This window comes from Parasteatoda tepidariorum, chromosome 2 (genome assembly GCF_982258835.1).
Source record: "Parasteatoda tepidariorum strain Cologne lab strain chromosome 2, Ptep-v5.0, whole genome shotgun sequence".
Lineage (NCBI taxonomy): Eukaryota > Metazoa > Arthropoda > Arachnida > Araneae > Theridiidae > Parasteatoda > Parasteatoda tepidariorum.
The window spans coordinates 130,556,853-130,845,210 of NC_141756.1; positions in this window are offsets into that span (position 1 = coordinate 130,556,853).

Genomic DNA, 288,358 nt, shown 5'->3' on the forward strand with positions numbered 1-288,358 from the left:
ATAGTGTGCCCTACCGCAGGAAATAATTATAGGTCATTTAGGGGGTACACAGCGTGACCCTAAATTTTACTATGTATGCTTATGCGAAATAGAGTGTTCTGAGAAGCTTAAAATGAAGAAATAAGCGTTCTAAAATGCTTTAAAAATTCAAAGACTTCTTTCAATGGTTAACTAGCGCAAGGCGCAATATCAGACCTTAATATTGACCCATAATATTTAAATTGGACCAGGTATTATATTACAGGGTAATAGTGTACCCTACCACAGGAAATAATTATAGGTCAATTAGGGGATACACTATGTATATTTTAATAGTGCATTAAAACAAGGAAATACGAAGACACTTTTCTATGTTAACTAACGGCACGGTATCGGACCTTAATATTGACCTATAATTTTTAAACTGGACCACGTATTATATTACAGGGTTATAGTGTACCCTACCACAGGAAATAATTATAGGTCAATTAGGGGGTACACAGAGTGACCCTAAAGTTTACTATGTATGCCTATGCGAAATAAAGTGTTCTGAGAAGCTTAAAATGAGGAAATAAGCGTTCTAAAATGCTTTAAAAATTCAAAGACATTTTTCTATGTTAACTAACGGCACGGTATCGGACCTTAATATTGACCTATAATTTTTAAATTGGACCACGTATTATATTACAGGGTAATAGTGTGCCCTACCACAGAAATAATTATAGGTCATTTAGGGGTACACAGCTTGACCCTAAATTTTACTATGTATGCCTATGCGAAATAAAGTGTTCTGAGAAGCTTAAAATGAAGAAATAAGCGTTCTAAAATGCTTTAAAAATTCAAAGACATCTTTCAATGGTTAACTAACGCAAGGCGCGATATCAGACCTTAATATGGAACCATAATATTTCAATTGGACCAGGTATTATATTACAGGGTAATAGTGTACCCTACCACAGGAAATAATTATAGGTCAATTAGGGGATACACTATGTATATTTTAAATAGTGCATTAAAACAAGGAAATACGAAGACACTTTTCTATGTTAACTAACGGCACGGTATCGGACCTTAATATTGTCTATAATTTTAAACTGGACCACGTATTATATTACAGGGTTATAGTGTACCCTACCACAGGAAATAATTATAGGTCAATTAGGGGGTACACAGAGTGACCCTAAAGTTTACTATGTATGCCTATGCGAAATAAAGTGTTCTGAGAAGCTTAAAATGAGGAAATAAGCGTTCTAAAGTGCTTTAAAAATTCAAAGACATTTTTCTATGTTAACTAACGGCACGGTATCGGACCTTAATATTGACCTATAATTTTTAAATTGGACCACGTATTATATTACAGGGTAATAGTGTGCCCTACCACAGGAAATAATTATAGGTCATTTAGGGGGTACACAGCGTGAACCTAAATTTTACTATGTATGCCTATGCGAAATAAAGTGTTCTGAGAAGCTTAAATGAAGAAATAAGCGTTCTAAAATGCTTTAAAAATTCAAAGACATCTTTCAATGGTTAACTAGCGCAAGGCGCAATATCAGACCTTAATATTGACCCATAATATTTCAATTGGACCAGGTATTATATTACAGGGTAATAGTGTACCCTACAACAGGAAATAATTATAGGTCAATTAGGGGGTACACTATGTATGTTTTAAATAGTGCATTAAAACAAGAAAATACGAAGACACTTTTCTATGTTAACTAACGGCACGGTATCGGACCTTAATATTGACCTATAATTTTTAAATTGGACCACGTATTATATTACAGGGTTATAGTGTACCCTATCACAGGAAATAATTATAGGTCAATTAGGGGGTACGCAGAGTGACCCTAAAGTTTACTATGTATGCCTATGCGAAATAAAGTGTTCTGAGAAGCTTAAAATGAGGAAATAAGCGTTCTAAAATGCTTTAAAATTCAAAGACATTTTTCTATGCTAACTAACGGCACGGTATCGGACCTTAATATTGACCTATAATTTTTAAATTGGACCACCTATTATATTACAGGGTAATAGTGTACCCTACCACAGGAAATAATTATAGGTCAATTAGGGGGTACACAGCGTGACCCTAAAGTTTACTATGTATCCCTATGCGAAATAAAGTGTTCTGAGAAGCTTAAAATGAAGAAATAAGTGTTCTAAAATGCTTTAAAAATTCAAAGACATCTTTCAATGGTTAACTAACGCAAGGCGCAATATCAAACCTTAATATTGACCCATAATATTTAAATTGAACAAGGTATTGTATTACAGGGTAATAGTGTACCCTACCACAGGAAATAATTATAGGTCAATTAGGGGGTACACTATTTATATTTTAAATAGTGCATTAAAACAAGCAAATACGAAGACACTTTTCTATGTTAACTAACGGCACGGTATCGGACCTTAATATTGACCTATAATTTGTAAATTGGACCACGTATTATATTACACTTCATTCTCATAATAAGGAATGTACCCTATCACAGGAAATAATTATAGGTCAATTAGGGGGTACGCAGAGTGACCCTAAAGTTTACTATGTATGCCTATGCGAAATAAAGTGTTCTGAGAAGCTTAAAATGAGGAAATAAGCGTTCTAAAATGCTTTAAAAATTCAAAGACATTTTTCTATGCTAACTAACGGCACGGTATCGGACCTTAATATTGACCTATAATTTTTAAATTGGACCACCTATTATATTACAGGGTAATAGTGTACCCTACCACAGGAAATAATTATAGGTCAATTAGGGGGTACACAGCGTGACCCTAAAGTTTACTATGTATGCCTATGCGAAATAAAGTGTTCTGAGAAGCTTAAAATGAAGAAATAAGCGTTCTAAAATGCTTTAAAAATTCAAAGACATCTTTCAATGGTTAACTAACGCAAGGCGCAATATCAAACCTTAATATTGACCCATAATATTTAAATTGAACAAGGTATTGTATTACAGGGTAATAGTGTACCCTACCACAGGAAATAATTATAGGTCAATTAGGGGGTACACTATGTATATTTTAAATAGTGCATTAAAACAAGGAAATACGACGACATTTTTCAATGTTAACTAACAGCACGGTATCGGAACTTAATATTGACCTATAATTTTTACATTGGACCACGTATTATATTACAGGGTAATAGTGTACCCTACCACAGGAATTAATTATAGGTCATTTAGGGGGTACACAGCGTGACCCTAAATTTTACTATGTATGCCTATGCGAAGTAAAGTGTTTTGAGAAGCTTAAAATGAGGAAATAAGCGTTCTAAAATGCTTTAAAAATTCAAAGACATTTTTCTATGTTAACTAACGGCACGGTATCGGACCTTAATATTGACCTATAATTTTTAAATTGGACCACGTATTATATTACAGGGTAATAGTGTACCCTACCACAGGAAATATTTATAGGTCATTTAAGGGGTACACAGCGTGACCCTAAATTTTACTATGTATGCCTATGCGAAATAGAGTGTTCTGAGAAGCTTAAAATGAAGAAATAAGCGTTCTAAAATGCTTTAAAAATTCAAAGACATCTTTCAATGGTTAACTAACGCTAGGCGCAATATCAGACCTTAATATTGACCCATAATATTTAAATTGGACCAGGTATTATATTACAGGGTAATAGTGTACCCTTCCACAGGAAATAATTATAGGTCAATTAGGGGGTACACTATGTATATTTTAAATAGTGCATTAAAACAAGGAAATACGAAGACACTTTTCTATGTTAACTAACGGCACGGTATCGGACCTTAATATTGACCTATAATTTTTAAATTTGACCACGTATTATATTACAGGGTTATAGTGTACCCTACCACAGGAAATAATTATAGGTCAATTAGGGGGTACACAGAGTGACCCTAAAGTTTACTATATATGCCTATGCGAAATAGAGTGTTCTGAGATGCTTAAAATGAAGAAATAAGCGTTCTAAAATGCTTTAAAAATTCAAAGACATCTTTCAATGGTTAACTAACGCAAGGCGCAATATCAGACCTTAATATTGACCCATAATATTTAAATTGGAATAGGTATTATATTACAGGGTAATAGTGTACCCTACCACAGGAAATAATTATAGGTCAATTAGGGGATACACTATGTATATTTTAAATAGTGCATTAAAACAAGGAAATACGAAGACACTTTTCTATGTTAACTAACGGCACGGTATCGGACCTTAATATTGACCTATAATTTTTAAACTGGACCACGTATTATATTACAGGGTTATAGTGTACCCTACCACAGGAAATAATTATAGGTCAGTTAGGGGGTACACAGAGTGACCCTAAAGTTTACTATGTATGCCTATGCGAAATAAAGTGTTCTGAGAAGCTTAAAATGAGGAAATAAGCGTTCTAAAATGCTTTAAAAATTCAAAGACATTTTTCTATGTTAACTAACGGCACGGTATCGGACCTTAATATTGACCTATAATTTTTAAATTGGACCACGTATTATATTACAGGGTAATAGTGTGCCCTACCACAGGAAATAATTATAGGTCATTTAGGGGGTACACAGCGTGACCCTAAATTTTACTGTGTATGCCTATGCGAAATAAAGTGTTCTGAGAAGCTTAAAATGAAGAAATAAGCGTTCTAAAATGCTTTAAAAATTCAAAGACATCTTTCAATGGTTAACTAGCGCAAGGCGCAATATCAGACCTTAATATTGACCCATAATATTTAAATTGGACCAGGTATTATATTACAGGGTAATAGTGCACCCTACCACAGGAAATAATTATAGGTCAATTAGGGGGTACACTATGTATATTTTAAATAGTGCATTAAAACAAGGAAATACGAAGACACTTTTCTATGTTAACTAACGGCACGGTATCGGACCTTAATATTGACCTATAATTTTTAAATTGTACCACGTATTATATTACAGGGTAATAGTGTACCTTACCACAGGAAATAATTATAGGTCAATTAGGTGGTACACAGCATGACCCTAAAATTTACTATGTATGCCAATGCGAAATAGAGTGTTCTGAGAAGCTTAAAATGAAGAAATAAGCGTTCTAAAATGCTTTAAAAATTCAAAGACATCTTTCAATGGTTAACTAACGCAAGGCGCAATATCAGACCTTAATATTGACCCATAATATTTAAATTGGACCAGGTATTATATTACAGGGTAATAGTGTACCCTTCCACAGGAAATAATTATAGGTCAATTAGGGGGTACACTATGTATATTTTAAATAGTGCATTAAAACAAGGAAATACGAAGACACTTTTCTATGTTAACTAACGGCACGGTATCGGACCTTAATATTGACCTATAATTTTTAAATTGGACCACGTATTATATTACAGGGTTATAGTGTACTCTACCACAGGAAATAATTATAGGTCAATTAGGGGGTACGCAGAGTGACCCTAAAGTTTACTATGTATGCCTATGCGAAATAAAGTGTTCTGCGAAGCTTAAAATGAGGAAATAAGCGTTCTAAAATGCTTTAAAAATTCAAAGACATTTTTCTATGCTAACTAACGGCACGGTATCGGACCTTAATATTGACCTATAATTTTTAAATTGGACCACCTATTATATTACAGGGTAATAGTGTACCCTACCAATGGAAATAATTATAGGTCAATTAGGGGGTACACAGCGTGACCCTAAAGTTTACTATGTATGCCTATGCGAAATAAAGTGTTCTGAGAAGCTTAAAATGAAGAAATAAGCATTCTAAAATGCTTTAAAAATTCAAAGACATCTTTCAATGGTTAACTAACGCAAGGCGCAATATCAAACCTTAATATTGACCCATAATATTTAAATTGGACCAGGTATTATATTACAGGGTAATAGTGTACCCTACCACAGGAAATAATTATAGGTCAATTAGGGGGTACACAGCGTGACCCTAAAGTTTACTATGTATGCCTATGGGAAATAAAGTGTTCAGAAAAGCTTAAAATGAGGAAATAAGCGTTCTAAAATGCTTTAAAAATTCAAAGACATTTTTCTATGTTAACTAACGGTACGGTATCGGACCTTAATATTGACCTATAATTTTTAAATTGGACCACGTAATATATTACAGGGTAATATTGTTCCCTACCACGGGAAATAATTATAGGTCTCTTAGGGGGTACGCAGCGTGACCCTAAAGTTTACTATGTATGCCTATGCGAAATATAGTGTTCTGAGAAGCTTAAAATGAAGAAATAAGCGTTCTAAAATGCTTTAAAAATTCAAAGACATCTTTCAATGGTTAACTAACGCAAGGCGCGATATCAGACCTTAATATGGAACCATAATATTTAAATTGGACCAGGTATTATATTACAGGGTAATAGTGTACCCTACAACAGGAAATAATTATAGGTCAATTAGGGGGTACACTATGTATATTTTAAATAGTGCATTAAAACGAGGAAATTCGAAGACACTTTTCTATGTTAACTAACGGCATGGTATCGGAACTTAATATTGACCTATAATTTTTGAATTGGACCACGTATTATATTACAGGGTTATAGTGTACCCTACCACAGGAAATAATTATATTTCAATTAGGGGGTACACAGCGTGTCCCTAAAGTTTACTATGTATGCCTATGCGAAATAGAATGTTCTGAGAAGCTTAAAATGAAGAAATAAGGGTTCTAAAATGTTATAAAAATTCAAAGACATCTTTCAATGGTTAACCAACGCAAGGCGCGATATAAGACCTTAATATTGACCCATAATATTTAAATTGGACCAGGTATTATATTACAGGGTAATATTGTTCCCTACCACGGGAAATAATTATAGGTCAATTAGGGGGTACACAGCGTGACCCTAAAGTTTACTATGTATTCCTATGCAAAATAAAGTGTTCTGAGAAGCTTAAAATGAGGAAATAAGCGTTCTAAAATGCTTTAAAAATTCAAAGACATTTTTCTATGTTAACTAACGGTACGGTATCGGACCTTAATATTGACCTATAATTTTTAAATTGGACCACGTAATATATTACAGGGTAATATTGTTCCCTACCACGGGAAATAATTATAGGTCTCTTAGGGGGTACGCAGCGTGACCCTAAAGTTTACTATGTATGCCTATGCGAAATATAGTGTTCTGAGAAGCTTAAAATGAAGAAATAAGCGTTCTAAAATGCTTTAAAAATTCAAAGACATCTTTCAATGGTTAACTAACGCAAGGCGCGATATCAGACCTTAATATGGAACCATAATATTTAAATTGGACCAGGTATTATATTACAGGGTAATAGTGTACCCTACAACAGGAAATAATTATAGGTCAATTAGGGGGTACACTATGTATATTTTAAATAGTGCATTAAAACGAGGAAATTCGAAGACACTTTTCTATGTTAACTAACGGCATGGTATCGGAACTTAATATTGACCTATAATTTTTGAATTGGACCACGTATTATATTACAGGGTTATAGTGTACCCTACCACAGGAAATAATTATATTTCAATTAGGGGGTACACAGCGTGTCCCTAAAGTTTACTATGTATGCCTATGCGAAATAGAATGTTCTGAGAAGCTTAAAATGAAGAAATAAGGGTTCTAAAATGCTTTAAAAATTCAAAGACATCTTTCAATGGTTAACCAACGCAAGGCGCGATATAAGACCTTAATATTGACCCATAATATTTAAATTGGACCAGGTATTATATTACAGGGTAATATTGTTCCCTACCACGGGAAATAATTATAGGTCATTTAGGGGGTACACAGCGTGACCCTAAAGTTTACTATGTATGCCTATGCGAAATAAATAGTTCTGAGAAGCTTAAAATGAGGAAATAAGCGTTCTAAAATGCTTTAAAAATTCAAAGACATTTTTCTATGTTAACTAACGGTACGGTATCGGACCTTAATATTGACCTATAATTTTTAAATTGGACCACGTAATATATTACAGGGTAATATTGTTCCCTACCACGGGAAATAATTATAGGTCTCTTAGGGGGTACACAGCGTGACCCTAAAGTTTACTATGTATGCCTATGCGAAATAAAGTGTTCTGAGAAGCTTAAAATGAGGAAAAAAGCGTTCTAAAATGCTTTAAAAATTCAAAGACATCTTTCAATGGTTAACTAACGCAAGGCGCGATATCAGACCTTAATATGGAACCATAATATTTAAATTGGACCAGGTATTATATTACAGGGTAATAGTGTACCCTACAACAGGAAATAATTATAGATCAATTAGGGGGTACACTATGTATATTTTAAATAGTGCATTAAAACGAGGAAATTCGAAGACACTTTTCTATGTTAACTAACGGCATGGTATCGGAACTTAATATTGACCTATAATTTTTGAATTGGACCACGTATTATATTACAGGGTTATAGTGTACCCTACGACAGGAAATAATTATATGTCAATTAGGGGGTACACAGCGTGACCCTAAAGTTTACTATGTATGCCTATGCGAAATAGAGTGTTCTGAGAAGCTTAAAATGAAGAAATAAGGGTTCTAAAATGCTTTAAAAATTCAAAGACATCTTTCAATGGTTAACCAACGCAAGGCGCGATATCAGACCTTAATATTGACCCATAATATTTAAATTGGACCAGGTATTATATTACAGGGTTATAGTGTACCCTACGACAGGAAATAATTATATGTCAATTAGGGGGTACACAGCGTGACCCTAAAGTTTACTATGTATGCCTATGCGAAATAGAGTGTTCTGAGAAGCTTAAAATGAAGAAATAAGCGTTCTAAAATGCTTTAAAAATTCAAAGACATTTTTCTATGTTAACTAACGGCACGGTATCGGAACTTAATATTGACCTATAATTTTTAAATTGGACCACGTATTATATTACAGGGTAATAGTGTACCCTACCACAGGAAATAATTATAGGTCAATTGGGGGGTACACTATGTATATTTTAAATAGTGCATTAAAACAAGGAAATTCGACGACACTTTTCTATGTTAACTAACGGCACGGTATCGGACCTTAATATTTACCTATAATTTTTAAATTGTCCCACGTATTATATTACTGGGTAATATTGTTCCCTACCACGGGAAATAATTATAGGTCACTTAGGGGGTACACAGCGTAACCCTAAAGTTTACTATGTATGCCTATGCGAAATAAAGTGTTCTGAGAAGCTTAAAATGAGGAAATAAACGTTCTAAAATGCTTTAAAAATTCAAAGACATTTTTCTATGTTAACTAACGGTACGGTATCGGACCTTAATATTGACCTATAATTTTTAAATTGGACCACGTATTATATTACAGGGTTATAGTGTACCCTACCACAGGAAATAATTATAGGTCAATTAGGGGGTACACAGCGTGACCCTAAAGTTTACTATGTATGCCTATGCGAAATAAAGTGTTCTGAGAAGCTTAAAATGAGGAAATAAGCGTTCTAAAATGCTTTAAAAATTCAAAGACATTTTTCTATGTTAACTAACGGCACGGTATCGGAACTTAATATTGACCTATAATTTTTAAATTGGACCACGTATTATATTACAGGGTAATAGTGTACCCTACCACAGGAAATAATTATAGGTCATTTAGGGGGTACACAGCGTCACCCTAAATTTTACTATGTATGCCTATGCGAAATAAAATGTTTTGAGAAGCTTAAAATGAAGAAATAAGCTTTCTGAAATGCTTTAAAAATTCAAAGACATCTTTCAATGGTTAACCAACGCAAGGCGCGATATCAGACCTTAATATTGACCCATAATATTTAAATTGGACCAGGTATTATATTACAGGGTAATAGTGTTCCCTACCACGGGAAATAATTATAGGTCATTTAGGGGGTACACAGCGTGACCCTAAAGTTGACTATGTATGCCTATGCGAAATAAATAGTTCTGAGAAGCTTAAAATGAGGAAATAAGCGTTCTAAAATGCTTTAAAAATTCAAAGACATTTTTCTATGTTAACTAACGGTACGGTATCGGACCTTAATATTGACCTATAATTTTTAAATTGGACCACGTAATATATTACAGGGTAATATTGTTCCCTACCACGGGAAATAATTATAGGTCTCTTAGGGGGTACACAGAGTGACCCTAAAGTTTACTATGTATGCCTATGCGAAATAAAGTGTTCTGAGAAGCTTAAAATGAGGAAATAAGCGTTCTAAAATGCTTTAAAAATTCAAAGACATCTTTCAATGGTTAACCAACGCAAGGCACGATATCAGACCTTAATATTGACCCATAATATTTAAATCGGACCAGGTATTATATTACAGGGTAATAGTGTACCCTACCACAGGAAATAATTATAGATCAATTGGGGGGTACACTATGTATATTTTAAATAGTGCATTAAAACAAGGAAATTCGAAGACATTTTTCTATGTTAACTAACGGCACGGTATCGGACCTTAATATTGACCTATAATTTTTAAATTGGACCACGTATTATATTACAGGGTTATAGTGTACCCTACCACAGGAAATAATTATATGTCAATTAGGGGGTACACAGAGTGACCCCAAAGTTTACTATGTATGCCTATGCGAAATAAAGTGCTCTGAGAAGCTTAAAATGAGGAAATAAGCGTTCTAAAATGCTTTAAAAATTTAAAGACATTTTTCTATGTTAACTAACGGCACGGTATCGGACCTTAATATTGACCTATAATTTTTAAATTGGACCACCTATTATATTACAGGGTAATAGTGTACCCTACCACAGGAAATAATTATAGGTCATTTAGGGGGTACACTATGTATATTTTAAATACTGCATTAAAACAAGGAAATACGAAGACACTTTTCTATGTTAACTAACGGCACGGTATCGGACCTTAATATTGATCTATAATTTTTAAATTGTACCACGTATTATATTACAGGGTAATAGTGTACCTTACCACAGGAAATAATTATAGGTCAATTAGGTGGTACACAGCGTGACCCTAAAGTTTACTATGTATGCCTATGCGAAATAGAGTGTTCTGAGAAGCTTAAAATGAAGAAATAAGCGTTCTAAAATGCTTTAAAAATTCAAAGACATCTTTCAATGGTTAACTAACGCAAGGCGCGATATCAGACCTTCATATTGACCCATAATATTTAAATTGGTCCAGGTATTATATTACAGGGTAATAGTGTACCCTACCACAGGAAATATATATAGGTCAATTAGGGGGTACACTATGTATATTTTAAATAGTGCATTAAAACAAAGAAATACGAAGACACTTTTCTATGTTAACTAACGGCACGGTATCGGACCTTAATATTGACCTATAATTTTTAAATTGGACCACGTATTATATTACAGGGTTATAGTGTACCCTACCACAGGAAATAATTAAGGTCAATTAGGGGGTACACAGAGTGACCCTAAAGTTTACTATGTATGCCTATGCGAAATAAAGTGCTCTGAGAAGCTTAAAATGAAGAAATATGCGTTCTAAAATGCTTTTAAAATTCAAAGACATCTTTCAATGGTTAACTAGCGCAAGGCGCAATATCAGACCTTAATATTGACCCATAATATTTAAATTGGACCAGGTATTATATTACAGGGTAATAGTGTACCCTACCACAGGAAATAATTAAAGGATAATTAGGGGGTGCACTATGTATATTTTAAATAGTGCATTAAAACAAGGAAATTCGAAGACACTTTTCTATGTTAACTAACGGCACGGTATCGGACCTTAATATTGACCTATAATTTTAAAATTGGACCACCTATTATATTACAGGGTTATAGTATACCCTACCACAGGAAATAATTATAGGTCAATTAGGGGGTACACAGAGTGACCCTAAAGTTTACTATGTATGCCTATGCGAAATAAAGTGTTCTGAAAAGCTTAAAATGAGGAAATAAGCATTCTAAAATGCTTTAAAAATTCAAAGACATCTTTCAATGGTTAACTAACGCAAGGCGCAATATCAGACCTTAATATTGACCCATAATATTTAAATTGGACCAGGTATTATATTACAGGGTAATAGTGTACCCTACCACAGGAAATAATTATAGGTCAATTAGGGGGTACACTATGTATATTTTAAATAGTGCATTAAAACAAGGAAATACGAAGACACTTTTCTATGTTAACTAACGGCACGGTATCGGACCTTAATATTGACCTATAATTTTTAAATTGGACCACGTATTATATTACAGGGTTATAGTGTACCCTATCACAGGAAATAATTATAGGTCAATTAGGGGGTACACAGAGTGACCCTAAAGTTTACTATGTATGCCTATGCGAAATAAAGTGTTCTGAGAAGCTTAAAATGAGGAAATAAGGGTTCTAAAATGCTTTAAAAATTCAAAGACATTTTTCTATGTTAACTAACGGCACGGTATCGGACCTTAATATTGACCTATAATTTTTAAATTGGACCACCTATTATATTACAGGGTAATAGTGTACCCTACCGCAGGAAATAATTATAGGTCATTTAGGGGGTACACTATGTATATTTTAAATAGTGCATTAAAACAAGGAAATACGAAGACACTTTTCTATGTTAACTAACGGCACGGTATCGGACCTTAATATTGACCTATAATTTTTAAATTGTACCACGTATTATATTACAGGGTAATAGTGTACCTTACCACAGGAAATAATTATAGGTCAATTAGGTGGTACACAGCGTGACCCTAAAGTTTACTATGTATGCCTATGCGAAATAGAGTGTTCTGAGAAGCTTAAAATGAGGAAATAAGCGTTCTAAAATGCTTTAAAAATTCAAAGACATCTTTCAATGGTTAACCAACGCAAGGCACGATATCAGACCTTAATATTGACCCATAATATTTAAATCGGACCAGGTATTATATTACAGGGTAATAGTGTACCCTACCACAGGAAATAATTATAGATCAATTGGGGGGTACACTATGTATATTTTAAATAGTGCATTAAAACAAGGAAATTCGAAGACATTTTTCTATGTTAACTAACGGCACGGTATCGGACCTTAATATTGACCTATAATTTTTAAATTGGACCACGTATTATATTACAGGGTTATAGTGTACCCTACCACAGGAAATAATTATATGTCAATTAGGGGGTACACAGAGTGACCCCAAAGTTTACTATGTATGCCTATGCGAAATAAAGTGCTCTGAGAAGCTTAAAATGAGGAAATAAGCGTTCTAAAATGCTTTAAAAATTTAAAGACATTTTTCTATGTTAACTAACGGCACGGTATCGGACCTTAATATTGACCTATAATTTTTAAATTGGACCACCTATTATATTACAGGGTAATAGTGTACCCTACCACAGGAAATAATTATAGGTCATTTAGGGGGTACACTATGTATATTTTAAATACTGCATTAAAACAAGGAAATACGAAGACACTTTTCTATGTTAACTAACGGCACGGTATCGGACCTTAATATTGATCTATAATTTTTAAATTGTACCACGTATTATATTACAGGGTAATAGTGTACCTTACCACAGGAAATAATTATAGGTCAATTAGGTGGTACACAGCGTGACCCTAAAGTTTACTATGTATGCCTATGCGAAATAGAGTGTTCTGAGAAGCTTAAAATGAAGAAATAAGCGTTCTAAAATGCTTTAAAAATTCAAAGACATCTTTCAATGGTTAACTAACGCAAGGCGCGATATCAGACCTTCATATTGACCCATAATATTTAAATTGGTCCAGGTATTATATTACAGGGTAATAGTGTACCCTACCACAGGAAATATATATAGGTCAATTAGGGGGTACACTATGTATATTTTAAATAGTGCATTAAAACAAAGAAATACGAAGACACTTTTCTATGTTAACTAACGGCACGGTATCGGACCTTAATATTGACCTATAATTTTTAAATTGGACCACGTATTATATTACAGGGTTATAGTGTACCCTACCACAGGAAATAATTAAGGTCAATTAGGGGGTACACAGAGTGACCCTAAAGTTTACTATGTATGCCTATGCGAAATAAAGTGCTCTGAGAAGCTTAAAATGAAGAAATATGCGTTCTAAAATGCTTTTAAAATTCAAAGACATCTTTCAATGGTTAACTAGCGCAAGGCGCAATATCAGACCTTAATATTGACCCATAATATTTAAATTGGACCAGGTATTATATTACAGGGTAATAGTGTACCCTACCACAGGAAATAATTAAAGGATAATTAGGGGGTGCACTATGTATATTTTAAATAGTGCATTAAAACAAGGAAATTCGAAGACACTTTTCTATGTTAACTAACGGCACGGTATCGGACCTTAATATTGACCTATAATTTTAAAATTGGACCACCTATTATATTACAGGGTTATAGTATACCCTACCACAGGAAATAATTATAGGTCAATTAGGGGGTACACAGAGTGACCCTAAAGTTTACTATGTATGCCTATGCGAAATAAAGTGTTCTGAAAAGCTTAAAATGAGGAAATAAGCATTCTAAAATGCTTTAAAAATTCAAAGACATCTTTCAATGGTTAACTAACGCAAGGCGCAATATCAGACCTTAATATTGACCCATAATATTTAAATTGGACCAGGTATTATATTACAGGGTAATAGTGTACCCTACCACAGGAAATAATTATAGGTCAATTAGGGGGTACACTATGTATATTTTAAATAGTGCATTAAAACAAGGAAATACGAAGACACTTTTCTATGTTAACTAACGGCACGGTATCGGACCTTAATATTGACCTATAATTTTTAAATTGGACCACGTATTATATTACAGGGTTATAGTGTACCCTATCACAGGAAATAATTATAGGTCAATTAGGGGGTACACAGAGTGACCCTAAAGTTTACTATGTATGCCTATGCGAAATAAAGTGTTCTGAGAAGCTTAAAATGAGGAAATAAGGGTTCTAAAATGCTTTAAAAATTCAAAGACATTTTTCTATGTTAACTAACGGCACGGTATCGGACCTTAATATTGACCTATAATTTTTAAATTGGACCACCTATTATATTACAGGGTAATAGTGTACCCTACCGCAGGAAATAATTATAGGTCATTTAGGGGGTACACTATGTATATTTTAAATAGTGCATTAAAACAAGGAAATACGAAGACACTTTTCTATGTTAACTAACGGCACGGTATCGGACCTTAATATTGACCTATAATTTTTAAATTGTACCACGTATTATATTACAGGGTAATAGTGTACCTTACCACAGGAAATAATTATAGGTCAATTAGGTGGTACACAGCGTGACCCTAAAGTTTACTATGTATGCCTATGCGAAATAGAGTGTTCTGAGAAGCTTAAAATGAAGAAATAAGCGTTCTAAAATGCTTTAAAAATTCAAAGACATTTTTCTATGTTAACTAACGGCACGGTATCGGACCTTAATATTTACCTATAATTTTTAAATTGGACCACGTATTATATTACAGGGTAATATTGTTACCTACCACGGGAAATAATTATAGGTCACTTAGGGGGTACACAGCGTGACCCTAAAGTTTACTATGTATGCCTATGCGAAATAAAGTGTTCTGAGAAGCTTAAAATGAAGAAATATGCGTTCTAAAATGCTTTTAAAATTCAAAGACATCTTTCAATGGTTAACTAGCGCAAGGCGCAATATCAGACCTTAATATTGACCCATAATATTTAAATTGGACCAGGTATTATATTACAGGGTAATAGTGTACCCTACCACAGGAAATAATTAAAGGTCAATTAGGGGGTACACTATGTATATTTTAAATAGTGCATTAAAACAAGGAAATTCGAAGACACTTTTCTATGTTAACTAACGGTACGGTATCGGTCCTTAATATTGACCTAAAATTTTTAAATTGAACCACCTATTATATTACAGGGTTATAGTGTACCCTACCCCGTAAAATAATTATAGGTCAATTAGGGGGTACACAGCGTGACCCTAAAGTTTACTATGTATGCCTATGCGAAATAAAGTGTTCTGAGAAGCTTAAAATGAGGAAATAAGCGTTCTAAAATGCTTTAAAAATTCAAAGACATTTTTCTATGTTAACTAACGGAAGGGTATCGGACCTTAATATTGACCTATAATATTTAAATTGGACCAGGTATTATTTTACAGGGTAATAGTGTACCCTACCACAGGAAATATATATAGGTCAATTAGGGGGTACACTATGTATATTTTAAATAGTGCATTAAAACAAGGAAATACGAAGACACTTTTCTATGTTAACTAACGGCACGGTATCGGACCTTAATATTGACCTATAATTTTTAAATAGGACCACCTATTATATTACAGGGTTATAGTGTACCCTACCACAGGAAATAATTATAGGTCAATTAGGGGGTACACAGAGTGACCCTAAAGTTTACTATGTATGCCTATGCGAAATAAAGTGTTCTGAAAAGCTTAAAATGAGGAAATAAGCATTCTAAAATGCTTTAAAAATTCAAAGACATTTTTCTATGTTAACTAACGGCACGGTATCGGACCTTAATATTGACCTATAATTTTTAAATTGGACCACCTATTATATTACAGGGTAATAGTGTACCCTACCACAGGAAATAATTATAGGTCATTTAGGGGGTACACTATGTATATTTTAAATAGTGCATTAAAACAAGGAAACACGAAGACACTTTTCTATGTTAACTAACGGCACGGTATCGGACCTTAATATTGACCTATAATTTTTAAATTGTACCACGTATTATATTACAGGGTAATAGTGTACCTTACCACAGGAAATAATTATAGGTCATTTAGGTGGTACACAGCGTGACCCTAAAGTTTACTATGTATGCCTATGCGAAATAAATTGTTCTGAGAAGCTTAAAATGAGGAAATAAGCGTTCTAAAATGCTTTAAAAATTCAAAGACATTTTTCTATGTTAACTAACGGCACGGTATCGGAACTTAATATTGACCTATAATTTTTAAATTGGACCACGTATTATATTACAGGGTAATAGTGTACCCTACCACAGGAAATAATTATAGGTCATTTAGGGGGTACACAGCGTCTCCCTAAATTTTACTATGTATGCCTATGCGAAATAAAATGTTTTGAGAAGCTTAAAATGAAGAAATAAGCTTTCTGAAATGCTTTAAAAATTCAAAGACATCTTTCAATGGTTAACTAACGCAAGGCGCAATATCAGACCTTAATACTGACCCATAATATTTATATTGTACCAGGTATTATATTACAGGGTAATAGTGTACCCTACCACAGGAAATAATTATAGGTCAATTAGGGGGTACACTATGTATATTTTAAATAGTGCATTAAAACAAGGAAATACGAAGACACTTTTCTATGTTAACTAACGGCACGGTATCGGACCTTAATATTGACCTATAATTTTTAAATTGGACCACGTATTATATTACAGGGTTATAGTGTACCCTACCACAGGAAATAATTATAGGTCAATTAGGGGGTACACAGAGTGACCCCAAAGTTTACTATGTATGCCTATGCGAAATAAAGTGCTCTGAGAAGCTTAAAATGAGGAAATAAGCGTTCTAAAATGCTTTAAAAATTCAAAGACATTTTTCTATGTTAACTAACGGCACGGTATCGGACCTTAATATTGACCTATAATTTTTAAATTGGACCACCTATTATATTACAGGGTAATACTGTACCCTACCACAGGAAATAATTATAGGTCATTTAGGGGGTACACTATGTATATTTTAAATACTGCATTAAAACAAGGAAATACGAAGACACTTTTCTATGTTAACTAACGGCACGGTATCGGACCTTAATATTGATCTATAATTTTTAAATTGCACCACGTATTATATTACAGGGTAATAGTGTACCTTACCACAGGAAATAATTATAGGTCAATTAGGTGGTACATAGCGTGACCCTAAAGTTTACTATGTATGCCTATGCGAAATAGAGTGTTCTGAGAAGCTTAAAATGAAGAAATAAGCGTTCTAAAATGCTTTAAAAATTCAAAGACATCTTTCAATGGTTAACTAACGCAAGGCGCGATATCAGACCTTAATATTGACCCATAATATTTAAATTGGACCAGGTATTATATTACAGGGTAATAGTGTACCCTACCACAGGAAATATATATAGGTCAATTAGGGGGTACACTATGTATATTTTAAATAGTGCATTAAAACAAAGAAATACGAAGACACTTTTCTATGTTAACTAACGGCACGGTATCGGACCTTAATATTGACCTATAATTTTTAAATTGTATCACGTATTATATTACAGGGTAATAGTGTACCTTACCACAGGAAATAATTATAGGTCAATTAGGTGGTACACAGCGTGACCCTAAAGTTTACTATGTATGCCTATGCGAAATAGAGTGTTCTGAGAAGCTTAAAATGAAGAAATAAGCGTTCTAAAATGCTTTAAAAATTCAAAGACATTTTTCTATGTTAACTAACGGAAGGGTATCGGACCTTAATATTGACCTATAATATTTAAATTGTACCAGGTATTATATTACAGGGTAATAGTGTACCCTACCACAGGAAATAATTATAGGTCAATTAGGGGGTACACTATGTATATTTTAAATAGTGCATTAAAACAAGGAAATACGAACACACTTTTCTATGTTAACTAACGGCACGGTATCGGACCTTAATATTGACCTATAATTTTTAAATTGGACCACGTATTATATTACAGGGTTATAGTGTACCCTACCACAGGAAATAATTATAGGTCAATTAGGGGGTACACAGAGTGACCCCAAAGTTTACTATGTATGCCTATGCGAAATAAAGTGCTCTGAGAAGCTTAAAATGAGGAAATAAGCGTTCTAAAATGCTTTAAAAATTCAAAGACATTTTTCTATGTTAACTAACGGCACGGTATCGGACCTTAATATTGACCTATAATTTTTAAATTGGACCACCTATTATATTACAGGGTAATACTGTACCCTACCACAGGAAATAATTATAGGTCATTTAGGGGGTACACTATGAATATTTTAAATACTGCATTAAAACAAGGAAATACGAAGACACTTTTCTATGTTAACTAACGGCACGGTATCGGACCTTAATATTAACCTATAATTTTTAAATTGGACCACGTATTATATTACAGGGTTATAGTGTACCCTACCACAGGAAATAATTATAGGTCAATTAGGGGGTACACAGAGTGACCCTAAAGTTTACTATGTATGCCTATGCGAAATAAAGTGTTCTGAGAAGCTTAAAATGAGGAAATAAGCGTTCTAAAATGCTTTAAAAATTCAAAGACATTTTTCTATGTTAACTAACGGCACGGTATCGGACCTTAATATTGACCTATAATTTTTAAATTGGACCACCTATTATATTACAGGGTAATAGTGTACCCTACCGCAGGAAATTATTATAGGTCATTTAGGGGGTACACAATGTATATTTTAAATAGTGCATTAAAACAAGGAAATACGAAGACACTTTTCTATGTTAACTAACGGCACGGTATCGGACCTTAATATTGACCTATAATTTTTAAATTGTACCACGTATTATATTACAGGGTAATAGTGTACCTTACCACAGGAAATAATTATAGGTCAATTAGGTGGTACACAGCGTGACCCTAAAGTTTACTATGTATGCCTATGCGAAATAGAGTGTTCTGAGAAGCTTAAAATGAAGAAATAAGCGTTCTAAAATGCTTTAAAAATTCAAAGACATTTTTCTATGTTAACTAACGGCACGGTATCGGACCTTAATATTTACCTATAATTTTTAAATTGGACCACGTATTATATTACAGGGTAATATTGTTACCTACCACGGGAAATAATTATAGGTCACTTAGGGGGTACACAGCGTGACCCTAAAGTTTACTATGTATGCCTATGCGAAATAAAGTGTTCTGAGAAGCTTAAAATGAAGAAATATGCGTTCTAAAATGCTTTTAAAATTCAAAGACATCTTTCAATGGTTAACTAGCGCAAGGCGCAATATCAGACCTTAATATTGACCCATAATATTTAAATTGGACCAGGTATTATATTACAGGGTAATAGTGTACCCTACCACAGGAAATAATTAAAGGTCAATTAGGGGGTACACTATGTATATTTTAAATAGTGCATTAAAACAAGGAAATTCGAAGACACTTTTCTATGTTAACTAACGGCACGGTATCGGTCCTTAATATTGACCTAAAATTTTTAAATTGAACCACCTATTATATTACAGGGTTATAGTGTACCCTACCCCGTAAAATAATTATAGGTCAATTAGGGGGTACACAGCGTGACCCTAAAGTTTACTATGTATGCCTATGCTAAATAAAGTGTTCTGAGAAGCTTAAAATGAGGAAATAAGCGTTCTAAAATGCTTTAAAAATTCAAAGACATTTTTCTATGTTAACTAACGGAAGGGTATCGGACCTTAATATTGACCTATAATATTTAAATTGGACCAGGTATTATATTACAGGGTAATAGTGTACCCTACCACAGGAAATATATATAGGTCAATTAGGGGGTACACTATGTATATTTTAAATAGTGCATTAAAACAAGGAAATACGAAGACACTTTTCTATGTTAACTAACGGCACGGTATCGGACCTTAATATTGACCTATAATTTTTAAATTGGACCACCTATTATATTACAGGGTAATAGTGTACCCTACCACAGGAAATAATTATAGGTCATTTAGGGGGTACACTATGTATATTTTAAATAGTGCATTAAAACAAGGAAACACGAAGACACTTTTCTATGTTAACTAACGGCACGGTATCGGACCTTAATATTGACCTATAATTTTTAAATTGTACCACGTATTATATTACAGGGTAATAGTGTACCTTACCACAGGAAATAATTATAGGTCATTTAGGTGGTACACAGCGTGACCCTAAAGTTTACTATGTATGCCTATGCGAAATAAAGAGTTCTGAGAAGCTTAAAATGAGGAATTAAGCGTTCTAAAATGCTTTAAAAATTCAAAAACATTTTTCTATGTTAGCTAACGGCACGGTATCGGACCTTAATATTGACCTAAAATTTTTAAATTGGACCACGTATTATATTACAGGGTAATAGTGTACCCTACCACAGGAAATAATTATAGGTCATTTAGGGGGTACACAGCGTGTCCCTAAATTTTACTATGTATGCCTATGCGAAATAGAGTGTTCTGAGATGCTTAAAATGAAGAAATAAGCGTTCTAAAATGCTTTAAAAATTCAAAGACATCTTTCAATGGTTAACTAACGCAAGGCGCAATATCAGACCTTAATATTGACCCATAATATTTAAATTGGACCAGGTATTATATTACAGGGTAATAGTGTACCCTACCACAGGAAATAATTATAGGTCAATTAGGGGGTACACTATGTATATTTTAAATAGTGCATTAAAACAAGGAAATACGAAGACATTTTTCAATGTTAACTAACGGCACGGTATCGGAACTTAATATTGACCTATAATTTTTAAATTGAACCACGCATTATATTCCAGGGTAATTGTGTACCCTACCACAGGAAATAATTATAGGTCATTTAGGGGGTACACAGCGTGACCCTAAATTTTACTATGTATGCCTATGCGAAATAGAGTGTTCTGAGAAGCTTAAAATGAAGAAATAAGCGTTCTAAAATGCTTTAAAAATTCAAAGACATATTTCAATGGTTAACTAACGCAAGGCGCAATATCAGACCTTAATATTGACCCATAATATTTTAATTGGACCAGGTATTATATTACAGGGTAATAGTGTACCCTACCAAAGGAAATAATTATAGGTCAATTAGGGGGTACACAGCGTGACCCTAAAGTTTACTATGTATGCCTATATGAAATAAAGTGTTCTGAGAAGCTTAAAATGAGGAAATAAGCGTTCTAAAATGCTTTAAAAATTCAAAGACATGTTTCTATGTTAACTAACGGCACGGTATCGGACCTTAATATTGACCTATAATTTTTAAATTGGACCACGTATTATATTACAGGGTAATAGTGTACCCTACCACAGGAAATAATTATAGGTCATTTAGGGGGTACACAGCGTGACCCTAAATTTTACTATGTATGCCTATGCGAAATAGAGTGTTCTGAGATGCTTAAAATGAAGAAATAAGCGTTCTAAAATGCTTTAAAAATTCAAAGACATCTTTCAATGGTTAACTAACGCAAAGCGCAATATCAGACCTTAATATTGACCCATAATATTTAAATTGGACCAAGTATTATATTACAGGGTAATAGTGTACCCTACCACAGGAAATAATTATAGGTCAATTAGGGGGTACACTATGTATATTTTAAATAGTGCATTAAAACAAGGAAATACGAAGACACTTTTCTATGTTAACTAACGGCACGGTATCGGACCTTAATATTGACCTATAATTTTTAAATTGGACCACGTATTATATTACAGGGTTATAGTGTACCCTACCACAGGAAATAATTATAGGTCAATTAGGGGGTACATAGAGTGACCCTAAAGTTTACTATGTATGCCTATGCGAAATAAAGTGTTCTGAGAAACTTAAAATGAGGTAATAAGCGTTCTAAAATGCTTTAAAAATTCAAAGACATTTTTCTATGTTAACTAACGGCACGGTATCGGACCTTAATATTGACCTATAATTTTTAAATTGGACCACCTATTATATTACAGGGTAATAATGTACCCTACCACAGGAAATAATTATAGGTCATTTAGGGGGTACACTATGTATATTTTAAATAGTGCATTAAAACAAGGAAATACGAAGACACTTTTCTATGTTAACTAACGGCACGGTATCGGACCTTAATATTGACCTATAATTTTTAAATTGTACCACGTATTATATTACAGGGTAATAGTGTACCTTACCACAGGAAATAATTATAGGTCAATTAGGTGGTACACAGCGTGACCCTAAAGTTTACTACGTATGCCTATGCGAAATAGAGTGTTCTGAGAAGCTTAAAATGAGGAAATAAGTGTTCTAAAATGCTTTAAAAATTCAAAGACATCTTTCAATGGTTAACTAACGCAAGGCGCAATATCAGACCTTAATATTGACCCATAATATTTATATTGGACCAGGTATTATATTACAGGGTAATAGTGTACCCTACCAAAGGAAATAATTATAGGTCAATTAGGGGGTACACTAAGTATATTTTAAATAGTGCATTAAAACAAGGAAATACGAAGACATTTTTCAATGTTAACTAACGGCACGGTATCGGAACTTAATATTGACCTATAATTTTTAAATTGGACCACGTATTATATTACAGGGTAATAGTGTACCCTACCACAGGAAATAATTATAGGTCATTTAGGGGGTACACAGCGTGACCCTAAATTTTACTATGTATGCCTATGCGAAATAAAGTGTTCTGAGAAGCTTAAAATGAGGAAATAAGCGTTCTAAAATGCTTTAAAAATTCAAAGACATTTTTCTATGTTAACTAACGGCACGGTATCGGACCTTAATATTGACCTATAATTTTTAAATTGGACCACGTATTATATTACAGGGTAATAGTGTACCTTACCACAGGAAATAATTATAGGTCAATTAGGTGGTACACAGCGTGACCCTAAAGTTTACTACGTATGCCTATGCGAAATAGAGTGTTCTGAGAAGCTTAAAATGAGGAAATAAGCGTTCTAAAATGCTTTAAAAATTCAAAGACATTTTTCTATGTTAACTAACGGCACGGTATCGGACCTTAATATTGACCTATAATTTTTAAATTGGACCACGTATTATATTACAGGGTAATAGTGTACCTTACCACAGGAAATAATTATAGGTCAATTAGGTGGTGCACAGCGTGACCCTAAAGTTTACTACGTATGCCTATGCGAAATAGAGTGTTCTGAGAAGCTTAAAATGAGGAAATAAGTGTTCTAAAATGCTTTAAAAATTCAAAGACATCTTTCAATGGTTAACTAACGCAAGGCGCAATATCAGACCTTAATATTGACCCATAATATTTAAATTGGACCAGGTATTATATTACAGGGTAATAGTGTACCCTACCACAGGAAATAATTATAGGTCAATTAGGGGGTACACTAAGTATATTTTAAATAGTGCATTAAAACAAGGAAATACGAAGACATTTTTCAATGTTAACTAACGGCACGGTATCGGAACTTAATATTGACCTATAATTTTTAAATTGGACCACGTATTATATTACAGGGTAATAGTGTACCCTACCACAGGAAATAATTATAGGTCATTTAGGGGGTACACAGCGTGACCCTAAATTTTACTATGTATGCCTATGCGAAATAGAGTGTTCTGAGATGCTTAAAAAGAAGAAATAAGCGTTCTAAAATGCTTTAAAAATTCAAAGACATCCTCCAATGGTTAACTAACGCAAGGCGCAATATCAGACCTTAATATTGACCCATAATATTTAAATTGGACCAGGTATTATATTACAGGGTAATAGTGTACCCTACCACAGGAAATAATTATAGGTCAATTAGGGGGTACACTATGTATATTTTAAATAGTGCATTAAAACAAGGAAATACGAAGACACTTTTCTATGTTAACTAACGGCACGGTATCGGCCCTTAATATTGACCTATAATTTTTAAATTGGACCACGTATTATATTACAGGGTTATAGTGTACCCTACCACAGGAAATAATTATAGGTCAATTAGGGGGTACACAGAGTGACCCTAAAGTTTACTATATATGCCTATGCGAAATAGAGTGTTCTGAGATGCTTAAAATGAAGAAATAAGCGTTCTAAAATGCTTTAAAAATTCAAAAACATCTTTCAATGGTTAACTAACGCAAGGCGCAATATCAGACCTTAATATTGACCCATAATATTTAAATTGGACCAGGTATTATATTACAGGGTAATAGTGTACCCTACCACAGGAAATAATTATAGGTCAATTAGGGGGTACACTATGTATATTTTAAATAGTGCATTAAAACAAGGAAATACGAAGACACTTTTCTATGTTAACTAACGGCACGGTATCGGACCTTAATATTGACCTATAATTTTTAAACTGGACCACGTATTATATTACAGGGTTATAGTGTACCCTAAAACAGGAAATAATTATAGGTCAATTAGGGGGTACACAGAGTGACCCTAAAGTTTACTATGTATGCCTATGCGAAATAAAGTGTTCTGAGAAGCTTAAACTGAGGAAATAAGCGTTCTAAAATGCTTTAAAAATTCAAAGACATTTTTCTATGTTAACTAACGGCACGGTATCGGACCTTAATATTGACCTATAATTTTTAAATTGGACCACCTATTATATTACAGGGTAATAGTGTACCCTACCACAGGAAATAATTATAGGTCATTTTTTGGGTACACTATGTATATTTTAAATAGTGCATTAAAACAAGGAAATACGAAGACACTTTTCTATGTTAACTAACGGCACGGTATCGGACCTTAATATTGACCTATAAATTTTAAATTGTACCAAGTATTATATTACAGGGTAATAGTGTACCTTACCACAGGAAATAATTATAGGTCAATTAGGTGGTACACAGCGTGACCCTAAAATTTACTATGTATGCCTATGCGAAATAGAGTGTTCTGAGAAGCTTAAAATGAAGAAATAAGCGTTCTAAAATGCTTTAAAAATTCAAAGACATCTTTCAATGGTTAACTAACGCAAGGTGCGATATCAGACCTTAATATGAAACCATAATATTTCAATTGGACCAGGTATTATATTACAGGGTAATAGTGTACCCTACAACAGGAAATAATTATAGGTCAATTAGGGGGTACACTATGTATGTTTTAAATAGTGCATTAAAACAAGAAAATACGAAGACACTTTTCTATGTTAACTAACGGCACGGTATCGGACCTTAATATTGACCTATAATTTTTAAATTGGACCACAGTATTATATTACAGGGTTATAGTGTACCCTACCACAGGAAATAATTATAGGTCAATTAGGGGGTACACAGAGTGACCCTAAAGTTTACTATGTATGCCTATGCGAAATAAAGTGTTCTGAGAAGCTAAAAATGAGGAAATAAGCGTTCTAAAATGCTTTAAAAATTCAATGACATTTTTCTATGTTAACTAACGGCACGGTATCGGACCTTAATATTGACCTATAATTTTTAAATTGGACCACGTATTATATTACAGGGTAATAGTGTACCCTACCACAGGAAATAATTATAGGTCATTTAGGGGGTACACAGCGTGACCCTAAATTTTACTATGTATGCCTATGCGAAATAGAGTGTTCTGAGATGCTTAAAATGAAGAAATAAGCGTTCTAAAATGCTTTAAAAATTCAAAGACATCTTCCAATGGTTAACTAACGCAAGTCGCAATATCAGACCTTAATATTGACCCATAATATTTAAATTGGACCAGGTATTATATTACAGGGTAATAGTGTACCCTACCACAGGATATAATTATAGGTCAATTAGGGGGTACACTATGTATATTTTAAATAGTGCATTAAAACAAGGAAATACGAAGACACTTTTCTATGTTAACTAACGGCACGGTATCGGACCTTAATATTGACCTATAATTTTTAAATTGGATCACGTATTATATTACAGGGTAATAGTGTACCCTACCACAGGAAATAATTATAGGTCAATTAGGGGGTACACAGAGTGACCCTAAAGTTTACTATATATGCCTATGCGAAATAGAGTGTTCTGAGATGCTTAAAATGAAGAAATAAGCGTTCTAAAATGCTTTAAAAATTCAAAGACATCTTTCAATGGTTAACTAACGCAAGGCGCAATATCAGACCTTAATATTGACCCATAATATTTAAATTGGACCAGGTATTATATTACAGGGTAATAGTGTACCCAACCACAGGAAATAATTATAGGTCAATTAGGGGGTACACTATGTATATTTTAAATAGTGCATTAAAACAAGGAAATACGAAGACATTTTTCAATGTTAACTAACGGCACGGTATCGGAACTTAATATTGACCTATAATTTTTAAATTGGACCACGTATTATATTACAGGGTAATAGTGTACCCTACCAGAGGAAATAATTATAGGTCATTTAGGGGTACACAGCGTGACCCTAAATTTTACTATGTATGCCTATGCGAAATAGAGTGCTCTGAGAAGCTTAAAATGAAGAAATAAGCGTTCTAAAATGCTTTAAAAATTCAATGACATCTTTCAATGGTTAACTAACGCAAGGCGCAATATCAGACCTTAATATTGACCCATAATATTTAAATTGGACCAGGTATTATATTACAGGGTAATAGTGTACCCAACCACAGGAAATAATTATAGGTCAATTAGGGGGTACACTATGTATATTTTAAATAGTGCATTAAAACAAGGAAATACGAAGACATTTTTCAATGTTAACTAACGGCACGGTATCGGAACTTAATATTGACCTATAATTTTTAAATTGGACCACGTATTATATTACAGGGTAATAGTGTACCCTACCACAGGAAATAATTATAGGTCATTTAGGGGGTACACAGCGTGACCCTAAATTTTACTATGTATGCCTATGCGAAATAGAGTGTTCTGAGAAGCTTAAAATGAAGAAATAAGCGTTCTAAAATGCTTTAAAAATTCAAAGACATCTTTCAATGGTTAACTAACGCAAGGCGCAATATCGGACCTTAATATTGACCTATAATTTTTAAATTGGACCACGTATTATATTACAGGGTTATAGTGTACCCTACCACAGGAAATAATTATAGGTCAATTAGGGGGTACACAGAGTGACCCTAAAGTTTACTATGTATGCCTATGCGAAATAAAGTGTTCTGAGAAGCTAAAAATGAGGAAATAAGCGTTCTAAAATGCTTTAAAAATTCAAAGACATTTTTCTATGTTAACTAACGGCACGGTATCGGACCTTAATATTGACCTATAATTTTTAAATTGGACCACGTATTATATTACAGGGTAATAGTGTACCCTACCACAGGAAATATTTATAGGTCATTTAGGGGGTACACAGCGTGACCCTAAATTTTACTATGTATGCCTATGCGAAATAGAGTGTTCTGAGATGCTTAAAATGAAGAAATAAGCGTTCTAAAATGCTTTAAAAATTCAAAGACATCTTTCAATGGTTAACTAACGCAAGGCGCAATATCAGACCTTAATATTGACCCATAATATTTAAATTGGACCAGGTATTATATTACAGGGTAATAGTGTACCCTACTAAAGGAAATAATTATAGGTCAATTAGGGGGTACACAGCGTGACCCTAAAGTTTACTATGTCTGCCTATGCGAAATAAAGTGTTCTGAGAAGCTTAAAATGAGGAAATAAGCGTTCTAAAATGCTTTAAAAATTCAAAGACATTTTTCTATGTTAACTAACGGCACGGTTTCGGACCTTAATATTGACCTATAATTTTTAAATTGGACCACGTATTATATTACAGGGTAATAGTGTACCCTACCACAGGAAATAATTATAGGTCATTTAGGGGGTACACAGCGTGACCCTAAATTTTACTATGTATGCCTATGCGAAATAGAGTGTTCTGAGATGCTTAAAATGAAGAAATAAGCGTTCTAAAATGCCTTAAAAATTCAAATACATCTTCCAATGGTTAACTAACGCAAGGCGCAATATCAGACCTTAATATTGACCCATAATATTTAAATTGGACCAGGTATTATATTACAGGGTAATAGTGTACCCTACCACAGGAAATAATTATAGGTCAATTAGGGGGTACACTATGTATATTTTAAATAGTGCATTAAAACAAGGAAATACGAAGACACTTTTCTATGTTAACTAACGGCACGGTATCGGACCTTAATATTGACCTATAATTTTTAAATTGGACCACGTATTATATTACAGGGTTATAGTGTACCCTACCACAGGAAATAATTATAGGTCAATTAGGGGGTACACAGAGTGACCCTAAAGTTTACTATATATGCCTATGCGAAATAGAGTGTTCTGAGATGCTTAAAATGAAGAAATAAGCGTTCTAAAATGCTTTAAAAATTCAAAGACATTTTTCTATGTTAACTAACGGCACGGTATCGGACCTTAATATTGACCTATTATTTTTAAATTGGACCACCCATTATATTACAGGGTAATAGTGTACCCTACCACAGGAAATAATTATAGGTCATTTAGGGGGTACACTATGTATATTTTAAATAGTGCATTAAAACAAGGAAATACGAAGACACATTTCTATGTTAACTAACGGCACGGTATCGGACCTTAATATTGACCTATAATTTTTAAATTGTACCACGTATTATATTACAGGGTAATAGTGTACCTTACCACAGGAAATAATTATAGGTCAATTAGGTGGAACACAGCGTGACCCTAAAATTTACTATGTATGCCTATGCGAAATAGAGTGTTCTGAGAAGCTTAAAATGAAGAAATAAGCGTTCTAAAATGCTTTAAAAATTCAAAGACATCTTTCAATGGTTAACTAACGCAAGGCGCGATATCAGACCTTAATATAGAACCATAATATTTCAATTGGCCCAGGTATTATATTACAGGGTAATAGTGTACCCTACAACAGGAAATAATTATAGGTCAATTAGGGGGTACACTATGTATGTTTTAAATAGTGCATTAAAACAAGAAAATACGAAGACACTTTTCTATGTTAACTAACGGCATGGTATCGGACCTTAATATTGACCTATAATTTTTAAATTGGACCACGTATTATATTAAAGGGTAATAGTGTACCCTACCACAGGAAATAATTATAGGTCATTTAGGGGGTACACAGCGTGACCCTAAATTTTACTATGTATGCCTAAGCGAAATAGAGTGTTCTGAGATGCTTAAAATGAAGAAATAAGCGTTCTAAAATGCTTTAAAAATTCAAAGACATCTTTCAATGGTTAACTAACGCAAGGCGCAATATCAGACCTTAATATTGACCCATAATATTTAAATTGGACCAGGTATTATATTACAGGGTAATAGTGTACCCTACCACAGGAAATAATTATAGGTCAATTAGGGGGTACACTATGTATATTTTAAATAGTGCATTAAAACAAGGAAATACGAAGACATTTTTCAATGTTAACTAACGGCACGGTATCGGAACTTAATATTGACCTATAATTTTTAAATTGGACCACGTATTATATTACAGGGTAATAGTGTACCCTACCACAGGAAATAATTATAGGTCATTTAGGGGGTACACAGCGTGACCCTAAATTTTACTATATATGCCTATGCGAAATAGAGTGTTCTGAGAAGCTTAAAATAAAGAAATAAGCGTTCTAAAATGCTTTAAAAATTCAAAGACATCTTTCAATGGTAAACTAACGCAAGGCGCAATATCAGACCTTAATATTGACCCATAAAATTTAAATTGGACCAGGTATTATATTACAGGGTAATAGTGTACCCTACCAAAGGAAATAATTATAGGTCAATTAGGGGGTACACAGCGTGACCCTAAAGTTTACTATGTATGCCTATGCAAAATAAAGTGTTCTGAGAAGCTTAAAATGAGGAAATAAGCGTTCTAAAATGCTTTAAAAATTCAAAGACATTTTTCTATGTTAACTAACGGCACGGTATCGGATCTTAATATTGACCTATAATTTTTAAATTGGACCACGTATTATATTACAGGGTAATAGTGTACCTTACCACAGGAAATAATTATAGGTCAATTAGGTGATACACAGCGTGACCCTAAAATTTACTATGTATGCCTATGCGAAATAGAGTGTTCTGAGAAGCTTAAAATGAAGAAATAAGCGTTCTAAAATGCTTTAAAAATTCAAAGACATCTTTCAATGGTTAACTAACGCAAGGCGCGATATCAGACCTTAATATGGAACCATAATATTTCAATTGGCCCAGGTATTATATTACAGGGTAATAGTGTACCCTACAACAGGAAATAATTATAGGTCAATTAGGGGGTACACTATGTATGTTTTAAATAGTGCATTAAAACAAGAAAATACGAAGACACTTTTCTATGTTAACTAACGGCACGGTATCGGACCTTAATATTGACCTATAATTTTTAAGTTGGACCACGTATTATATTAAAGGGTAATAGTGTACCCTACCACAGGAAATAATTATAGGTCATTTAGGGGGTACACAGCGTGACCCTAAATTTTACTATGTATGCCTATGCGAAATAGAGTGTTCTGAGATGCTTAAAATGAAGAAATAAGCGTTCTAAAATGCTTTAAAAATTCAAAGACATCTTTCAATGGTTAACTAACGGCACGGTATCGGACCTTAATATTGACCTATAATTTTTAAATTGGACAACGTATTATATTACAGGGTAAAAGTGTACCCTACCACAGGAAATAATTATAGGTCAATTAGGGGGTACACAGCGTGACCCTAAAGTTTACTATGTATGCCTATGCGAAATAAAGTGTTCTGAGAAGCTTAAAATGAAGAACTAAGCGTTCTAAAATGCTTTAAAAATTCAAAGACATCTTTCAATGGTTAACTAACGCAAGGCGCAATATCAAACCTTAATATTGACCCATAATATTTAAATTGAACCAGGTATTGTATTACAGGGTAATAGCTTACCCTACCACAGGAAATAATTATAGGTCAATTAGGGGGTACACTATGTATATTTTAAAGAGTGCATTAAAACAAGGAAATACGAAGACATTTTTCAATGTTAACTAACGGCACGGTATCGTAACTTAATATTGACCTATAATTTTTAAATTGGACCACGTATTATATTACAGGGTAATAGTGTACCCTACCTTAGGAAATAATTATAGGTCATTTAGGGGGTACACAGCGTGACCCTAAATTTTACTATGTATGCCTATGCGAAATAGAGTGTTCTGAGAAGCTTAAAATGAAGAAATAAGCGTTCTAAAATGCTTTAAAAATTCAAAGACATCTTTCAATGGTTAACTAACGCAAGGCGCAATATAAGACCTTAATATTGACCCATAAAATTTAAATTGGACCAGGTATTATATTACAGGGTAATAGCGTACCCTACCAAAGGAAATAATTATAGGTCAATTAGGGGGTACACAGCGTGACCCTAAAGTTTACTATGTATGCCTATGCGAAATAAAGTGTTCTGAGAAGCTTCAAATGAGGAAATAAGCGTTCTAAAATGCTTTAAAAATTCAAAGACATTTTTCTATGTTAACTAACGGCACGGTATCGGACCTTAATATTGACCTATAATTTTTAAATTGGACCACGTATTATATTACAGGGTAATAGTGTACCCTACCACAGGAAATAATTATAGGTCATTTAGCGTTTACACAGCGTGACCCTAAATTTTACTATGTATGCCTATGCGAAATAGAGTGTTCTGAGATGCTTAAAATGAAGAAATAAGCGTTCTAAAATGCTTTAAAAATTCAAAGACATCTTCCAATGGTTGACTAACGCAAGGCGCAATATCAGACCTTAATATTGACCCATAATATTTAAATTGGACCAGGTATTATATTACAGGGTAATAGTGTACCCTACCACAGGATATAATTATAGGTCAATTAGGGGGTACACTATGTATATTTTAAATAGTGCATTAAAACAAGGAAATACGAAGACACTTTTCTATGTTAACTAACGGCACGGTATCGGACCTTAATATTGACCTATAATTTTTAAATTGGACCACGTATTATATTACAGGGTTATAGTGTACCCTACCACAGGAAATAATTATAGGTCAATTAGGGGGTACACAGAGTGACCCTAAAGTTTACTATATATGCCTATGCGAAATAGAGTGTTCTGAGATGCTTAAAATGAAGAAATAAGCGTTCTAAAATGCTTTAAAAATTCAAAGACATCTTTCAATGGTTAACTAACGCAAGGCGCAATATCAGACCTTAATATTGACCCATAATATTTAAATTGGACCAGGTATTATATTACAGGGTAATAGTGTACCCTACCACAGGATATAATTATAGGTCAATTAGGGGGTACACTATGTATATTTTAAATAGTGCATTAAAACAAGGAAATACGAAGACACTTTTCTATGTTAACTAACGGCACGGTATCGGACCTTAATATTGACCTATAATTTTTAAATTGGACCACGTATTATATTACAGGGTTATAGTGTACCCTACCACAGGAAATAATTATAGGTCAATTAGGGGGTACACAGAGTGACCCTAAAGTTTACTATATATGCCTATGCGAAATAGAGTGTTCTGAGATGCTTAAAATGAAGAAATAAGCGTTCTAAAATGCTTTAAAAATTCAAAGACATCTTTCAATGGTTAACTAACGCAAGGCGCAATATCAGACCTTAATATTGACCCATAATATTTAAATTGGACCAGGTATTATATTACAGGGTAATAGTGTACCCTACCACAGGAAATAATTATAGGTCAATTAGGGGGTACACTATGTATATTTTAAATAGTGCATTAAAACAAGGAAATACGAAGACACTTTTCTATGTTAACTAACGGCACGGTATCGGACCTTAATATTGACCTATAATATTTAAACTGGACCACGTATTATATTACAGGGTTATAGTGTACCCTACCACAGGAAATAATTATAGGTCAATTAGGGGGTACACAGAGTGACCCTAAAGTTTACTATGTATGCCTATGCGAAATAAAGTGTTCTGAGAAGCTTAAAATGAGGAAATAAGCGTTCTAAAATGCTTTAAAAATTCAAAGACATTTTTCTATGTTAACTAACTTCACGGTATCGGACCTTAATATTGACCTATAATTTTTAAATTGGACCACCTATTATATTACAGGGTAATAGTGTACCCTACCACAGGAAATAATTATAGGTCATTTAGGGGGTACACTATGTATATTTTAAATAGTGCATTAAAACAAGGAAATACGAAAACACTTTTCTATGTTAACTAACGGCACGGTATCGGACCTTAATATTGACCTATAATTTTTAAATTGTACCACGTATTATATTACAGGGTAATAGTGTACCTTACCACAGGAAATAATTATAGGTCAATTAGGTGGTACACAGCGTGACCCTAAAATTTACTATGTATGCCTATGCGAAATAGAGTGTTCTGAGAAGCTTAAAATGAAGAAATAAGCGTTCTAAAATGCTTTAAAAATTCAAAGACATCTTTCAATGGTTAACTAACGCAAGGCGCGATATCAGACCTTAATATGGAACCATAATATTTCAATTGGACCAGGTATTATATTACAGGGTAATTGTGTACCCTACAACAGGAAATAATTATAGGTCAATTAAGGGGTACACTATGTATGTTTTAAATAGTGCATTAAAACAAGAAAATACGAAGACACTTTTCTATGTTAACTAACGGCACGGTATCGGACCTTAATATTGACCTATAATTTTTAAATTGGACCACGTATTATATTACAGGGTTATAGTGTACCCTACCACAGGAAATAATTATAGGTCAATTAGGGGGTACACAGAGTGACCCTAAAGTTTACTATGTATGCCGTTGCGAAATAAAGTGTTCTGAGAAGCTTAAAATGAGGAAATAAGCGTTCTAAAATGCTTTAAAAATTCAAAGACATTTTTCTATGTTAACTAACGGCACGGTATGGGACCTTATTATTGACCTATAATTTTTAAATTGGACCACGTATTATATTACAGGGTAATAGTGTACCCTACCACAGGAAATAATTATAGGTCATTTAGGGGGTACACAGCGTGACCCTAAAGTTTACTATGTATGCCTATGCGAAATAAAGTGTTCTGAGAAGCTTAAAATGAAGAAATAAGCGTTCTAAAATGCTTTAAAAATTCAAAGACATCTTTCAATGGTTAACTAACGCAAGGCGCAATATCAAACCTTAATATTGACCCATAATATTTAAATTGAACCAGGTATTGTATTACAGGGTAATAGTGTACCCTACCACAAGAAATAATTATAGGTCAATTAGGGGGTACACTATGTATATTTTAAATAGTGCATTAAAACAAGGAAATACGAAGACATTTTTCAATGTTAACTAACGGCACGGTATCGGAACTTAATATTGACCTATAATTTTTAAATTGGACCACGTATTATATTACAGGGTAATAGTGTGCCCTACCACAGGAAATAATTATAGGTCATTTAGGGGGTACACAGCGTGACCCTAAATTTTACTATGTATGCCTATGCGAAATAGAGTGCTCTGAGAAGCTTAAAATGAAGAAATAAGCGTTCTAAAATGCTTTAAAAATTCAAAGACATCTTTCAATGGTTAACTAACGCAAGGCGCAATATCAGACCTTAATATTGACCCATAATATTTAAATTGGACCAGGTATTATATTACAGGGTAATAGTGTACCCCACCAAAGCAAATAATTATAGGTCAATTAGGGGGTACACAGCGTGACCCTAAAGTTTACTATGTATGCCTATGCGAAATAAAGTGTTCTGAGAAGCTTAAAATGAGGAAATAAGCGTTCTAAAATGCTTTAAAAATTCAAAGACATTTTTTATGTTAACTAACGGCACGGTATCGGACCTTAATATTGACCTATAATTTTTAAATTGGACCACGTATTATATTACAGGGTAATAGTGTACCCTACCACAGGATATAATTATAGGTCATTTAGGGGGTACACAGCGTGACCCTAAATTTTACTATGTATGCCTATGCGAAATAGAGTGTTCTGAGATGCTTAAAATGAAGAAATAAGCGTTCTAAAATGCTTTAAAAATTCAAAGACATCTTTCAATGGTTAACTAACGCAAGGCGCAATATCAGACCTTAATATTGACCCATAATATTTAAATTGGAATAGGTATTATATTACAGGGTAATAGTGTACCCTACCACAGGAAATAATTATAGGTCAATTAGGGGGTACACTATGTATATTTTAAATAGTGCATTAAAACAAGGAAATACGAAGACACTTTTCTATGTTAACTAACGTCACGGTATCGGACCTTAATATTGACCTATAATTTTTAAATTGGACCACGTATTATATTACAGGGTTATAGTGTACCCTACCACAGGAAATAATTATAGGTCAATTAGGGGGTACACGGAGAGACCCTAAAGTTTACTATGTATGCCTATGCGAAATAAAGTGTTCTGAGAAGCTTAAAATGAGGAAATAAGCGTTCTAAAATGCTTTAAAAATTCAAAGACATTTTTCAATGTTAACTAACGGCACGGTATCGGACCTTAATATTGACCTATAATTTTTAAATTGGACCACGTATTATATTACAGGGTAATAGTGTACCCTACCACAGGAAATAATTATAGGTCATTTAGGGGGTACACAGCGTGACCCTAAATTGTACTATGTATGCTTATGCGAAATAGAGTGTTCTGAGAAGCTTAAAATGAAGAAATAAGCGTTCTAAAATGCTTTAAAAATTCAAAGACATCTTTCAATGGTTAACTAGCGCAAGGCGCAATATCAGACCTTAATATTGACCCATAATATTTAAATTGGACCAGGTATTATATTACAGGGTAATAGTGTACCCTACCACAGGAAATAATTATAGGTCAATTAGGGGGTACACTATGTATATTTTAAATAGTGCATTAAAACAAGGAAATACGAAGACACTTTTCTATGTTAACTAACGGCACGGTATCGGACCTTAATATTGACCTATAATTTTTAAATTGTACCACGTATTATATTACAGGGTAATAGTGTACCTTACCACAGGAAATAATTATAGGTCAATTAGGTGGTACACAGCGTGACCCTAAAATTTACTATGTATGCCTATGCGAAATAGAGTGTTCTGAGAAGCTTAAAATGAAGAAATAAGCGTTCTAAAATGCTTTAAAAATTCAAAGACATCTTTCAATGGTTAACTAACGCAAGGCGCAATATCAGACCTTAATATTGACCCATAATATTTAAATTGGACCAGGTATTATATTACAGGGTTATAGTGTACCCTACCACAGGAAATAATTATAGGTCAATTAGGGGGTACACTATGTATATTTTAAATAGTGCATTAAAACAAGGAAATACGAAGACACTTTTCTATGTTAACTAACGGCACGGTATCGGACCTTAATATTGACCTATAATTTTTAAATTGGACCACGTATTATATTACAGGGTTATAGTAGACTCTACCACAGGAAATAATTATAGGTCAATTAGGGGGTACACAGAGAGACCCTAAAGTTTACTATGTATGCCTATGCGAAATAAAGTGTTCTGAGAAGCTTAAAATGAGGAAATAAGCGTTCTAAAATGCTTTAAAAATTCAAAGACATTTTTCAATGTTAACTAACGGCACGGTATCGGTCCTTAATATTGACCTATAATTTTTAAATTGGACCACGTATTATATTACAGGGTAATAGTGTACCCTACCACAGGAAATAATTATAGGTCATTTAGGGGGTACACAGCGTGACCCTAAATTTTACTATGTATGCTTATGCGAAATAGAGTGTTCTGAGAAGCTTAAAATGAAGAAATAAGCGTTCTAAAATGCTTTAAAAATTCAAAGACATCTTTCAATGGTTAACTAGCGCAAGGCGCAATATCAGACCTTAATATTGACCCATAATATTTAAATTGGACCAGGTATTATATTACAGGGTAATAGTGTACCCTACCACAGGAAATAATTATAGGTCAATTAGGGGGTACACTATGTATATTTTAAATAGTGCATTAAAACAAGGAAATACGAAGACACTTTTCTATGTTAACTAACGGCACGGTATCGGACCTTAATATTGACCTATAATTTTTAAATTGTACCACGTATTATATTACAAGGTAATAGTGTACCTTACCACAGGAAATAATTATAGGTCAATTAGGTGGTACACAGCGTGACCCTAAAATTTACTATGTATGCCTATGCGAAATAGAGTGCTCTGAGAAGCTTAAAATGAAGAAATAAGCGTTCTAAAATGCTTTAAAAATTCAAAGACATCTTTCAATGGTTAACTAACGCAAGGCGCAATATCAGACCTTAATATTGACCCATAATATTTAAATTGGACCAGGTATTATATTACAGGGTAATAGTGTACCCCACCAAAGCAAATAATTATAGGTCAATTAGGGGGTACACAGCGTGACCCTAAAGTTTACTATGTATGCCTATGCGAAATAAAGTGTTCTGAGAAGCTTAAAATGAGGAAATAAGCGTTCTAAAATGCTTTAAAAATTCAAAGACATTTTTTTATGTTAACTAACGGCACGGTATCGGACCTTAATATTGACCTATAATTTTTAAATTGGACCACGTATTATATTAGAGGGTAATAGTGTACCCTACCACAGGAAATAATTATAGGTCATTTAGGGGGTACACAGCGTGACCCTAAATTTTACTATGTATGCCTATGCGAAATAGAGTGTTCTGAGAAGCTTAAAATGAAGAAATAAGCGTTCTAAAATGCTTTAAAAATTCAAAGACATCTTTCAATGGTTAACTAACGCAAGGCGCGATATCAGACCTTAATATGGAACCATAATATTTCAATTGGACCAGGTATTAAATTACAGGGTAATAGTGTACCCGACAACAGGAAATAATTATAGGTCAATTAGGGGGTACACTATGTATGTTTTAAATAGTGCATTAAAACAAGAAAATACGAAGACACTTTTCCATGTTTACTAACGGCACGGTATTGCACCTTAATATTGACCTATAATTTTTAAATTGGACCACGTATTATATTACAGGGTTATAGTGTACCCTACCACAGGAAATAATTATAGGTCAATTAGGGGGTACACAGAGTGACCCTAAAGTTTACTATGTATGCCTATGCGAAATAAAGTGTTCTGAGAAGCTTAAAATGAGGAAATAAGCGTTCTAAAATGTTTTAAAAATTCAAAGACATTTTTCTATGTTAACTAACGGTACGGTATCGGTCCTTAATATTGACCTATAATTTTTAAATTGGACCACGTATTATATTAGAGGGTAATAGTGTACCCTACCACAGGAAATAATTATAGGTCATTTAGGGGGTACACAGCGTGACCCTAAATTTTACTATGTATGCCTATGCGAAATAGAGTGTCCTGAGAAGCTTAAAATGAAGAAATAAGCGTTCTAAAATGCTTTAAAAATTCAAAGACATCTTTCAATGGTTAACTAACGCAAGGCGCAATATCAAACCTTAATATTGACCCATAATATTTAAATTGAACCAGGTATTGTATTACAGGGTAATAGTGTACCCTACCACAGGAAATAATTATAGGTCAATTAGGGGGTACACTATGTATATTTTAAATAGTGCATTAAAACAAGGAAATACGAAGACATTTTTCAATGTTAACTAACGGCACGGTATCGGGACTTAATATAGACCTATAATTTTTAAATTAGACCACGTATTATATTACAGGGTAATAGTGTGCCCTACCACAGGAAATATTTATAGGTCATTTAGGGGGTACACAGCGTGACCCTAAATTTTACTATGCATGCCTATGCGAAATAGAGTGTTCTGAGATGCTTAAAATGAATAAATAAGCGTTCTAAAATGCTTTAAAAATTCAAAGACATCTTTCAATGGTTAACTAACGCAAGGCGCAATATCAGACCTTAATATTGACCCATAATATTTAAATTGGAATAGGTATTATATTACAGGGTAATAGTGTACCCTACCACAGGAAATAATTATAGGTCAATTAGGGGGTACACTATGTATATTTTAAATAGTGCATTAAAACAAGGAAATACGAAGACACTTTTCTATGTTAACTAACGTCACGGTATCGGACCTTAATATTGACCTATAATTTTTAAATTGGACCACGTATTATATTACAGGGTTATAGTGTACCCTACCACAGGAAATAATTATAGGTCAATTAGGGGGTACACGGAGAGACCCTAAAGTTTACTATGTATGCCTATGCGAAATAAAGTGTTCTGAGAAGCTTAAAATGAGGAAATAAGCGTTCTAAAATGCTTTAAAAATTCAAAGACATTTTTCAATGTTAACTAACGGCACGGTATCGGACCTTAATATTGACCTATAATTCTTAAATTGGACCACGTATTATATTACAGGGTAATAGTGTACCCTACCACAGGAAATAATTATAGGTCAATTAGGGGGTACACTATGTATATTTTAAATAGTGCATTAAAACAAGGAAATACGAAGACACTTTTCTATGTTAACTAACGGCACGGTATCGGACCTTAATATTGACCTATAATTTTTAAATTGTACCACGTATTATATTACAAGGTAATAGTGTACCTTACCACAGGAAATAATTATAGGTCAATTAGGTGGTACACAGCGTGACCCTAAAATTTACTATGTATGCCTATGCGAAATAGAGTGCTCTGAGAAACTTAAAATGAAGAAATAAGCGTTCTAAAATGCTTTAAAAATTCAAAGACATCTTTCAATGGTTAACTAACGCAAGGCGCAATATCAGACCTTAATATTGACCCATAATATTTAAATTGGACCAGGTATTATATTACAGGGTAATAGTGTACCCCACCAAAGCAAATAATTATAGGTCAATTAGGGGGTACACAGCGTGACCCTAAAGTTTACTATGTATGCCTATGCGAAATAAAGTGTTCTGAGAAGCTTAAAATGAGGAAATAAGCGTTCTAAAATGCTTTAAAAATTCAAAGACATTTTTTTATGTTAACTAACGGCACGGTATCGGACCTTAATATTGACCTATAATTTTTAAATTGGACCACGTATTATATTACTGGGTAATAGTGTACCCTATCACAGGATATAATTATAGGTCATTTAGGGGGTACACAGCGTGACCCTAAATTTTACTATGTATGCTTATGCGAAATAGAGTGTTCTGAGATGCTTAAAATGAAGAAATAAGCGTTCTAAAATGCTTTAAAAATTCAAAGACATCTTTCAATGGTTAACTAACGCAAGGCGCAATATCAGACCTTAATATTGACCCATAATATTTAAATTGGAATAGGTATTATATTACAGGGTAATAGTGTACCCTACCACAGGAAATAATTATAGGTCAATTAGGGGGTACACTATGTATATTTTAAATAGTGCATTAAAACAAGGAAATACGAAGACACTTTTCTATGTTAACTAACGTCACGGTATCGGACCTTAATATTGACCTATAATTTTTAAATTGGACCACGTATTATATTACAGGGTTATAGTGTACCCTACCACAGGAAATAATTATAGGTCAATTAGGGGGTACACGGAGAGACCCTAAAGTTTACTATGTATGCCTATGCGAAATAAAGTGTTCTGAGAAGCTTAAAATGAGGAAATAAGCGTTCTAAAATGCTTTAAAAATTCAAAGACATTTTTCAATGTTAACTAACGGCACGGTATCGGACCTTAATATTGACCTATAATTTTTAAATTGGACCACGTATTATATTACAGGGTAATAGTGTACCCTACCACAGGAAATAATTATAGGTCAATTAGGGGGTACACTATGTATATTTTAAATAGTGCATTAAAACAAGGAAATACGAAGACACTTTTCTATGTTAACTAACGGCACGGTATCGGACCTTAATATTGACCTATAATTTTTAAATTGTACCACGTATTATATTACAAGGTAATAGTGTACCTTACCACAGGAAATAATTATAGGTCAATTAGGTGGTACACAGCGTGACCCTAAAATTTACTATGTATGCCTATGCGAAATAGAGTGCTCTGAGAAGCTTAAAATGAAGAAATAAGCGTTCTAAAATGCTTTAAAAATTCAAAGACATCTTTCAATGGTTAACTAACGCAAGGCGCAATATCAGACCTTAATATTGACCCATAATATTTAAATTGGAATAGGTATTATATTACAGGGTAATAGTGTACCCTACCACAGGAAATAATTATAGGTCAATTAGGGGGTACACTATGTATATTTTAAATAGTGCATTAAAACAAGGAAATACGAAGACACTTTTCTATGTTAACTAACGTCACGGTATCGGACCTTAATATTGACCTATAATTTTTAAATTGGACCACGTATTATATTACAGGGTTATAGTGTACCCTACCACAGGAAATAATTATAGGTCAATTAGGGGGTACACGGAGAGACCCTAAAGTTTACTATGTATGCCTATGCGAAATAAAGTGTTCTGAGAAGCTTAAAATGAGGAAATAAGCGTTCTAAAATGCTTTAAAAATTCAAAGACATTTTTCAATGTTAACTAACGGCACGGTATCGGACCTTAATATTGACCTATAATTTTTAAATTGGACCACGTATTATATTACAGGGTAATAGTGTACCCTACCACAGGAAATAATTATAGGTCAATTAGGGGGTACACTATGTATATTTTAAATAGTGCATTAAAACAAGGAAATACGAAGACACTTTTCTATGTTAACTAACGGCACGGTATCGGACCTTAATATTGACCTATAATTTTTAAATTGTACCACGTATTATATTACAAGGTAATAGTGTACCTTACCACAGGAAATAATTATAGGTCAATTAGGTGGTACACAGCGTGACCCTAAAATTTACTATGTATGCCTATGCGAAATAGAGTGCTCTGAGAAGCTTAAAATGAAGAAATAAGCGTTCTAAAATGCTTTAAAAATTCAAAGACATCTTTCAATGGTTAACTAACGCAAGGCGCAATATCAGACCTTAATATTGACCCATAATATTTAAATTGGACCAGGTATTATATTACAGGGTAATAGTGTACCCCACCAAAGCAAATAATTATAGGTCAATTAGGGGGTACACAGCGTGACCCTAAAGTTTACTATGTATGCCTATGCGAAATAAAGTGTTCTGAGAAGCTTAAAATGAGGAAATAAGCGTTCTAAAATGCTTTAAAAATTCAAAGACATTTTTTATGTTAACTAACGGCACGGTATCGGACCTTAATATTGACCTATAATTTTTAAATTGGACCACGTATTATATTACAGGGTAATAGTGTACCCTATCACAGGATATAATTATAGGTCATTTAGGGGGTACACAGCGTGACCCTAAATTTTACTATGTATGCCTATGCGAAATAGAGTGTTCTGAGATGTGTAAAATGAAGAAATAAGCGTTCTAAAATGCTTTAAAAATTCAAAGACATCTTTCAATGGTTAACTAACGCAAGGCGCAATATCAGACCTTAATATTGACCCATAATATTTAAATTGGAATAGGTATTATATTACAGGGTAATAGTGTACCCTACCACAGGAAATAATTATAGGTCAATTAGGGGGTACACTATGTATATTTTAAATAGTGCATTAAAACAAGGAAATACGAAGACACTTTTCTATGTTAACTAACGTCACGGTATCGGACCTTAATATTGACCTATAATTTTTAAATTGGACCACGTATTATATTACAGGGTTATAGTGTACCCTACCACAGGAAATAATTATAGGTCAATTAGGGGGTACACGGAGAGACCCTAAAGTTTACTATGTATGCCTATGCGAAATAAAGTGTTCTGAGAAGCTTAAAATGAGGAAATAAGCGTTCTAAAATGCTTTAAAAATTCAAAGACATTTTTCAATGTTAACTAACGGCACGGTATCGGACCTTAATATTGACCCATAATATTTAAATTGGACCAGGTATTATATTACAGGGTTATAGTGTACCCTACCTCAGGAAATAATTATAGGTCAATTAGGGGGTACACTATGTATATTTTAAATAGTGCATTAAAACAAGGAAATACGAAGACACTTTTCTATGTTAACTAACGGCACGGTATCGGACCTTAATATTGACCTATAATTTTTAAATTGGACCACGTATTATATTACAGGGTTATAGTGTACCCTACCACAGGAAATAATTATAGGTCAATTAGGGGGTACACAGAGAGACCCTAAAGTTTACTATGTATGCCTATGCGAAATAAAGTGTTCTGAGAAGCTTAAAATGAGGAAATAAGCGTTCTAAAATGCTTTAAAAATTCAAAGACATTTTTCAATGTTAACTAACGGCACGGTATCGGTCCTTAATATTGACCTATAATTTTTAAATTGGACCACGTATTATATTAGAAGGTAATAGTGTACCTTACCACAGGAAATAATTATAGGTCAATTAGGTGGTACACAGCGTGACCCTAAAATTTACTATGTATGCCTATGCGAAATAGAGTGTTCTGAGAAGCTTAAAATGAAGAAATAAGCGTTCAAAAATGCTTTAAAAATTCAAAGACATCTTTCAATGGTTAACTAACGCAAGGCGCGATATCAGACCTTAATATGGAACCATAATATTTCAATTGGACCAGGTATTAAATTACAGGGTAATAGTGTACCCGACAACAGGAAATAATTATAGGTCAATTAGGGGGTACACTATGTATGTTTTAAATAGTGCATTAAAACAAGAAAATACGAAGACACTTTTCTATGTTTACTAACGGCACGGTATTGCACCTTAATATTGACCTATAATTTTTAAATTGGACCACGTATTATATTACAGGGTTATAGTGTACCCTACCACAGGAAATAATTATAGGTCAATTAGGGGGTACACAGAGTGACCCTAAAGTTTACTATGTATGCCTATGCGAAATAAAGTGTTCTGAGAAGCTTAAAATGAGGAAATAAGCGTTCTAAAATGCTTTAAAAATTCAAAGACATTTTTCTATGTTAACTAACGGTACGGTATCGGTCCTTAATATTGACCTATAATTTTTAAATTGGACCACGTATTATATTAGAGGGTAATAGTGTACCCTACCACAGGAAATAATTATAGGTCATTTAGGGGGTACACAGCGTGACCCTAAATTTTACTAAGTATGCCTATGCGAAATAGAGTGTTCTGAGAAGCTTAAAATGAAGAAATAAGCGTTCTAAAATGCTTTAAAAATTCAAAGACATCTTTCAATGGTTAACTAACGCAAGGCGCAATATCAAACCTTAATATTGACCCATAATATTTAAATTGAACCAGGTATTGTATTACAGGGTAATAGTGTACCCTACCACAGGAAATAATTATAGGTCAATTAGGGGGTACACTATGTATATTTTAAATAGTGCATTAAAACAAGGAAATACGAAGACATTTTTCAATGTTAACTAACGGCACGGTATCGGGACTTAATATAGACCTATAATTTTTAAATTGGACCACGTATTATATTACAGGGTAATAGTGTGCCCTACCACAAGAAATATTTATAGGTCATTTAGGGGGTACACAGCGTGACCCTAAATTTTACTATGCATGCCTATGCGAAATAGAGTGTTCTGAGATGCTTAAAATGAAGAAATAAGCGTTCTAAAATGCTTTAAAAATTCAAAGACATCTTTCAATGGTTAACTAACGCAAGGCGCAATATCAGACCTTAATATTGACCCATAATATTTAAATTGGAATAGGTATTATATTACAGGGTAATAGTGTACCCTACCACAGGAAATAATTATAGGTCAATTAGGGGGTACACTATGTATATTTTAAATAGTGCATTAAAACAAGGAAATACGAAGACACTTTTCTATGTTAACTAACGTCACGGTATCGGACCTTAATATTGACCTATAATTTTTAAATTGGACCACGTATTATATTACAGGGTTATAGTGTACCCTACCACAGGAAATAATTATAGGTCAATTAGGGGGTACACGAAGAGACCCTAAAGTTTACTATGTATGCCTATGCGAAATAAAGTGTTCTGAGAAGCTTAAAATGAGGAAATAAGCGTTCTAAAATGCTTTAAAAATTCAAAGACATTTTTCAATGTTAACTAACGGCACGGTATCGGACCTTAATATTGACCTATAATTTTTAAATTGGACCACGTATTATATTACAGGGTAATAGTGTACCCTACCACAGGAAATAATTATAGGTCATTTAGGGGGTACACAGCGTGACCCTAAATTGTACTATGTATGCTTATGCGAAATAGAGTGTTCTGAGAAGCTTAAAATGAAGAAATAAGCGTTCTAAAATGCTTTAAAAATTCAAAGACATCTTTCAATGGTTAACTAGCGCAAGGCGCAATATCAGACCTTAATATTGACCCATAATATTTAAATTGGACCAGGTATTATATTACAGGGTAATAGTGTACCCTACCACAGGAAATAATTATAGGTCAATTAGGGGGTACACTATGTATATTTTAAATAGTGCATTAAAACAAGGAAATACGAAGACACTTTTCTATGTTAACTAACGGCACGGTATCGGACCTTAATATTGACCTATAATTTTTAAATTGTACCACGTATTATATTACAGGGTAATAGTGTACCTTACCACAGGAAATAATTATAGGTCAATTAGGTGGTACACAGCGTGACCCTAAAATTTACTATGTATGCCTATGCGAAATAGAGTGTTCTGAGAAGCTTAAAATGAAGAAATAAGCGTTCTAAAATGCTTTAAAAATTCAAAGACATCTTTCAATGGTTAACTAACGCAAGGCGCAATATCAGACCTTAATATTGACCCATAATATTTAAATTGGACCAGGTATTATATTACAGGGTTATAGTGTACCCTACCACAGGAAATAATTATAGGTCAATTAGGGGGTACACTATGTATATTTTAAATAGTGCATTAAAACAAGGAAATACGAAGACACTTTTCTATGTTAACTAACGGCACGGTATCGGACCTTAATATTGACCTATAATTTTTAAATTGGACCACGTATTATATTACAGGGTTATAGTGTACCCTACCACAGGAAATAATTATAGGTCAATTAGGGGGTACACAGAGAGACCCTAAAGTTTACTATGTATGCCTATGCGAAATAAAGTGTTCTGAGAAGCTTAAAATGAGGAAATAAGCGTTCTAAAATGCTTTAAAAATTCAAAGACATTTTTCAATGTTAACTAACGGCACGGTATCGGTCCTTAATATTGACCTATAATTTTTAAATTGGACCACGTATTATATTACAGGGTAATAGTGTACCCTACCACAGGAAATAATTATAGGTCATTTAGGGGGTACACAGCGTGACCCTAAATTTTACTATGTATGCTTATGCGAAATAGAGTGTTCTGAGAAGCTTAAAATGAAGAAATAAGCGTTCTAAAATGCTTTAAAAATTCAAAGACATCTTTCAATGGTTAACTAGCGCAAGGCGCAATATCAGACCTTAATATTGACCCATAATATTTAAATTGGACCAGGTATTATATTACAGGGTAATAGTGTACCCTACCACAGGAAATAATTATAGGTCAATTAGGGGGTACACTATGTATATTTTAAATAGTGCATTAAAACAAGGAAATACGAAGACACTTTTCTATGTTAACTAACGGCACGGTATCGGACCTTAATATTGACCTATAATTTTTAAATTGTACCACGTATTATATTACAAGGTAATAGTGTACCTTACCACAGGAAATAATTATAGGTCAATTAGGTGGTACACAGCGTGACCCTAAAATTTACTATGTATGCCTATGCGAAATAGAGTGCTCTGAGAAGCTTAAAATGAAGAAATAAGCGTTCTAAAATGCTTTAAAAATTCAAAGACATCTTTCAATGGTTAACTAACGCAAGGCGCAATATCAGACCTTAATATTGACCCATAATATTTAAATTGGACCAGGTATTATATTACAGGGTAATAGTGTACCCCACCAAAGCAAATAATTATAGGTCAATTAGGGGGTACACAGCGTGACCCTAAAGTTTACTATGTATGCCTATGCGAAATAAAGTGTTCTGAGAAGCTTAAAATGAGGAAATAAGCGTTCTAAAATGCTTTAAAAATTCAAAGACATTTTTTTATGTTAACTAACGGCACGGTATCGAACCTTAATATTGACCTATAATTTTTAAATTGGACCACGTATTATATTGCAGGGTAATAGTGTACCCTATCACAGGATATAATTATAGGTCATTTAGGGGGTACACAGCGTGACCCTAAATTTTACTATGTATGCCTATGCGAAATAGAGTGTTCTGAGATGCTTAAAATGAAGAAATAAGCGTTCTAAAATGCTTTAAAAATTCAAAGACATTTTTCAATGGTTAACTAACGCAAGGAGCAATATCAGACCTTAATATTGACCCATAATATTTAAATTGGAATAGGTATTATATTACAGGGTAATAGTGTAACCTACCACAGGAAATAATTATAGGTCAATTAGGGGGTACACTATGTATATTTTAAATAGTGCATTAAAACAAGGAAATATGAAGACACTTTTCTATGTTAACTAACGTCACGGTATCGGACCTTAATATTGACCTAAATTTTTAAATTGGACCACGTATTATATTACAGGGTTATAGTGTACCCTACCACAGGAAATAATTATAGGTCAATTAGGGGGTACACGGAGAGACCCTAAAGTTTACTATGTATGCCTATGCGAAATAAAGTGTTCTGAGAAGCTTAAAATGAGGAAATAAGCGTTCTAAAATGCTTTAAAAATTCAAAGACATTTTTCAATGTTAACTAACGGCACGGTATCGGACCTTAATATTGACCTATAATTTTTAAATTGGACCACGTATTATATTACAGGGTAATAGTGTACCCTACCACAGGAAATAATTATAGGTCATTTAGGGGGTACACAGCGTGACCCTAAATTGTACTATGTATGCTTATGCGAAATAGAGTGTTCTGAGAAGCTTAAAATGAAGAAATAAGCGTTCTAAAATGCTTTAAAAATTCAAAGACATCTTTCAATGGTTAACTAGCGCAAGGCGCAATATCAGACCTTAATATTGACCCATAATATTTAAATTGGACCAGGTATTATATTACAGGGTAATAGTGTACACTACCACAGGAAATAATTATAGGTCAATTAGGGGGTACACTATGTATATTTTAAATAGTGCATTAAAACAAGGAAATACGAAGACACTTTTCTATGTTAACTAACGGCACGGTATCGGACCTTAATATTGACCTATAATTTTTAAATTGTACCACGTATTATATTACAGGGTAATAGTGTACCTTACCACAGGAAATAATTATAGGTCAATTAGGTGGTACACAGCGTGACCCTAAAATTTACTATGTATGCCTATGCGAAATAGAGTGTTCTGAGAAGCTTAAAATGAAGAAATAAGCGTTCTAAAATGCTTTAAAAATTCAAAGACATCTTTCAATGGTTAACTAACGCAAGGCGCAATATCAGACCTTAATATTGACCCATAATATTTAAATTGGACCAGGTATTATATTACAGGGTTATAGTGTACCCTACCTCAGGAAATAATTATAGGTCAATTAGGGGGTACACTATGTATAATTTAAATAGTGCATTAAAACAAGGAAATACGAAGACACTTTTCTATGTTAACTAACGGCACGGTATCGGACCTTAATATTGACCTATAATTTTTAAATTGGACCACGTATTATATTACAGGGTTATAGTGTACCCTACCACAGGAAATAATTATAGGTCAATTAGGGGGTACACAGAGAGACCCTAAAGTTTACTATGTATGCCTATGCGAAATAAAGTGTTCTGAGAAGCTTAAAATGAGGAAATAAGCGTTCTAAAATGCTTTAAAAATTCAAAGACATTTTTCAATGTTAACTAACGGCACGGTATCGGTCCTTAATATTGACCTATAATTTTTAAATTGGACCACGTATTATATTACAAGGTAATAGTGTACCTTACCACAGGAAATAATTATAGGTCAATTAGGTGGTACACAGCGTGACCCTAAAATTTACTATGTATGCCTATGCGAAATAGAGTGTTCTGAGAAGCTTAAAATGAAGAAATAAGCGTTCAAAAATGCTTTAAAAATTCAAAGATATCTTTCAATGGTTAACTAACGCAAGGCGCGATATCAGACCTTAATATGGAACCATAATATTTCAATTGGACCAGGTATTAAATTACAGGGTAATAGTGTACCCGACAACAGGAAATAATTATAGGTCAATTAGGGGGTACACTATGTATGTTTTAAATAGTGCATTAAAACAAGAAAATACGAAGACACTTTTCTATGTTTACTAACGGCACGGTATTGCACCTTAATATTGACCTATAATTTTTAAATTGGACCACGTATTATATTACAGGGTTATAGTGTACCCTACCACAGGAAATAATTATAGGTCAATTAGGGGGTACACAGAGTGACCCTAAAGTTTACTATGTATGCCTATGCGAAATAAAGTGTTCTGAGAAGCTTAAAATGAGGAAATAAGCGTTCTAAAATGCTTTAAAAATTCAAAGACATTTTTCTATGTTAACTAACGGTACGGTATCGGTCCTTAATATTGACCTATAATTTTTAAATTGGACCACGTATTATATTAGAGGGTAATAGTGTACCCTACCACAGGAAATAATTATAGGTCATTTAGGGGGTACACAGCGTGACCCTAAATTTTACTATGTATGCCTATGCGAAATAGAGTGTTCTGAGAAGCTTAAAATGAAGAAATAAGCGTTCTAAAATGCTTTAAAAATTCAAAGACATCTTTCAATGGTTAACTAACGCAAGGCGCAATATCAAACCTTAATATTGACCCATAATAATTAAATTGAACCAGGTATTGTATTACAGGGTAATAGTGTACCCTACCACAGGAAATAATTATAGGTCAATTAGGGGGTACACTATGTATATTTTAAATAGTGCATTAAAACAAGGAAATACGAAGACATTTTTCAATGTTAACTAACGGCACGGTATCGGGACTTAATATAGACCTATAATTTTTAAATTGGACCACGTATTATATTACAGGGTAATAGTGTGCCCTACCACAGGAAATATTTATAGGTCATTTAGGGGGTACACAGCGTGACCCTAAATTTTACTATGCATGCCTATGCGAAATAGAGTGCTCTGAGAAGCTTAAAATGAAGAAATAAGCGTTCTAAAATGCTTTAAAAATTCAAAGACATCTTTCAATGGTTAACTAACGCAAGGCGCAATATCAGACCTTAATATTGACCCATAATATTTAAATTGGACCAGGTATTATATTACAGGGTAATAGTGTACCCCACTAAAGGAAATAATTATAGGTCAATTAGGGGGTACACAGCGTGACCCTAAAGTTTACTATGTATGCCTATGCGAAATAAAGTGTTCTGAGAAGCTTAAAATGAGGAAATAAGCGTTCTAAAATGCTTTAAAAATTCAAAGACATTTTTCTATGTTAACTAACGGCACGGTATCGGACCTTAATATTGACCTATAATTTTTAAATTGGACCACGTATTATATTACAGGGTAATAGTGTACCCTACCACAGGATATAATTATAGGTCATTTAGGGGGTACACAGCGTGACCCTAAATTTTACTATGTATGCCTATGCGAAATAGAGTGTTCTGAGATGCTTAAAATGAAGAAATAAGCGTTCTAAAATGCTTTAAAAATTCAAAGACATCTTTCAATGGTTAACTAACGCAAGGCGCAATATCAGACCTTAATATTGACCCATAATATTTAAATTGGAATAGGTATTATATTACAGGGTAATAGTGTACCCTACCACAGGAAATAATTATAGGTCAATTAGGGGGTACACTATGTATATTTTAAATAGTGCATTAAAACAAGGAAATACGAAGACACTTTTCTATGTTAACTAACGTCACGGTATCGGACCTTAATATTGACCTATAATTTTTAAATTGGACCACGTATTATATTACAGGGTTATAGTGTACCCTACCACAGGAAATAATTATAGGTCATTTAGGGGGTACACAGCGTGACCCTAAATTTTACTATGTATGCTTATGCGAAATAGAGTGTTCTGAGAAGCTTAAAATGAAGAAATAAGCGTTCTAAAATGCTTTAAAAATTCAAAGACATCTTTCAATGGTTAACTAGCGCAAGGCGCAATATCAGACCTTAATATTGACCCATAATATTTAAATTGGACCACGTATTATATTACAGGGTTATAGTGTACCCTACCACAGGAAATAATTATAGGTCAATTAGGGGGTACACAGAGTGACCCTAAAGTTTACTATGTATGCCTATGCGAAATAAAGTGTTCTGAGAAGCTTAAAATGAGGAAATAAGCGTTCTAAAATGCTTTAAAAATTCAAAGACATTTTTCTATGTTAACTAACGGTACGGTATCGGACCTTAATATTGACCTATAATTTTTAAATTGGACAACGTATTATATTAGAGGGTAATAGTGTACCCTACCACAGGAAATAATTATAGGTCAATTAGGGGGTACACAGCGTGACCCTAAATTTTACTATGTATGCCTATGCGAAATAGAGTGTTCTGAGAAGCTTAAAATGAAGAAATAAGCGTTCTAAAATGCTTTAAAAATTCAAAGACATCTTTCAATGGTTAACTAACGCAAGGCGCAATATCAAACCTTAATATTGACCCATAATATTTAAATTGAACCAGGTATTGTATTACAGGGTAATAGTGTACCCTACCACAGGAAATAATTATAGGTCAATTAGGGGGTACACTATGTATATTTTAAATAGTGCATTAAAACAAGGAAATACGAAGACATTTTTCAATGTTAACTAACGGCACGGTATCGGAACTTAATATAGACCTATAATTTTTAAATTGGACCACGTATTATATTACAGGGTAATAGTGTGCCCTACCCCAGGAAATAATAATAGGTCATTTAGGGGGTACACAGCGTGACCCTAAATTTTACTATGTATGCCTATGCGAAATAGAGTGCTCTGAGAAGCTTAAAATGAAGAAATAAGCGTTCTAAAATGCTTTAAAAATTCAAAGACATCTTTCAATGGTTAACTAACGCAAGGCGCAATATCAGACCTTAATATTAACCCATAATATTTAAATTGGACTAGGTATTATATTACAGGGTTATAGTGTACCCTACCTCAGGAAATAATTATAGGTCAATTAGGGGGTACACTATGTATATTTTAAATAGTGCATTAAAACAAGGAAATACGAAGACACTTTTCTATGTTAACTAACGGCACGGTATCGGACCTTAATATTGACCTATAATTTTTAAATTGGACCACGTATTATATTACAGGGTTATAGTGTACCCTACCACAGGAAATAATTATAGGTCAATTAGGGGGTACACAGAGAGACCCTAAAGTTTACTATGTATGCCTATGCGAAATAAAGTGTTCTGAGAAGCTTAAAATGAGGAAATAAGCGTTCTAAAATGCTTTAAAAATTCAAAGACATTTTTCAATGTTAACTAACGGCACGGTATCGGTCTTTAATATTGACCTATAATTTTTAAATTGGACCACGTATTATATTACAAGGTAATAGTGTACCTTACCACAGGAAATAATTATAGGTCAATTAGGTGGTACACAGCGTGACCCTAAAATTTACTATGTATGCCTATGCGAAATAGAGTGTTCTGAGAAGCTTAAAATGAAGAAATAAGCGTTCAAAAATGCTTTAAAAATTCAAAGATATCTTTCAATGGTTAACTAACGCAAGGCGCGATATCAGACCTTAATATGGAACCATAATATTTCAATTGGACCAGGTATTAAATTACAGGGTAATAGTGTACCCGACAACAGGAAATAATTATAGGTCAATTAGGGGGTACACTATGTATGTTTTAAATAGTGCATTAAAACAAGAAAATACGAAGACACTTTTCTATGTTTACTAACGGCACGGTATTGCACCTTAATATTGACCTATAATTTTTAAATTGGACCACGTATTATATTACAGGGTTATAGTGTACCCTACCACAGGAAATAATTATAGGTCAATTAGGGGGTACACAGAGTGACCCTAAAGTTTACTATGTATGCCTATGCGAAATAAAGTGTTCTGAGAAGCTTAAAATGAGGAAATAAGCGTTCTAAAATGCTTTAAAAATTCAAAGACATTTTTCTATGTTAACTAACGGTACGGTATCGGTCCTTAATATTGACCTATAATTTTTAAATTGGACCACGTATTATATTAGAGGGTAATAGTGTACCCTACCACAGGAAATAATTATAGGTCATTTAGGGGGTACACAGCGTGACCCTAAATTTTACTATGTATGCCTATGCGAAATAGAGTGTTCTGAGAAGCTTAAAATGAAGAAATAAGCGTTCTAAAATGCTTTAAAAATTCAAAGACATCTTTCAATGGTTAACTAACGCAAGGCGCAATATCAAACCTTAATATTGACCCATAATATTTAAATTGAACCAGGTATTGTATTACAGGGTAATAGTGTACCCTACCACAGGAAATAATTATAGGTCAATTAGGGGGTACACTATGTATATTTTAAATAGTGCATTAAAACAAGGAAATACGAAGACATTTTTCAATGTTAACTAACGGCACGGTATCGGGACTTAATATAGACCTATAATTTTTAAATTGGACCACGTATTATATTACAGGGTAATAGTGTGCCCTACCACAGGAAATATTTATAGGTCATTTAGGGGGTACACAGCGTGACCCTAAATTTTACTATGCATGCCTATGCGAAATAGAGTGCTCTGAGAAGCTTAAAATGAAGAAATAAGCGTTCTAAAATGCTTTAAAAATTCAAAGACATCTTTCAATGGTTAACTAACGCAAGGCGCAATATCAGACCTTAATATTGACCCATAATATTTAAATTGGACCAGGTATTATATTACAGGGTAATAGTGTACCCCACTAAAGGAAATAATTATAGGTCAATTAGGGGGTACACAGCGTGACCCTAAAGTTTACTATGTATGCCTATGCGAAATAAAGTGTTCTGAGAAGCTTAAAATGAGGAAATAAGCGTTCTAAAATGCTTTAAAAATTCAAAGACATTTTTCTATGTTAACTAACGGCACGGTATCGGACCTTAATATTGACCTATAATTTTTAAATTGGACCACGTATTATATTACAGGGTAATAGTGTACCCTACCACAGGATATAATTATAGGTCATTTAGGGGGTACACAGCGTGACCCTAAATTTTACTATGTATGCCTATGCGAAATAGAGTGTTCTGAGATGCTTAAAATGAAGAAATAAGCGTTCTAAAATGCTTTAAAAATTCAAAGACATCTTTCAATGGTTAACTAACGCAAGGCGCAATATCAGACCTTAATATTGACCCATAATATTTAAATTGGAATAGGTATTATATTACAGGGTAATAGTGTACCCTACCACAGGAAATAATTATAGGTCAATTAGGGGGTACACTATGTATATTTTAAATAGTGCATTAAAACAAGGAAATACGAAGACACTTTTCTATGTTAACTAACGTCACGGTATCGGACCTTAATATTGACCTATAATTTTTAAATTGGACCACGTATTATATTACAGGGTTATAGTGTACCCTACCACAGGAAATAATTATAGGTCATTTAGGGGGTACACAGCGTGACCCTAAATTTTACTATGTATGCTTATGCGAAATAGAGTGTTCTGAGAAGCTTAAAATGAAGAAATAAGCGTTCTAAAATGCTTTAAAAATTCAAAGACATCTTTCAATGGTTAACTAGCGCAAGGCGCAATATCAGACCTTAATATTGACCCATAATATTTAAATTGGACCACGTATTATATTACAGGGTTATAGTGTACCCTACCACAGGAAATAATTATAGGTCAATTAGGGGGTACACAGAGTGACCCTAAAGTTTACTATGTATGCCTATGCGAAATAAAGTGTTCTGAGAAGCTTAAAATGAGGAAATAAGCGTTCTAAAATGCTTTAAAAATTCAAAGACATTTTTCTATGTTAACTAACGGTACGGTATCGGACCTTAATATTGACCTATAATTTTTAAATTGGACAACGTATTATATTAGAGGGTAATAGTGTACCCTACCACAGGAAATAATTATAGGTCAATTAGGGGGTACACAGCGTGACCCTAAATTTTACTATGTATGCCTATGCGAAATAGAGTGTTCTGAGAAGCTTAAAATGAAGAAATAAGCGTTCTAAAATGCTTTAAAAATTCAAAGACATCTTTCAATGGTTAACTAACGCAAGGCGCAATATCAAACCTTAATATTGACCCATAATATTTAAATTGAACCAGGTATTGTATTACAGGGTAATAGTGTACCCTACCACAGGAAATAATTATAGGTCAATTAGGGGGTACACTATGTATATTTTAAATAGTGCATTAAAACAAGGAAATACGAAGACATTTTTCAATGTTAACTAACGGCACGGTATCGGAACTTAATATAGAAATATAATTTTTAAATTGGACCACGTATTATATTACAGGGTAATAGTGTGCCCTACCCCAGGAAATAATAATAGGTCATTTAGGGGGTACACAGCGTGACCCTAAATTTTACTATGTATGCCTATGCGAAATAGAGTGCTCTGAGAAGCTTAAAATGAAGAAATAAGCGTTCTAAAATGCTTTAAAAATTCAAAGACATCTTTCAATGGTTAACTAACGCAAGGCGCAATATCAGACCTTAATATTGACCCATAATATTTAAATTGGACCAGGTATTATATTACAGGGTAATAGTGTACCCCACCAAAGGAAATAATTATAGGTCAATTAGGGGGTACACAGCGTGACCCTAAAGTTTACTATGTATGCCTATGCGAAATAAAGTGTTCTGAGAAGCTTAAAATGAGGAAATAAGCGTTCTAAAATGCTTTAAAAATTCAAAGACATTTTTCTATGTTAACTAACGGCACGGTATCGGACCTTAATATTGACCTATAATTTTTAAATTGGACCACGTATTATATTACAGGGTAATAGTGTGCCCTACCCCAGGAAATAATAATAGGTCATTTAGGGGGTACACAGCGTGACCCTAAATTTTACTATGTATGCCTATGCGAAATAGAGTGCTCTGAGAAGCTTAAAATGAAGAAATAAGCGTTCTAAAATGCTTTAAAAATTCAAAGACATCTTTCAATGGTTAACTAACGCAAGGCGCAATATCAGACCTTAATATTGACCCATAATATTTAAATTGGAATAGGTATTATATTACAGGGTAATAGTGTACCCTAAAACAGGAAATAATTATAGGTCAATTAGGGGGTACACTATGTATATTTTAAATAGTGCATTAAAACAAGGAAATACGAAGACACTTTTCTATGTTAACTAACGTCACGGTATCGGACCTTAATATTGACCTATAATTTTTAAATTGGACCACGTATTATATTACAGGGTTATAGTGTACCCTACCACAGGAAATAATTATAGGTCAATTAGGGGGTACACAGAGAGACCCTAAAGTTTACTATGTATGGCTATGCGAAATAAAGTGTTCTGAGAAGCTTAAAATGAGGAAATAAGCGTTCTAAAATGCTTTAAAAATTCAAAGACATTTTTCAATGTTAACTAACGGCACGGTATCGGACCTTAATATTGACCTATAATTTTTAAATTGGACCACGTATTATATTACAGGGTAATAGTGTACCCTACCACAGGAAATAATTATAGGTCATTTAGGGGGTACACAGCGTGACCCTAAATTTTACTATGTATGCTTATGCGAAATAGAGTGTTCTGAGAAGCTTAAAATGAAGAAATAAGCGTTCTAAAATGCTTTAAAAATTCAAAGACATCTTTCAATGGTTAACTAGCGCAAGGCGCAATATCAGACCTTAATATTGACCCATAATATTTAAATTGGACCAGGTATTATATTACAGGGTAATAGTGTACCCTACCAAAGGAAATAATTATAGGTCAATTAGGGGGTACACAGCGTGACCCTAAAGTTTACTATGTATGCCTATGCAAAATAAAGTGTTCTGAGAAGCTTAAAATGAGGAAATAAGCGTTCTAAAATGCTTTAAAAATTCAAAGACATTTTTCTATGTTAACTAACGGCACGGTATCGGACCTTAATATTGACCTATAATTTTTAAATTGGACCACGTATTATATTACAGGGTAATAGTGCACCCTACCACAGGAAATAATTATAGGTCATTTAGGGGGTACACAGCGTGACCCTAAATTTTACTATGTATGCCTATGCGAAATAGAGTGTTCTGAGATGCTTAAAATGAAGAAATAAGCGTTCTAAAATGCTTTAAAAATTCAAAGACATCTTCCAATTGTTAACTAACGCAAGGCGCAATATCAGACCTTAATATTGACCCATAATATTTAAATTGGACCAGGTATTATATTACAGGGTAATAGTGTACCCTACCACAGGAAATTATTATAGGTCAATTAGGGGGTACACTATGTATATTTTAAATAGTGCATTAAAACAAGGAAATACGAAGACACTTTTCTATGTTAACTAACGGCACGGTATCGGACCTTAATATTGACCTATAATTTATAAATTGGACCACGTATTGTATTACAGGGTTATAGTGTACCCTACCACAGGAAATAATTATAGGTCAATTAGGGGGTACACAGAGTGACCCTAAAGTTTACTATATATATGCCTATGCGAAATAGAGTGTTCTGAGATGCTTAAAATGAAGAAATAAGCGTTCTAAAATGCTTTAAAAATTCAAAAACATCTTTCAATGGTTAACTAACGCAATTCGCAATATCAGACCTTAATATTGACCCATAATATTTAAATTGGACCAGGTATTACATTACAGGGTAATAGTGTACCCTACCACAGGAAATAATTATAGGTCAATTAGGGGGTACACTATGTATATTTTAAATAGTGCATTAAAACAAGGAAATACGAAGACACTTTTCTATGTTAACTAACGGCACGGTATCGGACCTTAATATTGACCTATAACTTTTAAACTGGACCACGTATTATATTACAGGGTTATAGTGTACCCTACCACAGGAAATAATTATAGGACAATTAGGGGGTACACAGAGTGACCCTAAAGTTTACTATGTATGCCTATGCGAAATAAAGTGTTCTGAGAAGCTTAAAATGAGGAAATAAGCGTTCTAAAATGCTTTAAAATTCAAAGACATTTTTCTATGTTAACTAACTTCACGGTATCGGACCTTAATATTGACCTATAATTTTTAAATTGGACCACCTATTATATTACAGGGTAATAGTGTACCCTACCACAGGAAATAATTATAGGTCATTTAGGGGGTACACTATTTATATTTTAAATAGTGCATTAAAACAAGGAAATACGAAGACACTTTTCTATGTTAACTAACGGCACGGTATCGGACCTTAATATTGACCTATAATTTTTAAATTGTACCACGTATTACAGGGTAATAGTGTACCTTACCACAGGAAATAATTATAGGTCAATTAGGTGGTACACAGCATGACCCTAAAATTTACTATGTATGCCTATGCGAAATAGAGTGTTCTGAGAAGCTTAAAATGAAGAAATAAGCGTTCTAAAATGCTTTAAAAATTCAAAGACATCTTTCAATGGTTAACTAACGCAAGGCGCGATATCAGACCTTAATATGGAACCATAATATTTCAATTGGACCAGGTATTATATTACAGGGTAATAGTGTACCCTACAACAGGAAATAATTATAGGTCAATTAGGGGGTACACTATGTATGTTTTAAATAGTGCATTAAAACAAGAAAATTCAAAGACATTTTTCTATGTTAACTAACGGCACGGTATCGGACCTTATTATTGACCTATAATTTTTAAATTGGACCACGTATTATATTACAGGGTAATAGTGTGCCGTACCACAGGAAATAATTATAGGTCATTTAGGGGGTACACAGCGTGACCCTAAATTTTACTATGTATGCCTATGCGAAATAGAGTGCTCTGAGAAGCTTAAAATGAAGAAATAAGCGTTCTAAAATGCTTTAAAAATTCAAAGACATCTTTCAATGGTTAACTAACGCAAGGCGCAATATCAGACCTTAATATTGACCCATAATATTTAAATTGGACCAGGTATTATATTACAGGGTAATAGTGTACCCCACCAAAGGAAATAATTATAGGTCAATTAGGGGGTACACAGCGTGACCCTAAAGTTTACTATGTATGCCTATGCGAAATAAAGTGTTCTGAGAAGCTTAAAATGAGGAAATAAGCGTTCTAAAATGCTTTAAAAATTCAAAGACATTTTTTTATGTTAACTAACGGCACGGTATTGGACCTTAATATTGACCTATAATTTTTAAATTGGACCACTTATTATATTACAGGGTAATAGTGTACCCTACCACAGGATATAATTATAGGTCATTTAGGGGGTACACAGCGTGACCCTAAATTTTACTATGTATGCCTATGCGAAATAGAGTGTTCTGAGATGCTTAAAATGAAGAAATAAGCGTTCTAAAATGCTTTAAAATTCAAAGACATCTTTCAATGGTTAACTAACGCAAGGCGCAATATCAGATCTTAATATTGACCCATAATATTTAAATTGGAATAGGTATTATATTACAGGGTAATAGTGTACCCTACCACAGGAAATAATTATAGGTCAATTAGGGGGTACACTATGTATATTTTAAATAGTGCATTAAAACAAGGAAATACGAATACACTTTTCTATGTTAACTAACGGCACGGTATCGGACCTTAATATTGACCTATAATTTTTAAATTGGACCACGTATTATATTACAGGGTTATAGTGTACCCTACCATAGGAAATAATTATAGGTCAATTAGGGGGTACACAGAGAGACCCTAAAGTTTACTATGTATGCCTATGCGAAATAAAGTGTTCTGAGAAGCTTAAAATGAGGAAATAAGCGTTCTAAAATGCTTTAAAAATTCAAAGACATTTTTCAATGTTAACTAACGGCACGGTATCGGTCCTTAATATTGACCTATAATTTTTAAATTGGACCACGTATTATATTACAGGGTAATAGTGTACCCTACCACAGGAAATAATTATAGGTCATTTAGGGGGTACACAGCGTGACCCTAAATTTTACTATGTATGCTTATGCGAAATAGAGTGTTCTGAGAAGCTTAAAATGAAGAAATAAGCGTTCTAAAATGCTTTAAAAATTCAAAGACATCTTTCAATGGTTAACTAGCGCAAGGCGCAATATCAGACCTTAATATTGACCCATAATATTTAAATTGGACCAGGTATTATATTACAGGGTAATAGTGTACCCTACCACAGGAAATAATTATAGGTCAATTAGGGGGTACACTATGTATATTTTAAATAGTGCATTAAAACAAGGAAATACGAAGACACTTTTCTATGTTAACTAACGGTACGGTATCGGACCTTAATATTGACCTATAATTTTTAAATTGTACCACGTATTATATTACAGGGTAATAGTGTACCTTACCACAGGAAATAATTATAGGTCAATTAGGTGGTACACAGTGTGACCCTAAAATTTACTATGTATGCCTATGCGAAATAGAGTGTTCTGAGAAGCTTAAAATGAAGAAATAAGCGTTCTAAAATGCTTTAAAAATTCAAAGACATCTTTCAATGGTTAACTAACGCAAGGCGCGATATCAGACCTTAATATGGAACCATAATATTTCAATTGGACCAGGTATTATATTACAGGGTAATAGTGTACCCTACAACAGGAAATAATTATAGGTCAATTAGGGGGTACACTATGTATGTTTTAAATAGTGCATTAAAACAAGAAAATACGAAGACACTTTTCTATGTTAACTAACGGCACGGTATTGCACCTTAATATTGACCTATAATTTTTAAATTGGACCACGTATTATATTACAGGGTTATAGTGTACCCTACCACAGGAAATAATTATAGGTCAATTAGGGGGTACACAGAGTGACCCTAAAGTTTACTATGTATGCCTATGCGAAATAAAGTGTTCTGAGAAGCTTAAAATGAGGAAATAAGCGTTCTAAAATGCTTTAAAAATTCAAAGACATTTTTCTATGTTAACTAACGGCACGGTATCGGACCTTAATATTGACCTATAATTTTTAAATTGGACCACGTATTATATTAGAGGGTAATAGTGTGCCCTACCACAGGAAATAATTATAGGTCATTTAGGGGGAACACAGCGTGACCCTAAATTTTACTATGTATGCCTATGCAAAATAGAGTGTTCTGAGAAGCTTAAAATGAAGAAATAAGCGTTCTAAAATGCTTTAAAAATTCAAAGACATCTTTCAATGGTTAACTAACGCAAGGCGCAATATCAAACCTTAATATTGACCCATAATATTTAAATTGAACCAGGTATTGTATTACAGGGTAATAGTGTACCCTACCACAGGAAATAATTATAGGTCAATTAGGGGGTACACTATGTATATTTTAAATAGTGCATTAAAACAAGGAAATACGAAGACATTTTTCAATGTTAACTAACGGCACGGTATCGGAACTTAATATTGACCTATAATTTTTAAATTGGACCACGTATTATATTACAGGGTAATAGTGTACCCTACCACAGGAAATAATTATAGGTCATTTAGGGGGTACACAGCGTGACCCTAAATTTTACTATGTATGCCTATGCGAAATAGAGTGCTCTGAGAAGCTTAAAATGAAGAAATAAGCGTTCTAAAATGCTTTAAAAATTCAAAGACATCTTTCAATGGTTAACTAATGCAAGGCGCAATATCAGACCTTAATATTGACCCATAATATTTAAATTGGACCAGGTATTATATTACAGGGTAATAGTGTACCCTACCACAGGAAATAATTATAGGTCAATTAGGGGGTACTCTATGTATATTTTAAATAGTGCATTAAAACAAGGAAATACGAAGACACTTTTCTATGTTAACTAACGGCACGGTATCGGACCTTAATATTGACCTATAATTTTTAAATTGGACCACGTATTATATTACAGGGTTATAGTGTACCCTACCACAGGAAATAATTATAGGTCAATTAGGGGGTACGCAGAGTGACCCTAAAGTTTTCTATGTATGCCTATGCGAAATGAAGTGTTCTGAGAATCTTAAAATGAGGAAATAAGCGTTCTAAAATGCTTTAAAAATTCAGAGACATTTTTCTATGCTAACTAACGGCACGGTATCGGACCTTAATATTGACCTATAATTTTTAAATTGGACCACCTTTTATATTACAGGGTAATTGTGTACCCTACCACAGGAAATAATTATAGGTCAATTAGGGGGTACACAGCGTGACCCTAAAGTTTACTATGTATTGCTATGCGAAATAAAGTGTTCTGAGAAGCTTAAAATGAAGAAATAAGCGTTCTAAAATGCTTTAAAAATTCAAAGACATCTTTCAATGGTTAACTAACGCAAGGCGCAATATCAAACCTTAATATTGACCCATAATATTTAAATTGAACCAGGTATTGTATTACAGGGTAATAGTGTACCCTACCACAGGAAATAATTATAGGTCAATTAGGGGGTACACAGCGTGACCCTAAAGTTTACTATGTATGCCTATGCGAAATAAAGTGTTCTGAGAAGCTTAAAATGAGGAAATAAGCGTTCTAAAATGCTTTAAAAATTCAAAGACATTTTTCTATGTTAACTAACGGCACGGTATCGGACCTTAATATTGACCTATAATTTTTAAATTGGACCACGTATTATATTACAGGGTAATAGTGTACCCTACAACAGGATATAATTATAGGTCATTTAGGGGGTACACAGCGTGACCCTAAATTTTACTATGTATGCCTATGCGAAATAGAGTGTTCTGAGATGCTTAAAATGAAGAAATAAGCGTTCTAAAATGCTTTAAAAATTCAAAGACATCTTTCAATGGTTAACTAACGCAAGGCGCAATATCAGACCTTAATATTGACCCATAATATTTAAATTGGAATAGGTATTATATTACAGGGTAATAGTGTACCCTACCACAGGAAATAATTATCAATTAGGGGGTACACTATGTATATTTTAAATAGTGCATTAAAACAAGGAAATACGAAGACACTTTTCTATGTTAACTAACGGCACGGTATCGGACCTTAATATTGACCTATAATTTTTAAATTGGACCACGTATTATATTACAGGGTTATAGTGTACCTTACCACAGGAAATAATTATAGGTCAATTAGGTGGTACACAGCGTGACCCTAAAATTTACTATGTATGCCTATGCGAAATAGAGTGTTCTGAGCAGCTTAAAATGAAGAAATAAGCGTTCTAAAATGCTTTAAAAATTCAAAGACATCTTTCAATGGTTAACTAACGCAAGGCGCAATATCAGACCTTAATATTGACCCATAATATTTAAATTGGACCAGGTATTATATTACAGGGTAATAGTGTACCCTACCACAGGAAATAATTATAGGTCAATTAGGGGGTACACTATGTATATTTTAAATAGTGCATTAAAACAAGGAAATACGAAGATACTTTTCTATGTTAACTAACGGCACGGTATCGGACCTTAATATTGACCTATAATTTTTAAATTGGACCACGTATTATATTACAGGGTTATAGTGTACCCTACCACAGGAAATATTTATAGGTCAATTAGGGGGTACGCAGAGTGACCCTAAAGTTTTCTATGTATGCCTATGCGAAATGAAGTGTTCTGAGAATCTTAAAATGAGGAAATAAGCGTTCTAAAATGCTTTAAAAATTCAAAGACATTTTTCTATGCTAACTAACGTCACGGTATCGGACCTTAATATTGACCTATAATTTTTAAATTGAACCACCTTTTATATTACAGGGTAGTAGTGTACCCTACCACAGGAAATAATTATAGGTCAATTAGGGGGTACACAGCGTGACCCTAAAGTTTACTATGTATGCCTATGCGAAATAAAGTGTTCTGAGAAGCTTAAAATGAGGAAATAAGCGTTCTAAAATGCTTTAAAAATTCAAAGACATTTTTCTATGTTAACTAACGGCACGGTATCGGACCTTAATATTGACCTATAATTTTTAAATTGGACCACGTATTATATTACAGGGTAATAGTGTACCCTACCACAGGATATAATTATAGGTCATTTAGGGGGTACACAGCGTGACCCTAAAATTTACTATGTATGCCTATGCGAAATAGAGTGTTCTGAGAAGCTTAAAATGAAGAAATAAGCGTTCTAAAATGCTTTAAAAATTCAAAGACATCTTTCAATGGTTAACTAACGCAAGGCGCAATATCAGACCTTAATATTGACCCATAATATTTAAATTGGACCAGGTATTATATTACAGGGTAATAGTGTACCCTACCACAGGAAATAATTATAGGTCAATTAGGGGGTACGCAGAGTGACCCTAAAGTTTTCTATGTATGCCTATGCGAAATGAAGTGTTCTGAGAATCTTAAAATGAGGAAATAAGCGTTCTAAAATGCTTTAAAAATTCAAAGACATTTTTCTATGCTAACTAACGGCACGGTATCGGACCTTAATATTGACCTATAATTTTTAAATTGAACCACCTTTTATATTACAGGGTAATAGTGTACCCTACCACAGGAAATAATTATAGGTCAATTAGGGGGTACACAGCGTGACCCTAAAGTTTACTATGTATTGCTATGCGAAATAAAGTGTTCTGAGAAGCTTAAAATGAAGAAATAAGCGTTCTAAAATGCTTTAAAAATTCAAAGACATCTTTCAATGGTTAACTAACGCAAGGCGCAATATCAAACCTTAATATTGACCCATAATATTTAAATTGAACCAGGTATTGTATTACAGGGTAATAGTGTACCTTACCACAGGAAATAATTATAGGTCAATTAGGGGGTACACAGCGTGACCCTAAAGTTTACTATGTATGCCTATGCGAAATAAAGTGTTCTGAGAAGCTTAAAATGAGGAAATAAGCGTTCTAAAATGCTTTAAAAATTCAAAGACATTTTTCTATGTTAACTAACGGCACGGTATCGGACCTTAATATTGACCTATAATTTTTAAATTGGACCACGTATTATATTACAGAGTTATAGTGTACCCTACCACAGGAAATAATTATAGGTCATTTAGGGGGTACACAGCGTGACCCTAAATTTTACTATGTATGCCTATGCGAAATAGAGTGCTCTGAGAAGCTTAAAATGAAGAAATAAGCGTTCTAAAATGCTTTAAAAATTCAAAGACATCTTTCAATGGTTAACTAACGCAAGGCGCAATATCAGACCTTAATATTGACCCATAATATTTAAATTGGACCAGGTATTATATTACAGGGTAATAGTGTACCCTACCACAGGAAATAATTATAGGTCAATTAGGGGGTACTCTATGTATATTTTAAATAGTGCATTAAAACAAGGAAATACGAAGACACTTTTCTATGTTAACTAACGGCACGGTATCGGACCTTAATATTGACCTATAATTTTTAAATTGGACCACGTATTATATTACAGGGTTATAGTGTACCTTACCACAGGAAATAATTATAGGTCAATTAGGTGGTACACAGCGTGACCCTAAAATTTACTATGTATGCCTATGCGAAATAGAGTGTTCTGAGAAGCTTAAAATGAAGAAATAAGCGTTCTAAAATGCTTTAAAAATTCAAAGACATCTTTCAATGGTTAACTAACGCAAGGCGCAATATCAGACCTTAATATTGACCCATAATATTTAAATTGGACCAGGTATTATATTACAGGGTAATAGTGTACCCTACCACAGGAAATAATTATAGGTCAATTAGGGGGTACGCAGAGTGACCCTAAAGTTTTCTATGTATGCCTATGCGAAATGAAGTGTTCTGAGAATCTTAAAATGAGGAAATAAGCGTTCTAAAATGCTTTAAAAATTCAAAGACATTTTTCTATGCTAACTAACGGCACGGTATCGGACCTTAATATTGACCCATAATATTTAAATTGAACCAGGTATTGTATTACAGGGTAATAGTGTACCTTACCACAGGAAATAATTATAGGTCAATTAGGGGGTACACAGCGTGACCCTAAAGTTTACTATGTATGCCTATGCGAAATAAAGTGTTCTGAGAAGCTTAAAATGAGGAAATAAGCGTTCTAAAATGCTTTAAAAATTCAAAGACATTTTTCTATGTTAACTAACGGCACGGTATCGGACCTTAATATTGACCTATAATTTTTAAATTGGACCACGTATTATATTACAGGGTTATAGTGTACCCTACCACAGGAAATAATTATAGGTCATTTAGGGGGTACACAGCGTGACCCTAAATTTTACTATGTATGCCTATGCGAAATAGAGTGCTCTGAGAAGCTTAAAATGAAGAAATAAGCGTTCTAAAATGCTTTAAAAATTCAAAGACATCTTTCAATGGTTAACTAACGCAAGGCGCAATATCAGACCTTAATATTGACCCATAATATTTAAATTGGACCAGGTATTATATTACAGGGTAATAGTGTACCCTACCACAGGAAATAATTATAGGTCAATTAGGGGGTACTCTATGTATATTTTAAATAGTGCATTAAAACAAGGAAATACGAAGACACTTTTCTATGTTAACTAACGGCACGGTATCGGACCTTAATATTGACCTATAATTTTTAAATTGGACCACGTATTATATTACAGGGTTATAGTGTACCCTACCACAGGAAATAATTATAGGTCAATTAGGGGGTACGCAGAGTGACCCTAAAGTTTTCTATGTATGCCTATGCGAAATGAAGTGTTCTGAGAATCTTAAAATGAGGAAATAAGCGTTCTAAAATGCTTTAAAAATTCAGAGACATTTTTCTATGCTAACTAACGGCACGGTATCGGACCTTAATATTGACCTATAATTTTTAAATTGGACCACCTTTTATATTACAGGGTAATAGTGTACCCTACCACAGGAAATAATTATAGGTCAATTAGGGGGTACACAGCGTGACCCTAAAGTTTACTATGTATTGCTATGCGAAATAAAGTGTTCTGAGAAGCTTAAAATGAAGAAATAAGCGTTCTAAAATGCTTTAAAAATTCAAAGACATCTTTCAATGGTTAACTAACGCAAGGCGCAATATCAAACCTTAATATTGACCCATAATATTTAAATTGAACCAGGTATTGTATTACAGGGTAATAGTGTACCCTACCACAGGAAATAATTATAGGTCAATTAGGGGGTACACAGCGTGACCCTAAAGTTTACTATGTATGCCTATGCGAAATAAAGTGTTCTGAGAAGCTTAAAATGAGGAAATAAGCGTTCTAAAATGCTTTAAAAATTCAAAGACATTTTTCTATGTTAACTAACGGCACGGTATCGGACCTTAATATTGACCTATAATTTTTAAATTGGACCACGTATTATATTACAGGGTAATAGTGTACCCTACAACAGGATATAATTATAGGTCATTTAGGGGGTACACAGCGTGACCCTAAATTTTACTATGTATGCCTATGCGAAATAGAGTGTTCTGAGATGCTTAAAATGAAGAAATAAGCGTTCTAAAATGCTTTAAAAATTCAAAGACATCTTTCAATGGTTAACTAACGCAAGGCGCAATATCAGACCTTAATATTGACCCATAATATTTAAATTGGAATAGGTATTATATTACAGGGTAATAGTGTACCCTACCACAGGAAATAATTATAGGTCAATTAGGGGGTACACTATGTATATTTTAAATAGTGCATTAAAACAAGGAAATACGAAGACACTTTTCTATGTTAACTAACGGCACGGTATCAGACCTTAATATTGACCTATAATTTTTAAATTGGACCACGTATTATATTACAGGGTTATAGTGTACCTTACCACAGGAAATAATTATAGGTCAATTAGGTGGTACACAGCGTGACCCTAAAATTTACTATGTATGCCTATGCGAAATAGAGTGTTCTGAGAAGCTTAAAATGAAGAAATAAGCGTTCTAAAATGCTTTAAAAATTCAAAGACATCTTTCAATGGTTAACTAACGCAAGGCGCAATATCAGACCTTAATATTGACCCATAATATTTAAATTGGACCAGGTATTATATTACAGGGTAATAGTGTAACCTACCACAGGAAATAATTATAGGTCAATTAGGGGGTACACTATGTATATTTTAAATAGTGCATTAAAACAAGGAAATACGAAGATACTTTTCTATGTTAACTAACGGCACGGTATCGGACCTTAATATTGACCTATAATTTTTAAATTGGACCACGTATTATATTACAGGGTTATAGTGTACCCTACCACAGGAAATAATTATAGGTCAATTAGGGGGTACGCAGAGTGACCCTAAAGTTTTCTATGTATGCCTATGCGAAATGAAGTGTTCTGAGAATCTTAAAATGAGGAAATAAGCGTTCTAAAATGCTTTAAAAATTCAAAGACATTTTTCTATGCTAACTAACGGCACGGTATCGGACCTTAATATTGACCTATAATTTTTAAATTGAACCACCTTTTATATTACAGGGTAATAGTGTACCCTACCACAGGAAATAATTATAGGTCAATTAGGGGGTACACAGCGTGACCCTAAAGTTTACTATGTATTGCTATGCGAAATAAAGTGTTCTGAGAAGCTTAAAATGAAGAAATAAGCGTTCTAAAATGCTTTAAAAATTCAAAGACATCTTTCAATGGTTAACTAACGCAAGGCGCAATATCAAACCTTAATATTGACCCATAATATTTAAATTGAACCAGGTATTGTATTACAGGGTAATAGTGTACCTTACCACAGGAAATAATTATAGGTCAATTAGGGGGTACACAGCGTGACCCTAAAGTTTACTATGTATGCCTATGCGAAATAAAGTGTTCTGAGAAGCTTAAAATGAGGAAATAAGCGTTCTAAAATGCTTTAAAAATTCAAAGACATTTTTCTATGTTAACTAACGGCACGGTATCGGACCTTAATATTGACCTATAATTTTTAAATTGGACCACGTATTATATTACAGGGTAATAGTGTACCCTACCACAGGATATAATTATAGGTCATTTAGGGGGTACACAGCGTGACCCTAAATTTTACTATGTATGCCTATGCGAAATAGAGTGTTCTGAGATGCTTAAAATGAAGAAATAAGCGTTCTAAAATGCTTTAAAAATTCAAAGACATCTTTCAATGGTTAACTAACGCAAGGCGCAATATCAGACCTTAATATTGACCCATAATATTTAAATTGGAATAGGTATTATATTACAGGGTAATAGTGTACCCTACCACAGGAAATAATTATAGGTCAATTAGGGGGTACACTATGTATATTTTAAATAGTGCATTAAAACAAGGAAATACGAAGACACTTTTCTATGTTAACTAACGGCACGGTATCGGACCTTAATATTGACCTATAATTTTTAAATTGGACCACGTATTATATTACAGGGTTATAGTGTACCTTACCACAGGAAATAATTATAGGTCAATTAGGTGGTACACAGCGTGACCCTAAAATTTACTATGTATGCCTATGCGAAATAGAGTGTTCTGAGAAGCTTAAAATGAAGAAATAAGCGTTCTAAAATGCTTTAAAAATTCAAAGACATCTTTCAATGGTTAACTAACGCAAGGCGCAATATCAGACCTTAATATTGACCCATAATATTTAAATTGGACCAGGTATTATATTACAGGGTAATAGTGTACCCTACCACAGGAAATAATTATAGGTCAATTAGAGGGTACGCAGAGTGACCCTAAAGTTTTCTATGTATGCCTATGCGAAATGAAGTGTTCTGAGAATCTTAAAATGAGGAAATAAGCGTTCTAAAATGCTTTAAAAATTCAAAGACATTTTTCTATGCTAACTAACGGCACGGTATCGGACCTTAATATTGACCTATAATTTTTAAATTGAACCACCTTTTATATTACAGGGTAATAGTGTACCCTACCACAGGAAATAATTATAGGTCAATTAGGGGGTACACAGCGTGACCCTAAAGTTTACTATGTATTGCTATGCGAAATAAAGTGTTCTGAGAAGCTTAAAATGAAGAAATAAGCGTTCTAAAATGCTTTAAAAATTCAAAGACATCTTTCAATGGTTAACTAACGCAAGGCGCAATATCAAACCTTAATATTGACCCATAATATTTAAATTGAACCAGGTATTGTATTACAGGGTAATAGTGTACCTTACCACAGGAAATAATTATAGGTCAATTAGGGGGTACACAGCGTGACCCTAAAGTTTACTATGTATGCCTATGCGAAATAAAGTGTTCTGAGAAGCTTAAAATGAGGAAATAAGCGATCTAAAATGCTTTAAAAATTCAAAGACATTTTTCTATGTTAACTAACGGCACGGTATCGGACCTTAATATTGACCTATAATTTTTAAATTGGACCACGTATTATATTACAGGGTTATAGTGTACCCTACCACAGGAAATAATTATAGGTCATTTAGGGGGTACACAGCGTGACCCTAAATTTTACTATGTATGCCTATGCGAAATAGAGTGCTCTGAGAAGCTTAAAATGAAGAAATAAGCGTTCTAAAATGCTTTAAAAATTCAAAGACATCTTTCAATGGTTAACTAACGCAAGGCGCAATATCAGACCTTAATATTGACCCATAATATTTAAATTGGACCAGGTATTATATTACAGGGTAATAGTGTACCCTACCACAGGAAATAATTATAGGTCAATTAGGGGGTACTCTATGTATATTTTAAATAGTGCATTAAAACAAGGAAATACGAAGACACTTTTCTATGTTAACTAACGGCACGGTATCGGACCTTAATATTGACCTATAATTTTTAAATTGGACCACGTATTATATTACAGGGTTATAGTGTACCCTACCACAGGAAATAATTATAGGTCAATTAGGGGGTACGCAGAGTGACCCTAAAGTTTTCTATGTATGCCTATGCGAAATGAAGTGTTCTGAGAATCTTAAAATGAGGAAATAAGCGTTCTAAAATGCTTTAAAAATTCAGAGACATTTTTCTATGCTAACTAACGGCACGGTATCGGACCTTAATATTGACCTATAATTTTTAAATTGGACCACCTTTTATATTACAGGGTAATAGTGTACCCTACCACAGGAAATAATTATAGGTCAATTAGGGGGTACACAGCGTGACCCTAAAGTTTACTATGTATTGCTATGCGAAATAAAGTGTTCTGAGAAGCTTAAAATGAAGAAATAAGCGTTCTAAAATGCTTTAAAAATTCAAAGACATCTTTCAATGGTTAACTAACGCAAGGCGCAATATCAAACCTTAATATTGACCCATAATATTTAAATTGAACCAGGTATTGTATTACAGGGTAATAGTGTACCCTACCACAGGAAATAATTATAGGTCAATTAGGGGGTACACAGCGTGACCCTAAAGTTTACTATGTATGCCTATGCGAAATAAAGTGTTCTGAGAAGCTTAAAATGAGGAAATAAGCGTTCTAAAATGCTTTAAAAATTCAAAGACATTTTTCTATGTTAACTAACGGCACGGTATCGGACCTTAATATTGACCTATAATTTTTAAATTGGACCACGTATTATATTACAGGGTAATAGTGTACCCTACAACAGGATATAATTATAGGTCATTTAGGGGGTACACAGCGTGACCCTAAATTTTACTATGTATGCCTATGCGAAATAGAGTGTTCTGAGATGCTTAAAATGAAGAAATAAGCGTTCTAAAATGCTTTAAAAATTCAAAGACATCTTTCAATGGTTAACTAACGCAAGGCGCAATATCAGACCTTAATATTGACCCATAATATTTAAATTGGAATAGGTATTATATTACAGGGTAATAGTGTACCCTACCACAGGAAATAATTATAGGTCAATTAGGGGGTACACTATGTATATTTTAAATAGTGCATTAAAACAAGGAAATACGAAGACACTTTTCTATGTTAACTAACGGCACGGTATCGGACCTTAATATTGACCAATAATTTTTAAATTGGACCACGTATTATATTACAGGGTTATAGTGTACCTTACCACAGGAAATAATTATAGGTCAATTAGGTGGTACACAGCGTGACCCTAAAATTTACTATGTATGCCTATGCGAAATAGAGTGTTCTGAGAAGCTTAAAATGAAGAAATAAGCGTTCTAAAATGCTTTAAAAATTCAAAGACATCTTTCAATGGTTAACTAACGCAAGGCGCAATATCAGACCTTAATATTGACCCATAATATTTAAATTGGACCAGGTATTATATTACAGGGTAATAGTGTACCCTACCACAGGAAATAATTATAGGTCAATTAGGGGGTACACTATGTATATTTTAAATAGTGCATTAAAACAAGGAAATACGAAGATACTTTTCTATGTTAACTAACGGCACGGTATCGGACCTTAATATTGACCTATAATTTTTAAATTGGACCACGTATTATATTACAGGGTTATAGTGTACCCTATAACAGGAAATAATTATAGGTCAATTAGGGGGTACGCAGAGTGACCCTAAAGTTTTCTATGTATGCCTATGCGAAATGAAGTGTTCTGAGAATCTTAAAATGAGGAAATAAGCGTTCTAAAATGCTTTAAAAATTCAAAGACATTTTTCTATGCTAACTAACGGCACGGTATCGGACCTTAATATTGACCTATAATTTTTAAATTGAACCACCTTTTATATTACAGGGTAATAGTGTACCCTACCACAGGAAATAATTATAGGTCAATTAGGGGGTACACAGCGTGACCCTAAAGTTTACTATGTATTGCTATGCGAAATAAAGTGTTCTGAGAAGCTTAAAATGAAGAAATAAGCGTTCTAAAATGCTTTAAAAATTCAAAGACATCTCTCAATGGTTAACTAACGCAAGGCGCAATATCAAACCTTAATATTGACCCATAATATTTAAATTGAACCAGGTATTGTATTACAGGGTAATAGTGTACCTTACCACAGGAAATAATTATAGGTCAATTAGGGGGTACACAGCGTGACCCTAAAGTTTACTATGTATGCCTATGCGAAATAAAGTGTTCTGAGAAGCTTAAAATTAGGAAATAAGCGTTCTAAAATGCTTTAAAAATTCAAAGACATTTTTCTATGTTAACTAACGGCACGGTATCGGACCTTAATATTGACCTATAATTTTTAAATTGGACCACGTATTATATTACAGGGTAATAGTGTACCCTACCACAGGATATAATTATAGGTCATTTAGGGGGTACACAGCGTGACCCTAAATTTTACTATGTATGCCTATGCGAAATAGAGTGTTCTGAGATGCTTAAAATGAAGAAATAAGCGTTCTAAAATGCTTTAAAAATTCAAAGACATCTTTCAATGGTTAACTAACGCAAGGCGCAATATCAGACCTTAATATTGACCCATAATATTTAAATTGGAATAGGTATTATATTACAGGGTAATAGTGTACCCTACCACAGGAAATAATTATAGGTCAATTAGGGGGTACACTATGTATATTTTAAATAGTGCATTAAAACAAGGAAATACGAAGACACTTTTCTATGTTAACTAACGGCACGGTATCGGACCTTAATATTGACCTATAATTTTTAAATTGGACCACGTATTATATTACAGGGTTATAGTGTACCTTACCACAGAAAATAATTATAGGTCAATTAGGTGGTACACAGCGTGACCCTAAAATTTACTATGTATGCCTATGCGAAATAGAGTGTTCTGAGAAGCTTAAAATGAAGAAATAAGCGTTCTAAAATGCTTTAAAAATTCAAAGACATCTTTCAATGGTTAACTAACGCAAGGCGCAATATCAGACCTTAATATTGACCCATAATATTTAAATTGGACCAGGTATTATATTACAGGGTAATAGTGTACCCTACCACAGGAAATAATTATAGGTCAATTAGGGGGTACACTATGTATATTTTAAATAGTGCATTAAAACAAGGAAATACGAAGACACTTTTTATGTTAACTAACGGCACGGTATCGGACCTTAATATTGACCTATAATTTTTAAATTGTACCACGTATTATATTACAGGGTAATAGTGTACCTTACCACAGGAAATAATTATAGGTCAATTAGGTGGTACACAGTGTGACCCTAAAATTTACTATGTATGCCTATGCGAAATAGAGTGTTCTGAGAAGCTTAAAATGAAGAAATAAGCGTTCTAAAATGCTTTAAAAATTCAAAGACATCTTTCAATGGTTAACTAACGCAAGGCGCGATATCAGACCTTAATATGGAACCATAATATTTCAATTGGACCAGGTATTATATTACAGGGTAATAGTGTACCCTACAACAGGAAATAATTATAGGTCAATTAGGGGGTACTCTATGTATATTTTAAATAGTGCATTAAAACAAGGAAATACGAAGACACTTTTCTATGTTAACTAACGGCACGGTATCGGACCTTAATATTGACCTATAATTTTTAAATTGGACCACGTATTATATTACAGGGTTATAGTGTACCCTACCACAGGAAATATTTATAGGTCAATTAGGGGGTACGCAGAGTGACCCTAAAGTTTTCTATGTATGCCTATGCGAAATGAAGTGTTCTGAGAATCTTAAAATGAGGAAATAAGCGTTCTAAAATGCTTTAAAAATTCAAAGACATTTTTCTATGCTAACTAACGGCACGGTATCGGACCTTAATATTGACCTATAATTTTTAAATTGAACCACCTTTTATATTACAGGGTAATAGTGTACCCTACCACAGGATATAATTATAGGTCATTTAGGGGGAACACAGCGTGACCCTAAATTTTACTATGTATGCCTATGCGAAATAGAGTGTTCTGAGATGCTTAAAATGAAGAAATAAGCGTTCTAAAATGCTTTAAAAATTCAAAGACATCTTTCAATGGTTAACTAACGCAAGGCGCAATATCAGACCTTAATATTGACCCATAATATTTAAATTGGAATAGGTATTATATTACAGGGTAATAGTGTACCCTACCACAGGAAATAATTATAGGTCAATTAGGGGGTACACTATGTATATTTTAAATAGTGCATTAAAACAAGGAAATACGAAGACACTTTTCTATGTTAACTAACGGCACGGTATCGGACCTTAATATTGATCTATAATTTTTAAATTGGACCACGTATTATATTACAGGGTTATAGTGTACCTTACCACAGGAAATAATTATAGGTCAATTAGGTGGTACACAGCGTGACCCTAAAATTTACTATGTATGCCTATGCGAAATAGAGTGTTCTGAGAAGCTTAAAATGAAGAAATAAGCGTTCTAAAATGCTTTAAAAATTCAAAGACATCTTTCAATGGTTAACTAACGCAAGGCGCAATATCAGACCTTAATATTGACCCATAATATTTAAATTGGACCAGGTATTATATTACAGGGTAATAGTGTACCCTACCACAGGAAATAATTATAGGTCAATTAGGGGGTACGCAGAGTGACCCTAAAGTTTTCTATGTATGCCTATGCGAAATGAAGTGTTCTGAGAATCTTAAAATGAGGAAATAAGCGTTCTAAAATGCTTTAAAAATTCAAAGACATTTTTCTATGCTAACTAACGGCACGGTATCGGACCTTAATATTGACCTATAATTTTTAAATTGAACCACCTTTTATATTACAGGGTAATAGTGTACCCTACCACAGGAAATAATTATAGGTCAATTAGGGGGTACACAGCGTGACCCTAAAGTTTACTATGTATTGCTATGCGAAATAAAGTGTTCTGAGAAGCTTAAAATGAAGAAATAAGCGTTCTAAAATGCTTTAAAAATTCAAAGACATCTTTCAATGGTTAACTAACGCAAGGCGCAATATCAAACCTTAATATTGACCCATAATATTTAAATTGAACCAGGTATTGTATTACAGGGTAATAGTGTACCTTACCACAGGAAATAATTATAGGTCAATTAGGGGGTACACAGCGTGACCCTAAAGTTTACTATGTATGCCTATGCGAAATAAAGTGTTTTGAGAAGCTTAAAATGAGGAAATAAGCGTTCTAAAATGCTTTAAAAATTCAAAGACATTTTTCTATGTTAACTAACGGCACGGTATCGGACCTTAATATTGACCTATAATTTTTAAATTGGACCACGTATTATATTACAGGGTTATAGTGTACCCTACCACAGGAAATAATTATAGGTCATTTAGGGGGTACACAGCGTGACCCTAAATTTTACTATGTATGCCTATGCGAAATAGAGTGCTCTGAGAAGCTTAAAATGAAGAAATAAGCGTTCTAAAATGCTTTAAAAATTCAAAGACATCTTTCAATGGTTAACTAACGCAAGGCGCAATATCAGACCTTAATATTGACCCATAATATTTAAATTGGACCAGGTATTATATTACAGGGTAATAGTGTACCCTACCACAGGAAATAATTATAGGTCAATTAGGGGGTACTCTATGTATATTTTAAATAGTGCATTAAAACAAGGAAATACGAAGACACTTTTCTATGTTAACTAACGGCACGGTATCGGACCTTAATATTGACCTATAATTTTTAAATTGGACCACGTATTATATTACAGGGTTATAGTGTACCCTACCACAGGAAATAATTATAGGTCAATTAGGGGGTACGCAGAGTGACCCTAAAGTTTTCTATGTATGCCTATGCGAAATGAAGTGTTCTGAGAAACTTAAAATGAGGAAATAAGCGTTCTAAAATGCTTTAAAAATTCAGAGACATTTTTCTATGCTAACTAACGGCACGGTATCGGACCTTAATATTGACCTATAATTTTTAAATTGGACCACCTTTTATATTACAGGGTAATAGTGTACCCTACCACAGGAAATAATTATAGGTCAATTAGGGGGTACACAGCGTGACCCTAAAGTTTACTATGTATTGCTATGCGAAATAAAGTGTTCTGAGAAGCTTAAAATGAAGAAATAAGCGTTCTAAAATGCTTTAAAAATTCAAAGACATCTTTCAATGGTTAACTAACGCAAGGCGCAATATCAAACCTTAATATTGACCCATAATATTTAAATTGAACCAGGTATTGTATTACAGGGTAATAGTGTACCCTACCACAGGAAATAATTATAGGTCAATTAGGGGGTACACAGCGTGACCCTAAAGTTTACTATGTATGCCTATGCGAAATAAAGTGTTCTGAGAAGCTTAAAATGAGGAAATAAGCGTTCTAAAATGCTTTAAAAATTCAAAGACATTTTTCTATGTTAACTAACGGCACGGTATCGGACCTTAATATTGACCTATAATTTTTAAATTGGACCACGTATTATATTACAGGGTAATAGTGTACCCTACAACAGGATATAATTATAGGTCATTTAGGGGGTACACAGCGTGACCCTAAATTTTACTATGTATGCCTATGCGAAATAGAGTGTTCTGAGATGCTTAAAATGAAGAAATAAGCGTTCTAAAATGCTTTAAAAATTCAAAGACATCTTTCAATGGTTAACTAACGCAAGGCGCAATATCAGACCTTAATATTGACCCATAATATTTAAATTGGAATAGGTATTATATTACAGGGTAATAGTGTACCCTACCACAGGAAATAATTATAGGTCAATTAGGGGGTACACTATGTATATTTTAAATAGTGCATTAAAACAAGGAAATACGAAGACACTTTTCTATGTTAACTAACGGCACGGTATCGGACCTTAATATTGACCTATAATTTTTAAATTGGACCACGTATTATATTACAGGGTTATAGTGTACCTTACCACAGGAAATAATTATAGGTCAATTAGGTGGTACACAGCGTGACCCTAAAATTTACTATGTATGTCTATGCGAAATAGAGTGTTCTGAGAAGCTTAAAATGAAGAAATAAGCGTTCTAAAATGCTTTAAAAATTCAAAGACATCTTTCAATGGTTAACTAACGCAAGGCGCAATATCAGACCTTAATATTGACCCATAATATTTAAATTGGACCAGGTATTATATTACAGGGTAATAGTGTACCCTACCACAGGAAATAATTATAGGTCAATTAGGGGGTACACTATGTATATTTTAAATAGTGCATTAAAACAAGGAAATACGAAGATACTTTTCTATGTTAACTAACGGCACGGTATCGGACCTTAATATTGACCTATAATTTTTAAATTGGACCACGTATTATATTACAGGGTTATAGTGTACCCTACCACAGGAAATAATTATAGGTCAATTAGGGGGTACGCAGAGTGACCCTAAAGTTTTCTATGTATGCCTATGCGAAATGAAGTGTTCTGAGAATCTTAAAATGAGGAAATAAGCGTTCTAAAATGCTTTAAAAATTCGAAGACATTTTTCTATGCTAACTAACGGCACGGTATCGGACCTTAATATTGACCTATAATTTTTAAATTGAACCACCTTTTATATTACAGGGTAATAGTGTACCCTACCACAGGAAATAATTATAGGTCAATTAGGGGGTACACAGCGTGACCCTAAAGTTTACTATGTATTGCTATGCGAAATAAAGTGTTCTGAGAAGCTTAAAATGAAGAAATAAGCGTTCTAAAATGCTTTAAAAATTCAAAGACATCTTTCAATGGTTAACTAACGCAAGGCGCAATATCAAACCTTAATATTGACCCATAATATTTAAATTGAACCAGGTATTGTATTACAGGGTAATAGTGTACCTTACCACAGGAAATAATTATAGGTCAATTAGGGGGTACACAGCGTGACCCTAAAGTTTACTATGTATGCCTATGCGAAATAAAGTGTTCTGAGAAGCTTAAAATGAGGAAATAAGCGTTCTAAAATGCTTTAAAAATTCAAAGACATTTTTCTATGTTAACTAACGGCACGGTATCGGACCTTAATATTGACCTATAATTTTTAAATTGGACCACGTATTATATTACAGGGTAATAGTGTACCCTACCACAGGATATAATTATAGGTCATTTAGGGGGTACACAGCGTGACCCTAAATTTTACTATGTATGCCTATGCGAAATAGAGTGTTCTGAGATGCTTAAAATGAAGAAATAAGCGTTCTAAAATGCTTTAAAAATTCAAAGACATCTTTCAATGGTTAACTAACGCAAGGCGCAATATCAGACCTTAATATTGACCCATAATATTTAAATTGGAATAGGTATTATATTACAGGGTAATAGTGTACCCTACCACAGGAAATAATTATAGGTCAATTAGGGGGTACACTATGTATATTTTAAATAGTGCATTAAAACAAGGAAATACGAAGACACTTTTCTATGTTAACTAACGGCACGGTATCGGACCTTAATATTGACCTATAATTTTTAAATTGGACCACGTATTATATTACAGGGTTATAGTGTACCTTACCACAGGAAATAATTATAGGTCAATTAGGTGGTACACAGCGTGACCCTAAAATTTACTATGTATGCCTATGCGAAATAGAGTGTTCTGAGAAGCTTAAAATGAAGAAATAAGCGTTCTAAAATGCTTTAAAAATTCAAAGACATCTTTCAATGGTTAACTAACGCAAGGCGCAATATCAGACCTTAATATTGACCCATAATATTTAAATTGGACCAGGTATTATATTACAGGGTAATAGTGTACCCTACCACAGGAAATAATTATAGGTCAATTAGGGGGTACGCAGAGTGACCCTAAAGTTTTCTATGTATGCCTATGCGAAATGAAGTGTTCTGAGAATCTTAAAATGAGGAAATAAGCGTTCTAAAATGCTTTAAAAATTCAAAGACATTTTTCTATGCTAACTAACGGCACGGTATCGGACCTTAATATTGACCTATAATTTTTAAATTGAACCACCTTTTATATTACAGGATAATAGTGTACCCTACCACAGGAAATAATTATAGGTCAATTAGGGGGTACACAGCGTGACCCTAAAGTTTACTATGTATTGCTATGCGAAATAAAGTGTTCTGAGAAGCTTAAAATGAAGAAATAAGCGTTCTAAAATGCTTTAAAAATTCAAAGACATCTTTCAATGGTTAACTAACGCAAGGCGCAATATCAAACCTTAATATTGACCCATAATATTTAAATTGAACCAGGTATTGTATTACAGGGTAATAGTGTACCTTACCACAGGAAATAATTATAGGTCAATTAGGGGGTACACAGCGTGACCCTAAAGTTTACTATGTATGCCTATGCGAAATAAAGTGTTCTGAGAAGCTTAAAATGAGGAAATAAGCGTTCTAAAATGCTTTAAAAATTCAAAGACATTTTTCTATGTTAACTAACGGCACGGTATCGGACCTTAATATTGACCTATAATTTTTAAATTGGACCACGTATTATATTACAGGGTTATAGTGTACCCTACCACAGGAAATAATTATAGGTCATTTAGGGGGTACACAGCGTGACCCTAAATTTTACTATGTATGCCTATGCGAAATAGAGTGCTCTGAGAAGCTTAAAATGAAGAAATAAGCGTTCTAAAATGCTTTAAAAATTCAAAGACATCTTTCAATGGTTAACTAACGCAAGGCGCAATATCAGACCTTAATATTGACCCATAATATTTAAATTGGACCAGGTATTATATTACAGGGTAATAGTGTACCCTACCACAGGAAATAATTATAGGTCAATTAGGGGGTACTCTATGTATATTTTAAATAGTGCATTAAAACAAGGAAATACGAAGACACTTTTCTATGTTAACTAACGGCACGGTATCGGACCTTAATATTGACCTATAATTTTTAAATTGGACCACGTATTATATTACAGGGTTATAGTGTACCCTACCACAGGAAATAATTATAGGTCAATTAGGGGGTACGCAGAGTGACCCTAAAGTTTTCTATGTATGCCTATGCGAAATGAAGTGTTCTGAGAATCTTAAAATGAGGAAATAAGCGTTCTAAAATGCTTTAAAAATTCAGAGACATTTTTCTATGCTAACTAACGGCACGGTATCGGACCTTAATATTGACCTATAAATTTTAAATTGGACCACCTTTTATATTACAGGGTAATAGTGTACCCTACCACAGGAAATAATTATAGGTCAATTAGGGGGTACACAGCGTGACCCTAAAGTTTACTATGTATTGCTATGCGAAATAAAGTGTTCTGAGAAGCTTAAAATGAAGAAATAAGCGTTCTAAAATGCTTTAAAAATTCAAAGACATCTTTCAATGGTTAACTAACGCAAGGCGCAATATCAAACCTTAATATTGACCCATAATATTTAAATTGAACCAGGTATTGTATTACAGGGTAATAGTGTACCCTACCACAGGAAATAATTATAGGTCAATTAGGGGGTACACAGCGTGACCCTAAAGTTTACTATGTATGCCTATGCGAAATAAAGTGTTCTGAGAAGCTTAAAATGAGGAAATAAGCGTTCTAAAATGCTTTAAAAATTCAAAGACATTTTTCTATGTTAACTAACGGCACGGTATCGGACCTTAATATTGACCTATAATTTTTAAATTGGACCACGTATTATATTACAGGGTAATAGTGTACCCTACAACAGGATATAATTATAGGTCATTTAGGGGGTACACAGCGTGACCCTAAATTTTACTATGTATGCCTATGCGAAATAGAGTGTTCTGAGATGCTTAAAATGAAGAAATAAGCGTTCTAAAATGCTTTAAAAATTCAAAGACATCTTTCAATGGTTAACTAACGCAAGGCGCAATATCAGACCTTAATATTGACCCATAATATTTAAATTGGAATAGGTATTATATTACAGGGTAATAGTGTACCCTACCACAGGAAATAATTATAGGTCAATTAGGGGGTACACTATGTATATTTTAAATAGTGCATTAAAACAAGGAAATACGAAGACACTTTTCTATGTTAACTAACGGCACGGTATCGGACCTTAATATTGACCTATAATTTTTAAATTGGACCACGTATTATATTACAGGGTTATAGTGTACCTTACCACAGGAAATAATTATAGGTCAATTAGGTGGTACACAGCGTGACCCTAAAATTTACTATGTATGCCTATGCGAAATAGAGTGTTCTGAGAAGCTTAAAATGAAGAAATAAGCGTTCTAAAATGCTTTAAAAATTCAAAGACATCTTTCAATGGTTAACTAACGCAAGGCGCAATATCAGACCTTAATATTGACCCATAATATTTAAATTGGACCAGGTATTATATTACAGGGTAATAGTGTACCCTACCACAGGAAATAATTATAGGTCAATTAGGGGGTACACTATGTATATTTTAAATAGTGCATTAAAACAAGGAAATACGAAGATACTTTTCTATGTTAACTAACGGCACGGTATCGGACCTTAATATTGACCTATAATTTTTAAATTGGACCACGTATTATATTACAGGGTTATAGTGTACCCTACCACAGGAAATAATTATAGGTCAATTAGGGGGTACGCAGAGTGACCCTAAAGTTTTCTATGTATGCCTATGCGAAATGAAGTGTTCTGAGAATCTTAAAATGAGGAAATAAGCGTTCTAAAATGCTTTAAAAATTCAAAGACATTTTTCTATGCTAACTAACGGCACGGTATCGGACCTTAATATTGACCTATAATTTTTAAATTGAACCACCTTTTATATTACAGGGTAATAGTGTACCCTACCACAGGAAATAATTATAGGTCAATTAGGGGGTACACAGCGTGACCCTAAAGTTTACTATGTATTGCTATGCGAAATAAAGTGTTCTGAGAAGCTTAAAATGAAGAAATAAGCGTTCTAAAATGCTTTAAAAATTCAAAGACATCTTTCAATGGTTAACTAACGCAAGGCGCAATATCAAATCTTAATATTGACCCATAATATTTAAATTGAACCAGGTATTGTATTACAGGGTAATAGTGTACCTTTCCACAGGAAATAATTATAGGTCAATTAGGGGGTACACAGCGTGACCCTAAAGTTTACTATGTATGCCTATGCGAAATAAAGTGTTCTGAGAAGCTTAAAATGAGGAAATAAGCGTTCTAAAATGCTTTAAAAATTCAAAGACATTTTTCTATGTTAACTAACGGCACGGTATCGGACCTTAATATTGACCTATAATTTTTAAATTGGACCACGTATTATATTACAGGGTAATAGTGTACCCTACAACAGGATATAATTATAGGTCATTTAGGGGGTACACAGCGTGACCCTAAATTTTACTATGTATGCCTATGCGAAATAGAGTGTTCTGAGATGCTTAAAATGAAGAAATAAGCGTTCTAAAATGCTTTAAAAATTCAAAGACATCTTTCAATGGTTAACTAACGCAAGGCGCAATATCAGACCTTAATATTGACCCATAATATTTAAATTGGAATAGGTATTATATTACAGGGTAATAGTGTACCCTACCACAGGAAATAATTATAGGTCAATTAGGGGGTACACTATGTATATTTTAAATAGTGCATTAAAACAAGGAAATACGAAGACACTTTTCTATGTTAACTAACGGCACGGTATCGGACCTTAATATTGACCTATAATTTTTAAATTGGACCACGTATTATATTACAGGGTTATAGTGTACCTTACCACAGGAAATAATTATAGGTCAATTAGGTGGTACACAGCGTGACCCTAAAATTTACTATGTATGCCTATGCGAAATAGAGTGTTCTGAGAAGCTTAAAATGAAGAAATAAGCGTTCTAAAATGCTTTAAAAATTCAAAGACATCTTTCAATGGTTAACTAACGCAAGGCGCAATATCAGACCTTAATATTGACCCATAATATTTAAATTGGACCAGGTATTATATTACAGGGTAATAGTGTACCCTACCACAGGAAATAATTATAGGTCAATTAGGGGGTACACTATGTATATTTTAAATAGTGCATTAAAACAAGGAAATACGAAGATACTTTTCTATGTTAACTAACGGCACGGTATCGGACCTTAATATTGACCTATAATTTTTAAATTGGACCACGTATTATATTACAGGGTTATAGTGTACCCTACCACAGGAAATAATTATAGGTCAATTAGGGGGTACGCAGAGTGACCCTAAAGTTTTCTATGTATGCCTATGCGAAATGAAGTGTTCTGAGAATCTTAAAATGAGGAAATAAGCGTTCTAAAATGCTTTAAAAATTCAAAGACATTTTTCTATGCTAACTAACGGCACGGTATCGGACCTTAATATTGACCTATAATTTTTAAATTGAACCACCTTTTATATTACAGGGTAATAGTGTACCCTACCACAGGAAATAATTATAGGTCAATTAGGGGGTACACAGCGTGACCCTAAAGTTTACTATGTATTGCTATGCGAAATAAAGTGTTCTGAGAAGCTTAAAATGAAGAAATAAGCGTTCTAAAATGCTTTAAAAATTCAAAGACATCTTTCAATGGTTAACTAACGCAAGGCGCAATATCAAATCTTAATATTGACCCATAATATTTAAATTGAACCAGGTATTGTATTACAGGGTAATAGTGTACCTTACCACAGGAAATAATTATAGGTCAATTAGGGGGTACACAGCGTGACCCTAAAGTTTACTATGTATGCCTATGCGAAATAAAGTGTTCTGAGAAGCTTAAAATGAGGAAATAAGCGTTCTAAAATGCTTTAAAAATTCAAAGACATTTTTCTATGTTAACTAACGGCACGGTATCGGACCTTAATATTGACCTATAATTTTTAAATTGGACCACGTATTATATTACAGGGTAATAGTGTACCCTACCACAGGATATAATTATAGGTCATTTAGGGGGTACACAGCGTGACCCTAAATTTTACTATGTATGCCTATGCGAAATAGAGTGTTCTGAGATGCTTAAAATGAAGAAATAAGCGTTCTAAAATGCTTTAAAAATTCAAAGACATCTTTCAATGGTTAACTAACGCAAGGCGCAATATCAGACCTTAATATTGACCCATAATATTTAAATTGGAATAGGTATTATATTACAGGGTAATAGTGTACCCTACCACAGGAAATAATTATAGGTCAATTAGGGGGTACACTATGTATATTTTAAATAGTGCATTAAAACAAGGAAATACGAAGACACTTTTCTATGTTAACTAACGGCACGGTATCGGACCTTAATATTGACCTATAATTTTTAAATTGGACCACGTATTATATTACAGGGTTATAGTGTACCTTACCACAGGAAATAATTATAGGTCAATTAGGTGGTACACAGCGTGACCCTAAAATTTACTATGTATGCCTATGCGAAATAGAGTGTTCTGAGAAGCTTAAAATGAAGAAATAAGCGTTCTAAAATGCTTTAAAAATTCAAAGACATCTTTCAATGGTTAACTAACGCAAGGCGCAATATCAGACCTTAATATTGACCCATAATATTTAAATTGGACCAGGTATTATATTACAGGGTAATAGTGTACCCTACCACAGGAAATAATTATAGGTCAATTAGGGGGTACACTATGTATATTTTAAATAGTGCATTAAAACAAGGAAATACGAAAACTTTTCTATGTTAACTAACGGCACGGTATCGGACCTTAATATTGACCTATAATTTTTAAATTGGACCACGTATTATATTACAGGGTTATAGTGTACCCTACCACAGGAAATAATTATAGGTCAATTAGGGGGTACGCAGAGTGACCCTAAAGTTTTCTATGTATGCCTATGCGAAATGAAGTGTTCTGAGAATCTTAAAATGAGGAAATAAGCGTTCTAAAATGCTTTAAAAATTCAAAGACATTTTTCTATGCTAACTAACGGCACGGTATCGGACCTTAATATTGACCTATAATTTTTAAATTGAACCACCTTTTATATTACAGGGTAATAGTGTACCCTACCACAGGAAATAATTATAGGTCAATTAGGGGGTACACAGCGTGACCCTAAAGTTTACTATGTATTGCTATGCGAAATAAAGTGTTCTGAGAAGCTTAAAATGAAGAAATAAGCGTTCTAAAATGCTTTAAAAATTCAAAGACATCTTTCAATGGTTAACTAACGCAAGGCGCAATATCAAACCTTAATATTGACCCATAATATTTAAATTGAACCAGGTATTGTATTACAGGGTAATAGTGTACCTTACCACAGGAAATAATTATAGGTCAATTAGGGGGTACACAGCGTGACCCTAAAGTTTACTATGTATGCCTATGCGAAATAAAGTGTTCTGAGAAGCTTAAAATGAGGAAATAAGCGTTCTAAAATGCTTTAAAAATTCAAAGACATTTTTCTATGTTAACTAACGGCACGGTATCGGACCTTAATATTGACCTATAATTTTTAAATTGGACCACGTATTATATTACAGGGTTATAGTGTACCCTACCGCAGGAAATAATTATAGGTCAATTAGGGGGTACACAGCGTGACCCTAAAGTTTACTATGTATGCCTATGCGAAATAAAGTGTTCTGAGAAGCTTAAAATGAAGAAATAAGCGTTCTAAAATGCTTTAAAAATTCAAAGACATCTTTCAATGGTTAACTAACGCAAGGCGCAATATCAGACCTTAATATTGACCCATAATATTTAAATTGGACCAGGTATTATATTACAGGGTAATAGTGTACCCCACCAAAGGAAATAATAATAGGTCAATTAGGGGGTACACAGCGTGACCCTAAAGTTTACTATGTATGCCTATGCGAAATAAAGTGTTCTGAGAAGCTTAAAATGAGGAAATAAGCGTTCTAAAATGCTTTAAAAAGTCAAAGACATTTTTTCTATGTTAACTAACGGCACGGTATCGGACCTTAATATTGACCTATAATTTTTAAATTGGACCACGTATTATATTACAGGGTAATAGTGTACCCTACAACAGGATATAATTATAGGTCATTTAGGGGGTACACAGCGTGACCCTAAATTTTACTATGTATGCCTATGCGAAATAGAGTGTTCTGAGATGCTTAAAATGAAGAAATAAGCGTTCTAAAATGCTTTAAAAATTCAAAGACATCTTTCAATGGTTAACTAACGCAAGGCGCAATATCAGACCTTAATATTGACCCATAATATTTAAATTGGAATAGGTATTATATTACAGGGTAATAGTGTACCCTACCACAGGAAATAATTATAGGTCAATTAGGGGGTACACTATGTATATTTTAAATAGTGCATTAAAACAAGGAAATACGAAGACACTTTTCTATGTTAACTAACGGCACGGTATCGGACCTTAATATTGACCTATAATTTTTAAATTGGACCACGTATTATATTACAGGGTTATAGTGTACCTTACCACAGGAAATAATTATAGGTCAATTAGGTGGTACACAGCGTGACCCTAAAATTTACTATGTATGCCTATGCGAAATAGAGTGTTCTGAGAAGCTTAAAATGAAGAAATAAGCGTTCTAAAATGCTTTAAAAATTCAAAGACATCTTTCAATGGTTAACTAACGCAAGGCGCAATATCAGACCTTAATATTGACCCATAATATTTAAATTGGACCAGGTATTATATTATAGGGTAATAGTGTACCCTACCACAGGAAATAATTATAGGTCAATTAGGGGGTACACTATGTATGTTTTAAATAGTGCATTAAAACAAGAAAATACGAAGACACTTTTCTATGATAACTAACGGCACGGTATCGGACCTTAATATTGACCTATAATTTTTAAATTGGACCACGTATTATATTACAGGGTTATAGTGTACCCTACCACAGGAAATAATTATAGGTCAATTAGGGGGTACACAGAGTGACCCTAAAGTTTACTATGTATGCCTATGCGAAATAAAGTGTTCTGAGAAGCTTAAAATGAGGAAATAAGCGTTCTAAAATGCTTTAAAAATTCAAAGACATTTTTCTATGTTAACTAACGGCACGGTATCGGACCTTAATATTGACCTATAATTTTTAAATTGGACCACGTATTATATTACAGGGAAATAGTGTACCCTACCACAGGAAATAATTATAGGTCATTTAGGGGGTACACAGCGTGACCCTAAATTTTACTATGTATGCCTATGCGAAATAGAGTGTTCTGAGATGCTTAAAATGAAGAAATAAGCGTTCAAAAATGCTTTAAAAATTCAAAGACATCTTTCAATGGTTAACTAACGCAAGGCGCAATATCAGACCTTAATATTGACCCATAATATTTAAATTGGACCAGGTATTATATTACAGGGTAATAGTGTACCCTACCACAGGAAATAATTATAGGTCAATTAGGGGGTACACTATGTATATTTTAAATAGTGCATTAAAACAAGGAAATACGAAGACACTTTTCTATGTTAACTAACGGCACGGTATCGGACCTTAATATTGACCTATAATTTGTAAATTGGACCACGTATTATATTACAGGGTTATAGTGTACCATATCACAGGAAATAATTATAGGTCAATTAGGGGGTACACAGCGTGACCCTAAATTTTACTATGTATGCCTATGCGAAATAAAGTGTTCTGAGAAGCTTAAAATGAAGAAATAAGCGTTCTAAAATGCTTTAAAAATTCAAAGACATCTTTCAATGGTTAACTAGCGCAAGGCGCAATATCAGACCTTAATATTGACCCATAATATTTAAATTGGACCAGGTATTATATTACAGGGTAATAGTGCACCCTACCACAGGAAATAATTATAGGTCAATTAGGGGGTACACTATGTATATTTTAAATAGTGCATTAAAACAAGGAAATACGAAGACACTTTTCTATGTTAACTAACGGCACGGTATCGGACCTTAATATTGACCTATAATTTTTAAATTGTACCACGTATTATATTACAGGGTAATAGTGTACCTTACCACAGGAAATAATTATAGGTCAATTAGGTGGTACACAGCATGACCCTAAAATTTACTATGTATGCCTATGCGAAATAGAGTGTTCTGAGAAGCTTAAAATGAAGAAATAAGCGTTCTAAAATGCTTTAAAAATTCAAAGACATCTTTCAATGGTTAACTAACGCAAGGCGCGATATCAGACCTTAATATGGAACCATAATATTTCAATTGGACCAGGTATTATATTACAGGGTAATAGTGTACCCTACAACAGGAAATAATTATAGGTCAATTAGGGGGTACACTATGTATGTTTTAAATAGTGCATTAAAACAAGAAAATACAAAGACACTTTTCTATGTTAACTAACGGCACGGTATCGGACCTTAATATTGACCTATAATTTTTAAATTGGACCACGTATTATATTACAGGGTTATAGTGTACCCTACCACAGGAAATAATTATATGTCAATTAGGGGGTACACAGAGTGACCCTAAAGTTTACTATGTATGCCTATGCGAAATAAAGTGTTCTGAGAAGCTTAAAATGAGGAAATAAGCGTTCTAAAATGCTTTAAAAATTCAAAGACATTTTTCTATGCTAACTAACGGCACGGTATCGGACCTTAATATTGACCTATAATTTTTAAATTGGACCACCTATTATATTACAGGGTAATAGTGTACCCTACCACAGGAAATAATTATAGGTCAATTAGGGGGTACACAGCGTGACCCTAAAGTTTACTATGTATGCCTATGCGAAATAAAGTGTTCTGAGAAGCTTAAAATGAAGAAATAAGCGTTCTAAAATGCTTTAAAAATTCAAAGACATCTTTCAATGGTTAACTAACGCAAGGCGCAATATCAAACCTTAATATTGACACATAATATTTAAATTGAACAAGGTATTATATTACAGGGTAATAGTGTACTCTACAACAGGAAATAATTATAGGTCAATTAGGGGGTACACTATGTATGTTTTAAATAGTGCATTAAAACAAGAAAATACAAAGACACTTTTCTATGTTAACTAACGGCACGGTATCGGACCTTAATATTGACCTATAATTTTTAAATTTGACCACGTATTATATTACAGGGTTATAGTGTACCCTACCACAGGAAATAATTATAGGTCAATTAGGGGGTACACAGAGTGACCCTAAAGTTTACTATATATGCCTATGCGAAATAGAGTGTTCTGAGATGCTTAAAATGAAGAAATAAGCGTTCTAAAATGCTTTAAAAATTCAAAGACATCTTTCAATGGTTAACTAACGCAAGGCGCAATATCAGACCTTAATATTGACCCATAATATTTAAATTGGACCAGGTATTATATTACAGGGTAATAGTGCACCCTACCACAGGAAATAATTATAGGTCAATTAGGGGGTACACAGAGTGACCCTAAAGTTTACTATGTATGCCTATGCGAAATAAAGTGTTCTGAGAAGCTTAAAATGAAGAAATAAGCGTTCTAAAATGCTTTAAAAATTCAAAGACATCTTTCAATGGTTAACTAGCGCAAGGCGCAATATCAGACCTTAATATTGACCCATAATATTTAAATTGGACCAGGTATTATATTACAGGGTAATAGTGCACCCTACCACAGGAAATAATTATAGGTCAATTAGGGGGTACACTATGTATATTTTAAATAGTGCATTAAAACAAGGAAATACGAAGACACTTTTCTATGTTAACTAACGGCACGGTATCGGACCTTAATATTGACCTATAATTTTAAATTGTACCACGTATTATATTACAGGGTAATAGTGTACCTTACCACAGGAAATAATTATAGGTCAATTAGGTGGTACACAGCATGACCCTAAAATTTACTATGTACGCCTATGCGAAATAGAGTGTTCTGAGAAGCTTAAAATGAAGAAATAAGCGTTCTAAAATGCTTTAAAAATTCAAAGACATCTTTCAATGGTTAACTAACGCAAGGCGCGATATCAGACCTTAATATGGAACCATAATATTTCAATTGGACCAGGTATTATATTACAGGGTAATAGTGTACCCTACAACAGGAAATAATTATAGGTCAATTAGGGGGTACACTATGTATGTTTTAAATAGTGCATTAAAACAAGAAAATACGAAGACACTTTTCTATGTTAACTAACGGCACGGTATCGGACCTTAATATTGACCTATAATTTTTAAATTGGACCACGTATTATATTACAGGGTTATAGTGTACCCTACCACAGGAAATAATTATAGGTCAATTAGGGGGTACACAGAGTGACCCTAAAGTTTACTATGTATGCCTATGCGAAATAAAGTGTTCTGAGAAGCTTAAAATGAGGAAATAAGCGTTCTAAAATGCTTTAAAAATTCAAAGACATTTTTCTATGTTAACTAACGGCACGGTATCGGACCTTAATATTGACCTATAATTTTTAAATTGGACCACGTATTATATTACAGGGAAATAGTGTACCCTACCACAGGAAATAATTATAGGTCATTTAGGGGGTACACAGCGTGACCCTAAATTTTACTATGTATGCCTATGCGAAATAGAGTGTTCTGAGATGCTTAAAATGAAGAAATAAGCGTTCAAAAATGCTTTAAAAATTCAAAGACATCTTTCAATGGTTAACTAACGCAAGGCGCAATATCAGACCTTAATATTGACCCATAATATTTAAATTGGACCAGGTATTATATTACAGGGTAATAGTGTACCCTACCACAGGAAATAATTATAGGTCAATTAGGGGGTACACTATGTATATTTTAAATAGTGCATTAAAACAAGGAAATACGAAGACACTTTTCTATGTTAACTAACGGCACGGTATCGGACCTTAATATTGACCTATAATTTGTAAATTGGACCACGTATTATATTACAGGGTTATAGTGTACCCTACCACAGGAAATAATTATAGGTCAATTAGGGGGTACGCAGAGTGACCCTAAAGTTTACTATGTATGCCTATGCGAAATAAAGTGTTCTGAGAAGCTTAAAATGAGGAAAAAAGCGTTCTAAAATGCTTTAAAAATTCAAAGACATTTTTCTATGCTAACTAACGGCACGGTATCGGACCATAATATTGACCTATAATTTTTAAATTGGACCACCTATTATATTACAGGGTAATAGTGTACCCTACCACAGGAAATAATTATATGTCAATTAGGGGGTACACAGCGTGACCCTAAAGTTTACTATGTATGCCTATGCGAAATAAAGTGTTCTGAGAAGCTTAAAATGAAGAAATAAGCGTTCTAAAATGCTTTAAAAATTCAAAGACATCTTTCAATGGTTAACTAACGCAAGGCGCAATATCAAACCTTAATATTGACCCATAATATTTAAATTGAACAAGGTATTGTATTACAGGGTAATAGTGTACCCTACCAAAGGAAATAATTATAGGTCAATTAGGGGGTACACTATGTATATTTTAAATAGTGCATTAAAACAAGGAAATACGAAGACACTTTTCTATGTTAACTAACGGCACGGTATCGGACCTTAATATTGACCTATAATTTGTAAATTGGACCACGTATTATATTACAGGGTTATAGTGTACCCTATCACAGGAAATAATTATAGGTCAATTAGGGGGTACACAGCGTGACCCTAAATTTTACTATGTATGCCTATGCGAAATAAAGTGTTCTGAGAAGCTTAAAATGAAGAAATAAGCGTTCTAAAATGCTTTAAAAATTCAAAGACATCTTTCAATGGTTAACTAGCGCAAGGCGCAATATCAGACCTTAATATTGACCCATAATATTTAAATTGGACCAGGTATTATATTACAGGGTAATAGTGCACCCTACCACAGGAAATAATTATAGGTCAATTAGGGGGTACACTATGTATATTTTAAATAGTGCATTAAAACAAGGAAATACGAAGACACTTTTCTATGTTAACTAACGGCACGGTATCGGACCTTAATATTGACCTATAATTTTTAATTGTACCACGTATTATATTACAGGGTAATAGTGTACCTTACCACAGGAAATAATTATAGGTCAATTAGGTGGTACACAGCATGACCCTAAAATTTACTATGTATGCCTATGCGAAATAGAGTGTTCTGAGAAGCTTAAAATGAAGAAATAAGCGTTCTAAAATGCTTTAAAAATTCAAAGACATCTTTCAATGGTTAACTAACGCAAGGCGCGATATCAGACCTTAATATGGAACCATAATATTTCAATTGGACCAGGTATTATATTACAGGGTAATAGTGTACCCTACAACAGGAAATAATTATAGGTCAATTAGGGGGTACACTATGTATGTTTTAAATAGTGCATTAAAACAAGAAAATACAAAGACACTTTTCTATGTTAACTAACGGCACGGTATCGGACCTTAATATTGACCTATAATTTTTAAATTGGACCACGTATTATATTACAGGGTTATAGTGTACCCTACCACAGGAAATAATTATAGGTCAATTAGGGGGTACACAGAGTGACCCTAAAGTTTACTATGTATGCCTATGCGAAATAAAGTGTTCTGAGAAGCTTAAAATGAGGAAATAAGCGTTCTAAAATGCTTTAAAAATTCAAAGACATTTTTCTATGTTAACTAACGGCACGGTATCGGACCTTAATATTGACCTATAATTTTTAAATTGGACCACGTATTATATTACAGGGAAATAGTGTACCCTACCACAGGAAATAATTATAGGTCATTTAGGGGGTACACAGCGTGACCCTAAATTTTACTATGTATGCCTATGCGAAATAGAGTGTTCTGAGATGCTTAAAATGAAAAAATAAGCGTTCAAAAATGCTTTAAAAATTCAAAGACATCTTTCAATGGTTAACTAACGCAAGGTGCAATATCAGACCTTAATATTGACCCATAATATTTAAAGTGGACCAGGTATTATATTACAGGGTAATAGTGTACCCTACCACAGGAAATAATTATAGGTCAATTAGGGGGTACACTATGTATATTTTAAATAGTGCAATAAAACAAAGAAATACGAAGACACTTTTCTATGTTAACTAACGGCACGGTATCGGACCTTAATATTGACCTATAATTTGTAAATTGGACCACGTATTATATTACAGGGTTATAGTGTACCCTACCACAGGAAATAATTATAGGTCAATTAGGGGGTACGCAGAGTGACCCTAAAGTTTACTATGTATGCCTATGCGAAATAAAGTGTTCTGAGAAGCTTAAAATGAGGAAATAAGCGTTCTAAAATGCTTTAAAAATTCAAAGACATCTTTCAATGGTTAACTAACGCAAGGCGCAATATCAAACCTTATTATTGACCCATAATATTTAAATTGAACAAGGTATTGTATTACAGGGTAATAGTGTACCCTACCACAGGAAATAATTATAGGTCAATTAGGGGGTACACTATGTATATTTTAAATAGTGCATTAAAACATGGAAATACGAAGACACTTTTCTATGTTAACTAACGGCACGGTATCGGACCTTAATATTGACCTATAATTTGTAAATTGGACCACGTATTATATTACAGGGTTATAGTGTACCCTATCACAGGAAATAATTATAGGTCAATTAGGGGGTACGCAGAGTGACCCTAAAGTTTACTATGTATGCCTATGCGAAATAAAGTGTTCTGAGAAGCTTAAAATGAGGAAATAAGCGTTCTAAAATGCTTTAAAAATTCAAAGACATCTTTCAATGGTTAACTAACGCAAGGCGCAATATCAAACCTTAATATTGACCCATAATATTTAAATTGAACAAGGTATTGTATTACAGGGTAATAGTGTACCCTACCACAGGAAATAATTATAAGTCAATTAGGGGGTACACTATGTATATTTTAAATAGTGCATTAAAACAAGGAAATACGAAGACATTTTTCAATGTTAACTAACGGCACGGTATCGGAATTTAATATTGACCTATAATTTTTACATTGGACCACGTATTGTATTACAGGGTAATAGTGTACCCTACCACAGGAATTAATTATAGGTCATTTAGGGGGTACACAGCGTGACCCTAAATTTTACTATGTATGCCTATGCGAAATAAAGTGTTCTGAGAAGCTTAAAATGAGGAAATAAGCGTTCTAAAATGCTTAAAAAATTCAAAGACATTTTTCTATGTTAACTAACGGCACGGTATCGGACCTTAATATTGACCTATAATTTTTAAATTGGACCACGTATTATATTACAGGGTAATAGTGTACCCTACCACAGGAAATAATTATAGGTCATTTAGGGGGTACACAGCGTGACCCTAAATTTTACTATGTATGCCTATGCGAAATAGAGTGTTCTGAGATGCTTAAAATGAAGAAATAAGCGTTCAAAAATGCTTTAAAAATTCAAAGACATCTTTCAATGGTTAACTAACACAAGGCGCAATATCAGACCTTAATATTGACCCATAATATTTAAATTGGACCAGGTATTATATTACAGGGTAATAGTGTACCCTACCACAGGAAATAATTATAGGTCAATTAGGGGGTACACTATGTATATTTTAAATAGTGCATTAAAACAAGGAAATACGAAGACACTTTTCTATGTTAACTAACGGCACGGTATCGGACCTTAATATTGACCTATAATTTTTAAATTGGACAACGTATTAGATTACAGGGTTATAGTGTACCCTACCACAGGAAATAATTATAGGTCAATTAGGAGGTACGCAGAGTGACCCTAAAGTTTACTATGTATGCCTATGCGAAATAAAGTGTTCTGAGAAGCTTAAAATGAGGAAATAAGCGTTCTAAAATGCTTTAAAAATTCAAAGACATTTTTCTATGCTAACTAACGGCACGGTATCGGACCTTAATATTGACCTATAATTTTTAAATTGGACCACCTATTATATTACAGGGTAATAGTGTACCCTACCACAGGAAATAATTATAGGTCAATTAGGGGGTACACTATGTATATTTTAAATAGTGCATTAAAACAAGGAAATACGAAGACACTTTTCTATGTTAACTAACGACCCGGTATCGGACCTTAATATTGACCTATAATTTTTAAATTGGACCACGTATTATATTACATGATAATAATGTACCCTACCACAGGAAATAATTTTAGGTCAATTAGGGGGTACACAGTGTGACCCTAAAGTTTACTATGTATGCCTATGCGAAATAAAGTGTTCTGAGAAGCTTAAAATGAAGAAATAAGCGTTCTAAAATGCTTTAAAAATTCAAAGACATCTTTCAATGGTTAACTAACGCTAGGCGCAATATCAGACCTTAATATTGACCCATAATATTTAAATTGGACCAGGTATTATATTACAGGGTAATAGTGTACCCTACCACAGGAAATAATTATAGGTCAATTAGGGGGTACACTATGTATATTTTAAATAGTGCATTAAAACAAGGAAATACGAAGACACTTTTCTATGTTAACTAACGGCACGGTATCGGACCTTAATATTGACCTATAATTTTTAAATTTGACCACGTATTATATTACAGGGTTATAGTGTACCCTACCACAGGAAATAATTATAGGTCAATTAGGGGGTACACAGAGTGACCCTAAAGTTTACTATATATGCCTATGCGAAATAGAGTGTTCTGAGATGCTTAAAATGAAGAAATAAGCGTTCTAAAATGCTTTAAAAATTCAAAGACATCTTTCAATGGTTAACTAACGCAAGGCGCAATATCAGACCTTAATATTGACCCATAATATTTAAATTGGACCAGGTATTATATTACAGGGTAATAGTGTACCCTACCACAGGAAATAATTATAGGTCAATTAGGGGGTACACTATGTATATTTTAAATAGTGCATTAAAACAAGGAAATACGAAGACACTTTTCTATGTTAACTAACGGCACGGTATCGGACCTTAATATTGACCTATAATTTTTAAATTGTACCACGTATTATATTACAGGGTAATAGTGTACCTTACCACAGGAAATAATTATAGGTCAATTAGGTGGTACACAGCATGACCCTAAAATTTACTATGTACGCCTATGCGAAATAGAGTGTTCTGAGAAGCTTAAAATGAAGAAATAAGCGTTCTAAAATGCTTTAAAAATTCAAAGACATCTTTCAATGGTTAACTAACGCAAGGCGCGATATCAGACCTTAATATGGAACCATAATATTTCAATTGGACCAGGTATTATATTACAGGGTAATAGTGTACCCAACAAAAGGAAATAATTATAGGTCAATTAGGGGGTACACTATGTATGTTTTAAATAGTGCATTAAAACAAGAAAATACGAAGACACTTTTCTATGTTAACTAACGGCACGGTATCGGACCTTAATATTGACCTATAATTTTTAAATTGGACCACGTATTATATTACAGGGTTATAGTGTACCCTACCACAGGAAATAATTATAGGTCAATTAGGGGGTACACAGAGTGACCCTAAAGTTTACTATGTATGCCTATGCGAAATAAAGTGTTCTGAGAAGCTTAAAATGAGGAAATAAGCGTTCTAAAATGCTTTAAAAATTCAAAGACATTTTTCTATGTTAACTAACGGCACGGTATCGGACCTTAATATTGACCAATAATTTTTAAATTGGACCACGTATTATATTACAGGGAAATAGTGTACTCACCACAGGAAATAATTATAGGTCATTTAGGGGGTACACAGCGTGACCCTAAATTTTACTATGTATGCCTATGCGAAATAGAGTGTTCTGAGATGCTTAAAATGAAGAAATAAGCGTTCAAAAATGCTTTAAAAATTCAAAGACATCTTTCAATGGTTAACTAACGCAAGGTGCAATATCAGACCTTAATATTGACCCATAATATTTAAAGTGGACCAGGTATTATATTACAGGGTAATAGTGTACCCTACCACAGGAAATAATTATAGGTCAATTAGGGGGTACACTATGTATATTTTAAATAGTGCATTAAAACAAAGAAATACGAAGACACTTTTCTATGTTAACTAACGGCACGGTATCGGACCTTAATATTGACCTATAATTTGTAAATTGGACCACGTATTATATTACAGGGTTATAGTGTACCCTACCACAGGAAATAATTATAGGTCAATTAGGGGGTACGCAGAGTGACCCTAAAGTTTACTATGTATGCCTATGCGAAATAAAGTGTTCTGAGAAGCTTAAAATGAGGAAATAAGCGTTCTAAAATGCTTTAAAAATTCAAAGACATTTTTCTATGCTAACTAACGGTACGGTATCGGACCTTAATATTGACCTATAATTTTTAAATTGGACCACCTATTATATTACAGGGTAATAGTGTACCCTACCACAGGAAATAATTATAGGTCAATTAGGGGGTACACTATGTATATTTTAAATAGTGCATTAAAACAAGGAAATACGAAGACACTTTTCTATGTTAACTAACGACCCGGTATCGGACCTTAATATTGACCTATAATTTTTAAATTGGACCACGTATTATATTACATGATAATAATGTACCCTACCACAGGAAATAATTTTAGGTCAATTAGGGGGTACACAGTGTGACCCTAAAGTTTACTATGTATGCCTATGCGAAATAAAGTGTTCTGAGAAGCTTAAAATGAAGAAATAAGCGTTCTAAAATGCTTTAAAAATTCAAAGACATCTTTCAATGGTTAACTAACGCTAGGCGCAATATCAGACCTTAATATTGACCCATAATATTTAAATTGGACCAGGTATTATATTACAGGGTAATAGTGTACCCTACCACAGGAAATAATTATAGGTCAATTAGGGGGTACACTATGTATATTTTAAATAGTGCATTAAAACAAGGAAATACGAAGACACTTTTCTATGTTAACTAACGGCACGGTATCGGACCTTAATATTGACCTATAATTTTTAAATTTGACCACGTATTATATTACAGGGTTATAGTGTACCCTACCACAGGAAATAATTATAGGTCAATTAGGGGGTACACAGAGTGACCCTAAAGTTTACTATATATGCCTATGCGAAATAGAGTGTTCTGAGATGCTTAAAATGAAGAAATAAGCGTTCTAAAATGCTTTAAAAATTCAAAGACATCTTTCAATGGTTAACTAACGCAAGGCGCAATATCAGACCTTAATATTGACCCATAATATTTAAATTGGACCAGGTATTATATTACAGGGTAATAGTGTACCCTACCACAGGAAATAATTATAGGTCAATTAGGGGGTACACTATGTATATTTTAAATAGTGCATTAAAACAAGGAAATACGAAGACACTTTTCTATGTTAACTAACGGCACGGTATCGGACCTTAATATTGACCTATAATTTTTAAACTGGACCACGTATTATATTACAGGGTTATAGTGTACCCTACCACAGGAAATAATTATAGGTCAATTAGGGGGTACACAGAGTGACCCTAAAGTTTACTATGTATGCCTATGCGAAATAAAGTGTTCTGAGAAGCTTAAAATGAGGAAATAAGCGTTCTAAAATGCTTTAAAAATTCAAAGACATTTTTCTATGTTAACTAACGGCACGGTATCGGACCTTAATATTGACCTATAATTTTTAAATTGGACCACGTATTATATTACAGGGTAATAGTGCACCCTACCACAGGAAATAATTATAGGTCAATTAGGGGGTACACTATGTATATTTTAAATAGTGCATTAAAACAAGGAAATACGAAGACACTTTTCTATGTTAACTAACGGCACGGTATCGGACCTTAATATTGACCTATAAATTTTAAATTGGACCACGTATTATATTACAGGGTAATAGTGTGCCCTACCACAGGAAATAATTATAGGTCATTTAGGGGGTACACAGCGTGACCCTAAATTTTACTATGTATGCCTATGCGAAATAAAGTGTTCTGAGAAGCTTAAAATGAAGAAATAAGCGTTCTAAAATGCTTTAAAAATTCAAAGACATCTTTCAATGGTTAACTAGCGCAAGGCGCAATATCAGACCTTAATATTGACCCATAATATTTAAATTGGACCAGGTATTATATTACAGGGTAATAGTGCACCCTACCACAGGAAATAATTATAGGTCAATTAGGGGGTACACTATGTATATTTTAAATAGTGCATTAAAACAAGGAAATACGAAGACACTTTTCTATGTTAACTAACGGCACGGTATCGGACCTTAATATTGACCTATAATTTTTAAATTGTACCACGTATTATATTACAGGGTAATAGTGTACCTTACCACAGGAAATAATTATAGGTCAATTAGGTGGTACACAGCATGACCCTAAAATTTACTATGTATGCCTATGCGAAATAGAGTGTTCTGAGAAGCTTAAAATGAAGAAATAAGCGTTCTAAAATGCTTTAAAAATTCAAAGACATCTTTCAATGGTTAACTAACGCAAGGCGCGATATCAGACCTTAATATGGAACCATAATATTTCAATTGGACCAGGTATTATATTACAGGGTAATAGTGTACCCTACAACAGGAAATAATTATAGGTCAATTAGGGGGTACACTATGTATGTTTTAAATAGTGCATTAAAACAAGAAAATACGAAGACACTTTTCTATGTTAACTAACGGCACGGTATCGGACCTTAATATTGACCTATAATTTTTAAATTGGACCACGTATTATATTACAGGGTTATAGTGTACCCTACCACAGGAAATAATTATAGGTCAATTAGGGGGTACACAGAGTGACCCTAAAGTTTACTATGTATGCCTATGCGAAATAAAGTGTTCTGAGAAGCTTAAAATGAGGAAATAAGCGTTCTAAAATGCTTTAAAAATTCAAAGACATTTTTCTATGTTAACTAACGGCACGGTATCGGACCTTAATATTGACCTATAATTTTTAAATTGGACCACGTATTATATTACAGGGAAATAGTGTACCCTACCACAGGAAATAATTATAGGTCATTTAGGGGGTACACAGCGTGACCCTAAATTTTACTATGTATGCCTATGCGAAATAGAGTGTTCTGAGATGCTTAAAATGAAGAAATAAGCGTTCAAAAATGCTTTAAAAATTCAAAGACATCTTTCAATGGTTAACTAACGCAAGGCGCAATATCAAACCTTAATATTGACCCATAATATTTAAATTGAACAAGGTATTGTATTACAGGGTAATAGTGTACCCTTCCACAGGAAATAATTATAGGTCAATTAGGGGGTACACTATGTATATTTTAAATAGTGCATTAAAACAAGGAAATACGAAGACACTTTTCTATGTTAACTAACGCCACGGTATCGGACCTTAATATTGACCTATAATTTGTAAGTTGGACCACGTATTATATTACAGGGTTATAGTGTACCCTATCACAGGAAATAATTATAGGTCAATTAGGGGGTACACAGCGTGACCCTAAATTTTACTATGTATGCCTATGCGAAATAAAGTGTTCTGAGAAGCTTAAAATGAAGAAATAAGCGTTCTAAAATGCTTTAAAAATTCAAAGACATCTTTCAATGGTTAACTAGCGCAAGGCGCAATATCAGACCTTAATATTGACCCATAATATTTAAATTGGACCAGGTATTATATTACAGGGTAATAGTGCACCCTTCCACAGGAAATAATTATAGGTCAATTAGGGGGTACACTATGTATATTTTAAATAGTGCATTAAAACAAGGAAATACGAAGACACTTTTCTATGTTAACTAACGGCACGGTATCGGACCTTAATATTGACCTATAATTTTTAAATTGTACCACGTATTATATTACAGGGTAATAGTGTACCTTACCACAGGAAATAATTATAGGTCAATTAGGTGGTACACAGCATGACCCTAAAATTTACTATGTATGCCTATGCGAAATAGAGTGTTCTGAGAAGCTTAAAATGAAGAAATAAGCGTTCTAAAATGCTTTAAAAATTCAAAGACATCTTTCAATGGTTAACTAACGCAAGGCGCGATATCAGACCTTAATATGGAACCATAATATTTCAATTGGACCAGGTATTATATTACAGGGTAATAGTTTACCCTACAACAGGAAATAATTATAGGTCAATTAGGGGGTACACTATGTATGTTTTAAATAGTGCATTAAAACAAGAAAATACAAAGACACTTTTCTATGTTAACTAACGGCACGGTATCGGACCTTAATATTGACCTATAATTTTTAAATTGGACCACGTATTATATTACAGGGTTATAGTGTACCCTACCACAGGAAATAATTATAGGTCAATTAGGGGGTACACAGAGTGACCCTAAAGTTTACTATGTATGCCTATGCGAAATAAAGTGTTCTGAGAAGCTTAAAATGAGGAAATAAGCGTTCTAAAATGCTTTAAAAATTCAAAGACATTTTTCTATGTTAACTAACGGCACGGTATCGGACCTTAATATTGACCTATAATTTTTAAATTGGACCACGTATTATATTACAGGGAAATAGTGTACCCTACCCCAGGAAATAATTATAGGTCATTTAGGGGGTACACAGCGTGACCCTAAATTTTACTATGTATGCCTATGCGAAATAGAGTGTTCTGAGATGCTTAAAATGAAGAAATAAGCGTTCAAAAATGCTTTAAAAATTCAAAGACATCTTTCAATGGTTAACTAACGCAAGGCGCAATATCAGACCTTAATATTGACCCATAATATTTAAATTGGACCAGGTATTATATTACAGGGTAATAGTGTACCCTACCACAGGAAATAATTATAGGTCAATTAGGGGGTACACTATGTATATTTTAAATAGTGCATTAAAACAAAGAAATACGAAGACACTTTTCTATGTTAACTAACGGCACGGTATCGGACCTTAATATTGACCTATAATTTGTAAATTGGACCACGTATTATATTACAGGGTTATAGTGTACCCTACCACAGGAAATAATTATAGGTCAATTAGGGGGTACGCAGAGTGACCCTAAAGTTTACTATGTATGCCTATGCGAAATAAAGTGTTCTGAGAAGCTTAAAATGAGGAAATAAGCGTTCTAAAATGCTTTAAAAATTCAAAGACATTTTTCTATGCTAACTAACGGCACGGTATCGGACCTTAATATTGACCTATAATTTTTAAATTGGACCACCTATTATATTACAGGGTAATAGTGTACCCTACCACAGGAAATAATTATAGGTCAATTAGGGGGTACACAGCGTGACCCTAAAGTTTACTATGTATGCCTATGCGAAATAAAGTGTTCTGAGAAGCTTAAAATGAAGAAATAAGCGTTCTAAAATGCTTTAAAAATTCAAAGACATCTTTCAATGGTTAACTAACGCAAGGCGCAATATCAAACCTTAATATTGACCCATAATATTTAAATTGAACCAGGTATTGTATTACAGGGTAATAGTGTACCCTACCACAGGAAATAATTAAAGGTCAATTAGGGGGTACACTATGTATATTTTAAATAGTGCACTAAAACAAGGAAATACGAAGACATTTTTCAATGTTAACTAACGTCACGGTATCGGAACTTAATATTGACCCATAATATTTAAATTGGACCAGGTATTATATTACAGGGTAATAGTGTACCCTTCCAAAGGAAATAATTATAGGTCAATTAGGGGGTACACAGCGTGACCCTAATGTTTACTATGTATGCCTATGCGAAATAAAGTGTTCAGAGAAGCTTAAAATGAGGAAATAAGCGTTCTAAAATGCTTTAAAAATTCAAAGACATTTTTCTATCTTAACTAACGGCACGGTATCGGACCTTAATATTGACCTATAATTTTTAAATTGGACCAGGTATTATATTACAGGGTTATAGTGTATCCTACCACAGGAAATAATTATAGGTCAATTAGGGGGTACACAGCGTGACCCTAAAGTTTACTATGTATGCCTATGCGAAATAAAGTGTTCTGAGAAGCTTAAAATCAGGAAATAAGCGTTCTAAAATGCTTTAAAAATTCAAAGACATTTTTCAATGTTAACTAACGGCACGGTATCGGACCTTAATATTGACCTATAATTTTTAAATTGGACCACGTATTATATTACAGGGTAATAGTGTACCCTACCACAGGAAATAATTATAGGTCATTTAGGGGGTACACAGCGTGACCCTAAATTTTACTATGTATGCTTATGCGAAATAGAGTGTTCTGAGAAGCTTAAAATGAAGAAATAAGCGTTCTAAAATGCTTTAAAAATTCAAAGACATCTTTCAATGGTTAACTAGCGCAAGGCGCAATATCAGACCTTAATATTGACCCATAATATTTAAATTGGACCAGGTATTATATTACAGGGTAATAGTGTACCCTACTACAGGAAATAATTATAGGTCAATTAGGGGGTACACTATGTATATTTTAAATAGTGCATTAAAACAAGGAAATACGAAGACACTTTTCTATGTTAACTAACGGCACGGTATCGGACCTTAATATTGACCTATATTTTTTAAATTGGACCACGTATTATATTATAGGGTAATAGTGTACCCTACCACAGGAAATAATTATAGGTCAATTAGAGGGTACACAGCGTGACCCTAAAGTTTACTATGTATGCCTATGCGAAATAGAGTGTTCTGAGAAGCTTAAAATGAAGAAATTAGCGTTCTAAAATGCTTTAAAAATTCAAAGACATCTTTCAATGGTTAACTAACGCTAGGCGCAATATCAGACCTTAATATTGACCCATAATATTTAAATTGGACCAGGTATTATATTACAGGGTAATAGTGCACCCTACCACAGGAAATAATTATAGGTCAATTAGGGGGTACACTATGTATATTTTAAATAGTGCATTAAAACAAGGAAATACGAAGACACTTTTCTATGTTAACTAACGGCACGGTATCGGACCTTAATATTGACCTATAATTTTTAAATTGTACCACGTATTATATTACAGGGTAATAGTGTACCTTACCACAGGAAATAATTATAGGTCAATTAGGTGGTACACAGCATGACCCTAAAATTTACTATGTATGCCTATGCGAAATAGAGTGTTCTGAGAAGCTTAAAATGAAGAAATAAGCGTTCTAAAATGCTTTAAAAATTCAAAGACATCTTTCAATGGTTAACTAACGCAAGGCGCGATATCAGACCTTAATATGGAACCATAATATTTCAATTGGACCAGGTATTATATTACAGGGTAATAGTGTACCCTACAACAGGAAATAATTATAGGTCAATTAGGGGGTACACTATGTATGTTTTAAATAGTGCATTAAAACAAGAAAATACGAAGACACTTTTCTATGTTAACTAACGGCACGGTATCGGACCTTAATATTGACCTATAATTTTTAAATTGGACCACGTATTATATTACAGGGTTATAGTGTACCCTACCACAGGAAATAATTATAGGTCAATTAGGGGGTACACAGAGTGACCCTAAAGTTTACTATGTATGCCTATGCGAAATAAAGTGTTCTGAGAAGCTTAAAATGAGGAAATAAGCGTTCTAAAATGCTTTAAAAATTCAAAGACATTTTTCTATGTTAACTAACGGCACGGTATCGGACCTTAATATTGACCTATAATTTTTAAATTGGACCACGTATTATATTACAGGGAAATAGTGTACCCTACCACAGGAAATAATTATAGGTCATTTAGGGGGTACACAGCGTGACCCTAAATTTTACTATGTATGCCTATGCGAAATAGAGTGTTCTGAGATGCTTAAAATGAAGAAATAAGCGTTCAAAAATGCTTTAAAAATTCAAAGACATCTTTCAATGGTTAACTAACGCAAGGCGCAATATCAAACCTTAATATTGACCCATAATATTTAAATTGAACAAGGTATTGTATTACAGGGTAATAGTGTACCCTACCACAGGAAATAATTATAGGTCAATTAGGGGGTACACTATGTATATTTTAAATAGTGCATTAAAACAAGGAAATACGAAGACACTTTTCTATGTTAACTAACGCCACGGTATCGGACCTTAATATTGACCTATAATTTGTAAATTGGACCACGTATTATATTACAGGGTTATAGTGTACCCTATCACAGGAAATAATTATAGGTCAATTAGGGGGTACACAGCGTGACCCTAAATTTTACTATGTATGCCTATGCGAAATAAAGTGTTCTGAGAAGCTTAAAATGAAGAAATAAGCGTTCTAAAATGCTTTAAAAATTCAAAGACATCTTTCAATGGTTAACTAGCGCAAGGCGCAATATCAGACCTTAATATTGACCCATAATATTTAAATTGGACCAGGTATTATATTACAGGGTAATAGTGCACCCTACCACAGGAAATAATTATAGGTCAATTAGGGGGTACACTATGTATATTTTAAATAGTGCATTAAAACAAGGAAATACGAAGACACTTTTCTATGTTAACTAACGGCACGGTATCGGACCTTAATATTGACCTATAATTTTTAAATTGTACCACGTATTATATTACAGGGTAATAGTGTACCTTACCACAGGAAATAATTATAGGTCAATTAGGTGGTACACAGCATGACCCAAAAATTTACTATGTATGCCTATGCGAAATAGAGTGTTCTGAGAAGCTTAAAATGAAGAAATAAGCGTTCTAAAATGCTTTAAAAATTCAAAGACATCTTTCAATGGTTAACTAACGCAAGGCGCGATATCAGACCTTAATATGGAACCATAATATTTCAATTGGACCAGGTATTATATTACAGGGTAATAGTTTACCCTACAACAGGAAATAATTATAGGTCAATTAGGGGGTACACTATGTATGTTTTAAATAGTGCATTAAAACAAGAAAATACAAAGACACTTTTCTATGTTAACTAACGGCACGGTATCGGACCTTAATATTGACCTATAATTTTTAAATTGGACCACGTATTATATTACAGGGTTATAGTGTACCCTACCACAGGAAATAATTATAGGTCAATTAGGGGGTACACAGAGTGACCCTAAAGTTTACTATGTATGCCTATGCGAAATAAAGTGTTCTGAGAAGCTTAAAATGAGGAAATAAGCGTTCTAAAATGCTTTAAAAATTCAAAGACATTTTTCTATGTTAACTAACGGCACGGTATCGGACCTTAATATTGACCTATAATTTTTAAATTGGACCACGTATTATATTACAGGGAAATAGTGTACCCTACCACAGGAAATAATTATAGGTCATTTAGGGGGTACACAGCGTGACCCTAAATTTTACTATGTATGCCTATGCGAAATAGAGTGTTCTGAGATGCTTAAAATGAAGAAATAAGCGTTCAAAAATGCTTTAAAAATTCAAAGACATCTTTCAACGGTTAACTAACGCAAGGCGCAATATCAGACCTTAATATTGACCCATAATATTTAAATTGGACCAGGTATTATATTACAGGGTAATAGTGTACCCTACCACAGGAAATAATTATAGGTCAATTAGGGGGTACACTATGTATATTTTAAATAGTGCATTAAAACAAAGAAATACGAAGAAACTTTTCTATGTTAACTAACGGCACGGTATCGGACCTTAATATTGACCTATAATTTGTAAATTGGACCACGTATTATATTACAGGGTTATAGTGTACCCTACCACAGGAAATAATTATAGGTCAATTAGGGGGTACGCAGAGTGACCCTAAAGTTTACTATGTATGCCTATGCGAAATAAAGTGTTCTGAGAAGCTTAAAATGAGGAAATAAGCGTTCTAAAATGCTTTAAAAATTCAAAGACATTTTTCTATGTTAACTAACGGCACGGTATCGGACCTTAATATTGACCTATAATTTTTAAATTGGACCACGTATTATATTACAGGGTAATAGTGTACCCTACCTCAGGAAATAATTATAGGTCATTTAGGGGGTACACAGCGTGACCCTAAATTTTACTATGTATGCCTATGCGAAATAGAGTGTTCTGAGATGCTTAAAATGAAGAAATAAGCGTTCAAAAATGCTTTAAAAATTCAAAGACATCTTTCAATGGTTAACTAACGCAAGGCGCAATATCAGACCTTAATATTGACCCATAATATTTAAATTGGACCAGGTATTATATTACAGGGTAATAGTGTACCCTACCACAGGAAATAATTATAGGTCAATTAGGGGGTACACTATGTATATTTTAAATAGTGCATTAAAACAAGGAAATACGAAGACATTTTTCAATGTTAACTAACGGCACGGTATCGGACCTTAATATTGACCTATAATTTTTAAATTGGACCACGTATTATATTACAGGGTTATAGTGTACCCTACCACAGGAAATAATTATAGGTCAATTAGGGGGTACGCAGAGTGACCCTAAAGTTTACTATGTATGCCTATGCGAAATAAAGTGTTCTGAGAAGCTTAAAATGAGGAAATAAGCGTTCTAAAATGCTTTAAAAATTCAAAGACATTTTTCTATGTTAACTAACGGCACGGTATCGGACCTTAATATTGACCTATAATTTTTAAATTGGACCACGTATTATATTACAGGGTAATAGTGTACCCTACCACAGGAAATAATTATAGGTCATTTAGGGGGTACACAGCGTGACCCTAAATTTTACTATGTATGCCTATGCGAAATAGAGTGTTCTGAGATGCTTAAAATGAAGAAATAAGCGTTCAAAAATGCTTTAAAAATTCAAAGACATCTTTCAATGGTTAACTAACGCAAGGCGCAATATCAGACCTTAATATTGACCCATAATATTTAAATTGGACCAGGTATTATATTACAGGGTAATAGTGTACCCTACCACAGGAAATAATTATAGGTCAATTAGGGGGTACACTATGTATATTTTAAATAGTGCATTAAAACAAGGAAATACGAAGACACTTTTCTATGTTAACTAACGGCACGGTATCGGACCTTAATATTGACCTATAATTTTTAAATTGGACCACGTATTATATTACAGGGTTATAGTGTACCCTACCACAGGAAATAATTATAGGTCAATTAGGGGGTACGCAGAGTGACCCTAAAGTTTACTATGTATGCCTATGCGAAATAAAGTGTTCTGAGAAGCTTAAAATGAGGAAATAAGCGTTCTAAAATGCTTTAAAAATTCAAAGACATTTTTCTATGCTAACTAACGGCACGGTATCGGACCTTAATATTGACCTATAATTTTTAAATTGGACCACCTATTATATTACAGGGTAATAGTGTACCCTACCACAGGAAATAATTATAGGTCAATTAGGGGGTACACAGCGTGACCCTAAAGTTTACTATGTATGCCTATGCGAAATAAAGTGTTCTGAGAAGCTTAAAATGAAGAAATAAGCGTTCTAAAATGCTTTAAAAATTCAAAGACATCTTTCAATGGTTAACTAACGCAAGGCGCAATATCAAACCTTAATATTGACCCATAATATTTAAATTGAACCAGGTATTGTATTACAGGGTAATAGTGTACCCTACCACAGGAAATAATTATAGGTCAATTAGGGGGTACACTATGTATATTTTAAATAGTGCATTAAAACAAGGAAATACGAAGACATTTTTCAATGTTAACTAACGGCACGGTATCGGACCTTAATATTGACCTATAATTTTTAAATTGGACCACGTATTATATTACAGGGTTATAGTGTACCCTACCACAGGAAATAATTATAGGTCCTTTAGGGGGTACACTATGTATATTTTAAATAGTGCATTAAAACAAGGAAATACGAAGACACTTTTCTATGTTAACTAACGGCACGGTATCGGACCTTAATATTGACCTATAATTTTTAAATTAAACCACGTATTATATTACAGGGTTATAGTGTACCCTACCACAGGAAATAATTATAGGTCAATTAGGGGGTACGCAGAGTGACCCTAAAGTTTACTATGTATGCCTATGCGAAATAAAGTGTTCTGAGAAGCTTAAAATGAGGAAATAAGCGTTCTAAAATGCTTTAAAAATTCAAAGACATTTTTCTATGCTAACTAACGGCACGGTATCGGACCTTAATATTGACCTATAATTTTTAAATTGGACCACCTATTATATTACAGGGTAATAGTGTACCTTACCACAGGAAATAATTATAGGTCAATTAGGTGGTACACAGCATGACCCAAAAATTTACTATGTATGCCTATGCGAAATAGAGTGTTCTGAGAAGCTTAAAATGAAGAAATAAGCGTTCTAAAATGCTTTAAAAATTCAAAGACATCTTTCAATGGTTAACTAACGCAAGGCGCGATATCAGACCTTAATATGGAACCATAATATTTCAATTGGACCAGGTATTATATTACAGGGTAATAGTTTACCCTACAACAGGAAATAATTATAGGTCAATTAGGGGGTACACTATGTATGTTTTAAATAGTGCATTAAAACAAGAAAATACAAAGACACTTTTCTATGTTAACTAACGGCACGGTATCGGACCTTAATATTGACCTATAATTTTTAAATTGGACCACGTATTATATTACAGGGTTATAGTGTACCCTACCACAGGAAATAATTATAGGTCAATTAGGGGGTACACAGAGTGACCCTAAAGTTTACTATGTATGCCTATGCGAAATAAAGTGTTCTGAGAAGCTTAAAATGAGGAAATAAGCGTTCTAAAATGCTTTAAAAATTCAAAGACATTTTTCTATGTTAACTAACGGCACGGTATCGGACCTTAATATTGACCTATAATTTTTAAATTGGACCACGTATTATATTACAGGGAAATAGTGTACCCTACCACAGGAAATAATTATAGGTCATTTAGGGGGTACACAGCGTGACCCTAAATTTTACTATGTATGCCTATGCGAAATAGAGTGTTCTGAGATGCTTAAAATGAAGAAATAAGCGTTCAAAAATGCTTTAAAAATTCAAAGACATCTTTCAACGGTTAACTAACGCAAGGCGCAATATCAGACCTTAATATTGACCCATAATATTTAAATTGGACCAGGTATTATATTACAGGGTAATAGTGTACCCTACCACAGGAAATAATTATAGGTCAATTAGGGGGTACACTATGTATATTTTAAATAGTGCATTAAAACAAAGAAATACGAAGAAACTTTTCTATGTTAACTAACGGCACGGTATCGGACCTTAATATTGACCTATAATTTGTAAATTGGACCACGTATTATATTACAGGGTTATAGTGTACCCTACCACAGGAAATAATTATAGGTCAATTAGGGGGTACGCAGAGTGACCCTAAAGTTTACTATGTATGCCTATGCGAAATAAAGTGTTCTGAGAAGCTTAAAATGAGGAAATAAGCGTTCTAAAATGCTTTAAAAATTCAAAGACATTTTTCTATGTTAACTAACGGCACGGTATCGGACCTTAATATTGACCTATAATTTTTAAATTGGACCACGTATTATATTACAGGGTAATAGTGTACCCTACCTCAGGAAATAATTATAGGTCATTTAGGGGGTACACAGCGTGACCCTAAATTTTACTATGTATGCCTATGCGAAATAGAGTGTTCTGAGATGCTTAAAATGAAGAAATAAGCGTTCAAAAATGCTTTAAAAATTCAAAGACATCTTTCAATGGTTAACTAACGCAAGGCGCAATATCAGACCTTAATATTGACCCATAATATTTAAATTGGACCAGGTATTATATTACAGGGTAATAGTGTACCCTACCACAGGAAATAATTATAGGTCAATTAGGGGGTACACTATGTATATTTTAAATAGTGCATTAAAACAAGGAAATACGAAGACATTTTTCAATGTTAACTAACGGCACGGTATCGGACCTTAATATTGACCTATAATTTTTAAATTGGACCACGTATTATATTACAGGGTTATAGTGTACCCTACCACAGGAAATAATTATAGGTCAATTAGGGGGTACGCAGAGTGACCCTAAAGTTTACTATGTATGCCTATGCGAAATAAAGTGTTCTGAGAAGCTTAAAATGAGGAAATAAGCGTTCTAAAATGCTTTAAAAATTCAAAGACATTTTTCTATGTTAACTAACGGCACGGTATCGGACCTTAATATTGACCTATAATTTTTAAATTGGACCACGTATTATATTACAGGGTAATAGTGTACCCTACCACAGGAAATAATTATAGGTCATTTAGGGGGTACACAGCGTGACCCTAAATTTTACTATGTATGCCTATGCGAAATAGAGTGTTCTGAGATGCTTAAAATGAAGAAATAAGCGTTCAAAAATGCTTTAAAAATTCAAAGACATCTTTCAATGGTTAACTAACGCAAGGCGCAATATCAGACCTTAATATTGACCCATAATATTTAAATTGGACCAGGTATTATATTACAGGGTAATAGTGTACCCTACCACAGGAAATAATTATAGGTCAATTAGGGGGTACACTATGTATATTTTAAATAGTGCATTAAAACAAGGAAATACGAAGACACTTTTCTATGTTAACTAACGGCACGGTATCGGACCTTAATATTGACCTATAATTTTTAAATTGGACCACGTATTATATTACAGGGTTATAGTGTACCCTACCACAGGAAATAATTATAGGTCAATTAGGGGGTACGCAGAGTGACCCTAAAGTTTACTATGTATGCCTATGCGAAATAAAGTGTTCTGAGAAGCTTAAAATGAGGAAATAAGCGTTCTAAAATGCTTTAAAAATTCAAAGACATTTTTCTATGCTAACTAACGGCACGGTATCGGACCTTAATATTGACCTATAATTTTTAAATTGGACCACCTATTATATTACAGGGTAATAGTGTACCCTACCACAGGAAATAATTATAGGTCAATTAGGGGGTACACAGCGTGACCCTAAAGTTTACTATGTATGCCTATGCGAAATAAAGTGTTCTGAGAAGCTTAAAATGAAGAAATAAGCGTTCTAAAATGCTTTAAAAATTCAAAGACATCTTTCAATGGTTAACTAACGCAAGGCGCAATATCAAACCTTAATATTGACCCATAATATTTAAATTGAACCAGGTATTGTATTACAGGGTAATAGTGTACCCTACCACAGGAAATAATTATAGGTCAATTAGGGGGTACACTATGTATATTTTAAATAGTGCATTAAAACAAGGAAATACGAAGACATTTTTCAATGTTAACTAACGGCACGGTATCGGACCTTAATATTGACCTATAATTTTTAAATTGGACCACGTATTATATTACAGGGTTATAGTGTACCCTACCACAGGAAATAATTATAGGTCCTTTAGGGGGTACACTATGTATATTTTAAATAGTGCATTAAAACAAGGAAATACGAAGACACTTTTCTATGTTAACTAACGGCACGGTATCGGACCTTAATATTGACCTATAATTTTTAAATTAAACCACGTATTATATTACAGGGTTATAGTGTACCCTACCACAGGAAATAATTATAGGTCAATTAGGGGGTACGCAGAGTGACCCTAAAGTTTACTATGTATGCCTATGCGAAATAAAGTGTTCTGAGAAGCTTAAAATGAGGAAATAAGCGTTCTAAAATGCTTTAAAAATTCAAAGACATTTTTCTATGCTAACTAACGGCACGGTATCGGACCTTAATATTGACCTATAATTTTTAAATTGGACCACCTATTATATTACAGGGTAATAGTGTACCCTACCACAGGAAATAATTATAGGTCAATTAGGGGGTACACAGCGTGACCCTAAAGTTTACTATGTATGCCTATGCGAAATAAAGTGTTCTGAGAAGCTTAAAATGAAGAAATAAGCGTTCTAAAATGCTTTAAAAATTCAAAGACATCTTTCAATGGTTAACTAACGCAAGGCGCAATATCAAACCTTAATATTGACCCATAATATTTAAATTGAACCAGGTATTGTATTACAGGGTAATAGTGTACCCTACCACAGGAAATAATTATAGGTCAATTAGGGGGTACACTATGTATATTTTAAATAGTGCATTAAAACAAGGAAATACGAAGACACTTTTCTATGTTAACTAACGGCCCGGTATCGGACCTTAATATTGACCTATAATTTTTAAATTGGACCACGTATTATATTACATGATAATAGTGTACCCTACCACAGGAAATAATTATAGGTCAATTAGGGGGTACACAGTGTGACCCTAAAGTTTACTATGTATGCCTATGCGAAATAAAGTGTTCTGAGAAGCTTAAAATGAAGAAATAAGCGTTCTAAAATGCTTTAAAAATTCAAAGACATCTTTCAATGGTTAACTAACGCTAGGCGCAATATCAGACCTTAATATTGACCCATAATATTTAAATTGGACCAGGTATTATATTACAGGGTAATAGTGTACCCTGCCACAGGAAATAATTATAGGTCAATTAGGGGGTACACTATGTATATTTTAAATAGTGTATTAAAACAAGGAAATACGAAGACACTTTTCTATGTTAACTAACGGCCCGGTATCGGACCTTAATATTGACCTATAATTTTTAAATTGGACCACGTATTATATTTTAGGGTAATAGTGTACCCTACCACAAGAAATAATTATAGGTCAATTAGGGAGTACACAGCGTGACCCTAAAGTTCTCTATGTATGCCTCTGCGAAATACAGTGTTCTGAGAAGCTTAAAATGAAGAAATAAGCGTTCTAAAATGCTTTAAAAATTCAAAGACATCTTTCAATGTTTAACTAACGCTAGGCGCAATATCAGACCTTAATATTGACCCATAATATTTAAATTGGACCAGGTATTATATTACAGGGTAATAGTGTACCCTACCACAGGAAATAATTATAGGTCATTTAGGGGGTACACTATGTATATTTTAAATAGTGCATTAAAACAAGGAAATACGAAGACACTTTTCTATTTTAACTAACGGCACGGTATCGGACCTTAATATTGACCTATAATTTTTAAATTGTACCACGTATTATATTACAGGGTAATAGTGTACCTTACCACAGGAAATAATTATAGGTCAATTAGGTGGTACACAGCGTGACCCTAAAGTCTACTATGTATGCCTATGCGAAATAGAGTGTTCTGAGAAGCTTAAAATGAAGAAATAAGCGTTCTAAAATGCTTTAAAAATTCAAAGACATCTTTCAATGGTTAACTAACGCAAGGCGCGATATCAGACCTTAATATGGAACCATAATATTTCAATTAGACCAGGTATTATATTACAGGGAAATAGTGTACCCTACAACAGGAAATAATTATTGGTCAATTAGGGGGTACACTATGTATATTTTAAATAGTGCATTAAAACAAGAAAATACGAAGACAATTTTCTATGTTAACTAACGGCACGGTATCGGACCTTAATATTGACCTATAATTTTTAAATTGGACCACGTATTATATTACAGGGTTATAGTGTACCCTACCACAGGAAATAATTATAGGTCAATTAGGGGGTACACAGAGTGACCCTAAAGTTTACTATGTATGCCTATGCGAAATAAAGTGTTCTGAGAAGCTTAAGATGAGAAAATAAGCGTTCTAAAATGCTTTAAAAATTCAAAGACATTTTTCTATGTTAACTAACGGCACGGTATCGGACCTTAATATTGACCTATAATTTTTAAATTGGACCACCTATTATATTACAGGGTAATAGTGTACCCTACCACAGGAAATAATTATAGGTCATTTAGGGGGTTCACAGCGTGACCCTAAATTTTACTATGTATGCCTATGCGAAATAGAGTGTTCTGAGATGCTTAAAATGAAGAAATAAGCGTTCTAAAATACTTTAAAAATTCAAAGACATCTTTCAATGGTTAACTAACGCAAGGCGCAATATCAGCCCTTAATATTGACCCATAATATTTAAATTGGACCAGGTATTATATTACAGGGTAATAGTGTACCCTACCACAGGAAATAATTATAGGTCAATTAGGGGGTACACTATGTATATTTTAAATAGTGCATTAAAACAAGGAAATACGAAGACACTTTTCTATGTTAACTAACGGCACGGTATCGGACCTTAGTATTGACCTATAATTTTTAAATTGGACCACGTATTATATTACAGGGTTATAGTGTATCCTACCACAGGAAATAATTATAGGTCAATTAGGGGGTACACAGCGTGACCCTAAAGTTTACTATGTATGCTTATGCGAAATAGAGTGTTCTGAGAAGCTTAAAATGAAGAAATAAGCGTTCTAAAATGCTTTAAAAATTCAAAGACATCTTTCAATGGTTAACTAGCGCAAGGCGCAATATCAGACCTTAATATTGACCCATAATATTTAAATTGGACCAGGTATTATATTACAGGGTAATAGTGTACCCTACCACAGGAAATAATTATAGGTCAATTAGAGGGTACACAGCGTGACCCTAAAGTTTACTATGTATGCCTATGCGAAATAGAGTGTTCTGAGAACCTTAAAATGAGGAAATAAGAGTTCTAAAATGCTTTAAAAATTCAAAGACATCTTTCAATGGTTAACTAGCGCAAGGCGCAATATCAGACCTTAATATTGACCCATAATATTTAAATTGGACCAGGTTTTATATTACAGGGTAATAGTGTACCCTTCCCCAGGAAATAATTATAGGTCAATTAGGGGGTACACTATGTATATTTTAAATAGTGCATTAAAACAAGGAAATACGAAGACACTTTTCTATGTTAACTAACGGCACGGTATCGGACCTTAATATTGACCTATATTTTTTAAATTGGACCACGTATTATATTATAGGGTAATAGTGTACCCTACCACAGGAAATAATTATAGGTCAATTAGAGGGTACACAGCGTGACCCTAAAGTTTACTATGTATGCCTATGCGAAATAGAGTGTTCTGAGAAGCTTAAAATGAAGAAATTAGCGTTCTAAAATGCTTTAAAAATTTAAAGACATCTTTCAATGGTTAACTAACGCAAGGCGCAATATCAGACCTTAATATTGACCCATAATATTTGAATTGGACCAGGTATTATATTACGGGGTAATAGTGTACCCTACCACAGGAAATAATTATAGGTCAATTAGGGGGTACACTATGTATATTTTAAATAGTGCATTAAAACAAGGAAATACGAAGACACTTTTCTATGTTAACTAACGGCACGGTATCGGACCTTAATATTGACCTATAATTTTTAAATTGGACCACGTATTATATTACAGGGTTATAGTGTATCCTAAAACAGGAAATAATTATAGGTCATCTAGGGGGTACACAGCGTGACCCTAAAGTTTACTATGTATGCTTATGCGAAATAGAGTGTTCTGAGAAGCTTAAAATGAAGAAATAAGCGTTCTAAAATGCTTTAAAAATTCAAAGACATCTTTCAATGGTTAACTAGCGCAAGGCGCAATATCAGACCTTAATATTGACCCATAATATTTAAATTGGACCAGGTATTATATTACAGGGTAATAGTGTACCCTACCACAGGAAATAATTATAGGTCAATTAGGGGGTACACTATGTATATTTTAAATAGTGCATTAAAACAAGGAAATACGAAGACACTTTTCTATGTTAACTAACGGCCCGGTATCGGACCTTAATATTGACCTATAATTTTTAAATTGGACCACGTATTATATTATAGGGTAATAGTGTACCCTACCACAAGAAATAATTATAGGTCAATTAGGGAGTACACAGCGTGACCCTAAAGTTCTCTATGTATGCCTCTGCGAAATACAGTGTTCTGAGAAGCTTAAAATGAAGAAATAAGCGTTCTAAAATGCTTTAAAAATTCAAAGACATCTTTCAATGTTTAACTAACGCTAGGCGCAATATCAGACCTTAATATTGACCCGTAATATTTAAATTGGACCAGGTATTATATTACAGGGTAATAGTGTACCCTACCACAGGAAATAATTATAGGTCAATTAGGGGGTACACTATGTATATTTTAAATAGTTCATTAAAACAAGGAAATACGAAGACACTTTTCTATGTTAACTAACGGCACGGTATCGGACCTTAATATTGACCTATAATTTTTAAATTGGACCACGTATTATATTATAGGGTAATAGTGTACCCTACCACAAGAAATAATTATAGGTCAATTAGGGATTACACAGCGTGACCCTAAAGTTCTCTATGTATGCCTCTGCGAAATAGAGTGTTCTGAGAAGCTTAAAATGAAGAAATAAGCGTTCTAAAATGCTTTAAAAATTGAAAGACATCTTTCAATGTTTAACTAACGCTAGGCGCAATATCAGACCTTAATATTGTCCCATAATATTTAAATTGGACCAGGTATTATATTACAGGGAAATAGTGTACCCTACAACAGGAAATAATTATAGGTCAATTAGGGGGTACACTATGTATATTTTAAATAGTGCATTAAAACAAGAAAATACGAAGACAATTTTCTATGTTAACTAACGGCACGGTATCGGACCTTAATATTGACCTATAATTTTTAGATTGGACCACGTATTATATTACAGGGTTATAGTGTACCCTACCACAGGAAATAATTATAGGTCAATTAGGGGGTACACAGAGTGACCCTAAAGTTTACTATGTATGCCTATGCGAAATAAAGTGTTCTGAGAAGCTTAAGATGAGGAAATAAGCGTTCTAAAATGCTTTAAAAATTCAAAGACATTTTTCTATGTTAACTAACGCCACGGTATCGGACCTTAATATTGACCTATAATTTTTAAATTGGACCACCTATTATATTACAGGGTAATAGTGTACCCTACCACAGGAAATAATTATAGGTCATTTAGGGGGTACACAGCGTGACCCTAAATTTTACTTTGTATGCCTATGCGAAATAGAGTGTTCTGAGAAGCTTATAAATGAAGAAATAAGCGTTCTAAAATGCTTTAAAAATTCAAAGACATCTTTCAATGGTTAACTAACGCAAGGCGCGATATCAGACCTTAATATGGAACCATAATATTTCAATTAGACCAGGTATTATATTACAGGGAAATAGTGTACCCTACAACAGGAAATAATTATAGGTCAATTAGGGGGTACACTATGTATATTTTAAATAGTGCATTAAAACAAGAAAATACGAAGACACTTTTCTATGTTAACTAACGGCACGGTATCGGACCTTAATATTGACCTATAATTTTTAAATTGGACCACGTATTATATTACAGGGTTATAGTGTACCCTGCCACAGGAAATAATTATAGGTCAATTAGGGGGTACACAGAGTGACCCTAAAGTTTACTATGTATGCCTATGCGAAATAAAGTGTTCTGAGAAGCTTAATATGAGGAAATAAGCGTTCTAAAATGCTTTAAAAATTCAAAGACATTTTTCTATGTTAACTAACGGCACGGTATCGGACCTTAATATTAACCTATAATTTTTAAATTGGACCACGTATTATATTACAGGGTAATAGTGTACCCTACCACAGGAAATAATTATAGGTCATTTAGGGGGTACACAGCGTGACCCTAAATTTTACTATGTATGCCTATGCGAAATAGAGTGTTCTGAGATGCTTAAAATGAAGAAATAAGCGTTCTAAAATGCTTTAAAAATTCAAAGACATCTTTCAATGGTTAACTAACGCAAGGCGCAATATCAGACCTTAATATTGACCCATAATATTTAACTTGAACCAGGTCTTATATCACAGGGTAATAGTGTACCCTACCACAGGAAATAATTATAGGTCAATTAGGGGGTACACTATTTATATTTTAAATAGTGCATTAAAACAAGGAAATTCGAAGACACTTTTCTATGTTAACTAACGGCACGGTATCGGACCTTAATATTGACCTATAATTTTTAAATTGGACCACGTATTATATTACAGGGTTATAGTGTATCCTACCACAGGAAATAATTATAGGTCAATTAGCGGGTACACAGCGTGACCCTAAAGTTTACTATGTATGCCTATGCGAAATAAAGTGTTCTGAGAAGCTTAAAATGAGGAAATAAGCGTTCTAAAATGCTTTAAAAATTCAAAGACATTTTTCTATGCTAACTAACGGCACGGTATCGGACCTTAATATTGACCTATAATTTTTAAATTGGACCACCTATTATATTACAGGGTAATAGTGTACCCTACCAAAGGAAATAATTATAGGTCAATTAGGGGGTACACAGCGTGACCCTAAAGTTTACTATGTATGCCTATGCGAAATAAAGTGTTCTGAGAAGCTTAAAATGAAGAAATAAGCGTTCTAAAATGCTTTAAAAATTCAAAGACATCTTTCAATGGTTAACTAACGCAAGGCGCAATATCAAACCTTAATATTGACCCATAATATTTAAATTGAACAAGGTATTGTATTACAGGGTAATAGTGTACCCTACCACAGGAAATAATTATAGGTCAATTAGGGGGTACACTATGTATATTTTAAATAGTGCATTAAAACAAGGAAATACGAAGACACTTTTCTGTGTTAACTAACGGCACGGTATCGGTCCTTAATATTGACCTATAATTTGTAAATTGGACCACGTATTATATTACAGGGTTATAGTGTACCCTACCACAGGAAATAATTATAGGTCAATTAGGGGGTACGCAGAGTGACCCTAAAGTTTACTATGTATGCCTATGCGAAATAAAGTGTTCTGAGAAGCTTAAAATGAGGAAATAAGCGTTCTAAAATGCTTTAAAAATTCAAAGACATTTTTCTATGCTAACTAACGGCACGGTATCGGACCTTAATATTGACCTATAATTTTTAAATTGGACCACCTATTATATTACAGGGTAAAAGTGTACCCTAGCACAGGAAATAATTATAGGTCAATTAGGGGGTACACAGAGTGACCCTAAAGTTTACTATGTATGCCTATGCGAAATAAAGTGTTCTGAGAAGCTTAAAATGAAGAAATAAGCGTTCTAAAATGCTTTAAAAATTCAAAGACATCTTTCAATGGTTAACTAACGCAAGGCGCAATATCAAACCTTAATATTGACCCATAATATTTAAATTGAACAAGGTATTGTATTACAGGGTAATAGTGTACCCTACCACAGGAAATAATTATAGGTCAATTAGGGGGTACACTATGTATATTTTAAATAGTGCATTAAAACAAGGAAATACGAAGACATTTTTCAATGTTAACTAACGGCACGGTATCGGAACTTAATATTGACCTATAATTTTTACATTGGACCACGTATTATATTACAGGGTAATAGTGTACCCTACCACAGGAATTAATTATAGGTCATTTAGGGGGTACACAGCGTGACCCTAAATTTTACTATGTATGCCTATGCGAAATAAAGTGTTCTGAGAAGCTTAAAATGAGGAAATAAGCGTTCTAAAATGCTTTAAAAATTCAAAGACATTTTTCTATGCTAACTAACGGCACGGTATCGGACCTTAATATTGACCTATAATTTTTAAATTGGACCACCTATTATATTACAGGGTAATAGTGTACCCTACCACAGGAAATAATTATAGGTCAATTAGGGGGTACACAGCGTGACCCTAAAGTTTACTATGTATGCCTATGCGAAATAAAGTGTTCTGAGAAGCTTAAAATGAAGAAATAAGCGTTCTAAAATGCTTTGCAAAATTCAAAGACATCTTTCAATGGTTAACTAACGCAAGGCGCAATATCAAACCTTAATATTGACCCATAATATTTAAATTGAACCAGGTATTGTATTACAGGGTAATAGTGTACCCTACCACAGGAAATAATTATAGGTCAATTAGGGGGTACACTATGTGTATTTTAAATAGTGCATTAAAACAAGGAAATACGAAGACATTTTTCAATGTTAACTAACGGCACGGTATCGGAACTTAATATTGACCTATAATTTTTAAATTGGACCACGTATTATATTACAGGGTAATAGTGTACCCTACCACAGGAAATAATTATAGGTCATTTAGGGGGTACACAGCGTGACCCTAAATTTTACTATGTATGCCTATGGGAAATAGAGTGTTCTGAGAAGCTTAAAATGAAGAAATAAGCGTTCTAAAATGCTTTAAAAATTCAAAGACATCTTTCAATGGTTAAATAACGCAAGGCGCAATATCAGACCTTAATATTGACCCATAATATTTAAATTGAACAAGGTATTGTATTACAGGGTAATAGTGTACCCTACCACAGGAAATAATTATAGGTCAATTAGGGGGTACACTATGTATATTTTAAATAGTGCATTAAAACAAGGAAATACGAAGACATTTTTCAATGTTAACTAACGGCACGGTATCGGAACTTAATATTGACCTATAATTTTTACATTGGTCCACGTATTATATTACAGGGTAATAGTGTACCCTACCACAGGAATTAATTATAGGTCATTTAGGGGGTACACAGCGTGACCCTAAATTTTACTATGTATGCCTATGCGAAATAAAGTGTTCTGAGAAGCTTAAAATGAGGAAATAAGCGTTCTAAAATGCTTTAAAAATTCAAAGACATTTTTCTATGTTAACTAACGGCACGGTATCGGACCTTAATATTGACCTATAATTTTTAAATTGGACCACGTATTATATTACAGGGTAATAATGTACCCTACCACAGGAAATAATTATAGGTCATTTAGGGGGTACACAGCGTGACCCTAAATTTTACTATGTATGCCTATGCGAAATAGAGTGTTCTGAGATGCTTAAAATGAAGAAATAAGCGTTCAAAAATGCTTTAAAAATTCAAAGACATCTTTCAATGGTTAACTAACGCAAGGCGCAATACCTTAATATTGACCCATAATATTTAAATTGGACCAGGTATTATATTACAGGGTAATAGTGTACCCTACCACAGGAAATAATTATAGGTCAATTAGGGGGTACACTATGTATATTTTAAATAGTGCATTAAAACAAGGAAATACGAAGACACTTTTCTATGTTAACTAACGGCACGGTATCGGAAATTAATATTGACCTATAATTTTTAAATTGGACTACGTATTATATTACAGGGTTATAGTGTACCCTACCACAGGAAATAATTATAGGTCAATTAGGGGGTACGCAGAGTGACCCTAAAGTTTACTATGTATGCCTATGCGAAATAAAGTGTTCTGAGAAGCTTAAAATGAGGAAATAAGCGTTCTAAAATGCCTTAAAAATTCAAAGACATTTTTCTATGTAATCTAACGGCACGGTATCGGACCTTAATATTGACCTATAATTTTTAAATTGGACCACGTATTATATTACATGATAATAGTGTACCCTACCACAGGAAATAATTATAGGTCAATTAGGGGGTACACAGCGTGACCCTAAAGTTTACTATGTATGCCTATGCGAAATAGAGTGTTCTGAGAAGCTTAAAATGAAGAAATAAACGTTCTAAAATGCTTTAAAAATTCAAAGACATCTTTCAATGGTTAACTAGCGCAAGGCGCAATATCAGACCTTAATATTGACCCATAATATTTAAATTGGACCAGGTATTATATTACAGGGTAATAGTGAACCCTACCCCAGGAAATAATTATAGGTCAATTAGGGGGTACACTATGTATATTTTAAATAGTGCATTAAAACAAGGAAATACGAAGACACTTTTCTATGTTAACTAACGGCCCGGTATCGGACCTTAATAGTGACCTATAATTTTTAAATTGGACAACGTATTATATTATAGGGTAATAGTGTTCCCTACCACAAGAAATAATTATAGGTCAATTAGGGAGTACACAGCGTGACCCTAAAGTTCTCTATGTATGCCTCTGCGAAATAGAGTGTTCTGAGAAGCTTAAAATGAAGAAATAAGCGTTCTAAAATGCTTTAAAAATTCAAAGACATCTTTCAATGTTTAACTAACGCTAGGCGCAATATCAGACCTTAATATTGACCCATAATATTTAAATTGGACCAGGTATTATATTACAGGGTAATAGTGTACCCTACCACAGGAAATAATTATAGGTCATTTAGGGGGTACACTATGTATATTTTAAATAGTGCATTAAAACAAGGAAATACGAAGACACTTTTCTATTTTAACTAACGGCACGGTATCGGACCTTAATATTGACCTATAATTTTTAAATTGTACCACGTATTATATTACAGGGTAATAGTGTACCTTACCACAGGAAATAATTATAGGTCAATTAGGTGGTACACAGCGTGACCCTAAAGTCTACTATGTATGCCTATGCGAAATAGAGTGTTCTGAGAAGCTTAAAATGAAGAAATAAGCGTTCTAAAATGCTTTAAAAATTCAAAGACATCTTTCAATGGTTAACTAACGCAAGGCGCGATATCAGACCTTAATATGGAACCATAATATTTCAATTAGACCAGGTATTATATTACAGGGAAATAGTGTACCCTACAACAGGAAATAATTATAGGTCAATTAGGGGGTACACTATGTATATTTTAAATAGTGCATTAAAACAAGAAAATACGGAGACAATTTTCTATGTTAACTAACGGCACGGTATCGGACCTTAATATTGACCTATAATTTTTAAATTGGACCACGTATTATATTACAGGGTTATAGTGTACCCTACCACAGGAAATAATTATAGGTCAATTAGGGGGTACACAGAGTGACCCTAAAGTTTACTATGTATGCCTATGCGAAATAAAGTGTTCTGAGAAGCTTAAGATGAGGAAATAAGCATTCTAAAATGCTTTAAAAATTCAAAGACATTTTTCTATGTTAACTAACGGCACGGTATCGGACCTTAATATTGACCTATAATTTTTAAATTGGACCACCTATTATATTACAGGGTATTAGTGTACCCTACCACAGGAAATAATTATAGGTCATTTAGGGGGTACACTATGTATATTTTAAATAGTGCATTAAAACAAGGAAATACGAAGACACTTTTCTATGTTAACTAACGGCACGGCATCGGACCTTAATATTGACCTATTTTTTTTAAATTGTACCACGTATTATATTACAGGGTAATAGTGTACCTTACCACAGGAAATAATTATAGGTCAATTAGGTGGTACACAGAGTGACCCTAAAGTTTACTATGTATGCCTATGCGAAATAAAGTGTTCTGAGAAGCTTAATATGAGGAAATAAGCGTTCTAAAATGCTTTAAAAATTCAAAGACATTTTTCTATGTTAACTAACGGCACGGTATCGGACCTTAATATTGACCTATAATTTTTAAATTGGACCACGTATTATATTACAGGGTAATAGTGTACCCTACCACAGGAAATACTTATAGGTCATTTAGGGGGTACACAGCGTGACCCTAAATTTTACTATGTATGCCTATGCGAAATAGAGTGTTCTGAGATGCTTAAAATGAAGAAATAAGCGTTCTAAAATGCTTTAAAAATTCAAAGACATCTTTCAATGGTTAACTAACGCAAGGCGCAATATCAGACCTTAATATAGACCCATAATATTTAACTTGAACCAGGTATTATATCACAGGGTAATAGTGTACCCTACCACAGGAAATAATTATAGGTCAATTAGGGGGTACACTATGTATATTTTAAATAGTGCATTAAAACAAGGAAATTCGAAGACACTTTTCTATGTTAACTAACGGCACGGTATCGGACCTTAATATTGACCTATAATTTTTAATTGGACCACGTATTATATTACAGGGTTATAGTGTACCCTACCACAGGAAATAATTATAGGTCAATTAGGGGGTACACAGAGTGACCCTAAAGTTTACTATGTATGCCTATGCGAAATAAAGTGTTCTGAGAAGCTTAAAATGAGGAAATAAGCGTTCTAAAATGCTTTAAAAATTCAAAGACATTTTTCTATGTTAACTAACGGCACGGTATCGGACCTTAATATTGACCTATAATTTTTAAATGGACCACGTATTATATTACAGGGTAATAGTGTACCCTACCACAGGAAATAATTATAGGTCATTTAGGGGGTACACAGCGTGACCCTAAATTTTACTATGTATGCCTATGCGAAATAGAGTGTTCTGAGATGCTTAAAATGAAGAAATAAGCGTTCTAAAATGCTTTAAAAATTCAAAGACATCTTTCAATGGTTAACTAACGCTAGGCGCAATATCAGACCTTAATATTGACCCATAATATTTAAATTGGACCAGGTATTATATTACAGGGTAATAGTGTACCCTGCCACAGGAAATAATTATAGGTCAATTAGGGGGTACACTATGTATATTTTAAATAGTGTATTAAAACAAGGAAATACGAAGACACTTTTCTATGTTAACTAACGGCCCGGTATCGGACCTTAATATTGACCTATAATTTTTAAATTGGACCACGTATTATATTATAGGGTAATAGTGTACCCTACCACAAGAAATAACTATAGGTCAATTAGGGAGTACACAGCGTGACCCTAAAGTTCTCTATGTATGCCTCTGCGAAATAGAGTGTTCTGAGAAGCTTAAAATGAAGAAATAAGCCTTCTAAAATGCTTTAAAAATTCAAAGACATCTTTCAATGGTTAACTAACGCTAGGCGCAATATCAGACCTTAATATTGACCCATAATATTTAAATTGGACCAGGTATTATATTACAGGGTAATAGTGTACCCTGCCACAGGAAATAATTATAGGTCAATTAGGGGGTACACTATGTATATTTTAAATAGTGTATTAAAACAAGGAAATACGAAGACACTTTTCTATGTTAACTAACGGCCCGGTATCGGACCTTAATATTGACCTATAATTTTTAAATTGGACCACCTATTATATTACAGGGTATTAGTGTACCCTACCACAGGAAATAATTATAGGTCATTTAGGGGGTACACTATGTATATTTTAAATAGTGCATTAAAACAAGGAAATACGAAGACACTTTTCTATGTTAACTAACGGCACGGTATCGGACCTTAATATTGACCTATAATTTTTAAATTGGACCACGTATTATATTACATGATAATAGTGTACCCTACCACAGGAAATAATTATAGGTCAATTAGGGGGTACACAGCGTGACCCTAAAGTTTACTATGTATGCCTATGCGAAATAGAGTGTTCTGAGAAGCTTAAAATGAAGAAATAAACGTTCTAAAATGCTTTAAAAATTCAAAGACATCTTTCAATGGTTAACTAGCGCAAGGCGCAATATCAGACCTTAATATTGACCCATAATATTTAAATTGGACCAGGTATTATATTACAGGGTAATAGTGAACCCTGCCCCAGGAAATAATTATAGGTCAATTAGGGGGTACACTATGTATATTTTAAATAGTGCATTAAAACAAGGAAATACGAAGACACTTTTCTATGTTAACTAACGGCACGGTATCGGACCTTAATATTGACCTATAATTTTTAAATTGGACCACGTATTATATTACAGGGTAATAGTGTACCCTACCACAGGAAATAATTATAGGTCATTTAGGGGGTACACAGCGTGACCCTAAATTTTACTATGTATGCCTATGCGAAATAGAGTGTTCTGAGATGCTTAAAATGAAGAAATAAGCGTTCTAAAATGCTTTAAAAATTCAAAGACATCTTTCAATGGTTAACTAACGCTAGGCGCAATATCAGACCTTAATATTGACCCATAATATTTAAATTGGACCAGGTATTATATTACAGGGTAATAGTGTACCCTGCCACAGGAAATAATTATAGGTCAATTAGGGGGTACACTATGTATATTTTAAATAGTGTATTAAAACAAGGAAATACGAAGACACTTTTCTATGTTAACTAACGGCCCGGTATCGGACCTTAATATTGACCTATAATTTTTAAATTGGACCACCTATTATATTACAGGGTATTAGTGTACCCTACCACAGGAAATAATTATAGGTCATTTAGGGGGTACACTATGTATATTTTAAATAGTGCATTAAAACAAGGAAATACGAAGACACTTTTCTATGTTAACTAACGGCACGGTATCGGACCTTAATATTGACCTATAATTTTTAAATTGGACCACGTATAATATTACATGATAATAGTGTACCCTACCACAGGAAATAATTATAGGTCAATTAGGGGGTACACAGCGTGACCCTAAAGTTTACTATGTATGCCTATGCGAAATAGAGTGTTCTGAGAAGCTTAAAATGAAGAAATAAACGTTCTAAAATGCTTTAAAAATTCAAAGACATCTTTCAATGGTTAACTAGCGCAAGGCGCAATATCAGACCTTAATATTGACCCATAATATTTAAATTGGACCAGGTATTATATTACAGGGTAATAGTGAACCCTGCCCCAGGAAATAATTATAGGTCAATTAGGGGGTACACTATGTATATTTTAAATAGTGCATTAAAACAAGGAAATACGAAGACACTTTTCTATGTTAACTAACGGCACGGTATCGGACCTTAATATTGACCTATAATTTTTAAATTGGACCACGTATTATAATACATGATAATAATGTACCCTACCACAGGAAATAATTATAGGTCAATTAGGGGGTACACAGTGTGACCCTAAAGTTTACTATGTATGTCTATGCGAAATAAAGTGTTCTAAGAAGCTTAAAATGAAGAAATAAGCGTTCTAAAATGCTTTAAAAATTCAAAGACATCTTTCAATGGTTAACTAACGCTAGGCGCAATATCAGACCTTAATATTGACCCATAATATTTAAATTGGACCAGGTATTATATTACAGGGTAATAGTGTACCCTGCCACAGGAAATAATTATAGGTCAATTAGGGGGTACACTATGTATATTTTAAATAGTGTATTAAAACAAGGAAATACGAAGACACTTTTCTATGTTAACTAACGGCCCGGTATCGGACCTTAATAGTGACCTATAATTTTTAAATTGGACAACGTATTATATTATAGGGTAATAGTGTTCCCTACCACAAGAAATAATTATAGGTCAATTAGGGAGTACACAGCGTGACCCTAAAGTTCTCTATGTATGCCTCTGCGAAATAGAGTGTTCTGAGAAGCTTAAAATGAAGAAATAAGCGTTCTAAAATGCTTTAAAAATTCAAAGACATCTTTCAATGTTTAACTAACGCTAGGCGCAATATCAGACCTTAATATTGACCCATAATATTTAAATTGGACCAGGTATTATATTACAGGGTAATAGTGTACCCTACCACAGGAAATAATTATAGGTCATTTAGGGGGTACACTATGTATATTTTAAATAGTGCATTAAAACAAGGAAATACGAAGACACTTTTCTATTTTAACTAACGGCACGGTATCGGACCTTAATATTGACCTATAATTTTTAAATTGTACCACGTATTATATTACAGGGTAATAGTGTACCTTACCACAGGAAATAATTATAGGTCAATTAGGTGGTACACAGCGTGACCCTAAAGTCTACTATGTATGCCTATGCGAAATAGAGTGTTCTGAGAAGCTTAAAATGAAGAAATAAGCGTTCTAAAATGCTTTAAAAATTCAAAGACATCTTTCAATGGTTAACTAACGCAAGGCGCGATATCAGACCTTAATATGGAACCATAATATTTCAATTAGACCAGGTATTATATTACAGGGAAATAGTGTACCCTACAACAGGAAATAATTATAGGTCAATTAGGGGGTACACTATGTATATTTTAAATAGTGCATTAAAACAAGAAAATACGAAGACAATTTTCTATGTTAACTAACGGCACGGTATCGAACCTTAATATTGACCTATAATTTTTAAATTGGACCACGTATTATATTACAGGGTTATAGTGTACCCTACCACAGGAAATAATTATAGGTCAATTAGGGGGTACACAGAGTGACCCTAAAGTTTACTATGTATGCCTATGCGAAATAAAGTGTTCTGAGAAGCTTAAGATGAGGAAATAAGCGTTCTAAAATGCTTTAAAAATTCAAAGACATTTTTCTATGTTAACTAACGGCACGGTATCGGACCTTAATATTGACCTATAATTTTTAAATTGGACCACGTATTATATTACAGGGTAATAGTGTACCCTACCACAGGAAATAATTATAGGTCATTTAGGGGGTACACTATGTATATTTTAAATAGTGCATTAAAACAAGGAAATACGAAGACACTTTTCTATGTTAACTAACGGCACGGTATCGGACCTTAATATTGACCTATTTTTTTAAATTGTACCACGTATTATATTACAGGGTAATAGTGTACCTTACCACAGGAAATAATTATAGGTCAATTAGGTGGTACACAGCGTGACCCTAAAGTCTACTATGTATGCCTATGCGAAATAGAGTGTTCTGAGAAGCTTAAAATAAAGAAATAAGCGTTCTAAAATGCTTTAAAAATTCAAAGACATCTTTCAATGGTTAACTAACGCAAGGCGCGATATCAGACCTTAATATGGAACCATAATATTTCAATTAGACCAGGTATTATATTACAGGGAAATAGTGTACCCTACAACAGGAAATAATTATAGGTCAATTAGGGGGTACACTATGTATATTTTAAATAGTGCATTAAAACAAGGAAATTCGAAGACACTTTTCTATGTTAACTAACGGCACGGTATCGGACCTTAATATTGACCTATAATTTTTAATTGGACCACGTATTATATTACAGGGTTATAGTGTACCCTACCACAGGAAATAATTATAGGTCAATTAGGGGGTACACAGAGTGACCCTAAAGTTTACTATGTATGCCTATGCGAAATAAAGTGTTCTGAGAAGCTTAAAATGAGGAAATAAGCGTTCTAAAATGCTTTAAAAATTCAAAGACATTTTTCTATGTTAACTAACGGCACGGTATCGGACCTTAATATTGACCTATAATTTTTAAATTGGACCACGTATTATATTACAGGGTAATAGTGTACCCTACCACAGGAAATAATTATAGGTCATTTAGGGGGTACACAGCGTGACCCTAAATTTTACTATGTATGCCTATGCGAAATAGAGTGTTCTGAGATGCTTAAAATGAAGAAATAAGCGTTCTAAAATGCTTTAAAAATTCAAAGACATCTTTCAATGGTTAACTAACGCTAGGCGCAATATCAGACCTTAATATTGACCCATAATATTTAAATTGGACCAGGTATTATATTACAGGGTAATAGTGTACCCTGCCACATCAAATAATTATAGGTCAATTAGGGGGTACACTATGTATATTTTAAATAGTGTATTAAAACAAGGAAATACGAAGACACATTTCTATGTTAACTAACGGCCCGGTATCGGACCTTAATATTGACCTATAATTTTTAAATTGGACCTCGTATTATATTACAGGGTTATGGTGTATCCTACCACAGGAAATAATTATAGGTCATTTAGGGGGTACACAGCGTCACCCGAAAGTTTACTATGTATGCCTATGCGAAATAAAGTGTTCTGAGAAGCTTAAAATGAAGAAATAAGCGTTCTAAAATGCTTTAAAAATTCAAAGACATCTTTCAATGGTTAACTAACGCTAGGCGCAATATCAGACCTTAATATTGACCCATAATATTTAAATTGGACCAGGTATTATATTACAGGGTAATAGTGTACCCTGCCACAGGAAATAATTATAGGTCAATTAGGGGGTACACTATGTATATTTTAAATAGTGTATTAAAACAAGGAAATACGAAGACACTTTTCTATGTTAACTAACGGCCCGGTATCGGACCTTAATATTGACCTATAATTTTTAAATTGGACCACGTATTATATTATAGGGTAATAGTGTACCCTACCACAAGAAATAACTATAGGTCAATTAGGGAGTACACAGCGTGACCCTAAAGTTCTCTATGTATGCCTCTGCGAAATAGAGTGTTCTGAGAAGCTTAAAATGAAGAAATAAGCGTTCTAAAATGCTTTAAAAATTCAAAGACATCTTTCAATGGTTAACTAACGCTAGGCGCAATATCAGACCTTAATATTGACCCATAATATTTAAATTGGACCAGGTATTATATTACAGGGTAATAGTGTACCCTGCCACAGGAAATAATTATAGGTCAATTAGGGGGTACACTATGTATATTTTAAATAGTGTATTAAAACAAGGAAATACGAAGACACTTTTCTATGTTAACTAACGGCCCGGTATCGGGCCTTAATATTGACCTATAATTTTTAAATTGGACCACCTATTATATTACAGGGTATTAGTGTACCCTACCACAGGAAATAATTATAGGTCATTTAGGGGGTACACTATGTATATTTTAAATAGTGCATTAAAACAAGGAAATACGAAGACACTTTTCTATGTTAACTAACGGCACGGTATCGGACCTTAATATTGACCTATAATTTTTAAATTGGACCACGTATTATATTACATGATAATAGTGTACCCTACCACAGGAAATAATTATAGGTCAATTAGGGGGTACACAGCGTGACCCTAAAGTTTACTATGTATGCCTATGCGAAATAGAGTGTTCTGAGAAGCTTAAAATGAAGAAATAAACGTTCTAAAATGCTTTAAAAATTCAAAGACATCTTTCAATGGTTAACTAGCGCAAGGCGCAATATCAGACCTTAATATTGACCCATAATATTTAAATTGGACCAGGTATTATATTACAGGGTAATAGTGAACCCTACCCCAGGAAATAATTATAGGTCAATTAGGGGGTACACTATGTATATTTTAAATAGTGCATTAAAACAAGGAAATACGAAGACACTTTTCTATGTTAACTAACGGCACGGTATCGGACCTTAATATTGACCTATAATTTTTAAATTGGACCACGTATTATAATACATGATAATAATGTACCCTACCACAGGAAATAATTATAGGTCAATTAGGGGGTACACAGTGTGACCCTAAAGTTTACTATGTATGTCTATGCGAAATAAAGTGTTCTAAGAAGCTTAAAATGAAGAAATAAGCGTTCTAAAATGCTTTAAAAATTCAAAGACATCTTTCAATGGTTAACTAACGCTAGGCGCAATATCAGACCTTAATATTGACCCATAATATTTAAATTGGACCAGGTATTATATTACAGGGTAATAGTGTACCCTGCCACAGGAAATAATTATAGGTCAATTAGGGGGTTCACTATGTATATTTTAAATAGTGTATTAAAACAAGGAAATACGAAGACACTTTTCTATGTTAACTAACGGCCCGGTATCGGACCTTAATAGTGACCTATAATTTTTAAATTGGACAACGTATTATATTATAGGGTAATAGTGTTCCCTACCACAAGAAATAATTATAGGTCAATTAGGGAGTACACAGCGTGACCCTAAAGTTCTCTATGTATGCCTCTGCGAAATAGAGTGTTCTGAGAAGCTTAAAATGAAGAAATAAGCGTTCTAAAATGCTTTAAAAATTCAAAGACATCTTTCAATGTTTAACTAACGCTAGGCGCAATATCAGACCTTAATATTGACCCATAATATTTAAATTGGACCAGGTATTATATTACAGGGTAATAGTGTACCCTACAACAGGAAATAATTATAGGTCAATTAGGGGGTACACTATGTATATTTTAAATAGTGCATTAAAACAAGAAAATACGAAGACAGTTTTCTATGTTAACTAACGGCACGGTATCGGACCTTAATATTGACCTATAATTTTTAAATTGGACCACGTATTATATTACAGGGTTATAGTGTACCCTACCACAGGAAATAATTATAGGTCAATTAGGGGGTACACAGAGTGACCCTAAAGTTTACTATGTATGCCTATGCGAAATAAAGTGTTCTGAGAAGCTTAAGATGAGGAAATAAGCGTTCTAAAATGCTTTAAAAATTCAAAGACATTTTTCTATGTTAACTAACGGCACGGTATCGGACCTTAATATTGACCTATAATTTTTAAATTGGACCACCTATTATATTACAGGGTATTAGTGTACCCTACCACAGGAAATAATTATAGGTCATTTAGGGGGTACACTATGTATATTTTAAATAGTGCATTAAAACAAGGAAATACGAAGACACTTTTCTATGTTAACTAACGGCACGGTATCGGACCTTAATATTGACCTATTTTTTTTAAATTGTACTACGTATTATATTACAGGGTAATAGTGTACCTTACCACAGGAAATAATTATAGGTCAATTAGGTGGTACACAGCGTGACCCTAAAGTCTACTATGTATGCCTATGCGAAATAGAGTGTTCTGAGAAGCTTAAAATAAAGAAATAAGCGTTCTAAAATGCTTTAAAAATTCAAAGACATCTTTCAATGGTTAACTAACGCAAGGCGCGATATCAGACCTTAATATGGAACCATAATATTTCAATTAGACCAGGTATTATATTACAGGGAAATAGTGTACCCTACAACAGGAAATAATTATAGGTCAATTAGGGGGTACACTATGTATATTTTAAATAGTGCATTAAAACAAGAAAATACGAAGACACTTTTCTATGTTAACTAACGGCACGGTATCGGACCTTAATATTGACCTATAATTTTTAAATTGGACCACGTATTATATTACAGGGTTATAGTGTACCCTGCCACAGGAAATAATTATAGGTCAATTAGGGGGTACACAGAGTGACCCTAAAGTTTACTATGTATGCCTATGCGAAATAAAGTGTTCTGAGAAGCTTAATATGAGGAAATAAGCGTTCTAAAATGCTTTAAAAATTCAAAGACATTTTTCTATGTTAACTAACGGCACGGTATCGGACCTTAATATTGACCTATAATTTTTAAATTGGACCACGTATTATATTACAGGGTAATAGTGTACCCTACCACAGGAAATACTTATAGGTCATTTAGGGGGTACACAGCGTGACCCTAAATTTTGCTATGTATGCCTATGCGAAATAGAGTGTTCTGAGATGCTTAAAATGAAGAAATAAGCGTTCTAAAATGCTTTAAAAATTCAAAGACATCTTTCAATGGTTAACTAACGCAAGGCGCAATATCAGACCTTAATATTGACCCATAATATTTAACTTGAACCAGGTATTATATCACAGGGTAATAGTGTACCCTACCACAGGAAATAATTATAGGTCAATTAGGGGGTACACTATGTATATTTTAAATAGTGCATTAAAACAAGGAAATTCGAAGACACTTTTCTATGTTAACTAACGGCACGGTATCGGACCTTAATATTGACCTATAATTTTTAATTGGACCACGTATTATATTACAGGGTTATAGTGTACCCTACCACAGGAAATAAATATAGGTCAATTAGGGGGTACACAGAGTGACCCTAAAGTTTACTATGTATGCCTATGCGAAATAAAGTGTTCTGAGAAGCTTAAAATGAGGAAATAAGCGTTCTAAAATGCTTTAAAAATTCAAAGACATTTTTCTATGTTAACTAACGGCACGGTATCGGACCTTAATATTGACCTATAATTTTTAAATTGGACCACGTATTATATTACAGGGTAATAGTGTACCCTACCACAGGAAATAATTATAGGTCATTTAGGGGGTACACAGCGTGACCCTAAATTTTACTATGTATGCCTATGCGAAATAGAGTGTTCTGAGATGCTTAAAATGAAGAAATAAGCGTTCTAAAATGCTTTAAAAATTCAAAGACATCTTTCAATGGTTAACTAACGCTAGGCGCAATATCAGACCTTAATATTGACCCATAATATTTAAATTGGACCAGGTATTATATTACAGGGTAATAGTGTACCCTGCCACAGGAAATAATTATAGGTCAATTAGGGGGTACACTATGTATATTTTAAATAGTGTATTAAAACAAGGAAATACGAAGACACATTTCTATGTTAACTAACGGCCCGGTATCGGACCTTAATATTGACCTATAATTTTTAAATTGGACCACGTATTATATTACAGGGTTATGGTGTATCCTACCACAGGAAATAATTATAGGTCAATTAGGGGGTACACAGCGTGACCCTAAAGTTTACTATGTATGCCTATGCGAAATAAAGTGTTCTGAGAAGCTTGAAATGAAGAAATAAGCGTTCTAAAATGCTTTAAAAATTCAAAGACATCTTTCAATGGTTAACTAACGCTAGGCGCAATATCAGACCTTAATATTGACCCATAATATTTAAATTGGACCAGGTATTATATTACAGGGTAATAGTGTACCCTGCCACAGGAAATAATTATAGGTCAATTAGGGGGTACACTATGTATATTTTAAATAGTGTATTAAAACAAGGAAATACGAAGACACTTTTCTATGTTAACTAACGGCCCGGTATCGGACCTTAATATTGACCTATAATTTTTAAATTGGACCACGTATTATATTATAGGGTAATAGTGTACCCTACCACAAGAAATAACTATAGGTCAATTAGGGAGTACACAGCGTGACCCTAAAGTTCTCTATGTATGCCTCTGCGAAATAGAGTGTTCTGAGAAGCTTAAAATGAAGAAATAAGCGTTCTAAAATGCTTTAAAAATTCAAAGACATCTTTCAATGGTTAACTAACGCTAGGCGCAATATCAGACCTTAATATTGACCCATAATATTTAAATTGGACCAGGTATTATATTACAGGGTAATAGTGTACCCTGCCACAGGAAATAATTATAGGTCAATTAGGGGGTACACTATGTATATTTTAAATAGTGTATTAAAACAAGGAAATACGAAGACACTTTTCTATGTTAACTAACGGCCCGGTATCGGACCTTAATATTGACCTATAATTTTTAAATTGGACCACCTATTATATTACAGGGTATTAGTGTACCCTACCACAGGAAATAATTATAGGTCATTTAGGGGGTACACTATGTATATTTTAAATAGTGCATTAAAACAAGGAAATACGAAGACACTTTTCTATGTTAACTAACGGCACGGTATCGGACCTTAATATTGACCTATAATTTTTAAATTGTACCACGTATTATATTACAGGGTAATAGTGTACCTTACCACAGGAAATAATTATAGGTCAATTAGGTGGTACACAGCGTGACCCTAAAGTCTACTATGTATGCCTATGCGAAATAGAGTGTTCTGAGAAGCTTAAAATAAAGAAATAAGCGTTCTAAAATGCTTTAAAAATTCAAAGACATCTTTCAATGGTTAACTAACGCAAGGCGCGATATCAGACCTTAATATGGAACCATAATATTTCAATTAGACCAGGTATTATATTACAGGGAAATAGTGTACCCTACAACAGGAAATAATTATAGGTCAATTAGGGGGTACACTATGTATATTTTAAATAGTGCATTAAAACAAGAAAATACGAAGACACTTTTCTATGTTAACTAACGGCACGGTATCGGACCTTAATATTGACCTATAATTTTTAAATTGGACCACGTATTATATTACAGGGTTATAGTGTACCCTGCCACAGGAAATAATTATAGGTCAATTAGGGGGTACACAGAGTGACCCTAAAGTTTACTATGTATGCCTATGCGAAATAAAGTGTTCTGAGAAGCTTAATATGAGGAAATAAGCGTTCTAAAACGCTTTAAAAATTCAAAGACATTTTTCTATGTTAACTAACGGCACGGTATCGGACCTTAATATTGACCTATAATTTTTAAATTGGACCACGTATTATATTACAGGGTAATAGTGTACCCTATCACAGGAAATACTTATAGGTCATTTAGGGGGTACACAGCGTGACCCTAAATTTTACTATGTATGCCTATGCGAAATAGAGTGTTCTGAGATGCTTAAAATGAAGAAATAAGCGTTCTAAAATGCTTTAAAAATTCAAAGACATCTTTCAATGGTTAACTAACGCAAGGCGCAATATCAGACCTTAATATTGACCCATAATATTTAACTTGAACCAGGTATTATATCACAGGGTTATAGTGTACCCTACCACAGGAAATAATTATAGGTCAATTAGGGGGTACACTATGTATATTTTAAATAGTGCATTAAAACAAGGAAATTCGAAGACACTTTTCTATGTTAACTAACGGCCCGGTATCGGACCTTAATATTGACCTATAATTTTTAAATTGGACCACGTATTATATTACAGGGTTATGGTGTATCCTACCGCAGGAAATAATTATAGGTCAATTAGGGGGTACACAGCGTGACCCTAAAGTTTACTATGTATGCCTATGCGAAATAAAGTGTTCTGAGAAGCTTAAAATGAAGAAATAAGCGTTCTAAAATGCTTTAAAAATTCAAAGACATCTTTCAATGGTTAACTAACGCTAGGCGCAATATCAGACCTTAATATTGACCCATAATATTTAAATTGGACCAGGTATTATATTACAGGGTAATAGTGTACCCTGCCACAGGAAATAATTATAGGTCAATTAGGGGGTACACTATGTATATTTTAAATAGTGTATTAAAACAAGGAAATACGAAGACACTTTTCTATGTTAACTAACGGCCCGGTATCGGACCTTAATATTGACCTATAATTTTTAAATTGGACCACGTATTATATTATAGGGTAATAGTGTACCCTACCACAAGAAATAACTATAGGTCAATTAGGGAGTACACAGCGTGACCCTAAAGTTCTCTATGTATGCCTCTGCGAAATAGAGTGTTCTGAGAAGCTTAAAATGAAGAAATAAGCGTTCTAAAATGCTTTAAAAATTCAAAGACATCTTTCAATGGTTAACTAACGCTAGGCGCAATATCAGACCTTAATATTGACCCATAATATTTAAATTGGACCAGGTATTATATTACAGGGTAATAGTGTACCCTGCCACAGGAAATAATTATAGGTCAATTAGGGGGTACACTATGTATATTTTAAATAGTGTATTAAAACAAGGAAATACGAAGACACTTTTCTATGTTAACTAACGGCCCGGTATCGGACCTTAATATTGACCTATAATTTTTAAATTGTACCACGTATTATATTACAGGGTAATAGTGTACCTTACCACAGGAAATAATTATAGGTCAATTAGGTGGTACACAGCGTGACCCTAAAGTCTACTATGTATGCCTATGCGAAATAGAGTGTTCTGAGAAGCTTAAAATAAAGAAATAAGCGTTCTAAAATGCTTTAAAAATTCAAAGACATCTTTCAATGGTTAACTAACGCAAGGCGCGATATCAGACCTTAATATGGAACCATAATATTTCAATTAGACCAGGTATTATATTACAGGGAAATAGTGTACCCTACAACAGGAAATAATTATATGTCAATTAGGGGGTACACTATGTATATTTTAAATAGTGCATTAAAACAAGAAAATACGAAGACACTTTTCTATGTTAACTAACGGCACGGTATCGGACCTTAATATTGACCTATAATTTTTAAATTGGACCACGTATTATATTACAGGGTTATAGTGTACCCTGCCACAGGAAATAATTATAGGTCAATTAGGGGGTACACAGAGTGACCCTAAAGTTTACTATGTATGCCTATGCGAAATAAAGTGTTCTGAGAAGCTTAATATGAGGAAATAAGCGTTCTAAAATGCTTTAAAAATTCAAAGACATTTTTCTATGTTAACTAACGGAACGGTATCGGACCTTAATATTGACCTATAATTTTTAAATTGGACCACGTATTATATTACAGGGTAATAGTGTACCCTACCACAGGAAATACTTATAGGTCATTTAGGGGGTACACAGCGTGACCCTAAATTTTACTATGTATGCCTATGCGAAATAGAGTGTTCTGAGATGCTTAAAATGAAGAAATAAGCGTTCTAAAATGCTTTAAAAATTCAAAGACATCTTTCAATGGTTAACTAACGCAAGGCGCAATATCAGACCTTAATATTGATCCATAATATTTAACTTGAACCAGGTATTATATCACAGGGTAATAGTGTACCCTACCACAGGAAATAATTATAGGTCAATTAGGGGGTACACTATGTATATTTTAAATAGTGCATTAAAACAAGGAAATTCGAAGACACTTTTCTATGTTAACTAACGGCACGGTATCGGACCTTAATATTGACCTATAATTTTTAAATTGGACCACGTATTATATTATAGGGTAATAGTGTACCCTACCACAAGAAATAACTATAGGTCAATTAGGGAGTACACAGCGTGACCCTAAAGTTCTCTATGTATGCCTCTGCGAAATAGAGTGTTCTGAGAAGCTTAAAATGAAGAAATAAGCGTTCTAAAATGCTTTAAAAATTCAAAGACATCTTTCAATGGTTAACTAACGCTAGGCGCAATATCAGACCTTAATATTGACCCATAATATTTAAATTGGACCAGGTATTATATTACAGGGTAATAGTGTACCCTGCCACAGGAAATAATTATAGGTCAATTAGGGGGTACACTATGTATATTTTAAATAGTGTATTAAAACAAGGAAATACGAAGACACTTTTCTATGTTAACTAACGGCCCGGTATCGGACCTTAATATTGACCTATAATTTTTAAATTGGACCACCTATTACATTACAGGGTATTAGTGTACCCTACCTCAGGAAATAATTATAGGTCATTTAGGGGGTACACTATGTATATTTTAAATAGTGCATTAAAACAAGGAAATACGAAGACACTTTTCTATGTTAACTAACGGCACGGTATCGGACCTTAATATTGACCTATAATTTTTAAATTGTACCACGTATTATATTACAGGGTAATAGTGTACCTTACCACAGGAAATAATTATAGGTCAATTAGGTGGTACACAGCGTGACCCTAAAGTCTACTATGTATGCCTATGCGAAATAGAGTGTTCTGAGAAGTTTAAAATAAAGAAATAAGCGTTCTAAAATGCTTTAAAAATTCAAAGACATCTTTCAATGGTTAACTAACGCAAGGCGCGATATCAGACCTTAATATGGAACCATAATATTTCAATTAGACCAGGTATTATATTACAGGGAAATAGTGTACCCTACAACAGGAAATAATTATAGGTCAATTAGGGGGTACACTATGTATATTTTAAATAGTGCATTAAAACAAGAAAATACGAAGACACTTTTCTATGTTAACTAACGGCACGGTATCGGACCTTAATATTGACCTATAATTTTTAAATTGGACCACGTATTATATTACAGGGTTATAGTGTACCCTGCCACAGGAAATAATTATAGGTCAATTAGGGGGTACACAGAGTGACCCTAAAGTTTACTATGTATGCCTATGCGAAATAAAGTGTTCTGAGAAGCTTAATATGAGGAAATAAGCGTTCTAAAATGCTTTAAAAATTCAAAGACATTTTTCTATGTTAACTAACGGCACGGTATCGGACCTTAATATTGACCTATAATTTTTAAATTGGACCACGTATTATATTACAGGGTAATAGTGTACCCTACCACAGGAAATACTTATAGGTCATTTAGGGGGTACACAGCGTGACCCTAAATTTTACTATGTATGCCTATGCGAAATAGAGTGTTCTGAGATGCTTAAAATGAAGAAATAAGCGTTCTAAAATGCTTTAAAAATTCAAAGACATCTTTCAATGGTTAACTAACGCAAGGCGCAATATCAGACCTTAATATTGACCCATAATATTTAACTTGAACCAGGTATTATATCACAGGGTAATAGTGTACCCTACCACAGGAAATAATTATAGGTCAATTAGGGGGTACACTATGTATATTTTAAATAGTGCATTAAAACAAGGAAATTCGAAGACACTTTTCTATGTTAACTAACGGCACGGTATCGGACCTTAATATTGACCTATAATTTTTAATTGGACCACGTATTATATTACAGGGTTATAGTGTACCCTACCACAGGAAATAATTATAGGTCAATTAGGGGGTACACAGAGTGACCCTAAAGTTTACTATGTATGCCTATGCGAAATAAAGTGTTCTGAGAAGCTTAAAATGAGGAAATAAGCGTTCTAAAATGCTTTAAAAATTCAAAGACATTTTTCTATGTTAACTAACGGCACGGTATCGGACCTTAATATTGACCTATAATTTTTAAATTGGACCACGTATTATATTACAGGGTAATAGTGTACCATACCACAGGAAATAATTATAGGTCATTTAGGGGGTACACAGCGTGACCCTAAATTTTACTATGTATGCCTATGCGAAATAGAGTGTTCTGAGATGCTTAAAATGAAGAAATAAGCGTTCTAAAATGCTTTAAAAATTCAAAGACATCTTTCAATGGTTAACTAACGCTAGGCGCAATATCAGACCTTAATATTGACCCATAATATTTAAATTGGACCAGGTATTATATTACAGGGTAATAGTGTACCCTGCCACAGGAAATAATTATAGGTCAATTAGGGGGTACACTATGTATATTTTAAATAGTGTATTAAAACAAGGAAATACGAAGACACATTTCTATGTTAACTAACGGCCCGGTATCGGACCTTAATATTGACCTATAATTTTTAAATTGGACCACGTATTATATTACAGGGTTATGGTGTATCCTACCACAGGAAATAATTATAGGTCAATTAGGGGGTACACAGCGTGACCCTAAAGTTTACTATGTATGCCTATGCGAAATAAAGTGTTCTGAGAAACTTAAAATGAAGAAATAAGCGTTCTAAAATGCTTTAAAAATTCAAAGACATCTTTCAATGGTTAACTAACGCTAGGCGCAATATCAGACCTTAATATTGACCCATAATATTTAAATTGGACCAGGTATTATATTACAGGGTAATAGTGTACCCTGCCACAGGAAATAATTATAGGTCAATTAGGGGGTACACTATGTATATTTTAAATAGTGTATTAAAACAAGGAAATACGAAGACACTTTTCTATGTTAACTAACGGCCCGGTATCGGACCTTAATATTGACCTATAATTTTTAAATTGGACCACGTATTATATTATAGGGTAATAGTGTACCCTACCACAAGAAATAACTATAGGTCAATTAGGGAGTACACAGCGTGACCCTAAAGTTCTCTATGTATGCCTCTGCGAAATAGAGTGTTCTGAGAAGCTTAAAATGAAGAAATAAGCGTTCTAAAATGCTTTAAAAATTCAAAGACATCTTTCAATGGTTAACTAACGCTAGGCGCAATATCAGACCTTAATATTGACCCATAATATTTAAATTGGACCAGGTATTATATTACAGGGTAATAGTGTACCCTGCCACAGGAAATAATTATAGGTCAATTAGGGGGTACACTATGTATATTTTAAATAGTGCATTAAAACAAGGAAATTCGAAGACACTTTTCTATGTTAACTAACGGCACGGTATCGGACCTTAATATTGACCTATAATTTTTAATTGGACCACGTATTATATTACAGGGTTATAGTGTACCCTACCACAGGAAATAATTATAGGTCAATTAGGGGGTACACAGAGTGACCCTAAAGTTTACTATGTATGCCTATGCGAAATAAAGTGTTCTGAGAAGCTTAAAATGAGGAAATAAGCGTTCTAAAATGCTTTAAAAATTCAAAGACATTTTTCTATGTTAACTAACGGCACGGTATCGGACCTTAATATTGACCTATAATTTTTAAATTGGACCACGTATTATATTACAGGGTAATAGTGTACCCTACCACAGGAAATAATTATAGGTCATTTAGGGGGTACACAGCGTGACCCTAAATTTTACTATGTATGCCTATGCGAAATAGAGTGTTCTGAGATGCTTAAAATGAAGAAATAAGCGTTCTAAAATGCTTTAAAAATTCAAAGACATCTTTCAATGGTTAACTAACGCTAGGCGCAATATCAGACCTTAATATTGACCCATAATATTTAAATTGGACCAGGTATTATATTACAGGGTAATAGTGTACCCTGCCACAGGAAATAATTATAGGTCAATTAGGGGGTACACTATGTATATTTTAAATAGTGTATTAAAACAAGGAAATACGAAGACACATTTCTATGTTAACTAACGGCCCGGTATCGGACCTTAATATTGACCTATAATTTTTAAATTGGACCACGTATTATATTACAGGGTTATGGTGTATCCTACCACAGGAAATAATTATAGGTCAATTAGGGGGTACACAGCGTGACCCTAAAGTTTACTATGTATGCCTATGCGAAATAAAGTGTTCTGAGAAGCTTAAAATGAAGAAATAAGCGTTCTAAAATGCTTTAAAAATTCAAAGACATCTTTCAATGGTTAACTAACGCTAGGCGCAATATCAGACCTTAATATTGACCCATAATATTTAAATTGGACCAGGTATTATATTACAGGGTAATAGTGTACCCTGCCACAGGAAATAATTATAGGTCAATTAGGGGGTACACTATGTATATTTTAAATAGTGTATTAAAACAAGGAAATACGAAGACACTTTTCTATGTTAACTAACGGCCCGGTATCGGACCTTAATATTGACCTACAATTTTTAAATTGGACCACGTATTATATTATAGGGTAATAGTGTACCCTACCACAAGAAATAACTATAGGTCAATTAGGGAGTACACAGCGTGACCCTAAAGTTCTCTATGTATGCCTCTGCGAAATAGAGTGTTCTGAGAAGCTTAAAATGAAGAAATAAGCGTTCTAAAATGCTTTAAAAATTCAAAGACATCTTTCAATGGTTAACTAACGCTAGGCGCAATATCAGACCTTAATATTGACCCATAATATTTAAATTGGACCAGGTATTATATTACAGGGTAATAGTGTACCCTGCCACAGGAAATAATTATAGGTCAATTTGGGGGTACACTATGTATATTTTAAATAGTGTATTAAAACAAGGAAATACGAAGACACATTTCTATGTTAACTAACGGCCCGGTATCGGACCTTAATATTGACCTATAATTTTTAAATTGGACCACGTATTATATTACAGGGTTATGGTGTATCCTACCACAGGAAATAATTATAGGTCAATTAGGGGGTACACAGCGTGACCCTAAAGTTTACTATGTATGCCTATGCGAAATAAAGTGTTCTGAGAAGCTTAAAATGAAGAAATAAGCGTTCTAAAATGCTTTAAAAATTCAAAGACATCTTTCAATGGTTAACTAACGCTAGGCGCAATATCAGACCTTAATATTGACCCATAATATTTAAATTGGACCAGGTATTATATTACAGGGTAATAGTGTACCCTGCCACAGGAAATAATTATAGGTCAATTAGGGGGTACACTATGTATATTTTAAATAGTGTATTAAAACAAGGAAATACGAAGACACTTTTCTTTGTTAACTAACGGCCCGGTATCGGACCTTAATATTGACCTATAATTTTTAAATTGGACCACGTATTATATTACAGGGTTATGGTGTATCCTACCGCAGGAAATAATTATAGGTCAATTAGGGGGTACACAGCGTGACCCTAAAGTTTACTATGTAGGCCTATGCGAAATAAAGTGTTCTGAGAAGCTTAAAATGAAGAAATAAGCGTTCTAAAATGCTTTAAAAATTCAAAGACATCTTTCAATGGTTAACTAACGCTAGGCGCAATATCAGACCTTAATATTGACCCATAATATTTAAATTGGACCAGGTATTATATTACAGGGTAATAGTGTACCCTGCCACAGGAAATAATTATAGGTCAATTAGGGGGTACACTATGTATATTTTAAATAGTGCATTAAAACAAGGAAATTCGAAGACACTTTTCTATGTTAACTAACGACACGGTATCGGACCTTAATATTGACCTATAATTTTTAAATTGGACCACGCATTATATTACAGGGTTATAGTGTACCCTACCACAGGAAATAATTATAGGTCAATTAGGGGGTACACAGAGTGACCCTAAAGTTTACTATGAATGCCTATGCGAAATAAAGTGTTCTGAGAAGCTTAAAATGAGGAAATAAGCGTTCTAAAATGCTTTAAAAATTCAAAGACATTTTTCTATGTTAACTAACGGCACGGTATCGGACCTTAATATTGACCTATAATTTTTAAATTGGACCACGTATTATATTACAGGGTAATAGTGTACCCTACCACAGGAAATAATTATACGTCATTTAGGGGGTACACAGCGTGACCCTAAATTTTACTATGTATGCCTATGCGAAATAGAGTGTTCTGAGATGCTTAAAATGAAGAAATAAGCGTTCTAAAATGCTTTAAAAATTCAAAGACATCTTTCAATGGTTAACTAACGCAAGGCGCAATATCAGACCTTAATATTGACCCATAATATTTAACTTGAACCAGGTATTATATCACAGGGTAATAGTGTACCCTACCACAGGAAATAATTATAGGTCAATTAGGGGGTACACTATGTATATTTTAAATAGTGCATTAAAACAAGGAAATTCGAAGACACTTTTCTATGTTAACTAACGGCACGGTATCGGAACTTAATATTGACCTATAATTTTTAAATTGGACCACGTATTATATTACAGGGTTATGGTGTATCCTACCACAGGAAATAATTATAGGTCAATTAGGGGGTACACAGCGTGACCCTAAAGTTTACTATGTATGCCTCTGCGAAATAGAGTGTTCTGAGAAGCTTAAAATGAAGAAATAAGCGTTCTAAAATGCTTTAAAAATTCAAAGACATCTTTCAATGGTTAACTAACGCTAGGCGCAATATCAGACCTTAATATTGACCCATAATATTTTAATTGGACCAGGTATTATATTACAGGGTAATAGTGTACCCTGCCACAGGAAATAATTATAGGTCAATTTGGGGGTACACTATGTATATTTTAAATAGTGTATTAAAACAAGGAAATACGAAGACACATTTCTATGTTAACTAACGGCCCGGTATCGGACCTTAATATTGACCTATAATTTTTAAATTGGACCACGTATTATATTACAGGGTTATGGTGTATCCTACCACAGGAAATAATTATAGGTTAATTAGGGGGTACACAGCGTGACCCTAAAGTTTACTATGTATGCCTATGCGAAATAAAGTGTTCTGAGAAGCTTAAAATGAAGAAATAAGCGTTCTAAAATGCTTTAAAAATTCAAAGACATCTTTCAATGGTTAACTAACGCTAGGCGCAATATCAGACCTTAATATTGACCCATAATATTTAAATTGGACCAGGTATTATATTACAGGGTAATAGTGTACCCTGCCACAGGAAATAATTATAGGTCAATTTGGGGGTACACTATGTATATTTTAAATAGTGTATTAAAACAAGGAAATACGAAGACACATTTCTATGTTAACTAACGGCCCGGTATCGGACCTTAATATTGACCTATAATTTTTAAATTGGACCACGTATTATATTACAGGGTTATGGTGTATCCTACCACAGGAAATAATTATAGGTCAATTAGGGGGTACACAGCGTGACCCTAAAGTTTACTATGTATGCCTATGCGAAATAAAGTGTTCTGAGAAGCTTAAAATGAAGAAATAAGCGTTCTAAAATGCTTTAAAAATTCAAAGACATCTTTCAATGGTTAACTAACGCTAGGCGCAATATCAGACCTTAATATTGACCCATAATATTTAAATTGGACCAGGTATTATATTACAGGGTAATAGTGTACCCTGCCACAGGAAATAATTATAGGTCAATTAGGGGGTACACTATGTATATTTTAAATAGTGTATTAAAACAAGGAAATACGAAGACACTTTTCTTTGTTAACTAACGGCCCGGTATCGGACCTTAATATTGACCTATAATTTTTAAATTGGACCACGTATTATATTATAGGGTAATAGTGTACCCTACCACAAGAAATAATTATAGGTCAATTAGGGAGTACACAGCGTAACCCTAAAGTTCTCTATGTATGCCTCTGCGAAATAGAGTGTTCTGAGAAGCTTAAAATGAAGAAATAAGCGTTCTAAAATGCTTTAAAAATTCAAAGACATCTTTCAATGGTTAACTAACGCTAGGCGCAATATCAGACCTTAATATTGACCCATAATATTTAAATTGGACTAGGTATTATATTACAGGGTAATAGTGTACCCTGTCACAGGAAATAATTATAGGTCAATTAGGGGGTACACTATGTATATTTTAAATAGTGTATTAAAACAAGGAAATACGAAGACACTTTTCTATGTTAACTAACGGCCCGGTATCGGACCTTAATATTGACCTATAATTTTTAAATTGGACCACGTATTATATTATAGGGTAATAGTGTACCCTACCACAAGAAATAATTATAGGTCAATTAGGGAGTACACAGCGTGACCCTAAAGTTCTCTATGTATGCCTCTGCGAAATAGAGTGTTCTGAGAAGCTTAAAATGAAGAAATAAGCGTTCTAAAATGCTTTAAAAATTCAAAGACATCTTTCAATGTTTAACTAACGCTAGGCGCAATATCAGACCTTAATATTGACCCATAATATCTAAATTGGACCAGGTATTATATTACAGGGTAATAGTGTACCCTACCACAGGAAATAATTATAGGTCATTTAGGGGGTACACTATGTATATTTTAAATAGTGCATTAAAACAAGGAAATACGAAGACACTTTTCTATTTTAACTAACGGCACGGTATCGGACCTTATTATTGACCTATAATTTTTAAATTGCACCACGTATTATATTACAGGTAATAGTGTACCTTACCACAGGAAATAATTATAGGTCAATTAGGTGGTACACAGCGTGACCCTAAAGTCTACTATGTATGCCTATGCGAAATAGAGTGTTCTGAGAAGCTTAAAATGAAGAAATAAGCGTTCTAAAATGCTTTAAAAATTCAAAGACATCTTTCAATGGTTAACTAACGCAAGGCGCGATATCAGACCTTAATATGGAACCATAATATTTCAATTAGACCAGGTATTATATTACAGGGAAATAGTGTACCCTACAACAGGAAATAATTATAGGTCAATTAGGGGGTACACTATGTATATTTTAAATAGTGCATTAAAACAAGAAAATACGAAGACAATTTTCTATGTTAACTAACGGCACGGTATCGGACCTTAATATTGACCTATAATTTTTAAATTGGACCACGTATTATATTACAGGGTTATAGTGTACCCTACCACAGGAAATAATTATAGGTCAATTAGGGGGTACACAGAGTGACCCTAAAGTTTACTATGTATGCCTATGCGAAATAAAGTGTTCTGAGAAGCTTAAGATGAGGAAATAAGCGTTCTAAAATGCTTTAAAAATTCAAAGACATTTTTCTATGTTAACTAACGCTAGGCGCAATATCAGACCTTAATATTGACCCATAATATTTAAATTGGACCAGGTATTATATTACAGGGTAATAGTGTACCCTGCCACAGGAAATAATTATAGGTCAATTTGGGGGTACACTATGTATATTTTAAATAGTGTATTAAAACAAGGAAATACGAAGACACATTTCTATGTTAACTAACGGCCCGGTATCGGACCTTAATATTGACCTATAATTTTTAAATTGGACCACGTATTATATTACAGGGTTATGGTGTATCCTACCACAGGAAATAATTATAGGTCAATTAGGGGGTACACAGCGTGACCCTAAAGTTTACTATGTATGCCTATGCGAAATAAAGTGTTCTGAGAAGCTTAAAATGAAGAAATAAGCGTTCTAAAATGCTTTAAAAATTCAAAGACATCTTTCAATGGTTAACTAACGCTAGGCGCAATATCAGACCTTAATATTGACCCATAATATTTAAATTGGACCAGGTATTATATTACAGGGTAATAGTGTACCCTGCCACAGGAAATAATTATAGGTCAATTAGGGGGTACACTATGTATATTTTAAATAGTGTATTAAAACAAGGAAATACGAAGACACTTTTCTATGTTAACTAACGGCCCGGTATCGGACCTTAATATTGACCTATAATTTTTAAATTGGACCACGTATTATATTATAGGGTAATAGTGTACCCTACCACAAGAAATAATTATAGGTCAATTAGGGAGTACACAGCGTAACCCTAAAGTTCTCTATGTATGCCTCTGCGAAATAGAGTGTTCTGAGAAGCTTAAAATGAAGAAATAAGCGTTCTAAAATGCTTTAAAAATTCAAAGACATCTTTCAATGGTTAACTAACGCTAGGCGCAATATCAGACCTTAATATTGACCCATAATATTTAAATTGGACTAGGTATTATATTACAGGGTAATAGTGTACCCTGTCACAGGAAATAATTATAGGTCAATTAGGGGGTACACTATGTATATTTTAAATAGTGTATTAAAACAAGGAAATACGAAGACACTTTTCTATGTTAACTAACGGCCCGGTATCGGACCTTAATATTGACCTATAATTTTTAAATTGGACCACGTATTATATTATAGGGTAATAGTGTACCCTACCACAAGAAATAATTATAGGTCAATTAGGGAGTACACAGCGTGACCCTAAAGTTCTCTATGTATGCCTCTGCGAAATAGAGTGTTCTGAGAAGCTTAAAATGAAGAAATAAGCGTTCTAAAATGCTTTAAAAATTCAAAGACATCTTTCAATGTTTAACTAACGCTAGGCGCAATATCAGACCTTAATATTGACCCATAATATCTAAATTGGACCAGGTATTGTATTACAGGGTAATAGTGTACCCTACCACAGGAAATAATTATAGGTCATTTAGGGGGTACACTATGTATATTTTAAATAGTGCATTAAAACAAGGAAATACGAAGACACTTTTCTATTTTAACTAACGGCACGGTATCGGACCTTAATATTGACCTATAATTTTTAAATTAGACCACGTATTATATTACAGGGTTATAGTGTACCCTACCACAGGAAATAATTATAGGTCAATTAGGGGGTACACAGAGTGACCCTAAAGTTTACTATGTATGCCTATGCGAAATAAAGTGTTCTGAGAAGCTTAAGATGAGGAAATAAGCGTTCTAAAATGCTTTAAAAATTCAAAGACATTTTTCTATGTTAACTAACGGCACGGTATCGGACCTTAATATTGACCTATAATTTTTAAATTGGACCACCTATTATATTACAGGGTATTAGTGTACCCTACCACAGGAAATAATTATAGGTCATTTAGGGGGTACACTATGTATATTTTAAATAGTGCATTAAAACAAGGAAATACGAAGACACTTTTCTATGTTAACTAACGGCACGGTATCGGACCTTAATATTGACCTATAATTTTTAAATTGTACCACGTATTATATTACAGGGTAATAGTGTACCTTACCACAGGAAATAATTATAGGTCAATTAGGTGGTACACAGCGTGACCCTAAAGTCTACTATGTATGCCTATGCGAAATAGAGTGTTCTGAGAAGCTTAAAATGAAGAAATAAGCGTTCTAAAATGCTTTAAAAATTCAAAGACATCTTTCAATGGTTAACTAACGCAAGGCGCGATATCAGACCTTAATATGGAACCATAATATTTCAATTAGACCAGGTATTATATTACAGGGAAATAGTGTACCCTACAACAGGAAATAATTATAGGTCAATTAGGGGGTACACTATGTATATTTTAAATAGTGCATTAAAACAAGAAAATACGAAGACACTTTTCTATGTTAACTAACGGCACGGTATCGGACCTTAATATTGACCTATAATTTTTAAATTGGACCACGTATTATATTACAGGGTTATAGTGTACCCTGCCACAGGAAATAATTATAGGTCAATTAGGGGGTACACAGAGTGACCCTAAAGTTTACTATGTATGCCTATGCGAAATAAAGTGTTCTGAGAAGCTTAATATGAGGAAATAAGCGTTCTAAAATGCTTTAAAAATTCAAAGACATTTTTCTATGTTAACTAACGGCACGGTATCGGACCTTAATATTGACCTATAATTTTTAAATTGGACCACGTATTATATTACAGGGTAATAGTGTACCCTACCACAGGAAATAATTATAGGTCATTTAGGGGGTACACAGCGTGACCCTAAATTTTACTATGTATGCCTATGCGAAATAGAGTGTTCTGAGATGCTTAAAATGAAGAAATAAGCGTTCTAAAATGCTTTAAAAATTCAAAGACATCTTTCAATGGTTAACTAACGCAAGGCGCAATATCAGACCTTAATATTGACCCATAATATTTAACTTGAACCAGGTATTATATGACAGGGTAATAGTGTACCCTACCACAGGAAATAATTATAGGTCAATTAGGGGGTACACTATGTATATTTTAAATAGTGCATTAAAACAAGGAAATTCGAAGACACTTTTCTATGTTAACTAACGGCACGGTATCGGACCTCAATATTGACCTATAATTTTTAAATTGGACCACGTATTATATTACAGGGTTATAGTGTACCCTACCACAGGAAATAATTATAGGTCAATTAGGGGGTACACAGAGTGACCCTAAAGTTTACTATGTATGCCTATGCGAAATAAAGTGTTCTGAGAAGCTTAAAATGAGGAAATAAGCGTTCTAAAATGCTTTAAAAATTCAAAGACATCTTTCAATGGTTAACTAACGCTAGGCGCAATATCAGACCTTAATATTGACCCATAATATTTAAATTGGACCAGGTATTATATTACAGGGTAATAGTGTACCCTGCCACAGGAAATAATTATAGGTCAATTAGGGGGTACACTATGTATATTTTAAATAGTGTATTAAAACAAGGAAATACGAAGACACTTTTCTATGTTAACTAACGGCCCGGTATCGGACCTTAATAGTGACCTATAATTTTTAAATTGGACAACGTATTATATTATAGGGTAATAGTGTTCCCTACCACAAGAAATAATTATAGGTCAATTAGGGAGTACACAGCGTGACCCTAAAGTTCTCTATGTATGCCTCTGCGAAATAGAGTGTTCTGAGAAGCTTAAAATGAAGAAATAAGCGTTCTAAAATGCTTTAAAAATTCAAAGACATCTTTCAATGTTTAACTAACGCTAGGCGCAATATCAGACCTTAATATTGACCCATAATATTTAAATTGGACCAGGTATTATATTACAGGGTAATAGTGTACCCTACCACAGGAAATAATTATAGGTCATTTAGGGGGTACACTATGTATATTTTAAATAGTGCATTAAAACAAGGAAATACGAAGACACTTTTCTATTTTAACTAACGGCACGGTATCGGACCTTAATATTGACCTATAATTTTTAAATTGTACCACGTATTATATTACAGGGTAATAGTGTACCTTACCACAGGAAATAATTATAGGTCAATTAGGTAGTACACAGCGTGACCCTAAAGTCTACTATGTATGCCTATGCGAAATAGAGTGTTCTGAGAAGCTTAAAATGAAGAAATAAGCGTTCTAAAATGCTTTAAAAATTCAAAGACATCTTTCAATGGTTAACTAACGCAAGGCGCGATATCAGACCTTAATATGGAACCATAATATTTCAATTAGACCAGGTATTATATTACAGGGAAATAGTGTACCCTACAACATGAAATAATTATAGGTCAATTAGGGGGTACACTATGTATATTTTAAATAGTGCATTAAAACAAGAAAATACGAAGACAATTTTCTATGTTAACTAACGGCACGGTATCGGACCTTAATATTGACCTGTAATTTTTAAATTGGACCACGTATTATATTACAGGGTTATAGTGTACCCTACTACAGGAAATAATTATAGGTCAATTAGGGGGTACACAGAGTGACCCTAAAGTTTACTATGTATGCCTATGCGAAATAAAGTGTTCTGAGAAGCTTAAGATGAGGAAATAAGCGTTCTAAAAGGCTTTAAAAATTCAAAGACATTTTTCTATGTTAACTAACGGCACGGTATCGGACCTTAATATTGACCTATAATTTTTAAATTGGACCACGTATTATATTACAGGGTAATAGTGTACCCTACCACAGGAAATACTTATAGGTCATTTACGGGGTACACAGCGTGACCCTAAATTTTACTATGTATGCCTATGCGAAATAGAGTGTTCTGAGATGCTTAAAATGAAGAAATAAGCGTTCTAAAATGCTTTAAAAATTCAAAGACATCTTTCAATGGTTAACTAACGCTAGGCGCAATATCAGACCTTAATATTGACCCATAATATTTAACTTGAACCAGGTATTATATCACAGGGTAATAGTGTACCCTACCACAGGAAATAATTATAGGTCAATTAGGGGGTACACTATGTATATTTTAAATAGTGCATTAAAAGAAGGAAATTCGAAGACACTTTTCTATGTTAACTAACGGCACGGTATCGGACCTTAATATTAACCTATAATTTTTAATTGGACCACGTATTATATTACAGGGTTATAGTGTACCCTACCACAGGAAATAATTATAGGTCAATTAGGGGGTACACAGAGTGACCCTAAAGTTTACTATGTATGCCTATGCGAAATAAAGTGTTCTGAGAAGCTTAAAATGAGGAAATAAGCGTTCTAAAATGCTTTAAAAATTCAAAGACATTTTTCTATGTTAACTAACGGCACGGTATCGGACCTTAATATTGACCTATAATTTTTAAATTTTACCACGTATTATATTACAGGGTAATAGTGTACCCTACCACAGGAAATAATTATAGGTCATTTAGGGGGTACACAGCGTGACCCTAAATTTTACTATGTATGCCTATGCGAAATAGAGTGTTCTGAGATGCTTAAAATGAAGAAATAAGCGTTCTAAAATGCTTTAAAAATTCAAAGACATCTTTCAATGGTTAACTAACGCTAGGCGCAATATCAGACCTTAATATTGACCCATAATATTTAAATTGGACCAGGTATTATATTACAGGGTAATAGTGTACCCTGCCACAGGAAATAATTATAGGTCAATTAGGGGGTACACTATGTATATTTTAAATAGTGTATTAAAACAAGGAAATACGAAGACACATTTCTATGTTAACTAACGGCCCGGTATCGGACCTTAATATTGACCTATAATTTTTAAATTGGACCACGTATTATATTACAGGGTTATGGTGTATCCTTCCACAGGAAATAATTATAGGTCAATTAGGGGGTACACAGCGTGACCCTAAAGTTTACTATGTATGCCTATGCGAAATAAAGTGTTCTGAGAAGCTTAAAATGAAGAAATAAGCGTTCTAAAATGCTTTAAAAATTCAAAGACATCTTTCAATGGTTAACTAACGCTAGGCGCAATATCAGACCTTAATATTGACCCATAATATTTAAATTGGACCAGGTATTATATTACAGGGTAATAGTGTACCCTGCCACAGGAAATAATTATAGGTCAATTAGGGGGTACACTATGTATATTTTAAATAGTGTATTAAAACAAGGAAATACGAAGACACTTTTCTATGTTAACTAACGGCCCGGTATCGGACCTTAATATTGACCTATAATTTTTAAATTGGACCACGTATTATATTATAGGGTAATAGTGTACCCTACCACAAGAAATAACTATAGGTCAATTAGGGAGTACACAGCGTGAAACTAAAGTTCTCTATGTATGCCTCTGCGAAATAGAGTGTTCTGAGAAGCTTAAAATGAAGAAATAAGCGTTCTAAAATGCTTTAAAAATTCAAAGACATCTTTCAATGGTTAACTAACGCTAGGCGCAATATCAGACCTTAATATTGACCCATAATATTTAAATTGGACCAGGTATTATATTACAGGGTAATAGTGTACCCTGCCACAGGAAATAATTATAGGTCAATTAGGGGGTACACTATGTATATTTTAAATAGTGTATTAAAACAAGGAAATACGAAGACACTTTTCTATGTTAACTAACGGCCCGGTATCGGACCTTAATATTGACCTATAATTTTTAAATTGGACCACGTATTATATTACAGGGTTATGGTGTATCCTACCACAGGAAATAATTATAGGTCAATTAGGGGGTACACAGCGTGACCCTAAAGTTTACTATGTATGCCTATGCGAAATAAAGTGTTCTGAGAAGCTTAAAATGAAGAAATAAGCGTTCTAAAATGCTTTAAAAATTCAAAGACATCTTTCAATGGTTAACTAACGCTAGGCGCACTATCAGACCTTAATATTGACCCATAATATTTAAATTGGACCAGGTATTATATTACAGGGTAATAGTGTACCCTGCCACAGGAAATAATTATAGGTCAATTAAGGGGTACACTATGTATATTTTAAATAGTGCATTAAAACAAGGAAATTCGAAGACACTTTTCTATGTTAACTAACGGCACGGTATCGGACCTTAATATTGACCTATAATTTTTAATTGGACCACGTATTATATTACAGGGTTATAGTGTACCCTACCACAGGAAATAATTATAGGTCAATTAGGGGGTACACAGAGTGACCCTAAAGTTTACTATGTATGCCTATGCGAAATAAAGTGTTCTGAGAAGCTTAAAATGAGGAAATAAGCGTTCTAAAATGCTTTAAAAATTCAAAGACATTTTTCTATGTTAACTAACGGCACGGTATCGGACCTTAATATTGACCTATAATTTTTAAATTGGACCACGTATTATATTACAGGGTAATAGGGTACCCTACCACAGGAAATAATTATAGGTCATTTAGGGGGTACACAGCGTGACCCTAAATTTTACTATGTATGCCTATGCGAAATAGAGTGTTCTGAGATGCTTAAAATGAAGAAATAAGCGTTCTAAAATGCTTTAAAAATTCAAAGACATCTTTCAATGGTTAACTAACGCTAGGCGCAATATCAGACCTTAATATTGACCCATAATATTTAAATTGGACCAGGTATTATATTACAGGGTAATAGTGTACCCTGCCACAGGAAATAATTATAGGTCAATTAGGGGGTACACTATGTATATTTTAAATAGTGTATTAAAACAAGGAAATACGAAGACACATTTCTATGTTAACTAACGGCCCGGTATCGGACCTTAATATTGACCTATAATTTTTAAATTGGACCACGTATTATATTACAGGGTTATGGTGTATCCTACCACAGGAAATAATTATAGGTCAATTAGGGGGTACACAGCGTGACCCTAAAGTTTACTATGTATGCCTATGCGAAATAAAGTGTTCTGAGAAGCTTAAAATGAAGAAATAAGCGTTCTAAAATGCTTTAAAAATTCAAAGACATCTTTCAATGGTTAACTAACGCTAGGCGCAATATCAGACCTTAATATTGACCCATAATATTTAAATTGGACCAGTTATTATATTACAGGGTAATAGTGTACCCTGCCACAGGAAATAATTATAGGTCAATTAGGGGGTACACTATGTATATTTTAAATAGTGTATTAAAACAAGGAAATACGAAGACACTTTTCTATGTTAACTAACGGCCCGGTATCGGACCTTAATATTGACCTATAATTTTTAAATTGGACCACGTATTATATTATAGGGTAATAGTGTACCCTACCACAGGAAATAATTATAGGTCAATTAGGGGGTACACAGAGTGACCCTAAAGTTTACTATGTATGCCTATGCGAAATAAAGTGTTCTGAGAAGCTTAAAATGAAGAAATAAGCGTTCTAAAATGCTTTAAAAATTCAAAGACATCTTTCAATGGTTAACTAACGCAAGGCGCGATATCAGACCTTAATATGGAACCATAATATTTCAATTAGACCAGGTATTATATTACAGGGAAATAGTGTACCCTACAACATGAAATAATTATAGGTCAATTAGGGGGTACACTATGTATATTTTAAATAGTGCATTAAAACAAGAAAATACGAAGACAATTTTCTATGTTAACTAACGGCACGGTATCGGACCTTAATATTGACCTGTAATTTTTAAATTGGACCACGTATTATATTACAGGGTTATAGTGTACCCTACCACAGGAAATAATTATAGGTCAATTAGGGGGTACACAGAGTGACCCTAAAGTTTACTATGTATGCCTATGCGAAATAAAGTGTTCTGAGAAGCTTAAGATGAGGAAATAAGCGTTCTAAAAGGCTTTAAAAATTCAAAGACATTTTTCTATGTTAACTAACGGCACGGTATCGGACCTTAATATTGACCTATAATTTTTAAATTGGACCATGTATTATATTACAGGGTAATAGTGTACCCTACCACAGGAAATACTGATAGGTCATTTACGGGGTACACAGCGTGACCCTAAATTTTACTATGTATGCCTCTGCGAAATAGAGTGTTCTGAGATGCTTAAAATGAAGAAATAAGCGCTCTAAAATGCTTTAAAAATTCAAAGACATCTTTCAATGGTTAACTAAAGCAAGGCGCAATATCAGACCTTAATATTGACCCATAATATTTAACTTGAACCAGGTATTATATCACAGGGTAATAGTGTACCCTACCACAGGAAATAATTATAGGTCAATTAGGGGGTACACTATGTATATTTTAAATAGTGCATTAAAACAAGGAAATTCGAAGACACTTTTCTATGTTAACTAACGGCACGGTATCGGACCTTAATATTGACCTATAATTTTTAATTGGACCACGTATTATATTACAGGGTTATAGTGTACCCTACCACAGGAAATAATTATAGGTCAATTAGGGGGTACACAGAGTGACCCTAAAGTTTACTATGTATGCCTATGCGAAATAAAGTGTTCTGAGAAGCTTAAAATGAGGAAATAAGCGTTCTAAAATGCTTTAAAAATTCAAAGACATTTTTCTATGTTAACTAACGGCACGGTATCGGACCTTAATATTGACCTATAATTTTTAAATTGGACCACGTATTATATTACAGGGTAATAGTGTACCCTACCACAGGAAATAATTATAGGTCATTTAGGGGGTACACAGCGTGACCCTAAATTTTACTATGTATGCCTATGCGAAATAGAGTGTTCTGAGATGCTTAAAATGAAGAAATAAGCGTTCTAAAATGCTTTAAAAATTCAAAGACATCTTTCAATGGTTAACTAACGCTAGGCGCAATATCAGACCTTAATATTGACCCATAATATTTAAATTGGACCAGGTATTATATTACATGGTAATAGTGTACCCTGCCACAGGAAATAATTATAGGTCAATTAGGGGGTACACTATGTATATTTTAAATAGTGTATTAAAACAAGGAAATACGAAGACACTTTTCTATGTTAACTAACGGCCCGGTATCGGACCTTAATATTGACCTATAATTTTTAAATTGGACCACGTATTATATTATAGGGTAATAGTGTACCCTACCACAAGAAATAACTATAGGTCAATTAGGGAGTACACAGCGTGAAACTAAAGTTCTCTATGTATGCCTCTGCGAAATAGAGTGTTCTGAGAAGCTTAAAATGAAGAAATAAGCGTTCTAAAATGCTTTAAAAATTCAAAGACATCTTTCAATGGTTAACTAACGCTAGGCGCAATATCAGACCTTAATATTGACCCATAATATTTAAATTGGACCAGGTATTATATTACAGGGTAATAGTGTACCCTGCCACAGGAAATAATTATAGGTCAATTAGGGGGTACACTATGTATATTTTAAATAGTGTATTAAAACAAGGAAATACGAAGACACTTTTCTATGTTAACTAACGGCCCGGTATCGGACCTTAATATTGACCTATAATTTTTAAATTGGACCACGTATTATATTACAGGGTTATGGTGTATCCTACCACAGGAAATAATTATAGGTCAATTAGGGGGTACACAGCGTGACCCTAAAGTTTACTATGTATGCCTATGCGAAATAAAGTGTTCTGAGAAGCTTAAAATGAAGAAATAAGCGTTCTAAAATGCTTTAAAAATTCAAAGACATCTTTCAATGGTTAACTAACGCTAGGCGCACTATCAGACCTTAATATTGACCCATAATATTTAAATTGGACCAGGTATTATATTACAGGGTAATAGTGTACCCTGCCACAGGAAATAATTATAGGTCAATTAAGGGGTACACTATGTATATTTTAAATAGTGCATTAAAACAAGGAAATTCGAAGACACTTTTCTATGTTAACTAACGGCACGGTATCGGACCTTAATATTGACCTATAATTTTTAATTGGACCACGTATTATATTACAGGGTTATAGTGTACCCTACCACAGGAAATAATTATAGGTCAATTAGGGGGTACACAGAGTGACCCTAAAGTTTACTATGTATGCCTATGCGAAATAAAGTGTTCTGAGAAGCTTAAAATGAGGAAATAAGCGTTCTAAAATGCTTTAAAAATTCAAAGACATTTTTCTATGTTAACTAACGGCACGGTATCGGACCTTAATATTGACCTATAATTTTTAAATTGGACCACGTATTATATTACAGGGTAATAGGGTACCCTACCACAGGAAATAATTATAGGTCATTTAGGGGGTACACAGCGTGACCCTAAATTTTACTATGTATGCCTATGCGAAATAGAGTGTTCTGAGATGCTTAAAATGAAGAAATAAGCGTTCTAAAATGCTTTAAAAATTCAAAGACATCTTTCAATGGTTAACTAACGCTAGGCGCAATATCAGACCTTAATATTGACCCATAATATTTAAATTGGACCAGGTATTATATTACAGGGTAATAGTGTACCCTGCCACAGGAAATAATTATAGGTCAATTAGGGGGTACACTATGTATATTTTAAATAGTGTATTAAAACAAGGAAATACGAAGACACATTTCTATGTTAACTAACGGCCCGGTATCGGACCTTAATATTGACCTATAATTTTTAAATTGGACCACGTATTATATTACAGGGTTATGGTGTATCCTACCACAGGAAATAATTATAGGTCAATTAGGGGGTACACAGCGTGACCCTAAAGTTTACTATGTATGCCTATGCGAAATAAAGTGTTCTGAGAAGCTTAAAATGAAGAAATAAGCGTTCTAAAATGCTTTAAAAATTCAAAGACATCTTTCAATGGTTAACTAACGCTAGGCGCAATATCAGACCTTAATATTGACCCATAATATTTAAATTGGACCAGTTATTATATTACAGGGTAATAGTGTACCCTGCCACAGGAAATAATTATAGGTCAATTAGGGGGTACACTATGTATATTTTAAATAGTGTATTAAAACAAGGAAATACGAAGACACTTTTCTATGTTAACTAACGGCCCGGTATCGGACCTTAATATTGACCTATAATTTTTAAATTGGACCACGTATTATATTATAGGGTAATAGTGTACCCTACCACAGGAAATAATTATAGGTCAATTAGGGGGTACACAGAGTGACCCTAAAGTTTACTATGTATGCCTATGCGAAATAAAGTGTTCTGAGAAGCTTAAAATGAAGAAATAAGCGTTCTAAAATGCTTTAAAAATTCAAAGACATCTTTCAATGGTTAACTAACGCAAGGCGCGATATCAGACCTTAATATGGAACCATAATATTTCAATTAGACCAGGTATTATATTACAGGGAAATAGTGTACCCTACAACATGAAATAATTATAGGTCAATTAGGGGGTACACTATGTATATTTTAAATAGTGCATTAAAACAAGAAAATACGAAGACAATTTTCTATGTTAACTAACGGCACGGTATCGGACCTTAATATTGACCTGTAATTTTTAAATTGGACCACGTATTATATTACAGGGTTATAGTGTACCCTACCACAGGAAATAATTATAGGTCAATTAGGGGGTACACAGAGTGACCCTAAAGTTTACTATGTATGCCTATGCGAAATAAAGTGTTCTGAGAAGCTTAAGATGAGGAAATAAGCGTTCTAAAAGGCTTTAAAAATTCAAAGACATTTTTCTATGTTAACTAACGGCACGGTATCGGACCTTAATATTGACCTATAATTTTTAAATTGGACCATGTATTATATTACAGGGTAATAGTGTACCCTACCACAGGAAATACTGATAGGTCATTTACGGGGTACACAGCGTGACCCTAAATTTTACTATGTATGCCTCTGCGAAATAGAGTGTTCTGAGATGCTTAAAATGAAGAAATAAGCGCTCTAAAATGCTTTAAAAATTCAAAGACATCTTTCAATGGTTAACTAAAGCAAGGCGCAATATCAGACCTTAATATTGACCCATAATATTTAACTTGAACCAGGTATTATATCACAGGGTAATAGTGTACCCTACCACAGGAAATAATTATAGGTCAATTAGGGGGTACACTATGTATATTTTAAATAGTGCATTAAAACAAGGAAATTCGAAGACACTTTTCTATGTTAACTAACGGCACGGTATCGGACCTTAATATTGACCTATAATTTTTAATTGGACCACGTATTATATTACAGGGTTATAGTGTACCCTACCACAGGAAATAATTATAGGTCAATTAGGGGGTACACAGAGTGACCCTAAAGTTTACTATGTATGCCTATGCGAAATAAAGTGTTCTGAGAAGCTTAAAATGAGGAAATAAGCGTTCTAAAATGCTTTAAAAATTCAAAGACATTTTTCTATGTTAACTAACGGCACGGTATCGGACCTTAATATTGACCTATAATTTTTAAATTGGACCACGTATTATATTACAGGGTAATAGTGTACCCTACCACAGGAAATAATTATAGGTCATTTAGGGGGTACACAGCGTGACCCTAAATTTTACTATGTATGCCTATGCGAAATAGAGTGTTCTGAGATGCTTAAAATGAAGAAATAAGCGTTCTAAAATGCTTTAAAAATTCAAAGACATCTTTCAATGGTTAACTAACGCTAGGCGCAATATCAGACCTTAATATTGACCCATAATATTTAAATTGGACCAGGTATTATATTACATGGTAATAGTGTACCCTGCCACAGGAAATAATTATAGGTCAATTAGGGGGTACACTATGTATATTTTAAATAGTGTATTAAAACAAGGAAATACGAAGACACTTTTCTATGTTAACTAACGGCCCGGTATCGGACCTTAATATTGACCTATAATTTTTAAATTGGACCACGTATTATATTATAGGGTAATAGTGTACCCTACCACAAGAAATAACTATAGGTCAATTAGGGAGTACACAGCGTGACCCTAAAGTTCTCTATGTATGCCTCTGCGAAATAGAGTGTTCTGAGAAGCTTAAAATGAAGAAATAAGCGTTCTAAAATGCTTTAAAAATTCAAAGACATCTTTCAATGGTTAACTAACGCTAGGCGCAATATCAGACCTTAATATTGACCCATAATATTTAAATTGGACCAGGTATTATATTACAGGGTAATAGTGTACCCTGCCACAGGAAATAATTATAGGTCAATTAGGGGGTACACTATGTATATTTTAAATAGTGTATTAAAACAAGGAAATACGAAGACACTTTTCTATGTTAACGCACGGCCCGGTATCGGACCTTAATATTGACCTATAATTTTTAAATTGGACCACGTATTATATTACAGGGTTATGGTGTATCCTACCACAGGAAATAATTATAGGTCAATTAGGGGGTACACAGCGTGACCCTAAAGTTTACTATGTATGCCTATGCGAAATAAAGTGTTCTGAGAAGCTTAAAATGAAGAAATAAGCGTTCTAAAATGCTTTAAAAATTCAAAGACATCTTTCAATGGTTAACTAACGCTAGGCGCACTATCAGACCTTAATATTGACCCATAATATTTAAATTGGACCAGGTATTATATTACAGGGTAATAGTGTACCCTGCCACAGGAAATAATTATAGGTCAATTAAGGGGTACACTATGTATATTTTAAATAGTGCATTAAAACAAGGAAATTCGAAGACACTTTTCTATGTTAACTAACGGCACGGTATCGGACCTTAATATTGACCTATAATTTTTAATTGGACCACGTATTATATTACAGGGTTATAGTGTACCCTACCACAGGAAATAATTATAGGTCAATTAGGGGGTACACAGAGTGACCCTAAAGTTTACTATGTATGCCTATGCGAAATAAAGTGTTCTGAGAAGCTTAAAATGAGGAAATAAGCGTTCTAAAATGCTTTAAAAATTCAAAGACATTTTTCTATGTTAACTAACGGCACGGTATCGGACCTTAATATTGACCTATAATTTTTAAATTGGACCACGTATTATATTACAGGGTAATAGTGTACCCTACAACAGGAAATAATTATAGGTCATTTAGGGGGTACACAGCGTGACCCTAAATTTTACTATGTATGCCTATGCGAAATAGAGTGTTCTGAGATGCTTAAAATGAAGAAATAAGCGTTCTAAAATGCTTTAAAAATTCAAAGACATCTTTCAATGGTTAACTAACGCTAGGCGCAATATCAGACCTTAATATTGACCCATAATATTTAAATTGGACCAGGTATTATATTACAGGGTAATAGTGTACCCTGCCACAGGAAATAATTATAGGTCAATTAGGGGGTACACTATGTATATTTTAAATAGTGTATTAAAACAAGGAAATACGAAGACACATTTCTATGTTAACTAACGGCCCGGTATCGGACCTTAATATTGACCTATAATTTTTAAATTGGACCACGTATTATATTACAGGGTTATGGTGTATCCTACCACAGGAAATAATTATAGGTCAATTAGGGGGTACACAGCGTGACCCTAAAGTTTACTATGTATGCCTATGCGAAATAAAGTGTTCTGAGAAGCTTAAAATGAAGAAATAAGCGTTCTAAAATGCTTTAAAAATTCAAAGACATCTTTCAATGGTTAACTAACGCTAGGCGCAATATCAGACCTTAATATTGACCCATAATATTTAAATTGGACCAGTTATTATATTACAGGGTAATAGTGTACCCTGCCACAGGAAATAATTATAGGTCAATTAGGGGGTACACTATGTATATTTTAAATAGTGTATTAAAACAAGGAAATACGAAGACACTTTTCTATGTTAACTAACGGCCCGGTATCGGACCTTAATATTGACCTATAATTTTTAAATTGGACCACGTATTATATTATAGGGTAATAGTGTACCCTACCACAGGAAATAATTATAGGTCAATTAGGGGGTACACAGAGTGACCCTAAAGTTTACTATGTATGCCTATGCGAAATAAAGTGTTCTGAGAAGCTTAAAATGAAGAAATAAGCGTTCTAAAATGCTTTAAAAATTCAAAGACATCTTTCAATGGTTAACTAACGCAAGGCGCGATATCAGACCTTAATATGGAACCATAATATTTCAATTAGACCAGGTATTATATTACAGGGAAATAGTGTACCCTACAACATGAAATAATTATAGGTCAATTAGGGGGTACACTATGTATATTTTAAATAGTGCATTAAAACAAGAAAATACGAAGACAATTTTCTATGTTAACTAACGGCACGGTATCGGACCTTAATATTGACCTGTAATTTTTAAATTGGACCACGTATTATATTACAGGGTTATAGTGTACCCTACCACAGGAAATAATTATAGGTCAATTAGGGGGTACACAGAGTGACCCTAAAGTTTACTATGTATGCCTATGCGAAATAAAGTGTTCTGAGAAGCTTAAGATGAGGAAATAAGCGTTCTAAAAGGCTTTAAAAATTCAAAGACATTTTTCTATGTTAACTAACGGCACGGTATCGGACCTTAATATTGACCTATAATTTTTAAATTGGACCATGTATTATATTACAGGGTAATAGTGTACCCTACCACAGGAAATACTGATAGGTCATTTACGGGGTACACAGCGTGACCCTAAATTTTACTATGTATGCCTCTGCGAAATAGAGTGTTCTGAGATGCTTAAAATGAAGAAATAAGCGCTCTAAAATGCTTTAAAAATTCAAAGACATCTTTCAATGGTTAACTAAAGCAAGGCGCAATATCAGACCTTAATATTGACCCATAATATTTAACTTGAACCAGGTATTATATCACAGGGTAATAGTGTACCCTACCACAGGAAATAATTATAGGTCAATTAGGGGGTACACTATGTATATTTTAAATAGTGCATTAAAACAAGGAAATTCGAAGACACTTTTCTATGTTAACTAACGGCACGGTATCGGACCTTAATATTGACCTATAATTTTTAATTGGACCACGTATTATATTACAGGGTTATAGTGTACCCTACCACAGGAAATAATTATAGGTCAATTAGGGGGTACACAGAGTGACCCTAAAGTTTACTATGTATGCCTATGCGAAATAAAGTGTTCTGAGAAGCTTAAAATGAGGAAATAAGCGTTCTAAAATGCTTTAAAAATTCAAAGACATTTTTCTATGTTAACTAACGGCACGGTATCGGACCTTAATATTGACCTATAATTTTTAAATTGGACCACGTATTATATTACAGGGTAATAGTGTACCCTACCACAGGAAATAATTATAGGTCATTTAGGGGGTACACAGCGTGACCCTAAATTTTACTATGTATGCCTATGCGAAATAGAGTGTTCTGAGATGCTTAAAATGAAGAAATAAGCGTTCTAAAATGCTTTAAAAATTCAAAGACATCTTTCAATGGTTAACTAACGCTAGGCGCAATATCAGACCTTAATATTGACCCATAATATTTAAATTGGACCAGGTATTATATTACAGGGTAATAGTGTACCCTGCCACAGGAAATAATTATAGGTCAATTAGGGGGTACACTATGTATATTTTAAATAGTGTATTAAAACAAGGAAATACGAAGACACATTTCTATGTTAACTAACGGCCCGGTATCGGACCTTAATATTGACCTATAATTTTTAAATTGGACCACGTATTATATTACAGGGTTATGGTGTATCCTTCCACAGGAAATAATTATAGGTCAATTAGGGGGTACACAGCGTGACCCTAAAGTTTACTATGTATGCCTATGCGAAATAAAGTGTTCTGAGAAGCTTAAAATGAAGAAATAAGCGTTCTAAAATGCTTTAAAAATTCAAAGACATCTTTCAATGGTTAACTAACGCTAGGCGCAATATCAGACCTTAATATTGACCCATAATATTTAAATTGGACCAGGTATTATATTACAGGGTAATAGTGTACCCTGCCACAGGAAATAATTATAGGTCAATTAGGGGGTACACTATGTATATTTTAAATAGTGTATTAAAACAAGGAAATACGAAGACACTTTTCTATGTTAACTAACGGCCCGGTATCGGACCTTAATATTGACCTATAATTTTTAAATTGGACCACGTATTATATTATAGGGTAATAGTGTACCCTACCACAAGAAATAACTATAGGTCAATTAGGGAGTACACAGCGTGACCCTAAAGTTCTCTATGTATGCCTCTGCGAAATAGAGTGTTCTGAGAAGCTTAAAATGAAGAAATAAGCGTTCTAAAATGCTTTAAAAATTCAAAGACATCTTTCAATGGTTAACTAACGCTAGGCGCAATATCAGACCTTAATATTGACCCATAATATTTAAATTGGACCAGGTATTATATTACAGGGTAATAGTGTACCCTGCCACAGGAAATAATTATAGGTCAATTAGGGGGTACACTATGTATATTTTAAATAGTGTATTAAAACAAGGAAATACGAAGACACTTTTCTATGTTAACGCACGGCCCGGTATCGGACCTTAATATTGACCTATAATTTTTAAATTGGACCACGTATTATATTACAGGGTTATGGTGTATCCTACCACAGGAAATAATTATAGGTCAATTAGGGGGTACACAGCGTGACCCTAAAGTTTACTATGTATGCCTATGCGAAATAAAGTGTTCTGAGAAGCTTAAAATGAAGAAATAAGCGTTCTAAAATGCTTTAAAAATTCAAAGACATCTTTCAATGGTTAACTAACGCTAGGCGCACTATCAGACCTTAATATTGACCCATAATATTTAAATTGGACCAGGTATTATATTACAGGGTAATAGTGTACCCTGCCACAGGAAATAATTATAGGTCAATTAAGGGGTACACTATGTATATTTTAAATAGTGCATTAAAACAAGGAAATTCGAAGACACTTTTCTATGTTAACTAACGGCACGGTATCGGACCTTAATATTGACCTATAATTTTTAATTGGACCACGTATTATATTACAGGGTTATAGTGTACCCTACCACAGGAAATAATTATAGGTCAATTAGGGGGTACACAGAGTGACCCTAAAGTTTACTATGTATGCCTATGCGAAATAAAGTGTTCTGAGAAGCTTAAAATGAGGAAATAAGCGTTCTAAAATGCTTTAAAAATTCAAAGACATTTTTCTATGTTAACTAACGGCACGGTATCGGACCTTAATATTGACCTATAATTTTTAAATTGGACCACGTATTATATTACAGGGTAATAGTGTACCCTACAACAGGAAATAATTATAGGTCATTTAGGGGGTACACAGCGTGACCCTAAATTTTACTATGTATGCCTATGCGAAATAGAGTGTTCTGAGATGCTTAAAATGAAGAAATAAGCGTTCTAAAATGCTTTAAAAATTCAAAGACATCTTTCAATGGTTAACTAACGCTAGGCGCAATATCAGACCTTAATATTGACCCATAATATTTAAATTGGACCAGGTATTATATTACAGGGTAATAGTGTACCCTGCCACAGGAAATAATTATAGGTCAATTAGGGGGTACACTATGTATATTTTAAATAGTGTATTAAAACAAGGAAATACGAAGACACATTTCTATGTTAACTAACGGCCCGGTATCGGACCTTAATATTGACCTATAATTTTTAAATTGGACCACGTATTATATTACAGGGTTATGGTGTATCCTACCACAGGAAATAATTATAGGTCAATTAGGGGGTACACAGCGTGACCCTAAAGTTTACTATGTATGCCTATGCGAAATAAAGTGTTCTGAGAAGCTTAAAATGAAGAAATAAGCGTTCTAAAATGCTTTAAAAATTCAAAGACATCTTTCAATGGTTAACTAACGCTAGGCGCAATATCAGACCTTAATATTGACCCATAATATTTAAATTGGACCAGGTATTATATTACAGGGTAATAGTGTACCCTGCCACAGGAAATAATTATAGGTCAATTAGGGGGTACACTATGTATATTTTAAATAGTGTATTAAAACAAGGAAATACGAAGACACTTTTCTATGTTAACTAACGGCCCGGTATCGGACCTTAATATTGACCTATAATTTTTAAATTGGACCACGTATTATATTATAGGGTAATAGTGTACCCTACCACAAGAAATAACTATAGGTCAATTAGGGAGTACACAGCGTGACCCTAAAGTTCTCTATGTATGCCTCTGCGAAATAGAGTGTTCTGAGAAGCATAAAATGAAGAAATAAGCGTTCTAAAATGCTTTAAAAATTCAAAGACATCTTTCAATGGTTAACTAACGCTAGGCGCAATATCAGACCTTAATATTGACCCATAATATTTAAATTGGACCAGGTATTATATTACAGGGTAATAGTGTACCCTGCCACAGGAAATAATTATAGGTCAATTAGGGGGTACACTATGTATATTTTAAATAGTGTATTAAAACAAGGAAATACGAAGACACTTTTCTATGTTAACTAACGGCCCGGTATCGGACCTTAATATTGACCTATAATTTTTAAATTGGACCACGTATTATATTACAGGGTTATGGTGTATCCTACCACAGGAAATAATTATAGGTCAATTAGGGGGTACACAGCGTGACCCTAAAGTTTACTATGTATGCCTATGCGAAATAAAGTGTTCTGAGAAGCTTAAAATGAAGAAATAAGCGTTCTAAAATGCTTTAAAAATTCAAAGACATCTTTCAATGGTTAACTAACGCTAGGCGCAATATCAGACCTTAATATTGACCCATAATATTTAAATTGGACCAGGTATTATATTACAGGGTAATAGTGCACCCTGCCACAGGAAATAATTATAGGTCAATTAGGGGGTACACTATGTATATTTTAAATAGTGCATTAAAACAAGGAAATTCGAAGACACTTTTCTATGTTAACTAACGGCACGGTATCGGACCTTAATATTGACCTATAATTTTTAAATTGGACCACGCATTATATTACAGGGTTATAGTGTACCCTACCGCAGGAAATAATTATAGGTCAATTAGGGGGTACACAGAGTGACCCTAAAGTTTACTATGTATGCCTATGCGAAATAAAGTGTTCTGAGAAGCTTAAAATGAGGAAATAAGCGTTCTAAAATGCTTTAAAAATTCAAAGACATTTTTCTATGTTAACTAACGGCACGGTATCGGACCTTAATATTAACCTATAATTTTTAAATTGGACCACGTATTATATTACAGGGTAATAGTGTACCCTACCACAGGAAATAATTATACGTCATTTAGGGGGTACACAGCGTGACCCTAAATTTTACTATGTATGCCTATGCGAAATAGAGTGTTCTGAGATGCTTAAAATGAAGAAATAAGCGTTCTAAAATGCTTTAAAAATTCAAAGACATCTTTCAATGGTTAACTAACGCAAGGCGCAATATCAGACCTTAATATTGACCCATAATATTTAACTTGAACCAGGTATTATATCACAGGGTAATAGTGTACCCTACCACAGGAAATAATTATAGGTCAATTAGGGGGTACACTATGTATATTTTAAATAGTGCATTAAAACAAGGAAATTCGAAGACACTTTTCTATGTTAACTAACGGCACGGTATCGGAACTTAATATTGACCTATAATTTTTAAATTGGACCACGTATTATATTACAGGGTTATGGTGCATCCTACCACAGGAAATAATTATAGGTCAATTAGGGGGTACACAGCGTGACCCTAAAGTTTACTATGTATGCCTCTGCGAAATAGAGTGTTCTGAGAAGCTTAAAATGAAGAAATAAGCGTTCTAAAATGCTTTAAAAATTCAAAGACATCTTTCAATGGTTAACTAACGCTAGGCGCAATATCAGACCTTAATATTGAACCATAATATTTAAATTGGACCAGGTATTATATTACAGGGTAATAGTGTACCCTGCCACAGGAAATAATTATAGGTCAATTAGGGGGTACACTATGTATATTTTAAATAGTGTATTAAAACAAGGAAATACGAAGACACATTTCTATGTTAACTAACGGCCCGGTATCGGACCTTAATATTGACCTATAATTTTTAAATTGGACCACGTATTATATTTCAGGGTTATGGTGTATCCTACCACAGGAAATAATTATAGGTCAATTAGGGGGTACACAGCGTGACCCTAAAGTTTACTATGTATGCCTATGCGAAATAAAGTGTTCTGAGAAGCTTAAAATGAAGAAATAAGCGTTCTAAAATGCTTTAAAAATTCAAAGACATCTTTCAATGGTTAACTAACGCTAGGCGCAATATCAGACCTTAATATTGACCCATAATATTTAAATTGGACCAGGTATTATATTACAGGGTAATAGTGTACCCTGCCACAGGAAATAATTATAGGTCAATTAGAGGGTACACTATGTATATTTTAAATAGTGTATTAAAACAAGGAAATACGAAGACACTTTTCTATGTTAACTAACGGCCCGGTATCGGACCTTAATATTGACCTATAATTTTTAAATTGGACCACGTATTATATTACAGGGTTATGGTGTATCCTATCACAGGAAATAATTATAGGTCAATTAGGGGGTACACAGCGTGACCCTAAAGTTCTCTATGTATGCCTCTGCGAAATAGAGTGTTCTGAGAAGCTTAAAATGAAGAAATAAGCGTTCTAAAATGCTTTAAAAATTCAAAGACATCTTTCAATGGTTAACTAACGCTAGGCGCAATATCAGACCTTAATATTGACCCATAATATTTAAATTGGACCAGGTATTATATTACAGGGTAATAGTGTACCCTGCCACAGGAAATAATTATAGGTCAATTAGGGGGTACACTATGTATATTTTAAATAGTGTATTAAAACAAGGAAATACGAAGACACTTTTCTATGTTAACTAACGGCCCGGTATCGGACCTTAATATTGACCTATAATTTTTAAATTGGACCACGTATTATATTATAGGGTAATAGTGTTCCCTACCACAAGAAATAATTATAGGTCAATTAGGGAGTACACAGCGTAACCCTAAAGTTCTCTATGTATGCCTCTGCGAAATAGAGTGTTCTGAGAAGCTTAAAATGAAGAAATAAGCGTTCTAAAATGCTTTAAAAATTCAAAGACATCTTTCAATGGTTAACTAACGCTAGGCGCAATATCAGACCTTAATATTGACCCATAATATTTAAATTGGACTAGGTATTATATTACAGGGTAATAGTGTACCCTACCACAGGAAATAATTATAGGTCAATTAGGGGGTACACAGAGTGACCCTAAAGTTTACTATGTATGCCTATGCGAAATAAAGTGTTCTGAGAAGCTTAAAATGAGGAAATAAGCGTTCTAAAATGCTTTAAAAATTCAAAGACATTTTTCTATGTTAACTAACGGCACGGTATCGGACCTTAATATTGACCTATAATTTTTAAATTGGACCACGTATTATATTACAGGGTAATAGTGTACCCTACCACAGGAAATAATTATACGTCATTTAGGGGGTACACAGCGTGACCCTAAATTTTACTATGTATGCCTATGCGAAATAGAGTGTTCTGAGATGCTTAAAATGAAGAAATAAGCGTTCTAAAATGCTTTAAAAATTCAAAGACATCTTTCAATGGTTAACTAACGCAAGGCGCAATATCAGATCTTAATATTGACCCATAATATTTAACTTGAACCAGGTATTATATCACAGGGTAATAGTGTACCCTACCACAGGAAATAATTATAGGTCAATTAGGGGGTACACTATGTATATTTTAAATAGTGCATTAAAACAAGGAAATTCGAAGACACTTTTCTATGTTAACTAACGGCACGGTATCGGAACTTAATATTGACCTATAATTTTTAAATTGGACCACGTATTATATTACAGGGTTATGGTGCATCCTACCACAGGAAATAATTATAGGTCAATTAGGGGGTACACAGCGTGACCCTAAAGTTTACTATGTATGCCTCTGCGAAATAGAGTGTTCTGAGACTCTTAAAATGAAGAAATAAGCGTTCTAAAATGCTTTAAAAATTCAAAGACATCTTTCAATGGTTAACTAACGCTAGGCGCAATATCAGACCTTAATATTGACCCATAATATTTAAATTGGACCAGGTATTATATTACAGGGTAATAGTGTACCCTGCCACAGGAAATAATTATAGGTCAATTAGGGGGTACACTATGTATATTTTAAATAGTGTATTAAAACAAGGAAATACGAAGACACATTTCTATGTTAACTAACGGCCCGGTATCGGACCTTAATATTGACCTATAATTTTTAAATTGGACCACGTATTATATTACAGGGTTATGGTGTATCCTACCACAGGAAATAATTATAGGTTAATTAGGGGGTACACAGCGTGACCCTAAAGTTTACTATGTATGCCTATGCGAAATAAAGTGTTCTGAGAAGCTTAAAATGAAGAAATAAGCGTTCTAAAATGCTTTAAAAATTCAAAGACATCTTTCAATGGTTAACTAACGCTAGGCGCAATATCAGACCTTAATATTGACCCATAATATTTAAATTGGACCAGGTATTATATTACAGGGTAATAGTGTACCCTGCCACAGGAAATAATTATAGGTCAATTAGGGGGTACACTATGTATATTTTAAATAGTGTATTAAAACAAGGAAATACGAAGACACTTTTCTATGTTAACTAACGGCCCGGTATCGGACCTTAATATTGACCTATAATTTTTAAATTGGACCACGTATTATATTATAGGGTAATAGTGTTCCCTACCACAAGAAATAATTATAGGTCAATTAGGGAGTACACAGCGTAACCCTAAAGTTCTCTATGTATGCCTCTGCGAAATAGAGTGTTCTGAGAAGCTTAAAATGAAGAAATAAGCGTTCTAAAATGCTTTAAAAATTCAAAGACATCTTTCAATGGTTAACTAACGCTAGGCGCAATATCAGACCTTAATATGGAACCATAATATTTCAATTAGACCAGGTATTATATTACAGGGAAATAGTGTACCCTACAACAGGAAATAATTATAGGTCAATTAGGGGGTACACTATGTATATTTTAAATAGTGCATTAAAACAAGAAAATACGAAGACAATTTTCTATGTTAACTAACGGCACGGTATCGGACCTTAATATTGACCTATAATTTTTAAATTGGACCACGTATTATATTACAGGGTTATAGTGTACCCTACCACAGGAAATAATTATAGATCAATTAGGGGGTACACAGAGTGACCCTAAAGTTTACTATGTATGCCTATGCGAAATAAAGTGTTCTGAGAAGCTTAAGATGAGGAAATAAGCGTTCTAAAATGCTTTAAAAATTCAAAGACATTTTTCTATGTTAACTAACGGCATGGTATCGGACCTTAATATTGACCTATAATTTTTAAATTGGACCACCTATTATATTACAGGGTATTAGTGTACCCTATCACAGGAAATAATTATAGGTCATTTAGGGGGTACACTATGTATATTTTAAATAGTGCATTAAAACAAGGAAATACGAAGACACTTTTCTATGTTAACTAACGGCACGGTATCGGACCTTAATATTGACCTATAATTTTTAAATTGTACCACGTATTATATTATAGGGTAATAGTGTACCTTACCACAGGAAATAATTTTAGGTCAATTAGGTGGTACACAGCGTGACCCTAAAGTCTACTATGTATGCCTATGCGAAATAGAGTGTTCTGAGAAGCTTAAAATGAAGAAATAAGCGTTCTAAAATGCTTTAAAAATTCAAAGACATCTTTCAATGGTTAACTAACGCAAGGCGCGATATCAGACCTTAATATGGAACCATAATATTTTAATTAGACCAGGTATTATATTACAGGGAAATAGTGTACCCTACAACAGGAAATAATTATAGGTCAATTAGGGGGTACACTATGTATATTTTAAATAGTGCATTAAAACAAGAAAATACGAAGACACTTTTCTATGTTAACTAACGGCACGGTATCGGACCTTAATATTGACCTATAATTTTTAAATTGGACCACGTATTATATTACAGGGTTATAGTGTACCCTGCCACAGGAAATAATTATAGGTCAATTAGGGGGTACACAGAGTGACCCTAAAGTTTACTATATATGCCTATGCGAAATAAAGTGTTCTGAGAAGCTTAATATGAGGAAATAAGCGTTCTAAAATGCTTTAAAAATTCAAAGACATTTTTCTATGTTAACTAACGGCACGGTATCGGACCTTAATATTGACCTATAATTTTTAAATTGGACCACGTATTATATTACAGGGTAATAGTGTACCCTACCACAGGAAATAATTATAGGTCATTTAGGGGGTACACAGCGTGACCCTAAATTTTACTATGTATGCCTATGCGAAATAGAGTGTTCTGAGATGCTTAAAATGAAGAAATAAGCGTTCTAAAATGCTTTAAAAATTCAAAGACATCTTTCAATGGTTAACTAACGCAAGGCGCAATATCAGACCTTAATATTGACCCATAATATTTAACTTGAACCAGGTATTATATCACAGGGTAATAGTGTACCCTACCACAGGAAATAATTATAGGTCAATTAGGGGGTACACTATGTATATTTTAAATAGAGCATTAAAACAAGGAAATTCGAAGACACTTTTCTATGTTAACTAACGGCACGGTATCGGACCTTAATATTGACCTATAATTTTTAAATTGGACCACGTATTATATTACAGGGTTATAGTGTACCCTACCACAGGAAATAATTATAGGTCAATTAGGGGGTACACAGAGTGACCCTAAAGTTTACTATGTATGCCTATGCGAAATAAAGTGTTCTGAGAAGCTTAAAATGAGGAAATAAGCGTTCTAAAATGCTTTAAAAATTCAAAGACATTTTTCTATGTTAACTAACGGCACGGTATCGGACCTTAATATTGACCTCTAATTTTTAAATTGGACCACGTATTATATTACAGGGTAATAGTGTACCCTACCACAGGAAATAATTATAGGTCAATTAGGGGGTACACAGCGTGACCCTAAATTTTACTATGTATGCCTATACGAAATAGAGTGTTCTGAGAAGCTTAAAATGAAGAAATTAGCGTTCTAAAATGATTTAAAAATTCAAAGACATCTTTCAATGGTTAACTAACGCAAGGCGCGATATCAGACCTTAATAAGGAACCATAATATTTAAATTGGACCAGGTATTATATTACAGGGTAATAGTGTACCCTACCACAGGAAATAATTATAGGTCAATTAGGGGGTACACTATGTATATTTTAAATAGTGTATTAAAACAAGGAAATACGAAGACACATTTCTATGTTAACTAACGGCCCGGTATCGGACCTTAATATTGACCTATAATTTTTAAATTGGACCACGTATTATATTTCAGGGTTATGGTGTATCCTACCACAGGAAATAATTATAGGTCAATTAGGGGGTACACAGCGTGACCCTAAAGTTTACTATGTATGCCTATGCGAAATAAAGTGTTCTGAGAAGCTTAAAATGAAGAAATAAGCGTTCTAAAATGCTTTAAAAATTCAAAGACATCTTTCAATGGTTAACTAACGCTAGGCGCAATATGAGACCTTAATATTGACCCATAATATTTAAATTGGACCAGGTATTATATTACAGGGTAATAGTGTACCCTGCCACAGGAAATAATTATAGGTCAATTAGAGGGTACACTATGTATATTTTAAATAGTGTATTAAAACAAGGAAATACGAAGACACTTTTCTATGTTAACTAACGGCCCGGTATCGGACCTTAATATTGACCTATAATTTTTAAATTGGACCACGTATTATATTACAGGGTTATGGTGTATCCTATCACAGGAAATAATTATAGGTCAATTAGGGGGTACACAGCGTGACCCTAAAGTTCTCTATGTATGCCTCTGCGAAATAGAGTGTTCTGAGAAGCTTAAAATGAAGAAATAAGCGTTCTAAAATGCTTTAAAAATTCAAAGACATCTTTCAATGGTTAACTAACGCTAGGCGCAATATCAGACCTTAATATTGACCCATAATATTTAAATTGGACCAGGTATTATATTACAGGGTAATAGTGTACCCTGCCACAGGAAATAATTATAGGTCAATTAGGGGGTACACTATGTATATTTTAAATAGTGTATTAAAACAAGGAAATACGAAGACACTTTTCTATGTTAACTAACGGCCCGGTATCGGACCTTAATATTGACCTATAATTTTTAAATTGGACCACGTATTATATTATAGGGTAATAGTGTTCCCTACCACAAGAAATAATTATAGGTCAATTAGGGAGTACACAGCGTAACCCTAAAGTTCTCTATGTATGCCTCTGCGAAATAGAGTGTTCTGAGAAGCTTAAAATGAAGAAATAAGCGTTCTAAAATGCTTTAAAAATTCAAAGACATCTTTCAATGGTTAACTAACGCTAGGCGCAATATCAGACCTTAATATTGACCCATAATATTTAAATTGGACTAGGTATTATATTACAGGGTAATAGTGTACCCTACCACAGGAAATAATTATAGGTCAATTAGGGGGTACACAGAGTGACCCTAAAGTTTACTATGTATGCCTATGCGAAATAAAGTGTTCTGAGAAGCTTAAAATGAGGAAATAAGCGTTCTAAAATGCTTTAAAAATTCAAAGACATTTTTCTATGTTAACTAACGGCACGGTATCGGACCTTAATATTGACCTATAATTTTTAAATTGGACCACGTATTATATTACAGGGTAATAGTGTACCCTACCACAGGAAATAATTATACGTCATTTAGGGGGTACACAGCGTGACCCTAAATTTTACTATGTATGCCTATGCGAAATAGAGTGTTCTGAGATGCTTAAAATGAAGAAATAAGCGTTCTAAAATGCTTTAAAAATTCAAAGACATCTTTCAATGGTTAACTAACGCAAGGCGCAATATCAGATCTTAATATTGACCCATAATATTTAACTTGAACCAGGTATTATATCACAGGGTAATAGTGTACCCTACCACAGGAAATAATTATAGGTCAATTAGGGGGTACACTATGTATATTTTAAATAGTGCATTAAAACAAGGAAATTCGAAGACACTTTTCTATGTTAACTAACGGCACGGTATCGGAACTTAATATTGACCTATAATTTTTAAATTGGACCACGTATTATATTACAGGGTTATGGTGCATCCTACCACAGGAAATAATTATAGGTCAATTAGGGGGTACACAGCGTGACCCTAAAGTTTACTATGTATGCCTCTGCGAAATAGAGTGTTCTGAGACTCTTAAAATGAAGAAATAAGCGTTCTAAAATGCTTTAAAAATTCAAAGACATCTTTCAATGGTTAACTAACGCTAGGCGCAATATCAGACCTTAATATTGACCCATAATATTTAAATTGGACCAGGTATTATATTACAGGGTAATAGTGTACCCTGCCACAGGAAATAATTATAGGTCAATTAGGGGGTACACTATGTATATTTTAAATAGTGTATTAAAACAAGGAAATACGAAGACACATTTCTATGTTAACTAACGGCCCGGTATCGGACCTTAATATTGACCTATAATTTTTAAATTGGACCACGTATTATATTACAGGGTTATGGTGTATCCTACCACAGGAAATAATTATAGGTTAATTAGGGGGTACACAGCGTGACCCTAAAGTTTACTATGTATGCCTATGCGAAATAAAGTGTTCTGAGAAGCTTAAAATGAAGAAATAAGCGTTCTAAAATGCTTTAAAAATTCAAAGACATCTTTCAATGGTTAACTAACGCTAGGCGCAATATCAGACCTTAATATTGACCCATAATATTTAAATTGGACCAGGTATTATATTACAGGGTAATAGTGTACCCTGCCACAGGAAATAATTATAGGTCAATTAGGGGGTACACTATGTATATTTTAAATAGTGTATTAAAACAAGGAAATACGAAGACACTTTTCTATGTTAACTAACGGCCCGGTATCGGACCTTAATATTGACCTATAATTTTTAAATTGGACCACGTATTATATTATAGGGTAATAGTGTTCCCTACCACAAGAAATAATTATAGGTCAATTAGGGAGTACACAGCGTAACCCTAAAGTTCTCTATGTATGCCTCTGCGAAATAGAGTGTTCTGAGAAGCTTAAAATGAAGAAATAAGCGTTCTAAAATGCTTTAAAAATTCAAAGACATCTTTCAATGGTTAACTAACGCTAGGCGCAATATCAGACCTTAATATTGACCCATAATATTTAAATTGGACTAGGTATTATATTACAGGGTAATAGTGTACCCTGTCACAGGAAATAATTATAGGTCAATTAGGGGGTACACTATGTATATTTTAAATAGTGTATTAAAACAAGGAAATACGCAGACACTTTTCTATGTTAACTAACGGCCCGGTATCGGACCTTAATATTGACCTATAATTTTTAAATTGGACCACGTATTATATTATAGGGTAATAGTGTACCCTACCACAAGAAATAATTATAGGTCAATTAGGGAGTACACAGCGTGACCCTAAAGTTCTCTATGTATGCCTCTGCGAAATAGAGTGTTCTGAGAAGCTTAAAATGAAGAAATAAGCGTTCTAAAATGCTTTAAAAATTCAAAGACATCTTTCAATGTTTAACTATCGCTAGGCGCAATATCAGACCTTAATATTGACCCATAATATTTAAATTGGACCAGGTATTATATTACAGGGTAATAGTGTACCCTACCACAGGAAATAATTATAGGTCATTTAGGGGGTACACTATGTATATTTTAAATAGTGCATTAAAACAAGGAAATACGAAGACACTTTTCTATTTTAACTAACGGCACGGTATCGGACCTTATTATTGACCTATAATTTTTAAATTGCACCACGTATTATATTACAGGGTAATAGTGTACCTTACCACAGGAAATAATTATAGGTCAATTAGGTGGTACACAGCGTGACCCTAAAGTCTACTATGTATGCCTATGCGAAATAGAGTGTTCTGAGAAGCTTAAAATGAAGAAATAAGCGTTCTAAAATGCTTTAAAAATTCAAAGACATCTTTCAATGGTTAACTAACGCAAGGCGCGATATCAGACCTTAATATGGAACCATAATATTTCAATTAGACCAGGTATTATATTACAGGGAAATAGTGTACCCTACAACAGGAAATAATTATAGGTCAATTAGGGGGTACACTATGTATATTTTAAATAGTGCATTAAAACAAGAAAATACGAAGACAATTTTCTATGTTAACTAACGGCACGGTATCGGACCTTAATATTGACCTATAATTTTTAAATTGGACCACGTATTATATTACAGGGTTATAGTGTACCCTACCACAGGAAATAATTATAGATCAATTAGGGGGTACACAGAGTGACCCTAAAGTTTACTATGTATGCCTATGCGAAATAAAGTGTTCTGAGAAGCTTAAGATGAGGAAATAAGCGTTCTAAAATGCTTTAAAAATTCAAAGACATTTTTCTATGTTAACTAACGGCATGGTATCGGACCTTAATATTGACCTATAATTTTTAAATTGGACCACCTATTATATTACAGGGTATTAGTGTACCCTATCACAGGAAATAATTATAGGTCATTTAGGGGGTACACTATGTATATTTTAAATAGTGCATTAAAACAAGGAAATACGAAGACACTTTTCTATGTTAACTAACGGCACGGTATCGGACCTTAATATTGACCTATAATTTTTAAATTGTACCACGTATTATATTATAGGGTAATAGTGTACCTTACCACAGGAAATAATTTTAGGTCAATTAGGTGGTACACAGCGTGACCCTAAAGTCTACTATGTATGCCTATGCGAAATAGAGTGTTCTGAGAAGCTTAAAATGAAGAAATAAGCGTTCTAAAATGCTTTAAAAATTCAAAGACATCTTTCAATGGTTAACTAACGCAAGGCGCGATATCAGACCTTAATATTGACCCATAATATTTAACTTGAACCAGGTATTATATCACAGGGTAATAGTGTACCCTACCACAGGAAATAATTATAGGTCAATTAGGGGGTACACTATGTATATTTTAAATAGAGCATTAAAACAAGGAAATTCGAAGACACTTTTCTATGTTAACTAACGGCACGGTATCGGACCTTAATATTGACCTATAATTTTTAAATTGGACCACGTATTATATTACAGGGTTATAGTGTACCCTACCACAGGAAATAATTATAGGTCAATTAGGGGGTACACAGAGTGACCCTAAAGTTTACTATGTATGCCTATGCGAAATAAAGTGTTCTGAGAAGCTTAAAATGAGGAAATAAGCGTTCTAAAATGCTTTAAAAATTCAAAGACATTTTTCTATGTTAACTAACGGCACGGTATCGGACCTTAATATTGACCTCTAATTTTTAAATTGGACCACGTATTATATTACAGGGTAATAGTGTACCCTACCACAGGAAATAATTATAGGTCAATTAGGGGGTACACAGCGTGACCCTAAATTTTACTATGTATGCCTATACGAAATAGAGTGTTCTGAGAAGCTTAAAATGAAGAAATTAGCGTTCTAAAATGCTTTAAAAATTCAAAGACATCTTTCAATGGTTAACTAACGCAAGGCGCGATATCAGACCTTAATAAGGAACCATAATATTTAAATTGGACCAGGTATTATATTACAGGGTAATAGTGTACCCTACCACAGGAAATAATTATAGGTCAATTAGGGGGTACACTATGTATATTTTAAATAGTGCATTAAAACAAGGAAATACGAAGACACTTTGCTATGTTAACTAACGGCACGGTATCGGACCTTAATATTGACCTATAATTTTTCAATTGGACCACGTATTATATTACAGGGTAATAGTGTGCCCTACCACAGGAAATAATTATAGTTCAATTAGGGGGTACACAGCGTGACCCTAAAGTTTACTATGTATGCCTATGCGAAATAGAGTGTTCTGAGAAGCTTAAAATGAAGAAATAAGCGTTCTAAAATGCTTTAAAAACTCAAAGACATCTTCCAATGGTTAACTAACGCAAGGCGCGATATCAGACCTTAATATGGAACCATAATATTTAAATTGGACCAGGTATTATATTACAGGGTAATAGTGTACCTTACCACAGGAATTAAATATAGGTCAATTAGGGGGTACACTATGTATATTTTAAATAGTACATTAAAACAAGGAAATTCGAAGACTCTTTTCTATGTTAACTAACGGCCCGGTATCGGACCTTAATATTGACCTATAATTTTTAAATTGGACCACGTATTATATTACATGGTAATAGTGTACCCTACCACAGGAAATAATTATAGGTCAATTAGGGGGTACACAGTGTGACCCTAAAGTTTACTATGTATGCCTATGCGAAATAAAGTGTTCTGAGAAGCTTAAAATGAAGAAATAAGCGTTCTAAAATGCTTTAGAAATTCAAAGACATCTTTCAATGGTTAACTAACGCTAGGCGCAATATTGGACCTTAATATTGACCCATAATATTTAAATTGGACCAGGTATTATATTACAGGGTATGAGTGTACCCTGCCACAGGAAATAATTATAGGTCAATTAGGGGGTACACTATGTATATTTTAAATAGTGCATTAAAACAAGGAAATACGAAGACACTTTTCTATGTTAACTAACGGCCCGGTATCGGACCTTGATATTGACCTATAATTTTTAAATTGGACCACGTATTATATTATAGGGTAATAGTGTACCCTACCACAAGAAATAATTATAGGTCAATTAGGGGGTACACAGTGTGACCCTAAAGTTTACTATGTATGCCTATGCGAAATAGAGTGTTCTGAGAAGCTTTAAATGAAGAAATAAGCGTTCTAAAATGCTTTAAAAATTCAAAGACATCTTTCAATGGTTAACTAACGCTAGGCGCAATATCAGACCTTAATATTGACCCATAATATTTAAATTGGACCAGGTATTATATTACAGGGTAATAGTGTACCCTGCCACAGGAAATAATTATAGGTCAATTAGGGGGTACACTATGTATATTTTAAATAGTGCAATAAAACAAGGAAATACGAAGACACTTTTCTATGTTAACTAACGGCACGGTATCGAACCTTAATATTGACCTATAATTTTTAAATTGGACCTCGTATTATATTACAGGGTAATAGTGTACCCTAATACAGGAAATAATTATAGGTCAATTAGGGGGTACACAGCGTGACCCTAAAGTTTACTATGTATGCCTATGCGAAATAGAGTGTTCTGAGAAGCTTAAAATTAAGAAATAAGCGTTCTAAAATGCTTTAAAAATTCAAAGTCATCTTTCAATTATTAACTAACGCAAGGCGCAATATCAGACCTTAATATTGACCCTTAATATTTAAATTGGACCAGGTATTATATTACAGGGTAATAGTGTACCCTACCACAGGAAATAATTATAGGTCAATTAGGGGGTACACTATGTTTATTTTAAATAGTGCATTAAAACAAGGAAATTCGAAGACACTTTTCTATGTTAACTAACGGCACGGTATCGGACCTTAATATTGACCTATAATTTTTAAATTGGACCACGTATTATATTACAGGGTTATGGTGTATCCTACCACAGGAAATAATTATAGGTCAATTAGGGGGTACACAGCGTGACCCTAAAATTTACTATGTATGCCTATGCGAAATAAAGTGTTCTGAGAAGCTTAAAATGAGGAAATAAGCGTTCTAAAATGCTTTAAAAATTCAAAGACATTTTTCAATGTTAACTAACGGCACGGTATCGGACCTTAATATTGACCTATAATTTTTAAATTGGACCACGTATTATATTACAGGGTAATAGTGTACCCTACCACAGGAAATAATTATAGGTCAATTAGGGGGTACACTATGTATATTTTAAATAGTGCATTAAAACAAGGAAATTCGAAGACACTTTTCTATGTTAACTAACGGCACGGTATCGGACCTTAATATTGACCTATAATTTTTAAATTGGACCACGTATTATATTACAGGGTTATAGTGTATCCTACCACAGGAAATAATTATAGGTCAATAAGGGGGTACACAGCGTGACCCTAAAGTTTACTATGTATGCCTATGCGAAATAAAGTGTTCTGAGAAGCTTAGAATGAGGAAATAAGCGTTCTAAAATGCTTTAAAAATTCAAAGTCATCTTTCAATTATTAACTAACGCAAGGCGCAGTATCAGACCTTAATATTGACCCATAAAATTTAAATTGTACCAGGTATTATATTACAGGGTAATAGTGTACCCTACCACAGGAAATAATTATAGGTCAATTAGGGGGTACACTATGTATATTTTAAATAGTGCATTAAAACAAGGAAATTCGAAGACACTTTTCTATGTTAACTAACGGCACGGTATCGGACCTTAATATTGACCTATAATTTTTAAATTGGACCACGTATTATATTACAGGATTATAGTGTATCCTACCACAGGAAATAATTATAGGTCAATTAGGGGGTACACAGCGTGACCCTAAAGTTTACTATGTATGCCTAAGCGAAATAAAGTGTTCTGAGAAGCTTAAAATGAGGAAATAAGTGTTCTAAAATGCTTTAAAAATTCAAAGACATTTTTCAATGTTAATTAACGGCGCGGTATCAGACCTTAATATTGACCTATAATTTTTAAAATGGACCACGTATTATATCACAGGGTTATAGTGTATCCTACCACAGGAAATAATTATAGGTCAATTAGGGGGTACACAGCGTGACCCTAAAGTTTACTATGTATGCCTATGCGAAATAAAGTGTTCTGAGAAGCTTAGAATGAGGAAATAAGCGTTCTAAAATGCTTTAAAAATTCAAAGACATTTTTCAATGTTAACTAACGGCACGGTATCGGACCTTAATATTGACCTATAATTTTTAAATTGGACCACGTGTTATATTACAGGGTAATAGTGTACCCTACCACAGGAAATAATTATAGGTCAATTAGGGGGTACACTATGTATATTTTAAATAGTGCATTAAAACAAGGAAATTCGAAGACACTTTTCTATGTTAACTAACGGCACGGTATCGGACCTTAATATTGACCTATAATTTTTAAAATGGACCACGTATTATATTACAGGGTTATGGTGTATCCTACCACAGGAAATAATTATAGGTCAATTAGGGGGTACACAGCGTGACCCTAAAGTTTACTATGTATGCCTATGCGAAATAAAGTGTTCTGAGAAGCTTAAAATGAGGAAATAAGCGTTCTAAAATGCTTTAAAAATTCAAAGACGTTTTTCAATGTTAACTAACGGCACGGTATCGGACCTTAATATTGACCTATAATTTTTAAATTGGACCACGTATTATATTACAGGGTAATAGTGTACCCTACCACAGGAAATAATTATAGGTCAACTAGGGGGTACACTATGTATATTTTAAATAGTGCATTAAAACAAGGAAATTCGTAGACACTTTTCTATGTTAACTAACGGCACCGTATCGGACCTTAATATTGACTTATAATTTTTAAATTGGTCCACGTATTATATTACAGGGTTATAGTGTATCCTACCACAGGAAATAATTATAGGTCAATTAGGGGGTACACAGCGTGACCCTAAAGTTTACTATGTATGCCTATGCGAAATAAAGTGTTCTGAGAAGCTTAAAATGAGGAAATAAGCGTTCTAAAATGCTTTAAAAATTCAAAGACATTTTTCAATGTTAACTAACGGCACGGTATCGGACCTTAATATTGACCTATAATTTTTAAATTGGACCACGTATTATATTACAGGGTAATAGTGTACCCTACCACAGGAATTAAATATAGGTCAATTAGGGGGTACACTATGTATATTTTAAAAAGTACATTAAAACAAGGAAATTCGAAGACTCTTTTCTATGTTAACTAACGGCACGGTATCGGACCTTAATATTGACCTAAATTTTTTAAATTGGACCACGTATTATATTACAGGGTGATAGTGTACCCTACCACAGGAAATAATTATAGGTCATTTAGGGGGTACACAGCGTGACCCTAAATTTTACTATGTATGCCTATGCGAAATAGAGTGTTCTGAGAAGCTTAAAATGAAGAAATAAGCGTTCTAAAATGCTTTAAAAATTCAAAGACATCTTTCAAAGGTTAACTAACGCTAGGCGCAACATCAGACCTTAATATTGACCCATAATATTTAAATTAGACCAGGTAATATATTACAGGGTAATAGTGTACCCTACCAAAGGAAATAATTATAGGTCAATTAGGGGGTACACTATGTATATTTTAAAAAGTACATTAAAACAAGGAAATTCGAAGACTCTTTTCTATGTTAACTAACGGCACGGTATCGGACCATAATATTGACCTAAAATTTTTAAATTGGACCACGTATTATATTACAGGGTGATAGTGTACCCTACCACTGGAAATAATTATAGGTCATTTAGGGGGTACACAGCGTGACCCTAAATTTTACTATGTATGCCTATGCGAAATAGAGTGTTCTGAGAAGCTTAAAATGAAGAAATAAGCGTTCTAAAATGCTTTAAAAATTCAAAGACATCTTTCAATGGTTAACTAGCGCAAGGCGCAATATCAGACCTTAATATTGACCCATAATATTTAAGTTGGACCAGGTATTATATTACAGGGTAATAGTGTACCCTACCACAGGAAATAATTATAGGTCAATTAGGGGGTACACTATGTATATTTTAAATAGTGCATTAAAACAAGGAAATACGAAGACTCTTTTCTATGTTAACTAACGGCACGGTATCGGACCTTAATATTGACCTATACTTTTTAAATTGAACCTCGTATTATATTACAGGGTAATAGTGTACCCTAAGACAGGAAATAATTATAGGTCAATTAGGGGGTACACAGCGTGACCCTAAAGTTTACTATGTATGCCTATGCGAAATAGAGTGTTCTGAGAAGCTTAAAATGAAGAAATAAGCGTTCTAAAATGCTTTAAAAATTCAAAGACATCTTTCAATGGTTAACTAACGCAAGGCGTGATATCAGACCTTAATATGGAACCATAATATTTAAATTGGACCAGGTATTATATTACAGGGTAATAGTGTACCCTACAACAGGAAATATTTATAGGTCAATTAGGTGGTACACTATGTATATTTTAAATAGTGCATTAAAACAAGGAAATTCGAAGACTCTTTTCTATGTTAACTAACGGTAGGGTATCGGACCTTAATATTGACCTAAAATTTTTAAATTGGAAAATGTATTATATTACAGGGTGATAGTGTACCCTACCACAGAAAATAATTATAGGACAATTAGGGGGTACACAGCGTGACCCTAAAGTTTACTATGTATGCCTATGCGAAATAAAGTGTTCTGAGAAGCTTAAAATGAAGAAATAAGCGTTCTAAAATGCTTTAAAAATTCAAAGACATCTTTCAATTTGTAACTAACGCAAGGCGCGATATCAGACCTTAATATAGAACCATAATATTTAAATTGGACCAGGTATTATATTACAGGGTAATAGTGTACCCTAGAACAGGAAATAATTATAGGTCAATTAGGGGGTACACTATGTATATTTTAAATAGTGCATTAAAACAAGGAAATTCGAAGACACTTTTCTATGTTAACTAACGGCACGGTATCGGACCTTAATATTGACCTATAATTTTTAAATTGGACCACGTATTATATTACAGGGTTATAGTGTACCCTACCACAGGAAATAATTATAGGTCAATTAGGGGGTACACAGCACGACCCTAAAGTTTACTATGTATGCCTATGCGAAATAAAGTGTTCTGAGAAGCTTAAAATGAGGAAATAAGCGTTCTAAAATGCTTTAAAAATTCAAAGACATTTTTCAATGTTAACTAACGGCACGGTATCGGACCTTAATATTGACCTATAATTTTTAAATTGGACCACGTATTATATTTCCGGGTAATAGTGTACCCTACCACAGGAAATAATTATAGGTCATTTAGGGGGTACACAGCGTGACCCTAAAGTTTACTATGTATGCCTATGCGAAATAGAGTGTTCTGAGAAGCTTAAAATTAAGAAATAAGCGTTCTAAAATGCTTTAAAAATTCAAAGACATCTTTCAATGGTTAACTATCGCAAGGCGCGATATCAGACCTTAATATGGAACCATAATATTTAAATTGGACCAGGTATTATATTACAGGGTAAAAGTGTGCCCTACAACAGGAAATAATTATAGGTCAATTAGGGGGTACACTATGTATATTTTAAATAGTGCATTAAAACAAGGAAATTCGAAGACTCTTTTCTATGTTAACTAACGGTAGGGTATCGGACCTTAATATTGACCTAAAATTTTTAAATTGGACCACGTATTATATTACAGGGTGATAGTGTACCCTACCACAGAAAAAAATTATAGGTCAATTAGGGGGTACTCAGCGTGACCCTAAAGTTTACTATGTATGCCTATGCGAAATAAAGTGTTCTGAGAAGCCTAAAATGAAGAAATAAGCGTTCTAAAATGCTTTAAAAATTCAAAGACACTTTTCTATGTTAACTAACGGCACGGTATCGGACCTTAATATTGACCTATAATTTTTTAATTGGACCACGTATTATATTATAGGGTAATAGTGTACCCTACCACAGGAAATAATTATAGGTCAATTAGGGGGTACACAGCGTGACCCTAAAGTTTACTATGTATGCCTATGCGAAATAGAGTGTTCTGAGAATCTTAAAATGAAGAAATAAGCGTTCTAAAATGCTTTAAAAATTCAAAGACATCTTTCAAAGGTTAACTATCGCAAGGCGCGATATCAGACCTTAATATGGAACCATAATATTGAAATTGGACCAGGTATTATATTACAGGGTAAAAGTGTGCCCTACAACAGGAAATAATTATAGGTCAATTAGGGGGTACACTATGTATATTTTAAATAGTGCATTAAAACAAGGAAATTCGAAGACTCTTTTCTATGTTAACTAACGGTAGGGTATCGGACCTTAATATTGACCTAAAATTTTTAAATTGGACCACGTATTATATTACAGGGTGATAGTGTACCCTACCACAGAAAAAAATTATAGGTCAATTAGGGGGTACTCAGCGTGACCCTAAAGTTTACTATGTATGCCTATGGGAAATAAACTGTTCTGAGAAGCTTAAAATGAGGAAATAAGCGTTCTAAAATGCTTTAAAAATTCCAAGACACTTTTCTATGTTAACTAACGGCACGGTATCGGACCTTAATATTGACCTATAATTTTTTAATTGGACCACGTATTATATTATAGGGTAATAGTGTACCCTACCACAGGAAATAATTATAGGTCAATTAGGGGGTACACAGCGTGACCCTAAAGTTTACTATGTATGCCTATGCGAAATAGAGTGTTCTGAGAATCTTAAAATGAAGAAATAAGCGTTCTAAAATGCTTTAAAAATTCAAAGACATCTTTCAAAGGTTAACTAACGCTAGGCGCAATATCAGACCTTAATATTGACCCATAATATTTAATTTGGACCAGGTATTATATTACAGGGTAATAGTGTACCCTACCACAGGAAATAATTATAGGTCAATTAGGGGGTACACTATGTATATTTTAAATAGTGCATTAAAACAAGGAAATATGAAGACTCTTTTCTATGTTAACTAACGGCACGGTATCGGACCTTAATATTGACCTATACTTTTTAAATTGGACCTCGTATTATATTACAGGGTAATAGTGTACCCTAAGACAGGAAATAATTATAGGTCAATTAGGGGGTACACAGCGTGACCCTAAAGTTTACTATGTATGCCTATGCGAAATAGAGTGTTCTGAGAAGCTTAAAATGAAGAAATAAGCGTTCTAAAATGCTTTAAAAATTCAAAGACATCTTTCAATGGTTAACTAACGCAAGGCGCGATATCAGACCTTAATATGGAACCATAATATTTAAATTGGACCAGGTATTATATTACAGGGTAATAGTGTACCCTACAACAGGAAATAATTATAGGTCAATTAGGGGGTACACTATGTATATTTTAAATAGTGCATTAAAACAAGGAAATTCGAAGACTCTTTTCTATGTTAACTAACGGTAGGGTATCGGACCTTAATATTGACCTAAAATTTTTAAATTGGAAAACGTATTATATTACAGGGTGATAGTGTACCCTACCACAGAAAATAATTATAGGACAATTAGGGGGTACACAGCGTGACCCTAAAGTTTACTATGTATGCCTATGCGAAATAAAGTGTTCTGAGAAGCTTAAAATGAAGAAATAAGCGTTCTAAAATGCTTTAAAAATTCAAAGACATCTTTCAATTTGTAACTAACGCAAGGCGCGATATCAGACCTTAATATAGAACCATAATATTTAAATTGGACCAGGTATTATATTACAGGGTAATAGTGTACCCTACAACAGGAAATAATTATAGGTCAATTAGGGGGTACACTATGTATATTTTAAATAGTGCATTAAAACAAGGAAATTCGAAGACACTTTTCTATGTTAACTAACGGCACGGTATCGGACCTTAATATTGACCTATAATTTTTAAATTGGACCACGTATTATATTACAGGGTTATAGTGTACCCTACCACAGGAAATAATTATAGGTCAATTAGGGGGTACACAGCGCGACCCTAAAGTTTACTATGTATGCCTATGCGAAATAAAGTGTTCTGAGAAGCTTAAAATGAGGAAATAAGCGTTCTAAAATGCTTTAAAAATTCAAAGACATCTTTCAATGGTTAACTATCGCAAGGCGCGATATCAGACCTTAATATGGAACCATAATATTTAAATTGGACCAGGTATTATATTACAGGGTAAAAGTGTGCCCTACAACAGGAAATAATTATAGGTCAATTAGGGGGTACACTATGTATATTTTAAATAGTGCATTAAAACAAGGAAATACGAAGACTCTTTTCTATGTTAACTAACGGCACGGTATCGGACCTTAATATTGACCTATACTTTTTAAATTGGACCTCGTATTATATTACAGGGTAATAGTGTACCCTAAGACAGGAAATAATTATAGGTCAATTAGGGGGTACACAGCGTGACCCTAAAGTTTACTATGTATGCCTATGCGAAATAGAGTGTTCTGAGAAGCTTAAAATGAAGAAATAAGCGTTCTAAAATGCTTTAAAAATTCAAAGACATCTTCCAATGGTTAACTAACGCAAGGCGCGATATCAGACCTTAATATGGAACCATAATATTTAAATTGGACCAGGTATTATATTACAGGGTAATAGTGTACCCTACAACAGGAAATAATTATAGGTCAATTAGGGGGTACACTATGTATATTTTAAATAGTGCATTAAAACAAGGAAATTCGAAGACTCTTTTCTATGTTAACTAACGGTAGGGTATCGGACCTTAATATTGACCTAAAATTTTTAAATTGGAAAACGTATTATATTACAGGGTGATAGTGTACCCTACCACAGAAAATAATTATAGGACAATTAGGGGGTACACAGCGTGACCCTAAAGTTTACTATGTATGCCTATGCGAAATAAAGTGTTCTGAGAAGCTTAAAATGAAGAAATAAGCGTTCTAAAATGCTTTAAAAATTCAAAGACATCTTTCAATTTGTAACTAACGCAAGGCGCGATATCAGACCTTAATATAGAACCATAATATTTAAATTGGACCAGGTATTATATTACAGGGTAATAGTGTACCCTACCACAGGAAATAATTATAGGTCAATTAGGGGGTACACTATGTATATTTTAAATAGTGCATTAAAACAAGGAAATATGAAGACTCTTTTCTATGTTAACTAACGGCACGGTATCGGACCTTAATATTGACCTATACTTTTTAAATTGGACCTCGTATTATATTACAGGGTAATAGTGTACCCTAAGACAGGAAATAATTATAGGTCAATTAGGGGGTACACAGCGTGACCCTAAAGTTTACTATGTATGCCTATGCGAAATAGAGTGTTCTGAGAAGCTTAAAATGAAGAAATAAGCGTTCTAAAATGCTTTAAAAATTCAAAGACATCTTTCAATGGTTAACTAACGCAAGGCGCGATATCAGACCTTAATATGGAACCATAATATTTAAATTGGACCAGGTATTATATTACAGGGTAATAGTGTACCCTACAACAGGAAATAATTATAGGTCAATTAGGGGGTACACTATGTATATTTTAAATAGTGCATTAAAACAAGGAAATTCGAAGACTCTTTTCTATGTTAACTAACGGTAGGGTATCGGACCTTAATATTGACCTAAAATTTTTAAATTGGAAAACGTATTATATTACAGGGTGATAGTGTACCCTACCACAGAAAATAATTATAGGACAATTAGGGGGTACACAGCGTGACCCTAAAGTTTACTATGTATGCCTATGCGAAATAAAGTGTTCTGAGAAGCTTAAAATGAAGAAATAAGCGTTCTAAAATGCTTTAAAAATTCAAAGACATCTTTCAATTTGTAACTAACGCAAGGCGCGATATCAGACCTTAATATAGAATCATAATATTTAAATTGGACCAGGTATTATATTACAGGGTAATAGTGTACCCTACAACAGGAAATAATTATAGGTCAATTAGGGGGTACACTATGTATATTTTAAATAGTGCATTAAAACAAGGAAATTCGAAGACACTTTTCTATGTTAACTAACGGCACGGTATCGGACCTTAATATTGACCTATAATTTTTAAATTGGACCACGTATTATATTACAGGGTTATAGTGTACCCTACCACAGGAAATAATTATAGGTCAATTAGGGGGTACACAGCGCGACCCTAAAGTTTACTATGTATGCCTATGCGAAATAAAGTGTTCTGAGAAGCTTAAAATGAGGAAATAAGCGTTCTAAAATGCTTTAAAAATTCAAAGACATCTTTCAATGGTTAACTATCGCAAGGCGCGATATCAGACCTTAATATGGAACCATAATATTTAAATTGGACCAGGTATTATATTACAGGGTAAAAGTGTGCCCTACAACAGGAAATAATTATAGGTCAATTAGGGGGTACACTATGTATATTTTAAATAGTGCATTAAAACAAGGAAATTCGAAGACTCTTTTCTATGTTAACTAACGGTAGGGTATCGGACCTTAATATTGACCTAAAATTTTTAAATTGGACCACGTATTATATTACAGGGTGATAGTGTACCCTACCACAGAAAAAAATTATAGGTCAATTAGGGGGTACTCAGCGTGACCCTAAAGTTTACTATGTATGCCTATGCGAAATAAAGTGTTCTGAGAAGCCTAAAATGAAGAAATAAGCGTTCTAAAATGCTTTAAAAATTCAAAGACATCTTTCAATGGTTACCTAACGCAAGGCGCAATATCAGACCTTAATATTGACCCATAATATTTAAATTGGACCAGGTATTATATTACAGGGTAATAGTGTACCCTACCACAGGAAATAATTATAGGTCAATTAGGGGGTACACTATGTATATTTTAAATAGTGCATTAAAACAAGGAAATACGAAGACTCTTTTCTATGTTAACTAACGGCACGGTATCGGACCTTAATATTGACCTATACTTTTTAAATTGGACCTCGTATTATATTACAGGGTAATAGTGTACCCTAAGACAGGAAATAATTATAGGTCAATTAGGGGGTACACAGCGTGACCCTAAAGTTTACTATGTATGCCTATGCGAAATAGAGTGTTCTGAGAAGCTTAAAATGAAGAAATAAGCGTTCTAAAATGCTTTAAAAATTCAAAGACATCTTCCAATGGTTAACTAACGCAAGGCGCGATATCAGACCTTAATATGGAACCATAATATTTAAATTGGACCAGGTATTATATTACAGGGTAATAGTGTACCCTACAACAGGAAATAATTATAGGTCAATTAGGGGGTACACTATGTATATTTTAAATAGTGCATTAAAACAAGGAAATTCGAAGACTCTTTTCTATGTTAACTAACGGTAGGGTATCGGACCTTAATATTGACCTAAAATTTTTAAATTGGAAAACGTATTATATTACAGGGTGATAGTGTACCCTACCACAGAAAATAATTATAGGACAATTAGGGGGTACACAGCGTGACCCTAAAGTTTACTATGTATGCCTATGCGAAATAAAGTGTTCTGAGAAGCTTAAAATGAAGAAATAAGCGTTCTAAAATGCTTTAAAAATTCAAAGACATCTTTCAATTTGTAACTAACGCAAGGCGCGATATCAGACCTTAATATAGAACCATAATATTTAAATTGGACCAGGTATTATATTACAGGGTAATAGTGTACCCTACAACAGGAAATAATTATAGGTCAATTAGGGGGTACACTATGTATATTTTAAATAGTGCATTAAAACAAGGAAATTCGAAGACTCTTTTCTATGTTAACTAACGGTAGGGTATCGGACCTTAATATTGACCTAAAATTTTTAAATTGGACCACGTATTATATTACAGGGTGATAGTCTACCCTACCACAGAAAAAAATTATTGGTCAATTAGGGGGTACTCAGCGTGACCCTAAAGTTTACTATGTATGCCTATGCGAAATAAAGTGTTCTGAGAAGCCTAAAATGAAGAAATAAGCGTTCTAAAATGCTTTAAAAATTCAAAGACATCTTTCAATGGTTACCTAACGCAAGGCGCAATATCAGACCTTAATATTGACCCATAATATTTAAATTGGACCAGGTATTATATTACAGGGTAATAGTGTACCCTACCACAGGAAATAATTATAGGTCAATTAGGGGGTACACTATGTATATTTTAAATAGTTCATTAAAACAAGGAAATACGAAGACACTTTTCTTTTTCAACTAACGGCACGGTATGGGACCTTAATATTGACCTATAATTTTTAAATTGGACCACGTATTATATTACAGGGAAATAGTGTACCCTACCACAGGAAATAGTTATAGGTCAATTAGGGGGTACACAGCGTGACCCTAAAGTTTACTATGTATGCCTATGCGAAATAACGTGTTCTGAGAAGCTTAAAATGAGGAAATAAGCGTTCTAAAATGCTTTAAAAATTCAAAGACACTTTTCTATGTTAACTAACGGCACGGTATCGGACCTTAATATTGACCTATAATTTTTAAATTGGACCACGTATTATATTACAAGGTAATAGTGTACCCTACCACAGGAAATAATTATAGGTCAATTAGGGGGTACAATTAGGGGGTCAATTAGGGGGTCCTAGAGCGGCACGCCCGCGGCTGTAGTGCCGCGTTGCGGTGGCCCAAAATGTCAGACTCTACACTGCCCTACTACGACACGCCAGTGCCCTTACTCCTCAGTTGGGCTTCCGCTCTAATCCCAGGCTAAAAAATGGCGAACTCTCCAAGGCCCTAATGCTGCACGTGCACGGCTGTAGTGCCGCGTCACGGTGGCCAAATTGGCAGGAAACTACAGTGCCCAATTTCTACACACCAGTGCATTTACTCCTCAGTTCTGCCTCCGCTCTCTTTAGTGACCAAAGAAGGCGGACACTCTATGGCCCTTCTGCGGCACGTGCACGGCTGTAGTGCCGCGTTGAGGTGGCCCAACTTGTTGGACGCTACACAGTCCGACTACAAAACGCCAGTGCCTTTACTCCACAGTTGGGCTTCAGCTCTAATCAGTGGCCAAAGATGGCGAACAGTTTATAGCCCTAGTGCGGCACGTCCGCGGCTGCAGTGCCGCGTTGCGGTGTCCAAAATGTCGGACTCTACACTGCCCAACTACGACACTCCAGTGACTTTACTCCTCAGTTGGACTTCCACTCTCATCCGTTGCCAAAGATTGCGGACACTCCACGGTCCTAATTCTGCACGTGCACGGTTGTAGTGCCGCGTTGCGGTGGCCAAAATGGCAGGAAACTACACTGCCCTATTTCTACACGCTAGTGCCTTTTCTCCTCAGTTCGACTTCCGCTCAAATTAGTAGCCAAAGATGGCGGACTGTCTATAGCCATTCTGCGGCACGTCCGCTGTTGTAGCTCCGCGTTGCGGTGCCCCAAAATGGTGGACTCTTCACAGCCCTACTACCACACGCCTGTGCCTTTACTCCTCAGTTCGGCTTCCGCTCTAATCTGTGACCAAAGAAGGCGGACACTCTATGGCATTTCTGCGGCACGTGCGCGGCTGTAGTGCCGCGTTGCTGTAGCTCAAATTGACGGATTCTGCACTGCCCAACTACGACACGACTGTGCCTTTTTTCCTCAGTTGGGCTTCCGCTCCACTCCGTGGCCAATGATGGCGAACAGTCTATAGCCCTAGTGTGGCACGTCCGCGGCTGTAGTGCTGCGTTGCAGTGGCCCAAAATGTCGGACTCTACACTGCCCTACTACGACACGCCAGTGTCTTTACTCCTCAGTTGTTCTTCCGCTCTAATCCCAGGCTAAAAAATGGCGAGCACTCCAAGGCCCTAATGCTGCACGTGCACGGCTGTAGTTCCGCGTTGCAGAGGCGAAAATGGCAGGAAACTACACTGCCCTATTTCTACACACCAATGCCTTTACTCCTCAGTTCGGCTTCCGCTCTAAATAGTGACCAAGGAAGGCGGACACTCTATGGCCCTATTGCGGCACATGCGGGGCTGTAGTGCCGCGTTGCGGTGAACCAAAATGGTGGAATCTACACAGACCTACTACGACACGCCAGTGAATTTACTCCTCAGTTCGGCTTCCGCTCTAAATAGTGGAAAAATATGGCGGACACTCCATGGTCCTCCTGCGGCTCGTGCGCGGCTGTAGTCAGGCGATGCGGTAGCCCAGAATGTCTGACGCTACACTGCCCGTCTACGACACGCCAGTGCTTTCACTCCTCAGTTCGGCTTCCGCTCTAAATAGTGGAAAAATATGGAGGGCACTCCATGGTCCTACTGCGGCACGTGCGCGGCTTTAGTGACGCGTTGCGGTGGCCCAACATGTCGGACGCTACACTGCCCGACTACGGCACGCCTGTGCCTTTACTCCTCAGTTCGGCTTCCGCTCTAATCAGTGGCCTAAGATTGCGGACTGTCTATAGCCCTACTGCGGCACGTGAACGGCTGTAGTGCCGCGTTGCAGTGGCGAAAATGGCAGGAAACTACACTGCCCAACTGCTACACGCCAGTGCCTTTACTCCTCAGATCGGCTTCCGCTCTAAATAGTGGAAAAATATGGCGGACACTCCATGGTCGTACTGCGGCATGTGCACGGCTGTAGTGCCGCGTAGCAGTGGCGAAAATGGCAGGAAACTACACTGCCCAACTACTACACGCCAGTGCCATTACTCCTCAGTTCGGCTTCCGCTCTAAATAGTTGAAAAATATGGCGGACACTCTATGGCATTTCTGCGGCATATGCACGGCTTTAGTGCCGCGTTGCGGTGGCCAAAATGGCAGGAAACTACATTGCCCTATTTATACATACCAGTGCCTTTACTCCTCAGTTCGGCTTCCGCTCTAATCTGTGACCAAAAAAGGCAGACACTCTATGGCAATACTGCGGCACGTGCGCGGCTGTAGTGCCGCGTTGCGGTAGCCCAAAATGTCGGATTCTGCACTGCCCTACTACGACACGCCAGTGCCTTTACTCCTCAGTTGGGCTTCCGCTCCACTCCGTGGCCAAAGATGGCGAACAGTCTATAGCCCTAGAGCGGCACGCCCGCGGCTGTAGTGCCGCGTTGCGGTGGCCCAAAATGTCAGACTCTACACCGCCCTATTACGACACGCCAGAGCCCTTACTACTCAGTTGGGCTTCCGCTCTAATCCCAGGCTAAAAAATGGCGAACTCTCCAAGGCCCTAATGCTGCACGTGCACGGCTGTAGTGCCGCGTCACGGTGGCCAAATTGGCAGGAAACTACAGTGCCCAATTTCTACACACCAGTGCATTTACTCCTCAGTTCTGCCTCCGCTCTCTTTAGTGACCAAAGAAGGCGGACACTCTATGGCCCTTCTGCGGCACGTGCACGGCTGTAGTGCCGCGTTGAGGTGGCCCAACTTGTTGGACGCTACACAGTCCGACTACAAAACGCCAGTACCTTTACTCCACAGTTGGGCTTCAGCTCTAATCAGTGGCCAAAGATGGCGAACAGTTTATAGCCCTAGTGCGGCACGTCCGCGGCTGCAGTGCCGCGTTGCGGTGTCCAAAATGTCGGACTCTACACTGCCCAACTACGACACTCCAGTGACTTTACTCCTCAGTTGGACTTCCACTCTCATCCGTTGCCAAAGATTGCGGACACTCCACGGTCCTAATTCTGCACGTGCACGGCTGTAGTGCCGCGTTGCGGTGGCCAAAATGGCAGGAAACTACACTGCCCTATTTCTACACGCTAGTGCCTTTTCTCCTCAGTTCGACTTCCGCTCAAATTAGTAGCCAAAGATGGCGGACTGTCTATAGCCATTCTGCGGCACGTCCGCTGTTGTAGCTCCGCGTTGCGGTGCCCCAAAATGGTGGACTCTTCACAGCCCTACTACCACACGCCTGTGCCTTTACTCCTCAGTTCGGCTTCCGCTCTAATCTGTGACCAAAGAAGGCGGACACTCTATGGCATTTCTGCGGCACGTGCGCGGCTGTAGTGCCGCGTTGCTGTAGCTCAAATTGACGGATTCTGCACTGCCCAACTACGACACGACTGTGCCTTTTTTCCTCAGTTGGGCTTCCACTCCACTCCGTGGCCAAAGATGGCGAACAGTCTATAGCCCTAGTGTGGCACGTCCGCGGCTGTAGTGCTGCGTTGCAGTGGCCCAAAATGTCGGACTCTACACTGCCCTACTACGACACGCCAGTGCCTTTACTCCTCAGTTGTTCTTCCGCTCTAATCCCAGGCTAAAAAATGGCGAGCACTCCAAGGCCCTAATGCTGCACGTGCACGGCTGTAGTTCCGCGTTGCAGAGGCGAAAATGGCAGGAAACTACACTGCCCTATTTCTACACACCAATGCCTTTACTCCTCAGTTCGGCTTCCGCTCTAATTAGTGACCAAGGAAGGCGGACACTCTATGGCCCTATTGCGGCACATGCGCGGCTGTAGTGCCGCGTTGCGGTGAACCAAAATGGTGGAATCTACACAGACCTACTACGACACGCCAGTGAATTTACTCCTCAGTTCGGCTTCCGCTCTAAATAGTGGAAAAATATGGCGGACACTCCATGGTCCTCCTGCGGCTCGTACGTGGCTGTAGTCAGGCGATGCGGTGGCCCAGCATGTCTGACGCTACACTGCCCGACTACGACACGCCAGTGCCTTCACTCCTCAGTTCGGCTTCCACTCTAAATAGTGGAAAAATATGGCGGGCACTCCATGGTCCTACTGCGGCACGTGCGCGGCTTTAGTGACGCGTTGCGGTGGCCCAACATGTCGGACGCTACACTGCCCGACTACGGCACGCCTGTGCCTTTACTCCTCAGTTCGGCTTCCGCTCTAATCCGTGGCCAAAGATGGCGAACACTACCGCCCCCTAATGCCGCACGTGCACGGCTGTAGTGCTGCGCTGCAGTGGCGAAAATGGCAGAAAACTACACTGCCCAACTACTACACGCCAGTGCCTTTACTCCTCAGTTCGGCTTCCGCTCTAAATAGTGGAAAAATATGGCGGACACTCCATGGCCCTTCAGCGGCACTCGCGCGGCTGTAGAGCCGCGTTTCGGTGGCCCAACATGTCGGACTCTTCCCAGCCCTACTACCACACGCCTGTGCCTTTACTCCTCAGTTCGGCTTCCGCTCTAGTCTGTGACCAAACAAGGCGGACACTCTATGGCATTTCTGCGGCACGTGCGCGGCTGTAGTGCCGCGTTGCTGTAGCTCAAATTGACGGATTCTGCACTGCCCAACTACGACACGACTGTGCCTTTTTTCCTCAGTTGGGCTTCCACTCCACTCCGTGGCCAAAGATGGCGAACAGTCTATAGCCCTAGTGTGGCACGTCCGCGGCTGTAGTGCTGCGTTGCAGTGGCCCAAAATGTCGGACTCTACACTGCCCTACTACGACACGCCAGTGCCTTTACTCCTCAGTTGTTCTTCCGCTCTAATCCCAGGCTAAAAAATGGCGAGCACTCCAAGGCCCTAATGCTGCACGTGCACGGCTGTAGTTCCGCGTTGCAGAGGCGAAAATGGCAGGAAACTACACTGCCCTATTTCTACACACCAATGCCTTTACTCCTCAGTTCGGCTTCCGCTCTAATTAGTGACCAAGGAAGGCGGACACTCTATGGCCCTATTGCGGCACATGCGCGGCTGTAGTGCCGCGTTGCGGTGAACCAAAATGGTGGAATCTACACAGACCTACTACGACACGCCAGTGAATTTACTCCTCAGTTCGGCTTCCGCTCTAAATAGTGGAAAAATATGGCGGACACTCCATGGTCCTCCTGCGGCTCGTACGTGGCTGTAGTCAGGCGATGCGGTGGCCCAGCATGTCTGACGCTACACTGCCCGACTACGACACGCCAGTGCCTTCACTCCTCAGTTCGGCTTCCACTCTAAATAGTGGAAAAATATGGCGGGCACTCCATGGTCCTACTGCGGCACGTGCGCGGCTTTAGTGATGCGTTGCGGTGGCCCAACATGTCGGACGCTACACTGCCCGACTACGGCACGCCTGTGCCTTTACTCCTCAGTTCGGCTTCCGCTCTAATCCGTGGCCAAAGATGGCGAACACTACCGCCCCCTAATGCCGCACGTGCACGGCTGTAGTGCTGCGCTGCAGTGGCGAAAATGGCAGAAAACTACACTGCCCAACTACTACACACCAGTGCCTTTACTCCTCAGTTCGGCTTCCGCTCTAAATAGTGGAAAAATATGGCGGACACTCCATGGCCCTTCAGCGGCACTCGCGCGGCTGTAGAGCCGCGTTTCGGTGGCCCAACATGTCGGACTCTTCCCAGCCCTACTACCACACGCCTGTGCCTTTACTCCTCAGTTCGGCTTCCGCTCTAATCTGTGACCAAACAAGGCGGACACTCTATGGCATTTCTGCGGCACGTGCGCGGCTGTAGTGCCGCGTTGCTGTAGCTCAAATTGACGGATTCTGCACTGCCCAACTACGACACGACTGTGCCTTTTCTCCTCAGTTGGGCTTCCGCTCCACTCCGTGGCCAAAGATGGCGAACAGTCTATAGCCCTAGTGTGGCATGTCCGCGGCTGTAGTGCTGCGTTGCAGTGGCCCAAAATGTCGGACTCTACACTGCCCTACTACGACACGCCAGTGCCTTTACTCCTCAGTTGGTCTTCCGCTCTAATCCCAGGCTAAAAAATGGCGAACACTCCAAGGCCCTAATGCTGCACGTGCACGGCTGTAGTGCCGCGTTGCAGAGGCGAAAATGGCAGGAAACTACACTGCCCTATTTCTACACACCAATGCCTTTACCCCTCAGTTCGGCTTCCGCTCTAAATAGTGACCAAGGAAGGCGGACACTCTATGGCCCTATTGCGGCACATGCGGGGCTGTAGTGCCGCGTTGCGGTGAACCAAAATGGTGGAATCTACACAGACCTACTACGACACGCCAGTGAATTTACTCCTCAGTTCGGCTTCCGCTCTAAATAGTGGAAAAATATGGCGGACACTCCATGGTCCTCCTGCGGCTCGTGCGCGGCTGTAGTCAGGCGATGCGGTAGCCCAGCATGTCTGACGCTACACTGCCCGTCTACGACACGCCAGTGCTTTCACTCCTCAGTTCGGCTTCCGCTCTAAATAGTGGAAAAATATGGCGGGCACTCCATGGTCCTACTGCGGCACGTGCGCGGCTTTAGTGACGCGTTGCGGTGGCCCAACATGTCGGACGCTACACTGCCCGACTACGGCATGCCTGTGCCTTTACTCCTCAGTTCGGCTTCCGCTCTAATCAGTGGCCAAAGATTGCGGACTGTCTATAGCCCTACTGCGGCACGTGAACGGCTGTAGTGCCACGTTGCAGTGGCGAAAATGGCAGGAAACTACACTGCCCAACTGCTACACGCCAGTGCCTTTACTCCTCAGATCGGCTTCCGCTCTAAATAGTGGAAAAATATGGCGGACACTCCATGGTCGTACTGCGGCATGTGCACGGCTGTAGTGCCGCGTAGCAGTGGCGAAAATGGCAGGAAACTACACTGCCCAACTACTACACGCCAGTGCCATTACTCCTCAGTTCGGCTTCCGCTCTAAATAGTGGAAAAATATGGCGGACACTCTATGGCATTTCTGCGGCATATGCACGGCTTTAGTGCCGCGTTGCGGTGGCCAAAATGGCAGGAAACTACATTGCCCTATTTATACACACCAGTGCCTTTACTCCTCAGTTCAGCTTCCGCTCTAATCTGTGACCAAAGAAGGCAGACACTCTATGGCAATACTGCGGCACGTGCGCGGCTGTAGTGCCGCGTTGCGGTAGCCCAAAATGTCGGATTCTGCACTGCCCTACTACGACACGCCAGTGCCTTTACTCCTCAGTTGGGCTTCCGCTCCACTCCGTGGCCAAAGATGGCGAACAGTCTATAGCCCTAGAGCGGCACGCCCGCGGCTGTAGTGCCGCGTTGCGGTGGCCCAACTTGTTGGACGCTACACAGTCCGACTACAAAACGCCAGTACCTTTACTCCACAGTTGGGCTTCAGCTCTAATCAGTGGCCAAAGATGGCGAACAGTTTATAGCCCTAGTGCGGCACGTCCGCGGCTGCAGTGCCGCGTTGCGGTGTCCAAAATGTCGGACTCTACACTGCCCAACTACGACACTCCAGTGACTTTACTCCTCAGTTGGACTTCCACTCTCATCCGTTGCCAAAGATTGCGGACACTCCACGGTCCTAATTCTGCACGTGCACGGCTGTAGTGCCGCGTTGCGGAGGCCAAAATGGCAGGAAACTACACTGCCCTATTTCTACACGCTAGTGCCTTTTCTCCTCAGTTCGACTTCCGCTCAAATTAGTAGCCAAAGATGGCGGACTGTCTATAGCCATTCTGCGGCACGTCCGCTGTTGTAGCTCCGCGTTGCGGTGCCCCAAAATGGTGGACTCTTCACAGCCCTACTACCACACGCCTGTGCCTTTACTCCTCAGTTCGGCTTCCGCTCTAATCTGTGACCAAAGAAGGCGGACACTCTATGGCATTTCTGCGGCACGTGCGCGGCTGTAGTGCCGCGTTGCTGTAGCTCAAATTGACGGATTCTGCACTGCCCAACTACGACACGACTGTGCCTTTTTTCCTCAGTTGGGCTTCCACTCCACTCCGTGGCCAAAGATGGCGAACAGTCTATAGCCCTAGTGTGGCACGTCCGCGGCTGTAGTGCTGCGTTGCAGTGGCCCAAAATGTCGGACTCTACACTGCCCTACTACGACACGCCAGTGCCTTTACTCCTCAGTTGTTCTTCCGCTCTAATCCCAGGCTAAAAAATGGCGAGCACTCCAAGGCCCTAATGCTGCACGTGCACGGCTGTAGTTCCGCGTTGCAGAGGCGAAAATGGCAGGAAACTACACTGCCCTATTTCTACACACCAATGCCTTTACTCCTCAGTTCGGCTTCCGCTCTAATTAGTGACCAAGGAAGGCGGACACTCTATGGCCCTATTGCGGCACATGCGCGGCTGTAGTGCCGCGTTGCGGTGAACCAAAATGGTGGAATCTACACAGACCTACTACGACACGCCAGTGAATTTACTCCTCAGTTCGGCTTCCGCTCTAAATAGTGGAAAAATATGGCGGACACTCCATGGTCCTCCTGCGGCTCGTACGTGGCTGTAGTCAGGCGATGCGGTGGCCCAGCATGTCTGACGCTACACTGCCCGACTACGACACGCCAGTGCCTTCACTCCTCAGTTCGGCTTCCACTCTAAATAGTGGAAAAATATGGCGGGCACTCCATGGTCCTACTGCGGCACGTGCGCGGCTTTAGTGACGCGTTGCGGTGGCCCAACATGTCGGACGCTACACTGCCCGACTACGGCACGCCTGTGCCTTTACTCCTCAGTTCGGCTTCCGCTCTAATCCGTGGCCAAAGATGGCGAACACTACCGCCCCCTAATGCCGCACGTGCACGGCTGTAGTGCTGCGCTGCAGTGGCGAAAATGGCAGAAAACTACACTGCCCAACTACTACACGCCAGTGCCTTTACTCCTCAGTTCGGCTTCCGCTCTAAATAGTGGAAAAATATGGCGGACACTCCATGGCCCTTCAGCGGCACTCGCGCGGCTGTAGAGCCGCGTTTCGGTGGCCCAACATGTCGGACTCTTCCCAGCCCTACTACCACACGCCTGTGCCTTTACTCCTCAGTTCGGCTTCCGCTCTAATCTGTGACCAAACAAGGCGGACACTCTATGGCATTTCTGCGGCACGTGCGCGGCTGTAGTGCCGCGTTGCTGTAGCTCAAATTGACGGATTCTGCACTGCCCAACTACGACACGACTGTGCCTTTTCTCCTCAGTTGGGCTTCCGCTCCACTCCGTGGCCAAAGATGGCGAACAGTCTATAGCCCTAGTGTGGCATGTCCGCGGCTGTAGTGCTGCGTTGCAGTGGCCCAAAATGTCGGACTCTACACTGCCCTACTACGACACGCCAGTGCCTTTACTCCTCAGTTGGTCTTCCGCTCTAATCCCAGGCTAAAAAATGGCGAACACTCCAAGGCCCTAATGCTGCACGTGCACGGCTGTAGTGCCGCGTTGCAGAGGCGAAAATGGCATGAAACTACACTGCCCTTTTTCTACACACCAATGCCTTTACCCCTCAGTTCGGCTTCCGCTCTAAATAGTGACCAAGGAAGGCGGACACTCTATGGCCCTATTGCGGCACATGCGGGGCTGTAGTGCCGCGTTGCGGTGAACCAAAATGGTGGAATCTACACAGACCTACTACGACACGCCAGTGAATTTACTCCTCAGTTCGGCTTCCGCTCTAAATAGTGGAAAAATATGGCGGACACTCCATGGTCCTTCTGCGGCTCGTGCGCGGCTGTAGTCAGGCGATGCGGTAGCCCAGCATGTCTGACGCTACACTGCCCGTCTACGACACGCCAGTGCTTTCACTCCTTAGTTCGGCTTCCGCTCTAAATAGTGGAAAAATATGGCGGGCACTCCATGGTCCTACTGCGGCACGTGCGCGGCTTTAGTGACGCGTTGCGGTGGCCCAACATGTCGGACGCTACACTGCCCGACTACGGCACGCCTGTGCCTTTACTCCTCAGTTCGGCTTCCGCTCTAATCAGTGGCCAAAGATTGCGGACTGTCTATAGCCCTACTGCGGCACGTGAACGGCTGTAGTGCCACGTTGCAGTGGCGAAAATGGCAGGAAACTACACTGCCCAAGTGCCTTTACTCCTCAGATCGGCTTCCGCTCTAAATAGTGGAAAAATATGGCGGACACTCCATGGTCGTACTGCGGCATGTGCACGGCTGTAGTGCCGCGTAGCAGTGGCGAAAATGGCAGGAAACTACACTGCCCAACTACTACACGCCAGTGCCATTACTCCTCAGTTCGGCTTCCGCTCTAAATAGTGGAAAAATATGGCGGACACTCTATGGCATTTCTGCGGCATATGCACGGCTTTAGTGCCGCGTTGCGGTGGCCAAAATGGCAGGAAACTACATTGCCCTATTTATACACACCAGTGCCTTTACTCCTCAGTTCAGCTTCCGCTCTAATCTGTGACCAAAGAAGGCAGACACTCTATGGCAATACTGCGGCACGTGCGCGGCTGTAGTGCCGCGTTGCGGTAGCCCAAAATGTCGGATTCTGCACTGCCCTACTACGACACGCCAGTGCCTTTACTCCTCAGTTGGGCTTCCGCTCCACTCCGTGGCCAAAGATGGCGAACAGTCTATAGCCCTAGAGCGGCACGCCCGCGGCTGTAGTGCCGCGTTGCGGTGGTCCAAAATGTCAGACTCTACACCGCCCTACTACGACACGCCAGTGCCCTTACTACTCAGTTGGGCTTCCGCTCTAATCCCAGGCTAAAAAATGGCGAACTATCCAAGGCCCTAATGCTGCACGTGCACGGCTGTAGAGCCGCGTCACGGTGGCCAAATTGGCAGGAAACTACAGTGCCCAATTTCTACACACCAGTGCATTTACTCCTCAGTTCTGCCTCCGCTCTCTTTAGTGACCAAAGAAGGCGGATTCTCTATGGCCCTTCTGCGGCACGTGCACGGCTGTAGTGCCGCGTTGAGGTGGCCCAACTTGTTGGACGCTACACAGTCCGACTACAAAACGCCAGTGCCTTTACTCCACAGTTGGGCTTCAGCTCTAATCAGTGGCCAAAGATGGCGAACAGTTTATAGCCCTAGTGCGGCACGTCCGCGGCTGCAGTGCCGCGTTGCGGTGTCCAAAATGTCGGACTCTACACTGCCCAACTACGACACTCCAGTGACTTTACTCCTCAGTTGGACTTCCACTCTCATCCGTTGCCAAAGATTGCGGACACTCCACGGTCCTAATTCTGCACGTGCACGGCTGTAGTGCCGCGTTGCGGTGGCCAAAATGGCAGGAAACTACACTGCCCTATTTCTACACGCTAGTGCCTTTTCTCCTCAGTTCGACTTCCGCTCAAATTAGTAGCCAAAGATGGCGGACAGTCTATAGCCATTCTGCGGCACGTCCGCTGTTGTAGCTCCGCGTTGCGGTGCCCCAAAATGGTGGACTCTTCACAGCCCTACTACGACACGCCTGTGCCTTCACTCCTCAGTTGCGCTTCCGCTCTAATCCGTGGCCAAAGTTGGCAGAGTCTCCATGGCCCTACTGCGCCACGTGTGCGGCTTTATAGCCACGTTGCGTAGGCCAAAATGTCTGGAAGCTACACTGCCCTACTACGACACGCCAGTGCCTTTACTCCTCAGTTGGGCTACCCCTCTAATCCGTGGCCAAAGAAGGCGGACACTCTATGGCATTTCTGCGGCACGTGCGCGGCTGTAGTGCCGCGTAGCGGTAGCCCAAATTGTCGGATTCAGCACTGCCCAAATGCGACACGACAGTGCCTTTACTCCTCAGTTGGGCTTCCGCTCCATTCCGTGGCCAAAGATGGCGAACTGTCTATAGCCCTAGTGTGGCACGTCCGCGGCAGTAGTGCCGCGTTGCGGTGGCCAAAATGGCAGGAAATTACACTGTCCTGTTTCTACACACCAGTGCCTTTACTCCTCAGTTCGGATTCCGCTCTAATTAGTGACCAAAGAAGGCGGACACTCTATGGCCCTATTGCGGCACATGTGCGGCTGTAGTGCCGGGTTCCGGTGAACCAAAATGGTGGACTCTACACAGACCTACTTCGACACGCCAGTGCCTTTACTCCACAGTTGGGCTTCCGCTCTAATCCCAGGCTAAAAAATGGCGAACACTCCAAGGCCCTAATGCTGCACGTGCACGGCTGTAGTGCCGCGTTGCGGTGGCCTAAATGGCAGGAAATTACACTGCCCTATTTCTACACACCAGTGCCTTTACTCCTCAGTTCGGCATCCGCTATAAATAGTGGAAAAATATGGCGGACACTCCATGGCCCTTCAGCGGCACGTGCGCGGCTGTAGTGCCGCGTTGCTGTAGCTCAAATTGTCGGATTCTGCACTGCCCAACTACGACACGACTGTGCCTTTACTCCTCAGCTGGGCTTCCACTCCACTCCGTGGCCAAAGAATGCGAACAGTCTATAGCCCTAGTGTGGCACGTCCGCGGCTGTAGTGCCGCGTTGCGGTGGCCCAAAATGTCGGACTCTACACTGCCCTACTACGACACGGCAGTACCTTTACTCCTCAGTTGGTCTTCCGCTCTAATCCCAGGCTAAAAAATGGCGAACACTCCAAGGCCCTAATGCTGCACGTGCACGGCTGTAGTGCCGCGTTGCGGTGGCCAAAATGGCAGGAAACTACACTGTCCAATTTCTACACACCAGTGCCTTTACTCCTCAGTAGGGCATCCGCTCCAATCTGTGTCCAAAGAAGGCGGACACTCATGGCCCTATTGCGGCACATGCGCGGCTGTAGTGCCGCGTTGCGGTGAACCGAAATGGTGGAATCTACACAGACCTACTACGACACGCCAGTGAATTTACTCCTCAGTTCGGCTTCCGCTCTAAATAATGGAAAAATATAGCGGACACTCCATGGTCCTCCTGCGGCTCGTGCGCGGCTGTAGTGACGCGATGCGGTGGCCTAGCATGTCTGACGCTACACTGCCCGACTGCGACACGCCAGTGCCTTCACTCCTCAGTTCGGCTTCCGGTCTAAATAGTGGAAAAATATGGCGGGCACACCATGGTCCTACTGCGGCACGTGCGCGGCTTTAGTGACGCGTTGCGGTGGCCCAACATGTCGGACGCTACACTGCCCGACTACGACACGCCAGTGACTTTACTCCTCAGTTCGACTTCTGCTCTAATCAGTGACCAAAGATTGCGGACTGTCTATAGCCCTACTGCGGCACGTGCACGGCTGTAGTGCTGCGTTGCAGTGGCGAGAAAGGCAGGAAACTACACTGCCCAACTGCTAGACGCCATTACATTTACTCCACAGTTCGGCTTCCGCTCTAATCAGTGGCCAAAGATGGCGAAACAGTCTATAGCCCTTCTGCAGCACGTCCACGGCTGAATGTGCCGAGTTGCGATTGCCCAAAATGGCGGACACAACACTGCCCTTCTAGACCCTACCAAAGACTTAAGTTCTCAGTAGCGCTTCCGCTCTAATCAGTGGCCAAATATAGCGGACCCTCCATGGCCCTTCAGCGGCACTCGCGCGGCTGTAGTGCCGCGTTGCGGTGGCCCAACATGTTGGACTCTTCCCAGCCCTACTACCACACGCCTGTGCCTTTACTCCTCAGTTCGGCTTCCGCTCTAATCAGTGGCCAAAGATGGCGAGCAGTCTATAGCCCTAGAGCGACACGCCCGCGGCTGTAGTGCCGCGTTGCGGTGGCCCAAATTGTCAGACTCTAGTCTGCCCTACTACGACACGCCAGTGCCTTTGCTCCTCAGTTGGGCTTCCGCTCTAATCAGTGGCCAAAATTGGCGAACAGTCTATAGCCCTAGTGCGGCACCTCTGCGGCAGTAGTGCCGCGTTGCGGTGGCCCAAAATGTCGGACTCTACACTGCCCTACTACGACACGCCAGTGCCTTTGCTCCTCAGTTGGGCTTCCGCTCTAATCAGTGGCCAAAATTGGCGAACAGTCTATAGCCCTATTGCGGCACATGCACGGCTATTGTGTCGCGTTGCAGTGGCCCAAAATTTCGGACTCTACACTGCCCACCTACTACACGCCAGTGCCATTACTCCTCCGTTCGGCTTCCGCTTTAAATAGTGGAAAAATATGGCGGACACTCCATGGCCCTTCGGCGGCACGTGCGCTGCTGAAGTGCCGCGTTGCAGTGGCCCAACATGTCGGACTCTTCCCAGCCCTACTACCTCACGCCGGTGCCTTTACTCCTCAGTTCGGCTTCCGCTCTAATCTGTGACGAAAGAAGGCGGACACTCTATGGCATTTCTGCGGCACGTGCGCGGCTGTAGTGCCGCGTTTCGGTGGCCAAAATGGCAGGAAACTACACTGCCCTATTTCTACACACCAGTGCCTTTACTCCTCAGTTCGGCTTCCGCTATGGTGTCCAAGGAAGGCGGACACTTTATGGCCCTATTGCGGCACATGCGCGGCAGTAGTGCCGCGTTGCTTTGGCCCAAAATGTCGGACTCTACACTGCTCTACTACGACACACCAGTGCCTTTACTCCTCCGTTCGGCTTCCGCTCTAAATAGTGGAAAAAGATGGCGGACGATCCACTGTCCTAATGCTGCACGTGCACGGCTGTAGCACCGCGTTGCGATGGCCAAAATGGCAGGAAACTACACCGCCCTACAAGACCCTACCAAAGACTTAAGTTCTCAGTTGCGTAACGCCTGTGCCTTCACTCCTCAGTTGTGCTTCCGCTCTAATCCGTGGCCAAAGTTGGCGGAGCCTCTATGGCCCTACTGCGCCACGTGTGCGGCTTTATAGCCACGTAGCGTAGGCCAAAATGTCAGGAAGCTACACTGCCCTACTACTGCACGCCAGTGCCTTTTCTCCTCAGCTCGGATTCCGCTCTAAATAGTGGCCAAAGATGGCGAACAGTCTATAGCCCTAGTGTGGCACGTCAGCGGCTGTATTACCGCGTTGCGGTGGCCAAAATGGCAGGAAACAATACTGCCCTATTTCTACACGCCAGTACCTTTATTCCTCAGTTCGACTTTCGTCAAATTAGTGAACAAAGAAGGCAGACACTCTATGGCCCTATTGCGGCACATGCGCGGCTATTGTGTCGCGTTGCAGCGGCCCAAAATTTCGGACTCTACAATGCCCAACTACTACACGCCAGTGCCATTACTCCTCCGTTCGGCTTCCGCTCTAATCTGTGACGAAAGAAGGCGGACACTCTATGGCATTTCTGCGGCACGTGCGCGGCTGTAGTGCCGCTTTGCGGTAGTCCAAAATGTCGGATTCTGCACTGCCCAACTACGACACGACGGTGCCTTTACTCCTCAGTTGGGCTTCCGCACCACTCCGTGGCCAAATATGGCGGACACTCCATGGCCCTTCAGCGGCACTCGCACGGCTGTAGTGCCGCGTTTCGGTGGACCAACATGTCGGACTCTTCCCTGCCCTACTACCACACGCCGGTGCCTTTACTCCTCAGTTCGGCTTCCGCTCTAATCTTTGACGAAAGAAGGCGGACACTCTAAGGCATTTCTGTGGCACGTGCGCGGCTGTAGTGCCGCTTTGCGGTAGTCCAAAATGTCGGATTCTGCACTGCCGAACTACGGCACGACAGTGCCTTTACCCCTCAGTTGGGCTTCCGCACCACTCCGTGGCCAAAGATGGCGAACAGTCTATGGCCCTAGAGCAGCAGGTCCGCGGCTGTAGTGCCGCGTTGCGGTGGCCCAAAATGTCGGACTCTACACAGCCCTACTACGACACGCCTGTGCCTTTACTCCTCAGTTCGGCTTTCGCTCTAATCTGTGACCAAAGAAGGCAGATACTCTATGGCATTTCTGCGGCACGTGCACGGCTGTAGTGCTGCGTTGCGGTGGCCAAAATGGCAGGAAACTACACTGCCCTATTTTTACACACCAGTGCCTTTACTCCTCAGTTCGGCTTCCGCTATAATTAGTGTCCAAGGAAGGCGGACACTTTATAGCCCTACTGCGCCACGTGTGCGGCTTTATAGCCACGTTGCGTAGGCCAAAATGTCAGGAAGCTACACTGCCCAACTACGACACGCCAGAGCCGTTACTCCTCAGTTGGGCTACCGCTCTAATCCGTGGCCAAAGATGGCGAACACTCCCGCTCCCTAATGCGGCACGTGCACGGCTGTAGTGCCGTGTTGCAGTATCGAAAATGGCAGGAAACTACACTGCCCTACTACTGCACGCCAGTGTCTTTACTCCTCAGCTCGGATTCCGCTCTAAATAGTGGCCAAAGATGGCGAACAGTCTATAGCCCCAGTGTGGCACGTCAGCGGCTGTAGTGCCACAATGCGGGGTCCAAAATGTGGGACTCTACACTGCCCTACAAGACCCTACCAAAGACTTAAGTTCTCAGTAGCGCTTCCGCTCTAAACAGTGGCCAAATATGGCGGACCCTCCATGGCCCTACTGCGGCACGTGTGCGGCTTTATAGCCGCGTTGCGGGGGCCAAAATGGCAGGAAATTACACTGCCCTACTACCACACGCCTGTGCCCTTACTCCTCAGTTCGGCTTCCGCTCTAATCTGTGACCAAAGAAGGCGGACACTCTATGGCATTTCTGCGGCACGTGCGCGGCTGTAGTGCCGCGTTGATGTAGCTCAAATTGACGGATTCTGCAATGCCCAACTACGACACGACTGTGCCTTTACTCCTCAGTTGGGCTTCCGCTCCACTCCGTGGCCAAAGATGGCGAACAGTCTATAGCCCTAGTGTGGCACGTCCGCGGCTGTACTGCCGCGTTGCAGTGGCCCAAAATGTCGGACTCTACACTGCCCTACTACGACACGCCAGTGCCTTTACTCCTCAGTTGGTCTTCCGCTCTAATCCCAGGCTAAAAAATGGCGAACACTCCAAGGCCCTAATGCTGCACGTGCATGGCTGTAGTGCCGCGTTGCAGAGGCGAAAATGGCAGGAAACTACACTGCCCAACTATTACAGCCAGTGCCATTACTCCTCAGTTCGGCTTCCGCTCTAAATAGTGGAAAAATATGGCGGACACTCTATGGCATTTCTGCGGCACGTGCACGGCTGTAGTGCCGCGTTGCGGTGGCCAAAATGGCAGGAAACTACACTGCCCTATTTCTACACACCAGTGCCTTTACTCCTCAGTTCGGCTTCCGCTCTAATTAGTGACCAAGGAAGGCGGACACTCATGGCCCTATTGCGGCACATGCGCGGCTATAGTGCCGCGTTTCGGTGGCCCAACATGTCGGACTCTTCCCAGCCCTACTACCACACGCCGGTGCCTTTACTCCTCAGTTCGGCTTCCGCTCTAAATAGTGGAAATATATGGCGGACACTCCATGGCCCTTCAGCGGCTCTCGCACGGCTGTAGTGCCGCGTTTCGGCGGACCAACATGTCGGACGCTTCCCAGCCCTACTACCACACGCCGGTGCCTTTACTCCTCAGTTCGGCTTCCACTCTAATCTGTGACGAAAGAAGGCGGACACTCTATGGCAATACTGCGGCACGTGCGCGGCTGTAGTGCAACGTTGCGGTAGCCCAAAATGTGGGACTCTACACTGCCCTACAAGACCCTACCAAAGACTTAAGTTCTCAGTAGCGCTTCCGCTCTAAACAGTGGCCAAATATGGCGGACCCTCCATGGCCCTACTGCGGCACGTGTGCGGCTTTATAGCCGCGTTGCGGGGGCCAAAATGGCAGGAAATTACACTGCCCTACTACCACACGCCTGTGCCCTTACTCCTCAGTTCGGCTTCCGCTCTAATCTGTGACCAAAGAAGGCGGACACTCTATGGCATTTCTGCGGCACGTGCGCGGCTGTAGTGCCGCGTTGATGTAGCTCAAATTGACGGATTCTGCAATGCCCAACTACGACACGACTGTGCCTTTACTCCTCAGTTGGGCTTCCGCTCCACTCCGTGGCCAAAGATGGCGAACAGTCTATAGCCCTAGTGTGGCACGTCCGCGGCTGTACTGCCGCGTTGCAGTGGCCCAAAATGTCGGACTCTACACTGCCCTACTACGACACGCCAGTGCCTTTACTCCTCAGTTGGTCTTCCGCTCTAATCCCAGGCTAAAAAATGGCGAACACTCCAAGGCCCTAATGCTGCACGTGCATGGCTGTAGTGCCGCGTTGCAGAGGCGAAAATGGCAGGAAACTACACTGCCCAACTATTACAGCCAGTGCCATTACTCCTCAGTTCGGCTTCCGCTCTAAATAGTGGAAAAATATGGCGGACACTCTATGGCATTTCTGCGGCACGTGCACGGCTGTAGTGCCGCGTTGCGGTGGCCAAAATGGCAGGAAACTACACTGCCCTATTTCTACACACCAGTGCCTTTACTCCTCAGTTCGGCTTCCGCTCTAATTAGTGACCAAGGAAGGCGGACACTCATGGCCCTATTGCGGCACATGCGCGGCTATAGTGCCGCGTTTCGGTGGCCCAACATGTCGGACTCTTCCCAGCCCTACTACCACACGCCGGTGCCTTTACTCCTCAGTTCGGCTTCCGCTCTAAATAGTGGAAATATATGGCGGACACTCCATGGCCCTTCAGCGGCTCTCGCACGGCTGTAGTGCCGCGTTTCGGCGGACCAACATGTCGGACGCTTCCCAGCCCTACTACCACACGCCGGTGCCTTTACTCCTCAGTTCGGCTTCCACTCTAATCTGTGACGAAAGAAGGCGGACACTCTATGGCAATACTGCGGCACGTGCGCGGCTGTAGTGCAACGTTGCGGTAGCCCAAAATGTCGGATTCTGCACTGCCCTACTACGACACGCCAGTGCCTTTACTCCTCAGTTGGGCTTCCGCTCCACTCCGTGGCCAAAGATGGCGAACACTCCCCGGCCCTAATGCGGCACTTGCACGGCTGAAGTGCCGCGTTGCAGTGGCCCAACATGTCGGACGCAACACTGTCCGACTACGACACGCCCCAGTGCCTTTACTCCTCAGTTCGGCTTCCGCTCTAATCAGTGGCCAAAAATGGAGGACACTCCACGGCCCTACTGCGGCACGTAATAGGCTGTTGTGCCGCGTTGCGGTGGCCCGAAATGGCGGACACTACACTGCCCTACTAGACTCTACCAAAGACTTAAGTTCTCAGTTGCGCTTCCGCTTAAATCAGAGGCCAAATATGGCGGACAGTCTATAGCCCTACTGCGGCACGTCTGCGGCTGTAGTGCCACGTTGCGGTGCCCCTAAATGGCGGACTCTACACTGCCCTACAACGACACGCCTGTGGCTTTACTCCTCAGATGAGCTTCCGCTCTAATCAGTGGCCAAAGATGGCGGACACTCCATAGCCCTACAGCAGCTCGTCCGCGACTGTAGTGTCGCGTTGCGGTGCCCCAAAATAATGGACTCTACACTGCCCTACAACGAAACGCCTGTGCTTTTTCTCCTCAGTTGAGCTTCCGCTCTAATCCGTGGCCAAAGATGGCGAACACTCCCCGGCCCTATTTCGGCACGTGCACGGCTGCAGTGCCGCGTTGCGGTGGCCCAAAATATCGGACTATACACTGTCCTACTACTACACGCCTGTGCCTTTACTCTTCAGTTCGGCTTCCACTCTAATTAGTGGCAAAAAATGGCGGACAGTCCATAGCCCTACTTCGGCGCGTGCATGGCTGTAGTGCCGTGTTGCGATGGCCCAAAAGGGCGGACACAGCACTGCCCTACTACTACACGCCAGTGCCTTTTCTCCTCAGTTCGGCTTCCGCTCTAAATAGTGGAAAAAGATGTCGGACACTCCATGGCCCTTCAGCGGCACGTGCGCTGCTGAAGTGCCGCGTTGCAGTGGCCCAACATGTCGGACGCAACACTGTCCGACTAAGACACGCCAGTGCCTTTACTCCTCAGTTCGGCTTCCGCTCGAATCAATGGTCAAAAATGGCGGACACTCCACGGCCCTACTGCTGCACGTGCGTGGCTGTAGTGCCGCGTTGCGGTGGCCCAAAAGGGCGGACACTGCACTGCCCTTCTAGACTCTACCAAAGACTTAAGTTCTCAATTGCGCTTCCGCTTTAATCAGCTCCCAAATATGGCGGCACCTTCTTGACCCGAATGCGGCAAGCGCGCGGCTGTAGTGCTGCGTAGTGGTGGCCAAAATGACTGGATACTACACTGCCCTACTACTACACGCCAGTGCCTTTTCTCCTCAGTTCTGCTTCCACTCTAACTAATGGAAAAAGATGTCGGACACTCCATGGCCCTTCAGCGGCAAGTGCGCTGCTAAAGTGCCGCGTTGTAGTGGCCCAAAATGGCGTACTCCACTCTGCCCGACTACGACACGCCAGTGCCTTTACTCCACAGTTCGCCTTACGCTCTAATCAGTGGCCAAAGATGGCGAACACTCCACGGCCCTACTGCGACACGTGCGTGGCTTTATTGCCCCGTTCCGGTGGAACAAAATATAGGACTCTTCACTGCCCTACTACTACACGTCAGTGCCTTTACTCCTCAGTTCGGCTTCCACTCTAATTAATGGCCAAAGATGGCGGACAGTCTATAGCCCTACTGCGGCACGTCCGAGGCTGTAGTGTCGCGTTGCGTTGCCCCAAAATGGAGGACTCTACACTGCCCTACTACGACACGCCAGTGCCTTTACTCCTCATCAGGGCTTCCGCTCTAATTAGTGGCCAAAAATGGAGGACACTCCACGGCCCTACTGCGGCACGTAATAGGCTGTTGTGCCGCGTTGCGGTGGCCCGAAATGGCGGACACTACACTGCCCTACTAGACTCTACCAAAGACTTAAGTTCTCAGTTGCGCTTCCGCTTAAATCAGAGGCCAAATATGGCGGACCCTCCATGGCCCTACTGCGGCAAGCACGCGGCTGTAGTGTCGCGTTGCGTTGCCCCAAAATATCGGACTCTACACTGCCCTACTACGACACGCCTGTTCCTTTACTCCTCAGTAGGGATTCCGCTTAAATCAGTGGCTAAAGATGGCGGACAGTCTATAGCCCTACTGCGGCACGTCTGCGGCTGTAGTGCCACGTTGCGGTGCCCCTAAATGGCGGACTCTACACTGCCCTACAACGACACGCCTGTGGCTTTACTCCTCAGATGAGCTTCCGCTCTAATCAGTGGCCAAAGATGGCGGACACTCCATAGCCCTACAGCAGCTCGTCCGCGACTGTAGTGTCGCGTTGCGGTGCCCCAAAATAATGGACTCTACACTGCCCTACAACGAAACGCCTGTGCTTTTTCTCCTCAGTTGAGCTTCCGCTCTAATCCATGGCCAAAGATGGCGAACACTCCCCGGCTCTATTTCGGCACGTGCACGGCTGCAGTGCCGCGTTGCGGTGGCCCAAAATATCGGACTATACACTGTCCTACTACTACACGCCTGTGCCTTTACTCTTCAGTTCGGCTTCCACTCTAATTAGTGGCAAAAAATGGCGGACAGTCCATAGCCCTACTTCGGCGCGTGCACGGCTGTAGTGCCGTGTTGCGATTGCCCAAAAGGGCGGACACAGCACTGCCCTACTACTACACGCCAGTGCCTTTTCTCCTCAGTTCGGCTTCCGCTCTAAATAGTGGAAAAAGATGTCGGACACTCCATGGCCCTTCAGCGGCACGTGCGCTGTTGAAGTGCCGCGTTGCAGTGGCCCAACATGTCGGACGCAACACTGTCCGACTAAGACACGCCAGTGCCTTTACTCCTCAGTTCGGCCTCCGCTCGAATCAATGGTCAAAAATGGCGGACACTCCACGGCCCTACTGCTGCACGTGCGTGGCTGTAGTGCCGCGTTGCGGTGGCCCAAAAGGGCGGACACTGCACTGCCCTTCTAGACTCTACCAAAGACTTAAGTTCTCAATTGCGCTTCCGCTTTAATCAGCTCCCAAATATGGCGGCACCTTCTTGACCCGAATGCGGCAAGCGCGCGGCTGTAGTGCTGCGTAGTGGTGGCCAAAATGACAGGATACTACACTGCCATACTACTACACGCCAGTGCCTTTTCTCCTCAGTTCTGCTTCCACTCTAACTAATGGAAAAAGATGTCGGACACTCCATGGCCCTTCAGCGGCACGTGCGCTGCTAAAGTGCCGCGTTGCAGTGGCCCAAAATGGCGTACTCCACACTGCCCGACTACGACACGCCAGTGCCTTTACTCCACAGTTCGGCTTCCGCTCTAATCAGTGGCCAAAGATGGCGGACACTCCTTGGCCCTTCAGCGGCACGTGCGCTGCTGAAGTGCCACGTAGTGTTGCCCCAAAATATCGGACTCTACACTGCCCTAAGACGACACGTTAGTGCCTTTACTCCTTAAATCGACTTCCGCTCAAATCAATGGCCAAAGATGGCGAATAGTCTATAGACCTTCTGCGGCACGTCCGCGGCTGTAGTGCCGCGTTGCGGTGCCCCAAAATGGCGGACACTTCACTGCCCTACTACGACACGCCATTGCCTTTACTCCTCAGCAGGGCTTCCGCTCTTATCCGGGACCAAAGATGGCGAACACTCCCCGGCACTACTTCGGCGCGCGCGTGACTGTAGTGCTGCGTTGCGGTGGCCCAAAATGGTGGACACAACACTACCCTACTAGACCGTACCATAAACTTAAGTTCTCAGTTGCGCTTCCGCTTTAATCTATAGCCAAATATGGCGGACCCTCCATGGCCCTTCTGCGGCACGTGCGTGGCTTTATTGCCGCGTTGCGGTGGCCCAACATGTCGGACGCTACACTGCCCGACTACGACACGCCTGTGCCTTTACTCCTCAGTTCGGCTTCTGCTCTAATCAGTGTCTAACGATGGCGGACGGTCTATTGCCCTACTGCGGCACGTGTGTGGCTGTAGTGCCACGTTGCAGTGGCCCAAAATGTCGGACTCTACACTACCTTACTACGACATGCCAGTGCCTTTACTGCTCAGTTGGGATTCAGCTCAAATCAGTTTCCAAAGATGGCGAACGCTCCCCGGAGCTACTGCGGCACGTGCACGGCTGTAGTGCCGCGTTGCAGTGGCCCAACAAGTCGGACGCTACACTGCCCGACTACGATACGCCCGTGCCTTTACTCCTCAGTTCGGCTTATGCTCTAATCAGTGGCTAAAGATGGCGGACAGTCTATAGCCCTACTGCGGCACGTCCGCGACTGTAGTGTCGCGTTGCAGTGCCCAAAAATGGCGGACTCTACACTGCCTTACTGTGACACGCGAGTGCCTTTACTCCTCAGTTAAGCTTCCACTACAATCCGTGGCCAAAGATGGCGGATACTCCACGGCAAAACTGTGGCACGTGCGTGGCTGTAGGGCCGCGTTGCGGTGGCCCAAAATGGCGGACACAACACTGTCCTGCTAGACTCTACCAAAGACATGTTCTCAGTTGCGCTTCCGCTTTAATCTGTGGCCAAATATGGCGGACCCTCCGTTGCCCTTCTTCGGCACGTGCGCGGCTTTATTGCCGCGTTGCGTTGCCCCAAAATATCGGACTCTACACTGCCCTACTACTACACGTCAGTGCCTTTACTCCTCAGTTCGGCTTCCGCTCTAATTAATGGCCAAAGATGGCGGACAGTCTATAGCCCTACTGCGTCACGTCCGCGGCTGTAGTGTCGCGTTGCGGTTCTCTAAAATGGCGGACTCTACACTGCCCTACTACGACACGCCTGTGCCTTTACTCCTCAGTTGAGCTTCCGCTCTTATCCATTACCAAAGATGGCGGACATTCCATAGCCCTACTCCGGCACGTCCGCGGCTGAAGTGCCGTGTTGCGGTGCCCCAAAATAGCGGACTCTACACTGCCCTACTGCGACACACCTGTTCCTTTATTCCTCAGTTGGGCTTCCGCTTAAATCAGTGGCTAAAGATGGCGGACAGTCTATAGCCCTACTGCGGCACGTCCGCAGCTGTAGTGCTGAGCAGTGGTGGCCAAAATGGCAGGATACTACACAGCCCTACTACTACACGCCAGTGCCTTTTCTCCTCAGTTCGGCCTCCAATCTAACTAATGGAAAAAGATGGCGGACACTCCATGGCCCTTCAGCGGCACGTGTAAGCTGTAGCGCCACGTAGCGCGGCCTAACATGTCGGACGCAACACTGCCCGACTACGACACGCCTGTGGCTTTACTCCTCAGTTGGGTTTCCGCTCTAATCCGTGTCCAAAGATGGCGATCACTCCCCAGCCATAATGCGGCACGTGCACGACAGTAGTGCCGTGTTGCGATATCCCAAAATATCGGACTCTACACTGCCCTACTACTACACGCCATTGCCTTTTCTCCTCAGATCTGCTTCCGCTCTAAATAGTGGAAAAAGATGTCGGACACTCCATGGCCCTTCGGCGGACGTGCGCTGCTGAAGTGCCGCGTTGCAGTGGCCCAACATGTCGGACGCAACACTGTCCGACTACGACACGCCAGTGCCTTTACTCCTCAGTTCGGCTTCCGCTCTAATCAGTGGCCAAAAATGGCGGACACTCCACGGCCCTACTGCAGCACGTAATAGGATGTTGTGCCGCGTTGCGGTGGCCCGAAATGGCGGACACTACACTGCCCTACTAGACTCTACCAAATCTTAAGTTCTCAGTTGCGCTTCCGCTTAAATCAGAGGCCAAATATGGCGGACCCTCCATGGCCCTACTGCGGCACGTCCGCGGCTGTAGTGCTGCGTAGCTGTGGCCAAAATGACAGGATACTACACTGCCCTACTACTACACGCCAGTGCATTTTCTCCTCAGTTCTGCTTCCTCTCTAACTAATGGAAAAAGATGTCGGGCACTCCATGGCCCTTCAGCGGCACGTGCGCTGCTAAAGTGTCGCGTTGCAGTGGTCCAAAATGGCGTACTCTACACTGCCCGACTACGACACGCCAGTGCCTTTACTCCACAGTTCGGCTTCCGCTCTAATCAGTGGCCAAAGATGGCGGACACTCCACGGCCCTAATGCGGCACTTGCACGGCTGTAGTGCCGCGTTGCTGCGGCCCAACATGTCGGACGCAACACTGCCCGACTACGACACGCCAGTGGCTTTACTCCTCAGTAGGGCTTCCGCTCTAATCCGTGTCCAAAGATGATGAACACTCCCCGGCACAGCAGCGCACGTGCCGCCGAAGGGCCATGGAGTGTCCGACATCTTTTTCCACTATTTAGAGCGGAAGCAGATCTGAGGAGAAAAGGCACTGGCGTGTAGTAGTAGGGCAGTGTAGAGTCCGATATTTTGGGCCATCGCAACGTGACACTACAGCCGTGCACGTGCCGCGGTAAGGCTATGGATTGTCCTCCATCTTTGGCCACAAATTAGAGCGGAAGCTCATCTGAGGAGTAAAGCCACAGGCGTGTCGTAGTAAGGCAGTGTAGAGTCCGCCATTTAGGGGCACCGCAACACGGCACTACAGCCGCAGACGTGCCACAGTAGGGCCACGGAGGGTCCGCCATATTAGGCCACTGATTTAAGCGGAAGCGCAACTGAGAACTTAAGTCTTTGGTAGAGTCTAGTAGGGCAGTGTAGAGTCCGACATTTTGGGGCACCGCATCGCGGCACTACAGCCGCGGACGTGCTGCAGTAGGGCCAAGGAGGGTCCGCCATATTTGGCCACTGATTTAAGCGAAAGCCCAACTGAGGAGTAAAGGAACAGGCGTGTCGTAGTAGGGCAGTGAAGTGTCAGCCATTTTGGGGCACCGCAACGCGGCACTACAGCCGCGGACGTGCCGCAGAAGGTCTATAGACTATTCGCCATCTTTGAAAACTGATTTGAGCGGAAGTCGATTTAAGGAGTAAAGGCACTGACGTGTCGTCGTAGGGCAGAGTAGAGTCCGATATTTTGGGGCAACACAACGTGGCACTACAGCCGTGATGTGCCGCATTAGGGCCGGGGAGTGTTCGCCATCTTTGGCCAGGGATTAGAGCGGAAGCCGAACTGAGGAGTAAAGGCACTGACGTGTAGTAGTAGGGCAGAGTAGAGTCCGATATTTTGGGGCAACACAACGTGGCACTTCAGCTTACACGTGCCGCGGAAGGGCCATGGAGTGTCCGCTATCTTTTTCCATTAGTTAAATTGGAAAACGAACTGAGGAGAAAAGGCACTGGCGTGTAGTAGTAGGGCAGTGTAGAGTCCGATATTTTGGGGCAACGCAACGCGACAATAAAGCCGCGCACGTGGCGCAGAAGGGCCATGGAGGGTCCGCCATATTTGGCCACAGATTAAAGCGGAAGCGCAACTGAGGAGAAAAGGCACTCGCGTGTCACAGTAATGCAGTGTAGAGTCCGAAATTTTTGGGCACCGCAACGCGACACTACAGCCACGGACGTGCTGCAGTAGGGCTATAGACTGTCCGCCATCTTTAGCCACTGATTAGAGCGGAAGCCGAACTGAGGAGTAAAGGCACGGGCGTATCGTAGTCGGGCAGTGTAGCGTCCGACTTGTTGGACCACTGCAACGCGGCACTACAGCCGTGCACGTTCCGCAGTAGGTCCGGGGAGTGTTCGCCATCTTTGGAAACGGATAAGAGCTGAATCCCAACTGAGCAGTAAAGGCACTGGCATGTCGTAGTAAGGTAGTGTAGAGTCCGACATTTTGGGCCTCTGCAAGGTGGCACTACAGCTACGCACGTGCCGCAGAAGAGACGTGGAGTGTACGCCATCTTTATCCACTGATTAGAGCGGAATCCCAACTGAGGAGTAAAGGCACTGGCGTGCCGTAGTAAGGCAGTGTAGAGTCCGACATTTTGGGCCACTGCAACGCGACAATACAGCCACGGACGTGCCGCAGTAGGGCTATAGACTGTCCACCATCTTTGGCCATTAATTAGAGCGGAAGCCGAACTGAGGAGTAAAGGCACTGACGTGTAGTAGTAGGGCAGTGAAGAGTCCTATATTTTGTTCCACCGCAACGGGGCAATAAAGCCACGCACGTGTCGCAGTAGGGCCATAGAGTGTCCGCCTTCTTTGGTCACAGATTAGAGCGGAAGCCGAACTGAGGAGTAAAGGCACAGGCGTGTGGTAGTAGGGCTGGGAAGAGTCCGACTTGTTGTTCCACCAAAACGCGGCGCTACAGCCGTGCACGTGCCGCTGAAGGGCCATGGAGTGTCTGCCATCTTTTTCCACTATTTAGAGCGGAAGCCGACCAGAGGAGTAAAGGCACTGGCGTGTAGTAGTTGGGCAGTGCAGTTTCCTGCCATTTTTGCCACTGCAACGCGGCACTACAGCCGTGCACGTGCGGCATTAGGGGGCGGGAGTATTCGCCATCTTTGGCCACGGATTAGAGCGGAAGCCCAACTAAGGAGTAAAGACACTGGCGAGTCGTAGTAGTACAGTGTAATTTCCTGCCATTTTGGCCCCCGCAACGCGGCTATAAAGCCGCACATTTGCCGCAGTAGGGCCATGGAGGGTCCGCCATATTTGGCCACTGATTAGGGCGGAAGCCGACCTGAGGAGTAAAGGCACTCGCGTGTCGTAGTAGGGCAGTGTAGTTTCCGCCATTATGGCCACTGCAACGCGGCACTACAGCCGCGGACGTGCCGCATTTGAGCTATGGAGTGTCCACCATCTTTGGCAACGGATTAGAGCGAAAGCCCAACTGAGGAATAAAGGCATTGGTGTGCTGTAGTAGGGCAGTGTAGATTCCTGCCATTCTGGCCTCCGCAACGCGGAGCTACAGCCGTGCTCGTGCCGCTGAAGGGCCTTGGAGTGTCCGATCTTTTTCCACTATTTATAGCGGAAGCCCAACTGAGGAGTAAAGGTACTGGTGTGTCGTAGTAGGGCAGTGTAGAGTCCGACATTTCGGGCCACCGCAACGCGGCACTACAGCATCGCATGTGCCGCAATAGGGCCATTGAGTGTCCGCCTTCTATGGTCACTAATTTGAACGGAAGTCGAACTGAGGAGTAAAGGCTAGGCGTGTAGAAATAAGGCAGTGTAGTTTCCTGCCATTTTGGCCACCGCAATGCGGCTTTACAGCCGTGCACTTGCAGCATTAGAGCTATGGAGTGTCCGCCATCTTTGGCCTATGATAGGGCGGAAGCCGACCTGAGGAGTAAAGGCACTCGCGTGTCGTAGTAGGGCAGTGTAGTTTCCACCATTTTGGCCACTGCAACCTGGCACTTCAGCTACGCACAAACCGCAATAGGACCGTGGAGTGTCCGCAATCTTTGGCAACGGATTAGAGCGAAAGCCCAACTGAGGGGTTAAGGGACTGGCGTGTCGTAGTAGGACAGCGTAGAGTCCGACAATTTTGGCAACCACAACGCGGCACTACAGCCGCGAACGTGCCGCAGTAGAGTTATGGAGTGACCGCCATCTTTGGCCACTGATTAGAGCGGAAGCCGAACTGTGGAGTAAAGGCACTGGCCTGTTGTAGTCGGAAAGTGTAGCGTCCGACAAGTTGGGCCACCGCAACGCGGTACTACAACCGTGCACGTGCCGCTGATGGGCCATGGAAGTTCCACCATCTTTTTCTACAAATTAGAGCGGATGCCGAACTGAGGAGTAAATTCAATGGCGTGTCGAAGTAGGTCTGTGTAGAGTCCACCATTTTGGTTCACCGCATCCCGGCACTACAGCCGAGCACGTGCCGCTGAAGGGCCATGGAGTGTCCGCCATCTTTTTCCACTTTTAAGAGCGGAAGCCGATCAGAGGAGTAAAGGCACTGGTGTGTAGTAGTTGGGCAGTGTAGTTTCCTGCCATTTTCGCCACTGCAACGCGGCACTACAGCCATGCACGTGCGGCATTAGTGGGCGGTAGTGTTCGCCATCTTTGGCCACGGATTAGAGCGGAAGCCCAACTGAGGAGTAAAGGCACTGGCGGTTCGTAGTAGGGCAGTGTAGAGTCCACCATTTTGGTTCACCGCAACCCGCCACTACAGCCGCGCATGTGCCACGGATGGGCCATGGAGAGTCCGCCATCTTTGGTCACTGATTAGGGCGGAAGCCGACCTGAGGAGTAAAGGCACTCGCGTGTCGTAGTAGGGCAGTGTAGTTTCCACCATTTTGGCCACTGCAACGCGGCACTTCAGCTACGCACAAACCGCAATAGGACCGTGGAGTGTCCGCAATCTTTGGCCAATGACTAGAGGGGAAGCGCAATTGAGAGCTTAAGTCTTTGGTAGGGTCATGAAGGGCAGTGTAGTTACCGCTATTTTGGGCCACCACAACGCGGCACTTCAGTTGCGCATGTGCCGCAGTTGGACCATGGAGTGTCCGAAATCTTTGGACAGTGATTAGAGTGGAAGCCCAACTGAGGAGTAAAGGCACTGGCTTGTCGTAGTAGGGCAGCGTAGAGTCTGACATTTTGGGCCACCGCAATGCGGCACTACAACCGCGAACGTGCCGCAGTAGAGCTATGGAGTGTCCGCCATCTTTGGCCACTGATTAGAGCTGAAGCCGAACTGTGGAGTAAAGGCACTGGCGTGTTGTAGTCGGGCAGTGTAGAGTCCACCATTTTGGTTCACCGCAGCCCGGCACTACAGCCGCGCATGTGCCGCACTAGCGCCATAGACTGTTCGCCTTCTTTGGCCACGGAGTGAAGCGGAAGCCCAACTGAGGAGTAAAGGCACTGTCGTGTCGTAGTTGGGCAGTGCAGAATCCGACATTTTGAACTACCGCAAAGCGGCACTACAGCCGCGCACGTGCCGCAGAAATGCCATAGAGTGTCCGCCTTCTTTGGTCACAGATTAGAGCGGAAGCCGAACTGAGGAGTAAAGGAACTGGTGTGTAGAAAAAGAGCAGGGTAGTTTCCTGCCATTTTGGCCACCACAACGCGGCACTACAGCCGTGCATGGCTGAAGGGCCATGGAGTGTCCGCCGTCTTTTTCCACTATTTAGAGCGGAAGCCGAACAGAGGAGTAAAGGCACTGGTGTGTCGTAGTAGGGCAGCGTAGAGTCTGACATTTTGGGCCACCGCAATGCGGCACTACAATCGCGAACGTGCCGCAGTAGAGCTATGGAGCGTCCGCCATCTTTGGCCACTGATTAGAGCGGAAGCCGAACTGTGGAGTAAAGGCACTGGCGTGTTGTAGTCGGGCAGTGTAGAGTCCACCATTTTGGTTCACCGCAACCCGGCACTACAGCCGCGCATGTGCCGCGGAGAGTCCATGGAGAGACCGCCATCTTTGGTCACTGATTAGGGCGGAAGCCGACCTGAGGAGTAAAGGCACTCGCGTGTCGTAGTAGGGCAGTGTAGTTTCCACCATTTTGGCCAATGCAACGCGGCACTTCAGCTACGCACAAACCGCAATAGGACCGTGGAGTGTCCGCAATCTTTGGCTACGGATTAATGCGAAAGCCCAACTGAGGGGTTAAGGGACTGGCGTGTCGTAGTAGGACAGCGAAGAGTTCGACAATTTGGCGGACGCAACGTGGCTGTAAAGCCGCGCACGTGGCGCAGTAGGGCCATGGAGGCTCCGCCAACTTTGGCCACGGATTAGAGCGGAAGCGCAACTGAGGAGTGAAGGCACAGGCGTGTCGTAGAAGGGCTGTGAAGAGTCCGCCATTTTGGGGCTCCGAATCGCGGAACTACAACCGCAGACGTGCCGCAGAACGGCTATAGACTGTCCGCCATCTTTAGCCACTAATTTGAGCGGAAGTCGAACTGAGGAGAAAAGGCACTGGCGTGTAGAAATAGGGCAGTGTAGTTTCCTGCCATTTTCGCTTCTGCAACGCGGCACTACAGCCGTGCACGTGCCGCATTAGGGTGCGAGAGTGTTCGCCATCTTCGGCCACGGATTAGAGCGGAAGCCCAACTGAGGAATAAAGGCACTTTCGTGTCGTAGTAGGGCAGTGAAGTTTCCTGCCATTTTGGCCCCCGCAACGCGGCGCTACAGCCGTGGCCATGGAGTGTCCGCCATCTTTTTCCACTATTTAGAGCGGAAGCCGAACAAAGGAGTAAAGGCACTGGTGTGTCGTATTAGAGCAGAGTAGAGTCTGACATTTTGGGCCCCCGCAACGCGGCACTACAGCCGCGCAAGTGCCACGGATGGGCCATGGAGAGTCCGCCATCTTTGGTCACTGATTAGGGCGGAAGCCTACCTGGGGAGTAAAGGCACTCGCGTGTCGTAGTAGAGCAGTGTAGTTTCCACCATTTTGGCCACTGCAACGCGGCACTTCAGCTACGCACAAACCGCAATAGGACCGTGGAGTGTCCGCAATCTTTGGACGGATTAGAGCGAAAGCCCTACTGAGGGGTTAAGGGACTGGCGTGTCGTAGTAGGACAGCGAAGTGTCCGACAATTTGGGCCACCGCAACAAGGCACTACAGCCGCGGGCGTGCCGCATTAGAGCTATGGAGTGTCCGCCATCTTTGGCCAATGACTAGAGGGGAAGCGCAATTGAGAGCTTAAGTCTTTGGTAGGGTCATGAAGGGCAGTGTAGTAACCGCTATTTTGGGCCACCACAACGCGGCACTTCAGTTGCGCATGTGCCGCAGTTGGACCATGGAGTGTCCGAAATCTTTGGACAGTGATTAGAGTGGAAGCCCAACTGAGGAGTAAAGGCACTGGCTTGTCGTAGTAGGGCAGCGTAGAGTCTGACATTTTGGGCCACCGCAATGCGGCACTACAACCGCGAACGTGCCGCAGTAGAGCTATGGAGTGTCCGCCATCTTTGGCCACTGATTAGAGCGGAAGCCGAACAGTGGAGTAAAGGCACTGGCGTGTTGTAGTCGGGCAGTGTAGAGTCCACCATTTTGGTTCACCGCAGCCCGGCACTACAGCCGCGCATGTGCCGCACTAGCGCCATAGACTGTTCGCCTTCTTTGGCCACGGAGTGAAGCGGAAGCCGAACTGAGGAGTAAAGGCACTATCGTGTCGTAGTTGGGCAGTGCAGAATCCGACATTTTGAACTACCGCAAAGCGGCACTACAGCCGCGCACGTGCCGCAGAAATGCCATAGAGTGTCCGCCTTCTTTGGTCACAGATTAGAGCGGAAGCCGAACTGAGGAGTAAAGGAACTGGTGTGTAGAAAAAGAGCAGGGTAGTTTCCTGCCATTTTGGCCACCACAACGCGGCACTACTGCCGCGCACGTGCCGCTGAAGGGCCATGGAGTGTCCGCCATCTTTGGCCACTGATTAGAGCGGAAGCCGAACTGTGGAGTAAAGGCACTGGCGTGTTGTAGTCGGGCAGTGTAGAGTCCACCATTTTGGTTCACCCCAACCCGGCACTACAGCCGCGCATGTGCCGCGGAAAGTCCATGGAGAGACCGCCATCTTTGGTCACTGATTAGGGCGGAAGCCGACCTGAGGAGTAAAGGCACTCGCGTGTCGTAGTAGGGCAGTGTAGTTTCCACCATTTTGGCTACTGCAACGCGGCACTTCAGCTACGCACAAACCGCAATAGGACCGTGGAGTGTCCGCAATCTTTGGCTACGGATTAGTGCGAAAGCCCAACTGAGGGGTTAAGTGACTGGCGTGTCGTAGTAGGACAGCGAAGAGTTCGACAATTAGGCGGACGCAACGTGGCTGTAAAGCCGCGCACGTGGCGCAGTAGGGCCATGGAGGCTCCGCCAACTTTGGCCACGGATTAGAGCGGAAGCGCAACTGAGGAGTGAAGGCACAGGCGTGTCGTAGAAGGGCTGTGAAGAGTCCGCCATTTTGGGGCTCCGAATCGCGGAACTACAACCGCAGACGTGCCGCAGAACGGCTATAGACTGTCCGCCATCTTTAGCCACTAATTTGAGCGGAAGTCGAACTGAGGAGAAAAGGCACTGGCGTGTAGAAATAGGGCAGTGTAGTTTCCTGCCATTTTCGCTTCTGCAACGCGGCACTACAGCCGTGCACGTGCCGCATTAGGGTGCGAGAGTGTTCGCCATCTTCGGCCATGGATTAGAGCGGAAGCCCAACTGAGGAATAAAGGCACTTTCGTGTCGTAGTAGGGCAGTGAAGTTTCCTGCCATTTTGGCCCCCGCAACGCGGCGCTACAGCCGTGGCCATGGAGTGTCCGCCATCTTTTTCCACTATTTAGAGCGGAAGCCGAACAGAGGAGTAAAGGCACTGGTGTGTCGTAGTAGAGCAGAGTAGAGTCCGACATTTTGGGCCCCCGCAACGCGGCACTACTGCCGCGCAAGTGCCACGGATGGGCCATGGAGAGTCCGCCATCTTTGGTCACTGATTAGGGCGGAAGCCGACCTGAGGAGTAAAGGCACTCGCATGTCGTAGTAGGGCAGTGTAGTTTCCACCATTTTGGCCACTGCAACGCGGCACTTCAGCTACGCACAAACCGCAATAGGACCGTGGAGTGTCCGCAATCTTTGGCAACGGATTAGAGCGAAAGCCCAACTGAGGAGTAAAGGCACTGGCGTGTCGTAGTAGGACAGCGAAGTGTCCGACAATTTGGGCCACCGCAACAAGGCACTACAGCCGCGGACGTGCCGCAGAAATGCCATAGAGTGTCCGCCATATTTTTCCAATATTTAGAGAGGAAGCCGAACTGAGGAGTAATGGCACTGGCGTGTAGTAGTTGGGCAGTGTAGTTTCCTGCCATTTCCGCCACTGCAAGGCGTCACTACAGACGCGCACGTGCAGCATTAGGGCCTTGGAATGTTCGCCATCTTTGGCCACGGAGTGGAGCGGAAGCCCAACTGAGGAGTAAAGGCACTGTCGTGTCGCAGTTGGTCTGTGCTGAATCCGACAATTTGGGCTACCGATACGCGGCACTACAGCCGCGCACATGCCGCAGAAATGCCATAGAGTGTCCGCCTTCTTTGGTCACAGATTAGAGCGGAAGCCGAACTGAGGAGTAAAGGCACAAGCGTGTGGTCGTAGGGCTGGGAAGAGTCCGACATGTTGGGCCACCGAATCGCGGCACTTCAGCCGCGCGAGTGCCGCTGAAGGGCCATGGATTGTCCGCCATATTTTTCCACTATTTAGAGCGGAAGCCGAACTGAGGAGTAAAGGCACTGGCGTGTAGTAGTTGGGCAGTGTAGTTTCCTGCCATTTTCGCCACTGCAACGCGGCACTACAGCAGTACACGTGCGTCATTAGGGGGCGGTAGTGTTCACCATCTTTGGCCACGGATTAGAGCGGAAGCCCTACTGAGGAGTAAAGGTACTGGCGTGTCGGAGTAGGGCAGTGTAATTTCCAGCCATTTTGGCCCTCGCAACGCGGCTATAACGCCGCACACGTGCCGAAGTAGGGCCATGGAGGGTCCGCCATATTTGGCCACTGATTAGAGCGGAAGCCGAACTGAGGAGTAAAGGCACTGGCGTGTTGTAGTCGGGCAGTGTAGAGTCCACCATTTTGGTTCACCGCAGCCCGGCACTACAGCCGCGCATGTGCCGCGGAAATGCCATGGAGAGTCCGCCATCTTTGGTCACTGATTAGGGCGGAAGCCGACCTGAGGAGTAAAGGCACAGGCGTGTCGTAGTAGGGCAGTGTAGAGTCCGACATTTTGGGCCACCGCAACGCGGCACTACAGCCGCGGACCTGCCGCACTAGGGCCATAGACTGTTCGCCTTCTTTGGCCACGGAGTGGTGCGGAAACCCAACTGAGGAGTAAAGGCACTGTCGTGTCGTAGTTGGGCAGTGCTGAATCCGACATTTTGGACTACCGGAAAGCGGCACTACAGCCGCGCACGTGCCGCAGAAATGCCATAGAGTGTCCGCCTTCTTTGGTCACAGATTAGAGCGGAAGCCGAACTGAGGAGTAAAGGAACTGGTGTGTAGAAAAAGAGCAGAGTAGTTTCCTGACAATTTGGCCACCACAACGCGGCACTACAGCGGTGCACGTGCCGCTGAAGGGCCATGGAGTGTCCGCCGTCTTTTTCCACTATTTAGAGCGGAAGCCGAACAGAGGAGTAAAGGCACTGGTGTGTCGTAGTAGGGCAGCGTAGAGTCTGACATTTTGGGCCACCGCAATGCGGCACTACAACCGCGAACGTGCCGCAGTAGAGCTATGGAGTGTCCGCCATATTTTTCCACTATTTAGAGAGGAAGCCGAACTGAGGAGTAATGGCACTGGCGTGTAGTAGTTGGGCAGTGTAGTTTCCTGCCATTTCCGCCACTGCAACGCGTCACTACAGCCGCGCACGTGCAGCATTAGGGCCTTGGAATGTTCGCCATCTTTGGCCACGGAGTGGAGCGGAAGCCCAACTGAGGAGTAAAGGCACTGTCGTGTCGCAGTTGGTCTGTGCTGAATCCGACAATTTGGGCTACAGCTACGCGGCACTACAGCCGCGCACGTGCCGCAGAAATGCCATAGAGTGTCCGCCTTCTTTGGTCACAGATTAGAACGGAAGCCCTACTGAGGAGTAAAGGCACTGGCGTGTCGTAGTAGGGCAGTGTAATTTCCTGCCATTTTGGCCCTCGCAACGCGGCTATATCGCCGCACACGTGCCGAAGTAAGGCCATGGAGGGTCCGCCATATTTGGCCACTGATTAGAGCGGAAGCGCAACTGAGGGGTGAAGGCACAGGCGTGTCGTAGTAGGGCTGTGAAGAGTCCGCCATTTTGGGGCTCCGAATCGCGGAACTACAACCGCAGACGTGCCGCAGAACGGCTATAGACTGTCCGCCATCTTTGGCCACTAATTTGAGCGGAAGTCGAACTGAGGAGAAAAGGCACTGGCGTGTAGAAATAGGGCAGTGTAGTTTCCTGCCATTTTCGCTTCTGCAACGCGGCACTACAGCCGTGCACGTGCCGCATTAGGGTGCGAGAGTGTTCGCCATCTTCTGCCACGGATTAGAGCGGAAGCCCAACTGAGGAATAAAGGCACTTTCGTGTCGTAGTAGGGCAGTGAAGTTTCCTGCCATTTTGGCCCCCGCAACGCGGCGCTACAGCCGTGGCCATGGAGTGTCCGCCATCTTTTTCCACTATTTAGAGCGGAAGCCGAACAGAGGAGTAAAGGCACTGGTGTGTCGTAGTAGAGCAGAGTAGAGTCCGACATTTTGGGCCCCCGCAACGCGGCACTACAGCCGCGCAAGTGCCACGGATGGGCCATGGAGAGTCCGCCATCTTTGGTCACTGATTAGGGCGGAAGCCGACCTGAGGAGTAAAGGCACTCGCGTGTCGTAGTAGGGCAGTGTAGTTTCCACCATTTTGGCCACTGCAACGCGGCACTTCAGCTACGCACAAACCGCAATAGGACCGTAGAGTGTCCGCAATCTTTGGCAACGGATTAGAGCGAAAGCCCAACTGTGGAGTAAATGCACTGGCGTGTTGTAGTCGGGCAGTGTAGAGTCCACCATTTTGATTCACCGCAGCCCGGCACTACAGCCGCGCATGTGCCGCGGAAGGGCCATGGAGAGTCCGCCATCTTTGGTCACTGATTAGGGCGGAAGCCGACCTGAGGAGTAAAGGCACAGGGGTGTCGTAGTAGGGCAGTGTAGAGTCCGATATTTTGGGCCACCGCAACGCGGCACTACAGCCGCGGACCTGCCGCACTAGGGCCATAGACTGTTCGCCTTATTTGGCCACGGAGTGGTGCGGAAGCCCAACTGAGGAGTAAAGGCACTGTCGTGTCGTAGTTGGGCAGTGCAGAATCCGACATTTTGGACTACCGCAAAGCGGCACTTCAGCCGCGCACGTGCCGCAGAAATGCCATAGAGTGTCCGCCTTCTTTGGTCACAGATTAGAGCGGAAGCCGAACTGAGGAGTAAAGGAACTGGTGTGTAGAAAAAGAGCAGGGTAGTTTCCTGCCATTTTGGCCACCACAACGCGGCACTACAGCCGTGCACGTGCCGCTGAAGGGCCATGGAGTGTCCGCCGTCTTTTTCCACTATTTAGAGCGGAAGCCGAACAGAGGAGTAAAGGCACTGGTGTGTCGTAGTAGGGCAGCGTAGAGTCTGACATTTTGGGCCACCGCAATGCGGCACTACAACCGCGAACGTGCCGCAGTAGAGCTATGGAGTGTCCGCCATCTTTGGCCACTGATTAGAGCGGAAGCCGAACTGTGGAGTAAAGGCACTGGCGTGTTGTAGTCGGGCAGTGTAGAGTCCACCATTTTGGTTCACCGCAACCCGGCACTACAGCCGCTCATGTGCCGCAGAAAGTCCATGGAGAGTCCGCCATCTTTGGTCACTGATTAGGGTGGAAGCCGAACTGAGGAGTAAAGGCACTTGCGTGTAGTAGTTGGGCAGTGTAGTTTCCGGCCATTTTCGCCACTGCAACGCGGCACTACAGCAGTGCACGTGCGGCATTAGGGGGCGGTAGTGTTCGCCATCTTTGGCCACGGATTAGAGCGGAAGCCTCACTGAGGAGTAAAGGCACAGGCGTGTCGTAGTAGGGCAGTGTAATTTCCTGCCATTTTGGCCCTCGCAACGCGGCTATAACGCCGCACACGTGCCGAAGTAGGGCTATGGAGGGTCCGCCCTATTTGGCCACTGAATAGAGCGGAAGCGCTACTGAGAACTTAAGTCTTTGGTAGGGTCTCGAAGGGCAGTGTAGTGTCCACCATTTTGGGCAATCGCAACTTGGCACATTCAGCCGTGGACGTGCCGCAAAAGGACTATAGACTGTCCGCCATCTTTGGCTCCTGATTAGAGCGGAAGCAGAACTGTGGAGTAAAAGCACTGGCGTGTTGTAGTCGGGCAGTGTAGCGACCGACAAGTTGGACAACCGCAAGGCGGCAAAGTCGTGCACGTGCCGCAGAGGGGCCAAGGAGGGTCCGCCATCTTTGGTCACTGATTAGGGCGGAAGCCGACCTGAGGAGTAAAGGCTCTCGCGTGTCGTAGTAGGGCAGTGTAGTTTCCACCATTTTGGCCACTGCAACGCGGCACTTCAGCTACGCACAAACCGCAATAGGACCGTGGAGTGTCCGCAATCTTTGGCTACGGATTAGAGCGAAAGCCCCACTGAGGGGTTAAGGGACTGGCGTGTCGTAGTAGGACAGCGAAGAGTCCGACAATTTGGCGGACGCAACGTGGCTGTAAAGCCGCACACGTGGCGCAGTAGGGCCATGGAGGCTCCGCCAACTTTGGCCACGGATTAGAGCGGAAGCCCAACTGAGGAGTAAAGGCACTGTCGTGTCGTAGTTGGGCAGTGCAGAATCCGACATTTTGGACTACCGCAAAGCGGCACTTCAGCCGCGCACGTGCCGCAGAAATGCCATAGAGTGTCCGCCTTCTTTGGTCACAGATTAGAGCGGAAGCCGAACTGAGGAGTAAACGAACTGGTGTGTAGAAAAAGAGCAGGGTAGTTTCCTGCCATTTTGGCACCAACAACGCGGCACTACAGCCGTGCACGTGCCGCTGAAGGGCCATGGAGTGTCCGCCGTCTTTTTCCACTATTTAGAGCGGAAGCCGAACAGAGGAGTAAAGGCACTGGTGTGTCGTAGTAGGGCAGCGTAGAGTCTGACATTTTGGGCCACCGCAATTCGGCACTACAACCGCGAACGTGCCGCAGTAGAGCTATGGAGTGTCCGCCATCTTTGGCCACTGATTAGAGCGGAAGCCGAACTGTGGAGTAAAGGCACTGGCGTGTTGTAGTCGGGCAGTGTAGAGTCCGGCCATTTTCGCCACTGCAACGCGGCACTACAGCAGTGCACGTGCGGCATTAGGGGGCGGTAGTGTTCGCCATCTTTGGCCACGGATTAGAGCGGAAGCCCTACTGAGGAGTAAAGGCACAGGCGTGTCGTAGTAGGGCAGTGTAATTTCCTGCCATTTTGGCCCTCGCAACGCGGCTATAACGCCGCACACGTGCCGAAGTAGGGCTATGGAGGGTCCGCCCTATTTGGCCACTGATTAGAGCGGAAGCGCTACTGAGAACTTAAGTCTTTGGTAGGGTCTCGAAGGGCAGTGTAGTGTCCACCATTTTGGGCAATCGCAACTTGGCACATTCAGCCGTGGACGTGCCGCAAAAGGGCTATAGACTGTCCGCCATCTTTGGCTCCTGATTAGAGCGGAAGCAGAACTGTGGAGTAAAAGCACTGGCGTGTTGTAGTCGGGCAGTGTAGCGACCGACAAGTTGGACAACCGCAAGGCGGCAAAGTCGTGCACGTGCCGCAGAGGGGCCAAGGAGGGTCCGCCATCTTTGGTCACTGATTAGGGCGGAAGCCGACCTGAGGAGTAAAGGCTCTCGCGTGTCGTAGTAGGGCAGTGTAGTTTCCACCATTTTGGCCACTGCAACGCGGCACTTCAGCTACGCACAAACCGCAATAGGACCGTGGAGTGTCCGCAATCTTTGGCTACGGATTAGAGCGAAAGCCCCACTGAGGGGTTAAGGGACTGGCGTGTCGTAGTAGGACAGCGAAGAGTCCGACAATTTGGCGGACGCAACGTGGCTGTAAAGCCGCACACGTGGCGCAGTAGGGCCATGGAGGCTCCGCCAACTTTGGCCACGGATTAGAGCGGAAGCCCAACTGAGGAGTAAAGGCACTGTCGTGTCGTAGTTGGGCAGTGCAGAATCCGACATTTTGGACTACCGCAAAGCGGCACTTCAGCCGCGCACGTGCCGCAGAAATGCCATAGAGTGTCCGCCTTCTTTGGTCACAGATTAGAGCGGAAGCCGAACTGAGGAGTAAAGGAACTGGTGTGTAGAAAAAGAGCAGGGTAGTTTCCTGCCATTTTGGCCACCACAACGCGGCACTACAGCCGTGCACGTGCCGCTGAAGGGCCATGGAGTGTCCGACGTCTTTTTCCACTATTTAGAGCGGAAGCCGAACAGAGGAGTAAAGGCACTGGTGTGTCGTAGTAGAGCAGAGTAGAGTCCGACATTTTGGGCCCCCGCAACGCGGCACTACAGCCGCGCAAGTGCCACAGAAATGCCATTGAGTATCCGCCATATTTTTCCACTATTTAGAGAGGAAGCCGAACTGAGGAGTAATGGCACTGGCGTGTAGTAGTTGGGCAGTGTAGTTTCCTGCCATTTCCGCCACTGCAACGCGTCACTACAGCCGCGCACGTGCAGCATTAGGGCCTTGGAATGTTCGCCATCTTTGGCCACGGAGTGGAGCGGAAGCCCAACTGAGGAGTAAAGGCACTGTCGTGTCGCAGTTGGTCTGTGCTGAATCCGACAATTTGGGCTGCCGCTACGCGGCACTACAGACGCGCACGTGCCGCAGAAATGCCATAGAGTGTCCGCCTTCTTTGGTCACAGATTAGAGCGGAAGCCGAACTGAGGAGTAATAGCACAGGCATGTGGTCGTAGGGCTGGGAAGAGTCCGACATGTTGGGCCACCGAATCGCGGCACTTCAGCAGCACGAGTGCCGCTGAAGGGCCATGGATTGTCCGCCATATTTTTCCACTATTTAGAGCGGAAGCCGAACTGAGGAGTAAAGGCACTGGCGTGTAGTAATTGGGCAGTGTAGTTTCCTGCCATTTTCGCCACTGCAACGCGGCACTACAGCAGTGCACGTGCGGCATTAGGGGGCGGCAGTGTTCGCCATCTTTGGCCACGGATTAGAGCGGAAGCCCTACTGAGGAGTAAAGGCACTGGCGTGTCGTAGTAGGGCAGTGTAATTTCCTGCCATTTTGGCCCTCGCAACGCGGCTATAACGCCGCACACGTGCCGAAGTAGGGCCATGGAGGGTCCGCCATATTTGGCCACTGATTAGAGCGGAAGCGCTACTGAGAACTTAAGTCTTTGGTAGGGTCTCGAAGGGCAGTGTAGTGTCCACCATTTTGGGCAATCGCAACTGGGCACATTCAGCCGTGGACGTGCCGCAAAAGGGCTATAGACTGTCCGCCATCTTTGGCTCCTGATTAGAGCGGAAGCAGAACTGTGGAGTAAAAGCACTGGCGTGTTGTAGTCGGGCAGTGTAGCGACCGAAAAGTTGGACAACCTCAACGCGGCACTAAAGTCGTGCACGTGCCGCAGAAGGGCCAAGGAGGGTCCGCCATCTTTGGTCACTGATTAGGGCGGAAGCCGACCTGAGGAGTAAAGGCTCTCGCGTGTCGTAGTAGGGCAGAGTAGTTTTCGCCATTTTGGCCACTGCAACGCGGCACTACAGCTGCGCACAAGCCGCAATAGGACCGTGGAGTGTCCGCAATCTTTGGCAACGGATAAGACTGTTATCCCAAATGAGGGGTTATGGGACTGGCGTGTCGTAGTAGGGCAGCGAAGAGTTCGACAATTTGGGCTACCGCAACGCGGCACTACATCCGCGGACGTGCCGCTTTAGAGCTGTGGAGTGTCCGCCTATTTTTGGCCAATGCTTAGAGTGGAAGCGCAATTGAGAACTTAAGTCTTTGGTAGGGTCATGTAGGGCAGTGTAGTGTCCGCTATTTTGGGCCACCACAACGCGGCACTACAGTTGCCCATGCGCCGCAGTTGGACCATGGAGTGTCCGCCTTCTTTGGTCACAGATTAGAGCGGAAGCCCAACTGAGGAGTAAAGGCACTGGTGTGTAGAAATAGGGCAGTGTAGTTTCCTGCCATTTTGGCCTCCGCAAAGAGGCACTAAAGCCGTGCACGTACCGCAGAAATGCCATAGAGTGTCCGCCATATTTTCCCGCTAATTAGAGCGGAAGCCGAATTGAGGAGTAATGGCACTGGCCTGTAGTAGTTGGGCAGTGTAGTTTCCTGCCATTTTCGCCACTGCAACGCGGCACTACAGCCGTGCACGTGCAGCATTAGGGCCTTGGAGTGTTCGCCATGTTTTAGCCTGGGATTAGAGCGGAAGACCAACTGAGGAGTAAAGGCACTGGCTTGTCGTAGTAGGGCAGTGTAGAGTCCGACATTTTGGGCCACCGCAACGCGGCACTATAGCCGCGGACGTGCCACACTAGGGCTATAGACTGTTCGCCATCTTTGGCCACGGAGTGGAGCGGAAGCCCAACTGAGGAGTAAAGGCTCAGTCGTGTCGTAGTTGGGCAGTGCAGATTCCGACAATTTGAGCTACAGAAACGCGGCACTACAGCCGCGCACGTGCCGCTGAAGGGCCATGGAGTGTCCGCCATATTTTTCCACTATTTGAAGCGGATGCCGAACTGTGGAATGAAGGCACTGGCGTGTCGTAGTCAGGCAGTGTAGCGTCAGACATGCTGTGCCACCGCATCGCGTCACTACAGCCGCGCACGAGCCGCAGGAGGACCATGGAGTGTCCGCCATATTTTTCCACTATTTAGAGCGGAAGCCGAACTGAGGAGTAAATTCACTGGCGTGTCGTAGTAGGTCTGTGTAGATTCCACCATTTTGGTTCACCGCAACGCGGCACTACAGCCGTGCACGTGCGGCATTAGGGGGCGGTAGTGTTCGCCATCTTTGGAAACGGATTAGAGCGGAAGCCCTACTGAGGAGTAAAGGCACTGGCGTGTAGAAATAGGGCAGAGTAGTTTCCTTCCATTTTGGCCACCGCAACGCGGCACTACAGCCGCGCACGTGCCGCAGAAATGCCATAGAGTGTCCGCCATATTTTTCCACTATATAGAGCAGAAGCCGAACTGAGGAGTAAAGGCACTGGCGTGTAGTAGTTGGGCAGTATAGTTTCTTGCCATTTTCGCCACTGCAACGCGGCACTACAGACGTGCACGTGCAGCATTAGGGCCTTGGAGTGTTCGCCATTTTTCAGTCTGGGATTAGAGCGGAAGATCAACTGAGGAGTAAAGGCACTGGCGTGTCGTAGCTGGGCAGTGCAGAATTCGACAATTTGAGCTACAGCAACGCGGCAATACAGCCGCGCACGTGCCGCTGAAGGGCCATGGAGTGTCCGCCATATTTTTCCACTATTTAGAGCGGAAGCCGATCTGAGGAGTAAAGGCACTGGCGTGTAGCAGTTGGGCAGTGTAGCGTCCGACATGTTGGGCCACAGCAACGCGTCTCTACAGCCGCGCACGTGCCGCATTAGGACCATGGAGTGTCCGCTATATTTTTCCACTATTTAGAGCGGAAGCCGATCTGAGGAGTAAAGGCACTGGCGTGTAGCAGTTGGGCAGTGTAGTTTCCTGCCATTTTCGCCCCTGCAACACGGCACTACTGCCGTGCACGTGCCGCATTAGGGCCGGGGAGTGTTCATCATCTTTGGACACGGATTAGAGCGGAAGCCCAACTGAGGAGTATAGCCACAGGCGTGTTCTAGTCGGGCAGTGTTGCGTCCGACATGTTGGGCCGCAGCAACGTGGCACTACTGCCGTGCAAGTGCCGCATTAGGGCCGGGGAGTGTTCGCCATCTTTGGTCCCGGATAAGAGCGGAAGCCGAACTGTGGAGTAAAGGCACTGGCGTGTCGTAGTCGGGCAGTGTAGAGTCCGCCATTTTGGCCACCGCTACGCAGCACTACAGCCGCGGACGTGGCGCAGTAGGGCTATAGACTGTCCGCCATATTTAGCCACTGATTTAAGCGGAAGCCCTACTGAGGAGTAAAGGAACAGGCGTGTCGTAGTAGGGCAGTGTAGAGTCCGACATTTTGGGGCAACGCGACACTACAGCCGCGCGCTTGCCGCAGTAGGGCCATGGAGGGTCCGCCATATTTGGCCTCTGATTTAAGCGGAAGCGCAACTGAGAACTTAAGTCTTTGGTAGAGTCTAGTAGGGCAGTGTAGTGTCCGCCATTTCGGGCCACCGCAACGCGGCACAACAGCCTATTACGTGCCGCAGTAGGGCCGTGGAGTGTCCGCCATTTTTGGCCACTGATTAGAGCGGAAGCCGAACTGAGGAGTAAAGGCACTGGCGTGTCGTAGTCGGACAGTGTTGCGTCCGACATTTTGGGGCACCGCAACGCGACACTACAGCCGCGGACGTGCCGCGGTAAGGCTATGGACTGTCCGCCATCTTTGGCCACTAATATGAGCGGAAGCCGAACTGAAGAGTAAAGGCGCTGACGTGTAGTAGTAGGTCAGAGTAGAGTCCGATATTTTGGGCCACCGCAACGTGACACTACAGCCGTGCACGTGCCGCGGTAAGGCTATGGATTGTCCGCCATCTTTGGCCACAAATTAGAGCGGAAGCTCATCTGAGGAGTAAAGCCACAGGCGTGTCGTAGTAGGGCAGTGTAGAGACCGCCATTTAGGGGCACCGCAACGCGGCACTACAGCCGCAGACGTGCCACAGTAGGGCCACGGAGGGTCCGCCATATTAGGCCACTGATTTAAGCGGAAGCGCAACTGAGAACTTAAGTCTTTGGTAGAGTCTAGTAGGGCAGTGTAGAGTTCGACATTTTGGTTCACCGCATCGCGGCACTACAGCCGCGGACGTGCTGCAGTAGGGCCATGGAGGGTCCGCCATATTTGGCCACTGATTTAAGCGAAAGCCCAACTGAGGAGTAAAGGAACAGGCGTGTCGTAGTAGGGCAGTTAAGTGTCCGCCATTTTGGGGCACCGCAACGCGGCACTACAGCCGCGGACGTGCCGCAGAAGGTCTATAGACTATTCGCCATCTTTGGCCACTGATTTGAGCGGAAGTCGATTTAAGGAGTAAAGGCACTGACGTGTCGTCGTAGGGCAGTGTAGAGTCCGATATTTAGGGCCACCGCAACACGGCACTACAGCCGTGATGTGCCGCATTAGGGCCGGGGAGTGTTCGCCATCTTTGGCCAGGGATTAGAGCGGAAGCCGAACTGAGGAGTAAAGGCACTGACGTGTAGTAGTAGGGCAGAGTAGAGTCCGATATTTTGGGGCAACACAACGTGGCACTTCAGCTTACACGTGCCGCAGAAGGGCCATGGAGTGTCCGCCATCTTTTTCCATTAGTTAGATTGGAAGCCGAACTGAGGAGAAAAGGCACTGGCGTGTAGTAGTAGGGCAGTGTAGTATCCTGTCATTTTGGCCACCGCTACGCAGCACTACAGCCGCGGACGTGCCGCAGTAGGGCTATAGACTGTCCGCCATCTTTAGCCACTGATTTAAGCGGAAGCCCTACTGAGGAGTAAAGGAACAGGCGTGTCGTAGTAGGGCAGTGTAGAGTCCGATATTTTGGGGCAACGCAACGCGACACTACAGCCGCGCGCTTGCCGCAGTAGGGCCATGGAGGGTCTGCCATATTTGGCCTCTGATTTAAGCGGAAGCGCAACTGAGGAGTAAAGGCACTGGCGTGTCGTAGTAGGGCAGTGTAGTGTCCGCCATTTCGATCCACCGCAACGCGGCACTACAGCCACGCCCGTGCAGCAGTAGGGCCGTGGAGTGTCCGCCATTTTTGACCATTGATTCGAGCGGAAGCCGAACTGAGGAGTAAAGGCACTGGCGTGTCGTAGTCGGACAGTGTTGCGTCCGACATGTTGGGCCACTGCAACGCGGCACTTCAGCAGCGCACGCGCCGAAGTAGGGCTATGGACTGTCCGCCATTTTTGGCCACTAATTAGAGTGGAAGCCGAACTGAAGAGTAAAGGCACAGGCGTGTAGTAGTAGGGCAGTGTATAGTCCGATATTTTGGGCCACCGCAACGCGGCACTGCAGCCGTGCACGTGCCGAAATAGGGCCGGGGAGTGTTCGCCATCTTTGGCCACGGATTAGAGCGGAAGCTCAACTGAGGAGAAAAAGCACAGGCGTTTTGTAGTAGGTCAGTGTAGAGTTCACCATTTTGGGGCACCGCAACGCGACACTACAGTCGCGGACGAGCTGCTGTAGGGCTATGGAGTGTCCGCCACCTTTGGCCACTGATTAGAGCGGAAGCTCATCTGAGGAGTAAAGCCACAGGCGTGTCGTTGTAGGGCAGTGTAGAGTCCGCCGTTTAGGGGCACCGCAACGTGGCACTACAGCCGCAGACGTGCTGCAGTAGGGCCATGGAGGGTCCGCCATATTTGGCCACTGATTTAAGCGAAAGCCCAACTGAGGAGTAAAGGAACAGGCGTGTCGTAGTAGGGCAGTGAAGTGTCCGCCATTTTGGGGGCACCGCAACGCGGCACTACAGCCGCGGACGTGCCGCAGATGGGCTATAGACTAATCGCCAGCTTTGGCCACTGATTTGAGCGGAAGTCGAACTAAGGAGTAAAGGCACTGACGTGTCGTCGTAGGGCAGTGTAGAGTCCGATATTTTAGGCCGCCGCAACGCGGCAATAAAGCCGCGCACGTGCCGCAGAAGGGCCACGGAGAGTCCGCCATATTTGGCCACTGATTAAAGCGGAAGCGCAACTATAGATCAATTAGGGTGTACACTATGTATATTTTAAATAGTGCATTAAAACAAGGAAATTCGAAGACACTTTTCTATGTTAACTAACGGCACGGTATCGGACCTTAATATTGACCTATAATTTTTAAATTGGACCACGTATTATATTACAGGGTAATAGTGTTCCCTACCACGGGAAATAATTATAGGTCTCTTAGGGGGAACACAGCGTGACCCTAAAATTTACTATGTATGCCTATGCGAAATAAAGTGTTCTGAGAAGCTTAAAATGAAGAAATAAGCGTTCTAAAATGCTTTAAAAATTCAAAGACATCTTTCAATGGTTAACTAACGCAAGGCGCGATATCAGACCTTAATATGGAACCATAATATTTAAAATTGGACCAGGTATTATATTACAGGGTAATAGTGTACCCTACCACAGGAATTATTATAGGTCAATTAGGGGGTACACTATGTATATTTTAAATAGTGCATTAAATCAAGGAAATTCGAAGACACTTTTCTATGTTAACTAACGGCACGGTATCGGACCTTAATATTGACCTAAAATTTTTAAATTGGACCATGTATTATATTACAGGGTTATAGTGTACCCTACCACAGGAAATAATTATAGGTCAATTAGGGGGTACACAGCGTGACCCTAAAGTTTACTATGTATGCCTATGCGAAATAAAGTGTTCAGAGAAGCATAAAATGAAGAAATAAGCGTTCTAAAATGCTTCAAAAATTCAAAGACATCTTTCAATGTTTAACCAACACAAGGCGCGATATCAGACCTTAATATTGACCCATAATATTTAATATGGACCAGGTATTATATTACAGGGTAATAGTGTACCCTACCGCAGGAAATAATTATAGGTCAATTAGGGGGTACACAGCGTGACCCTAACGTTTTTTATGTATTCCTATGCAAAATAAAGTGTTCTGAGAAGCTTAAAATGAGGAAATAAGCGTTCTAAAATGCCTTAAAAATTCAAAGACATTTCTCTATGTTAACTAACGGTACGGTATCGGACCTTAATATTGACCTATAATTTTTAAATTGGACCACGTATTATATTACAGGGTAATATTGTTCCCTACCACGGGAAATAATTACAGGTCAATTAGGGGGTACACTATGTATATTTTAAATAGTGCATTAAAACAAGGAAATTCGAAGACTCTTTTCTATGTTAACTAACGGCACGGTATCGGACCTTAATATTGACCTAAAATTTTTAAATTGGACCACGTATTATATTACAGGGTGGTAGTGTACCCTACCACGGAAAATAATTATGGGTCAATTAGGCGGTACACAGCGTGACCCTAAGATTTACTATGTATGCCTATGCGAAATAAAGTGTTCCGAGAAGCTTAAAATGAAGAAATAAGCGTTCTAAAATGCTTTAAAATTCAAAGACATCTTTCAATGGTTAACTAACGCAAGGCGCAATATCAGACCTTAATATTGACCCATAATATTTAAATTGGACCAGATATTATATTACAGGGTAATAGTGTACCCTACCACAGGAAATAATTATAGGTCAATTAGGTGGTACACTATGTATATTTTAAATAGTGCATTAAAACAAGGAAATTCGAAGACACTTTTCTATGTTAACTAACGGCACGGTATCGGACCTTAATATTGACCTATAATTATTAAATTGGACCACGTATTATATTACAGGGTAATAGTGTACCCTAATACAGGAAATAATTATAGGTCATTTAGGGGGTACACAGCGTGACCCTAAATTTTAGTATGTATGCCTATGCGAAATAGAGTGTTCTGAGAAGCTTAAAATGAAGAAATAAGAGTTCTAAAATGTTTTAAAAATTCAAAGACATTTTTCTATGTTAACTAACGGTACGGTATCGGACCTTAATATTGACCTATAATTTTTAAATTGGACCACGTATTATATTACAGGGTAATAGTGTACCCTAATACAGGAAATAATTATAGGTCATTTAGGGGGTACACAGCGTGACCCTAAATTTTAGTATGTATGCCTATGCGAAATAGAGTGTTCTGAGAAGCTTAAAATGAAGAAATAAGAGTTCTAAAATGTTTTAAAAATTCAAAGACATCTTTCAATGGTTAACTAACGCAAGGCGCAATATCAGACCTTAATATTAACCCATAATATTTAAATTGGACCAGGTATTATATTACAGGGTAATAGTGTACCCTACAACAGGAAATAATTATAGGTCAATTAGGGGGTACACTATGTATATTTTAAATAGTGCATTAAAACAAGGAAATACGAAGACACTTTTCTATGTTAACTAACGGCACGGTATCGGACCTTAATATTGACCTATAATTTTTAAATTGGACCACGTATTATATTACAGGGTAATATTGTTCCCTTCCACGGGAAATAATTATAGGTCACTTAGGGGGTACACAGCGTGACCCTAAAGTTTACTATGTATGCCTATGCGAAATAAAGTGTTCTGAGAAGCTGAAAATGAGGAAATAAGCGTTCTAAAATGCTTTAAAAATTCAAAGACATCTTTCAATGTTAACTAACGGTACGGTATCGAACCTTAATATTGACCTATAATTTTTAAATTGGACCACGTATTATATTACAGGGTTATAGTGTACCCTACCACAGGAAATAATTATAGGTCAATTAAGGGGTACACAGCGTGACCCTAAAGTTTACTATGTATGCCTATGCGAAATAAAGTGTTCAGAGAAGCTTAAAATGAAGAAATAAGCGTTCTAAAATGCTTCAAAAATTCAAAGACATCTTTCAATGGTTAACCAACGCAAGGCGCGATATCAGACCTTAATATTGACCCATAATATTTAAATTGGACCAGGTATTATATTACAGGGTAATAGTGTACCCTACCGCAAGAAATACATATAGGTCAATTAGGGGGTACACAGCGTGACCCTAACGTTTACTATGTATTCCTATGCAAAATAAAGTGTTCTGAGAAGCTTGAAATGAGGAAATAAGCGTTCTAAAATGCTTTAAAAATTCAAAGACATTTTTCTATGTTAACTAACGGCACGGTATCGGACCTTAATATTGACCTATAATTTTTAAATTGGACCACGTATTATATTACAGGGTAATAGTGTACCCTAATACAGGAAATAATTATTGGTCATTTAGGGGGTACACAGCGTGACCCTAAATTTTAGTATGTATGCCTATGCGAAATAGAGTGTTCTGAGAAGCTTAAAATGAAGAAATAAGAGTTCCGTTAGTTAACATAGAGAAATGTCTTTGAATTTTTAAAGCATTTTAGAACGCTTATTTCCTCACTTTAAGCTTCTCAGAAATCTTTATTTTGCATAGGAATACATAGTAAACGTTAGGGTCACGCTGTGTACCCCCTATATGACCTATAATTATTTCCTGTGGTAGGGTACACTATTACCCCGTAATATAATAGGTGGTCCAATTGAAAAATTATAGGTCAATATTAAGGTCCGATACCGTGCCGTTAGTTAACATAGAAAAATGTCTTTGAATTTTTAAAGCATTTTAGAACGCTTATTTCCTCATTTTAAGCTTCTCAGAACACTTTATTTCCCATAGGCATACATAGTAAACTTTAGGGTCACGCTGTGTACCCCCTAATTGACCTATAATTATTTTCTGTGGTAGGGTACACTATAACCCTGTAATATAATTCTTGGTCCAATTTAATAATTATAGGTCAATATTAAGGTCCGATACCGTGCCGTTAGTTAACATAGAAAAGTTTCTTCGAATTTCCTTGTTTTAATGCACTATTTAAAATATACATAGTGTACCCCCTAATTGACCTATATGTATTTCCTGCGGTAGGGTACACTATTACCCTGTAATATAATACCTGGTCCAATTTAAATATTATGGGTCAATATTAAGGTCTGATATCGCGCCTTGCGTTGGTTAACCATTGAAAGATGTCTTTGAATTTTTGAAGCATTTTAGAACGCTTATTTCTTCATTTTAAGCTTCTCTGAACACTTTATTTCGCATAGGCATACATAGTAAACTTTAGGGTCACGCTGTGTACCCCCTAATTGACATATAATTATTTCCTGTTGTAGGGTACACTATAACCCTGTAATATAATACGTGGTCCAATTTAAAAATTATAGGTCAATATTAAGGTCCGATACCGTACCGTTAGTTAACATAGAGAAATGTCTTTGAATTTTTAAAGCATTTTAGAACGCTTATTTCCTCATTTTAAGCTTCTCAGAACACTTTATTTTGCATAGGAATACATAGTAAACTTTAGGGTCACGCTGTATACCCCCTAATTGACATATAATTATTTCCTGTGGCAGGGTACACTATTACCCTGTAATATAATACCTGGGAAAATTTAAATATTATGGGTCAATATTAAGGTCTGATATTGCGCCTTGTGTTAGTTAACCATTGAAAGATGTCTTTGAATTTTTAAAGCATTTTAGAACGCTTATTTCTTCATTTTAAGCTTCTCAGAACACTTTATTTCGCATAGGCATACATAGTAAACTTTAGGATCACGCTGTGTAACCCCTAAGTGACCTATAATTATTTCCCGTGGTAGGGAACAATATTACCCTGTAATATAATACGTGGTCCAATTTAAAAATTATAGGTCAATATTAAGGTCCGATACCGTGCCGTTAGTTAACATAGAAAAATGTCTTTGAATTTTTAAAGCATTTTAGAACGCTTATTTCCTCATTTTAAGCTTCTCTGAACACTTTATTTCCATAGGCATACAAAGTAAATCTTAGGGTCACGCTGTGTACCCCTTAATTGACCCATAATTATTTTCCGTGGTAGGGTACACTATCACCCTGTAATATAATACGTGTTCCAATTTAAAAATTTTAGGTCAATATTAAGGACCGATACCGTGCCGTTAGTTAACATAGAAAAGAGTCTTCGAATTTCCTTGTTTTAATGCACTATTAAAAATATACATAGTGTACCCCCTAATTGACCTATAATTATTTCCTGTTGTAGGGTACACTATTTCCCTGTAATATAATACCTGGTCCAATTTAAATATTATGGTTCCATATTAAGGTCTGATATCGCGCCTTGCGTAAGTTAACCATTGAAAGATGTCTATGAATTTTTAAAGCATTTTAGAACGCTTATTTCTTCATTTTAAGCTTCTCAGAACACTCTATTTCGCATAGGCATACATAGTAAACTTTAGGGTCACGCTGTGTACCCCCTAAATGACATATAATTATTTCCTGTGGTAGGGTACATTATAACCCTGTAATATAATACGTGGTCCAATTTAAAAATTATAGGTCAATATTAAGATCCGATACCGTACCGTTAGTTAACATAGAGAAATGTCTTTGAATTTTTAAAGCATTTTAGAACGCTTATTTCCTCATTTTAAGCTTCTCAGAACACTTTATTTTGCATAGGAATACATAGTAAACGTTAAGGTCACGCTGTGTACCCCCTAATTGACCTATAATTATTTGATGCGGTAGGGTACACTATTACCCTGTAATATAATACCTGGTCCAATTTAAATGTTATGGTTCCATATTAAGGTCTGATATCGCGCCTTCCGTTAGTTAACCATTGAAAGATGTCTTTGAATTTTTAAAGCATTTTAGAACGCTTATTTCTTCATTTTAAGCTTCTCAGAACACTCTATTTCGCATAGGCATACATAGTAAACTTTAGGATCACGCTGTGTACCCCCTAAGTGACCTATAATTATTTCCCGTGGTAGGGAACAATATTACCCTGTAATATAATACGTGGTCCAATTTAAAAATTATAGGTCAATATTAAGGTCCGATACCGTACCGTTATTTAACATAGAGAAATGTCTTTGAATTTTTAAAGCATTTTAGAACGCTTATTTCCTCATTTTAAGCTTCTCAGAACACTTTATTTTGCATAGGAATACATAGTAAACGTTAGGGTCACGCTGTGTACCCCCTAATTGACCTATATGTATTTCCTGCGGTAGGGTACACTATTACCCTGTAATATAAAACCTGGTCCAATTTAAATATTATGGGTCAATATTAAGGTCTGATATCGCGCCTTGCGTTGGTTAACCATTGAAAGATGTCTTTGAATTTTTGAAGCATTTTAGAACGCTTATTTCTTCATTTTAAGCTTCTCTGAACACTTTATTTCGCATAGGCATACATAGTAAACTTTAGGGTCACGCTGTGTACCCCTTAATTGACCTATAATTATTTCCTGTGGTAGGGTACACTATAACCCTGTAATATAATACGTGGTCCAATTTAAAAATTATAGGTCAATATTAAGGTCCGATACCGTGCCGTTAGTTACATAGAAAAATGTCTTTGAATTTTTAAAGCATTTTAGAACGCTTATTTCCTCATATAAGCTTCTCAGAACACTTTATTTCGCATAGGCATACATAGTAAACTTTAGGGTCACGCTGTGTACCCCCTAATTGACCTATAATTATTTTCCGTGGTAGGGTACACTATCACCCTGTAATATAATACGTGGTCCAATTTAAAAATTTTAGGTCAATATTAAGGTCCGATACCGTGCCGTTAGTTCCCATAGAAAAGAGTCTTCGAATTTCCTTGTTTTAATGCACTATTTAAAATATACATAGTGTACCCCCTAATTGACCTATAATTATTTCCTGTTGTAGGGTACACTATTACCCTGTAATATAATACCTTTTCCAATTTAAATATTATGGTTCCATATTAAAGTCTGATATCGGGCCTTGCGTTAGTTAACCATTGAAAGATGTCTTTGTTTTTAAAGCATTTTAGAACGCTTATTTCTTCATTTTAAGCTTCTCAGAGCACTCTATTTCGCATAGGCATACATAGTAAACTTTAGGGTCACGCTGTATACCCCCTAATTGACATATAATTATTTCCTGTGGTAGGGTACACTATTACCCTGTAATATAATACCTGGTCCAATTTAAATATTATGGGTCAATATTAAGGTCTGATATTGCGCCTTGCGTTAGTTAACGATTGAAAGATGTCTTTGAATTTTTAAAGCATTTTAGAACGCTTATTTCTTCATTTTAAGCTTCTCAGAACACTTTATTTCGCATAGGCATACATAGTAAACTTTAGGATCACGCTGTGTACCCCCTAAGTGACCTGTAATTATTTCCCGTGGTAGGGAACAATATTACCCTGTAATATAATACGTGGTCCAATTTAAAAATTATAGGTCAATATTAAGGTCCGATACCGTACCGTTAGTTAACATAGAGAAATGTCTTTGAATTTTTAAAGCATTTTAGAACGCTTATTTCCTCATTTTAAGCTTCTCAGAACACTTTATTTCCCATAGGCATACATAGTAAACTTTAGGGTCACGCTGTGTACCCCCTAATTGACCTATAATTATTTTCTGTGGTAGGGTTCACTATAACCCTGTAATATAATACTTGGTCCAATTTAATAATTATAGGTCAATATTAAGGTCCAATACCGTGCCGTTAGTTAACATAGAAAAGTGTCTTCAAATTTCCTTGTTTTAATGCACTATTTAAAATATACATAGTGTACCCCCTAATTGACCTATAATTATTTCCTGTGGTAGGGTACACTATTACCCTGTAATATAATACCTGGTCCAATTTAAATATTATGGGTCAATATTAAGGTCTGATATTGCGCCTTGCGTTAGTTAACGATTGAAAGATGTCTTTGAATTTTTAAAGCATTTTAGAACGCTTATTTCTTCATTTTAAGCTTCTCGGAACACTTTATTTCGCATAGGCATACATAGTAAATCTTAGGGTCACGCTGTGTACCCCCTAATTGACCCATAATTATTTTCCGTGGTAGGGTACACTATCACCCTGTAATATAATACGTGGTCCAATTTAAAAATTTTAGGTCAATATTAAGGTCCGATACCGTGCCGTTAGTTAACATAGAAAAGAGTCTTCGAATTTCCTTGTTTTAATGCACTATTTAAAATATACATAGTGCACCCCCTAATTGACCTGTAATTATTTCCTGTTGTAGGGTACACTATTTCCCTGTAATATAATACCTGGTCCAATTTAAATATTATGGTTCCATATTAAGGTCTGATATCGCGCCTTGCGTTAGTTAACCATTGAAAGATGTCTATGAATTTTTAAAGCATTTTAGAACGCTTATTTCTTCATTTTAAGCTTCTCAGAACACTCTATTTCGCATAGGCATACATAGTAAACTTTAGGGTCACGCTGTGTACCCCCTAATTGACATATAATTATTTCCTGTGTTAGGGTACACTATAACCCTGTAATATAATACGAGGTCCAATTTAAAAATTATAGGTCAATATTAAGGTCCGATACCGTGCCGTTAGTTAACATAGAAAAGTGTCTTCGAATTTCCTTGTTTTAATGCACTATTTAAAATATACATAGTGTACCCCCTAATTGACCTATAATTATTTCCTGTGGTAGGGTACACTATTACCCTGTAATATAATACCTGATCCAATTTAAATATTATGGGTCAATATTAAGGTCTGATATTGCGCCTTGCGTTAGTTAACCATTGAAAGATGTCTTTGAATTTTTAAAGCATTTTAGAACGCTTATTTCTTCATTTTAAGCTTCTCAGAACACTTTATTTCGCATAGGCATACATAGTAAACTTTAGGATCACGCTGTGTACCCCCTAAGTGACCTGTAATTATTTCCCGTGGTAGGGAACAATATTACCCTGTAATATAATACATGGTCCAATTTAAAAATTATAGGTCAATATTAAGGTCCGATACCGTACCGTTAGTTAACATAGAGAAATGTCTTTGAATTTTTAAAGCATTTTAGAACGCTTATTTCCTCATTTTAAGCTTCTCAGAACACTTTATTTTGCATAGGAATACATAGTAAACGTTAGGATCACGCTGTGTACCCACTAATTGACCTATAATTATTTCCTGCGGTAGGGTACACTATTACCCTGTAATATAATACCTGGTCCAATTTAAATATTATGGTTCCATATTAAGGTCTGATATCGCGCCTTCCGTTAGTTAACCATTGAAAGATGTCTTTGAATTTTTAAAGCATTTTAGAACGCTTATTTCTTTATTTTAAGCTTCTCAGAACACTCTATTTCGCATAGGCATACATATTAAACTTTAGGATCACGCTGTGTACCCCCTAAGTGACCTATAATTATTTCCCGTGGTAGGGAACAATATTACCCTGTAATATAATACGTGGTCCAATTTAAAAATTATAGGTCAATATTAAGGTCCGATACCGTACCGTTAGTTAACATAGAGAAATGTCTTTGAATTTTTAAAGCATTTTAGAACGCTTATTTCCTCATTTTAAGCTTCTCAGAACACTTTATTTTGCATAGGAATACATAGTAAACGTTAGGGTCACGCTGTGTACCCCCTAATTGACCTATATGTATTTCCTGCGGTAGGGTACACTATTACCCTGTAATATAATACCTGGTCCAATTTAAATATTATGGGTCAATATTAAGGTCTGATATCGCGCCTTGCGTTGGTTAACCATTGAAAGATGTCTTTGAATTTTTGAAGCATTTTAGAACGCTTATTTCTTCATTTTAAGCTTCTCTGAACACTTTATTTCGCATAGGCATACATAGTAAACTTTAGGGTCACGCTGTGTACCCCTTAATTGACCTATAATTATTTCCTGCGGTAGGGTACACTATATCCCTGTAATATAATACGTGGTCCAATTTAAAAATTATAGGTCAATATTAAGGTCCGATACCGTGCCGTTAGTTAGCATAGAAAAATGTCTTTGAATTTTTGAAGCATTTTAGAACGCTTATTTCCTCATATAAGCTTCTCAGAACACTTTATTTCGCATAGGCATACATAGTAAACTTTAGGGTCACGCTGTGTACCCCCTAATTGACCTATAATTATTTTCCGTGGTAGGGTACACTATCACCCTGTAATATAATACGTGGTCCAATTTAAAAATTTTAGGTCAATATTAAGGTCCGATACCGTGCCGTTAGTTCCCATAGAAAAGAGTCTTCGAATTTCCATGTTTTAATGCACTATTTAAAATATACATAGTGTACCCCCTAATTGACCTATAATTATTTCCTGTTGTAGGGTACACTATTTCCCTGTAATATAATACCTGGTCCAATTTAAATATTATGGTTCCATATTAAGGTCTGATATCGCGCCTTGCGTTAGTTAACCATTGAAAGATGTCTTTGTTTTTAAAGCATTTTAGAACGCTTATTTCTTCATTTTAAGCTTCTCAGAGCACTCTATTTCGCATAGGCATACATAGTAAACTTTAGGGTCACGCTGTATACCCCCTAATTGACATATAATTATTTCCTGTGGCAGGGTACACTATTACCCTGTAATATAATACCTGGTCCAATTTAAATATTATGGGTCAATATTAAGGTCTGATATTGCTCCTTGCGTTAGTTAACGATTGAAAGATGTCTTTGAATTTTTAAAGCATTTTAGAACGCTTATTTCTTCATTTTAAGCTTCTCGGAACACTTTATTTCGCATAGGCATACATAGTAAATCTTAGGGTCACGCTGTGTACCCCCTAATTGACCCATAATTATTTTCCGTGGTAGGGTACACTATCACCCTGTAATATAATACGTGGTCCAATTTAAATATTATGGGTCAATATTAAGGTCTGATATTGCGCCTTGCGTTAGTTAACGATTGAAAGATGTCTTTGAATTTTTAAAGCATTTTAGAACGCTTATTTCTTCATTTTAAGCTTCTCAGAACACTTTATTTCGCATAGGCATACATAGTAAACTTTAGGATCACGCTGTGTACCCCCTAAGTGACCTATAATTATTTCCCGTGGTAGGGAACAATATTACCCTGTAATATAATACGTGGTCCAATTTAAAAATTATAGGTCAATATTAAGGTCCGATACCGTACCGTTAGTTAACATAGAGAAATGTCTTTGAATTTTTAAAGCATTTTAGAACGCTTATTTCCTCATTTTAAGCTTCTCAGAACACTTTATTTTGCATAGGAATACATAGTAAACGTTAGGGTCACGCTGTGTACCCCCTAATTGACCTATATGTATTTCCTGCGGTAGGGTACACTATTACCCTGTAATATAATACCTGGTCCAATTTAAATATTATGGGTCAATATTAAGGTCTGATATCGCGCCTTGCGTTGGTTAACCATTGAAAGATGTCTTTGAATTTTTGAAGCATTTTAGAACGCTTATTTCTTCATTTTAAGCTTCTCTGAACACTTTATTTCGCATAGGCATACATAGTAAACTTTAGGGTCACGCTGTGTACCCCTTAATTGACCTATAATTATTTCCTGCGGTAGGGTACACTATATCCCTGTAATATAATACGTGGTCCAATTTAAAAATTATAGGTCAATATTAAGGTCCGATACCGTGCCGTTAGTTAGCATAGAAAAATGTCTTTGAATTTTTGAAGCATTTTAGAACGCTTATTTCCTCATATAAGCTTCTCAGAACACTTTATTTCGCATAGGCATACATAGTAAACTTTAGGGTCACGCTGTGTACCCCCTAATTGACCTATAATTATTTTCCGTGGTAGGGTACACTATCACCCTGTAATATAATACGTGGTCCAATTTAAAAATTTTAGGTCAATATTAAGGTCCGATACCGTGCCGTTAGTTCCCATAGAAAAGAGTCTTCGAATTTCCATGTTTTAATGCACTATTTAAAATATACATAGTGTACCCCCTAATTGACCTATAATTATTTCCTGTTGTAGGGTACACTATTTCCCTGTAATATAATACCTGGTCCAATTTAAATATTATGGTTCCATATTAAGGTCTGATATCGCGCCTTGCGTTAGTTAACCATTGAAAGATGTCTTTGTTTTTAAAGCATTTTAGAACGCTTATTTCTTCATTTTAAGCTTCTCAGAGCACTCTATTTCGCATAGGCATACATAGTAAACTTTAGGGTCACGCTGTATACCCCCTAATTGACATATAATTATTTCCTGTGGCAGGGTACACTATTACCCTGTAATATAATACCTGGTCCAATTTAAATATTATGGGTCAATATTAAGGTCTGATATTGCTCCTTGCGTTAGTTAACGATTGAAAGATGTCTTTGAATTTTTAAAGCATTTTAGAACGCTTATTTCTTCATTTTAAGCTTCTCAGAGCACTCTATTTCGCATAGGCATACATAGTAAACTTTAGGGTCACGCTGTGTACCCCCTAATTGACCCATAATTATTTTCCGTGGTAGGGTACACTATCACCCTGTAATATAATACGTGGTCCAATTTAAATATTATGGGTCAATATTAAGGTCTGATATTGCGCCTTGCGTTAGTTAACCATTGAAAGATGTTGACTATTGAAAGATGACCATTGAAAGATGTTGAAAGATGTTGACCCTAATTGACCCATAATTAAGGTCTGATATTGCGCCTTGCGTTAGTTAACCATTGAAAGATGTTGACTATTGAAAGATGACCATTGAAAGATGTTGAAAGATGTTGACCCTAATTGACCCATAATTATTTTCCGTGGTAGGGTACACTATCACCCTGTAATATAATACGTGGTCCAATTTAAAAATTTTAGGTCAATATTAAGGTCCGATACCGTGCCGTTAGTTAACATAGAAAAGAGTCTTCGAATTTCCTTGTTTTAATGCACTATTTAAAATATACATAGTGCACCCCCTAATTGACCTATAATTATTTCCTGTTGTAGGGTACACTATTTCCCTGTAATATAATACCTGGTCCAATTTAAATATTATGGTTCCATATTAAGGTCTGATATCGCGCCTTGCGTTAGTTAACCATTGAAAGATGTCTATGAATTTTTAAAGCATTTTAGAACGCTTATTTCTTCATTTTAAGCTTCTCAGAACACTCTATTTCGCATAGGCATACATAGTAAACTTTAGGGTCACGCTGTGTACCCCCTAATTGACATATAATTATTTCCTGCGGTAGGGTACACTATTACCCTGTAATATAATACCTGGGAAAATTTAAATATTATGGGTCAATATTAAGGTCTGATATTGCGCCTTGCGTTAGTTAACCATTGAAAGATGTCTTTGAATTTTTTGAAGCATTTTAGAACGCTTATTTCTTCATTTTAAGCTTCTCTGAACACTTTATTTCGCATAGGCATACATAGTAAACTTAAGGATCACGCTGTGTAACCCCTAAGTGACCTATAATTATTTCCCGTGGTAGGGAGCAATATTACCCTGTAATATAATACGTGGTCCAATTTAAAAATTATAGGTCAATATTAAGGTCCGATACCGTAACGTTAGTTAACATAGAAAAATGTCTTGGAATTTTTAAAGCATTTTAGAACGCTTATTTCCTCATTTTAAGCTTCTCAGAACACTTTATTTTGCATAGGAATACATAGTAAACTTTAGGGTCATGCTGTGTACCCCCAAATTGACCTATAATTATTTCCTGCGGTAGGGTACACTATTACCCTGTAATATAATACCTGGTCCAATTTAAATATTATGGGTCAATATTAAGGTCTGATATTGCGCCTTGCGTTAGTTAACGATTGAAAGATGTCTTTGAATTTTTAAAGCATTTTAGAACGCTTATTTCTTCATTTTAAGCTTCTCAGAACACTCTATTTCGCATAGGCATACATAGTAAACTTTAGGGTCACGCTGTGTACCCCCTAAGTGACATATAATTATTTCCCGTGGTAGGGAACAATATTACCCTGTAATATAATACGTGGTCCAATTTAAAAATTATAGGTCAATATTAAGGTCCGATACCGTACCGTTAGTTAACATAGAGAAATGTCTTTGAATTTTTAAAGCATTTTAGAACGCTTATTTCCTCATTTTAAGCTTCTCAGAACACTTTATTTTGCATAGGAATACATAGTAATCGTTAGGGTCACGCTGTGTACCCCCTAATTGACCTATAATTATTTCCTGCGGTAGGGTACACTATTACCCTGTAATATAATACCTGGTCCAATTTAAATATTATGGTTCCATATTAAGGTCTGATATCGCGCCTTGCGTTAGTTAACCATTGAAAGATGTCTTTGAATTTTTAAAGCATTTTAGAACGCTTATTTCCTCATTTTAAGCTTCTCAGAACACTTTATTTCATTTAGGCATACATAGTAAACTTTAGGGTCTCGCTGTGTACCCCCTAATTGACCTATAATTATTTCCTGTGGTAGGGTACACTATAACCCTGTAATATAATACGTGGTCCAATTTAAAAATTTTAGGTCAATATTAAGGTCCGATACCGTGCCATTAGTTAACATAGAAAAGTGTCTTCGAATTTCCTTGATTTAATGCACTATTTAAAATATACATAGTGTACCCCCTAATTGACCTATAATAATTCCTGTGGTAGGGTACACTATTACCCTGTAATATAATACCTGGTCCAATTTTAAATATTATGGATCCATATTAAGGTCTGATATCGCGCCTTGCGTTAGTTAACCATTGAAAGATGTCTTTGAATTTTTAAAGCATTTTAGAACGCTTATTTCTTCATTTTAAGCTTCTCAGAACACTTTATTTCGCATAGGCATACATAGTAAATTTTAGGGTCACGCTGTGTACCCCCTAAGAGACCTATAATTATTTCCCGAGGTAGGGAACACTATTACCCTGTAATATAATACGTGGTCCAATTTAAAAATTATAGGTCAATATTAAGGTCCGATACCGTGCCGTTAGTTAACATAGAAAAGTGTCTTCGAATTTCCTTGTTTTAATGCACTATTTAAAATATACATAGTGTACACCCTAATTAACCTATAATTATTTCCTGCGGTAGGGTACACTATTACCCTGTAATATAATACCTGGTCCAATTTAAATATTATGGTTCCATATTAAGTTCTGATATCGCGCCTTGCGTTAGTTAACCATTGAAAAATGTCTTTGAATTTATAAAGCATTTTAGTACGCTTATTTCTTCATTTTATGCTTCTCAGAACACTCTATTTCGCATAGGCATACATAGTAAATTTTAGGGTCACGCTGTGTACCCCCTAAATGACCTATAAATATTTCCTGTGGTAGGGTACACTATTACCCTGTAATATAATACGTTTTCCAATTTAAAAATTATAGGTCAATATTAAGGTTCGATACCGCGCCGTTAGTTAACATAGAAAAATGTCTTTGAATTTTTAAAGCATTTTAGAACGCTTATTTCCTCATTTTAAGCTTCTCAGAACACTTTATTTCGCATAGGCATACATGGTAAATTTTAGGGTCACGCTGTGTACCCCCTAAGAGACCTATAATTATTTCCCGTGGTAGGGAACACTATTACCCTGTAATATAATACGTGGTCCAATTTAAAAATTATATTTCAATATTAAGGTCCGATACCATGCCGTTAGTTAACATAGAAAAATGTCTTTGAATTTTTAAAGCATTTTAGAACGCTTATTTCCTCATTTTAAGCTTCTCAGAACACTTTATTTCGCATAGGCATACATAGTAAACTTTAGGGTCACGCTGTGTACCCCCTAAATGACCTATAAATATTTCCTTTGGTAGGGTACACTATTACTCTGTAATATAATAAGTTTTCCAATTTAAAAATTATAGGTCAATATTAAGGTCCGATACCGTGCCGTTAGTTAACATAGAAAAGTGTCTTCGAATTTCCTTGATTTAATGCACTATTTGAAATATACATAGTGTACCCCTTAATTGACCTATAATAATTCCTGTGGTAGGGTACACTATTACCCTGTAATATAATACCTGGTCCAATTTTAAATATTATGGTTCCATATTAAGGTCTGATATCGCGCCTTGCGTTAGTTAACCATTGAAAGATGTCTTTGAATTTTTAAAGCATTTTAGAACGCTTATTTCTTCATTTTAAGCTTCTCAGAACACTTTATTTCGCATAGGCATACATAGTAAATTTCAGGGTCACGCTGTGTACCCCCTAAGAGACCTATAATTATTTCCCGTGGTAGGGAACACTATTACCCTGTAATATAATACGTGGTCCAATTTAAAAATTATAGGTCAATATTAAGGTCCGATACCGTGCCGTTAGTTAACATAGAAAAGTGTCTTCGAATTTCCTTGTTTTAATGCACTATTTAAAATATACATAGTGTACACCCTAATTGACCTATAATTATTTCCTGCGGTAGGGTACACTATTACCCTGTAATACAATACCTGGTCCAATTTAAATATTATGGTTCCATATTCAGTTCTAATATCGCGCCTTGCGTTAGTTAACCATTGAAAGATGTCTTTGAATTTATAAAGCATTTTAGTACACTTATTTCTTCATTTTATGCTTCTCAGAACACTTTATTTCGCATAGGCATACATAGTAAATTTTAGGGTCACGCTGTGTACTCCCTAAGAGACCTATAATTATTTCCCGCGGTAGGGAACACTATTACCCTGTAATATAATACGTGGTCCAATTTAAAAATAATAGGTCAATATTAAGGTCCGATACCGTGCCGTTAGTTAACATTGAAAAGTGTCTTCGAATTTCCTTGTTTTAATGCACTATTTAAAATATACATAGTGTACCCCCTAATTGACCTATAATAATTCCTGTGGTAGGGTACACTATTAACCTGTAATATAATACCTGGTCCAATTTTAAATATTATGGTTCCATATTAAGGTCTGATATCGCGCCTTGCGTTAGTTAACCATTGAAAGATGTCTTTGAATTTTTAAAGCATTTTAGAACGCTTATTTCTTCATTTTAAGCTTCTCAGAACACTCTATTTCGCATATGCATACATAGTAAACTTTAGGGTCATGCTGTGTACCCACTAAGAGACCTATAATTATTTCCCGTAGTAGGGAACACTATTACCCTGTAATATAATACGTGGTCCAATTTAAAATTTATAGGTCAATATTAAGGTCCGATACCGTGCCGTTAGTTAACATAGAAAAATGTCTTTGAATTTTTAAAGCATTTTAGAACGCTTATTTCCTCATTTTAAGCTTCTCAGAACACTTTATTTCGCATAGGCATACATAGTAAACTTTAGGGTCACGCTGTGTACCCCCTAATTGACCTATAATTATTTCCTGTGGTAGGGTACACTATAACCCTGTAATATAATACGTGGTCCAATTTAAAAATTATAGGTCAATATTAAGGTCCGATACCGTGCCGTTAGTTAACATAGAAAAATGTCTTTGAATTTTTAAAGCATTTTAGAACGCTTATTTCCTCATTTTAAGCTTCTCAGAACACTTTATTTCGCATAGGCATACATAGTAAACTTTAGGGTCACGCTGTGTACCCCCTAATTGACCTATAATTATTTCCTGTGGTAGGGTACACTATAACCCTGTAATATAATACGTGGTCCAATTTAAAAATTTTAGGTCAATATTAAGGTCCGATACCGTGCCGTTAGTTAACATAGAAAAGTGTCTTCGAATTTCCTTGATTTTATGCACTATTTAAAATATACATAGTGTACCCCCTAAATGACCTATAATAATTCCTGTGGTAGGGTGCACTATTACCCTGTAATATAATACCTGGTCCAATTTTAAATATTATGGTTCCATATTAAGGTCTGATATCGCGCCTTGCGTTAGTTAACCATTGAAAGATGTCTTTGAATTTTTAAAGCATTTTAGAACGCTTATTTCTTCATTTTCAGCTTCTCAGAACACTTTATTTCGCATAGGCATACATAGTAAATTTTAGGGTCACGCTGTGTACCCCCTAAGAGACCTATAATTATTTCCCGTAGTAGGGAACACTATTACCCTGTAATATAATACGTGGTCCAATTTAAAAATTATAGGTCAATATTAAGGTCCGATACCGTTCCGTTAGTTAACATAGAAAAGTGTCTTCGAATTTCCTTGTTTTAATGCATTATTTAAAATATACATAGTGTACACCCTAATTGACCTATAATTATTTCCTGCGGTAGGGTACACTATTACCCTGTAATATAATACCTGGTCCAATTTAAATATTATGGTTCCATATTAAGTTCTGATATCGCGCCTTGCGTTAGTTAACCATTGAAAGATGTCTTTGAATTTATAAAGCATTTTAGTACGCTTATTTCTTCATTTTATGCTTCTCAGAACACTCTATTTCGCATAGGCATACATAGTAAATTTTAGGGTCACGCTGTGTACCCCCTAAATGACCTATAAATATTTCCTGTGATAGGGTACACTATTACCCTGTAATATAATACGTTTTCCAATTTAAAAATTATAGGTCAATATTAAGGTCCGATACCGTGCCGTTAGTTAACATAGAAAAGTGTCTTCGAATTTCCTTGTTTTAATGCACTATTTAAAATATACATAGTGTACCCCCTAATTGACCTATAATAATTCCTGTGGTAGGGTAGAGTATTACCCTGTAATATAATACCTGGTCCAATTTTAAAAATTATGGTTCCATATTAAGGTCTGATATCGCGCCTTGCGTTAGTTAACCATTGAAAGATGTCTTTGAATTTTTAAAGCATTTTAGAACGCTTATTTCTTCATTTTAAGCTTCTCAGAACACTCTATTTCGCATAAGCATACATAGTAAATTTTAGGGTCACGCTGTGTACCCCCTAATTGACCTATAACTATTTCCTGTGGTAGGGTACACTATTACCCTTTAATATAATACCTGGTCCAATTTAAATATTATGGGTCAATATTAAGGTCTGATATCGCGCCTTGCGTTAGTTAACCATTGAAAGATGTCTTTGAATTTTTAAAGCATTTTAGAACGCTAATTTCTTCATTTTATGCATCTCAGAACACTTTATTTCACATAGACATACATAGTAAATTTTAGGGTCACGCTGTGTACCCCCTAAGAGACCTATAATTATTTCCCGTGGTAGGGAACACTATTACCCTGTAATATAATACGTGGTCCAATTTAAAAATTATAGGTCAATATTAAGGTCCGATACCGTGCCGTTAGTTAACATAGAAAAGTGTCTTCGAATTTCCTTGTTTTAATGCACTATTTAAAATATACATAGTGTACACCCTAATTGACCTATAATTATTTCCTGCGGTAGGGTACACTATTACCCTGTAATATAATACCTGGTCCAATTTAAATATTATGGTTCCATATTAAGTTCTGATATCGCGCCTTGCGTTAGTTAACCATTGAAAGATGTCTTTGAATTTATTAAGCATTTTAGTTAGTTTATTTCTTCATTTTATGCTTCTCAGAACACTCAATTTCACATAGGCATACATAGTAAACTTTAGGGTCACGCTGTGTACCCCCTAAATGACCTATAAATATTTCCTGTGGTATGGTACACTATTACCCTGTAATATAATACGTTTTCCAATTTAAAAATTATAGGTCAATATTAAGGTCCGATACCGTGCCGTTAGTTAACATAGAAAAGTGTCTTCGAATTTCCTTGTTTTAATGCACTATTTAAAATATACATAATGTACCCCCTAATTCACCTATAATAATTCCTGTGGTAGGGTACACTATTACCCTGTAATATAAAACCTGGTTCAATTCAAATATTATGGTTCCATATTAAGTTCTGATATCGCGCCTTGCGTTAGTTAACCATTGAAAGATGTCTTTGAATTTATAAAGCATTTTAGTACGCTTATTTCTTCATTTTATGCTTCTCAGAACACTCTATTTCGCATAGGCATACATAGTAAACTTTAGGGTCACGCTGTGTACCCCCTAAATGACCTATAAATATTTCCTGTGGTAGGGTACACTATTACCCTGTAATATAATACGTTTTCCAATTTAAAAATTATAGGTCAATATTAAGTTCCGATACCGTGCCGTTAGTTAACATAGAAAAATGTCTTTGAATTTTTAAAGCATTTTAGAACGCTTATTTCCTCATTTTAAGCTTCTCAGAACACTTTATTTCGCATAGGCATAAATAGTAAATTTTAGGGTCACGCTGTGTACCCCCTAAGAGACCTATAATTATTTCCCGTGGTAGGGAACACTATTAGGCTGTAATATAATACGTGGTCCAATTTAAAAATTATAGGTCAATATTAAGGTCCGATACCGTGCCGTTAGTTAACATAGAAAAATGTCTTTGAATTTTTAAAGCATTTTAGAACGCTTATTTCATCATTTTTAGCTTCTCAGAACACTTTATTTCGCATAGGCATACATAGTAAACTTTAGGGTCACGCTGTGTACCCCCTAAATGACCTATAAACATTTCCTTTGGTAGGGTACACTTTTACCCTGTAATATAATACCTGGTCCAATTTTAAATATTATGGTTCCATATTAAGGTCTGATATCGCGCCTTGCGTTAGTTAACCATTGAAAGATGTCTTTGAATTTATAAAGCATTTTAGTACGCTTATTTCTTCATTTTATGCTTCTCAGAACACTCTATTTCGCATAGGCATACATAGTAAATTTTAGGGTCACGCTGTGTACCCCCTAAATGACCTATAAATATTTCCTGTGGTAGGGTACACTATTACCCTGTAATATAATACGTTTTCCAATTTAAAAATTATAGGTCAATATTAAGGTCCGATACCGTGCCGTTAGTTAACATAGAAAAGTGTCTTCGAATTTCCTTGTTTTAATGCACTATTTAAAATATACATAGTGTACCCCCTAATTGACCTATAATAATTCCTGTGGTAGGGTACACTATTACCCTGTAATATAATACCTGGTCCAATTTTAAAAATTATGGTTCCATATTAAGGTCTGATATCGCGCCTTGCGTTAGTTAACCATTGAAAGATGTCTTTGAATTTTTAAAGCATTTTAGAACGCTTATTTCTTCATTTTAAGCTTCTCAGAACACTCTATTTCGCATAAGCATACATAGTAAATTTTAGGGTCACGCTGTGTACCCCCTAATTGACCTATAACTATTTCCTGTGGTAGGGTACACTATTACCCTTTAATATAATACCTGGTCCAATTTAAATATTATGGGTCAATATTAAGGTCTGATATCGCGCCTTGCGTTAGTTAACCATTGAAAGATGTCTTTGAATTTATAAAGCATTTTAGAACGCTAATTTCTTCATTTTATGCATCTCAGAACACTTTATTTCACATAGACATACATAGTAAATTTTAGGGTCACGCTGTGTACCCCCTAAGAGACCTATAATTATTTCCCGTGGTAGGGAACACTATTACCCTGTAATATAATACCTGGTCCAATTTAAATATTATGGTTCCATATTAAGTTCTGATATCGCGCCTTGCGTTAGTTAACCATTGAAAGATGTCTTTGAATTTATTAAGCATTTTAGTACGTTTATTTCTTCATTTTATGCTTCTCAGAACACTCAATTTCACATAGGCATACATAGTAAACTTTAGGGTCACGCTGTGTACCCCCTAAATGACCTATAAATATTTCCTGTGGTAGGGTACACTATTACCCTGTAATATAATACGTTTTCCAATTTAAAAATTATAGGTCAATATTAAGGTCCGATACCGTGCCGTTAGTTAACATAGAAAAGTGTCTTCGAATTTCCTTGTTTTAATGCACTATTTAAAATATACATAGTGTACCCCCTAATTGACCTATAATAATTCCTGTGGTAGGGTACACTATTACCCTGTAATATAAAACCTGGTTCAATTTAAATATTATGGTTCCATATTAAGTTCTGATATCGCGCCTTGCGTTAGTTAACCATTGAAAGATGTCTTTGAATTTATAAAGCATTTTAGTACGCTTATTTCTTCATTTTATGCTTCTCAGAACACTCTATTTCGCATAGGCATACATAGTAAACTTTAGGGTCACGCTGTGTACCCCCTAAATGACCTATAAATATTTCCTGTGGTAGGGTACACTATTACCCTGTAATATAATACGTTTTCCAATTTAAAAATTATAGGTCAATATTAAGGTCCGATACCGTGCCGTTAGTTAACATAGAAAAATGTCTTTGAATTTTTAAAGCATTTTAGAACGCTTATTTCCTCATTTTAAGCTTCTCAGAACACTTTATTTCGCATAGGCATAAATAGTAAATTTTAGGGTCACGCTGTGTACCCCCTAAGAGACCTATAATTATTTCCCGTGGTAGGGAACACTATTACCCTGTAATATAATACGTGGTCCAATTTAAAAATTATAGGTCAATATTAAGGTCCGATACCGTGCCGTTAGTTAACATAGAAAAATGTCTTTGAATTTTTAAAGCATTTTAGAACGCTTATTTCCTCATTTTTAGCTTCTCAGAACACTTTATTTCGCATAGGCATACATAGTAAACTTTAGGGTCACGCTGTGTACCCCCTAAATGACCTATAAACATTTCCTTTGGTAGGGTACACTTTTACCCTGTAATATAATACCTGGTCCAATTTTAAATATTATGGTTCCATATTAAGGTCTGATATCGCGCCTTGCGTTAGTTAACCATTGAAAGATGTCTTTGAATTTATAAAGCATTTTAGTACGCTTATTTCTTCATTTTATGCTTCTCAGAACACTCTATTTCGCATAGGCATACATAGTAAATTTTAGGGTCACGCTGTGTACCCCCTAAATGACCTATAAATATTTCCTGTTGTAGGGTACACTATTACCCTGTAATATAATACGTTTTCCAATTTAAAAATTATAGGTCAATATTAAGGTCCGATACCGTGCCGTTAGTTAACATAGAAAAGTGTCTTCGAATTTCCTTGTTTTAATGCACTATTTAAAATATACATAGTGTACCCCCTAATTGACCTATAATAATTCCTGTGGTAGGGTACACTATTACCCTGTAATATAATACCTGGTCCAATTTTAAATATTATGGTTCCATACTAAGGTCTGATATCGCGCCTTGCGTTAGTTAACCATTGAAAGATGTCTTTGAATTTTAAAGCATTTTAGAACGCTTATTTCTTCATTTTAAGCTTCTCAGAACACTCTATTTCGCATAGGCATACATAGTAAACTTTAGGGTCACGCTGTGTACCCCCTAATTGACCTATAACTATTCCCTGTGGTAGGGTACACTATTACCCTTTAATATAATACCTGGTCCAATTTAAATATTATGGGTCTATATAAAGAGGTGATATATATCGCCTTGCGTTAGTTAACCATTGAAAGATGTCTTTGAATTTTCAAAGCATTTTAGAACGCTTATTTCTTCATTTTAAGCTTCTCAGAACACTTTATTTCGCATAGGCATACATAGTAAATTTTAGGGTCACGCTGTGTACCCCCTAAGAGACCTATAATTATTTCCCGTGGTAGGGAACACTATTACCCTGTAATATAATACGTGGTCCAATTTAAAAATTATAGGTCAATATTAAGGTCCGATACCGTGCCGTTAGTTAACATAGAAAAGTGTCTTCGAATTTCCTTGTTTTAATGCACTATTTAAAATATACATAGTGTACCCCCTAATTGACCTATAATAATTCCTGTGGTAGGGTACACTATTACCCCGTAATATAATACCTGGTCCAATTTTAAATATTATGGTTCCATATTAAGGTCTGATATCGCGCCTTGCGTTAGTTAACCATTGAAAGATGTCTTTGAATTTTTAAAGCATTTTAGAACGCTTATTTCTTCATTTTAAGCTTCTCAGAACACTCTATTTCGCATAGGCATACATAGTAAACTTTAGGGTCACGCTGTGTACCCCCTAAGAGACCAATAATTATTTCCCGTGGTAGGGAACACTATTACCCTGTAATATAATACGTGGTCCAATTTAAAAATTATAGGTCAATATTAAGGTCCGATATCGTGCCATTACTTAACATAGAAAAATGTCTTTGAATTTTTAAAGCATTTTAGAACGCTTATTTCCTCATTTTAAGCTTCTCAGAACACTTTATTTCGCATAGGCATACATAGTAAACTTTAGGGTCACGCTGTGTACCCCCTAAGAGACCAATAATTATTTCCCGTGGTAGGGAACACTATTACCCTGTAATATAATACGTGGTCCAATTTAAAAATTATAGGTCAATATTAAGGTCCGATACCGTGCCATTAGTTAATATAGAAAAATGTCTTTGAATTTTTAAAGCATTTTAGAACGCTTATTTCCTCATTTTAAGCTTCTCAGAACACTTTATTTCGCATAGGCATACATAGTAAACTTTAGGGTCACGCTGTGTACCCCCTAATTGACCTATAATTATTTCCTGTGGCAGGGTACACTATAACCCTGTAATATAATACGTGGTCCAATTTAAAAATTTTAGGTCAATATTAAGGTCCGATACCGTGCCGTTAGTTAACATAGAAAAGAGTCTTCGAATTTCTTTGTTTTAATGCACTATTTAAAATATACATAGTGTACCCCCTAATTGACCTATAATTATTTCCTGTGGTAGGGTACACTATTACCCTGTAATATAATACCTGGTCCAATTTAAATATTATGGTTCCATATTAAGGTCTGATATCGCGTCTTGCGTTAGTTAACCATTGAAAGATGTCTTTGAATTTTTAAAGCATTTTAGAACGCTTATTTCTTCATTTTAAGCTTCTCAGAACGCTCTATTTCGCATAGGCATACATAGTAAACTTTAGGGTCACGCTGTGTACCCATTAAATGACCTATAATTATTTCCTGTGGTAGGGTACACTATTAACCTGTAATATAATACGTGGTCCAATTTAAAAATTATAGGTCAATATTAAGGTCCGATACCGTGCCGTTAGTTAACATAGAAAAGTGTCTTCGTATTTCCTTGTTTTAATGCACTATTTAAAATATACATAGTGTACCCCCTAATTGACCTATAATTATTTCCTGTGGTAGGGTACACTATTACCCTGTAATATAATACCTGGTCCAATTTAAATATTATAGGTCAATATTAAGGTCCGATACCGTGCCGTTAGTTAACATAGAAAAATATCTTTGAATTTTTAAAGCACTTTAGAACGCTTATTTCCTCATTTTAAGCTTCTCAGAACACTTTATTTCGCATAGGCATACATAGTAAACTTTAGGGTCACGCTGTGTACCCCCTAATTGACCTATAATTATTTCCTATGGTAGAGTACACTATAACTCTGAAATATAATACGTGGTCCAATTTAAAAATTATAGGTCAATATTAAGGTCCGATACCGTGCCGTTAGTTAACATAGAAAAGTGTCTTCGAATTTCCTTGTTTTAATGCACTATTTAAAATATACATAGTGTACCCACTAATTGACCTATAATTATTTCCTGTGGTAGGGTACACTATTACCCTGTAAGATAATACCTGGTCCAATTTAAATATTATTTGTCTATATTAAGGTCTGATATTGCGCCTTGCGTTAGTTAACCATTGAAAGATGTCTTTGAATTTTTAAAGCATTTTAGAACTCTTTTTTCTTTATTTTAAGCTTCTCAGAACACTCTATTTCGCATAGGCATACATAGTAAACTTTAGGGTCACGCTGTGTTCCCCCTAATTTACCTATAATTCTTTCCTGTTTTAGGGTACACTATTACCCTGTAATATAATACGTGGTCCAATTTAAGAATTATAGGACAATATTAAGGTCCGATACCGTGCCGTTAGTTAACATAGAAAAGTGTCTTCGTATTCCCTTGTTTTAATGCACTATTTAAACTATACATAGTGTACCCCCTAAATGACCTATAATTATTTCCTGTGGTAGGGTACACTATTACCCTGTAATATAATACCTGGTCCAATTTAAATATTATGGTTCCATATTAAGGTCTGATATCGCGCCTTGCGTTAGTTAACCGTTGAAAGATGTCTTTGAATTTTTAAAGCATTTTGGAACGCTTATTTCTTCATTTTAAGCTTCTCAGAACACTCTATTTCGCATAGGCATACATAGTAAACTTTAGGGTCACGCTGTGTACCTCCTAATTGACCTATAATTATTTCCTGTGGTAGGGTACACTATTATCCTGTAATATAATACGTGGTCCAATTTAAAAATTATAGATCAATATTAAGGTCCGATACGGTGCCGGTAGTTAACATAGAAAAGTGTCTTCGTATTTCCTTGTTTTAATGCACTATTTAAAATATACATAGTGTACCCCCTAATTGACCTATAATTATTTCCTAGGATAGGGTACACTATTACCCTGTAATATAATACCTGGTCCAATTTAAATATTATGGTTCCATATTAAGGTCTGATATCGGGCCTTGCGTCAGTTAACCATTGAAAGATGTCTTTGAATTTTTAAAGCATTTTAGAACGCTTATTTCTTCATTTTAAGCTTCTCAGAACACTTTATTTCGCATAGGCATACATAGTAAACTTTAGGGTCACGCTGTGTACCCCCTAATTGACCTATAATTATTTTCTGTGGTAGGGTACACTATCACCCTGTAATATAATACGTGGTCCAATTTAAAAATTTTAGGTCAATATTAAGGTCCGATACCGTGCCGTTAGTTAACATAGAAAAGAGTCTTCGAATTTCCTTGTTTTAATGCACTATTTAAAATATACATAGTGTACCCCCTAATAGACCTATAATTATTTCCTGTGGTAGAGTACACTATTAAACTGTAATATAATACCTGGTCCTATTTAAATATTATGGTTCCGTATTAAGGTCTGATATCGCGCCTTGCGTTAGTTAACCGTTGAAAGATGTCTTTGAATTTTTAAAGCATTTTGGAACGCTTATTTCTTCATTTTAAGCTTCTCAGAACACTCTATTTCGCATAGGCATACATAGTAAACTTTAGGGTCACGCTGTGTACCCCCTAAATGACCTATAATTATTTCCAGTATTAGGGTACACTATTACCCTGTAATATAATACGTGGTCCAATTTAAAAATTATAGGTCAATATTAAGGTCCGATACCGTGCCGTTAGTTAACATAGAAAAATGTCTTTGTATTTTTAAAGCATTTTAGAACGCTTATTTCCTCATTTTAAGCTTCTCAGTACACTTTATTTCGCATAGGCATACATAGTAAACTTTAGGGTCACGCTGTGTACCTCCTAATTGACCTATAATTATTTCCTGTGGTAATGTACACTATAACCCTGTAATATATTACGTGGCCCAATTTAAAAATTATAGGTCAATATTAAGGTCCGATACCGTGCCGTTAGTTAACATAGAATTTTTTTTAATTAATTCCAAGTCCAAAGTCCAATTTTTTCCGAAATTTTTCAAAGTTTCGAAAATTGTGGAAATTCTTCTAAGTCCGGCGACGGGAAGTCTGAGACGAAGCCCGAGCGAGGCCGGAAAGGCCAATATGCGTATGCCGTTCAAATTTAAATTTCCTCGGCGAGAGGCCGGGGATGCAGACGTCGACGGCCACAGACCGGGAGAAAAATTCTTCGCTTGGAAAAGGAACTTTGTGCGGGAATTCAGAAGATTTTCGTACTTAGAAATATTTCATGGTATTTCAAACTTAGTAATATTTTCAAACGGTTTTGACTTTGAAAAATTCAGAAGATTTTCGTACTTAGAAATATTTCATGGTATTTCAAACTTAGTAATATTTTCAACCGGTTTTGACTTTAAGAAATTCCGAAGATTTTCGTACTTAGAAATAATTCATGGTATTTCAAACTTAGTAATTTTTTCAAACGGTTTTGACTTTGAAAAATTCAGAAGATTTTCATACTTAGAAATATTTCATGGTATTTCAAACTTAGTAATATTTTCAAACGGTTTAGACTTGGAAAAATTCAGAAGATTTTCGTACTTCGAAATATTTCATGGAATTTCAAACTTAGTAATATTTTTAAACGATTTTGACTTTGAAAAATTCAGAAGATTTTCGTACTTAGAAATATTTCATGGTATTTCAAACTTAGTAATATTTTCAAACGGTTTTGACTATGAAAAATTCAGAAGATTTTCGTACTTAGAAATAAAAAAAAAGCAAATTAAGCAATTAAAAGCACTTATGCAAAGAAACTCGAAAGATCTGTTAGACCAGACGTAAACACTTCAAATATCGTAACATTGTTGCCTAAAAACATTAGTTATTGACCTTGTACTAATGAAGAAACTTTATAATATAATATAAATATAATGTTGTTCGCAACAATGTGTTTATTATCAAAATTGGTTTTAAAAGATGTATAATAATAGTTAAATTTTAAAATATTTTAATAAAAAATGTATGTAATATAATGTATAAAAATATAATTTTTAATAATAGTTATATAATATAAATTTGATAATATAATTATATAATAATAATTTTATGTTCTTTTTTTAATTATTTTAAATTATTTTAATATGAAATTTATATAATATGATAAATGTATCTAAATAATATTTTTAATTATAATTATGTAATAATAATTTTTAGGTACATTTTTTTTAATTAGTTTTAGAGTGTTTTTTTGTCGAAGTCCAATTTTTTCCGAAATTTTTCTAAGTCTCGAAAATTGTGGAAATTCTTCTAAGTCCGGCGACGGGAAGTCTGAGACGAAGCCCGAGCGAGGCCGGAAAGGCCAATATGCGTATGCCGTTCAAATTTAAATTTCCTCGGCGAGAGGCCGGGGATGCAGACGTCGACGGCCACAGACCGGGAGAAAAATTCTTCGCTTGGAAAAGGAACTTTGTGCGGGAATTCAGAAGATTTTCGTACTTAGAAATATTTCATGGTATTTTAAACTTAGTAATATTTTCAAACGGTTTTGACTTTGAAAAATTCAGAAGATTTTCGTACTTAGAAATATTTCATGGTATTTCAAACTTAGTAATATTTTCAACCGGTTTTGACTTTAAGAAATTCCGAAGATTTTCGTACTTAGAAATAATTCATGGTATTTCAAACTTAGTAATATTTTTAAACGGTTTTGACTTTGAAAAGATAGAAGATTTTCGTACTTAGAAATATTTTATGGTATTTCAAACTTAGTAATATTTTCAAACGGTCTTGACTTTGAAAAATTCAGAAGATTTTCGTACTTAGAAATATTTCATGGTATTTCAAACTTAGTAATATTTTCAAACGGTTTTGACTTTGAAAAATTCCGAAGATTTTCGTACTTAGAAATATTTCATGGTATTTCAAACTTAGTAATATTTTCAAACGGTTTTGACTTTGAAAAATTCAGAAGATTTTCGTACTTAGAAATATTTCATGGTATTTCAAACTTAGTAATTTTTTCAAACGGTTTTGACTTTGAAAAATTCAGAAGATTTTCATACTTAGAAATATTTCATGGTATTTCAAACTTAGTAATATTTTCAAACGGTTTTGACTTGGAAAAATTCAGAAGATTTTCGTACTTCGAAATATTTCATGGTATTTCAAACTTAGTAATATTTTTAAACGGTTTTGACTTTGAAAAGATCAGAAGATTTTCGTACTTAGAAATATTTCATGGTATTTCAAACTTAGTAATATTTTCAAACGGTTTTGACTATGAAAAATTCAGAAGATTTTCGTACTTAGAAATATTTCATGGTATTTCAAACTTAGTAATATTTTCAAACGGTTTTGACTTTGAAAAATTCAGAAGATTTTCGTACTTAGAAATATTTTATGGTATTTCAAACTTAGTAATATTTTCAAACGGTTTTGACTTTGAAAAATTCAGAAGATTTTCGTACTTAGAAATAAAAAAAAAGCAAATTAAGCAATTAAAAGCACATATGCAAAGAAACTCGAAAGATCTGTTAGACCAGACGTAAACACTTCAAATATCGTAACATTGTTGCCTAAAAACATTAGTTATTGACATTGTACTAATAAGGAAACTTTATAATATAATATAAGTATAATGTTGTTCGCAACAATGTGTTTATTATCAAAATTGGTTTTAAAAGATGTATAATAATAGTTAAATTTTAAAATATTTTAATAAAAAATGTATGTAATATAATGTATAAAAATATGATTTTTAATAATAGTTATATAATATAAATTTGATAATATAATTATATAATAATAATTTTATGTTCTTTTTTTTTAATTATTTTAAATTATTTTAATATGAAATTTATATAATATGATAAATGTATATAAATAATATTTTTAATTATAATTATGTAATAATAATTTTTAGTTACATTTTTTTTAATTAGTTTTAGAGTGTTTTTTTGTCAAAGTCCAATTTTTTCCGAAATTTTTCAAAGTCTCGAAAATTGTGGAAATTCTAAGTCCGGCGACGGGAAGTCTGAGACGAAGCCCGAGCGAGGCCGGAAAGGCCAATATGCGTTTGCCGTTCAAATTTAAATTTCCTCGGCGAGAGGCCGGGGATGCAGACGTCGACGGCCACAGCCCGGGAGAAAAATTCTTCGCTTGGAAAATGAACTTTGTGCGGGAATTCAGAAGATCTTCGTACTTAGAAATATTTCATGGTATTTTAAACTTAGTAATATTTTCAAACGGTTTTGACTTTGAAAAATTCAGAAGATTTTCGTACTTAGAAATATTTCATGGTATTTCAAACTTAGTAATATTTTCAAACGGTTTTGACTTTGAAAAATTCCGAAGATTTTCGTACTTAGAAATATTTCATGGTATTTCAAACTTAGAAATATTTTCAAGCGGTATTGACTTTGAAACGATCAGAAGATTTTCGTACTTAGAAATATTTTATGGTATTTCAAACTTAGTAATATTTTCAAACGGTCTTGACTTTGAAAAATTCAGAAGATTTTCGTACTTAGAAATATTTCATGGTTTTTCAAACTTAGTAATATTTTCAAACGGTTTTGACTTTGAAAAATTCCGAAGATTTTCGTACTTAGAAATTTTTCATGGTATTTCAAACTTAGAAATATTTTCAAGCGGTATTGACTTTGAAAAATTCAGAAGATTTTCGTACTTAGAAATATTTCATGGTATTTCAAACTTAGTAATATTTTCAAACGGTTTTGACTTTGAAAAATTCAGAAGATTTTCGTACTTAGAAATATTTCATGGTATTTCAAACTTAGTAATTTTTTCAAACGGTTTTGACTTTGAAAAATTCAGAAGATTTTCATACTTAGAAATATTTCATGGTATTTCAAACTTAGTAATATTTTCAAACGGTTTTGACTTGGAAAAATTCAGAAGATTTTCGTACATCGAAATATTTCATGGTATTTCAAACTTAGTAATATTTTTAAACGGTTTTGACTTTGAAAAGATCAGAAGATTTTCGTACTTAGAAATATTTCATGGTATTTCAAACTTAGTAATATTTTCAAACGGTTTTGACTATGAAAAATTCAGAAGATTTTCGTACTTAGAAATATTTCATGGTATTTCAAACTTAGTAATATTTTCAAACGGTTTTGACTTTGAAAAATTCAGAAGATTTTCGTACTTAGAAATATTTTATGGTATTTCAAACTTAGTAATATTTTCAAACGGTTTTGACTTTGAAAAATTCAGAAGATTTTCGTACTTAGAAATAAAAAAAAAGCAAATTAAGCAATTAAAAGCACATATGCAAAGAAACTCGAAAGATCTGTTAGACCAGACGTAAACACTTCAAATATCGTAACATTGTTGCCTAAAAACATTAGTTATTGACATTGTACTAATAAGGAAACTTTATAATATAATATAAGTATAATGTTGTTCGCAACAATGTGTTTATTATCAAAATTGGTTTTAAAAGATGTATAATAATAGTTAAATTTTAAAATATTTTAATAAAAAATGTATGTAATATAATGTATAAAAATATGATTTTTAATAATAGTTATATAATATAAATTTGATAATATAATTATATAATAATAATTTTATGTTCTTTTTTTTTAATTATTTTAAATTATTTTAATATGAAATTTATATAATATGATAAATGTATATAAATAATATTTTTAATTATAATTATGTAATAATAATTTTTAGTTACATTTTTTTTAATTAGTTTTAGAGTGTTTTTTTGTCAAAGTCCAATTTTTTCCGAAATTTTTCAAAGTCTCGAAAATTGTGGAAATTCTAAGTCCGGCGACGGGAAGTCTGAGACGAAGCCCGAGCGAGGCCGGAAAGGCCAATATGCGTTTGCCGTTCAAATTTAAATTTCCTCGGCGAGAGGCCGGGGATGCAGACGTCGACGGCCACAGCCCGGGAGAAAAATTCTTCGCTTGGAAAATGAACTTTGTGCGGGAATTCAGAAGATCTTCGTACTTAGAAATATTTCATGGTATTTTAAACTTAGTAATATTTTCAAACGGTTTTGACTTTGAAAAATTCAGAAGATTTTCGTACTTAGAAATATTTCATGGTATTTCAAACTTAGTAATATTTTCAAACGGTTTTGACTTTGAAAAATTCCGAAGATTTTCGTACTTAGAAATATTTCATGGTATTTCAAACTTAGAAATATTTTCAAGCGGTATTGACTTTGAAACGATCAGAAGATTTTCGTACTTAGAAATATTTTATGGTATTTCAAACTTAGTAATATTTTCAAACGGTCTTGACTTTGAAAAATTCAGAAGATTTTCGTACTTAGAAATATTTCATGGTATTTCAAACTTAGAAATATTTTCAAGCGGTATTGACTTTGAAAAATTCTGAAGATTTTCGTACTTAGAAATATTTCATGGTATTTCAAACTTAGTAATATTTTCAAACGGTTTTGACTTTGAAAAATTCAGAAGATTTTCATACTTAGAAATATTTCATGGTATTTCAAACTTAGTAATATTTTCAAACGGTTTTGACTTTGAAAAATTCAGAAGATTTTCGTACTTAGAAATATTTCATGGTATTTCAAACTTAGAAATATTTTCAAACGGTTTTGACTTTGAAAAATTAAGAAGATTTTCATACTTAGAAATATTTCATGGTATTTCAAACTTAGTAATATTTTTAAACGATTTTGACTTTGAAAAATTCAGAAGATTTTCGTACTTAGAAATATTTCATGGTATTTCAAACTTAGTAATATTTTCAAACGGTTTTGACTTTGAAAAATTCCGAAGATTTTCGTACTTAGAAATATTTCATGGTATTTCAAACTTAGTAATATTTTTAAACGGTTTTGACTTTGAAAAGATCAGAAGATTTTCGTACTTAGAAATATTTCATGGTATTTCAAACTTAGTAATATTTTCAAACGGTTTTGACTATGAAAAATTCAGAAGATTTTCGTACTTAGAAATATTTCATGGTATTTCAAACTTAGTAATATTTTCAAACGGTTTTGACTTTGAAAAATTCCGAAGATTTTCGTACTTAGAAATATTTCATGGTATTTCAAACTTAGAAATATTTTCAAACGGTTTTGACTTTGAAAAATTCAGAAGATTTTCGTACTTAGAAATATTTCATGGTATTTCAAACTTAGTAATATTTTCAAACGGTTTTGACTTTGAAAAATTCAGAAGATTTTCGTACTTAGAAATATTTCATGGTATTTCAAACTTAGTAATATTTTCAAACGGTTTTGACTTTGAAAAATTCCGAAGATTTTCGTACTTAGAAATATTTCATGGTATTTCAAACTTAGAAATATTTTCAAGCGGTATTGACTTTGAAAAATTCAGAAGATTTTCGTACTTAGAAATATTTCATGGTATTTCAAACTTAGTAATATTTTCAAACGGTTTTGACTTTGAAAAATTCAGAAGATTTTCGTACTTAGAAATATTTCATGGTATTTCAAACTTAGTAATATTTTTAAACGGTTTTGACTTTGAAAAGATCAGAAGATTTTCGTACTTAGAAATATTTCATGGTATTTCAAACTTAGTAATATTTTCAAACGGTTTTGACTATGAAAAATTCAGAAGATTTTCGTACTTAGAAATATTTCGTGGTATTTCAAACTTAGTAATATTTTCAAACGGTTTTGACTTTGAAAAATTCAGAAGATTTTCGTACTTAGAAATATTTTATGGTATTTCAAACTTAGTAATATTTTCAAACGGTTTTGACTTTGAAAAATTCAGAAGATTTTCGTACTTAGAAATAAAAAAAAAGCAAATTAAGCAATTAAAAGCACATATGCAAAGAAACTCGAAAGATCTGTTAGACCAGACGTAAACACTTCAAATATCGTAACATTGTTGCCTAAAAACATTAGTTATTGACATTGTACTAATAAGGAAACTTTATAATATAATATAAGTATAATGTTGTTCGCAACAATGTGTTTATTATCAAAATTGGTTTTAAAACATGTATAATAATAGTTAAATTTTAAAATATTTTAATAAAAAATGTATGTAATATAATGTATAAAAATATAATTTTTAATAATAGTTATGTAATATAAATTTGATAATATAATTATATAATAATAATTTTATGTTCTTTTTTTTTAATTATTTTAAATTATTTTAATATGAAATTTATATAATATGATAAATGTATATAAATAATATTTTTAATTATAATTATGTAATAATAATTTTTAGTTACATTTTTTTTAATTAGTTTTAGAGTGTTTTTTTGTCAAAGTCCAATTTTTTCCGAAATTTTTCAAAGTCTCGAAAATTGTGGAAATTCTAAGTCCGGCGACGGGAAGTCTGAGACGAAGCCCGAGCGAGGCCGGAAAGGCCAATATGCGTTTGCCGTTCAAATTTAAATTTCCTCGGCGAGAGGCCGGGGATGCATACGTCGACGGCCACAGCCCGGGAGAAAAATTCTTCGCTTGGAAAATGAACTTTGTGCGGGAATTCAGAAGATCTTCGTACTTAAAAAATATTTCATGGTATTTTAAACTTAGTAATATTTTCAAACGGTTTTGACTTTGAAAAATTCAGAAGATTTTCGTACTTAGAAATATTTCATGGTATTTCAAACTTAGTAATATTTTCAAACGGTTTTGACTATGAAAAATTCAGAAGATTTTCGTACTTAGAAATATTTCATGGTATTTCAAACTTAGTAATATTTTCAAACGGTTTTGACTTTGAAAAATTCAGAAGATTTTCGTACTTAGAAATATTTTATGGTATTTCAAACTTAGTAATATTTTCAAACGGTTTTGACTTTGAAAAATTCAGAAGATTTTCGTACTTAGAAATAAAAAAAAAGCAAATTAAGCAATTAAAAGCACATATGCAAAGAAACTCGAAAGATCTGTTAGACCAGACGTAAACACTTCAAATATCGTAACATTGTTGCCTAAAAACATTAGTTATTGACATTGTACTAATAAAGAAACTTTATAATATAATATAAATATAATGTTGTTCGCAACAATGTGTTTATTATCAAAATTGGTTTTAAAAGATGTATAATAATAGTTAAATTTTAAAATATTTTAATAAAAAATGTATGTAATATAATGTATAAAAATATAATTTTTAATAATAGTTATATAATATAAATTTGATAATATAATTATATAATAATAATTTTATGTTCTTTTTTTTTAATTATTTTAAATTATTTTAATATGAAATTTATATAATATGATAAATGTATATAAATAATATATTTAATTATAATTATGTAATAATAATTTTTAGTTACATTTTTTTTAATTAGTTTTAGAGTGTTTTTTTGTCAAAGTCCAATTTTTTCCGAAATTTTTCTAAGTCTCGAAAATTGTGGAAATTCTTCTAAGTCCGGCGACGGGAAGTCTGAGACGAAGCCCGAATGAGGCCGGAAAGGACAATATGCGTTTGCCGTTCAAATTTAAATTTCCTCGGCGAGAGGCCGGGGATGCGGACGTCGACGGCCACAGCCCGGGAGAAAAATTCTTCGCTTGGAAAATGAACTTTGTGCGGGAATTCAGAAGATTTTCGTACTTAGAAATATTTCATGGTATTTTAAACTTAGCAATATTTTCAAACGGTTTTGACTTTGAAAAATTCAGAAGATTTTCGTGCTTAGAAATATTTCATGGTATTTCAAACTTAGTAATATTTTCAAACGGTTTTGACTTTAAAAAATTCCGAAGATTTTCGTACTTAGAAATATTTCATGGTATTTCAAACTTAGAAATATTTTCAAGCGGTATTGACTTTGAAAAATTCAGAAGATTTTCGTACTTAGAAATATTTCATGGTATTTCAAACTTAGTAATATTTTCAAACCGTTTTGACTATGAAAAATTCAGAAGATTTTCGTACTTAGAAATATTTCATGGTATTTCAAACTTAGTAATATTTTCAAACGGTTTTGACTTTGAAAAATTCAGAAGATTTTCGTACTTAGAAATATTTCATGGTATTTCAAACTTAGAAATATTTTCAAGCGGTATTGACTTTGAAAAATTCAGAAGATTTTCGTACTTAGAAATATTTCATGGTATTTCAAACTTAGTAATATTTTCAAACGGTTTTGACTAAGAAAATTTCAGAAGATTTTCGTACTTAGAAATATTTCATGGTATTTCAAACTTAGTAATTTTTTCAAACGGTTTTGACTTTTAAAAATTCAGAAGATTTTCATACTTAGAAATATTTCATGGTATTTCAAACTTAGTAATTTTTTCAAACGGTTTTGACTTTGAAAAATTCAGAAGATTTTCATACTTAGAAATATTTCATGGTATTTCAAACTTAGTAATATTTTCAAACGGTCTTGACTTTGAAAAATTCAGAAGATTTTCGTACTTAGAAATATTTCATGGTATTTCAAACTTAGTAATATTTTCAAACGGTCTTGACTTTGAAAAATTCAGAAGATTTTCGTACTTAGAAATATTTCATGGTATTTCAAACTTAGTAATATTTTCAAACGGTTTTGACTTTGAAAAATTCAGAAGATTTTCGTACTTAGAAATATTTCATGGTATTTCAAACTTAGTAATATTTTCAAACGGTTTTGACTATGAAAAATTCAGAAGATTTTCGTACTTAGAAATAAAAAAAAAGCAAATTAAGCAATTAAACGCACTTATGCAAAGAAACTCGAAAGATCTGTTAGACCAGACGTAAACACTTCAAATATCGTAACATTGTTGCCTAAAAACATTAGTTATTGACCTTGTACTAATGAAGAAACTTTATAATATAATATAAATATAATGTTGTTCGCAACAATGTGTTTATTATCAAAATTGGTTTTAAAAGATGTATAATAATAGTTAAATTTTAAAATATTTTAATAAAAAATGTATGTAATATAATGTATAAAAATATAATTTTTAATAATAGTTATATAATATAAATTTGATAATATAATTATATAATAATAATTTTATGTTCTTTTTTTTTAATTATTTTAAATTATTTTAATATGAAATTTATATAATATGATAAATGTATATAAATAATATATTTAATTATAATTATGTAATAATAATTTTTAGTTACATTTTTTTAATTAGTTTTAGAGTGTTTTTTTGTCAAAGTCCAATTTTTTCCGAAATTTTTCTAAGTCTCGAAAATTGTGGAAATTCTAAGTCCGGCGACGGGAAGTCTGAGACGAAGCCCGAGCGAGGCCGGAAAGGCCAATATGCGTTTGCCGTTCAAATTTAAATTTCCTCGTTGAGAGGCCGGGGATGCAGACATCGCCGGCCACAGCCCGGGAGAAAAATTCTTCGCTTGGAAAATGAACTTTGTGCAGGAATTCAGAAGATCTTCGTACTTAGAAATATTTCATGGTATTTTAAACTTAGTAATATTTTCACACGGTTTTGACTTTGAAAAATTCAGAAGATTTTCGTACTTAGAAATATTTCATGGTATTTCAAACTTAGTAATATTTTCAAACGGTTTTGACTTTGAAAAATTCAGAAGATTTTCGTACTTAGAAATATTTCATGGTATTTCAAACTTAGTAATATTTTCAAACGGTTTTGACTTTGAAAAATTCAGAAGATTTTCGTACTTAGAAATATTTCATGGTATTCTAAACTTAGTAATATTTTCAAACGGTTTTGACTTTGAAAAATTCCGAAGATTTTCGTACTTAGAAATATTTCATGGTATTTCAAACTTAGAAATATTTTCAAGCGGTATTGACTTTGAAAAATTCAGAAGATTTTCGTACTTAGAAATATTTCATGGTATTTCAAACTTAGTAATATTTTCAAACAGTTTTGACTTTGAAAAGATCAGAAGATTTTCGTACTTAGAAATATTTCATGGTATTTCAAACTTAGTAATATTTTTAAACGATTTTGACTTTGAAAAATTCAGAAGATTTTCGTACTTAGAAATATTTTATGGTATTTCAAACTTAGTAATATTTTCAAACGGTCTTGACTTTGAAAAATTCAGATGATTTTCGTACTTAGAAATATTTCATGGTATTTCAAACTTAGTAATATTTTCAAACGGTTTTGACTTTGAAAAATTCCGAAGATTTTCGTACTTAGAAATATTTCATGGTATTTCAAACTTAGAAATATTTTCAAGCGGTATTGACTTTTAAAAATTCAGAAGATTTTCGTACTTAGAAATATTTCATGGTATTTCAAACTTAGTAATATTTTCAAACGGTTTTGACTTTGAAAAATTCAGAAGATTTTCGTACTTAGAAATATTTCATGGTATTTCAAACTTAGAAATATTTTCAAGCGGTATTGACTTTGAAAAATTCAGAAGATTTTCGTACTTAGAAATATTTCATGGTATTTCAAACTTAGTAATATTTTCAAACGATTTTGACTTTGAAAAATTCAGAAGATTTTCGTACTTAGAAATATTTTATGGTATTTCAAACTTAGTAATATTTTCAAACGGTCTTGACTTTGAAAAATTCAGAAGATTTTCGTACTTAGAAATATTTCATGGTATTTCAAACTTAGTAATATTTTCAAACGGTTTTGACTTTGAAAAATTCAGAAGATTTTCGTACTTAGAAATATTTCATGGTATTTCAAACTTAGTAATATTTTCAAACGGTTTTGACTATGAAAAATTCAGAAGATTTTCGTACTTAGAAATAAAAAAAAAGCAAATTAAGCAATTAAACGCACTTATGCAAAGAAACTCGAAAGATCTGTTAGACCAGACGTAAACACTTCAAATATCGTAACATTGTTGCCTAAAAACATTAGTTATTGACCTTGTACTAATGAAGAAACTTTATAATATAATATAAATATAATGTTGTTCGCAACAATGTGTTTATTATCAAAATTGGTTTTAAAAGATGTATAATAATAGTTAAATTTTAAAATATTTTAATAAAAAATGTATGTAATATAATGTATAAAAATATAATTTTTAATAATAGTTATATAATATAAATTTGATAATATAATTATATAATAATAATTTTATGTTCTTTTTTTTTAATTATTTTAAATTATTTTAATATGAAATTTATATAATATGATAAATGTATATAAATAATATATTTAATTATAATTACGTAATAATAATTTTTAGTTACATTTTTTTTAATTAGTTTTAGAGTGTTTTTTTGTCAAAGTCCAATTTTTTCCGAAATTTTTCTAAGTCTCGAAAATTGTGGAAATTCTAAGTCCGGCGACGGGAAGTCTGAGACGAAGCCCGAGCGAGGCCGGAAAGGCCAATATGCGTTTGCCGTTCAAATTTAAATTTCCTCGTTGAGAGGCCGGGGATGCAGACATCGCCGGCCACAGCCCGGGAGAAAAATTCTTCGCTTGGAAAATGAACTTTGTGCAGGAATTCAGAAGATCTTCGTACTTAGAAATATTTCATGGTATTTTAAACTTAGTAATATTTTCACACGGTTTTGACTTTGAAAAATTCAGAAGATTTTCGTACTTAGAAATATTTCATGGTATTTCAAACTTAGTAATATTTTCAAACGGTTTTGACTTTGAAAAATTCAGAAGATTTTCGTACTTAGAAATATTTCATGGTATTTCAAACTTAGTAATATTTTCAAACGGTTTTGACTTTGAAAAATTCAGAAGATTTTCGTACTTAGAAATATTTCATGGTATTCTAAACTTAGTAATATTTTCAAACGGTTTTGACTTTGAAAAATTCCGAAGATTTTCGTACTTAGAAATATTTCATGGTATTTCAAACTTAGAAATATTTTCAAGCGGTATTGACTTTGAAAAATTCAGAAGATTTTCGTACTTAGAAATATTTCATGGTATTTCAAACTTAGTAATATTTTCAAACAGTTTTGACTTTGAAAAGATCAGAAGATTTTCGTACTTAGAAATATTTCATGGTATTTCAAACTTAGTAATATTTTTAAACGATTTTGACTTTGAAAAATTCAGAAGATTTTCGTACTTAGAAATATTTTATGGTATTTCAAACTTAGTAATATTTTCAAACGGTCTTGACTTTGAAAAATTCAGATGATTTTCGTACTTAGAAATATTTCATGGTATTTCAAACTTAGTAATATTTTCAAACGGTTTTGACTTTGAAAAATTCCGAAGATTTTCGTACTTAGAAATATTTCATGGTATTTCAAACTTAGAAATATTTTCAAGCGGTATTGACTTTTAAAAATTCAGAAGATTTTCGTACTTAGAAATATTTCATGGTATTTCAAACTTAGTAATATTTTCAAACGGTTTTGACTTTGAAAAATTCAGAAGATTTTCGTACTTAGAAATATTTCATGGTATTTCAAACTTAGAAATATTTTCAAGCGGTATTGACTTTGAAAAATTCAGAAGATTTTCGTACTTAGAAATATTTCATGGTATTTCAAACTTAGTAATATTTTCAAACGATTTTGACTTTGAAAAATTCAGAAGATTTTCGTACTTAGAAATATTTTATGGTATTTCAAACTTAGTAATATTTTCAAACGGTCTTGACTTTGAAAAATTCAGAAGATTTTCGTACTTAGAAATATTTCATGGTATTTCAAACTTAGTAATATTTTCAAACGGTTTTGACTTTGAAAAATTCAGAAGATTTTCGTACTTAGAAATATTTCATGGTATTTCAAACTTAGTAATATTTTCAAACGGTTTTGACTATGAAAAATTCAGAAGATTTTCGTACTTAGAAATAAAAAAAAAGCAAATTAAGCAATTAAACGCACTTATGCAAAGAAACTCGAAAGATCTGTTAGACCAGACGTAAACACTTCAAATATCGTAACATTGTTGCCTAAAAACATTAGTTATTGACCTTGTACTAATGAAGAAACTTTATAATATAATATAAATATAATGTTGTTCGCAACAATGTGTTTATTATCAAAATTGGTTTTAAAAGATGTATAATAATAGTTAAATTTTAAAATATTTTAATAAAAAATGTATGTAATATAATGTATAAAAATATAATTTTTAATAATAGTTATATAATATAAATTTGATAATATAATTATATAATAATAATTTTATGTTCTTTTTTTTTAATTATTTTAAATTATTTTAATATGAAATTTATATAATATGATAAATGTATATAAATAATATATTTAATTATAATTACGTAATAATAATTTTTAGTTACATTTTTTTTAATTAGTTTTAGAGTGTTTTTTTGTCAAAGTCCAATTTTTTCCGAAATTTTTCTAAGTCTCGAAAATTGTGGAAATTCTAAGTCCGGCGACGGGAAGTCTGAGACGAAGCCCGAGCGAGGCCGGAAAGGCCAATATGCGTTTGCCGTTCAAATTTAAATTTCCTCGTTGAGAGGCCGGGGATGCAGACATCGCCGGCCACAGCCCGGGAGAAAAATTCTTCGCTTGGAAAATGAACTTTGTGCAGGAATTCAGAAGATCTTCGTACTTAGAAATATTTCATGGTATTTTAAACTTAGTAATATTTTCACACGGTTTTGACTTTGAAAAATTCAGAAGATTTTCGTACTTAGAAATATTTCATGGTATTTCAAACTTAGTAATATTTTCAAACGGTTTTGACTTTGAAAAATTCAGAAGATTTTCGTACTTAGAAATATTTCATGGTATTTCAAACTTAGTAATATTTTCAAACGGTTTTGACTTTGAAAAATTCAGAAGATTTTCGTACTTAGAAATATTTCATGGTATTCTAAACTTAGTAATATTTTCAAACGGTTTTGACTTTGAAAAATTCCGAAGATTTTCGTACTTAGAAATATTTCATGGTATTTCAAACTTAGAAATATTTTCAAGCGGTATTGACTTTGAAAAATTCAGAAGATTTTCGTACTTAGAAATATTTCATGGTATTTCAAACTTAGTAATATTTTCAAACGGTTTTGACTTGGAAAAATTCAGAAGATTTTCGTACTTCGAAATATTTCATGGTATTTCAAACTTAGTAATATTTTTAAACGGTTTTGACTTTGAAAAGATCAGAAGATTTTCGTACTTAGAAATATTTCATGGTATTTCAAACTTAGTAAATTTTTCAAACGGTTTTGACTATGAAAAATTCAGAAGATTTTCGTACTTAGAAATATTTCATGGTATTTCAAACTTAGTAATATTTTCAAACGGTTTTGACTTTGAAAAATTCAGAAGATTTTCGTACTTAGAAATATTTTATGGTATTTCAAACTTAGTAATATTTTCAAACGGTTTTGACTTTGAAAAATTCAGAAGATTTTCGTACTTAGAAATAAAAAAAAAGCAAATTAAGCAATTAAAAGCACATATGCAAAGAAACTCGAAAGATCTGTTAGACCAGACGTAAACACTTCAAATATCGTAACATTGTTGCCTAAAAACATTAGTTATTGACATTGTACTAATAAGGAAACTTTATAATATAATATAAGTATAATGTTGTTCGCAACAATGTGTTTATTATCAAAATTGGTTTTAAAAGATGTATAATAATAGTTAAATTTTAAAATATTTTAATAAAAAATGTATGTAATATAATGTATAAAAATATAATTTTTAATAATAGTTATATAATATAAATTTGATAATATAATTATATAATAATAATTTTATGTTCTTTTTTTTAATTATTTTAAATTATTTTAATATGAAATTTATATAATATGATAAATGTATCTAAATAATATTTTTAATTATAATTATGTAATAATAATTTTTAGTTAAATTTTTTTTAATTAGTTTTAGAGTGTTTTTTTGTCGAAGTCCAATTTTTTCCGAAATTTTTCTAAGTCTCGAAAATTGTGGAAATTCTTCTAAGTCCGGCGACGGGAAGTCTGAGACGAAGCCCGAATGAGGCCGGAAAGGACAATATGCGTTTGCCGTTCAAATTTAAATTTCCTCGGCGAGAGGCCGGGGATGCAGACGTCGACGGCCACAGCCCGGGAGAAAAATTCTTCACTTGGAAAATGAACTTTGTGCGGGAATTCAGAAGATCTTCGTACTTAGAAATATTTCATGGTATTTTAAACTTAGTAATATTTTCACACGGTTTTGACTTTGAAAAATTCAGAAGATTTTCGTACTTAGAAATATTTCATGGTATTTCAAACTTAGTAATATTTTCAAACGGTTTTGACTTTGAAAAATTCAGAAGATTTTCGTACTTAGAAATATTTCATGGTATTTCAAACTTAGTAATATTTTCAAACGGTTTTGACTTTGAAAAATTCAGAAGATTTTCGTACTTAGAAATATTTCATGGTATTCTAAACTTAGTAATATTTTCAAACGGTTTTGACTTTGAAAAATTCCGAAGATTTTCGTACTTAGAAATATTTCATGGTATTTCAAACTTAGTAATATTTTCAAACGGTTTTGACTTTGAAAAATTCCGAAGATTTTCGTACTTAGAAATATTTCATGGTATTTCAAACTTAGAAATATTTTCAAGCGGTATTGACTTTGAAACGATCAGAAGATTTTCGTACTTAGAAATATTTTATGGTATTTCAAACTTAGTAATATTTTCAAACGGTCTTGACTTTGAAAAATTCAGAAGATTTTCGTACTTAGAAATATTTCATGGTATTTCAAACTTAGTAATATTTTCAAACGGTTTTGACTTTGAAAAATTCCGAAGATTTTCGTACTTAGAAATATTTCATGGTATTTCAAACTTAGAAATATTTTCAAGCGGTATTGACTTTGAAAAATTCAGAAGATTTTCGTACTTAGAAATATTTCATGGTATTTCAAACTTAGTAATATTTTCAAACGGTTTTGACTTTGAAAAATTCAGAAGATTTTCGTACTTAGAAATATTTCATGGTATTTCAAACTTAGTAATTTTTTCAAACGGTTTTGACTTTGAAAAATTCAGAAGATTTTCATACTTAGAAATATTTCATGGTATTTCAAACTTAGTAATATTTTCAAACGGTTTTGACTTGGAAAAATTCAGAAGATTTTCGTACTTCGAAATATTTCATGGTATTTCAAACTTAGTAATATTTTTAAACGGTTTTGACTTTGAAAAGATCAGAAGATTTTCGTACTTAGAAATATTTCATGGTATTTCAAACTTAGTAAATTTTTCAAACGGTTTTGACTATGAAAAATTCAGAAGATTTTCGTACTTAGAAATATTTCATGGTATTTCAAACTTAGTAATATTTTCAAACGGTTTTGACTTTGAAAAATTCAGAAGATTTTCGTACTTAGAAATATTTTATGGTATTTCAAACTTAGTAATATTTTCAAACGGTTTTGACTTTGAAAAATTCAGAAGATTTTCGTACTTAGAAATAAAAAAAAAGCAAATTAAGCAATTAAAAGCACATATGCAAAGAAACTCGAAAGATCTGTTAGACCAGACGTAAACACTTCAAATATCGTAACATTGTTGCCTAAAAACATTAGTTATTGACATTGTACTAATAAGGAAACTTTATAATATAATATAAGTATAATGTTGTTCGCAACAATGTGTTTATTATCAAAATTGGTTTTAAAAGATGTATAATAATAGTTAAATTTTAAAATATTTTAATAAAAAATGTATGTAATATAATGTATAAAAATATAATTTTTAATAATAGTTATATAATATAAATTTGATAATATAATTATATAATAATAATTTTATGTTCTTTTTTTTAATTATTTTAAATTATTTTAATATGAAATTTATATAATATGATAAATGTATCTAAATAATATTTTTAATTATAATTATGTAATAATAATTTTTAGTTAAATTTTTTTTAATTAGTTTTAGAGTGTTTTTTTGTCGAAGTCCAATTTTTTCCGAAATTTTTCTAAGTCTCGAAAATTGTGGAAATTCTTCTAAGTCCGGCGACGGGAAGTCTGAGACGAAGCCCGAATGAGGCCGGAAAGGACAATATGCGTTTGCCGTTCAAATTTAAATTTCCTCGGCGAGAGGCCGGGGATGCAGACGTCGACGGCCACAGCCCGGGAGAAAAATTCTTCACTTGGAAAATGAACTTTGTGCGGGAATTCAGAAGATCTTCGTACTTAGAAATATTTCATGGTATTTTAAACTTAGTAATATTTTCAAACGGTTTTGACTTTGAAAAATTCAGAAGATTTTCGTACTTAGAAATATTTCATGGTATTTCAAACTTAGTAATATTTTCAAACGGTTTTGACTTTGAAAAATTCAGAAGATTTTCGTACTTAGAAATATTTCATGGTATTTCAAACTTAGTAATATTTTCAAACGGTTTTGACTTTGAAAAATTCAGAAGATTTTCGTACTTAGAAATATTTCATGGTATTTCAAACTTAGTAATTTTTTCAAACGGTTTTGACTTTGAAAAATTCAGAAGATTTTCATACTTAGAAATATTTCATGGTATTTCAAACTTAGTAATATTTTCAAACGGTTTTGACTTGGAAAAATTCAGAAGATTTTCGTACTTCGAAATATTTCATGGTATTTCAAACTTAGTAATATTTTTAAACGGTTTTGACTTTGAAAAGATCAGAAGATTTTCGTACTTAGAAATATTTCATGGTATTTCAAACTTAGTAATATTTTCAAACGGTTTTGACTATGAAAAATTCAGAAGATTTTCGTACTTAGAAATATTTCGTGGTATTTCAAACTTAGTAATATTTTCAAACGGTTTTGACTTTGAAAAATTCAGAAGATTTTCGTACTTAGAAATATTTTATGGTATTTCAAACTTAGTAATATTTTCAAACGGTTTTGACTTTGAAAAATTCAGAAGATTTTCGTACTTAGAAATAAAAAAAAGCAAATTAAGCAATTAAAAGCACATATGCAAAGAAACTCGAAAGATCTGTTAGACCAGACGTAAACACTTCAAATATCGTAACATTGTTGCCTAAAAACATTAGTTATTGACATTGTACTAATAAGGAAACTTTATAATATAATATAAGTATAATGTTGTTCGCAACAATGTGTTTATTATCAAAATTGGTTTTAAAAGATGTATAATAATAGTTAAATTTTAAAATATTTTAATAAAAAATGTATGTAATATAATGTATAAAAATATAATTTTTAATAATAGTTATGTAATATAAATTTGATAATATAATTATATAATAATAATTTTATGTTCTTTTTTTTTAATTATTTTAAATTATTTTAATATGAAATTTATATAATATGATAAATGTATATAAATAATATTTTTAATTATAATTATGTAATAATAATTTTTAGTTACATTTTTTTTAATTAGTTTTAGAGTGTTTTTTTGTCAAAGTCCAATTTTTTCCGAAATTTTTCAAAGTCTCGAAAATTGTGGAAATTCTAAGTCCGGCGACGGGAAGTCTGAGACGAAGCCCGAGCGAGGCCGGAAAGGCCAATATGCGTTTGCCGTTCAAATTTAAATTTCCTCGGCGAGAGGCCGGGGATGCATACGTCGACGGCCACAGCCCGGGAGAAAAATTCTTCGCTTGGAAAATGAACTTTGTGCGGGAATTCAGAAGATCTTCGTACTTAGAAATATTTCATGGTATTTTAAACTTAGTAATATTTTCAAACGGTTTTGACTTTGAAAAATTCAGAAGATTTTCGTACTTAGAAATATTTCATGGTATTTCAAACTTAGTAATATTTTCAAACGGTTTTGACTATGAAAAATTCAGAAGATTTTCGTACTTAGAAATATTTCATGGTATTTCAAACTTAGTAATATTTTCAAACGGTTTTGACTTTGAAAAATTCAGAAGATTTTCGTACTTAGAAATATTTTATGGTATTTCAAACTTAGTAATATTTTCAAACGGTTTTGACTTTGAAAAATTCAGAAGATTTTCGTACTTAGAAATAAAAAAAAAGCAAATTAAGCAATTAAAAGCACATATGCAAAGAAACTCGAAAGATCTGTTAGACCAGACGTAAACACTTCAAATATCGTAACATTGTTGCCTAAAAACATTAGTTATTGACATTGTACTAATAAAGAAACTTTATAATATAATATAAATATAATGTTGTTCGCAACAATGTGTTTATTATCAAAATTGGTTTTAAAAGATGTATAATAATAGTTAAATTTTAAAATATTTTAATAAAAAATGTATGTAATATAATGTATAAAAATATAATTTTTAATAATAGTTATATAATATAAATTTGATAATATAATTATATAATAATAATTTTATGTTCTTTTTTTTTAATTATTTTAAATTATTTTAATATGAAATTTATATAATATGATAAATGTATATAAATAATATATTTAATTATAATTATGTAATAATAATTTTTAGTTACATTTTTTTTAATTAGTTTTAGAGTGTTTTTTTGTCAAAGTCCAATTTTTTCCGAAATTTTTCTAAGTCTCGAAAATTGTGGAAATTCTTCTAAGTCCGGCGACGGGAAGTCTGAGACGAAGCCCGAATGAGGCCGGAAAGGACAATATGCGTTTGCCGTTCAAATTTAAATTTCCTCGGCGAGAGGCCGGGGATGCGGACGTCGACGGCCACAGCCCGGGAGAAAAATTCTTCGCTTGGAAAATGAACTTTGTGCGGGAATTCAGAAGATTTTCGTACTTAGAAATATTTCATGGTATTTTAAACTTAGCAATATTTTCAAACGGTTTTGACTTTGAAAAATTCAGAAGATTTTCGTGCTTAGAAATATTTCATGGTATTTCAAACTTAGTAATATTTTCAAACGGTTTTGACTTTAAAAAATTCCGAAGATTTTCGTACTTAGAAATATTTCATGGTATTTCAAACTTAG